Source organism: Cherax quadricarinatus, chromosome 47 (assembly GCF_038502225.1).
Source record: "Cherax quadricarinatus isolate ZL_2023a chromosome 47, ASM3850222v1, whole genome shotgun sequence".
Taxonomy (NCBI): domain Eukaryota; kingdom Metazoa; phylum Arthropoda; class Malacostraca; order Decapoda; family Parastacidae; genus Cherax; species Cherax quadricarinatus.
Window position 1 is genome coordinate 24,834,540 of NC_091338.1, and position 256,360 is coordinate 25,090,899.

Genomic DNA, 256,360 nt, shown 5'->3' on the forward strand with positions numbered 1-256,360 from the left:
AGAGTCGTGAGTGCTGACCACTGTACCACAGAGTCGTGAGTGCTGACCACTGTACCATAGAGTCGTGAGTGCTGACCACTGTACCACAGAGTCGTGAGTGCTGACCACTGTACCACAGAGTCGTGAGTGCTGACCACTGTACCACAGAGTCGTGAGTGCTGACCACTGTACCACAGAGTCGTGAGTGCTGACCACTGTACCACAAAGTCGAGAGTGCTGACCACTGTACCACAGAGTCCTCAGTGCTGACCACTGTACCACAGAGTCCTCAGTGCTGACCACTGTACCACAGAATCGTGAGTGCTTACCACTGTACCACAAATTCGAGAGTGCTGACCACTGTACCACAGAGTCGTGACTGCTGACCGCTGTACCACAGAATCGTCAGTGCTGACCACTGTACCACAGAGTCGTCAGTGTTGGCCACTGTACCACAGAGTCGTCAGTGTTGGCCACTGTACCACAGAGTCGTGAGTGTTGACCACTGTGCCACAGAGCCGTCAGTGCTGACCACTGGACCACAGAGTCGAGAGTGCTGACCACTGTACCACAGAGTCGTGACTGCTGACCGCTGTACCACAGACTCGTGAGTGTTGACCACTGTACCACAGACTCGTGAGTGTTGGCCACTGTACCACAGAGTCCTCAGTGCTGACCACTGTACCACAGAGTCGAGAGTGCTGACCACTGTACCACAGAGTCGTCAGTGTTGGCCACTGTACCACAGAGTCCTCAGTGCTGACCACTGTACCACAGAGTCGAGAGTGCTGAACACTGTACCACAGAGCCGTCAGTGCTGACCACTGTACCACAGAGTCGTGACTGCTGACCGCTGAACCACAGACTCGTGAGTGTTGACGATTGTACCACATAATCGTCAGTGCTGACCACTGTACCACAGAGTCGTCAGTGTTGGCCACTGTACCACAGAGTCCTCAGTGCTGACCACTGTACCACAGAGTCGAGAGTGCTGACCACTGTACCACAGAGTCGTCAGTGTTGGCCACTGTACCACAGAGTCCTCAGTGCTGATCACTGTACCACAGAGTCGAGAGTGCTGACCACTGTACCACAGAGCCGTCAGTGTTGGCCACTGTACCACAGAGCCGTCAGTGCTGACCACTGTACCACAGAGTCGTCAGTGTTGGCCACTGTACCACAGAGTTCTCAGTGCTGACCACTGTACCACAGAGTCGAGAGTGCTGACCACTGTACCACAGAGCCGTCAGTGCTGACCACTGTACCACAGAGTCGTGAATGCTGACCACTGGACCACAGAGTCGTGAGTGCTGACCACTGTACCACAGAGTCCTCAGTGTTGACCACTGTACCTCAGAGTCGTGAGTGTTGACCACTGTACCACAGAGTCGTGAGTGCTAACCACTGTAACACAGTCGTGAGTGCTGACCACTGTACCACAGTTGTGAGTGCTGACCACTGTACCACAGACGTGAGTGCTGATCGCAGTACCACAGAGTCATGAATGCTGACCACTGTACCACAGTGGATTGTAGAAAGTATTTCTAGTACTTTTAAAAGATTTATCAATTGCGTTTCTTGGATATTTCAAATCTTTAGTTATTTCATAAATTTTGGATATTTCCTCATCTATGAACTCTGGACTACAAATACGTAAAGCTCTCAAAAACATTGATGAGAAAACAGACACTTTAGCTCTATCTTGATGTCAAGAATAACAGTGGACATAGGAACAGTTATTTGTAGGTTTTCTGTAAATTTTAAATTTTAATTCATTATTACTCTTAATAATTAAAACATCTAGAAAAGGCAATGAGCTATTTTCTTCAAGCTCAACAGCAAAGTTTATAGAATGGGCTAAGCTATTTAATTTGCCAAGGAAATGGTGTATATCCACATTCTTGGGCATAAGACACAAAATATCATTAACATTTCTGAACCATTTGTCTCTATTAGGGAGGATTGTGTTAAGCAGCCTTGTTTCAAAACATTCCATGTATAGGTTACTAAGAACAGGTGAAAGAGGATTTCCCATTGCCATACCAAACTTCTGAGTGTAAAATACAAATTTTGCATCAACAATGCAAAGTTTAGTAAGTTTAATGATAGTAGGAACTGTCAATGGTAAATCATAATTAACGAGTTCTTCAGATAAACTTAATAAATCATCAACAGGAACTTTCGTAAACAAGGAAGTAACATCAAAACTAACCATGTTAAAATCATTTAAGTCAGTCAAGGAGCTTAATTTATCAACAAAATCTATGTTGTTTTTAACATTAAAGTTAGAAATTCTGTCAACAATATAGCTCAAAATGTCAACAAGCCATTTTGATAATTTATATGAAACTGATCCTATGGAGCTAATAATTGGTCTGACAGGATTCCCTGGTTTGGTTTGTGTGTTTTTATTAGTCCATACATGTAAGGTAAAGATGGATTACTGGAAGTAAATTGTTTGATTAATTCATCTTTGCCTTTCAGTAGAAGTTTTAATGTTATATTGAAATTGCTGTTAACGGTTTCTAGGGGATTTTTTCTAAGTTTAGAATAGGTTTCAGTATCATCTAAGAGATTATTCATTTTTTCTTGGTAATCATTTTCTTTCATAATTACTATTGCATTTATTTTATCTGCTTTAATAAGGCGCAAATATTTATTAAGTGTATCATAAGAACATAAGAACATAAGAATGTAGGAACACTGCAGAAGGCCTACTGGCCCATACGAGGCAGGTCCTTATCAAAACGACATCTACCTAAAGCTACTCAAGAAACAACTCCCGCACCCCCCAACACCAATCAAACCCAGCCCCTCCCACTCATATATTTGTCCAGTCTCTTCTTAAAGCTACCCAAGGTCCTAGCCTCTATCACCCCACTGGGAAGACTGTTCCACGCATCTACAACTCTGTTAGAAAACCAGTACTTACCTATGTCCTTTCTAAATCTAAATTTATCCAACTTAAATCCATTATTCCTGGTTCTTACCTGGTTCGACACCCTCAGTACTTTATTAATGTCTCCCTTGTTTATGCCCGTCATCCACTTATACACTTCAATGATATCTCCCCTCATTCTACGCCTCTCCAGAGAGTGGAGATTTAAGGCTTTAAGTCTATCTTCATACGGGAGGTTCCTTACACAGTAAATCATTTTAGTCATTCTTCTCTGTATGTTCTCTAATGTGATGAATGGTTTGAAAAACCGACAAGTTGAAGATTGAGACACTTATGCAGCATATGGGAATCTTTATTCAGGAAACGTTTCGCCACACAGTGGCTTCATCAGTCCAATACAAAGAGGAAGGCGTAAGGAGAGGAGGAGAATGAGGTAATCAGTCCCTCAACCTGGAGTCGATGTGTTCAGTCCATCAATCTTGTAGAATGGTACATTCTACAAGATTGATGGACTGAACACATCGACTCCAGGTTGAGGGACTGATTACCTCATTCTCCTCCTCTCCTTACGCCTTCCTCTTTGTATTGGACTGATGAAGCCACTGTGTGGCGAAACGTTTCCTGAATAAAGATTCCCATATGCTGCATAAGTGTCTCAATCTTCAACATGTTCTCTAATGAGTCTATGTCCATCCTGTAGTAAGGGGACCAAAACTGAGCAGCATAATCTAAATGAGGCCTCACTAGTGATGTATAGAGCTGTAAAATAACTTTTGGACTTCTGTTACTTATACTTCTTGAGATAAATCCAAGTAATCTGTTGGCCTTGTTGCGCACACTGAGGCACTGCTGTCTTGGCTTTAGATTTCTGCTTACCATGACTCCCAAGTCTTTTTCACATTCTGTATGACCAAGCTCTACTTCACCTAGATTATAGCTTCGAGGGTTATTTTCATTACCAAGGGCAAGTACCTTACACTTATCCACATTAAACTTCATCTGCCATTTCTCAGACCAAGACATTAATTTGTTCAAATCGTCCTGGAGTTCATTGATATCCTCCTCAGAGTGAATTATACGGCCTATCTTTGTATCATCAGCAAACTTACTCATGTCACTAGTAATCCCTTCATCAAGGTCATTAATGTAAATTATGAACAAGAGAGGGCCTAAAACTGATCCTTGTGGAACGCCACTAGTGACTAATCCCCATTCAGATTTCACTCCATTAATGGTAATTCTCTGCTTTCTATTGGTAAGCCATGCCTCAATCCATGCTAGAACTTTACCTCCTATACCATGAGCTGCCACTTTTCTTAAGAGTCTCTTGTGAGGTACTCTGTCGAAGGCTTTACTAAAATCCAAATAAACAATATCATATTCCTTATCACTGTCAACTGCCTCAAATGTTCTATTGAAGAACGTCAGTAAGTTTGTCAGGCAGGAACGACATCTCGTGAATCCATGCAGAGATTCATTTATCAAGTTATGCTCTTCAAGGTGACTTCTGATAATGTCAGCTATAATTGATTCTAATAACTTGCCCACTATAGATGTCAGGCTTATTGGACGGTAATTTGAAGGAGTGGACTTATCCCCTGATTTGAATATAGGAACCACATTAGCCATCTTCCACATCTCTGGCACAACACTGGTAAGGATGGACGCATTGAATACACTCGTTAATGGCTGACTAAGCTCCATCTTGCATTCCTTAAGTACCCTTGAAAACAACTCATCGGGACCCGGGGACTTATTTTGTTTCAGTTTGTCTATCTGTTTAATAACCATGTCCCTCGTGACAGTAATATTAGTTAACTTAAATTCATCAGGAACTAAATAATTGTTAATTATTGGAATCTCATTTACATCTTCCTGTGTAAAAACTGACAAAAAATAGTCATTAAATAAGGAACACATTTCCAGTTCATTATCCGTCAGCTGTCCATTCCCAGATTTCAGAGGTCCTACTTTTTCCTTCACCTTCGTCCTATACACTTGAAAGAACCCCTTTGGATTAGTCTTTGATTCATTAGCGACTCTAATTTCATAGTCACGTTTAGCCTTTCTAATCGCCTTTTTTACTTCTCTTTTAAGCTGAACATATTGGTCAGTAAGGTTAACCTCTCCTCTTCTGATGCGCCTATAAATTCCCCTTTTTTCCCCTAATAGATGCTTTAACCTCCTGTTAACCCATTTGGGATCGTTATTATTAGACCTAATTTCTCTCTGAATAATGTATATACTCTGGGCACTGTGTACATTATTAAGAAAACAATCATAAAAGCAGATCCCTTCATATTCATAAGTATGATTATCGTCAATAAAATCATTAGCTAGATAACCCCAATCAAGATTAGATAGATGTTCCCTAAGTCCATTATAATCGGCAGAACGAAAATCGGGGATTTTTACTGTATTATCATTATTCTTGCATTCCCAATTAATGCTAAAGGTGATGGATTTGTGATCACTTGCGCCAAGCTCTTCAGTGATCTCCAGATTATTCACTAGTGTTTCCTTATTTAACAAGACTAGGTCTAGCAAATTATTACCCCTGGTAGGTTCAGTTATACTCTGTTTCAGAAAACAGTCCTGAACTGTTTCCATGAAGTCACTGGACTCTAGATTACCTGTCAAAGAATTCCAGTCAATTTGGCTAAAGTTAAAGTCCCCTACTATGACTACGTTACTGTGTCCAGAAGCCCTAACAATTTCGTCCCAAAGAAGTCTCCCTCTATCGTGATCCAAGCCTGGAGGTCGGTATATTACACCTAGAATTAGTTTTTCTTGACCCTCCACGAACTCTACCCAAACAGACTCTGTTACTGCTCCATCTATTTTTATACCTGTTTTTATGCAACAATTAATATTTTCTCGAACATACAATGCAACTCCTCCCCCCTTCCCATTACATCTATCCACATTGAATAACTTAAATCCCTGAATATTACACTCAGCAGTCATATCCCGACTCTTTAAATCATACCACGTTTCAGTTAATGCAATGATATCAAAGTTCCCAGCACATGCTACCAAACGTACTTCATTAATTTTATTTCTTGCACTTCGACTGTTAGCATAAAATACCATCATATGTTTTTTCTTCTGCACATTTTTCCTATTCATCTTTGTTTTTACACAATTTCTGAAATTATCATTACCCAGAGTTACTCCATGACAGTTACTATTAAGATTCTTAATATCAGAGCATAAGTCAATATATCCATACTCATTATTAATCATTTCTAAACCCATACCTCTAACTAATCCTAGTTTAAAGTCCTAACAACCCCCTCAACTGAGTTAGAAAGAAAACCCACACCTGCCCTGGATAAGTGAACCCAATCCCTGGCATACATGTCATTTCGGCCATAGAAGTTGTCCCAGTTGTCCATGAATGGTACTGCATTATCCTTACAGTGTTTATCCAGCCAAAAATTAATACCAATTGCTCTGGACAACCATTCATTACCAACACCTCTTCTTGGCAAAATGCCACATATAACAGGGCGCCCCCCCTTCTTCCTAATCATGTCTATAGCTGTCCTGAACTTTCTAACTAAATCCTCACTTCTACGCTTGCCTACATCATTGCCTCCAGCACTGAGGCAAATAATAGGATTGATCCCATTACCGTTCATGATGTTGTCAAGCCGGCTAACAATGTCCTCCATCCCAGCCCCAGGAAAGCATACCCTTTGTCTCCTACTCCTGTCCTTCAAGCAGAATGCCCTATCCATGTATCTAACCTGGCTATCCCCAACAACAACATTCTTACCTTCCTTGTCGTTCGTCGTGACGATCCCAGTAGTAGACTCACATTCGTCGGGTAGCACCGAGAATGCGTTGGAGGTTTCCACGGGAGTTTCCACAGCAGTCTCTTTCTTCTTCATCGTTTCTGGCTTTCCATTCGTCTTCTTGATCGTCAACTTCGTCGTCCCCTGCTGTCCAGCCACTGACCACGATCCCTTCTTGACCTGAGGACTCGAAACAGGAGGACTACTACGAATCCTCTTGTTTTCCTCGGTCAATCGCCGTATCTCCATCTTCGCTGCCTTCAATTCTTCCTTAAGTTGCTGGTAAAGTTGCTCGATGGAGGGCATCTTGGTTCAGTCCACGGGAGCAAACAAGACACTTCTTCACAGAGTTAAGTACAGGTCACCAGTGACTAAGTACACGTCACCACTGACTTAAAGAATCTTTGAGGGCAATTCGGAATGTTTTGTTTTAACATAGAGCTATACACTATAATGATAAGTTTTACACTCAGAAGTTTGGTATGGCAATGGGAAATCCTCTTTCACCTGTTCTTAGTAACCAATACATGGAATTTTTTGAAACAAGGCTACTTAACACAATCCTCCCTAATAGAGCCAAATGGTTCAGATCTGTTGATGATATTTAGTGTCTTATGGCCAAGAATGTAGATAGATACCATTTCCTTGTTAAATTAAATAGCTTAGCCCATTCTATAAACTTTGCTGTTGAGTTTGAAGAAAATAACTCGTTGCCTTATCTAGATGTTTTAATTATTAAGAGTAATAATGAATTCAAATTTAAAATTTACAGAAAACCTACAAATAACTGTTCATATATCCACTATTATTCTTCGCATCTGGATAGAATTAAGCTGCCTGTTTTCATAAGAACATAACGTAAGAAAGGAGGATCACTGCAGCAGGCCTGGTGGCCAATTCTCGGCAGGTTCTTTACAATATATTCCACTAACAAAACATTTGCCCAACCCAATTTTCAATGTTACCCAAGAAATAAGGTCTGATAACTCTATCCACTCATTTGCAAGTCCCACTTAAATCCAACCCCTCACTCATATATTTATCCAACCTAAATTTGAAACTACCTAAAGTCCTAGCCTCAATAACCCAACTAGGTAGACTGTTCCACTCATCAACTACCCTATTTCCAAACCAATTCTTTCCTATGTCCTTTCTAAATCTATACTTGTCCAATTTAAATCCATTACTGTGGGTTCCCTCCTGGAGAGACATCCTCAAGACCTTATTAATATCCCCCCTATTAATACCCATCTTCCACTTATACACTTCGATCATGTCTCCCCTCATTCTTCATCTAACAAGTGAATGTTATTTAAGAGTCTTCAATCTTTCTTACTTATGAAAATTTCTAATGCTATGTATTAATTTAGTCATTCGACGCTGAATGTTTTCTAACGAATTTATGTCCATTCTGTAAAATGGAGACCAAAACTGAGCTGCGTAATCTAGGTGAGGCCTTACTAATGACGTATAAAGCTGCAGTATAACCTCTGGACTTCTGTTGCTTACACTTCTTGATATAAATCCCAAAAATGTATTTGCCTTATTACGTTCGCTTAGGCATTGCTGTCTTGGTTTAAGGTTACTGCTCGCCATAACTCCCAAGTCCTTTTCACAATCTGTATGGCTAAGTTCTACATTATTTAACTTATAAGTGCTAGGGTTATGGACACTCCCGAGCTTCAGAGCCTTGCATTTATCTACATTTAACTGCATCTGCCACTTTGTTGACCAGGTATTGAGATTATCTAAATCCTCCTGAAGTTCCCTGATATCTACGTTTGAATCAATTATCCTACCTATCTTTGTGTCATCGCCGAATTTGCTCATTTCACTAGTAATTCCCTCATCAAGATCATTGATATATATTATAAACAACAACGGGCCCATGACTGATCCCTGTGGAACGCCACTTGTTACAGATCCCCACTCGGATTTAACCCCATTTATGGGCACTCTCTGCTTCCTGTCTGTGAGCCATGACTCGATCCACGAGAGCACTTTTCCCCCAATGTCATGAGCTGCCACTTTCTTTAACAGTCTTTGGTGCGGAACTCTATCAAAAGCCTAACTAAAATCTAAGTAAACAATATCAAATTCTTTATCGTGATCAACAGCCTCAAAAGCTTTACTGAAAAAAGTTAATAAATTAGTTAGACAAGAACGGCCTCTCGTGAATCCATGTTGAGTATCATTAATCAAGCTATGCTTATCGAGATGGTTTCTTATAATCTCAGCTATAATTGACTCAAGTAATTTGCCCACAATTGAAGTCAGGCTTATTGGGCGGTAATTTGACGGTAATGACTTTTCCCCTGCTTTAAAAATAGGAATTACATTAGCCATCTTCCACATATCAGACACTACACCTGTTTGAAGAGATCAATTAAAAATATTAGTTAATGGGTCACAAAGTTCCATTTTGCATTCCTTAAGAACCCTTGAAAAAAGCTCACCAGGACCCAGCGACTTATTTTGCTTCACTCGGTCTATTTGTTTCATAACCATTTCACTAGTGACTGATGTTACATAATTTATCTTCTTCAGGCCCACTATAAATATTAATTACAGGAATATTGTTAGTGTCTTCCTGTGTAAAAACCGAGAGAAAATAATTATTTAAAATTGAGCACAGTTCATTCTCTTTGTCAACTTTAATTTCGTAGTCCCTTTTACCTTTTCTTATCCCCTTTTTAATGTCCCTCTTAATGGCAATATACTGATTCATAAGATGACCCCTCACCTCTTTTGACACGCCTATAAATTCCCTTCTTATGCCCTAGTAGATATTTCAGCCTATTATTCATCCATTTTGGGTCATTTCTATTTGATCTAATTTCTTTATACGGGATAAACGTTCTTTGAGCAGCTTGTATAGTGTTCAGAAAACTGTCATATTGATAGCTCTCTTCGTTACCCCAGTCAACAGATGATAAGTGTTCTCTAAGACCATTGTAATCTGCTAAGTAAAAATCTGGAACTGTTACTGAGTAGTCCCTACTATCATATTCTCATTCTATGTTAAAGGTAATTGATTTGTGATCGCTTGTGCCGAGTTCCTAATTAATTTCTAAATTATTAACAAGGGTTTCCTTGTTCGCCAGAACCGAATCAAGGTTATTTCCCCTTGTAGGCTCTGTCAAAAACTGCTTCAAAAAACATTCCTGAACTACTTCTAAGAAGTCATTTGATTCTAAATTGCCAGTCAAGAAATTCCAATCAATGTGACTAAGTTAAAATCCCCTAGAATTACTACATTATCGTGCCTTATTGCCTTAACAATTTCCTCCCACAGTAATTTCCCTTGGTCCCTATCTAAGTTTGGGGACGGTATATCACTCCTAGAATCAATTTTTTTATGCCCCTCTGAAAAATCTATCCAGACTCTATATGTGTTACCTCAGACTTAATGCCCGTTTTTATGCAACAGTTCAAGTGATCTCGGACATATAGTGCCACCCCACCTCCCTTACCGATATTTCTATCTACTTGGAACAATTTAAAGCCCTGAATGTGACATTCCGAAGGCATGTGCCGACTTTTGGAATTAAATCATGTCTCAGTGATTGCAAATACATCAATGTTTCCTGCACTAGCAACTAATCTCAACTCATCCATCTTATTCCTAGCACTACGGCTATTAGCATAATATAATTTTAAGGACCCAACTTTCTCTTTACCCTTCCTGCTCATATCTGTTTTTTTCACTAAACCTATTACTGTCCTTGTCGCCTAGTGCCATTGGCTTTCCAATATCCACCTCATTCTGCCTATTACTAGTTCCCCTAGTACTCATAGTATTACTACACTGGGACTTCATTGTATTCTCGCCAAAACCCATACCACTATCTTTTCCTAGTTTAAAGCCCTAACAGCTCCCTCCACTGCCGTTGCCAGTGCCCCCACCCCAGACCTAGATAAGTGAACCCCATCCCTGGCATACATGTCATTTCTGCCATAGAAGAGGTCACAGTTGTCAATGAATGTTACCGCATTTTCCTTACAGTATTTGTCCAGCCAGCAATTGAGACCAATTGCCCTGGACAACCATTCGTTTCCAACTCCTCTCCTTGGCAAAATACCACATATGACAGGGTTCCCACCCTTCTTCCTAATTACCTCTATTGCTGACCTATACCTGTTAATCAGGTCCTCACTCCTACGTTTGCCAACATCGTTGCCTCCCGCACTGAGGCAGATAATAGGATTGCTCCCATTACCTTTCATGATGTCGTCCAGACGGCTAACAATATCCCCCATCTCAGCCCCAGGAAAACATACCCTGTGCCTCCTCTTCCTGTCCCTAACACAAAAGGCCCTATCCATAAGCTTAACCTGACTGTCTCCAACTAAAACAATGTTACCTTCATTTGTGGAATTTGTCGTGACGTTCTTTATGGTCTTCATTGGGGTATCAAGGGATTTCTCAATCACGTCTGCCAATGCTCCCTTGGTGCTCGTTGTGACGTTCCCAGTAGACAACCCACATTCGTCTGTTGACACCGAAAATGGGTTGGAAGTCTCCACAGCAATCTTCTGGATCTTCATTGTTTCCGCAACTCCAACAGACTTCTTGATTTTCAGATTTGTTCCATGTTGGCCGGCCACTGACCAGGTGCCTCTCTTGACCTGAAGACTCGCAACAGGAGGATTATTTCGAATCCTCTTGTTTTCCTCCGTCAGTCGCCGTATCTCAAGCTTAGCAACCCTAAGCTCCTCTTTCAGCTGCTGGTACAGTTGCTCAAGAGAGGACATCTTGTGCAGATTCACGGAGAACACACTGGACAGAACTTCACAGAGCTAAGTACACGTCACCACAGCTAAGTTTTTGAGAGCTTTACGTATTTGTAGTCCAGAGTTCATAGATGAGGAAATATCCAAAATTTATGAAATAGCTAAAGATTTGAAATACCCAAGAAACGTAATTGATAAATCTTTTAAAACTGCTAGAAATACTTCTTACAATCCAAAAATTGACAACCAGCCTTATTCAACTGAAAATATGTTGGTTCTCCCTTACCATGAAAACTTGGTTGATATGCCTTCTCTTAAGACTTTGAATATCAAAGTTGTATTTAAAAATCTTGATACAGTAAAAAAAAACTTTTGATAAAGAATTTCCCCCAAAATGCTGACGGATGTGTCTATAAGATTCCTTGTAAAATTTGCGATAAAGATCAAAACAACATAAATATAGCATTAAAACTGGACAAGATTCCAATGCTCTATTTATTCATGTGAGAGATTTTAACCATCCAATTGATTTTCAAAAAGTTGAGAAAGTTGTATCAAGTCCATCGTCAACAGGAATATAATTGAATCTTGTTTCATAAAAAGCAGTTTTGACAATATGAATATTTCCTTCTGTTTATATAAATTAGATCCATTTATAATAGAATTTGGGAAGAATTTAATAACACATTGGACTAATAAAATTTAAAATTCTTAATTCTTGGGTAGAATAGTTTGTTAGTGAGTTGTGTGAAGGACCTGTCTAGTTGGACCAGCGGACCTGCTGCAGTGTTCCCTTTCTTATGAGTCGCGGGTCAGGTGCTGCTTTGTTGTGGGATGTGATAGTGAGGTGTGGTCTAGACCCTTTCTATGCCTTCTTTTGATGCATTATTTTAATTGTTCCTTGATAATGTGAGCAGTCACGAAAGCGCTTGGAATTTCTCTATTCTTTCACAGTGGTTGTTTTGCATATTTTGAAATCACCTGTTTACTGTGATCTAATTGCATATATATATATATATATATATATATATATATATATATATATATATATATATATATATATATATATATATATATATATATATATATATAATGTCGTGCCGAATAGGCAGAACTTGCGATCTTGGCTTAAATAGCAACGCTCATCTTGCCATACAGGACAAGCCAAAATTTGTGTATGCAATAATTTCGCCAAAATCATTCTGAACATAACGAAAAAAAATATTTCATTGTTTGTTTAGTATTAAATTACTGTAAACGTATTTAAAATATATTTAGTTGTGTTAGGCTAAAATAAATTGCACTTGTTATAATAAGGTTAGGTAAGTTTTCTAAGATTCTTTTGATGCAAAATTTAAATTTACATTAACATTTATGAAAAAAAAATATATCTTTAAACGTATAAGAGAAAATTTTAGTAAGGACTTAATTTTAAATGAGTTCTTGCTAATTGACCAGTTTTACATATTCGGTACGACATATATATACAGTATATATATGTATATATTATATATATATATATATATATATATATATATATATATATATATATATATATATATATATATATATATTATTTTGACCACGAACGAGTGGTATTGGTCAATAACAACACTGCACTAGCCAAGGACTCGATCCCATGCTGCTTTGGCCTGCCTCATGGTGGGCAGGTCACAATAATATATAAATACTGCTCGTTGAACTAGTACACCAAACAGAGACTAGTATGAAGTTAGCCTAGAGTCATCCACACCATCGTGTTTCCTTGGGTAGGGAGTACAACATCCAGTTCCGTTGGATGCCCTACTTTTAAGGATCGTATGGTCCAGTGGATTAGGGCGTCCTGCGTTTTCGCCCACCATGAGGCAGGCTAACGCAGCATAGATTCGAGTCCTTGGCTAGTGCAGTGTTGTTATTGATTATATATATATATATATATATATATATATATATATATATATATATATATATATATATATATATATATATATATATATATATATGTCGTGCCGAAGAGGCAGAACTTGCGATCTTGGCTTAAATAGCAACGTTCATGTTGCCATATAGGACAAGTGAAAATTTGTGTATGCAATAATTTCGCCAAAATCATTCTGAACCTAACGAAAAATGTATATTTCACTGTGTTTGTTTAGAATTAAATTATTGTAAACAAATCTAAAATATATTTAGTTGGGTTAGGCTAAAATAAATTGCTCTTGTTATAATAGGGTTAGGTAAGTTTTCTAAGATTCTTTTGGTGCAAAATTATAAATTTTTACATTAACATTAATGAAAAAAGTATGTCTTTAAACGTGTAACAGAAAATTTAAGAAAGGACTTAATTTTAAATGAGTTATTGCTAATTGACCAGTTTTACATATTCGGCACGACATACATATATACTCATTATATATATATATATATATATATATATATATATATATATATATATATATATATATACAGTAAAAAATAGCGCAGTTCTAAGCGGTTTCGTGATCTTGCACATTATCAAGGAAGAGTAAAATTAACTCTGATAAGTGTCGTTACATATGACCTCACACACGACACACGCCGATGAACGTGGGAGTGTAGTGAAGCCATGTGTTACGAATGGGAGGTGCATGGCGCCATGTTATGGATGTTGAGTGGCTTCATAATGGTGTGTGGCTTCATGGTGTGTGGCTTCATGGTGGTGTGTGGCTTCATGATGGTGTGTGGCTTCATGATGGTGTGTGGCTTCATGATGGTGTGTGGCTTCATGATGGTGTGTGGCTTCATGATGGTGTGTGCCTTCATGATGTGTGGCTTCATGATGGTGTGTGGCTTCTTGATAGTGTGTGGCTTTATGATGTGTGGCTTCATGGTGAGTGGCTTCATAATGGTGAGTGGCTTCATAATGGTGAGTGGCTTCATAATGGTGAGTGGCTTCATAATGGTGAGTGGCTTCTTAATGGTGAGTGGCTTCATAATTGTGAGTGGCTTCTTGATAGTGTGTGGCTTCATGATGGTGTGAGGCTTCATGATGGTGTGTGGCTTCATGATGGTGTGTGGCTTCATGATGGTGTGTGGCTTCTTGATAGTGTGTGGCTTTATGATGTGTGGCTTCATGGTGAGTGGCTTCATAATGGTGAGTGGCTTCATAATGGTGAGTGGCTTCATAATGGTGAGTGGCTTCTTGATAGTGTGTGGCTTCATAATGGTGTGTGGCTTCATGATGGTGTGTGGCTTCATGATGGTGTGTGGCTTCATGATGGTGTGTGGCTTCATGATGCGTGGCTTCATGGTGTGTGGCTTCATGATGGTGTGTGGCTTCGTGATGGTGTGTGGCTTCGTGATGGTGTGTGGCTTCATGATGGTGTGTGGCTTCATGATGGTGTGTGGCTTCATGATGCGTGGCTTCATGGTGTGTGGCTTCATGATGGTGTGTGGCTTCATGATGGTGTGTGGCTTCATGATGCGTGGCTTCATGGTGTGTGGCTTCATGATGGTGTGTGGCTTCGTGATGGTGTGTGGCTTCGTGATGGTTTGTGGCTTCGTGATGGTGTGTGGATTCGTGATGGTGTGTGGCTTCGTGATGGTGTGTGGCTTCATGGTGTGTGGCTTCATGATGGTGTGTGGCTTCATGATGGTGTGTGGCTTCATGATGCGTGGCTTCATAATGGTGCGTGGCTTCATGATGGTGCGTGGCTTCATGATGGTGTGTGGCTTCATGATGGTGTGTGGCTTCATGATGCGTGGCTTCATGATGGTGTGTGGCTTCATGATGCGTGGCTTCATGATGGTGCGTGGCTTCATGATGGTGTGTGGCTTCATGATGGTGAGTGGCTTCATGATGGTGTGTGGCTTCATGATGGTGTGTGGCTTCATGATGGTGAGTGGCTTCATGATTGTGTGTGGCTTTATGATGTGTGGCTTCATGATGGTGTGTGGCTTCATGATGGTGAGTGGCTTCATGATGGTGAGTGGCTTCATGATTGTGTGTGGCTTTATGATGTGTGGCTTCATGATTGTGTGTGCCTTCATGATGTGTGGCTTCATGATGGTGTGTGGCTTCTTGATAGTGTGTGGCTTTATGATGTGTGGCTTCATGGTGAGTTGCTTCATAATGGTGAGTGGCTTCATAATGGTGAGTTGCTTCATAATGGTGAGTGGCTTCTTGATAGTGTGTGGCTTCATGGTGTGTGGCTTCATGGTGGTGTGTGGCTTCATGATGGTGTGTGGCTTCATGATGGTGTGTGGCTTCATGATGGTGTGAGGCTTCATGATGGTGTGTGGCTTCATGATGGTGTGTGACTTCATGATGGTGTGTGGCTTCATGATGGTGTGTGGCTTCATGATGGTGTGTGACTTCATGATGGTGTGTGGCTTCATGATGGTGTGAGGCTTCATGATGGTGTGTGGCTTCATGATGGTGTGTGGCTTCATGATGCGTGGCTTCATGATGGTGTGTGGCTTCATGATTGTGAGTGGCTTCATGATGTTGCGTGGCTTCATGATGGTGTGTGGCTTCATGATGGTGAGTGGCTTCATGATTGTGTGTGGCTTTATGATGTGTGGCTTCATGATGGTGTGTGGCTTCTTGATAGTGTGTGGCTTTATGTGTGGCTTCATGGTGAGTGGCTTCATAATGGTGAGTGGCTTCATAATGGTGAGTTGCTTCATAATGGTGAGTGGCTTCTTGATAGTGTGTGGCTTCATGGTGTGTGGCTTCATGATGGTGTGTGGCTTCATGATGGTGAGTGGCTTCATGGTGTGTGGCTTCATGATGGTGTGTGGCTTCATGATGGAGTGTGGCTTCATGATGGTGTGTGGCTTCATGATGGTGTGTGGCTTCATGATGGTGTGAGGCTTCATGATGGTGTGTGGCTTCATGATGGTGTGTGGCTTCATGATGGTGTGTGGCTTCATGATGGTGTGTGGCTTCATGATGGTGTGAGGCTTCATGATGGTGTGTGGCTTCATGATGGTGTGTGACTTCATGATGGTGTGAGGCTTCATGATGGTGTGTGGCTTCATGATGGTGTGAGGCTTCATGATGGTGTGTGGCTTCATGATGGTGTGTGGCTTCATGATGCGTGGCTTCATGATGGTGTGTGGCTTCATGATGGTGAGTGGCTTCATGATGTTGCGTGGCTTCATGATGGTGTGTGGCTTCATGATGGTGTGTGGCTTCATGATGGTGTGAGGCTTCATGATGGTGTGAGGCTTCATGATGCGTGGCTTCATGGTGTGTGGCTTCATGATGTTGCGTGGCTTCATGATGGTGTGTGGCTTCATGATGGTGTGTGGCTTCATGGTGTGTGGCTTCATGATGGTGTGAGGCTTCATGATGGTGTGTGGCTTCATGATGCGTGGCTTCATGATGGTGTGTGGCTTCATGATGGTGAGTGGCTTCATGATTTTGCGTGGCTTCATGATGGTGTGTGGCTTCATGATGGTGTGTGGCTTCATGATGGTGTGTGGCTTCATGATGGTGTGTGGCTTCATGATGGTGTGTGGCTTCTTGGTGTGTGGCTTCATGATGGTGTGTGGCTTCATGATGGTGTGTGGCTTCATGATGGTGTGTGGCTTCATTATGGTGTGTGGCTTCATGATGGTGTGTGGCTTCATGATGGTGTGTGGCTTCATGATGGTGTGTGGCTTCATGATGGTGTGTGGCTTCATTATGGTGTGTGGCTTCATGATGGTGTGTGGCTTCATGATGGTGTGTGGCTTCATGATGGTGTGTGGCTTCATGATGGTGTGTGGCTTCTTGGTGTGTGGCTTCATGATGGTGTGTGGCTTCATGATGGTCTGTGGCTTCATGATGGTGTGTGGCTTCATGATGGTGTGTGGCTTCATGATGGTGTGTGGCTTCATGGTGTGTGGCTTCATGATGCGTGGCTTCATGATGGTGTGTGGATTCATGATGGTGTGTGGCTTCATGATGGTGAGTGGCTTCATGATGGTGAGTGGCTTCATGATGGTGTGTGGATTCATGATGGTGTGTGGCTTCATGATGGTGAGTGGCTTCATGATGGTGAGTGGCTTCATGATGGTGAGTGGCTTCATGATGTGGATGGTGTGTGGTTTTATGATGGTGAGAAATAATGGGTAGCTTCATGATGGTGAGATAGTGTGTTGCTTCATGATGGTGATTGGCTTCATGATGATAGTGTGTGGCTTCATGATGAGGATGATGTGTGGTTTCATGATGGTGAGGAATAATGGGTAGCTTCATGATAGTGAGATGGTGTGTGGCTTCATGATGGTGAAGATAGTGTGTGGCTTCATGGTGTCTCTGACTGGTGGTATGCATGGATTGTATGTGGATGCACGTATTGTGGATAGTGTGGATGCACGTAGTGTGGTGTACGGTTACACGTAGCATGGACTGTATGTGCCTGCACGTGGTGTTGACTGTGTGGCTGCACGTAGTATAGATGCACGTGTTGTGGATGGTGTGTGGATGCCCTTGGTGTGGATGGTGTGTGGATGCCTGTGGTGTGGATTGTGTGTGGATGCCTGTGGTGTGGATGGTGTGTGGATGCCCGTGGTGTGGATGGTGTGTGGATGCCCGTGGTGTGGATGGTGTGTGGATGCCCGTGGTGCGGATGCCCGTGGTGTGGATGGTGTGTGGATGCCCGTGGTGTGGATGCTGTGTGGATGCCCGTGGTGTGGATGGTGTGTGGATGCCCGTGGTGTGGATGGTGTGTGGATGCCCGTGGTGTGGATGGTGTGTGGATGCCCGTGGTGTGGATGGTGTGTGGATGCCCGTGGTGTGGATGGTATGTGGATGCTCGCGGTGTGGACGGTATGTGGATGCTCGTGGTGTGGATGGTGTGTAGATGCTCGTGGTGTGGATGGTGTGTAGATGCTCGTGGTGTGGATGGTGTGTAGATGCCCGTGGTGTGGATGGTGTGTAGATGCTTGTGGTGTGGATGGTGTGTAGGTGCCCGTGGTGTGGGTGGTGTGTGGATGCTAGTGGTGTGGATGGTTGGTGGATGCCCGTGGTGTGGATGGTTGGTGGATGCCCGTGGTGTGGATGGTTGGTGGATGCCCGTGGTGTGGATGGTTGGTGGATGCCCGTGGTGTGGATGGTAGGTGGATGCCCGTGGTGTGGATGGTAGGTGGATGCCCGTGGTGTGGATAGTAGGTGGATGCCCGTGGTGTGGATGGTAGGTGGATGCCTGTGGTGTGAATGGTAGGTGGATGCCTGTGGTGTGAATGGTGTGTGGATGCCTGTGGTGTGGATGGTGTGTGGATGCCCGTGGTGTGGATGGTGTGTGGATGCCCGTGGTGTGGATGGTGTGTGGATGCCCGTGGTGTGGATGGTGTGTGGATGCCTGTGGTGTGGATGGTGTGTGGATGCCCGTGGTGTGGATGGTGTGTAGATGCCCGTGGTGTGGATGGTGTGTAGATGCCCGTGGTGTGGATGGTGTGTAGATGCCCGTGGTGTGGATGGTGTGTAGATGCTCGTGGTGTGGATGGTGTGTGGATGCCCGTGGTGTGGATGGTGTGTGGATGCTCGTGGTGTGGATGGTGTGTGGATGCTTGTAGTGTGGATGGTGTGTGGATGCTCGTGGTGTGGATGGTCTTGGTGTGGATGGTGTGTGGATGCTTGTGGTGTGGATGGTGTGTAGATGCCCGTGGTGTGGATGGTGTGTAGATGCCCGTGGTGTGGATGGTGTGTAGATGCCCGTGGTGTGGATGGTGTGTAGATGCCCGTGGTGTGGATGGTGTGTAGATGCCCGTGGTGTGGATGGTGTGTAGATGCTCGTGGTGTGGATGGTGTGTAGATGCCCGTGGTGTGGATGGTGTGTAGATGCTCGTGGTGTGGATGGTGTGTAGATGCTCGTGGTGTGGATGGTGTGTAGATGCTCGTGGTGTGGATGGTGTGTAGATGCTCGTGGTGTGGATGGTGTGTAGATGCCCGTGATGTGGATGGTGTGTAGGTGCCCGTGGAGTGGATGGTGTGTAGATGCCCGTGGTGTGGATGGTGTGTGGATGCTTGTGGTGTGGATGGTGTGTGGATGCCCGTGGTGTGGATGGTGTGTGGATGCTTGTGGTGTGGATGGTGTGTGGATGCTTGTGGTGTGGATGGTGTGTGGATGCTTGTGGTATGGATGGTGTGTGGATGCTTGTGGTATGGATGGTGTGTGGATGCTCGTGGTGTGGATGGTAGGTGGATGCTTGTGGTGTGGATGGTAGGTGGATGCACACACACACACACACACACACACACACACACACACACACACACACACACACACACACACACTCACACACACACATGGTGAAGTTCATGGAGAAAGAGAACAGACCTAGTAGCTCCCAGCGAAGAGGCGGGGCCAGGAGCTATGAATCGACCGCTGTAACCTCAAATAGGTGTTTATAAATAAGTCAGTATTCACACAGTATAGTGTCTTAATTTTAATAGCTGTAATTCTTCTCGTTGAGCTTAATTAAAGTTCAGCTTGCTGTAAACATATGCCAGGAGTCGAAAAATATTCCTGGGTAACGCCGTCGTTTCTTATATAAACAACTGTTAGTGAGTGGGTCTGATTACCTTTCTTTAAAATTCCTTGCTAGGATTGAGAGGTTATTGACGCTGTTAAGCATCCAGGTATTAGTTGGCAATAATACTTGAGAGATATTGCCCCTGTTAAATATTATACAGCATATATATGGACTTGCAAGTATGTGTACGGTGTTGTGCGTGTACACACCAACATATGCACGTTAAGTATAGGTGTACTTACCTAGTAAAGCAAAGTTCCATCTTAGATAAACTTTTACTCTCTAGGTTGCTACCTAAAACAGTCGACTAACACCCAGGTATCTTCTTATAGATAAGTGAACATACACGGCAGACTTTCTCGTACTTATCCCTCTGCCTGAGACTCGAACTCCTGTTTCAGTTGGATCTTCATGACTAAGCTAAGTTAGTGTATATAAGCTTACATTCAAGTTATACAGCTCAAGTCACGGTCATTGAATCTGTTACGAGATATGCCAAGTAGACTCCACAGTGAGAATCTTGTGACATCACAAAACAAGTAATTCACCCCTCAACTGAGGTAAAAAAAACATTAGGGTGAAGAAACCAGTGTTGAGTCAATGTCTTCATGCTGTCACCAGTATGAAGACATTGACAGGCAAACTACTGAATTGTATTTTTTAAGGTTGAATAAATGTGGTCACGGGGGCTGCGTCTCCATGTCTGTGTATTTTTACTTACATATTTGTGTTTGCAGAGTTCGAGTCACAGCTCCTGGCCCAGACTCTTCGCTGGTCACTACTATGTCCACTCTCTTCCTACTCCAGGAGCTTTATCTCTCTTCTTAAAGCTATGTATGAATCCTGCCTCCAGTACATCACTCTTCAGATTGTTCCACTTCCTGACAACTCAGTAATAATAATAATAATAATAATAATAATAATAATAATAATAATAATAATAATAATAATAATAATAATAATAATAAGAATATCTTCATTTACTATAAGTACATGCACAAGGTATACAGGCCTAGCTGACATCAGTGACATACTACTATATAGAAAGCCCCTTGTTATGCTGAGAATTTCGGGGAAATTAGATCAGTGTCCCAGGATGCGACCCACACCAGTCGACTAACACCCAGGTACCCATTTTACTGATGGGGAACATAGTCAACAGGTTTAAAGAAACACGCCCAATGTTTCTACTCTGGCTGGGAATCGAACCCAGGCCCTCGCCGTGTGAAGCGAGAGCGTTAGCCACCAGGCCACCAGAAGAAATACTTCCTAAGATCCCCCGTGACTCATCTGAGCCTTCAGCTTCCAGCTGTTATCCCTTGTTGCTGTGTCCCATCACTGAAACATTCTGTCCCTAGCCATTTTATCAATTTCTCTGAGTATTTTATGTTATGTCTTCCCCTGCGTGTGTGTGTGTGTGTGTGTGTGTGTGTGTGTGTGTGTGTGTGTGTGTGTGTGTGTTACGGTGTGTACTCACCTAATTGTGGTTGCAGGGGTCGAGACTCAGCTCCTGGCCCCGCCTCTTCACTGACCGCTACCGTGTCGTCCCTATCCCTGCTTGAGCTTTATCGTACCTCGTCTTAAAACTATGTATGGTTCCTACCTCCACTACATCACTTGCTAGACTATTCCACTTCCTAACAACTCTGCGGCTGAAGAAATACTTCCTAACATTCCTTTGGCTCATCTGAGTCTTCCATTTCCAACTGTGACCCTTGTTTCTGTGTCCCATCTCTGGAACATCCCGTCTCTGTCCACCTTATCTATTCCACGCAGTATTTTGTATGTCGATATCATGTCACCCTTGACCCTCCTGTCCTCCAGTATCGTCAGACCGATTTCCCTTAACCTTTCTTCGTAGGACATTCTCCTTTGCTCTGGAACCAGCCTTGTTGCAAACCTTAACACTTTCCTCTAATTTCTTGATGTGGTTGACCAGGTGTGGGTTCCAAACTGGTGCTGCGTTCTCCAGTATAGACCTGACGTACACAGTGAATAGAGTCTTGAACGATTCTTTACTGAGGTATCGGAACGGTATTCGCAGGTTTGCCAGGCGCCCATATACCGCAGCAGTTATTTCGTTAACGTGGGCTTCCGGAGACGTACTCGGTGTTATACTCACCCCCAGATCTTTCTCCTTGAGTAAGGTTTGCAGTCTTTGGCCGCCTAACCTATACTCTGTCTGTGGTCTTGTTTGCCCTTCCCCGATCTTCATGACTTTGCATTTGGCAGCGTTAATTCTAGGAGCCAGTTGCTGGACCAGGTGACCAGGTGTCCAGCCTGTCCAGGTCTCTTTGTAGACCAGTCTGGTCCTCATCTGATTTAATTCTCCTCATTAACTTCACATCATCTGCAAATAAGGACACTTCTGAGTCTATCCCTTCCGGCATGTCATTCACATATACCAAGAATAGCACTGGTCCTAGGACTGACCCCCTGTGGGACCCCCGCTCGTCACAGGTGCCCACTGTGATACCACATCAAGTGCCATGACTCGTTGTTGTCTCCCTGTCAGGTATTCTCTTATCCACTGCAGTGCCCTTCCTGTTACACGTGCCTGATCCTCTAGCTTCTGGACTAATCTCTTGTGAGGAACTGTGTCGAAGGCCTTCTTGCAGTCCAAGAATATGAAATCGACCCACCCCTCTCTCTCGTGTCTTACTTCAGTTACCTTGTCATTAAACTCCAGTAGGTTTGTGATACAGGATTTGCCTTCCATGAATCCAAGCTGGCTGTCGTATATAAACTTGTTCCATTCCAGGTGCTCCACCACTCTCCTCCTGATAATCTTCTCCATGCCTTTGCATATTATATACGTCAGTGACACTGGTCCATAGTTTATTACTTCGTTTCTGTCCCCTTTCTTAAAGATGGGGATCACATTTGTCGTCTTCCATACCTCAAGTAGCTGCTACTTTCAAGGGATGTGTTGAAGATTTTGGTTAGTGGCACACACACTGTCTCTGCTCCCTCTCTAAGGCCCCACCGCCTTTGAGGTACCAAGGTGTGTATGTGTGTGTATGTGTATGTATGTGTGTGTGTGTGTGTGTGTGTGTGTGTGTGTGTGTGTGTATGTGTGTGTGTGTGTGTGAGAGTACACCTATTCGTGCTCGCCTGTTTTTGTTCGCAGGGGTCTAGTCGCAGCTCCAGACCTCCATCTCTTCGCTGGTCACTGCTAGGTCCACTTTTTCCCTGCTCCAAGAACTTTATCGTACCTCTTCTTAAAGCTATGTATGACTCCTGCCTCCACTACATCACTCTCCAGACTGTTCCACTTCCTGGCAACTGTGACTCAACTGAGTTTTCAACTTACTGTGGTCATCCGTCGTTGCTGTATTCCATCTCTGAAGCATTCTGTCCATATTCGCCTTTTCAATTACTCTTAATATTTCACATGTTGATATCCTCCTGTCATCCAGTGTCGTCAGGTTGATTTCCCTTACCCTGTCCTCGTAGGTCATGATCCTTGGCGCCGCGCACAGTCTTGCTGCTAATTTTGCACTTTCTCTAATTTCTTGACGTGGTTCGCCAGGTGTGGGTTCCATACTGGTGCTGCATACTCCAGTATAGGTCTGACGTACACATTGTACAGTGTTTTGAATGACTCCTTACTCAGGTGTCGAAATGTTATTTTTAAATTGCCAGGCGCCAGTATGATGCAGCAGTTATTTAGCTGTCGTCCGTCTCAGGAGATGTGCTTGGTATGATACTCATCCCAAGATCCTTTTCCTTGAGTGAGGTTTGCATCCTTTGGCCCCCTAGCTTGTACTTCGTCTCTGGTCTTCTTTGACTTTCCCCAATCTTCTGGAGTAAATTGTTGGACAGGGTTGCAGCCTTTGCAGATCCCGTTGTCGTCTTACCTGATCCTCGTCCGCTTGAATTCTCTGCACCAGATTCACATCGTCTGCAAACAGGGACACCTTTGAATTTCTCCCTTCATCCTCTTAACAATGTCATTCACATATACCAGAAACAGCACCGGCTCTAGGAATGACCCTTGTGGAACCCCGCTAGTCATATGCGCCCACTCTGATATCTCGTCCCGTATCATCATTCGTTGTTTCCTTCCTGTCAGGTATTCTCTGATCTATTGCAATACCTTTCCTGTTATTCATGCCTGCTCTTCTAGCTTTTGCGCTATTATCGTGTGGAACTGTGACGACCACGAAAATTCAGTCTACCCACCCTTCTTTCTCCAGCCAGACATCAATTATCTTGCAGTAAAACTTCAGTAGCTTTGTGACACAGGATTCCTCCTCCCTGAAACTGTGCTGGTTGTCATGTATAAGCGCATTTCTTTCTAGGTGCGAACCAAACCTTCTCATGATAATCTTCTCCATGACTTCGCATTCTATACATGTCAATGACACTGGTAGAATGGTTTTTAGTTTAATATGTATGTGTGTGTGTGTGTGTGTGTGTACTCACCTAGTTATGGTTGCAGGGGTCGAGTCACACCTCCTGGCCCTGCCACTTCCTGGTCCATGAGATTTATCATACCTCTTCTTAAAGCTATGTAAGGATCCTACCTCCACTACATCACTTCCCAGACTATTCCACTTCATGACAACTCTGTGACTGAATGTGTCTGTGTACGTGTGTGTACGTGTGTGTGTACGTGTGTGTGTACGTGTGTGTGTACGTGTGTGTGTACGAGTGTGTGTACGTGTGTGTGTACGTGTGTGTGTGTGTGTGTACGTGTGTGTGTGTGTGTACGTGTGTGTGTACGTGTGTGTGTACGTGTGTGTGTGTACGTGTGTGTGTGTACGTTGTGTGTACGTTGTGTGTACGTTGTGTGTGTGTGTGTGTGTGTGTGTGTGTGTGTGTGTGTGTGTGTGTACGTGTGTGTACGTGTGTGTGTACACGTTTGTGTACTCACCTAATTGTGGTTGCAGGGGTCGAGACTCAGCTCTTGGCCCCTCCTCTTCACTGATCGCTAGTAGGCCCTCCCTCTCTTTGCTTCCTAAACTTTGTCATACCTCGTCTTAAAGCTATGTATGGTTCTTGCCTGCACTACATCACTTGCTAGACTATTCCACTTCCTGACAACTCTGAAGAAATACTTCCTAACATCCCTGTGACTCGTCTGAATCTTCAGCTTCCACTTGTGACCCCTTGTTTCTGTGTCCCCTCTCTGGAACATCCTGCCTCTGTCCACCTTATATGTTCCACGCAGTATTTTTTATGTCCTTATCATGTCTCCGCTGACCCTCCTGTCCTCCATTGTCGTCAGGCCGTTTCTCCTCAACCTTCCTTCGTAGGACACTCCCGTGAGCTCCGGGACTAACCTTGTTGCAAACCTTTGCACTCTAATTTCTTGACGTGCTTGACCAGGTGTGGGTTCCAAACCCATGCGGCATACTCCAGTATGGGCCTGACTTACGGGGAGATGTTGTCCGGTCCCATCGCCTTCGAGGTATCAAGGTCACTTAGCAGCTTCTGCACCTCCTGTTCAGTTGTATGTTATCGAACACTTGTTGATATATTCCCTGTTGGTGTTCCCCCTGTGTCGTCCCAGAGCCCTTCCTGTCTCCACTGTAAATACTTCCTTGAATCTCATGTTGAGCTCCTCACATACCTCTTGATCGTTTCTTGTGAGTTCCCCACCTTCTTTCCTCAGCCTGATCACCTGGCCTTTGACTGGCTATACAGCAGTTTCGAGTCAGACTTGACTTTCGATGCTATGTTTTTAGTACTGTCGCAGGGCCTCCCTTCTTATCCGTGCATACTGGTTTCTTTGCCTTTTGTTCTTTTTCCATTCTCTATTGCACTTAGTTTTTGCCTCCCTACACCTTCGGATAAACCAGAGGCTCGTTCTGGTCTGCCAATTATATCTGTTGCCCTTGGGAACAAACCTTTCCTCTGCCTCCTTGCATTTTGTTGTTAGGTATTCCCTCATTTCCTTTACTGACTTTCCTATCAATTCTCTGTCCCACTGAACCTCCTGCAGGAAGTTCCTCATACCTGTGAAGTCCCCCCTCTGATAGTTTAGCTTTTCCCATTCAATTCCTGTTACCCTCTCCACCTGTAGCTCTACTATGTATTCAAAGTACAGAACCACGTGATCACTGTGTGTGTGTGTGTGTGTGTGTGTGTGTGTGTGTGTGTGTGTGTGTGTGTGTGTGTGTGTGTGTGCGCGCGCGCACTCACCCAGTTGTACTCACCTAATTGTGGTTGCAGTGCTCGAAACTCAGCTCAGCCCCGGCCTCTTCACTGATCGCTACTAGGTCCTCTCTCTCTCTCTCTCTCTCTCTCTCTCTCTCTCTCTCTCTCTCTCTCTCTCTCTCTCTGCGCCCTGAGCTTTGTCATACCTCGTCTTAAAGCTATGTATTGTTCCTGCCCCCACTACATCACTTGCTAAACTATTCCACTTCCTGACAACTCTATGGCTGAAGAAATACTTCCTAACATCCCTGTGACTCTTTTGAGTCTTCAACTTCCAATTGTGACCCCTTGTTTCTGTGTACCCTCTCTGGAACATCCTGTCTCTGTCCACCTTATGTATTCCACGCAGTATTTTGTATGTCGTTGTCATGTCTCCCCTAACCCTCCTGCCCTCCAGTGTCGTCAGGCCGATTTCCCTCAACCTTTCTTAGTAGAAGATTCCCCTGAGCTCCAGAACTAACCTTGTTGCAAATCTTTGCACTCTCTCTAATTTCTTGACATGCTTGACCAGATGTGGGTTTCAAACTGGTGCTGCATACTCCAGTATGGGCCTAACGTACACAGTGTACAGTGCTTGAACGGTTCCTTACTAATGTATCGGAACGCTATTCTCAGGTTTGCCAGGCGCCCATATGCTGCAGCAGTTATCTGGTTGTGTGCTTTCGGATCTGATAGTTAAAAACAGAAGGGTAAAGTTCTTAGAGTTGAAGGTAACGGAGAGATGTAGGGAATATTTTGAGGAACTCTTAAATGTTGATGAAGAGGGAAGATGTGGTTTCGTGCATTGGGAAGGGAGGTACAACATCTTGCAGGAGTGAGGAAGAGTCAGTTGTTAGTGTGGTGGATGTGCTCGAGACAGTAGTTAGAATGACAGGTGGGAATTGTGGGTTCAAGAGAGGAATTAAAGGCAGGTGGGGATATAGTTTTGGAGCGGTTGGTACTTTTATTTAACATATGCATGAAAAAGTGAAAAGTACCTAAGAATTGGCAGAATGTTTAGCTCCATTATAAAAAGGCAAAGGGGACAAAAAAGTGTAAAAAATTATAGAGGATATACCTTGTAAGGTGTATGGTAGAATTATTACGGAAATAATTAAGATCAAGATGGAGAGCATGATTGCAGATTAGCAAGGGTAGGGGATGTGTAGACCAAGTGTTTACATTGAAGAATAAAAGTGATCGATATTTAGAGATAATAGTAGTTTTTATTCAATTATGACTCTGGAAAAGGCAATATGATAGGGTGGATAGTTGAGCAATGACGTAGATGTTTCAAGTGTATGGAACAGGTGATAAATTACTGAAAGCATTTAAAATTTTTTTTACGAGGATAGTGAGGCTCAGGTTAGGGTATATAGGAGAGAGGGACATTACTTTCCAGTAAAAGGACTTAGACAGGACTGCATGTCACCATTGTTATTTAATAAATTTATAGATGGGGTTGTAAGATAAGTGAATGTTAGTGCGTTGGCAGTAGGTTGATATACAACCACCTCCCTGGGTGACTTATATACCAACCTACTAATTATATATATATATATATATATATATATATATATATATATATATATATATATATATATATATATATATATATGCAGTAAGATCACAGTAAGCAGGTAATATCACAACATGTATTATAAAAACTGTCAAAAAAGTGAAATTCCAAGCTCTTTCGTGACTTCTCACATTATCAAGTATCTGTGATAATGTGAGAAGTCAAGACAGCGCTTGGAATTTCACTATTTTTTCACAGTGGTTGTTTTTCATAGGAGCATTAGTCAATGCCTCCACCATTAGCGTCTTGCTTGGAGTACCTCTAGGAAGTGATGCCATTGACACAATTCTCAGGAAGAAACTGGAAGAGATGAAGAGAATGGAACAACGAATAGGCAGTCTTGATACTCATGATGCCTTGTACCTTCTCACAAAGTGCTTAAGTCTGCCGCCCAGGTTAAAATACTTACTAAGATGTGCACCTTCTCATAACCCTATATTGTACGAATATGACAATATCCTTACTCTCGAAGACGGGCAGTGGAACCAAGCTACACTTCCAGTCAGACTAGGAGGCATTGGTGTCCGCAAGTCATCACAGATTGCGCTACCTGTTTTCCTGTCCTCTTGTGTTGCATCCAGTTGGCTTGTAGTAGCGATTCTCCCTGAACATCTTAGGGACAAGATTGGAGTCCAGGACCAAAAGTTCGTTGATGGAGCCAGGATCTGGGATAATCTAAATGGCTCTGAAACTAGACCTGCTCTCCCCAACGACTACAAACAGTTACACTGAGATGGCCCAGCAGTGGAGAATATAGCCTCAACAATGTTTCAGAGTGTGTCGAGGAAGGATAGAACCCACCTCCTGGCGGTGAGAGCTCCTCATGCAGGGAACTTTCTCTTGGTTGTTCCCAAATCCAGCCTTAGCACACGCCTCGACCCACAGACCATCCGCACTGGTGTTGCCCTTATTTGTGGCAGTGGAGCTACAGACTGATTCGGGCACCTTGGTCTTGTGTGTTATAAATCCAAGGAAAAGATTGCATGACATGAAGAGGTTAGTAACATCAAGAGGAGCCACAGGACAACCGGATGCCCAATAACAAGGTAGCCACCCCAACTATGCAGATCTGATGGCAGCTAAAAGCATCCAGATGATATCACCCTTCAAGCCTGGACAGACGGCAAGCAGGTGGTGCAGGACTACATATATGCATGTACCTTGGAAGATACCTATCTCCAATAGACCAGGGAGGAAGGAGGAGCAGCTGCCAGCTTCAGGGAGTCCCAAAAGTCTAGAAAATATGGAGAACTTGCCCATCATTATATGTGTGTTCCCATAGGCTCGGAGACCCTTGGCTAATGGGGAAAGAGTGCATCTAAGTTCCTTAAGAACCTAGGCAAAAGACTCATCAAGGTAACTAGATATCCCAGGTCAGCTAGTTTTCTGTTCTAGCAAATTAGCGCTGCTGTTCACGCCCCCACCTCTGAGGAGCTGGATGAAGTCATTCTGAGCCTACCGAAAAAAGTATATTTCCTTTTATTTATTAAATTGTAAACATATAAAATATATTTAGTTGGATTAGGATAAATTAAATTGCGCTTGTTATTAATTTTTACATATACAAAAATTAAAAAAAATATATTTTTAAACGTATAAGAGAAAATTTTAGATAGGACTTAATTTTAAATGAGATTTTTCAAATTAACCAGTTTTACCTATTCGGCCCGACATATATATATTAGGTAAGAAAACTTACCTAACCTTACACAAATAACCCGCACATAAAAGAGAGGAGCTTACGACGACGTTTCCGTCCGACTTGGACCATTTACAAAGTCACACTAACGAGCAGTACAGCAGGACGGGTATATATAGGCAGGAAGAGGTGGTGGTGGTAGTAGTAGTAGTAGTAGTAGTAGTAGTAGTAGTAGTAGTAGTAGTAGTAGTAGTAGTAGTAGTAGTAGTGATAGAAGCAGGGGTAGAGGCGGTGGTAGTAGTGGGGAATAAGGAGGACGAGCCAGTCAAATACAAAGAAAGGGGAGCACTGCAAGGGAGCTAGGTGTCCATAGAGGGAGAGCAAGTACACACAGGAGGGGAAGAAGGGAAAATGATGAAATGAATAATGAAGGAACAGAAACACGAGGCAGAAGAAAGACAACCCAGAGGAGAAAAAGGGAAAGAGGAAAGGGGAAGAGGGAGAAGAAGAAAAAGAGGAATCAAGTTAAGCCAAGAGTGTTCTGAAGTTTGGAGCATTTTACAATGTAGTGGGAGAGGAAGGCATCTACAGAGACGAAGCCACGACTAAGATTCATACAAGGAAAGTTGTGTATTAGAGAGGATTCAACTAGGCGGCGACTGTTAAAGTTGGAAGTAGGGAAGACAGTTTTAGCGGAAGACCAGTCAATAGGATGGCTGTGATTTCTGACGTGACAGAACAGAGCATTGTTAGTGTCGGCAAGCCTAACACTATTTTTGTGCTCCCTAGGTCTGTCAGAAAGAGATCGACCAGTTTCTCCAAAATATTGAAGAGGACAGGAGGAGCAAGAAATAAGAGTAGACACCAGGAACATCTGTAGAGGGAGGAGAGGTATGAACGAGATTAGTGCGAAGAATGTTAGTCTGGCGGAAAGTAAGCTTAATGTCTAAGGGACGGAGAGAATTGTTGAGATTAGAAAGACCGGAAATGTAGGGAAGGCAGAGGACGGAAGGGTTCCCAGGAGTAGAGAGTTTGGGAGAGAAGAAATTACGTTTAGCACGTGAGAAGTCGGAGTCTATGAAATGGGAAAGGTAGCCAAGACGGAAAAACGAATTATGAAGAGTGGAAATTTCTGCTGGAAGGAACTGAGGATCACAGATGCGGAGGACACGGAGAAAGAGGGAGATAGGAACACTTTTCTTGACAGGGCAAGCATGAGAGGAAAAATAATGAATGTACATGCCACTGTGCAAAGGTTTGCGGTAAACGGAAAAGGAAAAACGTGTATCTGAGCGGTGGACATGAACATCAAGGAAAGGAAGCAAGGAATTAGATTCCCATTCAGCTTCAAACTTAATGGAAGGGGCAAGCTTATTAAGGGCTTCAAGAAAAAGTTGGAAGAGACTGGAGTCATGAGGCCAAAGAGCAAAGATGTCATCAACATAGCGGAGCCAGATACGACAATTTAGATGTCCCTTCAAACTGCCAATATTCCAAACCCCTCCTTCAAAGTGCTAGCATTGCATTTCCCGTTTCTAGGATTCAATTCCGGCTAACCGATTTCCCTGAATCCCTTAACAAAATATTACCCTGCTCACACTCCAACAGCTCGTCAGGTCCAAAAATACATTTGTCCCCAATCACTCCTATCTAACACGCTCACACACACTGGAAGTCCAAGCCCCTATCCCACAAAACCTCCTTTACCCCCTCCTTCCAACCTTCTCGAGGACGACCCCTACCACGCTGTCCTTCCCCTGCAGATTTATATGCTCTCCAAGTCATTCTACTTTGTTCCATTCTCTCTAAATGACCAAACTACCTCAACATCTCCTGTCATTACGAAATCGTAATGAGACACGATTGCAAGCAAACCATACCACGGGCAGGGTTTGAACCCGCGGTCAGAGTCTCAAAACTAGAGACCGTCGCGTTAGCCACTGGGAGAGCTAGCTTCAATAAGATTCACCCAATTTCTACACCACAGGAAGGTTAGCATAGGCACCACTGTGACCATGGTCATGCTAGCGGGAGATTCGTCTGTTAAAACTTGCATTTGTGGTCACAGTGATGCCTATGCTAACTTTCCTATGATGCAGAAATACGTATACTTAGTTGGATGAATCTTATTGAAGCTAGCTGGCCCAGTGGCTAACGCGGCGGTCTGGAGTTTCGAGAGACTCTGACCGCGGGTTCAAACTCCACCCGTGGTATGGTTTGTTTGCAATCGTGTCATTACGATTTCGTCAGTACTATTTTCAATTGTCTAATTTTTTTTTTATGTTTATTTTTAAATTCATTACAAACTCTTCTGTGTGTAATATGAAAATGATCTAACATACTTTGTTTCGATTCTAATTTTATAGTCTGATTATAAGAACATTATTGTGCTTCTCAAAATTTTGAATGCCTCTTTTTCTTCTATTTTAGTAATTTCAATGTTTCTGAAGAATAATTCTCATGAAATTATCAAAAGGGAGATATTTCATGTCAAGAAGTGTATCAGGCAAAACTTGTATGCAAAACAACCATTGTGAAAATAACTCTCTGCCTTTTTTAGTTGTCTTAATTAAGGGAAACTGTGATTTTTAATTAAATACACAGAAAATCAACAAATAACTTATGTGCAATTTTATTCTTCACATCGTAATTAGATTTCGACTTTCTGTATTATCTTGCGAGTCTTGCATATCTGCAGCCCAGAGTTAATATATGAAGAAATCTTGAAGATTTATGAAATAACTGATCTAAAATAATCAAAATACTTAATTGATAAATCCTTTATAACTGCTAGAAATACGTTTTACAATTCAAGAATAAGTTGGTTCTCTCTTAGCATGAAAACCTTCTTGATACACCTTCTCTACTTAAGAATTTTAAAATCAAAGTTGTATTTAAAAATACTGATACAGTATGAAAAACATCTGATTAAAAATCCCTTAAAAAATGTTCATGGCTATGTTTATGAGAGTCCCAGTAAAATTGTTATAAAGTTAATTACGGTCAACCTTGGAAAAGCCTTGAACTAAGATTACAACAACATAAATAACTGGACAATAGTCTAATGATCTGCTTATTCACCCAACTGGTTTTCAAAAGGCCGAGAAAATAGTATCAAACAGGTCTATGGTTGAGATAAATGTAATTGAATCAAGCTTCACAAAAATGGTATTGATTTAAAAAATGAATAATAGTTTAGGGATATTAAAATTTATTAAAATTTATTAATATTTAATAAATTTAATAAATTTGGGGAAGAATTGATGGTATGCATGACAGGTCCTTGACACTACTACCCTCATCTTATTGGGACGAGTATTATACCGTAGGTCAGGTGACGTCTCAGCCTAATAAGCCTTCTACTGTTCTAATAAATTTCCACCATTTAATTCACCTTGGTTGTTTTACATTTTATATATATATATATATATATATATATATATATATATATATATATATATATATATATATATTACTTTTTTGAGGTATATAGGTATTTAAAGTAAACTGCAATGAAACTAGCAGATATATAAGGTAAATAGTAATAGAACACTAAGGTAAACAACACAGGAACTGATAGGTAATCAATATTAAGAGTTTTTTTTTTCTTATTCGCCGGTATTCTCCCGACCCGGGTCTTTTCCAAGTAGTGGTGACCTGGCCTTGGCTCCCTATCTCGGGAGTATCTCGAGACCTAAGTCTCCCATGGGAGGAGGTACAAGTACCCCCTCATCTTTGGGACCAAGTGTCCCCAGGCCTAGCTACATTCCCCGCCCTCACGGGGCTCGTAGGGAGAAACTAGGCCCCTGGTCTACCATCTGCCCCGCCCCAAAGGGGCTCGTGGGGATGGCAGTCTTATGAGCTGCAGGTGGTAGCAAGCTCAGGCCTCTTTCAGGCACCTACCCTACCCTAGAAGGGTTAAGCATGGTGTCGTCAGGAGCAGCAGGTGAGGATAAAGGGCTATCATAAAGCTTTTGGTCACAAGTGTTTATGTACATGCACGTGTGGTTGTCTCAGGATACACTCAAACATTGTAACGTTCCTGTGTATTCTTATTTTCTTCATTCATGGTAAAGAACCTCCTATAAATCTCCCTATGGAGAACTGGCTTGAGACAGAAGGAAAGAGAATGGGAGGAGAAATTGAGGAGTTGGATGGTAAAAAGAAGGAAAATGATTGGAAGACCTTGCATGTGCTGCCTTGAATGTGCGTGGGAAGAGAGAGCTCAGGTCCCACTAGCGTATATAAGAGAGGCTGCAGTGACACCGCTAACATATCCATCGATAGGTAAGGCTCGTCAGTTTGCTGTTTTACGTGGCTCATGGAGGCAGATATTATGTGTTGCTGAAGACAGGAAGTGACTCTCCTAGCAGTGATAGTTCTTGCTAAATGTGATGTGAACACGATTGTGGTTCAGCAGTAAAGCCTAAAAGTTCATTACCCGAAGATGCAGGTTTGATTCTGGGGTGAAGGGACACATGTGGCATATTCCCTTACACCTGTTGCTTCTGCTCGCCAGCGTTCACACGCAACTTGCTGTTAGCAAGCTGCGTGTGAGAAATATATGATAGTATCTACATACATGATAGCGTGGAAATATATGATAGTGTGGAAATATATGATAGTGTGGAAATATATGATAGTGTGGAAATTCTCTGTGAATATTTTATGACTGTAAACGAAAACATACATTTTGTAAACAATTCTTAAGACACTAATAATAATAATAATAATTACTGCTATTATTACCACCACCACTATTGCTACTACTACAACAACCATTTATTATACTATTATTATTACTACGACTTCAGATACAATAGTAGCAGTTACAGTCGCATCAGTCATAGACTTAGAAGTAGTTTTAGTAATAAAAACAGGAGGAGAGGTAACAATGGTAGTAGTGCTGGTACCAGTAGTCACAGTAATAGTAGTAATTATATAATAATAATAATAATAATATTTTTATTATTATTATTATTATATATCGTGTCTATTAAGCCAAACTTGCCGAATACGCCGAACACCCTTAAACTTGATTTTACAAAACATAATTTTAAACTGATAAGTTTAATTTTATCATCGACAGTAATAAAACTATTTTTGGTCCAAACCTAACATACAAACCTTACTTAACTTATATTTATGTATTTTTTCCATATATATATATATATATATATATATATATATATATATATATATATATATATATATATATATATATATATATATATATATATATATTGTTGTAACCACGGGCGAGTGGTATTGATCAGCAGCAACACTGCGCTAGCCAAGGATTCGAACGCATGTTGTACTGGAAGTACGAGACCAGTACAACATGGGTTGGAATCCTTGGCTATCGCAGTGTTGTTATTGATCAATACCACTCGTCCGTGGTTACAATAAAATATATATTTTATATATATATATTTTATATATATATATTTTTTTTTCAACAAGTCGGCCGTCTCCCACCGAGGCAGGGTGACCCAAAAAAGAAAGAAAATCCCCAAAAAGAAAACACTTTCATCATCATTCAACACTTTCACCACACTCGCACATTATCACTGTTTTTGCAGAGGTGCTCAGAATACAACAGTCTAGAAGCATACACATATAAAGATACACAACATATCCCTCCAAACTGCCAATATCCCAAACCCCTCCTTTAAAGTGCAGGCATTGTACTTCCCATTTCCAGGACTCAAGTCCGACTATATGAAAATAACCGGTTTCCCTGAATCCCTTCACTAAATATTACCCTGCTCACACTCCAACAGATCGTCAGGTCCCAAGTACCATTCGTCTCCATTCACTCCTACCTAACACGCTCACGCACGCTTGCTGGAAGTCCAAGCCCCTTGCCCACAAAACCTCCTTTACCCCCTCTCTCCAACCCTTTCTAGGACGACCCCTACCCCACCTTCCTTCACCTATAGATTTATATGCTTTCCATGTCATTCTACTTTGATCCATTCTCTCTAAATGACCAAACCACCTCAACAACCCCTCTTCTGCCCTCTGACTAATACTTTTATTAACTCCACACCTTTTCCTAATTTCCACACTCCGAATTTTCTGCATAATATTTACACCACACATTGCCCTTAAACAGGACATCTCCACTGCCTCCAACCGTCTCCTCGCTGCTGCATTTACCACCCAAGCTTCACACCCATATAAGAGTGTTGGTACTACTATACTTTCATACATTCCCTTCTTTGCCTCCATAGATAACGTTTTTTGACTCCACATATACCTCAACGCACCACTCACCTTTTTTCCCTCATCAATTCTATGATTAATCTCATCCTTCATAAATCCATCCGCCGACACGTCAACTCCCAAATATCTGAAAACATTCACTTCTTCCATACTCCTCCTCCCCAATTTGATATCCAATTTTTCTTTATCTAAATCATTTGATACCCTCATCACCTTACTCTTTTCTATATTCACTTTCAACTTTCTACCTTTACACACATTCCCAAACTCATCCACTAACCTTTGCAATTTTTCTTTAGAATCTCCCATAAGCACAGTATCATCAGCAAAAAGTAACTGTGTCAATTCCCATTTTGAATTTGATTCCCCAAAATTTAATCCCACCCCTCTCCCGAACACCCTAGCATTTACTTCCTTTACAACCCCATCTATAAATATATTAAACAACCATGGTGACATTACACATCCCTGTCGAAGACCTACTTTTACCGGGAAGTAGTCTCCCTCTCTTCTACACACCCTAACCTGAGCCTCACTATCCTCATAAAAACTCTTTACCGCATTTAATAACTTACCACCTATTCCATATACTTGCAACATCTGCCACATTGCTCCTCTATCCACTCTATCATATGCCTTTTCTAAATCCATAAATGCAATAAAAACTTCCCTACCTTTATCTAAATACTGTTCACATATATGCTTCAATGTAAACACTTGATCTACACATCCCCTACCCACTCTGAAACCTCCTTGCTCATCCGCAATCCTACATTCTGTCTTACATATATATATATATATATATATATATATATATATATATATATATATATATATATATATGTCGTGCCGAATATGTAAAACTGGTCAATTAGCAAGAACTCATTTAAAATTAAGTCCTTTCTGAAATTTTCTCTTATACGTTTAAAGATACATTTTTTTCATTAATGTTAATGTAATTTTTTTTAATTTTGCTCCAAAAGAATCTTAGAAAATTTACCTAACCTTATTATAACAAGAGCAATTTATTTTAGCCTAACCCAACTAAATATATTTTAGATTTGTTTACAATAATTTAATACTAAACAAACCCAGTGAAATATATTTTTTTCGTTAGGTTCAGAATGATTTTGCCGAAATTATTGCATACACAAATTTTCGCTTGTCTTATATGGCAAGATGAGCGTTGCTGTTTAAGCCAAGATCGCAAGTTCTGCCTATTCGGCACTTCATATATAAGGGAGGGAGGATGATTTGGATGATGTATAAATCTGTAGTTTAGGGTATCCGGGGTAGGGGTTACTCTAAGAAAGATCTGAGGGATGGGGATAAAGAAGGTTTTGTATACGAGGCCCTTGGACTTCCAACAGACGTGTGTGAACGTGTTAGATACAATTGGGTGGAAGGAAGTGGTTTTTATGACTTTACGTGCAGTTGGAGTGTGAGCAAGATTTTATTTACGAATGGATTCAGAGAAACAGGTTAGATGGACTTGAATCCTGGAGGGGAAAAGGACAAGGCCTGCACCCTGATGGAGAGGAGAGAGATACTGAGGTTAGAGGGTCATTTCAAAGCAAGAGTATATTCTTTTGATACAGTGATGAGAGAGCAAATAGATATGATGATTGCTCACCTACAACAAAATTTTGTCAGATACAAACTACATGTTAGAGAATAACTTAGCTTAGAAGGTGGATACAGTTGTTTATGCGGGTGGAAGGTGTGTCACTGTGCAACAATGATGGTACCACCAGCTGCACCAGTGGCTGGTCGTGGAACCCATCACTGTGTCACAATGACAGTGTTATTAGATACACCACTAGTTGGTGGAGAGGATCATTATTGTGTCCAACGAGCGCACCAGCTACTACACTTGATATTTCATCAATGACACCACAAATGCTGTAATATATATATATATATATATATATATATATATATATATATATATATATATATATATATATATATATATATATATATATATATATATAATGTATATATATATATATATATATATGTCGTGCCGAATATGTAAAACTGGTCAATTAGCAAGAACTCATTTAAAATTAAGTCCTTTCTAAAATTTTCTCTTATACGTTTAAAGATATCTTTTTTTCATTAATGTTAATGTAAAATTTTTTAATTTTGCACCAAAAGAATCTTAGAAAACTTACCCAACCTTATTATAACAAGTTATTTTAGCCTAACCCAACTAAATATATTTTAGATTTGTTTACAATAATTTAATACTAAACAAACACAGTGAAATATATTTTTTTCGTTAGGTTCAGAATGATTTTGCGAATTATTGCATACACAAATTTTCACTTGTCCTATATGGCAAGATGAGCGTTGCTATTTAAGCCAAGATCGCAAGTTCTGCTTATTCGGCACGACATACATATATATATATGTATATATATATATATATATATATATATATATATATATATATATATATATATATATATATATATATATATATATATATATATATATATATATATATATATATATATATATATAATGTCGTGCCGAATATTTAAAACTGGTCAATTAGCAAGAGCTCGTTAAAAATTAAGTCCTTTCCAAAATTATCTCTAATACCTTTGAAGATATTTTTTTTATTTATGTTAGTGTAAAAATTTATAATTTTACACCAAAAGAACCTTAGAAAGCTTACCTAATCTTATTATAACAAGCGCAATTTAAATTAGCCTAATCCATCTAAATATATTTTAAATACGTTTACAATAATTTAATACTAAACAAACACAATGAAATATATAAATTAGGAAGAACTCATTCAAAATTAAATCCTTTCTTAAACTTTTCTCTTACACATTTAAAGATATATTATTTCATTTATGTTAATATAAAAATTAATGACTTTGTACCAGAAGAACCTTATCTAACCTTATTAAAACAAATGCAATTTAATTTAGCCTAATCCAACTATATATATTTTATTTAACTTTATAATAATTTAATAATAAGCGAACACAGTGAAATATATTTTTTTCGTTAGATTCAGAATGACTTTAGCGAAATCATTGCAAACAAAAATTTTCGCTTTTCTTATTCGGCAAGGAGTTATCATTTAAGCCAAAATCGCAAATTTTAGGTATTTGGCACGACATTTTATTTAATATATATATATATATATATATATATATATATATATATATATATATATATATATATATATATATATATATATATATATATATATATATATATATATATATATATATATATATATATATATATATATATATATATATATATATATATATATATATATATATATATATATATATATATATATATATATATATATATATATATATATATATATATATATAATGTATATATGGGATCAGGCAACCCTCCCAGTGCGACTGGGAGGTATAGGGGTGCGTAAAGCAACGCATGTTGCCATTACCTGCTTTTCTGTCTTCGTGTTTGGCTTCCGGTGCATTAGTCAAGAAGATAGTACCCGAACGCTTGAGGAACGTGGTAGGAGCTCAAGACCCCAGGTTTACTGAAGCAGCAATTCGGTGGGACACCCTTACAGACTCCTCCAGTAGACCAGATCCTCCCAAAGAGCACAAACAGTCCCACTGGGACAAACCGATCATGGAAAAAATCGCCAACAAAATGCTCTCCAATGCTGCAGTAAAGGACAAAGCTCGTCTCCTGGCAGTGAAGGCACCACACTCAGGAGATTTCCTGTTAGCTGTTCCCAATTCCTCCCTGGGCACCCGTCTCGACCCACAGGCCATTCGGATTGGTGTTGCTCTTCGCCTAGCCGCCCCCATCCTCACTGAACATAGGTGTATTTGCGGCAGGGCGACAGCTGATCAATTCGGACTTCATGGTCTTGTGTGTCACACAGCAGAAGGGAAGTATGCAAGACATGAAGAGGTCAATGACATCATAAAGAGAAGCCTCGCCACAGCCCGTTGCCCAGCTCAACAGAGGTCTGATGGAAGTCAAAAGCGTCCTGATGGAGCCACTATGCTACCCTGGAAGGATGGAAAGCAGATTGCCTGGGACTACACCTGTGCTGCCACATTGGCAGACACCTACTTGCCATACTCCGTAGTGGAAGGGGGTGGAGCTGCTAGCCACAGTGAGACCCAGAAGATCCGAAAATATGAAGACCTTCCCCCTTGCTATAACTTCATTCCAATAGGGTCGGAGACCCTTGGAGCATGGGGCAAGTGTGCTCTAAAGTTCCTCAAAGAGATGGGTGAAAAGCTCATCATAGAAACCAAGAACCACAGGGCGACCAGCTTCCTCTTTCAGAGACTCAGTGTTGCGATCCAGAGAGGAAATGCCTGCAGCATTCTGGGCACGCGGCCCACTGCAGGGGAGCTGGACGAAGTATTCGAGATGTAGCTCTGAGTTACCTATGTTGTTTTGCTTTCTGTTGTATTTTTGTGAATGTTTGGCCAATGTATTTTTGTCTTTAAATAAAACATACTTGAAGTATAGGGGGTGGTAGGAGAAAATTTTCAAACAGCTTCAGGGAAAACCTTGAGTTTTCCCTGAAGCAAGTTTATTCTTTTCTTTGAGGATGAGGGTCCCCATGACAGTTCTAGAGGTGGTACCTCCCTATATTTTTATATTTATTTATTTATATTCATTTGTTAATTAATGCATGCACGAACAAGGATTGATTGCTCAGTGGTTAATACGTTTAGGATTTTGGCTTACTTCCCACTAAGCCAGCTAAAATAATCCAGGTTCGATCCCCGGCTAGTGGTTACAATATATATATTGCTCGTGAAAGCTGGTATTTCAAACAAGAGTAGAATGAAATGAGTTCTGAGCCACGTTTGTCCTGGCATTATGAAACATGCCTAGTGCTACTGGGTACATGATATTTGTAGGAGTGATGCATTTACTAACGAGTGGTGTGAAGTAATTAATATAGCGACTGGCAGGGAATCGAACCCCCGCTCCTTTAGCATGCCTTGTGATTTCCGGGAAGTAGCAGCATTGTTAATTGCTTAAAAATCACAGCTCAGATGACCCTCCAAACAGTAAATATCCCCACCCTTCCTTTAGAGTGCAGGCACTTTACCACTTACCTCCAGGACTTAAGTCCTGCTAACCGATTTTCCTGAATCTCTTCACAAAATGTTATCCTGCTCACACTCCAACAGCTCGTCAGGTCCCAAAAACTATTTGCCTCCTCTTACTCTTTTAATACGCTAACGCATGCCTGCTAGTTGTCTAAGCCTCATGCACACAAAATCCATTTTAACCCCTCCCTCCATCCTTTCATAGGACTAGGCCTACCCAGCCTTCTTTCCAATACAGATTCATACCCCGTTCAAGTCATTCTATTTTGTTCCATCCTCTCTAAATGATCAAATCACCTTAACAACCCGTCTTCAGCCCTCTAAATAATACTTTTAATAGCTCCACACCTCCTCCTAAATTCCATACTAGGAATTTACACCATAATATTTATACCACACACTGCCCTTAGACACTACATCACCGCCTCCAGCCTTCTCCTTGCTGCAACATTCACAACCAAGCTCCTTTTACAATTGGACTTTTACAAAAATAATTTTAACAGATTAAAAATATATTTTTTTTGACAAGGATATAGTACGTAATATTTGGACGAAACCCAGCACAGAAACATCACCGAAGCCAACTTAAATTAGCGTATTGTTTTAGGCTAATTCTTCTATATATAGCATAGGTCAGTTTAAATTAACTTAGTATTATTACTTGAAGTTAAATATATATATATATATATATATATATATATATATATATATATATATATATATATATATATATATATATATATATATATATATATTCGATGTGCTTAGATTGAATTTCGCAGTTACGACAAAAATCAATTTTCACTCTGCTTATTCGGTAAAGAACGGCCTTGCTTTTTAAGCTAAATTCGGCAGCTGAGATTGATGGGATAAAGATAGAAATGTTAAAAGCTGGTTGTAATATTTTTTATCGTTATTGGTACTTTTACACAATAAATGTATAAAAGAGGGGAAGGTACCTAGGGACTGGCAGAGAGTATGCATAGTTCCTACATATTAAGGGTAGGGGAACAAAATTTTAGAGAAATAAGTTGACTGAATATACCACGTAAAGTGTATAGTAGGGTTATTATTGAACTAACTGGGGGTAAGACAGAGCAGAATTGCAGATGAATAATGATTTAGAATGGGTATATATGTGAACAGCATTTAGATATAGGTAGGGAAGGTTTCTTTGTTTTTATGGATTTATGGATAGAGGAACAATGTGGCAGATTTTGCAAATATGTGGAATAGGTAGTAAGTTACCAAATGTAAAGAGTTTTTATGAGGATAGTGAGGCTTAGGTTAGGGTGTGTAGGAGAGAGGGAGATTACAGTAAAGGTAGGTCTTAAACAGGGATGTGTAATGTCAGCATGGCTGTTTAATATATTTATAGATGGGGTTGTAGAAGAAGTAAATGCTAGGGTGTTCGGGAGAGGGGTGGGATTAAATTATGGGGAATCAAATACAAAATGGGAGTTGACACAGTTACTTTTTACTGACAATACTGTGCTTATGGGAGATTCTAACGAAAAGTTACAAAGGTTAGTGGACGAGTTTGGGAGGGTGTGTAAGGAAAGTTGAAAGTGAACATAGATAAGAGTAAGGTGATGAGGGTAAGGGAAAATTTGACTCAGATTGGAGGGAGTATGGAGAAAGTGAATTTGTTCAAATATTTGGGAGTAGACGTATCAATGGATTGGTTTACGAACGACGGTGGTACACCATAGAAATAATGAAAAGAAAAAGGTGTGGGTGGGGCAATGAGTTATCTGTGGAGAAAAAAAAAAACATCCATGGAGGAAAAACAAGGAATATATGAAAGTACAGTGATACCAACACTTTCATATGGATGTGAAACATCCATATAAATGCTGCAGCGAGTAGGAGGCTGGAGGCAGTGGACAGGTCGCATCAGCTCAATATACTTTCATACAGCTTTACTGTAGATATTGTAAAGCCATTAACAAACCCAGAACATTTTTTTTTCTTCTTCCCAGATTTCTTTGCAGGTGCCATTTTTCTCAAATTTATAAACCCATTTCTAAAATTGATATTCATGGGATAACTTGAGAAAGCTTTTTCTAACTGGCATCAAATAATCATAACTGTACTATTTTAGAAATTACAAATTGCTATGGAAATGTACAAGTGCCAGTTTTTAATTGTGGTTTTTCTTTGTGAAATAATTAAATCATAGATCTTCTGAATGGCTTCTCCCTCTGATATTAAGCTGATGCATTATAATAAACGGATGATAATGATTCCTCAGAGTTTAGGCTGTACAAGACCAAAGGGGACAATTTAATATATTTAAACTTGAAAAAGTTGGTTTATGAGAAACCTGGAAAATACATCTGGTCACATTAATGCTTTATTGCTGATGACTTTTCTCACAGGAAGTTTTCCATTCATTTTAGATTGAATGAGCTTTATTTCTTTAACTTTACTAAATAATTTGAGATAACTGGTTACTGTCTATTCTAAACTGCTTCAAATCTGCCAACACTGGCGAATCTAAGTCGGATCAAGGTTTAAATTGATTTTGAGCTGTGTGGGAGTAAAACTAATTTCTTTAAAAACTGTTTTTCATGTGATAAATTTTGAAGTTCTCATGAAATTAGTTTTAAATCTTCAGTTTTCGATGACCTTCAAACTTAGAGATCGTAATTTTTGGCACATTGGTTTAAACTTACGTAGCAAGTTTGTCTTAGTAGAAGTTTCGGACTGGTACTGAGTTGTGTAGATGCTAATTTGTCATTTTTACTAAAGGAATCAGGATGTTAATTTTCTTGTGATAACCTGTGAATGCTGACTCACGAAATCGTAATGACACGATTGAATGCTGTTCTGGCTGGCTTCTGTGAATGCTGTTCCGACTGGCTTCTCTTGCTGTTCTGACTGTCTTGTGTGAATGCTGTTCTGACTGGTTTCTGTGAATGCTGTTCTGTCTTGTGTGAATGCTGTTCTGACTGGTTTCTGTGAATGCTGTTCTGACTGGCTTCTGTGAATGCTGTTCTGACTGGCTTCTGTGAATGCTGTTCTGACTGGCTTCTGTGAATGCTGTTCTGACTGGCTTCTCTTGCTGTTCTGACTGTCTTGTGTGAATGCTGTTCTGACTGGTTTCTGTGAATGCTGTTCTGACTGGCTTCTGTGAATGCTGTTCTGACTGGCTTCTGTGAATGCTGTTCTGACTGTCTTGTGTGAATGCTGTTCTGACTGGTTTCTGTGAATGCTGTTCTGTCTTGTGTGAATGCTGTTCTGACTGGTTTCTGTGAATGCTGTTCTGACTGGCTTCTGTGAATGCTGTTCCGACTGGCTTCTCTTGCTGTTCTGACTGTCTTGTGTGAATGCTGTTCTGACTGGTTTCTGTGAATGCTGTTCTGACTGGCTTCTGTGAATGCTGTTCTGACTGGCTTCTGTGAATGTTGTTCTGACTGGCTTCTGTGAATGCTGTTCTGACTGGCTTCTGTGAATGCTGTTCTGACTGGCTTCTGTGAATGCTGTTCTGCTGCTCTGACTAACTTCTGTGAATGCTGTTCTGACTGGCTTCTGTGAATGCTGTTCTGACTGGCTTCTATGAATGCTGTTCTGACTGGCTTCTGTGAATGCTGTTCTGACTGGCTTCTGTGAATGCTGTTCTGACTGGCTTCTGTGAATGCTGTTCTGACTGGCTTCTGTGAATGCTGTTCTGACTGGCTTCTGTGAATGCTGTTCTGACTGGCTTCTGTGAATGCTGTTCTGACTGGCTTCTGTGAATGCTGTTCTGACTGGCTTCTGTGAATGCTGTTCTGACTGACTTTGTGAATGCTGTTCTGACTGACTTCTGTGAATGCTGCTTTGACTGGCTTCTGTGAATGCTGCTCTGACTGGCTTCTGTGAATGCTTCTCTGACTGGCTTCTCAGCTTCAACGCTTATATGTAAATGCATTTGGCGAATACGCTAGCCCTTGCGCTATTCCTTTTGAGTATATTGAGGTACAGAGGTCTAGGCTTAAGTGACACTAGGATGCCTTTCCCGGGTCGCGCAACAGTGATACAGTCCAAACCTCCTAGCATTTAAGCTAATATTGCAATATCAATAATTTTTTGATGGGTTGCAAAATAGGTCGATCAGATTTGTCTAGATAAATTTTAGTATTACATTTAAGTTTGCATTTATAAAAACACATTCGAGGAAAATCAATAAGTGTAGTAACGTGGCACACAAGTGAGGTGTTTCAGTCTGGTTCCTCTCACACACATTTTCTCTTAACTTTCTCTCTGATAATTGTGATATTTCTAAATTGATGGGAATTTGTCAGGGAACATGATCTGTTAACTTATCTGTTACTTGAAAAATGTACAAGTTTTATTAAATGTTAAACATAAAATACAGAGTTATATTTATTAATAAGTGCTCGCTGCTTCTCTTACAGTTTTCCAATTCCGCCACGTATTTTTCCACACTTGTTTTTTTCTCTTTACTCTCATTGTTCCTAGATTTATCGTTCTTTAATAGTTATATCAGAGCTAACTGTGGTCATTTACCTACCCCAGACCTAGGAAGCAGCAATATCACAGTCAGATGAAGACATAGCTCGGTTCATCTGACACTGAGGCCCGTGGTTAAATCCCCAGTACTGGTGGAAAACACTAGTGCGTGTTTCCATAAGACATTTTCTGTCCCTTGTTCATCCATCAGTCAAATGGGTACTCGAGTGTTAGCCAACTAGTGTGGGTCGCATCCTGGGGACAAAATTAACCCAAATTGCCCGAAATGTTCTGCATAACCAGGGGCTTTCTATATGGCATGTCACTGACGTCAGCTATGGTCTGTATAAGTTGTATTATGTACTTGCAAAGATGAAGATTATTATTAAATCATGCACTCTGCCAGTGTCGTCACACAGTGACGACACTGGAAGACAGGAGAGAGAGGGGGGGATATGATAACGACATATAAAATACTGAGAGGAATCGACTAGATTGACAGAGACGGGATGTTCCAGAGATGGGACACAGCAACAAGAGGTCACAGTTGGAAGCTTAAGACTCAGATGAACCACAGGGACGTTAGGAAGTATTTCTTCAGTCACAGAGTTATCAGGAAGTGGAGTAGTCTGGGAAGTGATGTAGTGCAGGCAGGATCCATACATAGCTTTAAGGACAGGTAAGATAAAGCTCATGGAGCAGGAAGAGTGACCTAGTAGTGACCAGTGAAGAAGCGGGGCCAGGAGCTGCGAATCGACCTGTGCAACCACAACTAGGCGAGTACACACACACACAAACACGTGCACGCACACACGCTGTTTCGATTCCTGTAGCCACAATTAGGTGAGTACACGCACGCACACGCGCACACAAGCCACCATCACTCTCCTTACTGTTCTCACGGCACACAGTTGGCTTGACATGTCCTCAGCAAGGAATTGCTGCATACAGTAGGAGTCTTAGACTTTTGGGTGGACTGTGGTTAAGCAATCCTGTTAAGAGTAGATATGATGTGTGTTGTAAGTGCAGGAGAAGGAAGAGAGGTGGTGGTGGATGCTGTGTGCAAGGGAAGGAAGAAAGATGAAGTGGAGTGATGTACTCACCTATTTGTGGTTGCAGAAGACAATACACAGATCCTGGTCCCGCCTCGTCGCTAGTAGGTGCACACACTTCCGGTTCCAAGAGCCTTGTGGTACCTCTTCTTAAAAGTATGTATGGAAGCTGCCTCCACTACTTCACTCTGCAGGTAGTTCCACTTCCTGCAACTCTTATGCTAAAGAAATACTTCCTAACATCCCTATAACTTATCTGAGTTTTCAGATTCCAGTTGTGTCACCTTGTTCCTGTGCTCCATCTCTCGAAACACACTGGCCCTGTTCACCTGTTCCTCTCAGGTCCTTATTATGTCTTCCAGGACTAGTGTTGTTACAAGCTCCAGAACCAGCCTTGTTGCAATCTTTTTTACTTTTTCTAATTACTTGACGTGCCTGACCAGGTGTGCGTTCCATACTGGCGCTACATACTCCAAAATGGGCTTGACGTACATGGTGTACAGTGTCGTGAATGACGCTTTACTTAGATGCCGATACCAGGCACCTACATGTTCCAGTAGTTATTTCGCTGATGTGCGCCTCGAGGGATGTGCTTATGATAATAACTCCCTAGATCCTTTTCCTTAAGTGAGGTTTGCAGCCTTTGACACTCGAGCCTGTACTCCGTCTGCGGTCTTCTTTGTCCTTCCCCAAGCTACATGACTTTGCATTTGGTGCGGTTAAACCTTACGAACCATTTGTTGGACAAGGCTTACAGCCTGTCCAGATCCCCTTTTAATCTTTCCTGATCCTTGTCTGATTGTATTCTCATTATTTTCACGTCGTCTGCGATCAGGGACACCTCTAAATCTAACCCTTCCGTCATATCATTCACATATACAACAGCGCCAGCCCAAGAACTGGTCCTTGAGAAAACCTATTTGACACAGGCGTCCACTCCGACACCTCGTCACGTACCATCACTCGTTTCTTTCCTGGCAGGTATTCCCTGATCCAGTGCAGTATTCTTCCTGTTATTCCTGCCTGATTCTCAAGCTTTTGTACCAGTCTCTTGTGCGGTATTCTGTTGAAAGTCTTATTACGTTCCAGGACAATGTAATCTAACTACGCCTCTCTGAAGCCTTCCTGGTTGTCTTTTGTATGTTATTCCTTTCTAGGTGCTCCACCCCTCATATGTGTACTCACCTATTTATGGTTGCTGGGGTCGATTCACAGCTCTTGGTTCCGCTTCTTCGCTGGTAGCTACTAGGTCCACTCTCTTTCTGCTCCATGAGCTTTATCTTACTTCGTCCTAAAGCTATGTATGAGTTCTGCCTCCACTACATCACTCTCCAGGTTGTTCCACTTCATGACAACTATGACTGAAGAAGTACCTCTTAACATCTCTATGACTCATCTGTGTTTTCAACTTCCAGTTGAGACGACTCGTTGTTGTGTCCCATCTCTGCAACATTCTATTCTTATTCACCTGGTAAAATCCCTCTTAATATTTTATGTCATTGTCATGTCCTCCCTATCCCCCCCATCCTCTAGTGTCATCATGTTGAATTCCCTTAACCTCTCTTCATATAACATATCCCATATCATTGGGACTAGTCTTGTTGTAAACTATTGCACTTTCTTCAATTTCTTGATGTGCTTGACCAGGTACTGGTTCGATACTGACGCTACATACTGAAAATTGGGCCTGACGTATATGGTGTACAGTGTTGTGAATGGCTCCTTACTTAGATGTCGAAATGATATTCTCATGTTTGTCAGGCGATCATATGCTGCAACGTTTATTTGGCTGATGTGCTCCTCAGGAGATGTGCTTGGTATTTGCTCACACCAAGATCTTTTTCCTTAAGTGAGGTTTGCAGTCTTTTATCTCCAAGCCTGTACTCAATCTGCGGTCTTCTTTGATGCCAAGCCTCATGACTGCACTCTGTGGGCTTTAAAATTTAGGGGCCATTTGTCGAACCAGGCTTGTAGCCTGTCCAGATTACCTTGTAGTCTTACCTGATTCTCGTCCGCTTATATTCTGTTCATTAGTTTCACATCATCAGCAAACAGTGATACCTCTGAATATATTCCTTCAGTCATATCATTCACATATTCAAGAAGTAGCACTGGACCTAGGACTAACCCTTGTGGAACCCCACTCGACACATGCGCCCAGTCTGACACCTCATTACATACCAACACTCGCTGTTTCCTTCCTCTCAAGTATTTCATAGTTTTTGAACCAGCTTCTTGTGTGGTACTCTGTCGTTAGCCTTATTACAGTTCAAAAAGATGCAATCTACCCATCCCTCTCTCTCTCTCTCTTCTTACTTTTGTTACTTTGTAGAACTCAAGTAGATTTGTGACACAGGAATTCCCATCCCTGAAGTCGTGCTTTCTGTATGCTACACCATTCTTTGATCTTCACCATGACTGTACATACTATACTTGTCAGTGACACTGATCTATAGTTAAATGCTGCTTCTCTGGGACTACATTTGCCCTCTTCCATATCTCAGGCAGTTGCCGTGTTTCGATGGATTTATTGAAGATGATCCTAGCGTCACTCACAGTTCATCTGCTCTCTCTCATAGAACCCTTGGAGAGTCGTTTTCTGGACACACCGTCTTCGAGGTATCTAGTTCACCTACCAGGATCTTCACCTCCTCCTTGGTTATGTTCAGTATATCTACAACTTGCTGGTGCACCATACCGCCTCTGTTTGCTTGAAGCATTTTTGTCTCTACTAAGAATACTTCTCAAACTCTTGTGCTAAGCTCTTTACATACTTCCTGGTCACTCTGAATGTCCCCCTTTCCTTCCTCAGCCTGATTACCTGGTGCTTGACTGTTGTTTTTCTCCTGATGTGAATGTATAACAGTTTTGGATCAGATTTGGCTTTTGACGCTATGTCATTCTCATATTGTTGCTGGGCCTTTCTCCTTATCCATGCACATTTGTTTCTGTTCCTTTTGCTCATCTCCTTGTTTTCTCGATTCGTTTCCTTCCTATACATTTTCTATGCTCTAGCACACTTGGCTTTGGCCTCTTCACGCATCCAGGTAAACTATGGGCTTACTCTGGTTTTCCATTTTTTCTGATTCCTTGGATATAAATTTATCCTCTGCCTCCCTGCACTTAGTGGTCATCTGTTCGATCATTTCATTTACTGTCTTTCCCTCTAGTTCTCTTTCCCACTGCATCTCATGCAGGAATTACCTCATACCTGGCTTCTCTACTGTTAACTCTACAAGGTATACGAAACTCGATACCACTTGATCATTATCGCCAAGAGGCCTTTCATGTGTAATATCCCCTATATTTGAACCGTTCAAGGTGAATACGAGGTCCAGCCTTGCTGGTACATCCTCTCCTCTCTCTCTCTCTCTCTCTAGTTGTATCCCTAACATGTTGGTACATGAAGTTTGCCAATACTGCATTTTAGCCCTCCACATTTCTGGTTCCTCATGTGGCTTTAGGATTTCCTAGTGAATTTCCATATGACTGAAATTCCCATAACGAGTATTTTTTTTTCCCCTACCCATGTGGGCTCTTTTAGCCACCTCGGTTAGTGTATCCACCATTGCTCTCATAATGCTTTCTTCTTGGTCTCTTGCTGTTCAGTGGCATGTTGTACAATCATAAGTGTTACTACTATGAAGTCATCTGCTTTCCCTCTGTTCGGTCCTCCCATCTCAGTACTCCACTGGTTTTTGATGAGCAGTTCAATTCCTCCTTCCCCTCTGCTCCCTCCATCTTTCCTCAGGATCTGATATCCAGTTGGAAAGATTGCATCTGTTATTATTCCAGTGAGCATTGTCTCTGAGTGTCATGATGTCCGGGGATGCCTGAATGATTCGTTCTTCCTACTTCTCACTCATATTTGTTCCTTCTGTCCCACGAAATCGTAATAATCCAGTTGCAAACTAACCACGGTATGGGTAGGGATCGAACTCAATGTCGTAAGTTTGAGTACCTCCCATACCACAGTTTACTCCATCTGTGTTGGTGTACCATAGCTTCAGTTTCATTTTCAGTTCTGTATTCTGTAATGTTGGAGGGGTTGGTGCAGACTGGGGGTGTGGAAGACTGGCGGGATATCATGAAAGAGCTGTTGTGATGGTGGTATTAGTGCTGGGAGGAGGGGACGGGCTGTGGAGTGTATCTTGTTTCTGATTATTGAGTTTGGTTGATATAGGGTGGTAATGGTTAAGGGGGAGGCCTGTGAGCCTTTGTGATCTTTTTTGTTTGTCAGTGCCTGCCCAGTCTCTCTTTCCTTCCACTGATGTCTTCTTATGTTCACTCTCAGTTGTTCATGTTCTTTTGGTGTTCTGTTGCAGTCGAGATACACTCATTGATATTCACTGAAATCCTTTAACAATGGATTTTGTTGTTGGATCCTGTTCCATCAAACTTCTGTCTTTAATGTTAATTTGACTGGGCAAATATTTTCCCTTGCATAACCCACAATTCTATAAAAATTGGTTAGCTGGGACACGTCCTTCTCTCCTGTTATTGTGATGATGCTATCTGATTTAACTAATTTTTCTCAATATATCTTCTTTCATCATTGGTTGTTCCTGCAGCCTCTTAAATCCCATGAATAATTATTGACCTTTTCCTCTCATCTTCCCAGTTTTTTCCTCCACATCTCTGTATTAAATTTAAGTATCCCCTTTGTTGTTTCCCTTATCTCCAGGACACTGGTGGCCTGATATCACTTCTGTAAGGGACCTCTTAGCTTTTTCCCTTTCTTCAGCCTCCTCACTGTCCTCTGATGTTCCTGGTTCCACCATCTTGCTCCTTTCGGTCCATGTCTTTATATCTTGCTTAAGCACTTCCAGTTCTTCCACCAGCCTCTGTATCTTTGCCTTAGCAACTATACATATCTCCCTCTCCCTCACTGGAGATATCTTCTCCACCATTGTATTGCAAAGTTCGTTTAGCCATTCTTCCCACTCTTGTTCCATTTTGCAATTGAACCTTTCTGCCCATTCCTCCTCAGACCAGCCATCCTCAATTTCCTTGTCTCTGCACCCTATCTTTTGATATCCAATTTTTTGTTTTATCCTTTCAGGATACTCTAGCTTCTGCAGTCTGTAAACTTTGTCTTGATGTGTGTGTGTACTCACCTGTTTGTGGTAGTAGGGGTCAATCCACAGCTCCTGACCACGCCTCTTTACTGGTTGCTACTAGGCTCACTCTCTTCCTGCTCCATGAGCTTTATTGTACCTCGTCTTAAAGCTATGTATGGATCCTGTCTCCATTACATCACTTTCCAAGTTATTCCACGTCCTGACAACTCTATGACTGAAGAAATACTTGATAATATCCCTATGACTCATCTTAGTTTTCAGTTTCCAGTTGTGACCTCATTGTTGTGTTCGATCGCTGAAACATTGTCCCTATCTACTTTGTCAATTCTTCTCAGTATTTTGTTTCATTATCGCATCTCCCCAGTCCCTCCTGTCCTCCATTGTCGTCAGGATGATTTTCCTTAACTTCTTCCTGTAGGGCATGTCTTTTAGAACTGGGACTACTCTTGCAGCATACCTTTGCACTTGTCCAACCTTTGGACGAGGACTTAAACTAGTTGATGGTTCCACTGTGATCCCGCCTCCTCCTGCTTTGATTCACCTGACTACAGTATACAAGCCACTTCTCCGGCCATATGCTGTACTTTCTACAAGATTGATGGACTGAACACATCGACTCCAGGCTGAGGGACTGATTACCTCAAACTCCTCCTCTCCTTACACGTTTCTGCTTTGTATTGGTCTGATGAAGCCACTGTGTGGCGAAACGTTTCTTCAGTAAAGATTCCCATATGTTGCATAAGTGTCTGAATCTTCAACTTGTCGGTTTTAAACCATTTATCACATATGTCACTCTCAAAATTCCCTGGGTTTCCCTCCTTATCCATACATATTTGCTTCTGCCTCTTCGATTAATCTCCTTATTTTCCCGTGTTCTTTGTCTTTTATACAATTTTTTCATTCCCTAGCCTTTGGCCTTTTTACATCTTTGGGTGAACCAAGGACTCGTTCTTGTTTTCCCATTGTTTCTGTTGTCCTTCTGCACGAACCTCTCCCCCGCCTCCTTGCATTTTGTGGTCACCTATTCCATCATTTTATTTACTGTTTTTTCCCCCCACAGTTCCCTTTCTTACTGTGCCTCATGCAGGAAATTACTCAGGTCTGTGTAGTCCCCTCTTTTAAAGTTTGGTTTCTCCCGTCCTACTCGTGCTACTAGTCACTCCCTCTACTCCATGAACTTTATCAATCCTCTTCTTAAAGCTATGTATAGATACTGCCATCATTTTCCAGACTATTCCACTTCCTGACAACTTTGTGACTAATGAAATACTTCCTAACATCCCTGTGATTCATCTGAGTCTTCAGCTTCAAATTGTGACCCCTTGTTGCTGTGTCCCATCTCGGGAACATTCCGTCTCTGTTCATCTTGTCGATTCCTCTCAGTATTTTATATGTCGTTATCATATCCACCTTATCTCTCTTGTCCTCTAGTATCGTCAGGTCTTTTTCTCTTAACCTCTCCTCGTAGGACATGCCGCTTTGATCCAGGACTAATCTTGTTGCAAACTTTTGCACTTTCTCTAATTTCCTTACGTGCTTGGCTAAGTGTGGGTTTCAAACTGGTGCTGCATACTCCAATATGCGTCTAACATACACGATGTACAGGGTCCTGAACGATTCCCTATTAAGATGTCGGAATGCTGTTCTTAGGTTTTCTAGGTGCCCATGTACTACTGCAGTTATCTGGTTAATGTGCGCCTCAGGAGATGTGCCCGTTGTTGTACTCACCCCAAGATCCTTTTCTTTGAGTGAGGTTTGTAATCTCTGGCCCCCTTGACTGTACTCCGTCTGCGGTGTGATAAATGGTTTAAAAAACCGACAAGTTGAAGATTGAGACACTTATGCAACATATGGGAATCTTTATTGACGAAACGTTTCGCCACACAGTGGCTTCATCAGTCCAGTACAAAGCAGAAAGGTGTAAGGAGAGGAGGAGTTTGAGGTAATCAATCCCTCAGCCTGGAGTCGATGTGTTCAGTCCATCAATCTTTTAGAATGTACAGCATATGGCAGTAGACGTGGGTTATATACTGTAGTCATGTTAGTGGAAGCAGGAGGCGGGGTCATAGTGGTACCCTCCACTAGTCTAAGCAGGTCTTCGTCCAAAGGTTGGACAAGTGTTGAAGAATTCTTTGTATCAAGGTCCCATGATGACGCAATGTCTGACATGTGATAAATGACATGCGGTCTTCCTTGCCCTTCCTCAATCTTCATGACTTTGCACTTGTTGAAGTTCAACTTCAGAAGCCAATTTCTGGACCAGGTCAGCAGCCTGTCCAGATCCCTTTGTACTTCTGCCTGGTCCTCATCCAATTGAATTCTTCTCATTAACTTCACATTATCTGCAAAGTGGGACACTTCTGAGTCTATCCTTTCCGTCATGCCATTCACTTACACCAGAAACAACACCGGTTCTAGAGAAACCCCGTTCATCACAGGCGCCCACTCTGACACCTCGTCACGTACCATGACTCGCTGATGTCTTCCCGACAGGTAGTCACTGCTTCATTGCAGTGCCTTCCCTGTTATACCTGCCTTGTCCTCCAACTTTTGCAGTAATCTCTTGTGTGAAACTGCCAAAAGCCTTCTTGCAGTCCAAGAAAACGCAAGCTCCCCACCTTTCTCTCTCCTGTCTTACTGTTTTCACCCTGTCATAGAACTCCAGTAAGTTTGTGACACAGGATTTCCCCATCCCTGAAACCGTGCTGGTTGTCACTGATAAGCTCATTCCTTTCTAGGTGCTCCACCACTCTTCTCTTGATAATCTTCTCCATGACCTTGAATACTATACATGTCAGTGACACTGGTCTGTAGTTTAATGCTTCGTGTCTGTTTCATGTTTTTAAAAATTGGGACTACATTTGTCTTCTATACCTCAGATAGTCTCCCCGTTTCGATAGTTGCATTGATTGTTGTTAGTGGTACACATATCGCCTCTGTGTGTGTGTGTGTGTGTGTGTGTGTGTGTGTGTGTGTGTGTGTGTGTGTGTGTGTGTGTGTGTGTGTGTGTGTGTGTGTGTGTGTGTTTGTTTAGTAAATAATGAAATTAATTAGCTAATCACTTTCAATAACCAATTTATCCAAGAAATATAAAGTGACTTCCACACTACTTCAAAGTTATTGGAATGTTATTTAATTTGCTAGAAAAAAAAATTGAACATTTGCCTCAGCTGGTGTCCCAGAAAGTGAAAAAGTCGTACAAACGCATTATCACTTTAATCCAATAGGTTTGATATTCTGCAGTAATTCGGCTTCAAAAAATTAACAGATGGGGCGGCTTTCCTGTTGTGACCCACAAATCATTAATGCTTCTCTGACAGTGACATGGCTGCAGTGATACATATCCCACACCGTCAGCCCAGTCAATTTCATTAGATCCCATAAAGATATCTACTAAACTAGAAACAAATGTTTTACCAGGAATAAGTAAAGAGCATTAACAAAAGATTAGCCTCATCTGCAATATCTGTTGTCTCGGTCTATTTACAATAAGTAGAACTAATTATATGAATGACTGGTTAACAGAGAATGTTTATTGACATTCTGTCAATGTGTCGAGTTATTGTGTTGTTGAAACATGGGACAGTATCTAGGCATTTTACTGTTTCCTCTCAAGAATGTAATTAACCACGCTTTTTGCCACCTGCAAGTATAAAGCTTCCACGATATAGCAATATGGCGCTCATAGGCATATATATACATATATATATATATATATATATATATATATATATATATATATATATATATATATATATATATATATATATATATTAATATATATATATATATATATATATATATATATATATATATATATATATATATATATATATATGTGTGTGTGTGTGTGTGTGTGTGTGTGTGTGTGTTTGAATATGATCCCAGTAATATTTTCTTCCTTAAATATTTTATTTATTTCTAAGCGGAGACGTAAATAAATTTGGTTGAGACAGCTTTTAGCTGAATCCAAACTACACACTGTGAACGTGTACTCTTAACATTGCTAACCCACGTAAACACAACACTAATTACTTTTGCCATATCTGGGTTTTTTTATTTGTCTTCTGAATTTCCTCTTATGTGCAGTACATCACCATAATATTGTTACTTATTTTCATTCCACCTTATCCCTCCGTTATGCTTTTTTTTCCCCCTCATTCCATTCTGCCCCTTTATCTCTGTTTTTCCATTTCTATTTCGCCTTCTTCACTCCTATCATTGACGGAGATGCTAGCCTCTTCTGCAACAGATGGTGATGTTAGCCTCATCTGCAACAGGAGATGCTAGCCTCCTCTGCAACAGATGGAGATGCTAGCCTCTGCAACAGATGGAGATGCTAGCCTCTGCAACAGATGGAGATGCTAGCCTCTGCAACAGATGGAGATGCTAGCCTCTGCAACAGATGGAGATGCTAGCCTCTGCAACAGATGGAGATGCTAGCCTCCTCTGCAACAGATGGAGATGCTAGCCTCCTCTGCAACAGATGAATATGCTAGCCTCCTCTGCAACAGATGAATATGCTAACCTCCTCTGCAACAGATGGAGATGCAAGCCTCCTCTGCAACAGATGGAGATCCTAGCCTCCTCTGCAACAGATGGAGATCCTAGCCTCCTCTGCAACAGATGATGGAGATCCTAGCCTCCTCTGCAACAGATGATGGAGATCCTAGCCTCCTCTGCAACAGATGATGGAGATCCTAGCCTCCTCTGCAACAGATGATGGAGATCCTAGCCTCCTCTGCAACAGATGATGGAGATCCTAGCCTCCTCTGCAACAGATGATGGAGATCCTAGCCTCCTCTGCAACAGATGGAGATCCTAGCCTCCTCTGCAACAGATGGAGATTCTAGCCTCCTCTGCAACAGATGGAGATCCTAGCCTCTGCAACAGATGCAGATGCTAGCCTCCTCTGCAACAGATGCAGATGCTAGCCTCCTCTGCAACAGATGCAGATGCTAGCCTCTGCAACAGATGCAGATGCTAGCCTCCTCTGCAACAGATGCAGATGCTAGCCTCCTCTGCAACATGATGCTAGCCTTCTCTGCAACAGATGCTAGCCTCTGCAACAGATGATGCTAGCCTCCTCTGCAACAGATGATGCTAGCCTTCTCTGCAACAGATGATGCTAGCCTCCTCTGTAACAGATGGAGATGCTAGCCTCCTCTGTAACAGATGCTAGCCTCTGTAACAGAAGGAGATATTAGCCTCCTCTGGAACAGATGCTAGCCTCCTCTGCAACATGATGCTAGCCTCTGCAACAGATGATGCTAGCCTCCTCTGCAACAGATGCTAGCCTCCTCTGCAACATGCTAGCCTCCTCTGCAACGGATGCTAGCCTCCTCTGTAACAGATAATGCTAGCCTCCTCTGCAACATGATGCTAGCCTCTGCAACAGATGCTAGCCTCCTCTGTAACAGATAATGCTAGCCTCCTCTGCAACATGATGCTAGCCTCCTCTGCAACATGATGCTAGCCTCCTCTGCAACATGATGCTAGCCTCCTCTGCAACAGATGCTAGCCTCCTCTGCAACAGATGCAGCTGTGCAATATTCACGATCTCATTTCTAGTGCTCTTGGTTTGAACCTGGTATCCATTTCAGGTATATGGACGTATAATGAACGGTATCTGTTGTGTGAGTTTATCAATATATTCCTGGAGTATACCTGGAGAGGGTTTCGGGGGTCAACTCCCCCGTGGCCCGGTGTCAGACCAGATCTTGTGGTGGATCAGGGTCTGATCAACCAGCCTGTTGCTGCTGGCCGCACGCAAACTGACGTACGAACCACAGCCTGGCTGGTCAGGTACTGACTGTAGGGGCTTGTCCAGTACCTTCTTAAAGACAGCCAAGGGTCTATTGGTAATCCCCCTTATGTTGGGAGGAGTTGAACAGTCTTGGACCCCTGACACTTGACTTGTCTCTGTTCTCGTGGCGCCCATGCTTTTCACTGGGGAAATGTTGCATCTCCTGATCCCCTGCAGAGTCTTGCTTTCATAGAGCGATTTTCATTCTAACTTCAATATAAATAATACAAAAGAAAATAGCTGACAGGTCCCACATTAACATCTCAAAACACAACAAGCATGATATTTACACCTACACATAAAATATCGTAAATATATCGTCCTAGTATGAAAATAGCCAGTAAGCTAATTTCCTTTTTCCTCTTGTACACAAAATTGTGTGTATAGTTCAACGCCCATTTCTTCATCACTCAGATTTTCAATGTATCCCAACTAATTCGTTTTCCTGATGTATAATCAATGAAACACAAAGTAATGGTAAACAGAGTTAAGCCTGTGGATACCACACGTGATTTTATTTTATCAAACCACGTTGACAAGCTAGGAGGTGTGACCAGGAGAGTTATTAATGTGTGTTTTTCAGGATGGCAGGACTAACTGTGTTACTAGTGCTGTGCTGGGTAGGGCTAGCTGTCGCCCAGGTCAAGTTTCCAGACAAAGCCAACACCACAAATATCGCCACCACCGTCCAGTCTAAACGACAGCATGATTCCTCACCAGGCCAGCACGACTCTCCTCCATCCCAGCCCTTAACACCCCCACACCCCGGACAAACAAGGTATTTGTTTACTATATACTTTCAATGACTTGCAACTCAACGATTAAATTATTATTGGTGGTGGTATTACAGGTGTTAATAAAATCATGTTAAAGCTCTAAACCTTTGAAGGTTACATAAAGCCTGAGAGATTGTTGGGACGATGGTAATCTGATCTGATTCAAGAAAGGGAAAGATATCTCTCATAAAAAGCTGAGAGATCTTATGCTCTAGCAAATGTTTTTGAAGTTTATCAGAGCCACAAAGGTAACATAGGTAATACCACTACTACTGAATGCAATACGCAACGTACATAATACTTCTAATGATGTTATATGTCCGTATTTGGCAATTTGTAACACATTTATCAGATTTCTGTGGATAACGAGTCGGTCTGGAGTGTTACGACTCTCTGACCGCGGGTTCCATCCCCACCCGTGGTATGGTTTGTTTGCAAACGTTTCATTACGATTTCGTGAGTCGGGTGCTCAATGACTGGCTCTTCAATTTAAAGTTTCCGTTTACTCGTAGTGTAGCAGGCACCTAATAGCGCATTCAGCTCTACTGTATGTACCCGGGGTGAATCAATAGGCGAGACGATAAGCATAGGCAAGTCGTCGGTTGTGGGTCACATCCTGGGGAAGAAAACAAGCCACACTGTTTGATTTTCTTGGGTTATTGCCCTCTGGAGTTGCTTATCCGAATAAACTGTTCTTTTTCTTCTTCTGGGGTTTCCTCTTTCTCTTCTTTTAATATGAGAAAGTTTTTTTTTTATTATTAACACATCGACCGTTTCCCACCAAGACCGGGTGGTCCGAGAAAGAAAAACTTTGATCATTCACTCCATTACTGTCTTGCCAGAGGGGTGCTTACACTACAGTTTCAAATTATTATTATAATCAAAAAGAAGCGCTAAGCCACAAGGGCTATACAGCTACAGTTTTTAAACTGCAACATTAACACCCCTCCTTCAGAGTGCAGACACTGTACTTCACAACTCCAGGACTCAAGTCCGGCCTGCCGGTTTCCCAGAATCCCTTCATGAATGTTACCTTGCTCACACTCCAACAGCAAGTCAACTCCTAAAAACCTTTTGTCTCCGTTTACTCCTAACATGCTTACGCATGCTTGTTGGAAGTCCAAGCCCCTCGCACACAAAACCTCCTTTACGCCCCCTCCCTCCAACCAGTCCTAGGCCGACCCCTACCCCACCTTCCCTCCACTACAGATTTATACACTTTTGAAGTCATTCTGTTTTGTTCCATCTTCTCTACATGTCCGAACCACCTCAACAACCCCTTTTCAGTCCTCTGGATAATAGTTTTGGTAATCCCGCACCTCCTATTTTCTAAACTACGAATTCTCTGCATTACATTCACACCACACATTGCCCTCAGAAATGACATCTCCACTATCTTCAGCCTTTTCCTTGTTGCAACATTCACCACCCATGCCTCACACACCCCTCACATTCTCTGCATCCATGGATAAAGTTCTCTGTCTCCAAAGACTCCTTAGTGCACCACTAACCTTTTTCCACTCACCTCATCTTTCATAGACCCATCTGCTGACACATCCACTTCTAAATACTCTCCTCTATACTCTCTTCCTCCAATCTGACAACCCATCCTTCGTCACTTAATTTTATCACCTTACTCTTTCCTACATTCACTTTTAATTTCCTTCTTTTACATACCCTACCAAACTCATCCACCCCCTTTCTTTCCTAAAACCCCTTGTTCATCTATCCTATTCTCCATCTTACTCTTAATTTTTCAGTAATAACTCTACCATACACTTTACCAGGTATACTCAACAGACTTCTACCCCTATAATTTTTGCACTCTTTTTTTTGTCCCCTTTGCCTTTGTACAAAGCAACTATGCATGCTCTCTGCCAATCCTTGGGTACCTTACCTTACCCTCTGAGAAAGTTACTGATATTAGTGTAGACAAATGGCTCGGAAAACTGAGAAGCTGATAAATTAGACATATGTGAAACACTTGGTTATCTTTTTTTGAGGAAACGTTTCACTTGGCCTCGTCAGTCCTATACAAAGAAGAATGGTGATCAGAAGGATTCATAGTATGTAGGTTGAGACTATCGTCAGCATTCCCTACATGACCCTGTGATAAACTTGTGAAACTGACAAGTTCTAAAAAAATGACATCTAAGCAAACATTCTGAACTTTGAAAAAGGGAAACTTTTCTGTCCTGGGACGTTGTTCACTCCATATATTCAGAGGACTAAAAGCACAGGTTTAATTAATCAATAGTAACTGTGAGGGTGAGGCAATACTAGAGTCCAGTCAGGTCACCAGATGGCTGTGGTCCGAGACATGTTCATGAAGCATATTTACCAACCTGCCCGATATGTTGTAACTTTTAACATAAAATTTCCCTTATTACAATATCCTGTGTTGGCTCACTTGCCTTTTCTTCACAATAAGGTACATTCTCTGCTCTTTCCTAGCTGTAATTAGTCATATGACACACACTTCTATATAAAAGTGTGTTGGACAAGAGTTGAACCCGTTTTGTTATTATTTTCACCCTTCGAGGGAGATGCCTTGCTGCTTGAGAAGGGCTCTTGATCCAAAGAGTAAAGATAAACTTCGCTTCCTTGGACAGAACCTGACTTTCCCATTCCCAACCAAACTATTTCTTATCCAAGCGGGTTAAACACGTCACAATTACTGTATTAATTCTGCTGCTAATTGTCATAATTATGACTTGTTAATTTTTCTAATTTATTTCAGATTTGCTCCTGGACTGCTAGAGAGTCTGGACTTTCTGGGACTCTTCACTGAGGAGGCATGCAAGCAGTGTTCTGTGTCTGACCAGCACCTCAATCGCAGGTGCTGTCAGTCCACTCGTTCCTGCTGCGCCTTCATCCTCCCAGCTGGGCAAACTGGTTCCTTTGGTCTGGGTGTTCAGACATTCCCAGGACAATTTCAGGGACAGTTCCCAGGACCATTCTCAGGACAATTCCCGGGGCAATTCCCGGGGCAATTCCCGGGGCAATTTCAAGGACAATTCCCGGGACAGCTCATCGGTGCAGCGGGTTCGCCAGGGCTGCCTGAAGCGGTGCAAGGAAAATCAGGCTCTTGTCCTCTCCTGGCTGGAGCTCACACCGGCTTTACCAGGTTCGGGGGTGCCTCTTGTGTCGCTGAATGTCAGAGTGATTTCCACTGTCCCGGCCTGTTCAAGTGCTGCCTTGTGGGATGTTCTGCCGTTTGTCGCACCCCTCAAGGTTAGTTTTATCTGTTACTCTTCAAGAAAGGGAGGGCGTGGAGAAGTACAGTTATAGTAGTCAAGGACTATTCATTCAAGGATATGCAGTATTCTTTCCCTTCCTTGCCGACACTCAGTTCCCAAGACTCTGACCGCTATGGATTTGGCACATCCCCACTAGTATAATACAGAGCCTGTTACACTCTTCCACAACCACCCTGCACTCACTACTATTACTACTACTACTACCACCACCTGTTACACTCAGCCACAACCACCCTGCACTAGCTACTACCTGTTACACTCAAACACAAACACAACCGCCCTATACACGGTTACAATCAGCCAGACCCCACTGTTATTCTCAAGCAAACCCAACCCAACTCAACACATATTATTGATTCCTACATTCAACCACACATACCTCTACATGCACTACTAACTCTTACACTCAACCATACGCAACCCTTCATACACTACCGTTACACTCAATTACACAACTCTACTTACTCTACTGTTACATTCACCATACTTATGCTACTGATAAACTCAACCACACACAACCCTACATACACTGTTACACTCAACCACTCACAACCTTACATACACTGTTACACTCAACCACACAAACTTACATTCACTACTAACAGATTTCACTCAACCAGGGAATAGATCGCTGACGCTGTTGAAGGACTCTTGATCTAAGAGTTAAGGCTACCGTCTTTTATGACATCTGATTACATCTCATCCCCCAGGGACTTAATAAGCACTACGAGTTTAGCGCTTCTGCATGACAGCAAAAGCAATTATCGTGTCGGGCTACACCAGCCAGGCACACACTACCTGGTTACCATCCTTCAGGAAGAATGTCTAACGGCTTCCCATCTAGTGGTTTCCAATCCTTTCTGAGAGTCGACGGCAGGTGCCTTGATGCCTTGATCCAAGGAAGCCGACTTATCTTTTTTTATAAATTGAATCTTAATGCCTACCATTCCCGCAATGGCTTTTTCTGCCTAACAATTATTTATTATATGCAAATTACATTATCTGGATATTGCTGGAAAGAAATATATTAAGATTATTATCATCATTATTATTATTATTATTAAAGATTATTTTTATTAACATTATTATTAGTATTATGACCCCGAAGAGGTTTATTGCTTCTTTTTAATTAAAAAAACTAAATTAGAGATGAGACCTAATTAGCACCCTTACTGGTTTAGCACATTCTCTCGTGACTGTAATAACTGTCTGAGAGACAATACCCGACAGTAACAATTTGATCAGAGTAATATAGTATAATTTCAATTTCAAATTAAAATTTTTGTTGTGCCAGCATTAATTTCTCTTATCCTTTCAAGAAACAATTTTGTTTTCCTAGCTGAACAATGAGACACTTGTGCAATATATGGGAATCTTTTCTAAGAAAAAAAATTAGCCACACGGTGGCTTCATCAGTCTAATACAAAGAAGAACGGTAGAAAAAGAGAAGTTTGAGGTAATCAATCCCTCAGCCTGGAATCGTTATGTCCAGTTCATCAATATTGAAGAGAAGTACAGCACAAGTGTCTCATTCTTCAACTTCTCTTTTTTTCTTAACCATTTCTCACAATGTGTTTCTAGTGTGAACAGTCACTGAACACTAATAAAAATATGCCTTTTTTTTCTTCAACAGTAAATCATCCGACGACAAAGCTAGGTTTGTGCCCTCACCAAGGCTCTTTAGGCTTCCCAGGCCTCCGGTCAGAAGCTGCTGGGTCCTCACAACCCCTAGAAGACCACGCAACCATCTCCACAGAAACACAGGCACACGTCACCCAACAAAAAGATGACAAAGGTACCAGAGGTAGTAAATCGCTTTCAGGAGATGAAATTCATGGACGTTTCACTCGATCAGCGAACCCCAGGGATCAGGATATTAACCACGAAACACTCCTGAACAAATGGCAGCGGACCCGAGACCGGTCTAACCGGTCAACCAGCCAGACAGATCAAGATGATTTACCCGAGACTAGCCCAAGCCAACCAGAAGGAACCAAAAGCCGATATATAAGATCACCAAACCGTGAAGACAATGATGCCCGTCAAGATACACGGTTTAACCGATGGGAACGAACCCGCGGTCGCCCTAACAGATCAGTAAACCAGACAGATCAAGATGATTTACCAGAGATTAGCCGAAGCCGACAAGAAGGAACCAAAAACCGACATAAACGATCACCAAACCGTGGCGACAATCATTCTCGTCAAGAGACACGGTTTAACCGTTGGGAGCGAACCCGAGGCCGGCCTAACAGGTCAATTAATGAGGAGAATCAGGAAGAGTGGCTGAAGAAGACTCTGTTAGATGTTCGTGCAGTTGAGGAAGGCGTGAGCGAGGCAACAACCAGACGTCGTGCTCGTCAGACACAACCAGACCACAGATTTTTCTTCGGTGATCCTTTCTGTCGTGACGAGTGCTTCAGTGACTTCGATTGTCCTACGAACCTCAAATGTTGTTTCAAGGACAAAAATTGCCGTCTTTGCGTCAGACCTATATTCAATTAAACACTCTTGCTGAACAAAAGTGGGAAATCACTTGTGTTTTACCTCTCTTCTGTGGACTGGTAGCGTAGCAGGGCAGCTTGGAGGTTGAACACAAGACAGTATTGATTAGTGCTGTTTATTTATAAATGGGTACACAGGCAGACGCAGTTAAAGGGTGGCTAAGGAGCCAATCCATAGGGGGTAGGTCTTGACGAAAGATCAGGTGTGTGCAGAGTGAGAGAGGACAGGCCGTGAGGATAGACCTAGGTGGCCTGCCATCTACCGGTCACTAGGGAAACTAGGCCTAGGCCAGTAACACACTAATGGGAAGTATGTGAAACAGGTATACCTGGAAAGGGTTTCGGGGGTCAACGCCCCCGCGACCCGGTCTGAGACCAGGTCTTATGGTGGATCAACCAGGCTGTTACTGCTGGCTTCACGCAGACTGACGTACGAACTACAGCCCGTCTCGTCAAGTACTGACTTTAGATGATTCTCCAGTGCCTTCTTGAACACAGCCAGGGGTCTGTTGGTAATCCTCCTTGTGTATGCTGGGAGGCAGTTGAACAGTCTTGGGCCCCTGACACTTAATGTGTTGTCTCAGTGTATTCGTGGCGACCCTGCTTTTCATTGGGGAAATGTTACATCTCCAACAGAGTCTTTTGCTTTCATAGGGAGTGATTTTTCTGTACAAGTTTGATACTAATCCTCTCTAGGATTTTCCAAGTGTATATTATCATGTCTCTATTTCGCCTGCGCTCCAGGGAATACAAATCACTGGATTTCAACAGTTCCTGTAATTTAGGTGCCTTATCGTACTTGTGTGTGCCGTGAAAGTTTTTTGTACACTCACCAGGTCAGCAATGTCGCCAGCCTAGAAGGGGACAGTTAGTGTACAGCAGTATTCCAGTCTAGAGAGCACAAGCTATTTGAAGTGAATCATGGGCTTGGCGTCTCTTGTTTTGAAGGTTATCATTATCCATTCTATCATTTTCTTAGCAGATGCAGTAGATACATTGTTGTGGTCTTTGAAGGCGAGATCCTCTGACATTATTACTCCCAGGTCTTTCACATTACTTTTGCGCTTTATTATATGGTTAGAATTTGTCATATACCCTGATACAGTATTAATTTTCTAAAGTTTTCCATATCTGAGTAGTTGAAATTTCTCTTCATTGAATTTCATATTATTTTGAGTGGCCCATTTGACAATTTGGTTGATGTCCGCTTGGAGTCTTGACGTGTCTTCGATGGAGTGTCGAGTTGTGAGTTGTCATTGAACGTATACAACAATATAAGTCTTTTATCATCGAGAAACCTTTTGCCAGTGTTGCCATAGTTAATAACAGTAACATATTATTGGTATGACTCACGAAATCGTAATGGCTAACGCGACGGTCTAGAGTTTCGAGACTCTCTGATCGCGGGTTCTATCCCCGCCCGTGGTATGACTCTGATCGCGGGTTCTATCCCCGCCCGTGGAATGGTTTATATTATTGGTACTTAGTGTGGTGCAGTGACGAACATTAAAAATTTCTTCTTTTGAAATACGAGTCGTATACAGTTTGGTTGTGGTGGAGGTACAAGAAAATCTAGAAAAGCTAAATACAGTGATCTATAAGTACTCAAAACTTCACGCTGTAAAAAAGGATGCCAGAGGTCACCGGCCGTTCGTCATAGTAGGAGTACCACAAATCACCGGCCGTTCGTCATAGTAGGAGTGCCAGAAATCACCGGCCGTTCGTCATAGTAGGAGTGCCAGAAATTACCGGCCGTTCGTCATAGTAGGAGTGCCAGAAATCACCGGCCGTTCGTCATAGTAGGAGTGCCAGCACCGGTTTCTCCAATACGCATGTTATACTTTTTGTATCAACTGAACATTATTACTCTGTTAAATATTCTAGTGGTCCTTTCACGAGCTAGCTCAAAAATCTCCGACCGGATTTATTAAAATAAGTGATCCACTGACTGGATTTCGTCTGGATTCGTCTAGAAATAAGTGAACCAATGACTGGATTCATATGCTTATGGTGTTTTAGGTGGCCTTATCAAACATCCAAACAAAATAACTATTAGAGTGGTAAGATTGCTCCAAATACATACACATACAGATAAAATAGATACAATACAAATAGACAGATCTCCACTTTAAGGAAGCTTTTAATAGAACATACAGTAAAACAACCAATAAAATCACATCATGAAACCCAGTGTAGTCTGCAACCAAACAAACAAACGGGTTATTGCATGGATTACATGCAATTTCTGTGGTGAGTGGAGCCACGCTCCTTGTGCAGGTATTCAGGAATCATCTACAAGAAATATTAAACCAGGGAAGTGTTTTTGGGTATGCCCAAATGAAACCGAACTATCGAATAAAATCACATTGGTATTAAAAGATAACATCAAAATGGTTTTTATAAAAAACATGGCAGAATTCTATAACAGATGGGAAAACAAAAAGAAACCTTGGCTAGATGGTGATATCGTCCCTGGTACAAATGTTGTCCTGGCAGACAGTAGCTGTAAGAATGAAGAAATAAATAATGGTGGCCTGGAGGAGGACAAGAGCTCTAGTGGGAAAATAGGTGTAGACAAGGACATGCTAAAAAAAATGTTGCAAATTAGCAATACCACAGGACACAAGGGAATGCCCCGAGAAATGGTGAAGATAAATTTCCAGAAATAACTGAAGGCTCCATTGTTAGCACTAGTACTGAAGAAAGAAATGAGACAGGAATACACACACCAGTAGGGAATGCAGTCACAAAAAAAAGCAAACAGAAACCAGGCCTATGCAAATTCTATGCACCATACCACGGGAGGGGTTTGAACTCGCAATCACAGTTACAAAACTCCAGACCGTCACATTAGCCACTAGGCCAGCTAGCTGCAATAAGTTTCATCCAACTAGGCATGTTTCTACACCATAGGAAGGTTAGCATAGGCACCACTGTGGTCACAGTGGTATATTTGCAAAGATGAATGTTTTCGGATTGGTGGTATTGGTAGTATGGGTGATGGAAGGGATAGACTCAGAAGTGTCCCTGTTCGCAGCCGATGTGAAGTTAATGAGGAAAGTTAAATCAGAAAATTATCAGACAGGGCTTCAAAGAGTCCTGAAGAGGTTGGACACCTGGTTCAGCAACTGGATTCTCGAATTTAACCCCGTCAAATGCAAAGCCATGAAGATCGAGAAAAGGCAAAGAAGACTGCAGACAGAGTATAGGCTAGGCGTCCAAAGACTATAAACCTCGCTCAAGGAGAAAGATCCAGGGGTAAGTATAACACCGAGCACGTCTCCGGAAGGACACATCAACCAGATAACAGCTGCAGCATATGGGCGCCTGGCAAACCTGAGAATAGCATTCCGATACCTTAGTAAGGAATCGTTCAAGACACTGTACACCGTCTACGTCAGACCCATACTGGAATACGCGGCACCATTCTGGAACCTACATCAGGTCAAGCACGTCAAGAAATTAGAGAAAGTACGAAGGTTTGCGACAAGGTTAGTTCCAGAGGTAAGGGGAATGTCCTACGAAGGAAGGTTAAGGGAAATCGGCCTGACGACACTGGAGGACAGGAGGGTTAGAGGAGACATGATAACGGCATACAAAATACTGCGTGGAATAGACGAGGTGGACAGAGACATGGTGTTCCAGAGAGGTGACACAGAAACAAGGGATCACACTTGGAAGTTGAAGACTCAGATGAATCAAAGGGATGTTAGGAAGTATTTCTTCAGTCATAGAGTAATCAGGAAGTGGAATAGTCTAGCAAGTGATGTAGTGGAGGCAGGAATTAAGACAAGGTATGATAAAGCTCATGGAGCAGGGAGAGAGAGGACCTAGTAGCGTTCAGTGAAGAGGTGGGGTCAGGAGCTGAGTCTCGACCCCTGCACCCACAATTAGGTGAATACAATTAGGCGAGTACAGGGTCTAAAGCCAGCAACGAACAAAATACCTTTCATTTGTGTACTGCTTACAGAGTCAAATACAATGGTCGGAGGTTTCATGGAGATCCACATTAGGAATCACTTGGACAATGAAATATGGACCACGGGTTACAACCTATACAGATTTGCCAGAGTGAACAGGAAAAAGGTCCGGAGCTGGCCTGTATATCACCGAGTCACTTATTTGCTCAGAACTACTAAATGCCTCAATTGATGTAGTGGAATTTTAACAATAAAGATCGAGAACCAAAACTTGGTCATTGTGGTTGTATACAAACCTCCGGATGCAACGTCCCAACAATTCCAGGAACAGCTTTTGAAAATTGACCACTGTCTGGAAAATCTTCCAGCTGTTGCCCCCAACATCTTGCTCCTGGGGGATTTCAACCTAAGGTACCTAAATTGGAGGAATATAGCAAATAATGTTGAAGCAGAGATAACACCAGGAGGCAGCTCAGATGACAACTCACACAACACGAGCATTTGAATCTCTGAACCAAATTCTCCTTAAACCAGCAAATAATAGAGCCAACAAGACTGGAGAATACGCCGGACCTCATCTTCACTAACAGTGATGATCTGATACGAAATGTCATATCAAAAACAATATACTCAGATCACAATACATTAGAGGGCCAGACATATATGCGGGGAGCCCCAGACCGACAAAATGTGAACAGTCATGAGAGAGCCTTCACCAAATTCAACTTCAATAACAAAAACATAAGGTGGGAACAAGTAAACCAAGTCATCAATAATATAAACTGGGAAGGTAGGTTAGTATCCATGTTGCTTAGACTATGTCTGGAACAAATTAACGCTGTGGCACTTGAGGTATGCTCAAGGCATATTCCCTTAAGGAAAAGGAGAAGATGTAAACTAGAGAAAGGCGCTCCCTATACAGATGAAGGCAAAGAATAACAGAGGCTACAAGAGGCCAATATATCTGCAATACGTAGGGAGACACTGGTCAAAGAAATAGCAAACATCGAACAGAAGCTAAAGGAATCTTACAGGAGTCAAGAAACGCGAGAACTAAAAGCCATAAATGAAACTGAAAGAAACCCAAAGTATTTCTTTTCTTATGCCAAATCAAAGTCGAGAACAACATCCAGTATCGGGCCCCTACTTAAACAAGATGGGTCCTACACAGATGACAGCAAGGAAATGAGTGAGCTACTCAAGTCCCAACATAACTAGGTTTTTAGCGAGCCGCTAACCAGACTGAATCGAAGATCTAAATGAGAGAGAGACATTATCCTGACACCAAATGACTTTGAAAAGGCGAAAATGACTCCCCCAGGCCCAGACTCATAGAACTCAGTCTTCATCAAAAACTGCAAGAAGCCCCTATCACGTGCCCTAAACATCCTATGGAGATGGAGCATGGATACTGGAGCTGTCACACAGTTACTAAAAAAACAGACATAGCCCCACTCCACAAAGAGGGCAGTAAAGCAATAGCAAAGAACTACAGACTGATAGCGCTAACGTTCCATATCATAAAAATCTTTGAAAGGGTTATAAGAAGCAAGATCACCACCCATTAGATACCCATCAGTTACACAACACAGGGCAGCATGGGTTTAGAGCATGTCGCCCCTGTCTGTCCCAACTACTGGACCACTAGTAATGTACACAGACTTTGCAAAAGCCTTTGACAAGTGTGACCCTGGTGAAATAGCCCACAAAATGCGTGACAAAGGAATAACAAGACAAGTTGGTAGATGGATCTGTTATTTCCTAACAAACAGAACACAGAGTAGTAGTAGTAAACACAGTAAAGTCCGAGGCAGCTACGGTGAAAAGCTGTTCCACAAGGCACAGTACTCGCTCCCATCTTGTTCCTCATCCTCATATCGGACAGACAGGGATATAAGCCACGGCGCCGTGTCTTCCTTTGCAGATGACACCCGAATTTGCATGACAAGTGTCCCCCACTGTAGACACTGCAAGACTCCAGGGAGACATCAACCAAATCTTTAAATGGGCTGCAGAAAACAATATGAAGTTCAAAAATGAGAACTTTCAATTACTCCGATATGGAAAACTTGAGGAAATTAAAACTTCATCGGAGTATAAAACAAATCAATAGAGCGAAAAAGTATTGTCAAAGATCTGGGAGTGATCATGTCAGAGGATCTCACCTTCAAGGACCATAACACTGTATCAACCGCATCTGCTAGAAAAATGACAGGATGGAAAATGAGAACCTTCAAAACCAGGGATGCCAAGCTCATGATGACACTCTTCAGGTCGCTTTTTCTATCTAGGTTGGAATATTGCTGTACACTAACAGCACCTTTCAAGGCAGGTGAAATTGCTGACCTAGAAAATGCTCAGAGAACCTTCACGGCACATTTAATTGTGATAAACCACCTCAATTACTGGGGAAGCTTGAAGTTCCTCAACCTGTACTCCCTAGAACGCAGGAGGGAGAGATACATGATTATGTACGCTTGTAAAATCCTAGAGGAATTAGTACCAAACTTGCACACGAAAATCACGCAAAAGACTCGGCAGACGATGCAACATTCCCCCAATGAAAAGTAGGGGTGCCACTAGCACGATAAGAAACAACACAATAAGTGTCAGGGGCCCAAGACTGGTCAACTCCCTCCCAGCATACATAAAGAAGATTATCAATAGACCCCTGGCTGTCTTCAAGCAGGCACTGGACAGTCACCTAAAGTTAGTACCTGACCAGCCGGGTTGTGGTTCGTATGTAGGACTGCGAGTGGCTAGTAGTAACAGCCTGGTTGATCAGGCCACCATGAGGCCTGGTTACAGACTGTGCCGCGGGGGCGTTGGCTCCTGGAAATCTCTCCAGGTATACTCCAGGTGATGGCAGTCCGGGTGTCATCCGCAAAGGCTAACATCTTGTGTAAGTTACTGGAGTAGAGCTGTTAAAATAAAAGTCGTAGCACGTATAGCAACCTGGAATGTCTTCAACGTCTCAAAATGAAGTGAATATTAGTAAACCGTCATTATTTTACTAAAGGATGTTGAAAATTATTATGAGTTAATTAACTGAAATGTGTTTAGATATGAGACGAGCTTCTTGTTCTTCAGTTGTTGACATGTTCCAACAATTTTTCTAGGAGTCTTATGCAAGTCTAGTAAATATGATTGTTTTATTGAATTTACCTCCTATAGTGTGCTAGTGTTCTTTATTTATAAGCAATAATCTTGATAATTTGCTATGATTTTTTATGATAGCATAATTTGTTTACGAGGATTAAGTTGGAGTATGAGCTAGGAGCATGGACGAGAAAGTGGAAAGATTAAGAGAGACTCCATCAGCATTTTTTTCAGTGCCAACACGGCATCGGCTGCTATTTTGGAATACAGAGTGCAGGCGGCCGGAAAAAAAAGGCTACCTTTGACTGAACTTTATGTAATGAATGAAGCCAAACTACTGTGAACCACCCATGTCAAATGTTCTGCTACTTATGAAGAACGAATTAATCACACCCTTAAGTAAATATGGCAGTAATATTATTGTAAGATAAAGTCTCTTGAAATCTTATGGATGGCCTGTATTTGTGGAAAGGGATGTCATACCTTCGAACAGACGTTATTTTTGCTGTACGTTATTGTTTTGTACTTTTGTATGCCTAATTTTCACAAGTTAATAATGTTTCTTTAGAGCCAAGTATACCAGGAACTGTCTGTACTGTTGTATTAAATACAGTTTTACTAGAGTCGACAGTATAGTGGGATGTCTACCATTCATAGTGTCGAGAGCCAGAGTCTACCAGAAATCAATCCATTAGAGTTAACTATTTTATTTTGCATGGTTGTGTCGAATGCTTAGGCCTGCATGCTTGCAGGTGGTGGCAGCAATTAAATATTAATTTAATTAATTACCCCTTTTCTCAAATTCCCCCTCTTTATCTTCCTTCATCTTGTGTAAGTGTAAACATTTAGCTTTGTACCATGATCTCTCAACCTCAGGCTGACGTCATTTTCCCTGGTGACAACAATCTAATGTCCATTATTTATTATAGTCTCTCATGAAAAATCTGTGTAACTGTTTACCGAGTGTAATTGTGAGGTAACAACCTTGGAACCTTTTATGAGGCAAGGGCAGGAGGTGTTCAATGTAAATGATTAGGGATACAAATCTGGAATGTAGGGAAACCATTCTGGGAAGATACTTACGAAAAGATTCTCCTAATAGTTTATAATATTTAAAAAACTAGTTAAGTATATGATAATGACTTCCAGAGAGAGACTTTTCTAAAAGTTTGATATTGCTGTATTAAACACTTGTTTACAAAATATTTAAGTATGTATTCTCCTTATAGAAATTGTTTTGATGTATTTTGGAATTCGGATTAAGGTAAACAATTGTAAGGCCAGCATATAAAAAATGAAAGATGGAAATGGGATTTGTACATTTTTTTCTGCGCTTGAAATTTTTGATGCATTAGTAAGCAGTATTTACCTTTTATCCCGTGTCTTGTATGTTTCTTTTTGTCCAAGACGAGTAACAGACTTGTTGAAACTTGAAGGGAGAACAGGTGATAACAGTTTAATTCCCTGGTATGGTCTAGGTGTCGAACTGAATAATTTAAGCTGTTTTACTTTTCTATATTTGTTTTATGATGGGTTCTTTTGTACGCAGTTCTTTTGTTGTATTTTAAAGTTTTAGGTGTGAAACAGTTACGTTCATTAGTATGTTTGTGTGTTTAAAAGTATATTTCAGGCTGCTCCATATTCATTATATTTTTTTTTTTATTTTTGTATCTAATAAGCTGTGAATTTTCTTAATGAAACAGAGGTAATGGTTCGTTAAGGAACCTTTGATTGGAAGAATGAGTAGTGAGACAGTACTAATTTCTGTTAATATATTGGCCATTTACCACCAAGGGAGGGTGACCAGAAAAGAATAAACACTTCCATGATTCATTCCATCACTGTCTTGCCAGAAGTGCACTTACACTACAGTTAAAAAGCTGCAACATATTAACACACCTGCTTCAGAGTGTCAACACTATACTTCCCACCTCCAGGACTCAAGTCCAGCCTGCCGGTTTCCTTGAGTCCCTTCATGTTACTTTGCTCACACTAACGGCACGTCAAGTCATTAAAACCATTTGTTTCTACTTGCTCTTATCTAACACGCTAACGTACGCTTCTTAGAAGTCCAAGCCCCTCCTTTACCCTCTCCCTCCAACCTTTCCTAAGCCTACCCCTACTCCGCTTTCCTTCCACTAAAAATTTATAGGATCTGCAATTAATTCTATTTCGTTTCATTCTCTGTTTTCGAACCACCTCAAAAACCTCCTCCTCAGCATCTGGATAATACTTTTAGTAACCACCAACCCTCCTCCTAATTTCCAAGCTATGGATTCTCTGCATTATCGTATATTTACACCTCACATTATTTTCAGAAACGACATCTCCACTGCCTCAGCCTTTTCCTTATTTCAATATTTACCTCCCATGCGTCACACGTGTATAAGAGCGTTGTTATAACTATACTCTCATACATTCCCCTCTTTGATTCTATGGATAACGTTCTTTGTCTCCACAGACTTCTCAGGTGCACTACTAACATTCTTCCCCTCATCAGTTCTACGATTCACCTCGTCTTTCATAGACCCATTTACTGCCAAGTCCACTCGCACATATCCTATTACATTCACTTCCTCCAATCTCCCTCCCTCCAATCTGATATCCAATCTTTCATTACATAAAATTATCCTCAACATCCTATGTTCACTTTTATTTTCCGTCTTTTACATGCCCTACTAAACTTGTCCACCAACCTCTGCAACGTCTCTACAGAATCTTCCAAAAGCAAAGAGTCATCAGCAAACAGCAACTGTGACAACTTCCACTTTGTGTTAGATTCTTTATTTTTAATCCCACACCTCTTGCCAACGCCCGAGCATTCACTTCTCTTACAACCCTATGTTTAAATGTACTTAACAACCATGGTGACATCTCGCATCCCTGTCTAAGGCCTACTTTTACTGGGAAATAATGTCCCTCTCTCCTGAGTCTCACTATCCTCGTAAAAAAAAAACTGCTGCTTTCAGTAACCTATTCCATATACATGTATTTGCAACATCTGTCCCATTGCCCCTCTATATACCTTATCATACACCTTTTCCAAACCCATAAATGCAACAAATGCTGTTCACCTATATGTTTCATAGTAAACATTTGGTCTACACACTCCCTACCTCTCCTAAAGCCTTGTTCATCTATCCTGCTCTCTGCCTTGCTCTTCTTTCAATAATAACTACTTTACTATATATACTCAACAGGCTTATTACCCAGAGTACCATTCCCTCTTCCATACACCTAATAAATAAAAACACTAACCACTCCAAAACTATATCCCCACCTGCTTTTAACATTTGTCAATATCCTATTAATCCCAGCTGCTTTACCCCTTTCATTCTACCCACTGCTTCACCCACTTTCCCCCACACTCACAACTAGCTCTTTCTCAAGCCTACTTGATGTTATACCTCTTTCCCCAAAGCACGTAATCACAGCTTCCCTATCTTCTTCAACTTTTAACAGTTCCTCAAAATATTCCCTCCACCTTCTCGATACCTCTAATTCTCAATCTAATAACTCTCCTCTCCTAATTTTAATTGCCAAATCCTTTCGTTCTCTAGGCTTACTCAACTTATTAATCTCACTCCAAAACTTTATCTTATTCTCAACAATATTTGTTGATAGCATCTCGCCTACTCTCTCATTTACTCTTTTACATTCCTTCACCACTCTCTTAACCTCTCTCTTTCTCTCCATATACTCCTCCCTCCTTGTATCACTTCTGTTTTGTAAAAATCTCTCATATGCTATTTCTCTCTTACTCTCTTTACATCATCATTCTACCAATCGTTCTTCTTCCCTCCTGCACCCACTTTCCTGTAACCACAAACATCAGCTGAGCACTAACACTGCATTCTTAAATCTACACCATACTTGTTCAACCTCATTGCCTATACTCTCACTAGCCCATCTTTCTTTCAATAGTTGTTTATATCTTACCTTAACTGCCTTATTGTTTAGTTTATTAACTTTCACTTCTCTCTTACCTGCTGATTCCATTCCCCTTTTATCTTATCTACCTTTTACTCTCTCTGTAGCAACAACTAATAAATTATCTGGTATCTGTGTCCTACTATAAACATGTACATCCTGAAGTCTACCCATCAGTCTTATCTACCAATACACAGTCCAGCAAACTACTCTCATTATGCCCGATTATATCTTTGTTAAAATGTATATTACCTATTACCAAACCACTTTCTATACAAAATTCAAAGGTCCCCCTTATCATTGACACCTGGCACCCCAAACTTACCTAGCACCCCAAACTTACCTGGCGCCCCAAACTTACCAAGCACCCCAAACTTACCTAACACCCCAAACTTACCTAGCACCCCAAACTTACCTAGCATCCCAAACTTACCTAGCATCCCAAACTTACCTAGCACCCCAAACTTACCTAGCACCCCAAACATACCTACCACACCCTCTCTAACCGTTTCTCCCACTTTAGTATTTAGGTCCCTTACCTCAGTTTCTCACATGGTTCGAAGGTTCCTTAACATTCGCTTTACATCTTCCAAAATCTCTCTCTCCTCTACACTCCTCTCTTCTCCAGGTACACACACACACACACACACACACACACACACACACACAATTATAATGTACTTTGAGCATCCGTTCATTATTTTAAATGTTAGGGTTAATTGATGCTTATTCTGAAGTGCAGTAATATGTGCACTTTAAGTGTTGATGTTGGCTGCCAAAAGGAAGGTCATTTGTAAAGTGAATCCTCATTAAGGATTAGAGTTATTTCCCATTTTAGAATTTCTGTCAAGAAGAGAGGGACGCAAATGATTCTTTTATTTTATATTTTGTTTGGCTGGATGATGAATCAAATGGTAGTGTGATCGTGTGTGATCGTGTGTGATCGTGTGAGTGTGTGTGTGTGAGAGTGTGTGTGAGTGTGAGTGTGTGGTGTGTGTGTGTGTGTGTGTGTGTGTGTGTGTGTGTGTGTGTGTGAGTGTGTGTGTGTGTGAGTGTGTGTGAGTGTGAGTATGTGTGTGTGTGTGTGTGTGTGTGTGTGTGTGTGTGTGTGTGTGTGAGTGTGTGTGTGTGAGTGTGTGTGTGTGAGAGTGTGTGTGTGTGAGAGTGTGTGTGTGTGAGAGTGTGTGTGTGTGAGAGTGTGTGTGTGAGTGTGTGTGTGTGAGTGTGTGTGTGTGAGTGTGTGTGTGTGAGTGTGTGTGTGTGAGTGTGTGTGTGAGTGTGTGTGTGTGTGTGTGTGTGTGTGTGTGTGTGTGTGTGTGTGTGTGTGTGTGTGTGTGTGTGTGTGTGTGTGTGTGTGTGTGCGCGCGCGCGCAAGGGAAAGGTAACAGTGCCTCATGGCATTGCTACCTCTGTTCATTATATTGATAAGAGGTGATAAGAGGCTACTGGAATGGGGCTGATAAAACATGTGTCATCTATAGTCCATATTGCAGACTGGTATGTCTATAACATTTCTAAATGCACTAGTAGACAAGCAATGCGAGCAAATATGCAGTAATTTAGTTTTTTGTAACTAAAGTGTAATGAACAAATACGAGCCTTGAAGACATAGGTGTAATATCAGCAAACCATCATTATTTTACTAAAGCAGATTGAAAATTATTGCATCATGAGTAAATTAACTGAATATCGAGACGCTTCTTGTTTTTCAAATGTTGAGATGTTGCAACAAATTTCTGGAAGTTTTATACATTGCTATTAAGTTTGACTGATTGAAAATATCTTTAGTGTGCTAATATACTTTAGTTAATTGTAATAAATAATTTTGCTAATAAAAAATTGGTAAACTGCTTGTTGTACAAGTGTGAAAAAAAATATGTTAAATGCTAAACCCATGTAGGTCATTCAGCACGCAAGATGCAGTGGAGGCTCGGTCCTTCGTCTGGCGAGCGCCAGACAGACACACATCCTATTTGTACTCATCATTAGTGTACAAGCTTTAACATCATGTTGTTACGAGGAGTGTCATACTAGGAGTATGATGGATGTTTATTATTGTAACCAAGCGCTAAACCCACTAGCGCTGGTATGAGGTAGGAACATGGAGGAGAAATTGTTGATACTAAGAGACATTCTCCAATGCATTCAGCATTTTTTCCAATGCTAAATGCATTGGAAAAAATGGTGTTATTTTGGAAAACATCGGCTACCAGGTGGCCGGAGAAAACACCATGTTTGACTGAAGTTTCTGTAATGAGTGTGAAAATAAGACCGAGGCCAAACTCTTGTGTCAGCTACTCATATAAAATTTCCTTCTATAACTGAAGCATGTGTGAATCATACTAACTCTACTACAGGTTAGTAATCATACTATTGTATAATTATACTGCAAATTAAAGCTTCTTCAAATCTTATTATGAATTATGTGATGATCCTCTCATTTGGTTTTTGAGAGGATATTAAATTTGCAGTACAATCTTATTTGTTCATAAAGGCAGTTAAATACTCATACATGCTATACACGCCCTCGTCTGCCGCCATGAACACCCTGATGCTGGTCGAAAATCTTCACGAGTTTTGATTGTCGTGACTTTCCAGCTCTTTTTTTTTTCGAAGTGTTTGCTCTCTTCTGCTCAGTTTTTCATTGTTCAAGACTATGGAGCTGAACTCTTCTTAAGGATGAGAGAAGGACCATCTCAACATTGCTTCTCCAAGGCAAGTCATCACATCTTTCTCTCAAATGTTATCACATTTGTATTCTACTGAATCCTACTCAGTAGATAATACGTTTTGAGAGTAAAGATACCTGACTGCTGCATGTGTGTGTCTTATTAATCTTGTGGGTTTTGTATAAGATTGTTTTACTTGTTATGTGACTCCAATTCCTTGGATCAGGAGACCACCAACATATAAGCATCCCCTTTCCCTTGAAGAGTCATGTTACAACTTGTGACTTCTTCATATACTGAGTCATGAATTGTAAAACAGATCAGTATTACTATACTTGTCAACATCATTGATTGGTGATATATCAATACCGAAAAACATGTAAATAAGAAAAAAGTGAGGCACTAGAACATTTTTTATGGAAACATTTGTCATTCCTATATAAGGTTTACTGAAAGCAGACAGCTGAGAGTGGTCAGTTGAAACACAGGTGGCGATAGTCATGGGTAGTGAATCCAGGGCGGGTTCATTATATCACCTAACTATAATATCATGTTGAGATACAACAGTATATGGTAAAACCCAGAGTTTTGCACCATTGTGTTAGATACTATCATCGCCACCTCTAAACAATACTGCTTTTCTAGTTTTTTTTTTTTAATAGACTAGCTTCACCCCATTTTATGAGAAGCTTTCGTGGGCTGCGATGCATCTCACGTGCTTTGCTTTTTCACTGATGCATACTTATTTCTTTATTCGTTCTTGCAGAATTGGTAATCACCAAGGTGTTGATACAGATGCTTCAACAGTACTAACTGCTGGCTGCTCCAAATCGCTGGAACGATGAAGCACTAAAAGTATGGTCATCACCGAGGTGTTGAACACTAGTGTTAACACTTAGTGTTGGCTTCTCCGTGTGGCCGGGAATCTCCTCGTAATAGTTCCAGTCCTGTACGTCAGCTATAACGCCAACGACGTAAAGCAAACCCACAGTGACGAACACGCCACACGTCAACAGGATGTTCACCTCCCATCCGTTCGTCTGTTAGGAGAAAAGCAAGTTAGTAAAGTACCTTCAGTGATAAACAATTTCACTTGCAATAAGAAGTCAATGGAAATAAATTTTACCTCATGTGAAGCAGGAACAGTGTAGGATTTGAACCCATCCCATATGGCAACAATTTGAACCCATTTCATGTGGCAATAATTTGAACCCATCCCATATGGCAACAATTTGAACCCATCCCATATGGAAACAATTTGAACCCATCCCATATGGCAACAATTTGAACCCATCCCATGTGACAATTTGAACCCATCCCATGTGGCAACAATTTGAACCTATCTTATATGGCAATAATTTAAACCCATCCCATATGGCAACAATTTGAACCCACCCCATGTGGCAACAATTTGAACCCATCCCATGTGGCAACAATTTGAACCCACCCAATATGGCATCAATTTGAACCCATCCCATGTGACAATTTGAACCCATCCCATGTGGCAACAATTTGAACTTATCTTATATGGTAATAATTTAAACCCATCCCATATGGCAACAATTTGAACCCATCCCATGTGGCAACAATTTGAACCCATCCCATGTGGCAACAATTTGAACCCATCCCATATGGCAACAATTCTAACCAATCTCATGTGGCAACAATTTGAACCCATTCCATGTGGCAGCAGTTTGAACCCATCCCATGTGGCAACAATCTGTAATTTCATGATGTGTGACTTCAGTCGTTTAGCTTGACCAAAATTACGAAGAGTAAAAAATATGTGGTAAATGGACCTGAATGAATTCAGTTAGAATATATTTATAAAAGTCGTTTCGGACCTTAGATCTTCATTACTTGAAATATATGAGTATGAGAGAAGACAAGATATAAATACAGAGGCAGAGAGCGAAGTGATGGAGGAGGTGGATATAGTCTCATACATACACTAAGTACACAACTATCAGACTACTACTATGTGCCAGGAATACACAGAAGTCACTACTGTGTCCGCTGTTTCCTAGTTTGCCAGCAACATTGGCCTAGCCTTTCATTAACAGTTATCGAAGACCGTATGCGTATTCGGCCACTTCGCAGAACCATATCGGATAGGACAAAACAAGACTAGCAACACTGCTGACGACCACCCTGCAGCTGAAACTGTCCAATCTCTTCGGTTTTAAGGACTGTCATCGCCCTCTGCTTTAACGATGACGAAGCCGGCGAGATCACCTGAGCCTCGGCCATAAACGTTTTAAAGGAACGTTCTCAAGTGGCTCCTTCCCTTGCGTTGAGGCCGAAGAAATAGGTATTTGTGAAGAAGTTTGATCGCGACGTCACCAATCATCAGAAGACTTGAAACAACTTATTAAACATCAGACTGACTCCAACACGAAAATTCCAACTGCCAGCTCTGTGATCAAGGTCACTTTGCCGAAATCTCCATGGCATCTCATTCCTTCAGTGAAGACCTCTTATTAGCACATTAATCCCATGAACATACAACCACATCACCCAATGTTGAACATGCTGTGCATGTAACCATCTCAACAAGTACTGTCCTTTGAAGGAAAAGAAATACTAATCCAACAGCAGCACTAAGGGGGAACTTAGGGAATGTACCTCTATCTCTCGACCAAAAATATCTCAACGGCATGAATGACCATAACGCTCTTGCAGCCAGGGGTTCGTTCATGGAGTAAATCGACTTAAGCTGTAATCAGTAAACTTCAAGCTGACACTCAGAATGCTTTATTCCTACACTCCCAGACGGCCCTCCCACCAAGACTATGAAATGCATGATGCATGCCCACACGAAAAACGCAGCCTTCTCTGGAACCTTCAACTCCACAGTCAGTGAACTCTTTCGCCTGAACAGCCTTTCCAGTTTGAAGTTTCCTGACACTGCACCATCAAAACAAATACTGAAAATATTCAATATAAGAGGCATCACCCAACCCACTCCTAACCCACCAGTTGCCCAAGCCACCCCTGACCCACCAGTTGCCCAAGCCACCCCTAAGCCACCTTCTGCCCAACCCACTCCTAACCCACCAGTTGCCCAAGCCACCCCTGACCCACCAGTTGCCCAAGCCACCCCTAAGCCACCTTCTGCCCAACCCACTCCTGACGCACCAGTTGCCCAAGCCATTCCTCACCCACCTTCTGCCCAACCCACTCCTAACCCACCAGTCTCCCAAGCCACCCCTCATCCACCCGCTACCCAAGCCACCCAGCCTCTAAGGTCTGTCTACTTCTACACCTGAAGACGGAGAAACTGAAATTGACAATCACACACTCGGTCTAACCTGGGAACACCTTCGACTTTGACTACATATACAAACAAGAACACTATTTTTGCAACATCTTAACCCTTGTCTCTGCAATGACACTGTCAAATACGCCTCCTTTGTCCCATACAAGTTCACACCACAACACATCTATGAAAGTGTCACTCAAATTTTCACAGTAAACTGAACTTTTACCGAACCTTTGCCGCTGCCTGCTATTCCCATCGTCTGAACCTCTGCTCCTGCCTGCTGTCCCCATCGTCTGAACCTCTGCTTCTGCCTGCTGTCACCATCGTCTGAACCTCTGCTCCTGCTTGCTGTCCCCATCGTCTGAACTTCTGCTCCTGCCTGCTGTCCCCATCGTCCTAACCTCTGCTCCTGCTTACTGTCCCCATCGTCTGATCGGCTTTTTTTCAACGCAGGTGTACGGTATCTAGACCAAGATTTTAGGAACAACTGATATCTGCGGGTGTCCTGTAACTAAACCTGAAGGACACATTCCCAGCATCCAGGAATGTCTCCAGTGTCTTTCAAAACACACTGATGCAAGACTCCAAAACGTTCAAAATAAGGTTGTTCTTAATTCGACAACAGCGGAAAGTGGAAGTCAAGAAAGTGTTGGTACACAACTGCAATTTTGTGATTAAAATAGTGAAATTTCTTCCTCACTCCCGTTTAATCATATTATAAATATACATGTCTAACTGAATGGCTTCAGAATTTAATGGCTGGAGCATCATTGGGCTAGGTGAGTACCCACTGGTGCAGGCAAATTTGCCAGTGTTTCAAATTAGTTTATAAAGCCTATAAATGTTGGCTTCAAACTTTAAACGCTAGAGTGTTTTCCGGGCTGAGGGACTGAGGGGCTCAAACTTTTGATCTTCAAACATTCCTCTCTGAATTGGACTGTTGAAGCCAGTGTGTGGAGACACTTCTCCACAATAGAGATACGCAAGTGTTGCACAAATATAAATTTTTCGATTTTTATCATATAGACAGCGATATCCAATAAATAAATAATGTTTCGTCTTGTAGTTTTCAATATTAACACTTGAAACATTACACAAGAAAAAAACACTCAATAATTTTAGACTTTAGGTGCAAATTAGTTTTAATAAAATTAAGAAATTGAATCTCAAATTGGTATTCACATTTTGAAAATTATAACAGGATTATGTTTCCTGAAGAGAAGTGCCTTAATGTTGGAGAGCTCTTGATCCAAGGAACTGGACTTACCCTTGTCATCCACTGATCGAATCTGAAGGCTGTCAATTCTATAGATGTTATATGACCCATACAAGGTTAGCACTTCACCAAGCTTAAAATAAAATGGAGTTCATTCTTAATGGCTGAAGTATCGTAAGATATATATTTTTTCGAGTTTAGGCTCTGCAAGCAAGTTTATTCAGGTATACACAAATACAGTTACATAGATTATCATTCATAGCAGCATATGTGTAGAGAACCTGGGATAACCCCAAAAAATCAGAGTGACTTATTTCCATTGGGGCCCTCTTAATACCGTATTATTACACTATGACGGAGATAATATCGTATTATTATGCTATAAAGAGAATATACGAGGAATAAGGCAAAATGAGTTATTTAAATTTACATGTGTGTGCGTTAGCTAAAAAAATCATAAAAATCCTCCTCCTCCCTTTGTGTCGCTACATTCATCAGGCACCTTTTGACTTTCTTCTTGAACTGGTTTATGCTATGACTGCCTCTGACATGTGCAGGCAGTCTGTTCCATTCCTTTATTGCTGTACAATAAAAGGTGTTTGAAGCCTAGCAACTGCGGGCACTACAGAGTTATGGTCTCTCCCCCTAGTAGTATGATTGCTTTGGTTCTCAGCCTTAACAAAATTGGTAGCAAGATATTCTGGACACTGAGTAATTTTATAAACTTGATTTAATTTCATTTGTTTTATTGTCTTCAACATCCAGTACTTCCAATTGTTGTAATTCATCCTGGCCTATATGCTGTGGAGAAAAATCTCCCGTTATGGGGATATCTCTGAGCCCTCTCAGCCCATCTTCTCAGCCCTCTGAGGGACTCAGCCCTCCCGGAAGAGGCTGATGGACTATTACTTCCTTACAGAGGAGACATATCCCCTTTCCGGAGAATTTTCTCCACACATGCTGTCTTGGACCCAGGTCCAAGAGGAAACTTACAATTTTGTTCTGGGTGATTTGCAGTTTATCTTCAAGTTTTTTGTCCAGGCAGAGTACCATGAAGAGCAAGCGTAGTCAACATGACACTGTATAAGGGCTAGGCATAGTGTCCTGGTGCATATTACGTTGAATTCTTTTCAATACCCGAGGACTGCAGCATCTGTTCAGCTTTAAACTATTATTGTTGTACTTTCGTCAAGGAAAGTTTCGCCTTGATTTTAGGTTATGCAAGTTTAATTAAGCAAATTGGATTCTTTGAAAAACTGGAGAATCTCTCTCCAAATCAGAAATAAGTCTCAGAAACTGGCTTCGCCGGATTATCCTAGTTTAAATCAACGTAATGTACTTTAATATGCATATAACATGTCTATACTTCAGAGGGCATTCTAAAAACTATTGTTATTTGCCCAAATTTTCAATACAACTCAATTACTTACCTTAGTCAAATGTTTTAACAAATATTGTATTTAAATATGGAGATGTCATAAACACAGGTTATTTAAGAATTTCATTTAAAATACTGACGAATGTGTTAATGAATGAACAAATGGTCACAAATTCTATACATGGCACACTGGAAAAAGCATGGAATTGAAAGAGCAGCACAGGTACAACGGTAGGATCTGCCAAGAGGCGAATGCTCTGTTTTGTTGTAAGCATATGGAATAGGTAGTAAGTTACAAAATGCTGTAAAGAGATTTTATGAGGATAGTAAGGCTCAGGTTAGGGTGTGTAGAAGAGAGGAAGACTACTTCTCGGTAAAAGTAGGTCTTAGATAGGAATGTGTAATGTCACCATGGTTAATATATATATAAACGGGGTTGTAAAAGAAGTAAATGCTAGTGTGTTCGGGAGAGGGGTGGGATTAAATTATGAGAAATCAAATACAAAATGGGAATTGACACAGTTACTTTTTGCTGATGATACTGTGCTTATGTGAGATTCTAAAGAAAAATTGCAAAGGTTAGTGGACGAGTTTGGGAGTGTGTGTAAGATAGAAAGCTGAAAGTGAACACAGAAAAGAGTAACGTGATGAGGGTATCAAATGATTTAAAGAGAAATTGGATATCAAATTGGAGAGGAATAGTATGGAAGAAGTGAATGTTTTCAGATATTTGGGAGTTGACGTGTCAGCAGATGGATGTATGAAGGATGAGGTTAACCATAGAATTTAGGAAGGAAAAAAGGCGAGTGGTGCATTGAGGTATATGTGGAGACAAAAACATTATCTATGGAAGCAAAGAAGGGAATGTATGAAAGCATAGTGGTACCAACACTCTTATATGGGTGTGAAGCTTGAGTTGTAAATGCTGCAGCGAGGAGGCGGTTGGAGGCAGTGGAGATGTCCTGTCTAAGGGCAATGTGTGGTGTAAATATTATGCAGAGAATTCGGAGTATGGAAATTAGGAGGTGATGAGTTAATAGTATTAGTCAGAGGACTGAAGAAGGGCGTTGAGGTGGTTTGGTCATTTAGAGAGAATGGATCAAAGTTGAATGACATGGAGAGCATATAAATCTGTAGGGGAAGGAAGGAGGGGTAGGGGGTCGTCCTCGAAAAGATTGAAGGGAGGGGGTAAAGGAGGTTTTGTGGGCGAGGGGTTTGGACTTCCAGCAAGAGTGTGCGAGCGTGTTAGATAGGAGTGAATGGAGACGAATGGTATTTGGGACCTGACGAGCTGTTGGAGTGTGAGCAGGGTAATATTTAGTGAAGGAATTCAGAGAAACTTTTATATAAAATGGATTTACTCGACTTTGTAATATTATCTGGTCGTATTACTTAGCTTTGTACATAGGTAGGTTATTTAATTAGTCCAAACTGTTGGTGCGACCTGGCCAAGCACCAGTAGGTGTTTTGAGCTGCTTAACCCCTGCTCCAACCGAGTCAAAGTTGGCTGGTAAAGCATCACTTTGTTCAGTTCATAACTTCCTCTGGACCAGGAAGGGTCTAAGGAAGTATCCACCTCTAAACCAACATTCGCCTCCCTAGAAAATACAAGGAATTTTCGGAAACTCATTTATAAGACTTATCTCGGTTGGAGAAGGTGGTTGAGAAGCTCTTAGAGAAAGTGAAGCCAAGTGAGCAAGTCTCTATGGTGTAAGAGGGCTTATTGCAGAGTGAACCCTATGTAAGAGCTCTATCAATGTGATGTTCAAGTTTTCAAGCAACGCTTGTGCATGTACATATACTGATATTTCCTGACACACTCAGAGCCACACAGTGGCTTCACTGTGTGGCGAAACGTTTCCTTAATAAAGATACCCAAGAGTTGCACGTGTCTAATTTAACAACGTGTCGGTTCTGTGAACCATTCATCTACAATCCTGTCAGACACTGCAACTTCTTGGATCTTAATACTTGGGAATTCTTCGCTTGCCTAACCCTTGGGCACGACCTACTTCCACATTGGACAAATGTGACACCACCTACGTCTACTGCACCTCTCCTGCCATACGGTTTATAAGCTGCTTCTCTGCTCATATGCCGTATTCTATTCAAGATTGATGGACTGACCTCATCGACTCAAGGTTGAGGGACTGATTACCTCATTCTCCTCCTGTTCTTCAAGTTTCTCCTGTGTATGGACTGATGAAGCCACTGTGTGGCGAAACGTTTCCTTAATAAAGATACCCAAGAGTTGCACATGTGTCTAATTTATCAACGTGTCGATTCTGTGAACCATTCATCTACATTACTACTACCTCCACCACTACTACTACTACTACTACTACCTCCACTACTACTACTACTACTACCTCCACCACTACTACTACTACTACTACCTCCACCACTACTACTACTACCACCACCACCACCTACTATCACCACTACTACCAGTACCACCACTGCTACCACCATCACCACTACTACTACTACCATCACCACCACTACTACTACCACCACCACCACTGCCACCACTACTACTACTACCACCACTACTACCACCACTACTACCATCACCACTACTACTACTGTGGCATGCAAAGAGTACGTAACCTTTATTCGGCGCATGTACACACCCTCATTTACAGGCTATCTCCCCCAACCAGCGAACCAGGTTGCTAAGAGTTGATGATGGGACCCCGTCGTTCAACTAGTGACCAGGTTCTAGCCAATAAGAAGATGGTTTTGGCAATCGCAGAGGTTATGTGGGTACCACTCTCCTGTCTGCCCTTGTCATTCCCATTCTAGAGCTGGTTGTGCACGGTCTGCTATCTTGTGGCTTCTATTTCTGCCTTGCTTACCGTGGAGTGCACTATACTTATCACTGTACATAGTGTACATATTGCTGTTCTAAATTGGTGAAGGATAATATAAGTCTTGACTCTTTCTGCTGTGTTTATTTTGCTCCCATTACACCCGGGATAACAGGCCATTTGGAATCCTGGGTTGTAATAACTACCACCACCACCACTACCACCACTACTACCACCACCACTACCACCACCACTACTGCCACCACTACTGCCACCACTACTGCCACCACCACCACCACTACCACCATCACCACTACTACTACTACCATCACCACTATTACCACCACCACCACTACTACCATCACCACTACTACTACCATCACCACTACTACTACCACCACCACCACCACTACTACCATCATCACCACTACTACTACCATCATCACCACTACTACCATCACCACTATTACCACCACCACTATTACCACCACCACCACTACTACCACCACAACTACAACCACCACCACTACTGCCACCATCACCACCATTACTACTACTACCCCCACCATTACCACCACCACTCCTACTACCACCACCACCACTACTACTACTACCACTGCTACTACCACCATCACTAATAGTATCACCACCACAAATAGTACCACCACTACTACTACCACTACTACCATCACCACTACTACTACTACTACCACCACCATTAACGCCATGACCACCACTATCACCATTACCACCCTTACCACCACTACTACCATCACCACTACTTCTACCACCACTACTGCCACTACCACCACTACTGCCACCACCACCACTACTGCTACGACCACTATTACCACCACTACAACCGCCACCATTACCAACACCACCACCGCCACCATTACCATCACTACCACTTCCGACCATTACCACCACCACCATTACCGCCATCACCACTACCATTATCACTCCCACCACCATTACCACCATCATTATCACCACCATTACCACTATAACCACTACCAACACTTCTCTCTTCTTCCGTCCATTCTTACTGTCACCCTCACCATCATCTTACCAGCACCATCTCCCGACCCTCACCATCACCATACACGCACCATCACCATACACGCACCATCACCATACACGCACCATCACCATACACGCACCATCACCTTACCCGCACAACTATCTTACCAGCACCATCACCTTACCCGCACCACCACCTTACCCGCACCACCACCTTACCCGCACCACCACCTTACCCGCACCACCACCTTACCCGCACCACCACCTTACCCGCACCACCACCTTACATAAGAACATAAGAAAGAAGAACCACTGCAGCAGGCCTACTGACCCATGCAAAGAAGGTCCATGTCCCCCCCCCCCGGTTTAGCCCAATGACCCACCTAATCAGGTCACTTCCACTTAAGGAAGGAGCACTGCATCACACCCAGCAGCACAAGCTAGTCAGGACCAACTCACACCCACCCACACCCACTCATGCATTTATCTAACCTATTTTTAAAACTACACAACGCTTTAGCCTCAATAACTGTACTCGGGAGTTTGTTCCGCTCATCCACAACTCTATTACCAAACCAGAGCTTTCCTATATCCTTCCTGAATCTCAATTTTTCCAACTTGAAACCATTGCTGCGAGTCCTGTCTTGGTTGGAAATTTTCAGCACGCTATTTACATCCCCTTTATTTATTCCTGTTTTCCATTTATACACCTCAATCATATCCCCCCTAATTCTACGCCTTTCTAGAGAGTGCAGATTCAGGGCCCTCAGTCTATCCTCATAGGGAAGATTTCTGATACATGGGATCAACTTTGTCATTCTCCTCTAAGTTTTTCAGAGCATTTATAGCCATTCTGTAATACGGTGATCAGAACTGCACAGCATAGTCTAAATGAGGCCTTACCAAAGATATATAGAGTTGAAGAACAACCTGAGGATTTCTATTATTTATACTTCTAGATATGAAGCCAAGGATTCTGTTAGCTTTATAGCGAACACTAATGCACTGTTGCCATGGTTTTAGAATACTGCTTACCAGAACTCCTAAATTCTTTTCGCAACCAGTAGTAGAAAGATCTATATTATTTAGTTGATATGTGGCAGGGTTATTTTCCTGTCCAACATTTATGACTTTGCATTTGTCTATATTAAACAGCATCTGCCATTTCTCCAACCATTGCATCAGTCTATATACATCATCCTGAAGTGTTCTATGATCCTCAGAGTGAATTGAACGGCCTATTTTGGTGTCATCAGCAAATTTGCTTATGTCGCTATTTATTCCCTCAACTATGTTACTTAGGTAAATTGTGAACAACAAAGGGCCCAACACTGACCCCTGAGGAACACCGCTTGTGACGTGCCCCATTCTGATTTTTCATCATTTATGCAAACTCTCTACTGCCTATTTGTCAGCCATGCCTCTACCCAGGAAAAAATTCTATGTGCCTTTATTTTCCTCAATAGCCTCTGATGTGGAACTCTATCGAAAGCCTTACTTAAGTCCATATACACTATCATATTCATTACCATTATCTACCTCAAACACCTTAGTGAAAAAAGTTAGTAAATTCGTAAGACAGGAACGCCCCTTTGTAAAGCAGTGATGAGATTCATTAATCAATTTATGCCTATCAAGATGGCTACGAATTGCTTTGGCAATTACTGATTCCATAAATTTTCCCACCATGGAGGTAAGGCTTATTGGTTTAAAGTTCGAAGCTAAGGACCTGTCACCTGCCTTGTAAATGGGTATTACATTTGCCATTTTCCACTTATCAGGCACTATGCCAGTTTGTAGTGATATGTTGAAAAGATTAGCCAAAGGTTTGCTAAGTTCTTCTTTACATTCCTTGCAAACAGTTAATCAGGGCCTGGGGATTTTCTAGGTTTTAATTTCTCTATTTGTCTGAGGACCATGTCACTAGTTACTGCAATCGTGCATAATTTATCGTCCTGTTCTATATAATCTATTTCAGGAATTTCGCTAGTATTTTCCTGGTTAAAAACTAAGAGGAAGTAAGTATTGAGAATTTCACACATATCCTTATCACTGTCAGTGATCTGACCTAGGTTACTCTTAAGTGGGCCAATCTTGTCCCTAATCTTACTTCTGTATACCTGAAAGAACCCTTTTGGGTTAGTCTTTGAATCCCTTGCAACCTTAGCCTTATAATCCCTTTTAGCTTTTCTTATTCTTTTTTTTTATTTCTATCTTTAATTGAATATACTGATTTCTTAACTGCCCATCCCCTCTTTTGATACGCCTATATATGCCTTTCTTTTGACCAATGAGATGTTTTAATCTTTTGTTCATCCATTTGGGATCATTCTTGTTAGATCTAATTTCCCTACTCAGAACAAAAGTTGTCTGGGCAGCTAGAACTATGCTCTGAAAAACGTCATATTGGCAACCAAGATCACCTACCTGACCCATAGTCAGGACATCCCAGTTTAGCCCACCCAGGTAATTTTTCATTCCCATGAAATCAGCCAAGCAAAAGTCTGGGACAGAGATTTGATTGCAGTTATCTGGGTAATTCCATAATATATTGAAACTATGATTTGTGATCACTTTCCCGAAGCTCATCCTTAACCTCAAGATTATTAATTAGTGAATCTTTGTTGTCAAGAGCCAAGTCAAGCAGATTGTTTCCTCTAGTTGGTTATGTCACAAACTGTTCTAAAAAGCAATCCTGAACCGTATCAAGAAAGTCACTAGACTCGAGATTTCCTGTCATATTGTTCCAATCAATTTGTCTGAAGTTAAAATCTCCCATTAACACAACATTTTCATATCTAGATGCCTTATGAATTTCGTCCCTTAGCAGCCTACCGTACTCCTTATCAAGGTTTGGGGGCCTATAAATCACACCCAAAATCAATTTGTCACTACCCTCGAGAAACTGTAGCCAAATAGATTCTGTGTTCGATGTTTCTAATCTTATATTTTGTCTAGGACAACAATTTAAATTATCTCTGACATACTTCGCCACTCCACCACCCTTCCTGTTGACCCTATCAGTGTGGAATAGTTTATAACCCTGTATGTTGCATTCAGAAGGCATTTCTCTATCTTTCAGGTTGAACCAGGTCTCTGTTAAAGCAATAATATCTATATTTCCTGCACTTGCAAGTAATCTTAGCTCATCTATCTTATTTCTTAAACTCCTACTATTTGTATAGTAAACCTTAAGGGAGCTAGTCACTCGTTGCCCTCTACTATCTCTCTTTGCTTGTTGATCAATTGATTTGCCATTACTAGCAACTTTTTGAATTATGTCTTATAAACATACCCCAGAAGTATCCCGGTAAAATCTGCTGTTTTCAACCCTAATACTGCAGCCTGTTTGTTTCCTACAAACACCCATACCTCTATAATCTATCAGTTTAAAGTCCTAGACAAGTCATCAATTACCCTGTCAATCGAATTGGCTAATGCAACCACTCCAGCGCAGAGAGATGAACCCCATCCCTTGCATACATATCGCGTTTGCCATAAAATTTGTCCCAGTTATCGATGAATGGGATTGCAATTTCCTTGCAGTACCCATCTAGCCAGCAATTTATACTAATTGCCCCAGACATCCACTCATTGTCTACTCCCATTTCAGGCAAGATGCTACGCATGACTATGGATCCCTCTCTTAGACCTGACTACTTCTATGGCCGACCTGTACCTATCCAGCAGCTCCTGTCTCCTGCCCTTCCCAATGTCATTACCCCCAGCACTAAGACAGATAATGGGCTTGTTCCCATTACCCGACATAATATTATCCAACCTACTGCTCCTGGGAGGCACACTCTCTGTTTGACCTTTCTATCTGTTACAAAAAGTACGGTCCATACATCTTACCTGAGAATCTCCTATAATTAGAATATTCTTACCTTGATTAGCAGGGGAATCAGTGGTACCTTCAACTTCACTGACCACTGAAGTACACTCGCCCTGGAGAACAGAGAATCGATTTCCTACCTTCACATCTTCTCTGTTAACTCTCCTTATCTTCCTTCTTCCTGAACTGCGAACCACTTGCCACTTTAAGCGGCTGCCACTCTCACTGCTGGTGACCATTTCCTCCTTACCAACTAAATCTATCTCACACTCACAAACCTCTCTAAGCAAAGCTTCAGCCACCTATTTTTCTCCTGAAGTAGAACCTTCTTCAACACCTGAACCTGGGATTCTAAAGCACTACAAGCCATGGTGTTTGGTAACACCGCACGCTAACTCCCAGAGAGCTTAAGACAGGTATGACCACACGTGACCACTGACCTCAGCGTACTGACCACTGACCCTCACCATCACCTTACCCGTACCATCACCTTACCCTCGCCATCATCTTACCCTCACCATCAATAACAAAGGCACAATAACGTGACTGGAACGATACACAAATAACCTGCACATAAGAGAGAGAAGCTTACGACGACGTTTCGGTGCCTATATATAGCCGTCCTGCTCCACTTCTGGTTAGTGCGACTTTGTAAATGGTCCAAGTTGGACCGAAACGTCGTCGTAAGCTTCTCCCTTTTATGTGCGGGTTATTTGTGTAACCTCACCATCACCTTACCCTCACCATCACCTTACCCTCAGCACCACCTTACCCTGACCATCACCTTACCCTCACCATCACCTTACCCTCACCATCACCTTACCCTCACCACCACCTTACCCACACCAGCCTAGTTGATCAGGCCCTGATCCATCGGGAGGTCTGGTCATGGACCGGGCCGCGGGGACGTTGATCCCCGGAATAACCTCCAGGTAACCTTACCCTCACCACCACCTTACCCGAACCATCACCTTACCCTCACCGTCACCCTATACACTCACCATCACCTTACCCGCACTGTCACCTTACCCTCACCATCACCTTACCCTCACCATCACTACCTGACTCACCCATGCCTGGGACAGTAGATTTTTTATACTGTCTAGTATTAATCAAATATCCATCGTTAACCTGACCCCAGTTCATTTCCATGAATACAGTGCTTCACTGTTACCACGCACTCTCCAATATTACCACGCACTCTCCAATATTACCACGCACTCTCCAATATTACCACGCACTCTCCAATATTACCACGCACTCTCCAATATTACCACGCACTCTCCAATATTACCACGCACTCTCCAATATTACCACGCACTCTCCAATATTACCACGCACTCTCCAATATTACCACGCACTCTCCAATATTACCACGCACTCTCCAATATTTTCACATTTTAAGATACTTCTTTCCACCAGTTCCTCGAATCAAACCTTTCAATATACGTTTTAAAATTTACGTAAATAATTTTTAATGGATTAATGCCTATAAAATTTCTCAACTTTTTTTTTTTGTTTCATAGACCTTAATGAGAGGACAACTTTTTGTATATATTTTATGTGTTATGATGGATTAATAATAATTTGAAATAAATGGTATTACCCAGGGATAATAATCAATATAAAATTATTGCAATAAGATATTCTCTGAGTATTTTCCTACTTCATAATATTTGGTAGGAATATTTGTTTAAGTTGCTGAAATAGCAGTATTAATGTAATTTTTGGTTACAAAGTCGAAATTCTTTTATAAATGGCAATGCCTTTTAATTTTTCTTATGTTTTCATATGTTATAAGAGTGTTTCAGGAACAACTTTCTCAGAGGGAAAGTTAGAGAAAGTAATGAAAGTAAAAACTTCAGTTTAAGGGAAAAATTATATATATGAAGAAAAAGTTTTCGAAAATATCTATATTTTTTTCAAAATGAAAGTGTTTTTGAATGTATTTTGAAGATTCTGTTTTAGAGGGAGAATATCTCAATATTGTTACATGGAGTCATGTGTGGCCTTTACATGGTAGTTATGGGTTTTAAATGGTGGGTAACCATTGCATGGTGTAATATATTTTAAGAATGTTAAAAGCAATTAACACGAGATTAACCTTATGTATCATGGATGAGTTTCTTCAAAGTTTAAAATATTGAGGATATTAGTCATTTAAGAATTGATGCCAACTTAGTCTTATCTCCTTGGATCAAAAGTTTTAAATATTTTCCTTGATGATTTAAGTGCATCAATCAAACGTCTTTAGAACGCATTTCGAGGTCAATTTTTGAAAGTCACACTGTCACCCCTTCCAGGATTTTTTCTTTCTTTTGGTCTTAGTGGATATTATCATTGTATACTCCACCATTTTGCCATTTACAATGACTTCATATCTTTTAACCGTATGCCACAATAATACGATTTACATCAGCAATATTACAGAAAAAGTTACCACTGGTAAAGACTTCAAAGGAAATATCTTTCCCTTAATCTAGTTAGAAAAGTTAGAATATTTGTTAGTTAATAAAAGTTTCTGGGGTTATACTAGATTGTTAGTATAAACCTTGGTAATAAATACCCACAAGTTGCTGTACAGAGAAGGTTAGTAAACACTGGGAGGGATCAAGGTCACACGACAAATACGTATCCTAATAAGACCTAGTGTTTGCTTGTTTTTTTTTTCTAAATCATTCTACATTAGTATCCTACTAGTTCTCCGTCTCTGCCCCCTCTCCGTCCCCTCTCCGTCTCTGCCTCCTCTCCTTCCCCTCTCCGTCTCTGCCCCCTCTCCGTCCCCTCTCCGTCTCTGCCCCCTCTCCGTCCCCTCTCCGTCTCTGCCTCCTCTCCGTCCCCTCTCCGTCTCTGCCTCCTCTCCTTCCCCTCTCCGTCTCTGCCTCCTCTCCGTCCCCTCTCCGTCTCTGCCTCCTCTCCTTCCCCTCTCCGTCTCTGCCCCCTCTCCGTCCCCTCTCCGTCTCTGCCCCCTCTCCTTCCCCACTCCGTCTCTGCCCCCTCTCCGTCCCCTCTCCGTCTCTGCCCCCTCTCCTTCCCCTCTCCGTCTCTGCCCCCTCTCCGTCCCCTCTCCGTCTCTGCCCCCGCTCCGTCCCCTCTCCGTCCCCTCTCCGTCTCTGCCTCCTCTCCGTCCCCTCTCCGTCTCTCCCCCTCTCCGTCTCTGCCCCCTCTCCGTCTCTGCCTCCTCTCCGTCCCCTCTCCGTCTCTGCCTCCTCTCCGTCTCTGCCCCCTCTCCGTCTCTGCCCCCTCTCCGTCTCTGCCCCCTCTCCGTCTCTCTCTGGAAAGGGGAATTTGTGCATCCTTTTTTTCATTCATTTACATTAAATATCAATTTTTTTTTATTAACACACTGGACGATTCCCACCAAGGCAGGGTGGCCCGAAAAAGAAAAACTTTCACCATCATTCACTCCATCACTGTCTTGCCAGAAGGGTGCTTTACAGTACAGTTTAAAACTGTAACATTAACATCCCTCCTTCAGAGTGCAGACACTGTACTTCCCATCTCCAGGACTCAAGTCCGGCCTGCCGGTTTCCCTGAATCCCTTCATAAATGTTACTTTGCTCACACTCCAACAGCACGTCAAGTATTAACATCCATTTGTCTTCATTCACTATCAAATACGCTCACGCATGCTTGCTGGAAGTCCAAGCCCCCTCGCACACAAAACCTCCTTTACCCCCTCCCTCCAACCTTTCCTAGGCCGACCCCTACCCTGCCTTCCCTCCACTACAGACTGATACACTCTTCAAGTCATTCTGTTTCGCTCCATTCTCTCCACATGTCCGAACCACCTCAACAACCCTTCCTCAGCCCTCTGGACAACAGTTTTGGCAATCCCGCACCTTCTCCTACTTTAGCATTCAGGTCCCCTACCACAAATACTCTCTCACTTGGTTCAAAGGTTCCTATACATTCACTTAACATCTCCCAAAATCTCTCTCTCTAATCTACACTCCTCATTTCTCCAGGTGCATACACGCTTATTATCACCCACTTTTCGCATCCTACCTTTATTTTAATCCACATGATCCTTGAATTTACACATTCATACTCTCTTTACTCCTCCCATAACTGATCCTTCAACATTATTGCTACCCTTCCTTAGCTCTGACTCTCTCAGATACTCCAGATTTAATCCCATTTATTTCTCCCCACCGAAACTCGCCTGCCCCCTTCAGCTTTGTTTCGCTTAGGGCCAGGACATCCAACTTCTTTTCATTCATAACATCAGCAATCATCTGTTTCTTGTCATCCGCACTACATCCACGCACATTCAAGCAACCCAGTTTTATAAAGTTTTTCTCCTTCTCTGTTTTAGTAAATGTTTACAGGAGAAGTGGTTACTAGCCCATTGCTCCCGGCATTTAAGTTACCTCATACGACACGCATGGCTTACGGAGGAAAGATTCTTTTCCACTTCCCCATGGACAATAGAAGAATTAAAGAAGAACAAGAGCTATTCAGGAAAAGGAGAAAAACCTAGATGTATGTATATATATATGCATGTGCGTGTCTGTGAAGTATGACCCAAGTGTAAGTAGGAGTAGCAAGATATCCCTGTTATCTAGCGTGTTTATGAGACAGAAAAAGAAACCAGCAAATTATGTAAATAAGTATGACTGATTAAGATACTATAATGCATTTATTACATAATAAAAAAAATCGCATTATCCTTTCCTAATATTGAGAAAGTGACAAAATATTTTATCATTGATTTCAATGTTTTTTTATAAACTAGAAAATATATGAAAATATCAGATTTAAAATTTTATTAAATGGTACTATATCAATGATTATCAAAAAAAAAAAATATGACACACAAACTCCTACAGAATTTAATAAGAGATAAGGAGAATTAAGAAATTCTCTAGAGTAAGAGTATTTTTCCCATTTATCATTGAACCAAATGACTGATTAAAGTTACATATGGAGAAAGATATAAACAGTTTTATTGTGTATGAAAATAAATAAAAGTAGAAAAAGATAAGAGAACTTTAAATGTCTGTAGAGAGGAAAACAAAAATAAGAGGCGAGTCTGTATATATCGAAACGAGACGAACACCTTAGACCAGTGTCCGATTCACCGAAGTTCTGAGGTGAATCGGACGAGTTGTAATAGGCGGGCGAGGCATAAACTAGAAAACATCCAGGTCTAATATTCAAGGACACTTCGTATTCCGGGAGGGTCGGCGAACTGCAAAACATTCGTTCAGAAAGGAGTAAGGCACAGGTGACAGCAGCTAGCATTACCCGGGAGACGACCTTTGCAGCTACACTCACCTGGGAAATAGGCCAGAAGGTAGTTATAGCCTCACCTAGGAGATAAGAGGAAACTTTAGCAGTAAGACTCACCTGGGAGATCAGGTGGGAGGTGATTATAGGAGCTATAAATCCGCCAATGTTTCCCAGTCCAGTAAGTCCAGACAGCGTTCCTGTCAAATAAATTATCTGTCAGCTTTCCCTTTCATGATTCATGGCGTCCATGAGATAAAGTTAGGTTTCTCACCTTGGCAGGATAACGTGTGATTTCATTATATTAATAACCTTCTTTGGGCAATTAACACTGTTTAGTTACACTTTTTTTAAGTCTTATCTGAGGCTTCAAGGACTCGTGGAATTATTGACAGCCTCTGTCCAAAAGGCGAATTCCTCACAATCCAAAAGTAACCAAACAAATTACCCTAATCCCTTAGTAAGTGGAATGAGGAATTAAGATATGAAGAAGTTCTGGTGTAGGCCTGGGAGTGTGCGTTTTACAATCCCTCGTAAGTAGTAAAAACGAAAACTGTTTACATTCATATTCAAAGGAAAAACTATAAAAATTACAGCAAATGTAATAAGAATAAAAAGGTCTTAGAATATGCCAAACAAAAACGTATTAGAAACAGTAAGAAAGAGCATATTATCACAATACCTTGGCTGGAAAAAATTTCAAACCCGTACTTAGAAAGCGTTTCATGATTTCAGTGTTGCAATCACACTTTTCGTTCCGATTTATACTATTAACAAGTGACATCAAAATCCCTCGAATATAAAGTTTCTTGACTCAAAAGGTATACAGTAGCGAAAAGTTAAACAATAAGACACCTGCAAAAAATATTGATATGTTGAGGCAACCAGCGGCTCTTCCAGTCCAAAGCATAAAGACTGGAGCAAGTGGAAGTAATGGAGTGGTAATTTCTTGGTGTAAAGTCTCTCAACATTTTAAGAAGTGTTGTGTATCTTAGCCTTGATAAATCTAAAACAGAAACAAGAGGATGGATACTTTTATAGTGGAGTCAGAGGAAAGGTGCTACAATTTAAAAGATAAATAAATAATATTTATGGAAAATTAAAATTAGCTGGATGAACCTCATAAGATACATACCAGTAAATGGTAACAAAGATAATTATTCTTTATCAAGGTTACAGAGACATTTAAGAATTTTAGGACATCCTAGGTCGCAAAAAATGTCCTCCTTCGATACCTACTACTGTCATACTTCCACAAGTCACTCTGGACCTATATTAATCTCAAATGAAATATACATCACCAGGAATTCTGGTAAAACACTAACATAAATATGTGGACTGTATATTAAATTTAAAAAATGAATACATATACATTGAAGGAGAATTTATCTTAATAACACTCGCCAATTAGTCTGGAGATTCCTTGATGTGTCATACACAAACCCCTGCCTAAAATATGAAGAAAATACTGGCCAGAATTTCAACATAAATGTACAGACATGACATGGCTGGGGTTCCCTGACTGTCCTGTCTACTCGTCTTCTCAAGTTCTCGCCTTCTTAATACATTCCATCAATTTACATACAAATTACACTGTATTTTCGGAAAATATACAGCATTTTCCATAATATTTATGAAATATACAACAGAGATGAGTTTATAAACAAGTCACACGTGCCACCTTTATTGGAGGCACCTGTCGCCTGTGAAGCAGGCTTCTTCAGTCGAATACTATAGGGAAATAAGAACATAAGAAAGAAGGAACACTGTAACAGGCCCACTGGCCCATGCGGAGCAGGTTCATGTCTCCCCCCCCCCCGGATTAGCCCAATGACCCACCCAGTCTGGTCACTTCCACTCAAGGAAGGAGCACGGCACCAGACCCAGCAGCACAAGCTAGTCCGGTCCAACTCACACCCACCCACACCCACTCATGTATTTATATAACCTATTTTTAAAACTACACAATGTTTTAGCCTCAAAACTGTACTCGGGAGTTTGTTCCACTCATTCACAACTATTACCAAACCAGTCCTTTCCTATATCCTTCCTGAATCTCAATTTATCCAACTTGAAACCACTGCTGTGAGTCCTGTCTTGGCTGAAAATTTTCAGCACGCTATTTACATCCCCTTTATTTATTCCTGTTTTCCATTTATATACCTCAATCATATCCCCCCTAATTCTATGCCTTTCGAGAGAATGCAGATTCAGGGCCCTCAGTCTATCCTCATAGGGAAGATTTCTGATACATGGGATCATCTTTGTCATCCTCCTCTGTACGTTTTCCAGAGCATTTATATCCATTCTGCAACAGTGACCAGAACTGAGCAGCATAGTCTAAATGAGGCCTAACCAAGGATATATAGAGTTGAAGAACAACCTGAGGACTTCTATTATTTATACTTCTAGATATGAAGCCAAGAATTCTGTTAGCTTTGTGAACACTAATGCACTGTTGTCTTGGTTTTAGATTACTGCTAACCAGAACTCCTAAATCCTTTTCGCAATCAGTAGTATTAAGATTTACATTATTTACTTTATATGTAGCATGGTTATTTTCCTGTCCAACATTTTGAACTCTGCATTTATCTATATTAAACTGCATCTGCCACTTCTCCGACCATTGCATCAGTCTATTCAAATCATCATGGAGTGCTCTAGTGTCCTCATTAGATTGAATTGGACGGCCTATTTTGGTGCCATCAGCAAATTTGCTTATGTCACTATTTATTCCCTCATCTATGTCGTTTATGTAAATTGTGAACAACAACGGGCCCAACACTGACCCCTGAGGAACACCGCTTGTGACGTGCCCCCATTCTGATTTCTCCCCATTTATGCAAACTCTCTGCTGCCTATTTGTCAGCCGTACCTCTACCCAGGAAAAAATTTCTCCTATTCCGTGTGCCTTAAGTTTCCTCAATAGCCTCTGATGTGGAACTCTATCGAAAGCCTTACTGAAGTCCATATACACAATATCATATTCATTACCGTGATCTACCTCCTCAAACATCTTAGAGAAAAATGTTAGTAAATTCGTAAGACAGGAACGCCCCTTTGTAAAACCGTGTTGAGATTCATTAATCAATCTGTGCCTATCAAGATGGCTACGAATCGCTTCGGCAAATATAACACTGTAGAAAGCAAAGTAAGTAATTCTGAAGCAAGTAGTCCCTCAGTCTTGATAGGTGGTGGTTAGTTCCTCAGAGGCATGCGGCCAGACATCATATATTAGAGTAGAAGTGAGGAGTAGCAGCTGGAGATAGCATCCCAGGTGAGCGTGGCCTACTAGAAGACTTCCCCTGCAGCAATGTAACACTGGGTTGGTGTGTCAGACACGTATGTCACAATATTAACGGAATACAGTACCGACAAGCTAATGAATAAAAACTCATGTCCAACACTTGGTTTTGCCTGCACTGCAGGCTTCTTCGGTTGATTACAGGCGAATATGTGGGAAACAACATAAGTAATCCCGAGTGGCCACTCCATCATCCAGACCTTATATATTGGTGAAGTGAGGTGCAGCATCTGGAAGTACCGTCATACGTGCATGTGTCCCACTAGTAGATCTTGTCACTATGCGTTTGTTTAGCAAAGGAGCTGCAGAATACTTTCCTGTACCAAGAAACAATCGAGTTGCTTTGTCATGCAGGTATCATATTATTGATAATATACACTACTGACAAGTATCGGGCATCTTGCTCGACCAGTAGTGTAAGTAGAGCTCTTAGTTTAGCGAAGGAGTTGTGGAAATCATTACATTATATACAATACTGACAGGCTGGTGAATCAAACATATTTCCAACACTTGGAGGTCATTACTACCCAAGTGCTTCGGCTGCGCAGCAATCTTCTTCAGTTGAATACAAGCGAATTTTAACACAGGTGGGTATGGGAAGTCTAGCATTCTAAAAATCATTGTGAAGCCAGTGTTTGCAGCAAGATGAAATAACTTATACCAAACATGTGCACACGTGAAATTAAGACACATTTGCAACATCTGTGTATCTTTATTGTAGACGTTTCGCCATCCAGTGGCTTTATCAATACAAATTCCAGAACATAACTTGAAGACAGTAGAACTATGTACAGAAGATGAGGTAATCAGTCCCTCAACCTTGGAGTAGGTGCGAGGAGCACCGTGGAGATTCTGAAGCAGAAGCAAGGAGCCTGGTGCTTATATACTAACGTCAGGTGGAATGGGACGTATAGCAGACGAGGGCATAGTCACTGGTAGGCGGGATTCCCCAGCGGAAGTAGGTCCTACCCAAAGAGATGGGTTAGTTGTAGAAGTAGTTGTCGTAGTCGTGAAGGTTATGTACATGTCCTCAGAATCAAGATTCCATGATGTTGCAGTGTCTGACAAGTTGTACAAGAATTGTATACAATACCCACAAGATGAAATTAAGACATGTGCAACATCTGGGTATCTTTATTGAAGACGTTTCGCCATCCAGTGGATTTATCAATACAAATTCCAGGACATAACTTGAAGACAGTAGAACATGTGCACACGTACACACTATCGACACGTGGTTTAATATTTAATATAAATATTTAATCTTCCTGTGTTGTTTAATAAGTGAGCATTCACTTATTCATTATTTCCTGAAATAGTCCTGTCCCTCATAGAGTGTGTGTGTGTGTGTGTGTGTGTGTGTGTGTGTGTGTGTGTGTGTGTGTGTGTGTGTGTGTGTGTGTGTGTGTGTGTGTGTGTGTGTGCGCGCGCGCGCGCTCACCTACTCACCTAGTTGAGGTTGCAGGGGTCGAATCCAAGCTCCTGGCCCCGCCTCTTCACTGGTCGCTACTAGGTCACTCACCCTGAACCGTGAGCTTTATCATACCTCTGCTTAAAGCTATGTATGGATCCTGCCTCCACTACATCGCTTCCCAAACTATTCCACTTCCTGACTACTCTGTGGCTGAAGAAATACTTCCTAACATCCCTGTGATTCATCTGTGTCTTCAACTTCCGACTGTGTCCCCTTGTTGCTGTGTCCAGTCTCTGGAACATCCTGTCTTTGTCCACCTTGTCAATTCCTCTCAGTATTTTGTATGTCGTTATCATGTCCCCCCTATCTCTCCTGTCCTCCAGTGTCGTCAGGTTGATTTCCCTTAACCTCTCCTCGTAGGACATACCTCTTAGCTCTGGGACTAGTCTTGTTGCAAACCTTTGCACTTTCTCTAGTTTCTTTACGTGCTTGGCTAGGTGTGGGTTCCAAACTGGTGCCGCATACTCCAATATGGGCCTAACGTATACGGTGTACAGGGTCCTGAACGATTCCTTATTAAGATGTCGGAATGCTGTTCTGAGGTTTGCTAGGCGCCCATATGCTGCAGCAGTTATTTGGTTGATGTGCGCTTCAGGAGATGTGCCTGGTGTTATACTCACCCCAAGATCTTTTTCCTTGAGTGAGGTTTGTAGTCTCTGACCCCCTAGACTGTACTCCGTGTGCGGTCTTCTTTGCCCTTCCCCAATCTTCATGACTTTGCACTTGGTGGGGTTGAACTCCAGGAGCCAATTGCTGGACCAGGTCTGCAGCCTGTCCAGATCCCTTTGTAGTTCTGCCTGGTCTTCGTGTTAGTTACCATTTTGTCCTAGGTGTGTGTGTGTGTGTGTGTGTGTGTGTGTGTGTGTGTGTGTGTGTGTGTGTGTGTGTGTGCTCACCTAGTTGAGGTTGCAGGGGTCGAGTCCCTGTGTGTGTGTGTGTGTGTGTGTAAAAAAGCATAAGGAACACTGCAGCAGGCCTACTGGCCTATGTAAGCCAAAATCGCAAGTTTTACCAATTCGGCAATACAAATATACATGTCTCACGCTAGTTTCCCACCGAGGTAGAGTGACCACCCCAAAAAAAAAAAAATCCATCACTGTCTTTGCGAGAGGCGCGCCTAGCGCCTACAATACAGTAAAAAATCCTTCAGGGCGCAGGCATTGTACTTCCCACCTTCAAGACTCAAGTTCGGCTAACCAGTTCTCCTGAATTTATTCACAATTTTTTTTCTTGCTCACACTCCAACAACTTCGCTAAGTTCCAAAACCATATGCCTCCACTTACTCCTCTCTAACATGCTCACACATGCCTGCTGGATGTCCAAGTCCCTTGCACACAAAGCCTTCTTTATTCCCTCCGTCTATCTTATCTAGGAAAACCCCTACCCCGCCTTCCCTCTACAAAAGATTAATGCACCCTCCAAGTCATCCTATTTTGCTCCATCCTCTCCAAATGACCAAACCAACTCAACAACCCCACTTAAACCCTCTGGATAATACTTGTAGTAATTTTGCACACCCTCCTAATCTCAAAATTACGAATTCTCTGCATAATATTTACGTCACACACAATGCCCTCAAGCACGACATCGCCACTACCTCCAACCTTCTCCTCACCGCAACATTCACAACCCAAGCTTCACTCGTTTACTTTCATACATTTCCTTTTGCCTTCATGGATAATGCACCGCCCACCTTTTTTCCCTTTCATAAATTCTGTTGTTCACCTCGTTTTTCATATACCTATGAGAAGTGAGGAATCTCCAACTGATCACCACGAGAGTCAGTGTGGGACCCTTCCCAAAGATGGTGAGAATTAAAATCACTTTACAACAAGATGGGTGGCGGTAGAGATTAAGAAAGCAACATCCGAGATACAGAATGCACAGGAAGGGGAAAGATAGAGAGCAAACTGTATACTACCTATACAAATAAATACGGGCTGCAGTATAATGCACACAAGAAGCGCACTCTCATTATAAATTTCATCAGGAAAGGGATGAGAAGAATGCAACGGCACAAAGCCCGAAAAAGGAAGGATAACAGCTGACCGAACTTTAGGCTCTTGTAACCCGACACATACTAGGTAAAACTGGGAGAACAGCACCTGGAGCTCTCCCGATTATGCCCAAGACTACGAATATTCCATTATAAATAAGTCATTATTTACAAAGATAGATATACCAACAATGTGAAGCGATACAATTTACGGGCTAGTAGGGTCAGTGAAATCAATGTGTGGCGGCAACGTAAAGCGTGTAAGCAGGGAGAAATTGGAATTCTCTGTAGTAAAAGGTTGCTGCGAGGGTTGAGAAAAATAAGAAGGGGCATAAGGAGGCATATCAGTGTGCATCGAGGGTTTCGTCTCAGACCTGCTGTATTTAGCTGGTTGTCCGAAGCGGCAACAATTTCGACATTGTTGGGGCTTAGGGAACCCTTTGCGGACCTCTAGGCGATGTTTCGAAATCTAAACGAAGGACGGGAGTTCACAACAAAGATTAAGCGGGCGATCTTATTGGGACAGCGCCTCCTCCCACGAGCAGGCAGGACATACGTATCCACTTTGAGAATCGGAAATCCTGAAGGGCTAATTTCTCCAAAATATCATCACCAAAAGAAAGAAAATCACACTGTACAATGGTACACGATAAGACCACTGTACCACTGGAAGAATTGAGAGTAGCATGCTTGTGAACTGTGAAAGGAACGTTATCAATGGAAGTAAGATGGGAAAGATCATGAGCTTGGCCTGCATTGTGAACTGAAATGATGCGTGCACCGCTCTGAAAAGCGTGAAAGGATGTATTTTGACCATGTCGTAAAAGAGCTTTACCGATACTGTGATCTGAAAGATAATCATTTGGAGATTTTGGTTGCAAGGAAAAGAATTTGGTCCACTGTGTACTTGTAAACATAGTGCATAAAGGAAGTGGAAGTTGTGTAGGCCGTTTCTTAGTGGATTGAGCAGAAATCTATGGACCATTGTCAGCAAACGGTCTGGAACGTCTAGACGCAGGACCGTGGGCGGTCCGACCTGAGGCAAGTGGGCGATCCGAAAACCATCGCACTGTATTTGGGGAAGTTGGAAACATAGTTAAAGGCATGCAAGGGGCAGAGACACTAGAAGAAATGGGCGGAGCCTTAGCACCTGGAGCAGGTGACAAAGCGTCACCAGCAGAAGATACAGGGTTATGGGAAAAGTCTGGAGAATGATCCAATAACGATGCTTGGTCAGAACAGGATGTGGTAACAAAGGGGCCTGGGAGGAAGAGGATAGCAACCTCACATCCACTGAGCCACCTCGGTGGACAAAAGAGAGGGCAGTCAGATATCCATCACAAAGCATACCTCTCAGCTGCCACATCCCAGAACCGACAGGAGAGCCTCCGAAGATACACCCGTCTCCTGGAAATCCGGGAAGGGAGCAGGGCACCTGCAGATGATCCAAATTCCACGGCAAACTACACTACTCCCGAGGGAGTAGTGTAGTTTGCCGTCACACTTCCCCTACCTAAAAACCGTAATTCCAGAGGGAAGGACCCCAGAGGCTACAAACGGGAAGAGAAAAAGGGAAGGTTGGGAGGGAAGAAGGCAAAAGGATGGATGGTGAGAATGAGATAGGGAAGGGGGGATTGGGGGGTAATTCGGTTCGGTCTGAGGAAGGAGACCTAAAGGTCTAATTCCTCAGACCAAGAGCTCTTCACCGCGCCAAGATGGTTTGCGAAAATCTTTTCAATTCGTTCATTAATAATGAAAAACTTTCATTAAATAGGCGAGTAATTTTCTTCCGAGATATCGAGAAAAACGTGGCCATGCATATTACTTAGGAGAAATTAGTTTAACATCTTTATTATGCACCCCATACCCATCCTGTGGGCGGCAGACAAAAGACTTTTTTCTGAAAGAGAGAGGGAGAAATCACGATTGAGTCTTGGCATACGATAGGAGTGTTCTTCTATAGTAACCCTTGTGCCACGCGTTTTCTATAGTGTTACTACACCAGAAAGTGTAAAATTATAATCTTATGGTACACTGCCTTAATGCTGAGCCGCCGACCACTAATCAGATTATCAGTTTTTCTACATTTGAATGTCTGTATTATTTTATGTTTGTATGATGTTTATTGTATGTGCAATATCATTTTAGAAGACATGTGATAGACAAATAAAGACAATTGTCAATAACTGCGTAAATATAAAATATGTTGCATGATACTAAATTCACAAACACTGAGTAACTGCATGTTGCTACCAACAGTAACAAAACCTACAAGAGTTACAGAGACTAGTGTTTCCCTACTAGACCACATCTGGACCAACACCATATTCCCCTTAAGATCAGGCATAATCACAGATAATACCACAGACCATTACCCTACCTTCCTCATAACAAACCTTGGCAAATTACCCCTAGACACTACTAAAGTCACTTTCAGACTTCACAATGAGGCAGGTATCACTAACTTCACAGTAGCAGTGACAAACATTGACTGGCACACTGAGCTAGAAATATATACAGATATTGACGAATGTACTAATAATTTTCTAAAAAAGACCCAACACCTCTATAAGAAGCACTGCCCTAAAAAAAACTAAACAGATGACTGCAAAGAGACTGAACAGTCCCTGGCTAACACCCAGTATCCTCAAATTCATAAATACAAAGCACCTATACGAAAAACAGTACAGAATGGGCCACATAACCAGAAACCAAACAAAACGTTACTCGTCAATCCTAACCAGCCGAATAAGAAGAGCTAAAAAATTGTATTATGAGAACAGATTATCCAACTTACGAGGTGACATAAAAAGGACCTGGAAAAACCTATCAGAAATGCTAAAAACAAAAAAGATAACACGAAATAGAGAAATTGAATTAACAAAACCAAATGAACCCCAATTCCCACCTACTGAAACAGCAGACTCAATGATTTCTTCTCCACTATAGGAAAAAACCTTACCAATAAAATCCCAAGCTCAGATACCCCACCCAATGACTACCTCACTGGCAACTACTCAAACACACTGTTCCTAGCTCTTACTAACCCAACTAAAAAACAAGACAGGAGATTTAAATACCTTACCACCCATTATATACAAAAAAGTGTCACAGGTGCTATCACCAATCATTGCAACACTCTTTAACAAATCCATTGAATCCTCTACCTTTCCTACAGTTCTCAAAATAGCAAGGGTCACCCCGATCAATAAAGGAGGAGACCACACAGACTTGAATAACTACAGGCCAATAACCAACTTACACCCTCTCTCTAAAATCTTAAAAAAATTAATCCATAAGCATATCTATTCCTACCTCATCTCCCACAACATACCCAACCCCTGTCAGTTTGGGTTCAGGCCTAATAAAAATACTAATGATGCTATTATCCACATGCTAGAACATATTTATACAGCAATAGAGAAAAAAGAAGTCCCACTTGGGATCTTCATTGTCTTATGTAAAGCTTTCGATACAGTTGACCACGACTTGCTCCACATAAAATTGTCGCAATATGGTATAAGAGGGCACTCCCTCAACTACCTAAAGTCATACCTCAGTAACAGAAGCCAATATGTGTACACAAATGGGGCAAACTCTTCTGCATAGCCAATTACAGTTGGTGTCCCACAGGGAAGTGTCCTAGGCCCTGATGATAAATTAGACACATGTGCAACTCTTGGGTATCTTTATTGAGGAAACGTTTCGCCACACAGTGGCTTCATCAGTCCATACAAAGGAGAATCTTGAAGAATAGGAGGAGAATGAGGTAATCAGTCCCTCAACCTTGAGTCGATGTGGTCAGTCCATCAATCTTGAATAGAATACGGCATACGTGCTGAGAAGGAGCTTATAAACCGTTGGCAGGAGAGGTGCAGCAGTCATAGGTCGTGTAACAGTTGTTCAATGTTGAAGTAGGTCGTGCCCAAGAATTAGGCAAGCGAAGAATTCCCAAGTATTAAGATCCCAAGAAGTTGCAGTGTCTGACAGGTTTGTAGATGAATGGTTCAGAGAACCGACATGTTGATAAATTAGACACATGTGCAACTCTTGGGTATCTTTATTGAGGAAACGTTTCGCCACACAGTGGCTTCATCAGTCCATACAACGGCCTACTTCAACATTGAACAAATGTTACACGACCTATGACTGCTGCACCTCTCCTGCCAACGGTTTATAAGCTCCTTCTCAGCACGTATGCCGTATTCTATTCAAGATTGATGGACTGACCACATCGACTCAAGGTTGAGGGACTGATTACCTCATTCTCCTCCTATTCTTCAAGATTCTCCTTTGTATGGACTGATGAAGCCACTGTGTGGCGAAACGTTTCCTCAATAAAGATACCCAAGAGTTGCACATGTGTCTAATTTATCAACATGTCGGTTCTCTGAACCATTCATCTACAGTCCTAGGCCCTCTTCTCTTTCTCATATACATAAATGACCTACAAATGCATCGCAACTACTCAAACCCACACTATTTGCAGATGACACTACATACGTCTACTCTCATCCGAGCCCATTCATGCTAGCCAATACTGTAAATACCGAATTACAGAAAATATCAACCTGGATGAGGACCAACAAACTTACTCTAAACATTGACAAAACCTACTACATTCAGTTTGGTAACGGAGCTGCAGATGTGTCTCTTCACATAATGATAAATGGATCACCTATCACAAAACTCAGAGGGAAAATTCCTAGGAATCCACCTTGATAATGGACTCAAATTTCAAACACATATACAAAAAATTTCCAAAAAAATTTCCAAGACCGTAGGCATACTATCGAAGATACGGTACTATGTTCCACAGTCAGCCCTCCTGGCCCTATATCACTCACTTATTTACCCCTATCTCACCTATGGAGTTTGTGCATGGGGCTCAACAACAATAAACCATCTCAGACCACTAATCACCAAACAAAAGGCTGCAGTCAGAATGATAAATTCCCACTACAGACAGCACACTCCACCAATATTCAAAACTCTAAACCTACTCACAATACAAAACATCCATACTTATTACTGCACCTACTACATACACAGAACACTTAACTCTGACATTAACCCTCCCCTCAAACATCTCCTTACCAACCTCAACAGAACACATGACCATAACACAAGACACAGATCACTCTTTGATGTTCCTCGTGTCCATCTCACGCTATGCAAAAACTCAATGCACATAAAAGGCCCTAAAATCTGGAATTTATTACCTGTGAATATAAAAGAAACACTGTTTATAAATTCAAGTCTCTTCTCAAAAATCATTTACTCACCCACAACTAAATAAATACTGAATAATTGTATCTCATATATGTCTCATTATTGTATCTCATAAATGTCAACCTGTGACCCAATCAAACTTTGTTACTATTTAACTCCATTACCTAACGAATACTCCATTCTAGTGATTACACAGCAACACAGTAAATGACCATATGACCTGCCTTTGTAATACTCATTTGTACTAAATTGTTATCTGTTTTACAATATTTTTTGTACAACTGAATATATCATTGTTTAGTTAATCTTAAGTTAATTTTAAGCCTGCCCATAATGCTCTGCATACAAGGGACTTTGGCATGCTGCACTTTAAAAATTGTATTCCTTGTACTTCTCTGTATCATGTTCAAATTAAATAAATAAATAAATACTGTTTGTACAGCAATGCAAGCAACCATACGACCTGTTTTTGTAATACTCATTTGTGCTTAATTGTTATCTGTTTACAATAATGTTTTACCAATGAATACTTCATTGCTTAGTTAATCTTAAGTTAATTTTAAGCCTGCCCGTAATGCTATGCATTCAAGTGGCTTTGGCATGCTGCATTTAACTGTATTCTTTTGTACTTCTCTGTATCATGTTCAAATTAATAAATAAATAAATAAATATGGCCGAGAGCGACATGCTGCTTATCATCATCGTCACTCCCGGCGTCTCACGGGTTTACCACAGCTCTTCCCACTTCGTAACGATGCTAAATAATGATTTTAATGTATTAGAGGGAAAAGTATAAAAAAAATAATTAAAAAAAAAATCAGAAAACAACGCCACAGACCGGGCCGCGGGGGCGTTGACCCCCGAAACTCTCTCCAGGTAAACTCCAGGTAATGTTTGGAGACATAGTAACTGTAGCGTCATCACAAGAAATGTTGTAGTGACTATAATTCGTTGTAGACACATCGTACAAAGATGAGATTTACACCAAAATGTTGCCAGTGTTTTGAAGTATTTTTCTATAAAGTTAATGATTTTTTTTATACCGGCCTGCGCCGCGCCAGGCCCCGTCGCCTGGCTGGCAAAGCTCGCGTTTCACACGTGGAGTGCCCTGGTTCGATTCCCGGCGGGGTGGAAACATTTCGACGTGTTTCCTTAGACCAGTTGTCCTGTTCACCTAGCAGCAAATAGGAACCTGGGTGTAAGTTGACTGGTGTGGGTCGCATCCTGGGGGGGAAAAAACGAGGACCATATTAGAAAAAAAAGACAGTCCTCGATGACGCACCGACTTTCTTGGGTTATCCTGGGTAGTTAATCCTCCGGGGTTAAAAATCCGAGCGAAACCTTATTTTATCTGAGAGAGAGAGAGAGAGAGAGAGAGAGAGCGAGAGAGAGAGAGAGAGAGAGAGAGAGAGAGAGAGAGAGAGAGAGAGAGAGAGAGAGAGAGAGAGAGTTCTGAGGAGCTGGATGAGATTCTTGCATTGTAATCAGTGACTAGTGTACTACAATAGGTATTAGACATGTATCTCTCACAATTCATGTACTGTACATGCCATCTTTATATCAACAATGCATCTCTTAAATCTTTTATACCAAATCATGTAATAAAATATACCTATTGGTAAACATACACAAATAACCCGCACATAGAGAAGAGGAGCTTACGACGACGTTTCGGTCAGACTTGGATCATTTACAAAGTCACACCTATTGGTAAAAAAAGAATGAAAAGATGGGGTGGTAGAGGAAGTGGAATGTTCAAACGGCTTCAGGAAGAAATCAAAATATTCTTTCTCGAAGCCTTTTTATCCACTTCTCCGAGGCTATGGTCCCACAATTTACACCAGAAGTGAACTCCATTATAGATTTAGCATTTGCCACCGAAGTGGCTAGTTTATTGTGCACCCCATATCCATCCTGTGGACGGTAGCGCAAGAGCATGTGGATACACAAAAGGCCTAAGAACTAGGCCCCAAAAGGGTTTACAGATGTACATTTGGATTTATATTTACAGTTCACTTAACTGTTACAAGCAAATTTAGGAAATTTGCTTATTATGTCTGGTATCTTATTTTCATTAATAAAATATCTTGACATGTCATATAGGTTATTATCTTTATATTCCTCAATAAGTGGACAATTAAGCACATAGTGCTCAAGACAGTGACCATATGCCTGACCACATAATTTGCATTTGGTTTGATAACCGTTTAGTGTCTCCCAAACTGCCAGAGTACTTGTAACCAAGCCTAAGCCTGGCCACTACATCAGTCTGTTCACATTACATATCTATGTTCATGTTATCATAACGGGTTATAGATTTACTCAGGCTTCTAACTGTATTCATACAACAATTATTTTCATTATTTACTTCTCTCCTAATATTATTCCTAATGCTAGACACAGATATACCAAAGTTATATACTACATTCTCCTTCTGGGTACTCTTCTTGGCTAACATATCAACTTTATCATGAAGGAGTAATCCAATGTGTGATGGGATCCATAGCAATTGTACATTAATTAATTTTTCCAGAATTTTTGAGTATCTATACCTGACTTCTCCAATGAGCCTGTTGTTGGAGTCATTATACGAGTCAAGAGCCTTCATTGATGACAAAGAATCAGTAATGATGACAGAGTCAAGCTCAGTGTCATAAGTTAGCTTTAGCGCCATTAGGATTGTAAACAGTTGAGTTTGCAGTGTAGACGCCCAGTTGTTAATTCTTATGTCTAGTTCAGCAAGTTTATTTTCGTTCTTAACTAGGGAGGTGGCAACAAGAGCAGATGCAGCCCTGCCAGAAGACTCCTGTTTAGATCCATCGGTGTATATAACTAGTGATAACTTACTACTACCAGCTAGGCGAGAAATTTCTTCTTGAGCAGTTGCTTTAACAAGTGATTTAAGGAAGGGATTACTAGCAATGGAGGGGTGAAATGCTCTTTTTGTCTACAGTAATACAGTTATAAAACTGCAGTTTATAAAACTTAATGTAATTGCACGTTTTCCGAATCCATTTAGATCTGTGTGCATTTCTAGACATTTAATAAGATTCTTAGTGACAGTATCTGGATCATTTCTCGACATTCTAATACCGAGTACAGTGTTAATTTCAACAGTCCTATCACTGATACTAGAAATACCAAGCTCCTTCCTCATATTAAGAACTTTTGTAGATTTGGGACAGCCAAGGATAATTCTGAGAGCTTCATTTTGCATTAACTCCAAGGGTCGGAGAGAACTTTCTCTAGCTAATATCAACATGGGAGCAGCATAATCAATTAAGGGCTTAACACGATTCTCACATTAGCACCATAGTTGTGGTTGTAGCCAGCAACAGCTTTGAGAGCATTTATCCTAAAGTTGCATTTCTTATTTAGTTGTGGTATGGTGGATTTCTTAAAGGGAACATCTACACCAAGGTATTTGTAAGATATAACGTAGCTAATGTTTTCACCCTGCAAATAGATGGGTGGGGGATGTCGTTTGCTTGTGGGAAAGTTTTTTTTCCAGTAATTTGGGGATATGCCGATGATACGACATCACTGATGAAAGATCATACTAATCTTTTGGCGCTGAACGGGTAGTTGGGACTTTGAGAAGGCGTCGGGTATGATCGTGAACGTCGATATATGTAAAATCTTAGGTTTTGGCTGGTTGGTTCACCGTAGGCATTGGGGAAGCTCGATCATAAGTGCGGAGGAATCTTTAAAGATTTACGAGACTGTGTATACAGGTGACAGAGAGGTGGCTAGGGTAGTCAATTCTGAGAGAATAGCATTTTTAATCGCTTACAAGGAATCCGGCCTTATCACTTAACACTCTTACAGATGGCCATTACTGTGAATGCTCTTCTGTATAGTAGGGCTTATGTTGCCAAGGTCTACCCGTTAACTAGTGTCGTGATACAAAGGATTCAAGGCAGAATTTTTCGGTTCTTGTGATCCTCAGTGTGAATGGTTGAGGAGGGAAGTCATCATTTTGCCAGTGAGAAGGAGAGTTTGGGGTTATTCGATCTATGTAAATGTGTGTAGTGTGTTTAGGTAAATAGGGTAGTGTTGCATGTAGGGCCTTTTAAAGAGGGATGTCTTGATCGAGTATATAGTGTTAAATCATATTTTTATAGGAACAGCTCTTAAATACTTTGCGGTTGTTGAAGGTGATGTCTGTGAGGAAGCCGAGACAGCTAAGGATCAAGGTGTTGTATGACTTTTTGATAGGGGATATAAGGGCTCCTATAGCCTCATTATATCCTTTATATGATTGGGGGAACATCTGGGGAAGGTTAGTCAAATTACACATTCCTCCGAAGGGACGAAAAGTTATAAGTTTTGTTTTCGAAGGTAGAGGTGGATCTTGTCAAGTCTGTGGGTAAGCTGACACTACATACCATTTAGTATACTTCTGTGGGCGTTATGAAGAGTTGCGGACATAGCTTGCTCGAGTGTTAATTCTGGTAACAGGTAGTAGGGATGTGTCAGTGTTAAGTGTGTTGAGCTGGGACATGAAAGGGTTAACTGATATCGTGGTGAGAGCTGCAGCGTATGGTGTTCTTGACTATATTCACACAATGTGGGTATTTCGTGAGAAGGTTGGAAATTTGGTTGTCAGGCGAAGTATAGCGGCGAAGTATAGCGGCGAAGTTTGATTGGACAATGTGCAGGAATAAATCGCAGTATGGCAGGACGCTGGGTAAAAGTTTCCAGGGGAATATTTGGGTATTAGTGTAAGGGAATTGTTGGCATTATGACCGAGGTAGAGCCTGAGCCTGGTGGGGTACACGGCTCCAACCAGGATATGGGTGAGGGTGTTGTGTCTCGGTAGGGGTTCCGTACCTGAATGCATGAAGGAGGGGATGAGCGTAGGATGCGTGTGAGGTGTATCATAATATGTTGTGTTCTTGTAAGGGCATTATTCCTTCATGTGTTGCCTATGTAGGTGTGTGGATTTGTACATGTATGAGAATACTATTGTACTCACGTACGAGTGGTATTGTTGATCAGTAACAACACTGCGACTAGCCAAGGACTCTAATCCTTGTTGTTTTGGCCCGCCTCATGGTGAGCGTAAACCACGTGACGCTCTAACCTACAGGACCACCAAATTCTACAAGAATCAAGCACCCAGCAGAGCTGGGCTCTTCTGGATGCGTGATTCTTGTAGGATTTGGTGGCCCTGTGGGTTAGAGCGTCATGTGGTTTTCGTTCACCATGAGGCGGACCAAAACAACATGGGTTCGAATCCTTGAATAGCCGCAGTGTTATGTATGAGTATGTGTGTATATATATATATGGGTTTACTTATGTTATCAATCTGTCGTTTCTCTGAACCATTTACGAACATACAGAATGTATATGTTAAAATATACATGTGTACGATAATGTTCTAATGCAGTCAATGTAAATTGTTGTTCACTATGGATAATTTATATTAGGTAGCGTGTCAGTACCTATAATCTTTATAAAATCGGTATACAACTGTTTAAATATTAGCACATTTGTATCTTAAGAATCCTTGTGAATGTATATCAGTGTGTATTTAGTGGTAGTGTGTATGTTGTGTTGGGCGAGGTACACGCATGTATCAGCGCCTTTGGTATGGTGTACTTTTTTTAATGCAGTCTTATTAACCTGTCCATAAGCTGTAATGTTGTAATATGACCCTCTCTTTTGCTTCAAAGATATTATTGATAGAGTTCGTCAGTTGCAGATGTACATTAATATTTCTAGTAGAAGTGTGTAAGTATGGTATAGCTTAACTATTGTCAAGTACCGGTGTGTTTATGTACGTCTTGTGTGTACAGTGTTAATATACTGCCAGTGCTGATAATTGTTCGTAAATTACATTACGAACGTATTAAGGATTAGTTTCTTCAATTATGGTGTTTTTTTTTATGCTGTGTTTAGTCATTTGAAAGAGGACATACTTTCACTGTGTGTGTGTGGGGGGGGGTTAGGTAGCAGCGTAAGCTGTATTATTTTAATCACAATAATGAAAATCTGTTATTGTGTAGCACTGTGTATTTAGAGGCAGGGTATAGACTGTTTGGTTAGTATAAACGCCATTATGTCTATACTCAGTGGACTTGGGTTGTACCAGTACTGATTCTTTGTTCATAACCTTATCATTGTATTATTTTGCTATTCATTGCTACATATATATGTATTTTGTGCATACTTTAAAGCAAAATATAAAAAGTTTATTATGACTGGCAGTATAGTTGTGTGCTAGCAAGATTTCCCAAACATTATTTTGCTTACCTTCCCTGTCAGCGTCATTCGTTGGTCTGATCTAAGCATGTTCAGATTGATTCCTGTCTATTTCAGCTTAATTTATCTTCTTTTCTACCTTCATTCTTCACTGGTTTAGATACGAGAGAATCGACCGTCACTCCTCTCTCAGAAGTCCACTTTGAGTTAAGATTGCAGCATTCTTTCTAAACCTAATTTCCTGCTAGGTTACTCCACATTTGATCTGTTAATTCCAGATGTCACTTTGATCCCCCCTACTTTCGAGTGGTGTCCAGTTACTATGACATGGAGTGGGATACCCCGGCACGTGATACACGCCCCAGTACAAAATACACATCATAGCCTCTAATAAACCATACTACAGGCGGGGTTAGAACCCGTGATCAGAGTCATAAAACTCCAGTGTATAAATATACCTAGTTGGATGAATCTTATTGTAGCCAACTGACCCAGCAGCTAACGCGTCGGTCTTGAGTTTTATGACTCTCTGATCGTGGGTTCTAACCCCGCCCGTGGTATGGTTTGTTTGCAATCGTGTCATTACGATTTCGTGAGTCATAGCCTCTAATACACATTACCTGGACTTTTTTTTTTGTCTAGAATCGCTTTCGGAAGTCAACATCCAAGAGGTCCGATGCCAGACATAATACACATTTTAGCAAATAATATACATAGAGTCCATAATAAGTATCTTCCCTTCAAGGAGGCATACGAATGCCGGAGAAAATCTCTGGAACAAGTAATTGTAGATACCATTTCACTGGATGGCTCTGTATTCCATCTACTGGTTTAAAGCTTCACAACAGCAATCATAATAATAATAAAAATGCCTGCCTTTTGTATATCTAATCATAATTCATAACATGTTACAATAGTCTCGGACACGATCCCATGTTGTAACCCACAGCTTGTACTAAGACTGCAACGAAATTTACTGACTCCTGTGTAACACAGCATGACTTGACTTCTTACAACACTCAGAACAAAAGGCTCACCGAGACATTGACAACACTCAGAACAAGAGGCTCACCCAGACATTGCCAACACTCAGAACAAGAGGCTCACCGAGACATTGACAACACTCAGAACAAGAGGCTCACCCAGACATTGCCAACACTCAGAACAAGAGGCTCACCCAGACATTGCCAACACTCAGAACAAGAGGCTCACCCAGACATTGCCAACACTCAGAACAAGAGGCTCACCCAGACATTGCCAACACTCAGAACAAGAGGCTCACCCAGACATTGCCAACACTCAGAACAAGAGGCTCACCCAGACATTGCCAACACTCAGAACAAGAGGCTCACCCAGACATTGCCAACACTCAGAACAAGAGGCTCACCCAGACATTGCCAACACTCAGAACAAGAGGCTCACCCAGACATTGCCAACACTCAGAACAAGAGGCTCACCCAGACATTGCCAACACTCAGAACAAGAGGCTCACCCAGACATTGCCAACACTCAGAACAAGAGGCTCACCCAGACATTGCCAACACTCAGAACAAGAGGCTCACCCAGACATTGCCAACACTCAGAACAAGAGGCTCACCCAGACATTGCCAACATTCAGAACAAGAGGCTCACCCAGACATTGCCAACACTCAGAACAAGAGGCTCACCCAGACATTGCCAACACTCAGAACAAGAGGCTCACCCAGACATTGCCAACACTCAGAACAAGAGGCTCACCCAGACATTGACAACACTCAGAACAAGAGGCTCACCCAGACACTGACAACACTCAGAACAAGAGGCTCACCCAGACACTGACAACACTCAGAACAAGAGGCTCACCCAGACATTGACAACACTCAGAACTGACAACACTCAGAACAAGAGGCTCACCGAGACATTGGCGACACTCAGAACAAGAGGCTCACCGAGACATTGACAACACTCAGAACAAGAGGCTCACCCAGACATTGGCAACACTCAGAACAAGAGGCTCACCGAGACATTGCCAACACTGAGAACAAGAGGCTCACCCAGACATTGGCAACACTCAGAACAAGAGGCTCACCGAGACATTGACAACACTCTGAACAAGAGGCTCACCCAGACATTGCCAACACTCAGAACAAGAGGCTCACCCAGACATTGCCAACACTCAGAACAAGAGGCTCACCCAGACATTGCCAACACTCAGAACAAGAGGCTCACCCAGACATTGCCAACACTCAGAACAAGAGGCTCACCCAGACATTGCCAACACTCAGAACAAGAGGCTCACCCAGACATTGCCAACACTCAGAACAAGAGGCTCACCCAGACATTGCCAACACTCAGAACAAGAGGCTCACCCAGACATTGACAACACTCAGAACAAGAGGCTCACCCAGACATTGACAACACTCAGAACTGACAACACTCAGAACTGACAACACTCAGAACTGACAACACTCAGAACTGACAACACTCAGAACTGACAACACTCAGAACAAGAGGCTCACCGAGACATTGGCAACACTCAGAACAAGAGGCTCACCGAGACATTGACAACACTCAGAACAAGAGGCTCACCCAGACATTGGTAACACTCAGAACAAGAGGCTCACCGAGACATTGCCAACACTGAGAACAAGAGGCTCACCGAGACATTGACAACACTCAGAACAAGAGGCTCACCGAGACATTGACAACACTCAGAACAAGAGGCTCATCCAGACATTGCCAACACTGAGAGCAAGAGGCTCACCCAGACATTGACAACACTGAGAACAAGAGGCTCACCGAGACATTGACAACACTCAGAACAAGAGGCTCACCGAGACATTGACAACACTCAGGACAAGAGGCTCATCCAGACAACAACACTCTGAACAAGAAGTTCACCGAGACATTGATAACTTTCATAGCAAGATTTTCAGTGTGAACTTTATGACACTCAGATAATGGCTCACACCACTAAACTCAAAATACACAGAAAATGAGGCTGACGGAGAAGCTTACAACACCCTGAGGATGAGTTACATTAAGAACTTGCCGGCATAGTTGGGAGCGATGTCCATAGGAGAAAGCTGGTAGGAGACCGTAGTGGCAGGAATTCCCAACCCGCAGAGGCACATCATACACACCACCAACAAAGCTCTACACTTCGCCATCACCACTCCTACCAGGCTGATAGCTACTGTCACCATGGCTGAAGTGGGAAGTGAAACAGGGAACTTATAGTGAGAGAGTAGGTAGAGATTGCAAGCTTTCCATAAAGAATAGTGTGACTGTCAACCTTTGTCTGACCAGTCAAAACTCAGATTGTGTCAGAAAATGGTTGATTTAATTTAATGTCTAAGGTATATTTTGAAGAATGTATAGCACTGAATGAACTATATTTGTTTAATGTCTTCGTGAATAAAAAATGAAGTGCCTTACAGTATATATGAATGAAGTGGTTAATTTTTTTAAATAAAATTATAACAAGTCAATATATAAGCGAAAAATACGTCCTCAGAGTTTTCACGTCTAAGTTAGTTATGTTTTGTTTCACTCACAGTATTGTCAATCCTTTTCTTCCCAGCTCCCTTGATTATCTATCATTCCCAAGCACTGATATCTAACACTTTTGTGTTAACACCGTCAGTCTACCGTCATCCCTCCCTAAATCAGTCATATCGAAAGTGTCCTGACATCACAGTTCAGACGATCCTCTGACCTCTTAACTGCAACATCCTCGCAGCTTTGTTAGAGTGCAGGCAGTGTATTTCCCATTTTCAGGACTCAGTTTCGGATAGCCAGTTTTCCCGAATATATAAATGTTACCTCTCTCACACTCCAACAACACGTTAAGTCATAGAAACACTTGTCTTCACTCCGATCTAACACGTTCATACAACTTTTACCGCCTCCCTCTACCCCATCCTGTTATGAACCTTCCTCTCCTTCCTTCCACCTTAGAATTATGTACCTTGACTCACGAAATCGTAATGACACGATTGCAAACAAACCATACCACGGGTGGGGTTTGATCCCGCGGTCAGAGAGTCAAAACTCCAGACCGTCGCGTTAGCCACTGGACAAATCTTATTGTGGCTAGCTGGTCCAGTGGCTAACGCGACAGTCTGGAGTTTTGACTCTCTGACCGCGGGATCAAACCCCACCCGTGGTATGGTTTATTATGTATCTTCTTTGTCATCCTCTTATGCTTCGTCCTCTCTAAGTGAACATATCACCTCAGCAGCTCCTCCTCAGCTCTCTTATTTATACATTTTAGTAACTCCATATCGTCCTCTAATATTTACACTTAATTTTCTGCATAATAGTCACACCTTATGTCACTTAGCCTATTAATGATATATTTCATTACTTTGTTTCAATGCTTCTCTTCAAAGACATTACAAAAAGATGTTTGTCTGAGGGGTAGCCGCCATAATGACGCTATCTGGTAGTCAGAAATAGGTGCAGAAGGCCAGGCAAGGTCAGGCAGTGTGAGTTCTGAAACAAAAGATCCAGCGGCTTCTTCTTGTGGCTGACATAGGCAGTGTAGGAGAGAGTGACTGGCCAAGAGATGAACGTAGGCCCAGGTCGGCTTCTTATTAGGCTAGGAATAACAATTGGATAAGTAAAGTCTGTCAGTCGAGCTGGTGGCTCGGGTTGACTATGGAATCTCCAATGTAGATTCTCTAGGTCATTTTGAGAGTGAATAGTGTTTCATTCAGTGGATGGTTCGACTGTATTCTTTAGTGAAATGTACCCCTCTGATGGCAGGTCGTTCATACTCGGTGGGAGAACTACATTGTTGATTGTCGTAACCATACTGGGTGGGTTTCGACTTCCTCAGGATAGACATTGCTAAACTGAACACTGACCTCTTCATTTGTCGCGTACGAGGGCCACTAAATTCCCAGTTTCATGTTGCCTGGAAGTTGAGCAGGTCGGTGGAGCTGTGATCAAGAGTCAGTGACATTCTTCTTTGATGAGAGGATAGAGGTCAGATGGGAGGGTCAGTGCTGTCTCCACTGAATCAATCGGTTGGTCTAGAATCACCCTTTCCTGTCTGGTCGGGCGAGGTATTCGGCTAGGGCCAAGCGAACATCAGTGACTGGGCCCCACTTTCGCCCTGTGTCTGGCATTTAGCTCATTCTTGGAACTCGCGTATACATCTTCATTAATGATAGGGTCGTTTTAGTGAAGTGTTCAGTCTTCCCTTGTTGGCCTCAGCTGAGTGGGAATATGGTAATTCCTATCACTGCGCGCCTCCAGTCTCTCCTCAAAACCTGGTATCGATTTCGGATTCTCTTTTGTTGCCTGATCCTTGTACCAGAGTCCACCCCGACCACACATCTAACTTTCGCCTTACTTTGCCCATATTCCCGGCTTCCATGAGCCAGCGTTGATATTAGTGTCGTTCACACATTACAAAACAGAATGGCTCAAGGCCATCGTCCAAGCGATCTCGACACAAAATACACACTCCTGATACTAGAACTGTCCCACCTTGTTCTTGTCCTAAGAAACACTACTTGGAAACCTCTTCCTTCAAAGACATATTTCAAAGACAGTCGTGGACGGAATTCTTCTCTGTCCAACAACTATGATTTGCCTGACTGACCACTGCATTAGCAAAACTCTCTATGTCCTCGAGAGTGGGATACGTATTGTCACTGGAAAGAATGTGGAACAGACTGACAATCTTTCCCTTCCCCACTATCAACAACACCCGTAATAATAATAAACACACACCTCGGTTTGAGCTGATTTATCATTATCCCTCACACTATACTAAGGGAAGAATTTACGCAATATGTCCTGGATTTTCAAAAGCAACTGCAGAATCTCCCTAATACTAATGTGGAAACTTCTGCCCTGGTAAGATATTACTGAAGCAGCGTTGCAAATCTGACCTTCGATTGACATGACCTTCCATCCTCGTTTTATGTAGCGAAAAGGCGTTTTCAGGTACGGAACTGCGCCCATCACCTCAACAATGCAAACAATGCTGGGGGTTTGGCCACCCGGCCAAGTATTGCAGATCATCTGCAGAATTCCTGGACCGTGGTTCGACTGATCATACTCCATCTCGCAGCCAACCTCTCACTTGCCTTAATTGTCGAGATCCATATTCCCACCAGTGCCCTATTTTCTTACAAAAGTGAAATCTTGTTACGAAGAAGGGCCTCTTATACAATACGGCGGCGACTCTATTCTCTCTCCACGGAAGACTTACGTTTCTCCTACTTCAGAGCCACTCGTAGTCTCTAGGACTCTTTTGTGTTGTCTCCAGTCAACCGTAAGACAAACCCTTATGAAGACCTCATCTCTTACCTTCCCAACGACAGCCTTTCCCAGCTTGGACTTCAGCTCCTCCTCCAAAAACCTCAAAGGCTCAAAGCTCCTTACCAATCTCTTGTGTGCCTTGCTCCTTGACGTCACCTGCATCGGTGACATTCCGCCACTACCGACCCTGTACCCCACCCAGATTCCTTCAACCCGAAATACAGCTGCCCTCTCAGGCTCTTCCCATTTTGGAAGCTCCCAACGTCTCTTCCCCTTTATGCTCAACCTACATTTTTCCACCTCCTGCGTCACGCTATTTGCCACTACCTTGACTACATAAACCATCGAGGCCATGCAAACTTTCACTGAAGATACAAAATCTTCGGCAACCCGCTATACCCACTACTGTACTACATCTTCCATCTTCAGTTACCCGCATATCCCTTATCACTACTTTACTGGTGCCACCAATCATGGCGACCACATGTTTTCTGTTGCAGCTGTATTACTTGTCACTAATCGACTCTCTATCTCTGATTATGTTTTATTAACGTCAGTGGATCCTTTTCCCTACGAGACATATAACGAGAGTACGTTTCTTGTGAGCAATGGTAGTCCTTATTCTCAACTTTCATTTTGCTTGTCTATTTAGACAAGCAGTACATGGTTCGCTATTTGTATCTTTCCCCTTCGCTCCCAGGGAAAGTCTTCACCTACACCGCTTCTCTTATTTGGTGATTTTAATGTTCATTTACTCTGATGAAGGTCTCACTGAGACTTATTAGGATCAATTAAAGGCTTTCCTCCATATCTTCTCTGTTTTATTCCCAGATACTCCTCCACATTTGGATTCACGCACTCTATAAACTTTTCTTTATTTAGCTGGACTTTGGTTAGTAGTAAATGATATTCGTGACAGCCATCATTTCCATCTTCTCATTATTTCTTATTCTTATACCCGTCCTCCTTGTTGCTCCAATTGGCAGTTTCAGAGGAGACTGGCCACCTTATGCATATATCTCTTTTTCTGATGTCCCTCCTGAGTCTTCCATTGCAGACGAGTTACTGCAACTCTTTACCTTTTCTATTCTCTCTGCAGCGTCGATTGCAGTTTCCCCAAACCTCAGGCAATCATTATCAAAAGTGTTAACTCTGGTGACATCTCAACTGTGCTCGCGTTTTGCATTTGAAACACATTGCTTTGGACCGCTACTGATACCGCAGCTTTGGACGAGTTCATAGCGTTTTACAGGCTGGAGCACATGACCGTCGGGCTGTACGGGTGGCGAGATATGCTTATTGAAAAACATGCGTGTTTACTGCCATTAATACTGTTGCTCCATATGCAGTCAAGAAAAAAAAATACAGATGTTGGTTGGCAAGTGCTCTCTTGATCTGCCCCCGTTCTTACAGCTGGTGTCAACTGAGTTGCAAATTCTGTTTAAGTTGCCAAATCAATTGGGAACACGTACGTTTATCCCAAGGGCTACAATTCCTTCACTCCAAACCTGCTACGAAGTCTATACCTCTGAATTTGTTTCTCCCTTTGCAGTGCCTTGTAATGTAACCTTCACACGCCACTAACTCGCATCAACACTACCCATGTGCCAACCAACTGCAGTTTGGCATGACGGCATCCATGTAGATAGGGTTCAGGGCTTACACTACGGTGCTCGTTGTCCTCTTATATCTGTTCAGTCTTATTTGGTCCCTCCTCTTAAATCATCAAACCTCAAAATTTTCTATCGAATCCTATTTAACATTCTGGCCATTATCATCCCACCTCTATCAGGACTGGAAAATTACACTCATATTTACATATTACACACGCGATACACTCAAAGGACGCACTGACTTTTTTTTTTTTTTTAACAGTAACTAACCTATTGCACCATCCATCGTTTAAATCTACTATTGTGTTAACCCCCACCTCCACTCCACCCTACCCACCCACCCATTCATACCCACCTCATTCATACTCCCCTCACTCATTCAAACACACAAACACACAGCCGTAGTGTAATTTCCCATAAGTGAAGTGTACGAGTCATCGTACAGCGGGCACAGGGATGGACATCTCTGAGGAGTAACGTACAAATCACCTGTTTTTGGTAAAAGGGAAGTTTGAGTGATAGAACCGGCCCTACAATAACAGGTAGCTGGCTGGCACAAACCCTGCTCAGGAGTGATTACCATACATACAGCACCTAGCATTAGTAGGAAGATAAAATTGGTAGGAGCAAGGAATAGATGACCTTGGTAGGAAGTGTGTGCGTGCAGAAGTGCAGGCACTGATGTTAGTATATTGATATACGGGGGTTTACTAAGGACTATAAACACAAACACACAGTACAGTGTTCAGGTTGTAGAAGCTGAGTATTGGCATTATTAGTCTAGTATTGTTGTTAGTATTAATAGTATTAATATTAGTACGTTGTTAGAATATTAAGACATACAAGGGCGAGGCGCAGATTATTCCTGGGCACACGAGATAAAACTGTCTCCAATAACAGTCTCCACCCCCCCCCTCAAGGTATTCCCTAACCCCTACTCTGGAACACAATAGACCCCCACCCCACCCACTCCCTACCCCACCCACCTACTGACACACTACCCGTCCCTCTCTCTCTCACCTACCTCTCTCTCATCTCACCTACCCCTCTCTCATCTCACCTACCTCTCTCTCATCTCACCTACCTCTCTCTCATCTCACCTACCTCTCTCTCATCTCACCTACCTCTCTCTCATCTCACCTACCTCTCTCTCATCTCACCTACCTCTCTCTCATCTCACCTACCTCTCTCTCATCTCACCTACCTCTCTCTCATCTCACCTACCTCTCTCTTATCTCACCTACCTCTCTCTCATCTCACCCCTCTCTCTCTCTCTCTCACCTCCTCCTCCCTCCTCCCTCTCTCTCCCTCCCTCTCCCTCCTCCCCATCTCTCTCCCCCCTCCCTCCCCATCTCTCTCCCCCTCCCTCCCTCTCTTTCCCTCTCCTCCCCATCTCTCTCCCTTCCCTCCCCATCTCTCTCTCCCTCTTTCCCCCATCTCTCCCCCCTCCTCCCCATCTCTCTCCTCCTCCTCTCTCTCTCTCCTCTTTCCCTCTCCCCCCTCCCCCTCTCTCTCTCAGTGTCTCCAATAAGTCTCCCCCACCCTAGGGACCCACTCCACCGCTCATTTCTCCCCTCACCTCTCCCTCCTCTCTCCTCACTCCTCTCCCTCACTCCCTCCTCCCTCCTCCCTCTCCCTCTCCCTCTCCTCCTCCCTCCTCCCTTCCCTCCCTCCTTCCCTTCCTCCCTTCCTCCCTCCCTCCTTCCTTCCCTCCTCCTTCCCTTCCCTCCTCCTTCCCTCCTCCCCTCCCTCCCTCCTCCCTCCTCTCCTCCTCCTCTCCCTCCCTCCCTCTCTCAGTGTCTCCAAGGGTGTCCCCCTCCCCTAACCCCTAGGCCCACTCCACCCCGCTCATCCTCCCTCCCCCTCCCTCCCCTCCCTCCCTCTCCCCTCTCCTCTCCCTCCCTCCTCCCTCCTCTCTCCCCTCCTCTCTCCCTCCCTCTCTCCCTCCCCTCTCTCCCCCTCCTCTCCTCCCTCCCCTCTCTCCTCCCTCTCTCCTCCCCTCTCTCCCTCCTCCCTCCCTCCTCCTCCCCTCTCTCTCTCTCTCCCTCCCCTCTCTCTCCCTCCCTCCTCTCCTCCCCTCCCCTCCTCCCTCCCTCTCTCCTCCCTCCTCTCTCCCTCCCTCCTCCTCCTGGTCCTCCTCTCCCTCCTCCTCTCTCCCTCCCTCCTCTCCCCTCCCCTCTCTCCCCTCCCCCCTCTCTCTCCCCCCTCTCCCCCTCCCCTCTCTCTCCCCTCCCCCCTCTCTCTCCTCTCTCTCTCTCTCTCCCTCTCCCCTCTACCCCTCTCCCTCTCCCTCTCCCTCCCTCCTCCCCCTCCTCCCTCCCTCCCTCTCCCTCCCTCCCCTCTCTCTCTCTCCTCTCTCTCTCTCTCCCTCCCTCCCTCCCTCTCTCTCCCTCCCTCCTCCCTCTCTCTCCCCTCTCTCCCCCCTCTCTCTCTCTCTCTCTCTCTCCTTTTTCTCTCTCCCTCCCTCTCTCCCCTCTCCCTCCCTCCCTCTCTCTCCCTCCCCTCTCTCTCCCCCTCCTCTCTCTCCCTTACCTCCTCTCCCTCCTCCCTCTCCTCCTCCCTCCTCTCCTCCCTCCCTCCTCTCCTCCCTCCTCCTCTCCTCTCCCTCCTCCCTCTCCTCACCCCTCCCTCCCTCCCCTCCCTCTCTCTCTCTCCCCTCTCCCCTCTCTCCCCCTCCTCTCCCCTCTCCCCTCTCCCCTCTCCCCTCCTCTCTCTCCTCCCCCCTCTCTCCCTCCCTCCTCTCTCTCTCTCCCTCCCTCCTCTCTCTCTCTCTCCTTGCCTCTCTCCCTCCCTCTCTCTCCTCCCTCTCCTCCCTCCCTCTCTCTCCCTCCTCTCCTCCCCTCTGCTCTCCCCTCCTGCCCTCTCCCTCCCTCCCTCCTCTCCCTCCTCTCTCCCCTCTCTCCCTCTCTCCTCTCCCTCCCTCTCCCTCTCTCTCTCTCCCTCCCTCTCTCCCTCACTCTCTCTCCACCCCTCCTCTCTCTCTCTCCCCCTCCTCTCCCTCCCTCCCTCTCTCTCCACTCCTCCCACTCCCTCTCTCTCCCTCCTCTCTCTCTCTCTCTCTCTCTCTCTCTCTCTCTCTCTCTCTCCCCTCTCTCTCCTCTCCTCTCTCTCTCCCCCTCCTCCCTCCTCCTCCTCCCTTCTCTCTCCCTCCCTTCCCTCTCCCTCCTTCCTTCTCTCCCACCCTCCCCTCTCTCCCTCCTTCTCCCTCCTCCCTCCTCCCTCCTCTCACTCCCTCCTCTCCTCCTCTCTCCCCTCCCTCCTCTCTCCTCTCCCCTCTCTCCCTCTCCCTCCTCTCTCTCCCTCCTCCCTCCTCTCCCCCTCCCCTCCCTCCTCTCTCTCCCTCCTCTCTCTCTCTCCTCCCTCTCCCTCTCTCCTCCCCTCTCTCTCCTCCTCCCTCCTCTCTCTCCCCATCTCCTCCCTCTCCCTCTCCTCCTCTCCTCTCCCTCCCTCTCTCCTCCTCTCCTCCTCTCTCCCTCTCTCTCTCTCTCTCTCTCTCTCCTCTCTCTCTCTCTCTCTCTCTCTCTCTCTCTCTCTCTCCCCTCTCTCTCTCTCCCCCTCTCCTCCCCCTCTCCTCTCTCCTCCTCTCTCCCCTCCCTCTCTCTCTCCCTCCCTCTCTCTCACTCTCTCTCACTCCCTCTCTCACTCTCTCCTCTCCTCTCCTCTCCTCCTCCTCTCTCCCTCCCTCTCTCTCCCACTCCCTCTCTCTCTCCCTCCTCTCTCTCTCCCTCCTCTCCCCCTCCCCCCTCTCTCTCTTACTCTCTCTCTCTGACTCTCTCTCTCTCTCTCTCTCTCTCTCCCTCTCTCTCTCGCCCTCTCTCTCCCTCTCTCTCTCTCCCTCTCTCCCTCCCTCTCTCTCTCTCTCCCTCTCTCGGTGTCTCCAATAAGTCTCCCCCATCCCCCCAAACCCCTAGAGACCCACTCTACCCGCTCATTCTCCTCTCACTCTCCGTACCCCCACCCACCTTCCGGCACTCTACCCTCTCTCCCTCTCCACCTCTCTCTCCTCCTCCCTTTTCTCTCCCTCTCCCTGCCCTCTCCTTTTCCCTTCTCCCTTCCCCCCTTTTTTTACTAAAAAAAATGGTAACTCGGAGGAAGACTCGAAGATCCCAGGGATAAGAGGGGACTGGTTCTGGTAGGGGGTAATGGATGGAGGAGCAATACAAAAGGATGGAACAAGATTGGAAGAGAAAACTAGGAGAACTTGCTTCAAAAATGGGGACAAAGCTTTCTGTGAAATTGGAAAAAGAGATTGGAGGAGAAGAAGCATTAGGAGTCCCAAGTCGAAGCAGCACAAGCCAGGATAAGGGTCCTAGAATATGAGGTAAATAGACTGAAGCGAGTTACAGGGGTATTGACCAGAGAAAGCACAGCAACTGAAGCTGCTACACCCCTACTGAACAAAGGAACCAATGGGAAGGAAGGAGACAAATTATGCCAAGGTCCTATCAGCCCTATCACCCCACCAAGCAGGGCCAAGGAATGAAAAGGGAGAGCAGCTGGGTGCAGGTGGTGAGAGGGACAGGTAATATGCAGAGACATGACCATGCCACTAGGAGCTACAGGAAAGAATAAGGGAGACAATGGCCATATACAGACAGGAACCAGAGACTCAGAGGGAAAGGCAATGGGAGGAGGAGAGGGTGAAGTCAGTGTTTATTCATGGGGCTTCAGGAGTGTGAGGGAAGGACACACACTGAAAGACGGCAGACAGAGAGACAAGAGATGGAGAAAATCATCAAAGAAATAGATGAAGAGGAAATGTCTGAGATTGTGAAGTTTCAGAGATTAGGGGAGTACCTGAAGGGGAGAAAACGACCAATCTAGTTGATTTTCAGGACAAACAATGCAGAATAGGATCCTCCAAGAGAAACCACGGTTGAAGGATTCAGCAGCATAAAAGGTGTTCCTAGACCGAGACAGAACGAAAACAGAATGACAGCAGCTGAGGGAGAGGACACAAAAGTGAAAGGAGCTAGGAGAGACAAGGACAGAATCAGCAGAGGACAACCAGAGCAGGGCACAGCAACAACAGCAAACACACACAGAACCACCCCTAGAACCCCACAACCAATCATGCTATCCCAACACAGTCCACAATCCACACCCACAGCCCCCACCCCACACTACTATGTAGAATCTCACAGTACACTGCCAGGTCCCCCACCCTCACAGACCCCCAAAAACACAGTGCTGGATGTTATAACAAATAAGTGGGAGGAGTAGCACGAAAGAGTCAAAGAGGCGTCACCAGACATCATAGCCTCACAGAAACCAAGCTCACAGGGATGAAAACAGATCCCATCTTTCCAACGGGATATCAGATTCTGAGGAAAGACAGAGGGAACAGAGGGGGTGGAGGAGTGGCACTGCTTGTCAAAAACTGATGGGATTTTGATGAGCTGGAGAGAGGAGACAGAAGAGAAGCAAGAGATTACATAGTACTAGCACTTCAGTCTGGAGGTCCCAAGGTGGTAATTGCTGTGATGTATAATGCACCACAGAGCAGCTGGAGGCCAAGGCAAGTGTATGATGAGAGTAATAGAGCGATGGTTGACACACTGGCTGAAGTGGCCAGAATGGCTCATGCAAGCAGGGCAAAGCTACTGATCATGGGTGACTTCAACCACAAGGAAATCAATTGGGAGAACTTGGATCCACATGGGGGCCAAGAAACGTGGAGGGCTAAGATGATGAGGTGGTACTGAAAAACCTCATGTACCAACAGGTAAAGGACACTACCAGAGAGGGAGGAGAGGATGAACCAGCGAGAGTGGACCTAGTATTCACCTTGAGTAATGCAGATATTGAGAACTTCACATATGAAAGACCCCTGGGGGCCAGTGATCATGTGGTTTTAAACTTCGAATACATAGTAGAGTTACAAGTGGAGGGGGAAGCAGGAAGGCCAGGACGAATGAAGCCAAACTACAAAAAAGGGGACTACACAAGCATGAGGAACTTCCCCAACTGGGTTCAGTGGGACAGAGAACTGGCAGGGAAGTCAGTAGACGAGATGATGGAATATGTGACAACAATATGCAAGGAAGCTGAGGAGAGGGTTGTACCCAAGGGTAACAGTAATAATGAAAAAGCCAGGATGAGCCCGTGGTTCACCCAAAGGTGCAGGGAGGCCAAAACCAAGTGTGCTAGGGAATGGAAGAAGTATAGAAGGCAAAGGACTCAGGAGAATAAGAACACCAGTCGTAGAGCCAGAAATGAATATGCACAGGCAAGACGGGAGGCCCAAGAGCAATATGAGAATGACAGCAGCGAAAGCCAAATCTGCCCCAAAACTGTTGTACAGCCATAAGAAGGAAGGAGGGGAGGTCACAAAAAACGACTGTGATGTGAGGAGCTCAACAGGAGAATCAAAGAAGTGCTCACAGAGGAGACAGAAGGGCCTCCAGAAAGGCAGAGAGGTGGGGTACACCATTAAGTGTTGGACACAATACGTACAGTCGAGGAAGAAGTGAAAAGGCTGTTAAGCGAGCTAGACACCGGAAAACATCTCTCCATGGGTCCTGAGAGAAGGAGCAGAGGCGCTTTGTGTACCACTAACAACTATTTTCAACACATCTATCGAAACAGGACGACTACCGGAAGTGTGGAAGGCAGTAAATGTAGTCTCAATTTTTAAAAAAGGAGACACACGAATCATTGAACTACTGACCAGTGTCACTGACGTGTATAGTATGCAAGGTCATGGAGAAAATTATCAGGAGTAGAGTGGTGGAGCACCTAGAAAAGAATGAGCTTATCAACAACAGCCAGTACGGTTTCAGGGATGGGAAATCCTGAGTCACAAACCTACTGGAGTTCTATGACAGGGTGATGGCAGCAAGACAAGAGAGAGAGGGGTGGGTAGACTGCATTTTCTTGGAATGTAAGAAGGCGTTTGTCACAGTTCCACACAAGAGACTAGTGCGGAAGCTGGAGGACCAGGCAGGGATAACAGTGGTTCAGGGAATACCTGCCAGGAAGACAACAGCGAGTCATGGTACGTGGCGAAGTGTGAGAGTGGGCGCCGGTAACGTGCGGGGTGCCACAAGGATCAGTCCTAGGACCGGTGCTGTTTCTGGTATTTGTGAACTACATGACGGAAGGAATAGACTCTGAAGTGTGTGTGTTTGCAGATATGTTAATTTGATGAGAAGAATTCAATCGGACGAAGACCAGGCAGAACTACAAAAGGATCTGGACAGACTGCAGGTCTGGTCCAGAAACTAGCTCCTGGAGCTCAACCCACCAAGTGCAAAGTCATGAAGACTGGGGAAGTTCAAAGAAGACCACAGATGGAGTACAGTCTAAGGGGCCAGACCCTACAAACCTCACTCAAGGAAAAGGATCTTGAGGCGAGTATAACACCAGGAACATGTTCTGAGACGCACATCAACCAAATAACTGCTGCAGCATACGGGCGCCTGGCAAACCTAAGAACAGTATTCCGACATCTAAATAAGAAGTCATTCAGAACCCTGCACACTGTCTATGTTAGGCCTACAATGGAATATGCAGCGCCAGTTTGGAACTCTCACCTAGCCAAGCATGTAAGGAAACTTGAGAAAGTGCAGAGGTTTGCAACAAGGCTAGTCCCGGAGTAAGGGGTATGACCTAAGAGGAGAGGTTACGGGAAATCGACCTGACGACACTGGAAGACAGGAGAGTTAGGGAGATATATTAACGACATATACAATACTGAGGGGTATAGACAGAGTGGACAGAGACAGGATGTTCCAGAGATGGGACACAGCAACAAAGGGTCACAGTTGGAAACTGAAGACTCAGATGAACCACAGGGATTTTAAGAAGTATTCTTCAGTCACAGAGTGGTCAGGAAGTGGAATAGCCTGGGTAGTGATATTGATGTAGTGGAGGCAGGTTCCATACATAGCTTTAAAAAGAGGTATGATAAAGCTCACGGAGAGGGAAGAGTGACCGGGTAGCGGCCAGTTGAAGAGGCGGGGCCAGGAGCTGTGACTCGACCCCCGCAACCACAACTAGGTGAGTACAACTAGGCGAGTACACACACCCAAACACACATACATAAACACGCACACAGACACACAAACACACACCCACACACACACACACACACACCCATACACACCCATACACACCCAAACACGCACACCCATACACACACACCCATACACACCCATGCACACACACACCCATGCACACACCCATGCACGCACACACCCATACACACCCATACACGCACACCCAAACACGCACACCCAAACACGCACACCCAAACACGCACACCCATGCCCAACGACAATGCAAAACTGACATAGCGAAAGCCAAGTCTGACCCAAAGCTGTTGCACAGTCACATCAGGACAACATTCAAAGACCAGGCAAAAAGCTGAAGGACCAGGCAGGTATAACAGGGAAGGCACTGCAATGGAACAGAGAATACCTGACAGGATGGCAACAGTGAGTCATGGCACGTAACGAGGTGTCAGACTAGGCACCTATGACTAGAGGGTTCCACAGGGGTCAGTCATAGGACCGGTTCTGTTTGTGGTGAATGTGAATAACATGACGGAAGGGATAGACCCAGAAGGGTTCGTACTGACAGACGATGTAAAGCTAATGAGGAGAATTCAATCGGATGAGAATCAGGCAGGACTAGAGATCTGGACAGGCTGCAAGCCTGATCCACCAACTGGCTTCCGGAGTTTTACCCCACCAAGTGCAAAGTTATGAAGATCGGGAGAGGGCAAAGAAGATCGCAGAGTACAGGCTAGGAGGCCAAAGACTGCAAACTTCACTCAAAGAAAAGGATCTTTGGGTGAGTGCAATACCGAGCACATCTCCTGAGGCGTACATCAACCAAAAAACTGCTGCGCCTGGCAAACCTAAGAATTGCTTTCCGACATCTCAGTAAGGAATCCTTCAAAACACTGTACACCGTGTATGTCAGGCCCATCTCACATCACAGTCCAGCACCACGTGGACAGACACATGGCTTCTGCCGAAAGGAAGAGGTCACGATGTTCCAGGGACACGACGGATGACTCGGATTTAGAAATGGACGACTGATTTAGAAATGTGGGGCGCAATCCTAGCGAAGAAGTTGCGAGACCACTCCGTGTCATCAGAGGAAAAGTCTCCAGTTCTGACAAGCCTAACCATGCAGCCAGAGAATACGGAAGGATGGATCAATGTGAACAGTAAGACACGCCGTCCCTCCAAGGAGCAGGTAAACCAGCTCAAATCACCTTCCAGATTCAAGGTAAAGGCTTATGGGGAACACAAAACCCACTATGGCGTGGTTACACACCTGGAAACACGGCACAAACTGAGGTTCAAGATATGGTTCAACCTGAGGGGAGAACCAATACTGACTCCTATCAACAGGGAAATGCATATCACCTTGAAGAAAGTCATGGAGACAGACCGCTCCTTCACCCTGGAGGAACTGGATTCTCGGCAGAAGGTCACCAAGGGTGTAGTGATGCGATACCCGCTGATGATGCCCATCGAGGCAATAGCAGCTCACCCCAGTGTCGTGTCAGCTCAGCGTCTCAAGGCAAAATCGGCAGGCAATGCACCAGCCCGGCAGGTCCTCATTCAGCATGTAGGACCGCTGCCATCCCAGCTGGACCTTGGTTCTTGGGGCAGGTACGATGTCAGGACCTTCACGGCAGAACCAGTTCGCTGTTTCAAGTGCCAGCGTTACGGACACCTGGGTGTACTCTGTCCGAACAGAGTAATCTGCGGTGTCTGCAGCCAGCCCCACCCTACCGAGGAATGCATCACCAAGCTGAAGAATGCATCGCCACCCACTCCACGATGCCCGAATTGCAGGCAGAAACACCATGCCTGGAACCCTCGATGCCCTGAGAGGCTCACTAGAATTCGCGAGGCCTGGAAGACACCAACGACGAGACAGCAGGCTACAGCAGAGCATCACCCTCAGCAGACGATGGGTGCAGAGAATCCTGCCATACTGCAGAACTCTCATCAGTCAACCCAACTCAATGCCCAGGAATTTCCGACCCTTGAAGACTCAACCACGCGTCATGAACAGGAGCATCCTCCCCCACTACCGCAACGAAGAAACAAAAACATGAGGAACAAGCGGCGCCAACAGGAAACATCTGGGCAAAGCAATCAGCAGACGGCACTACACGAGCCCCCATCGGCCTCCTTGCCAGGCACAGCCACTATGCAGGCTGTGGCTGCACCTCACCAGCAGATGCCGGGTACACAACCTGGCATACAGCAACAGCCCACGGTGTGCACAGTGAAGAAATACAACCCTCAGCAGTCCCCACAGATTACGACAGCCCAGATAATGTCCACTGCTTCGAACCCACCGACAACGCAGGCCCTCAACAGAGAGGATCTCTTAACACTCATCAAGGCATTCACGGATATTATCTGCAACACAATCACCTCCACGGAACAACAGAGCATGTTCCTGCAGATGGTCAGCACACTCCTAAGGGTGTGCTTACTGACAGCAGGAAGCAGTGGATGCCATGAATCTGCAGATTATCAGAGGACAGAGCCCAGTCCCCAGCTCAGGAAACAGCTGAGATGGAGTAACTTCAGTCGCTTATATGGCACACTAGCTGAACTGTCCGGAACAGTGCTTGAAAGAACAGTGAAATTCCAAACGTTTATATGCTGCAACAGTGAAGAATCAATTCTCCTTCAGGAGCCAGAGACGGGTCATCTCAAGATTAAGACCCGTGCCAGGACCCTAGTCCTGGCGAACATTATACATACATATGTCAGGCCCATAATGGAGTATGCAGCACCAGTTTAGAACCTACACCTGGTCAATCATGTCAAGAAATTAGAGAAGGTGCAAAGGTTTGCAACATGATTAATCCCGGAGAGGAGGTTAAGGAAAATCGATTTGATAACGACATAAAGTACTGAAAGAAATGACAAGGGGGAAAAAGACAGGATGTTTCAGAGATGGAACACAGCAACTAAGGGTCACAATTTGAAGTTGAAGACTCAGACTAGTCACAGGGATGTTAGGATGAACTTCTTCAGAGTTGTCAGGAAGTGGTAGAGTCTGGAAAGTGATGTAGTGGAGTTAGAATCCATACAAAGTTTTAAGAAAAGGTATGATAAAGTTCATGGAGTAGGACCTAATAGCGACCAGTGAAGAGGAGGGGACCAGGAGGCAAGACTCGACCCCTGCAATCATAATTAGGTGAATACAATTGAGTGCTTACACACGCACACACGCACGCGCGCACGCACACACACACACACACACACACACACACACACACACACACACACACACACACACACACGCGCGCACACACACGCGCACACACACACACGCGCACACACGCACACACACACACGCGCACACACACACGCACACACACACACACACACACACACACACACACACACACACACACACACACACACGCGCGCACACACGCACACACACGCACACATACACACACACGCGCACACACGCACACACACGCACACACACGCACACACGCACACACACACACGCACACACACACACGCGCACACACACGCGCGCACACACGCACACACACGCACACACACGCACGCACACACACACGCACACACGCACACACACACGCACACACGCACACACGCACACACGCACACACGCACACACGCACACACGCACACACGCACACACGCACACACGCACACACGCACACGCATACATATCCAATGCTTTCAACCTCCAACTCACTGCAGTGTTTCAAACCCGGACTTCACACACACAGCAGTGCTGGTACCACTATTTTGTGGTACAGTGTTCATTTCGTATCCCTACCCTCTGATATAAAGTCTTTATAACTTAAATTGTTACTCTCGTGACCTTGCTTTTTCCTATGTTCACATTTAACCTCCATCTTTTACATACTCCACAAAATTCACCCACGAGTCTTTGCAGTTTCTTCTTAGAATCTCCCAAAAGAACCGTGACATTGGCAAAGAATAACTGACAAATTCCTCTCTAAATTTAATTCGTTATCTTTAATCCCACACCTCTCCTAACACACTATCATTCACTTTTACAACTTCCATCTACATGTTAAACCATAATAAGATTACACGTCCCTGTCTAAGGTCTACATTTACTGTAAAATAATAATTCACTCGCATATTCTCACACACACAAAAGTTATTTACTGATTTGAGTAATCAATTACCCATTCCATACATGTGCAACTTTTGCCACATTGTCTTGGGTAAAATAACTGCACGTGGCCGCCTGTAAATTTAACTATAGAGTCAGATTTACAGGCCATTCGGAGATATTTTACCTAAGCTCATTCCAAGTGGAATGAGATATCCCTTAGAATGGAACACACAATAGTTGATCAGCACCCTGGAACAACAGGAATACAAGTTGTGAGGAAACCTTCCAGTTCGTCTAGCCCAGCCCGGAAATCAGACGCTAGTTCTTGTAATTGTTAATCGAACACAACATTCAAATGTGTATACTCCTCTACAAAAATGTTTTGGTTGAATTACCTGTGATGTGCATGAGCCTGCGAGTGTTGACTTTGGAGAGAAGTTGATGGCGGAAGATGAGGTCAGTTAAATAGCCGTAGATGTAGCAGAAGATAATGCCAACGCCTGTTAGCACTATACACACCAATCCCGACTCCTTCATGCTCAACCCAACCTGAGTCATCAATACATCTAGTCAGAGTAGTTTTCTTAGCCACTTTGTTTATTAGCGTTTATTGGTTAAAATTAATTGGCAAGTATTAACATTAATAAATTGGATTTGCTGTTTCAAAGATTAATTTTAACAGCCGTGACTTTCTAATGTAACGTCTTTTCATGCACAATTTTTTTTTTTTTTTGGCCTTCGAAAGTTCGCCTCTGCCTCTCTCTCTCTCTCTCTCTCTCTCTCTCTCTCTCTCTCTCTCTCTCTCTCTCTCTCTCTCTCTCTCTCTCTTACACACATACAAACGGGTGGTTACAGGAGAAAGAACACCTTTTTCCCTTCTTGTATCAACTTTACATGGCACTATTGACCAGTTACTTTTTCTTTCTCCTCCCACTTGTCTTCCCTCATTCCCTCCTCTTCCCTTCACAGTAGCTCTGATAACAGATTCTATCCCACTCCCTCTTGCGCTACCTTCATTAACACCTCTCCGACTTTAATTCCCTCCAGAAGTCACAGTATAAAATGAATGATAAAAAAAAGTGTGATATACAAAGAAATCATCAAAAACAAAAGTGGTGAACAAAAGGATAGAGTAACAAAGAAACATCCTGATATTATAGCTTTCACTGAGGCAAAACTTTCTGGAATGTTACCTAATACATTATTCCCAGAAGGGTATATCATAGAGAGAAGAGGCAGATAAGAGGAGATGGGGGAAATATGAACACTGGTCACCTCAATGCAAATATAATAGGAGAGTTAATAACCAGGATTCCCAAGGTAATAGTACATGAAAAAGCAGGGAGGATTTCGATATGCAGAGAGAGCTACATTACAAATTCTAGAAAAAAGTGGCATAGAGTACAAGACAAAACAAAACAAAGCTGCTGATAGTAGATGCTTTCAATCATGAGGAAGTAGATTGAGAGAGCTAAAATCCACTGGAAAGATAGAAACAAGATGAGTAAAACTGAAGGAGGAAGAAATGGAAAATTTCTTGAACCAACATGTCAGAATAAGTTACAAGAGTTATATCAGGGGACGAACCAGCTCAACTTTGCTTGGTTTAATCTACCATATTATTATTATTATATTATAATCAAAAAAGAAGCGCTAAGCCACAAGGGCTATACAGCGCTGCAGGGTAGGGAAGGAAGCAAGGGAATTGGATGGCAGAAGGGAGGGGGGATGATCAGCAGGTTACAGAAAACAGCGGGGCAGGGGATAGTACGGGGGTAGAGGGTAGCAAGAGATTGAAGTAGAAAGGGCTGAAAGTATCAGAATTTGTGAAGTACGTCAGTCGTTGTCAAAAAGTCAATGAGAGAGTCAGGATGAAAGGTGGGTCCATCAGCGAGAAGGGAAGGTAAAGAGAGAGCAGTGGGGCGAAGACGACGACAGAGATAAATTCTGCGTGCTCGTTGATAAAGTGGGCAGTCCAACAGAATGTGGCTGACTGATAATGGAGCTTGGCAATTCTCACAGAGAGGAGCAAGACGCCTCTCCATGAGATATCCATGAGTAAGACGAGTATGGCCAATGCGAAGACGGGAGAGAGTAGTCTCCCAACCTCGACACTGGTGATAAGAAGACGGCCAGTAACCTATACTCGGTTTAATAGACTGAAGTTTGTTGCCGAGCATAGTAGACCAACGTTGTTGCCAACGGGTGTGAAGGTGGGAAGATATTACAGCAAAATAGTCCGTACATGGAATACCTCTATAAGAAACTGGTAGGTCATGTACTGCTGACCGCGCAGCAGTGTCTGCCTGTTCATTGCCCTGTACGTCAACATGACCAGGGACCCAACAAAAAACAATATCTTTATGCTTGGTAAAGATGCGGCGTAGCCAAAGTTGGATACGGAGGACTAAGGGGTGAGGTGTATCAAATTTTTGTATAGCCTGTAAAGCACTAAGGGAGTCTGAGACAACCACAAATGATGACACAGGCATAGATGCAATACGGATAAGTGCTGTAAGGATGGCATATAATTCAGCAGTAAAAATACTAGCCGAAGATAGTAAATGCCCTTGTACGACGCTGTCCGGAAACACTGCTGCGAATCCTACGCCATCAGAAGGCTTAGAGTCATCTGTGTATCTGTGTACACAGCAATGGCATGAGAATGAGTGAAAGTGGTCAAGAAAAAGAGAGCGGGAAGCGACCGTAGACAGTTGGGCTTTCGAGCAAGGGAGGGAGAAAGAACAGACTCGAACAGCTGGAACTTCCCAGGGGGGTAGGGAAAAGTGAGATGCTACATGTACATAGAAAGGTGGTAGTTGAAGAGAAGACAAGAGCGAATGAAGGCGAAGAGAGAAGGGACGGAGTAAGCAGGGGCGGCGAACAAATAAAGAATGTCTACTAATATCAGTGACCATTCTATAAATGGAAGGATTGCGGAGATCATGAGAGCGTACATAGTAGCGCAGGCAATGGGCATCACGGCGATCGGATAAGGATGGAACGTTCGCTTCTGCATAGAGGCTTTCGACAGGGGAAGAGCGAAAAGCACCAAGGCATAAACGTAATCCTTGGTGATGAATGGGGTTAAGGCTAGAGAGAGTAGCAGGAGATGCCGCTGAATAGATCTGGTCACCATAATCAAGTTTCGATAAAATAAGGGTGGAATGTAGGTGAAGGAGGGTTCGACGATCAGCTCCCCACGAAAGATGAGCAAGGGTTTTAAGAAGGTTCAGCCGGCTGTGACAAGTTGCCTTCAGAGAGGTAATGTGAGGTTTCCAGGATAACCTACGATCAAAGAGAAGGCCCAGAAACTTGACTGTATCACGTTCAGGGATACGGGAGCCATAGAGGTACAAAGGATGATCGGAGATGACAGAGCGTCTAGTGAAAGTGATTTGGTGGGTTTTAGTGCTGGAAAATTTAAACCCACGTGTGGTGGCCCAATTGGAAACACGGTCGACTGCATGTTGGAGAGAAACTGTAAGGAGGTGACAGTCAGCGCCTGCACAGGCAATAGCAAAGTCATCAACATAGAGTGATGACCAAATATTTGATGGAAGACTAGAGGCCAAATCATTAATAGCAAGGAGAAAAAGTGTTGTGCTCAGAACACATCCCTGGGGGACACCTTCAGCTTGGATAAAGTCCAGGGAGAGCACATTATTAACCCGAACACGGAAATGCCTGTCAGTTAAAAAGTTCTTAAGGAAGGATGGTAGATTGCCTCGAAGGCCTAAGGAGTGGGCTTGGGCTAAAATATTATACCTCCAAGTTGTGTCATATGCCTTCTCAAGGTCAAAAAATATGGCAATAACCGAGTGGTTATTCGCAAAGGCATTACGAACATACGTATCCAAGCGTAGTAAGGGGTCTATGGTAGAACGTCCCTTACGAAAGCCATATTGACGAGTGGAGAGACTGTTGTGTGTCTCTAAATACCACACTAAACGTCTATTTACTAGGCATTCCATTACTTTGCAAACTGCACTGGTAAGAGCAATGGGACGATAGTGGGAGGTTTCATGTCCCGTAGTGCCTGGTTTGCGGAAAGGGAGAACAATGGCGGATTTCCACAGCTGTGGAAGAACTCCTTGTGACCAAATAAGATTGTAAAGGCGTAATAGGACTGCAAGGGCTGACTGATGTAAATGTTGTAGCATACGAATATGAATGTCGTCGGGCCCAGCTGCCGATGATCGACAAGCTGAGAGTGTTGCCTCCAGTTCTTGAAGTGTAAAAGGCACATTATACTGTTCTTCTCTGAGAGAAGAAAAGTCCAAGGGTGCTAACTCTCTGGCATACTTTGAGGAAAGAAATGAGGGGCATAGATGGAGTCCCTGAGAAATACGGACCAGATGATTGCCAATTTCATTGGCAACATCTAGTGGGTTTGCTATATCAACACCGGCAACCCGCAGAACAGGAGCCGGGTCAGGAGAATATTTACCACTCAGTTTTCGTACTTTTTTCCAGACTGCACTCATAGAGGAAGCAGAGGTGATGGTGGAGACATAATCTCGCCAGCAAGTGCGTTTAGCGTCACGGATGACACGGCGAGCGATCGCACGCTTCTGTTTAAAATCAAGGAGTCGCTCTGTGGTTCTATTGTACCGGTACCTGCCCCATGCAGCGCGTTTCAAACGTACTGCACGAGCACAAGTAGGAGACCACCAAGGCACGCATTTCTGAGAATGCCTGCCCGAAGTTTGGGGTATAGAATGAGAAGCTGGGGTGAAAACGGAGGACGAGAAGAGGTGTAAAAGCTCATCGATGGAGGACGAAGAAGGAACCTCTTTAAAAACAGTCAGGTGTGAGTAAAGGTTCCAATTTGCCCGATTAAATTGCCAGCGTGGGGTGCGAAGAGGTGGCGAATATGAAGGGGAAGTAAGAATGATTGGGAAATGATCACTGTCATGTAAGTCCGGGAGAACAGACCAAGTGAAGTCTAATGCGGCGGAGGAAGAGCAGACTGAGAGATCGATGCAAGAGAGAGTATGAGTCCGAGGATCAAAATGGGTGTGAGTACCTGTATTTAAAACATGGAGGGAGTGGGTGGCAAGAAAAGCCTCTAACTGAATTCCACGGGAATCACAGTGAGACCCCCCCCCAGAGGAAATGGTGGGCATTAAAATCACCAAGTAACAGAATCGGTGGCGGTAATGACGAAACAAGGAAGGCAAAATCCGGAATAGATAATGCCCGAGAAGGAGAGAGATATAAAGAACAGAGCGTATACCACCTATGTAAGTGGATACGGGCTGCTGTGTAATGCAGCGAAGTATGAACAAATAGCTGATGGTACGGAATATCAGTGCGGAGAAGAAGGGCACTTTCATTAAAGGTCCCATCAGGAAAAGGATCTGAATACAATAAATTATAGCCTGAGATGTGAGAAATAACAGCAGAGTGTAATTTTGGTTCCTGTAATCAAACACCAACAGGGGCAAACTGGGAGAGTAACATCTGAAGCTCACCCCGATTACCCCTGAGGCCACGTATATTCCACTGTAAAAAGGCCATGATTGGCAATGATAAAGATACTTGAAATCCGCAGGTAAGGGTTCCTACGGACTAGAAGGGTTAGAAAAGTCCACATGCGGAGGCAGTGGAAAATGTTCAAGCAGCGAAGGAACGGTGCGCTGTGAAGAAAGGAGTTGCGCAGATGGAGCAGAGGAGAGAGAAAGAGCGGAAGGTGGATCAGTGTCCATTGATGGTTTGGTCTCTGCAATATATTCAGAGATTGCTTCAAGTGTTTCGGAATTCAGAGATGTCGTATGGGAGACAATATTGGGAATGGTAGGGGGAAGATGAGTAAAGATTGGAACTGTATTGGACTGTACCAAGGTAGGGGGGGGCGAAAGGGTGGAGGGAACTGGAGAAGCGTGGCAGGGGACAGAAGAGACAGGAACCTGGGAGGTGGCAGAAGAGGAAGAAACTTGGGAGGGAACAGGGGAGGAAGGTACATTACGAGGAGGAGGGTGAACCTCTGCACTTGTAACTGAGCCAGTGAGAGGGAAAGAACTAGGGACAGAGACAGGGAGGGTAAAATGAGGAGGTGGAAGATGGGTAGGAGGTGTTACCGGCCCTTTTTTTGACTTTTGAGAAGTAGAGGGACGATTGGGAGGAGGTGTCGTACGAGGTCTCGTCGATGCTGAGGCTTGTAAGAGAGAACTCGAAGAAGCGAGATTAGACTGAGGCGTTGAAGTAGGGACGTCTGAGCCGAGGACAGCAAAAGGATTAGATACAGGAGTGATTATGGGAGAGGTAACCACAGAGGTGGGTGTAGAAGATGGGATACCAGAAGTGGGGGGACGTTTTGAAACACGGGAATAAGAAACACGTGGGAGTCTCCCTTGGAGGCGGAGATGAGAAACTGCCATGGCATAAGGGAGACGTTCTGTCTCTTTGAGGTAACGGATTTCCCGCTCGTTTAAATAGACCTGACAACGGCGAGAGTACGAAGGGTGAGCCTCATGACAGTTAAGGCAAGAGGGAGATCGATTGCAAGACGTATTAGAATGGTCATCGGCACCACAGACTGGGCATCCGGCGATAGATCTGCAATATTTCGCTGGATGGCCAAATCGCCAGCAATTTCTACACTGTTGTGGTGTAGGGATCACCTTTCGAACTTGTAACCGATGTCCTGCTATATAAACTGAGGATGGGAGTTCTCGGCTGTCAAAAGTTAAACGAGCCACATTGCTAGGGTATCGTCTCTGCCCACGGGCAGGAAGAACGTAAGTGTCTACCTTGAGGATTGGGAGATCTTGGAGTTCCAGCTGTTCTAGAATGTCGGTGCCACATGTCTGGAAATTTTGTTGAACTATGGTATGGGGCAGAATGACGGTACCAATACAAGAATTGAGGGAATGATGTTTTTCAAGGGTGACAGGAACAGTATCTATATGGGAAAGACGAGAGCTCACGAGCCTGGGTAGCATTCTGTACGGTAATGATGCACGTACCGCTCTTAAGAGCATGAAAAGAAATATCTTTACCAACATGGCGTAGGAGTGCCTTGCCAATACTATGGTCAGAAAGATAGGCAGTAGAGGAAGTTGGTCGTAAAGTGAAGAATTTAGTACACTGTTCAGTCTGAAACTGAGCGTGGAAAGGTAGTGAAGGACGTGTCGATCGTTTCTGAGAAGAACGAGGAGGTGAAGGTGGAGAAGTATCATCAGCAGGTAATTGTCGTTGACGTTTAGGAGTGGGACCAGAGTTGGTCCGACGTGGAACGGGTCGGCTATTTGAAAATTGCCGCACCGTAGAGGGAGAGGCCGGAAGCATAGTCAGAGGAGAGCGAAGGTCTGATAAATCGAAGGAGTCAGTCGAGGCCTCAGTACATGAAGCGGGTGAGGAAACAGCACCGGCAATAGGTACAGAGGCATGAGGAATGTCTGAAGAGTGGTCCAAAGATGAGGCGGGGTCAGAACGGGGTGCGGTATCAAGAAGGGGCCCGGGGGTACCAGGTTCATGGACTAGGGCTGCCATGGTTAGGTTATTTCTTTCTTTTTGTTTTTAAGAAAAAAAAAGAAAGAAGAAAAGAAAATAAAAATAAAAAAAAGAAAAAAAAAGGGGGGACCGGGGAGGGATAGGTCCTAGGAGGAATGAAAGGGCCAGAAATCTCCCTCCGCGCCCAAGAGGACCTCAGCACCGCAAGTAGCGCAGATGCAGCATGGAACCCGTGCCATACCCTACCCATCATGCTAGTAAACTAACAATCCGGGATAGCAACCTCACATCTGCCGAGCTACCTCGGTGGACAAAAGAGAGGGCGGCCGGATATCCGCCACAAAGCATACCTCCTTCGGCCACCACCCCCGGAATCCGAAAGGTGGCTTCCAGAGATACACTCGTCTCCCGAAAGACACCCAAAGCTACTCCGGGATACCGGAGAGGGATCGGGACATCCCCAGGCGATCCAGATTCCACGGCAAACTACGCCACCGCTAAGAACCTCAACGGAATGGGATGGACCCCGGTATCCTTTCTCCTACCCAGGAACTCGCGCGCCTGTGGGAGAAATCCCAAAGGACAAAAAGAGGAAGGGCAAAAGGGAGGAGTGGGGAGGAGGAGGAGGAAAGGAAAAAGGGGAGGATGGGGAGGATGGGATAGGGGAGGGGAGATTGGGGGGTAATTAGGTTCGGTCTGAGGAAGAAGACCGATAGGTCTAATTCCTCAGACCAAGAGCCTCTTCACCACGCCAAGGAGCCCCCCTTGAAGAGGTTAATCTACCATAGATGAAACTAAATAGGGTAACTAGACGATAGAATTTTAAGATGACTAGTTTTGAATACTTGCTAGAAGATGGGGTGGAGAAAAGAGGGATGTGCAAATCGTACTTGATTACAAGAAGAATAAACAGGCACAATACTGTGATTGTAACAATACACAAATAACCCTCACATAGGAGAAACTTATGAGGGTTTGACCTCGCTACACTCCACTCTGACTTGTATCACTACCACTACTCCAACCTACTGCTAGTACTACTACTACTTCTACTACTACTACTACACTATGACCTACCTCCGCCACTATCTTTGCTTCCTTTAGGTTATTCTTCAACTCTATATGTCGTTGGTTAGGCCTCATTTAGATTATGCTGCACAGTTCTGGTCACCCTATTACAGAACGGATATAAATGCGCTGGAGAATGTACACTGGAGGACGACAAAGATGATCCCATGTATCAGAAATCTTCCCTATGAGGATAGACTGAGGGCCCTGAATCTGCACTCTCTAGAAAGGCATAGAAATAGGGGGGATATGACTGAGGTGTATAAATGGAAAACAGGGATAAATAAAGGGGATGCAAATAACGTGCTAAAAATATCAAACCAAGACAGGACTTGCAGCAATGATTTCAAATTGGAAAAAAATAGATGCAGAATGGATATAGGAAAGCACTGGTTTGGTAACAGTTGTGGATGAGTGGAACAAATTCCTGAATAGTGTCATTGAAGCTAAAACGTTGTGTAATTTTAAAAATAGGTTAAACAAGTATATGAGTGGGTGTGGGTGGGTGTGAGCCGGACCTGACTAGCTTGTGCTAGTAGGTCTGATATAGATCTCCTTCCAAGTGGATGTGACTAGAACCTGACTAGCTTAGTCAAGTAGCGCTTGGGCCAGTAGGTGACTTGGACTTGCCTAGCATGAGCCAGTAGGTCTGCTGCAGTGCTCCTTATTTTCTTATGTTTATATTATTACTTCTACCTTCTTACTGTCTCGTCCACACCTCCTCTCGTATATACTGGTTTCTTTCCTTTCGTGCTTTTGTGTGACTGGTTAATGGTTCATATGGGGCCGAAACGTTTCCTATATATGTATACATGAGAGTACTGAAAGTGATAATCTGTTTTCTAAACTGAATCTAGTGAGATAGGAAAATGATTGGACAGACAACCGACGAGATGATGGAAGGTCTTCTCAGAAAGTGCCTGGAGAAGAGCAAGGTTTATACCTAACAGGAAGTGTAAGAAATCAAGATACGGAGAAAACCCTTGGTGTAATTAGAGCTGCAGAGAAGTCAAACAAATGTGCAAACGAACTTGAAAAAAAGTACATAATGCAGAGGACGGCAGAGAATAGGAAGGCAAGCAGAATAATATGTAATGTAGGAAAATAATCCGAACGTTAATTTGCGGAAGACATAGCAACAATGTCAGACTACTAAAGAACCACATAAAAAAAATGTGAAAAAAACGAGTAATATGGTCCAAAAAAGGTAAGGATACATACAGAAGAAGACTGAGAAGTTCAGAAAGAATTTAGTAGAAGATTTCAGGAGGAAACTGGAATTGTGTAAGAATGTCGGGTTAAAGTATTAATCATATATTGGACGGAATTCATGTATCAGAGGAGGAAATGAAACCACTTCAAGAGTAAGACACATCAGAATCCATGGTACATCACAATGGATACTGAAAGCAGTGAATGAACTGCATAAACATGTAGCAATAATCTACTTGTCTCTGGAAGCGGGAAAAGTACCAGACAGATGGAAAACTGCGAATGTGATCCTAGGATACAAGCAGGTGAACTGACGAGTGACACTGAATTACAAGCTAACATCACTGACAAGTATATTAACCAAGGTATTTGAAAAGATGATCAGGAAAAGATGGCTTGAGCATCTTTTTGTTTTCAAGAAAATCAGCATGATTTAGGAAATGTAATGCCTGACTCACTAACTTCTGGAGTTCTACTACAAAATAATGGAAAATCAAGCAAGAAAGGCAAGAATGTGGTAATTAAATTTGACACACTACCCCACCAGAGATTAATTCACAAATTAGAAGAGCACGCAGGAATACGAAGAAAAATCCTATAGTGGATTTAATGACTGCCTGACGAACAGAAGACAGAGAATGATAGTAAAGGCAGAGGTTTCAGGACGGGAAAGTGTAACAAGCAGGATTCTCCAACGATCAGTTCAAGGCTTTAATTTTAATATACGTAAGTGACCTGTCGGAAAGGATGCCTAATATGTTTCATAGTTTGCTCAGGACGTAAAATAAGAAAAATACAAATGGAAGTTAATAGAGACATGCTACAGGTAGACCTGAACAGGAGTGGTAAAACACGTGGTTACTGGAGTTCAACTCAAGCAAGTGAAGCGTCTTGGAAATGACTCTTGAGAGGCGAGAAACTCCATGTATCGCCCCTCCCCCCCACACACACACACTCTTACAGTGAGCATCACATCAAACATTTCGCTAGAAATGGCATAACATCTGTTTGAATATATTTTCAAAACTGCCATCAGAGACCTAACTAAAGATTCTCTTAGTACTCCCTACACGACATGTGTTATGACGGTCATACAGCATTCAGCACCAACATGGAGGGAGACCCTCACCTCATCAAGAAGATACGAAAACTAGAAAAGGTCCAAAGGTTTGGAACAAGACTATTCAGAGAACTGAGGAGACAATTATGAAATGAGAAGAACAGACGAGGGGTCATAGAAGGAAACTAAACACACAAGCCACAGAGACTTAAAGAAATACATTTTTAATCTTGGGGAGTTAAGTGGACGAAGTAGTAGAGACAATACCTAATTTCAAAAGTATGATAGGACCCCACTTATTAAGGTATCAATAAAACCAGCGACTGTACTTCAGGAGGCTGGACCAGGTGGTGTGACTCAACACCAACAAATAAAACTCGATCAGTAAACGTAAACACACACACACACACACACACACACACACACACACACACACACACACACACACACACACACATTTGCAGGTTCGCACGCACATGAAGATATACACAGAAAGCGAATACATTTACGTGAGAATGCAAATGCACAGGTACACGCGCACACACAAGGGATGGCACCTGTTGTACGAGGAAGGTTGGAGCCTGTATAGATGTGAAGTTCTGGAGGAACCCGCCACCCATCTCCGACAAAATCATGAGGTAGACGACCCGACATGAAGCTATACGTCCCCACGGTATCCTCCGCTACACTCCCACAGCGCGTTGAAGAGACATGTGTCACGATTATAGGAAATGTAGGAGTAATGCAGCATATAATGGTAGTTGGATTTAATATTTTGTTTACATATGTCGTGCCGAGTAGGTAAAACTGGTCAATTAGCAAGAACTCCTTCCTAAAATTTTCCCGTATATGTTTAAAGATATATTTTTTCATTTATATTAATGTAAAAATTATTAATTTTGTATCAAAACAACCTTAGAAGACTCACCTAACCTTATTATAACAAACGCAATTTAATTAAGCCTAATCCAACTAAACATATTTTAGATAACTTTACAATAATTTATAAAACACTGAAATATATTTTTTTCGTTAGGTTCACAATGATTTTTGCGAAATTGTTGCATACACAAATTTTCGTTTCCCTTATTCGGCAAGAAGAGCTTTGCTGTTTCAGACAAAATCACAAGTTGTACCTTTTCGGCACGACATTATATATATATATATATATATATATATATATATATATATATATATATATATATATATATATATATATATATATATATATATATATATATATATATATAAACATTAGTGAAAAAATATTCTCACCATTAGCAGCCCTCAGTCATGTTAGGTTATTCTCCTTCAATTTCAAGTTATCTTCCCACCTCAAAACAAGGTGAAATATAATTTAGCTTGCTACTCCTTATTTCTTTTAAAACTAAAACTATCGAAACAATTTCTTATTTACTATCAACATTTGTAGCATACGTATATTAACACTAATTGCCAGACATAATGAGGGCAAATTCCTAGGCCTATACCTCGACAACAACCTGAATTTCAGCACCCATATCCAACACATAAAAAAAGTATCCAAAACGGTTGGAATACTCTCCAAGATACGATACTATTTGCCGCAAACTGCCCTTCTCACACTATACCATTCACTCATTTATCCATACCTCACCTATGCTATTTGTGCTTGGGGATCAACTGCAGCAACACCCCTAAAGCCAATAATAACCCAACAAAAGCTGCAGTAAGAATTTTTTTTTTTTTTATATTTTATTTAAAAACAACATTACACTTGATACAAGCCGACAATTAGCAAATCCAAAACCGTGACAGACAATGTCAGTACACACACAATAAACAAAAAAAAACCATTTTAACATATTGATATAACGAAATTCTACCGTAAGAAACCCAACCCGTTTACGGGAAAAAAAAAAAAAAAAAAAAAAAAAAAAAAACATACCGACTACAAAATAGAACGTCGGAGTCATAAAACATGTAGGAATAAGTCCTATAATCATGTATATATGTATATACATACACATGCACATATACACATACATGTATGTGCACATATGTTCTTACAGCACAGACTGGATTATACTAGAACAAACAAACAAACAAACAAAAAAGACTTATCACTAAAAACAAAAACTAGACAAACTAAATACATAACATCCAAAACAGAAGTGGCAGACAATGTCAGATACACAAAAAAAACATTGTAACACATTGATATAACAAATTCTACTAAAAAAAACCCAACCAACCGACTTCCAAACAAACAGTCGGAGTCATTATAAAACATGTAGGAATGAGTCCTACAAACATATACATATATATATACATATATACACACACACATAATATATATATATATATATATACACACACATACACATATATATATATACATATATACGCATGCTTATACACACATACGTGTATGTGCATTTGTTCATACAGAACAAACTGGATCATACATAGAAATAAAGCACTAAATGACTTTTCACCAAATAAACTAAAAAAATATTACATCCAATGATAGAACTATACCTAAGACATTGGTTCCCACAAACACACCTACACACACACAAAATTAATGTTACCTATTAACACTCAATATATAATATGACCTTCCAGTCAAATGAAGGGTATATATAAACCCCATCAAATACTTTTATATTTTGGTACATAGGTCATTTTGTACCCATTCAATACGATAAAAAAGAGACATATGACAAGGATAAATCTAACATCAGATTCGAATGTATAAAACATATCCTCACAATATACATATAAATATAAACCCCCTATATAAAATGGTTCTTATAACAATAAGAGAAAAAACAGAAAATCACATACTACTTTTGACTCTGTGATTTTACAAAATTCATAAAGGTCTACATACCCCGGAGCCCCCGACGGCTCCCTGCAAAAAAAAAAAAACTTTACCCACATCTACCACCTTGCAAACCAATCAACCTTCCTCATCAGGCTTCCAATCACTCCAAGAGGACACACCACTGAAGAGACCAACCCCTTGCCTCTCACCCCGTCACCAAACGGAGTAGACGTTCAACAGTAAGCTCACGATATCCCTCTGGAAAACTACTTACCCACCTTCCCCCATATAATTGTTTGTTCCTACATGCTGTCCTATAAAAACACGCCGCCAACGCTTTTATCCTAATGTTTCCCTCCACCTCCCTCATCCCCCAAGAAACATGCAAGTAATCAACTATTACGTATCTGATAGCCCTCCCCACCTCTTTGGGTACCCCTCCCATATCTAACATTAAAGCCCTGAGGGTTGATATCTGTCCCCCCCCCCAATAAAAAGAAAACCCTCTTCAACCACAATCTTACCACCTCCAAAGCAGAACAAAAATATACTACATGAAAAGCCGTTTCAACTTCCCCACAAAAACCGCATGATGCCTCTCTCACAAAACCCATTCGTCTTAGCACCTCTTTCGATGCTAACGTCCCCATAAGAAATCTATAAACTAATTCCCTCGCTCTTGCCGGTATTCTTAATTTACTAAATTCCACCCATATCACTCTCCAATCATATGTGGGATACACTGCCATCCCTTGCATTGATTCCTGACGACGACCCACACCCACTAACCGTTTTACCTTGAGTTTTTTAACATTGCGTACCTTTAACATAAACCGCAACATATCTTCACACTCCACTAAGTCCCTGCCACCCCACCATTTGCGGATATCCCCCATCACCTCCCCCACCCGAAGACCCCTTTCCCCCGCTGCCCGAATATACCTCTGCTTCACATATAGCGCCTTCACCCTAGACCCTAATGCAATCAATCCCAATCCTCCCTGTCTTACCGCAGTCATTACCACATCTTTACCCAACCACGCCCTCCCAAAACCCCACACATACCTTAAGGCTCTTCTTTGTAATTCCATAATATCCTGACTTCTTAAGGGGTAAATTTCCGCCACTCCCCACACCTTACTATAAATCAGCGTATTTACCACCACAACCCTTTGATGCAAGGTTACATCCCCGGCCCTTAGACTCCTGAGCCTACTCAAAGCTCTGTCCATTACCATTTCTGAATTAACCCTCCTACTCTCCTGTACATCTGCTAAATACAAAATCCCACAAATCTTTAGCCTATCTACAGTTATCCATCCAAACTCCTCCCCCAAGGTCCCTCCTACCCAATTGCCTACCTCCAACAACCGTGATTTCTGCTTATTAACTCTCATCCCAGTAGCATTCCCAAAAATCTCAATTACCCTTCCCACTTTACTTAAATCTTCTATCTCATTAAGTAAAACAGTTGTATCATCTACATAACCAACAATATTCCCACAAAATCCACCTCTCTCCCCCATCCTTCCCATCCCACCATCAACCAGAACATAGAAAGGATTCTGCATACATGCAAAGAGTATTTGGGAGAGTGGACACCCCTGCCTTAAACCCCTCCCCATGCTTACTGAACTACCCAACCTACCATTTACCTGTACTCTCATCGATGCATTCTCATACAATGTCCTCACCCATCCAACCACCCTCCCTCCAAAACCCATTCTCACCATACTCTCAAACAAAAAGTCCCTATCAACATAATCATAAGCTTTCTCCCAATCCAGACCTAGAATACCTCCCTTACTACTACCCTCAAGGAAATCCCGAATACGTCCATGACCTACCCGCATACTCCTCCCCGGGATACCAAATTGTCCCCCATGTATCACCGACCCCATGACCTTCTTCAGTCTATTACCCAAAATTTTCGCAAAAACCTTGTAATCTGCACACATCAAAGATATTGCTCGGTAAGCACTCAACTCTCTACCCCCCCTCTTCTTTGGCACCAAAACTATGACACCCGTACTTTGCGATGTGCCCAACTTCCCACTAGTTAACATATGATCCAATAGCCTAACAAAGCACTGCCTAATACACCCCCAATGTGCTCTATAAAAATCATTTGGTATACCGTCTATCCCTGGTGTTTTCCCGGTACTCATCCCGAAAACTGCCTCTTCCACCTCAACCTCACTTATACCAACCTCCAACCCCACTCTATCCTGCTCACTTAAAATGCTATGGAACCCCCCTTCAAAAATACCCTCCCAGGAACCCCCCTCCCTCCAACTCCATTTCTCCCTAAACCAACTATCAGCATAGAGACTCATACTTTCAGTATTGGATAGGACTCGACCCACTGGATACCCTCCCACCCCAGGGCTTGTCTCCAATTGTAGAATGGTGGTTACACTCTGTCGGTCCCTAAATTTACGTAAAACAAACCCAGACGGCTTATCACCCCACAATACATCCTCTAACCCCGCCCTAACCCTAATTGCATCAAACCTATCATTGTGTATTTCAGCGATCCTACTCCTCAGACTGTCCATGTCATCCCTCATACCACCTCCCCCAACATAACAATCTTGCAACTGTCCCTCCAGATAATTTTGCAACCCAAAACGCCACCTCGCCTCTTCCCGTCCCCTAACCTTAAAAAAATTCGCTATTCCCGGTTTTGCCTGCATTTCCCACCAATCTAACAGATCTATCTCCCTGTCCCTAGCCTCCCAAAAAGGCAACCACCAATCACTGAAAAAAGGCCCCTCCACCTCCTCCTTAAGAAGCCTTACATTTAATTTCCAGTACCCAGAATAAATACGCACCACTCCATCCCACATCAAATCTGCTATTACCGCCCTGTGATCCGAAAACCCCACATCGAAGGTTTGCACCCTCACAACATCTATACCCTGCTTAATATAAATTCTGTCCAATCGCGCTTCATATCCCCTACGGACGAACGTGTGCTCCACTAGGTATCCCCCCCTCCCCACCACATCAACAACCCCAATATCTCGCAATACATCCCTCAGCACACTCAGCACACAACCCGCCCCTCTCGGTTCGACATCACCACTCCTAATCACACAATTCCAATCACCACCTATTACTGTTATAGCAGGCAAACCTCTCAAGTGATACAGCAATACCTCTCTGACAAAATCTACTTTTACCCTGGTATTGCTAGTTGCTGGCATGTAAACTCCTACAAAACTAGCTCGACTCTCACCCCAGACACCATCCACCCTCACGACCCTCCCACCCCCCCCCCTCTTCCCAGCCGATGACACGCAAGGGGCTGGTCTCCTTTATCGCCACTGCTACCCCACCTTTCAATTGCAAACCACTGGTAACATACATCCGATATCCTTTTAACCGCAACACACAACCAGCCCTATGATTATGCTCTTGCAAAAAGCAAATATCTACATCAAACCGCCGTAAAAACCACTCCAACCAAACTTTCTTAACCTCAGTCTTAAGTCCATTGACATTAAGCGTGACACTTCTGAAAATTATAGAAGTGGCGGCTTTCCCCTATGCCGCTGGGATTTACTCGCTGCACTTTTCACATTGCGTATTCCCTTACCACTCGAGTTATCCTGTGCAGTCACCTCCCCCCTCCCTCTCCCACTGTGCAACTCAGGCGCACCTCTAGCACTATGTGGCATCGGCTCCACAACCGCTGCCCATGACTTCTTCCCCGGCCTCTGCCCCGGGGTAATAACCTCGTCTATCTCTGATGCCGCAGTTCTTTTTCTAGAACTTCCACTTACACACATCTCACCCTCAGACGAATCCTCCTGGTGTACCTCCACGGCCACCACACACTCCAGCCTTTTCTTACTCAAGTCTTTCTCCACAATTTGTTGTCCCTCCAGCTCTCCAACTTCACATAAACTGAGGACACCTTCTACACCGGGCTCATCCCCATCCAAAAAATCCTTGATGACATCTGCCAGTAAACCCTCCTGAGTCGAAGCTTCCTGGACTAAAGACTCCTCAGCTAACACCTTCGACTCCCCCGACTCCCCTGGGATAGTGACACACGTCTCCTCCTCCGCCACCTCCCGGTCGACCTCCTTGCTCCAGAGATCAGGCCTCCGGCCTCCAGAGGCAACAGAGCCAGGCACCAAATCACACGACTGTTGAATCACAATCGGCGTTTCCAGAATTCGAGGAGCCTGCCTCCTAGGACACTGGGCTGCCATGTGCTCATAAGAGCTGCACAGACGACATGTTTTTCTCTGACCCGCATAGTACACATAAACCTGTGTTCTACAACCGGTCATCGTTACATAGGATGGTATAGGCCTTGTTAAAGACATTTTAAGGGTGTAAGAACCTTCCGGCATTCCTTCATACGGACCATCCCTCCATACCCCCATGGTTGCAGAATGCACTGTCCCATAACTGCGAAAAAACTCCTGTAGTCCATACGCCGTAGCCTCGAAGGGTACATTCCGTACCTTCACCCATGTGTAGTACTTGGAAACATCATGTAACACAACATCCATCGCTGAATTCACACTCATGCGTTGTTCCTGGTACTGCTCGACAATTCTTGTGTAGAAGCCGGCTCTCAGAAATTTCACGAAGATTCTTGACAAACCATTAAGAGCGACGCCATATAATTCCTCGTTGGGGATACCATATGTGTCCCTGATGATGTTAGGGAGAAGTACGTTCATCGTATCTCCACTTAACGTACCACGAACCAGCTCTATGCAGATAGTATTTACTCTCCGTACTGTATGTTCAGCCATTTTGATATCCCAAAATGAGCAGCGCACGTCCACACTACTCAATGGTTGTTGATGTACTGTGGTAGCTCGCCTGAAAGACAGCAGAGGGGTGCTGGGCACAACCGCACTCCACCGTAGTCAGGCAGCGAATGATTCATCACCCTCAAAACTACCGTTAGACAACATCTTATCTCCTTGATACACCCCGTCAACTAACTACATGAAAACCACCTGCTCACACTTACACTCACTCACCCACTTGTCTATAATCACGGAAATACGAATCTTAATCATAAAATAATGAATCCTAACTAGTCATAAGTTTGCCTGTGATACTACATTATAGAACCTGTGTATTGTGCCAGAACAAAAACATTTACATTGTTAAACTCACAAACTATAATGTAGGCACTTAGCCTTAATACCAACTTACTCCATAATCTATTTTAATTTAGAGTTAAGAACTAATCTAAGTCTGCCCGAAATGCCTAGCCATGCTATGTGTCCTAGTGGCCCCCTCTGTAATTAGTATTTTATAACATGTAAACCACACAATATCCAAAAACTGTATACCCCGCATTGTAATCTTTACAGAGAATAAATTTGATTGATTGTATATTTTTCTTTCTCTCTCTCTCTCTCTCTCTCTCTCTCTCTCTCTCTCTCTCTCTCTCTCTCTCTCTCTCTCTCTCTCTCTCTCTCTCTCTCTCTCTCTCTCTCTACTTACTAGAGCACATAATAAGACTCTTCGGCTCTTCATAAGCCTTCAGCAAATTTCTCATACTCCCCATACAGTCACCGACGTCATCCATCATCTGGTTTAATTCTTCTTTCCAGTACTCCCAACACTAGTCAAACTAATGCACAATACCATTATTATTATTATAATCAAGGGGGAAGCGCTAAACCCGGAGGATTATACAGCGCCTGGGGGGGGGGATGTGGAAGGCATTCAGGCTTAATTCGGGGAACTGGAGCTCAGATCCAATTCCCTAAATCAAGAGCCCCTCACCAACATCAAGGAAGCTTCCTTGAGGGGTGCACAATACCAGCTTTTTACATACTACCTGTGTCTTATTCTCAATATTAATCACATACTACCTGTGTCTTATTCTCAATATTAATCACATACTACCTGTGTCTTATTCTCAATATTAATCACATACTACCTGTGTCTTATTCTCAATATTAATCACATACTACCTGTGTCTTACTCTCAATATTAATCACATACTACCTGTGTCTTATTCTCAATATTAATCACATACTGTCTTATTCTCAATATTAATCACATACTACCTGTGCCTTATTCTCAATATTAATCACATACTACCTGTGTCTTATTCTCAATATTAATCACATACTGTCTTATTCTCAATATTAATCACATACTACCTGTGTCTTATTCTCAATATTAATCACATACTACCTGTGTCTTACTCTCAATATTAATCACATATTGCCTGTGTCTTATTCTCAATATTAATCACATATTGCCTGTGTCTTATTCCCAATTTTAATCGAAGTTAATTTAATTAAACAATTTAATTCATAAATAATTTTACACAGATTTTTTTTTATTTTATCAAATTATTTTACAAGTGGTGTCTTTAAATTTCATTTCTTCGTACTTATAAAACGTTACTTTATAAGTTCCTTCTACTACAAGAAACCCCCATAAAGTGTGTGAATTAAAAGTCTTCCTATAAAATTTAAATCTCACTGTAAAGTAACTTTTATCTATATGGTACAAATTTGTGGATTTTTTTTTTTTTTTTTTGGAGACGGATGTGAAAAATAGAAAGTGTGTTCTTACAGTTGAATTCCTTAGAAAAAAAACTTTCTTAATTTCCTGTACATACAAAAAACAATAGATTGAAAAAAATATGTATTCAATTATTTTACTGCTCTTACAACATTTTGTTAAATACATCAACTCATAATACTATATTACCTTTATTAGACAAATGCTAAGTTTTTCAAAATATTGCCCTAAAAGACAATGATTTAGTATTTTATGAAATACTTTCATTTATAAGTGAATGTGACCTGACCTGACTAGGTTGGGGCATTGGCTTAAGCCGGTAGGAGACTTGGACCTGACTCGCATGTGCCAGTGGGCCTGCTGCAGTGTTCCTTCTTTCTTATGTTCTTATAAGCATCTTACTTTTCCACGAAAACCATTGTCTTTCAGGAAAAGTCGCCATCTTTTTTTTATACAAGTAAACTTCGTCTATATGAAATTATTGTTTTTGGGAAAAGCAAGAACAACTTCTTGAAAAATTGTTACATTATTATGGAAACACTGTTTTGAAATCACTGTTGTTGGTGGCCTGGTGGCTGAAGCTCTCGCTTCACACGGCGAGGGCTTGAGTTCGATTCCCAGCGAGGGTAGAAACATTGGGCGTCGCTTGATCTTCAGATAGTTCCTGACTATGGAACTGAACTTCTCCAGGCCGAGGGACTGACAACCTCAAATTCTACGACTTTAAGGGTGATGGACTGATTACATCGTCTTCACATCTCTACTGTTCCTGCCTACTTTCTGTATTCGACTGAAGAAGCCTACTGTGTAGGCGAAACGTTTCGGAATAAAGTTGTCTAACTGTTGCATATGTGTCTTACCTAACAACCTGTCGGTATTGTATACCATTTTGATGTTCATTGGGCGTGTTTCTTTACACCGGTTGTCTATGTTCTCTCATCAATAAAATGGGCACCTGGGTGTTAGTTGACTGGTGTGGGTCGCATCCTGGGACAAGGACCTAATTTGCCCGAAATGCACAGCATAACAAGCGATTTTCTATACAGTAGTATGTCACTGATGTCAGCTAGGCCTGTATATATACCTTGTACATGTATTTGTAGTAAATAACGATATTATTATTATCACGACTTTCTTATATGAACGACATTACCTGGTTAAGAAATCAATAACTTGTTTAAATAAAAACAATCTTATGCGACAAAACTATTTTATAAATACTACTCAAAATACTCGTTTTTCCCATATATCCATGAATATCTAGATAACTAGTATGACGAGGATAAGCAAAAATAAATTACACTTATTTTAACAACACAATTCAATGTGATTGTAACAAAATCATACTGACTGAAGGACTTGATATCAGGAAACACTGGAATTTGATTCATCAGCATATTAACAATTAGAGATTTTCTAAACATTCTTTATTGGGGAATTTAGAAAACATCCAATGCATGGACATGATAAACGATCTCTTGTTCTGGGAAAACAGAAGTAGATGGAGTTAATGGGAGGTTAGAATGATGGAGGTGAAGGTTGTGGTGGTGTTAACCTTTGTAATACAGAGTTTGATATCAAAGTCTCGTGGCACTGTATGGCACTGCGCTTCAAAAGGTTCTTCAAGTTTGATTATGACAAACTTGTTAATGCCTTCTAAGTTTGACTGAGACTACCTTGTTGCTTGAAAGTGTGTTACAGCGTGTTACGTGTGTGTGGTGTGTGTGTGAGAGAGAGAGAGAGAGAGAGAGAGAGAGAGAGAGAGAGAGAGAGAGAGAGAGAGAGAGAGAGAGAGAGAGAGAGAGAGAGAGAGAGAGAAAGTGTTGATAAGAAAAGACTTGATCCAGATAAGAGATGGTGTCTTGATCGAAGGAATTGGAGCTAAATATACGAGAAATAAGATATTTGTCAGCAGCCTTAGTGAAGAGAAATGCAAATACATAGTGATAGAAAACTGGTGTGTGGTGGTAGTGATGAGTAGTAGTGACGGAGGTGTCGTTGATGATTGATGATGATAATGAATGATGATTGATGGTGAATGATGATGATGAATGATTGACAATGATGATTGATGAAGATTGATGATGACGATAGATTTACTAACAAAACAAAGTGGCCGCTTGGAGCCCCGAAAACATTACGAATTTCTTTCTTTACCTTCGGGAGTAACTTAGGTGGATCACGCTTGTCTACAAACTTCCTGCAGAGTTTATCAACGGTTTTATTTTTGTAAATCATAACAAAACTGCTTCAGCTCTCATTTTGTGGAATAATTATTAAAAGAAAAATTAATTTATGTGATAACGCCCCGAGGTAGTGAGGTGTTATGGAGCTCCGGGTCGTGAAAGGTAGGAGAAAGGTTTTGGGATGTTGAGGGAAAAGGAGGGGGGGAGGGAGTGAGAGCAGGGGGCGGAGAGTGCAGGGGGGACGGGAGGTGAGTGCAGGGGGACGGAGTGCAGGGGGCGGGGTGTGCAGGGGGGACGGGGAGTGCAGAGGGGACGGGAGGTGAGTGGAGGGGGGACGGGAGGTGAGTGCAGGGGGGACGGGAGGTGAGTGCAGGGGAGGACGGGGAGTGAGTGCAGGGGGGACGGGGAGTGAGTGCAGGGGGGACGGGGAGTGAGTGCAGGGGGGACGGGGAGTGAGTGCAGGGGGGACGGGGAGTACAGGGGGACGGGGAGTACAGGGGCAGGGAGTGCAGGAGACGCAGAGTGCAGGGGGGGCGAGGAGTGCAGGGATGCGAGGAGTGCAGGGATACGGTGAGTGCAGAGGGCGGAAAATGAGTGCAGGGGGGGCGGGGAGTGAGTGCAGGGGGGGGGCGGAGAGTGCAGAGGGCGGGGAGTGAGTGCAGAGGGCGGGAAGTGAGTGCAGAGGGCGGGAAGCGAGTGCAGGGGGCGGGGAGTGCAGGGGGCGGGGAGTGCAGGGGGCGGGGAGTGCGGGGGGCGGGGAGTGCGGGGGGCGGGGAGTGCAGGGGGCGGGGAGTGAGTGCAGGGACAGAGAGCCACCAGTGGGTGTGTTGGGGAATGTAGTCTATTTACAAATGGATATTATTCGACCTCTTCTACCCCGACCATGTTGGTCAGTTTCCATTACTTTCACTAACACTTAGTTAACTTCATATCCTAGTTCATTATTAAATGCTCTGTTTGAGCGCTTCACTTTTTTGGCTCCTCTTCTGCTGATGGCTTGAAAAGTTAGTTTGTAATTTTATTACTGTACTGTGATTTTCTTTTTCCATTCCGCAGTCAGGACATTTTCACTGTCATTCTCCAGCCTTGTTGCCCACTGTCCAACTAAATTAACAGCAGTAGCACTCACCTTGGGTCGAGCTTCGATACTAGACAACAGCTTTCTCTCTCTCTCGGAAATAAGAAAGTGCTTATCAGGATTATTTCTTGCGATAAGAAACCAAAATGGCGCCCAGGCGATAGTCAACAGTCCTCCTCCCCAGAACACCCAACGCCACCCCAGCTCCTGCACCACCAACGGCGACAATCCCAGGGCGATCAGAGAGCCGAGCCCCATCCCTGGATGTAAAATAAAATTTGGATGGAGATATTTTGGCACGATCTTTCGTCTCCTCCACTCAAGGATACATAATGTTGTCACATGAAGCACCAGAAATAGACAAAATATGTGTTATTACAAATGTACAAGCTTTTTATTTATGCTAGGAATATACACTCACAGACCCCACCTCACCCCTAGCACAAACCCCACATACACAGCAGCGTCTCAGTGTATTGCCAGGTCTCCCACTCCCCCAGCCCCCCACAAACTCCCCCAGAATACAATCATGGTAAAGAAACTGAAGGTATAGTACAACAACACAGACGCAATAACGAATAAATGTGAGGAGTGGTACGAAAGAATCATGGAGGTAACCCCAGACATCATAGCACTCAAAGTAACCTAACTTACGAGAACCATAACAGATGTGATCTTTCCTAACGGATATTAGATCATGAGAAAGGGTAGAGGGAACAGGGGAGGTGGAGGAGTTACACTGCTCATCAAAAACCAATGGAGTTTTGAGGGATTGGAAGGAGTGGAAAGAACGGAAACATGGTCCTCAGCTTTGAATACAGTGTAGAGCTAAAAGTAGAGTGGGAGGCAGCACGAGTACGATATGAAAATCCAAACTGTAAATGAGGGTACTACCCAGGTATGAGGAACTTCCTGCATGACATACAATGGGAAAGAGAACTGGTGGGGAAAAACAATGCAAAGAGGTGTAAGAGAGGTTCGTACCTAAGAGCAGCAGAATTAATGGGAAGATCAGAACGAGCCCTTGGTTCAACCAAAGGTGTAAAGAAGCCAAATGGAAAAAGTATGGAAGACAAAGGACCAGGAAAATAAGGAGATTAGCCGAAAAGTAAAAAAAAGAATTGGTGTGATGTGGGCCTCCCTCCTTATCGGATAAGGAGGGAGGACCAGCGACAATACGTGAATGACAGCATCGAAAGCCAAATATGATCGAAGCCTGTTGTACAGCCACATCAGGAGGAAAACAATCAAGAACCAGGTAATCAGGCTGAGGAAGGAAGGAGGGGAGATCACAAGAAACTACGAAGTAGTATGCGAGGATCTAAACACAAGATTTAAGTGTTTTCATTGGAGACAGACTGGATTACAGTAGACCTGAATGGTAGGGTAAACCAAGTGCTGGACGCACTACACACAACCGAGGAGGAGGTGAAGAGGCTGCTAAGTAATCTAGATACCTCAAACATGGTAAGTAAGTAAGTAAGTAAGTAAGTAAGTTTATTCAGGTATACACAAATACAGTTACATAGAATTATCATACATAGCAGCATATGTGTAGAGAACCTAGGATAACCCAAAAAAGTCAGACAGAGTGACTTATTTCCATTGGGGTCCTTTTACCTTATTATTATAGTATAAAGGTTATAATATTTTCTTATTATTCTACAATGAAGATAACATCTTATTATCATACTAAAAAGACTATCTGCTACACCAAGGTCATTAAGACTATCTACAATACGAGGGTCATTACAAGGAATAAGGTAAAATTTACACGTATGTTAGCTAAAAAATAGAAAATCATTCCCCTCCCTTTCTGTAGCTACATTCATCAGACACCTTTTGGCACTTTTCTTGAACTGGTTCACGCTATGACTGGCTTTGACATGTGCGGGTAGTCTGTTCCATTCCTTTATTGCTGTACAATAAAAGGTGTTTGAAGTCTGGCCACTGACTGTGGGTACTACAAAGTTGTGCTCTCTCCCCCTAATACTATGATTGCTTTGGTTCCCAACCTTGACAAAATTGACAGCAAGATATTCTGGACATTGTTTGTGAGCAATTTTATAAACATGATTTAGCTTCAGTTGTTTTACTCTGTCTTCAACATTCAGCATATCCAACTGCAGTAATTCATCCTGGCCTACATGTTCTCTTGGTCCCAGCCCCAGGATGAATCTTACGATTTTGTTCTGGGTGATTTGCAGTCTATCTTTCAGTTTTTTTGTCAAGGCAGAGTACCAAGAAGAGCAAGCATAATCCATATGGCATTGTATAAGGGCTAGACATAGGGTCCTGCGAGCCTCAGTAGGTAGACACTGTGCTTGTCTATACAGGAACTTCAGTCTGGCATTCGCTTTCTTTACTACACTGTTCCCTATCAATTCTCCTGACATGCATGGGTCAAAGGGGATTCCCAAATATTTTACTGATGAAACCAAAGTGATGGGCTCCCCATTACATTGAACATTAAAATTATTTACCCTTCTCAGTTTATGTTTCGTGCCAAAGAGAATGGCTTCAGTTTTCCCTAGGTGTAATGATAGTTTGTTGTCTACTAACCATTTGCTGCAGGACTCCAGTTCTGGTGGGTGCTGAGAGAGGGAGCAGAGGTGCCATGTGTCACTAACAACAATGTTCAATACATCTATCGAAACAAGGCAACTACCTTAGGTGGGGAAGACAGCAAATGTAGTCCCAGTTTTTAAGAAAGGAGACAGGCAGGCAGCATTAAACTACAGACCAGTATCACGGACATGTATAGTATTCAGGGAAGAGGTGGTGGACCAGCTAGAAAGGAATGAGCTTATACACGAAAACCAGCATGGTTTCAGGCAAGTGAAATCTTAAGTCACAAATCTGACATTTACTTATCCAAAAGGAGAAATGCCAGCTGCTCTAAGCTACATCCATCACCAGCTAAGAGCTGTATCAGCCTGGGGAAACCGATGGCAGGTAACATTTGCAAATGAGAAAACACAAATGATGGTCTCTAAGCACCATGATGGTAATGCCGGAACAGTAGTAATTATGAATGGGAGAGTGCTGGTACCCGAGGAAAAAGTCGATATCCTTGGGGTGAAATTTGACTCTAAACTGACCATGAAGAACCACGTTGTAAATCTTGCAAATAAGGCAGCCAGGAAGCTTACAGCACTTCGACGTATCTCGCATTTGCTCGACAGTAAGGGTTGCAAAATTCTGTATGAGGCACAAGTACGCTCACACCTTTAGTATGATCCACTTTCTTGGTTTGCCTGCCCCCCATCTCATCTGCGACTGCTTGAGAGAGTAGAGAACAGACCAAGACGCCTCATCTCTCGCTTGGACCCATCCTGGATAGATATGTTATTTCAGCAGAGCCTTCAACACAGGAGGGATGTGGGCGGTCTTGCTGTTATGTACAAGGCCAACATTGTCCAAGTACCACACTTGGCTCCACTTCAAGGACAGTGTGAAGCAATCTTCTACACCACAAAATGGGCAGAAAGCGGCAATTTCATTCTGGCTGTACCCTTCTCCAGAACATCACTTCATCGGAGATCATTTATCCCCAGGATGACTCGAGTCTGGAACACATTTGTACAGCATAATATCAACGAGATAAAGTCAGTTGATCAAATGAAAATGCTGGCCCACAGATGACTCCAACTTCATCCTGTTCCCTACTTGTATGTTTCATAATAAAAATGCTTTCAAATGAGCTGATGTGGGTAACAGCTCTTAGCCTGTTAGTAAAGTTAGGAATCCTTTACTTGTCAATAGCTTGTAAATAAAGTTAGGGATCCTTAATCTAACCTGTGTAAAAGAAAGTAAGTGATATGAGAGAGAGAGTGAGAGAGAGAGAGAGAGAGAGAGAGAGAGAGAGAGAGAGAGAGAGAGAGAGAGAGAGAGAGAGAGAGAGAGTGGACTGAGTTTTTTGGATTGTAAGAAGCCTTTTGACAGTTCCACACAAGAAATTAGTGCAAAAGCTGGAGGAGCAGGCAGGAATAACAGGAATGTCACTGCACTGGATCAGAGAATACCTGAAACGATGAGTGATGGTACGTGACGAGGTGTCACTGTAGGAGACTGTGACGAGCGGGTTTCAAAAGGGTCAGTACTAGGTCCGGTACTGTTTCTGGTATATATGAATGGCATAACGGAAAGGATAAATTCAGAGGCGTCCTTGTTTGCAGACGACGTGAAGCTAATGCTGAGAATTCAAGCGTAAGAGGATCAGGTGGAACTCAAAGGATCTGGACAGGCTGCAAGCCTGGCAAAAACTGGCTCCTAGAGTTTAACCAACATCACGTGCAAAGTCATGAAGATTGGGAAAGGTTAAAGAAGTCCGTAGGCAGGTTGCAGGCTAGGGGGCCAAAGACTGCAAGCCTCACTCAAGGAAAAGAATTTTGAATATGATACCGAGCGTATCTCTTGAGGTGCACATCAAACCAAATAACTGCTACAGCATATGGGCGCCTGGCAAACATAAGAATAAAGTTTCGACACCTTAGCAAGGAATCGTTCAAGACTCTGCACACTGTGTACGTCAGGCCCATATTGGAGTATGCTGCACCCGAGTGGAACCCATACCTGGTCAAGTACATCAAGAAATTAGAGATACTGCAAAGGTTTGCAACAAGATTACTCCAGGAGATAACGGGTTATGACCTAAGAGGAGATGCTAAGGAAAATTGACCTGACGATACGTGAAGACAGGAAGGATAGCGGGACATGATAACATATATAATGGCGAGAGGAAGTGACAAGGTGGACAGAGCCAGAATGTGTCAGAGACGGAACACAGGAACAAAGGGACAACTGAAAGTTAAAAGCTAATCTGAGTCATTGGGATGTTAAGTATTATTATTATCATTCTTAGAGTTGTTACTGAGTGGAACAATGTGAAAAATGAAGGAGTGGAGGCAGGATGCATACACAGCTTTAAGATGAGGTATGATAAGGCTGGAACAGGATTAGATTGGACGTAGTAGCGACTAGCTGAGAGATGGGGCCAAGAGCTATGACGACTCCTGAAACCATAAATAGATGAATATACATATACACAAATGAATGCATGCACACACCAAGTTATGACCTTAGGGGCTATATAACGTCTGGGAAATTTGAGTTATTGGGGTTAGATCCAAAGGAGAGGATAATTACGGTTCTTTGGATCCAGTAGACAATACCTTTCAAAGGAACTGGGTGAATGGGGTAGAAAGTTTCAAACACATTTTTATATATTGGCTTCGTGTATACTTTTAACAAGAGCCTGTGTCCATCAGTGCGAAGAGGAAATATCTGGAAGTGGCCTGCATGTTGCTTTCACTACTCCCTCCATTACATCTCAGATCAGAAGAGAGCTACGAAGATTCTAAAAAGAGATATAATCGACAGTACATCAAACCTATCTTTTAAATACATATTCTGTAAGTCAGCAGCGTGGTTTGTAATGCATCATTAGCAATACCAGATATTAAAAAAGTAGCTATGAACGCCACGATCTCTACTGAAGACTTACAAAAATATAAATGGGCAAACAAAATTACTCTTCCAAGGCTGGTGTTTACATAATTCGTTATGGAGAGTTCGTGACGAGATGTATGCTTACAGCCGGTTGACAAATATAAGGCCTGTGTTTAACACCGAACACCACTCGGACAGATTGAAAAGGAGTGAAGTAAAGCTGGTAAACTATGAAAAAAAGATTATGACGACGAAGTATTTGAGCCATGATATAAATTCAAGTCTCTTCTCAAAAATCACTTACTCACCCACAACTAAATAAACACTGAATAATTGTATCTCATAAATTGTATCTCATATAAGTATATCATTATTGTATCTCATATATGTCAACTTGTGACCCAATCAAACTTTGTTACTATTTAACTTCATTACCTAACAGAATACTCCATTCTACTGATTACACAGCAACACAGTAAATGACCATATGACTTGTCTTTGTAATACTCATTTGTACTAAATTATCTGTTTTACAATATTTTTTGTACCACTGAATATATCATTGCTTAGTTAATCTTAAGTTAATTTTAAGCCTGCCCATAATGCTCTGCATACAAGGGGCTTTGGCATGCTGCACTTTAAAAATTTTATTCCTTGTACTTCTCTATCATGTTCAAATAAATAAATAAATAAATAATCACCAACACAGTACTGAATACGTCCAGTAAGTAGCGTATAACCAAACAACTGTTACCCAGCAGTTACACTGCCATCCAGTGTTATCATACACACAAGCACTGACGGCCCGTTGGCGCACTCCGAGCCAAATTTTAAAGTTTCCACCGCCAGCCTCATTTATTACTTTATATTACTCTACTTATTTCCAATGTTCACTTAACTCCTTGACCTGCTCTAGCTGACTGTATTATAACCGAAGATGTCACTCATAACAAAGTTTCATTTTTATATAGTTATGTCTTAATTAACCCGAGGTGAATCTCCCTTCTCGCAGCTCTTTGTATTAACGTATCTGTTCAACTTCTTGTTATTAGCATTAGGCTGCAGAGTCTTGTATTCATCCTGCGATACAAGGTGTCTGTTGCCACCTATGAAGAGCAAGTTTATGCTGTTAAAACGTAGACTGTAGGAAACGATCATAACTTGAGGTGAGGCTGGCATAAATCACCATAATTGGCATCCTTGAGAATAATGAAAAGCCATTTTGTTTTGCATGTATAAATGGGAAATGAAACACCACCAATACAAACAATGATAAACAAAAAAAAAAAACTCTCCCCTAAGCCTCCCAAAAATAAAATAATCAGTAGTTCAATAGACGTTTTGTGTCTATTATTAATAAAGTTTTCTCTGTATTTATTCTGTTTAAAAAATTATACTTCCACAATCACAATTTAAATAAATCTGTATATACATCCTGCAACATTCTATTTCAACCAAAACATATAAAGGTCATTATTACTATGAGACAGTTGCTACTACAAATCCATTGCAGCCATAAAAAGGGTTTTAGTAATAACACTTCCAGGCTTCATAATATAAATATCTTTATATATCCTTATCCTCGTATAAACGGGTTCAGCTAACTGTACAGTGTCATATAATAAGAGGTGAAATAACGTGTGACGAAATGTGTGGGCGAAGATATTAAGATGCTGGACCATCCGTTGCTAAAGATCTAACCCAGATGCTCACATGCCCAAACATGTGTCTTGTGAAGGGTAAATAATTGCCCATTAGTCCCAAGAACAAAAACGTAAAATTTCAGTACTAGAAAAAAAGTGAAGAGCATCAAGAGTGTAAACAAAGGTTGTTGTTGTGCGATATTTCTCTCTTACGTGCGGCTTGATCTTATAGCGATATAATGTATGCAAACAGCAGTTTACTAGTTCTCACAACTGCAGTTTTTGAGGGTAGTGTTTTGAACAATAAAAATGCACTCAATTTTTTTTAGCATATCAGTAACTAGCTAGATACGATTATTTGGTTCAAGACATTGTTTTGGGGAAGACTAAGTAGAGAACCATTTGAGTCGACTTTCCAACTGTACGTTGAGGAGGACACTGAAGACACCTTGAAATTTAGAAACACAGTCTTCCTCCTAGATACTAAGAGCTTAAAACACTTGTGAGAAAGATCATCATTCTGTGTTACAGTGGTTCCCAGACTTTATCAGTGATCCAAAATTTGAAATCTCACACACACACACACACACACACACACACACACACACACACACACACACAAAAAAAAAAAAAAAAAAAAAAAAGAAAAAAAAAAAAAAAAAAAATGACCTCCCTCGTCTAGGCAATATCTTGGAATCTTCGATATTAACGTCCATAGGAGGGACAATCGTCCACTTTCATAATCCATTACGATATGAAGACTTAAGGTCTCCAAAACGATAGATGGGCTATCATACAATTAAATCTATATTGGCAAATAATCCTTTTAATGTCGATGAAAACTGATGTAAAAAATGAACTTACCAGACTGATGGTGGGTCAACTGTCCCTCGAGGAGCTGCATTTCTCACTTACCTGCAATGTAAACAATACTTATTCATACAAGTATCCTTGCCATAGTTATACCCTTCAGGAAGCACCATCTGTAAGAATCCCCACTGACAAGCAAGTTAATAAGGCAATATGCAGTTAAGAACATTTAACTCGCTAAACGTCTCGTCCACCAAGAACAATCAGTTCTCTGGTGAACGAAATGGCTTCTCTAAAACTGCAATAATATCAGATAAAGTTATACTAATCCCTTAGGCCTACAGACTGTTCCTTCAGGAAATATTCTCAGGTATACATTCTTTCCTGCACATTCTGCCTATAATTCAAGTAATACAAATAAACTCACATCTGTACAATATATCCTCAGGTAAACTTTTAAGTCCGTACCTTCAGCAAATATACTAAAAATATAAATTAAAAGCGTTGTGATAAGTTAAACAACTATTTCATTCTGTCATATAAATAAAAGATTATTAGATGAAATTAAAACTCACCTTCCATGCTGGAAGATGATGTCTTGATGAGTAGTGTTGCCAGGTGATGCTGGTACCCTGATGGGGCTTAGGTCCTGGCGGTGCTAGTGCCCAGATGGTGCTGGTACCCAGGTGGTGTTGGGGTCCTGGTGGTGCTAGTGCCCAGGTGGTGTTGGGGTCCTGGTGGTGCTAGTGCCCAGGTGGTGTTGGGGTCCTGGTGGTGCTAGTGCCCAGGTGGTGTTGGGGTCCTGGTGGTGCTAGTGCCCAGGTGGTGTTGGGGTCCTGGTGGTGCTAGTGCCCAGGTGGTGTTGGGGTCCTGGTGGTGCTAGTGCCCAGGTGGTCCTGGTGCCCAGGTGGTGCTGGGGTGGTGGTATGTGGCCATGGTGGTGCTGGGGGCAAGGTGGCGCTGTGGCCATGGTGGTACTGGGGCCAGGGTGAAGATATTAATTCCACCTATCAACACATTTCTCAACGCGTTCAGTGAACGACTCAACGCATTAATCACATTACTCATCAGCGCACTACTCGCCAAAGCATTTATTAACACTTATCTACACTCCCTTACTTAGCAGCACGTCTTTTCAACACGCCCTTTACACTTAACGTATTTATTACCGCTTTTAGCGCAATTATCAATGCACTTAACGCCCTTTTCGCCAGTAAAATTTCGACTGAGAGTCTTGGGAATATCTTGGAAATAGGTTGGAAACAAAGTAAAGTGGGGACAGTTATTTCTTTGATCAAGAGCCCATCAGTGGCATTAAGGCACCCTCCTTGAGAGAACAAGTTCTTGCCATAACTTTGTTATACACGTTAATACTGATATTATTTTACACCCGAACTCGTTAACACCATTTGACACCAAAACTTGTGAACACTGCATTTGACACCAGAACTTGTGAAAACTGCATTTGACACCAGAACTTGTGAAAACTGCATTTGACACCAGAACTTGTGAAAACTGCATTTGACACCAGAACTTGTAAACACTGCATTTGACACCAGAACTTGTGAACACTGCATTTGACACCAGAACTTGTGAAAACTGCATTTGACACCAGAACTTGTGAACACTGCATTTGACACCAGAACTTGTAAACACTGCATTTGACACCAGAACTTGTGAACACTGCAGTTGACACCAGAACTTGTGAACACTGCATTTGACACCAGAACTTGTGAACACTGCATTTGACACACACAAATGCTTCACGAGTACCTTGACCCACATATAATTATTATAATAATCAAGGGGGAAGCGCTAAACCCGGAGGATTATACAGCGCCTGGGGGGGGGGATGTGGAAGGCATTCAGGCTTAATTCGGGGAACTGGAGCACAGATCCAATTCCCTAAATCAAGAGCCCCTCACCAACATCAAGGAACCTTCCTTGAGGGGACCTTGACCCACAACTTGCCTTGAAAATCTGGGTTATAAACACCGATATGCATGGCAAGTCTTTACATACACTAAGTTTTATAGACTACACGAGGGACATTCAGACGGTTACTTGTACACTACCAAAGAATACTTATGTCACTAAAATGGGAACTGAACCAAACTCCTAGTGTATATAAACTGGGAAATACAAAACTCTCGATGTATTTACATTGCAAAATACACTGCTCAGATATTTGTAGCTGTACTTCATAATGTAGGGTAGAACAGCACTACGACTCCCGTTCAGTCACCGGGTCACCTCACACACTGAAAACAAACAGCTCTGTAAAGTTCAGCTTCAGAGCTCCGAAGCTGCTCAGTGATTCACTTGCCCCAGTCAAGTGTTCATGAACCATTTTGACTGAACAGAGATCTCTTTCTTGACGCTCGTCTCTTGTTATCCCACCAAGTATTACATACCATTTTGGGGTTATATACACCTAGAAATGTACGTCTTTTTGTGTAAGCAGGGTAAGAAGTTACTTTAATTCCTGTTTAATGGATTAAAGTAGTCTTATCTGGTAATGAACAATGTCATGTGAGACTTGTAAATGGTCTTAGTCAGATCGTAACGTTATGTGCGGGTTATATGCTTATTGTTACAATCATTGTATTGTGTCTCTGTTATCTAATGACTCTCGCGATAGACTTTAAAAACCATTTACCTTAGCATTATGTTATTTATACAGTACAATTATTAATAATATCAATATTATTATTAATCAGCTCATGGACTGAGTGGGGCGTCAACCACCAACAATCTTCAGTCTTTCTCTTACACACAGGTATCGACTGTTTCAGTCTTCCTCTCAAACACTAGTAACGTGTACTTCAGTCTTCCTCTCAAACACTGGTAACGTGTACTCCAGTCTTCCTCTCAAACACCAGTAACGTGTACTTCAGTCTTCCTCTCAAACACTGGTAACGTGTACTTCAGTCTTTCTCTCAAACACTGGTAACGTGTACTTCAGTCTTTCTCTCAAACATTGGTAACGTGTACTTCAGTCTTTCTCTCAAACATTGGTAACGTGTACTTCAGTCTTTCTCTCAAACATTGGTAACGTGTACTTCAGTCTTTCTCTCAAACATTGGTAACGTGTACTTCAGTCTTTCTCTCAAACACCAGTAACGTGTACTTCAGTCTTTCTCTCAAACACTGGTAACGTGTACTTCAGTCTTTCTCTCAAACACTGGTAACGTGTACTTCAGTCTTTCTCTCAAACACTGGTAACGTGTACTTCAGTCTTTCTCTCAAACACTGGTAACGTGTACTTCAGTCTTTCTCTCAAACACTGGTAACGTGTACTTCAGTCTTTCTCTCAAACACCAGTAACAGGTACTTCAGTCTTTCTCTCAAACACCAGTAACAGGTACTTCAGTCTTTCTCTCAAACACCAGTAACAGGTACTTCAGTCTTTCTCTCAAACACCAGTAACGGGTACTTCAGTCTTTCTCTCAAACACCAGTAACAGGTACTTCAGTCTTTCTCTAAAACACCAGTAACAGGTACTTCAGTCTTTCTCTCAAACACCAGTAACAGGTACTTCAGTCTTTCTCTCAAACACCAGTAACAGGTACTTCAGTCTTTCTCTCAAACACCAGTAACGGGTACTTCAGTCTTTCTCTCAAACACCAGTAACGGGTACTTCAGTCTTTCTCTCAAACACCAGTAACAGGTACTTCAGTCTTTCTCTCAAACACCAGTAACAGGTACTTCAGTCTTTCTCTCAAACACCAGTAACGGGTACTTCAGTCTTTCTCTCAAACACCAGTAACAGGTACTTCAGTCTTTCTCTCAAACACCAGTAACAGGTACTTCAGTCTTTCTCTCAAACACCAGTAACGGGTACTTCAGTCTTTCTCTCAAACACCAGTAACAGGTACTTCAGTCTTTCTCTCAAACACCAGTAACAGGTACTTCAGTCTTTCTCTCAAACACCAGTAACGGGTACTTCAGTCTTTCTCTCAAACACCAGTAACGTGTACTTCAGTCTTCCTCTCAAACACCAGTAACAGGTACTTCAGTCTTCCTCTCAAACACCAGTAACGGGTACTTCAGTCTTCCTCTCAAACACCAGTAACGGGTACTTCAGTCTTTCTCTCAAACAACAGTAACGCGTACTTCAGTCTTTCTCTCAAACACCAGTAACGTGTACTTCAGTCTTTCTCTCAAACATTGGTAACGTGTACTTCAGTCTTTCTCTCAAACACCAGTAACGTGTACTTCAGTCTTTCTCTCAAACATTGGTAACGTGTACTTCAGTCTTTCTCTCATACACCAGTAACGGGTACTTCAGTCTTCCTCTCAAACACCAGTAACGCGTACTTCAGTCTTTCTCTTAAACACCAGTAACGGGTACTTCAGTCCTCTTCTCAAACACCAGTAACGGGTACTTCAGTCCTCCTCTCAAACACCAGTAACGGGTACTTCAGTCTTTCTCTCAAACAACAGTAACGCGTACTTCAGTCTTTCTCTTAAACACCAGTAACGGGTACTTCAGTCTTCCTCTCAAACAACAGTAACGCGTACTTCAGTCTTTCTCTCAAACACCAGTAACGGGTACTTCAGTCCTCTTCTCAAACACCAGTAACGGGTACTTCAGTCCTCTTCTCAAACACCAGTAACGGGTACTTCAGTCTTTCTCTCAAACAACAGTAACGGGTACTTCAGTCTTTCTCTCAAACACCAGTAACGGGTACTTCAGTTTTTCATCTCAGACACCAGTAACGGGTACTTCAGTCCTCCTCTCAAACACCAGTAACGGGTACTTCAGTCCTCCTCTCATACACCAGGAGCGGGTACTTCAGTCCTCCTCTCATACACCAGTAACGGGTACTTCAGTCCTCCTCTCATACACCAGTAACGGGTACTTCAGTCCTCGTCTCATACACCAGAAACGGGTACTTCAGTCCTCGTCTCATACACCAGTAACGGGTATTTCAGTCTTCCTCTCATACACCAGTAACGTGTACTTCAGTCCTCCTCTCATACACCGGTAACGGGTACTTCAGTCTTCCTCTCATACACCAGTAACGGGTACTTCAGTCTTCCTCTCATACACCAGTAATGGGTGCTTCAGTCCTCTCATACACCAGTAACGGGTACTTCAGTCCTCCTCTCACACACCAGTAACGGGTACTTCAGTCTTCTTCTCATACACCAGTAACGGGTACTTCAGTCTTTCTCCCATAAGCCAGTAACGGGTACATCAGTCCTCCCCTCATACACCAGTAACGGGTACTTCAGTCTTCCTCTCATTCACCAGTAACGGGTACTTCAGTCCTCCTCTCATACACCAGTAACGGGTACTTCAGTCTTCCTCTCATTCACCAGTAACGGGTACTTCAGTCCTCCTCTCATACACCAGTAACGGGTACTTCAGTCTTCCTCTCATACACCAGTAACGGGTACTTCAGTCTTCCTCTCATACACCAGTAACGGGTACTTCAGTCCTCCTCTCATACACCAGTAACGGGTACTTCAGTCTTCCTCTCATACACCAGTAACGGGTACATCAGTCCTCCTCTCATACACCAGTAACGGGTACTACAGTCTTCCTCTCATACACCAGTAACGGGTACTTCAGTCTTCCTCTCATACACCAGTAACGGGTACTTCAGTCTTCCTCTCATACACCAGTAACGGGTACTTTAGTCCTCCTCTCATACACCAGTAACGGGTACTTCAGTCTCCCTCTCATACACCAGTAACGGGTACTTCAGTCTTGCTCTCATACACCAGTAACAGGTACTTCAGTCTTCCTCTCATACACCAGTAACGGGTACTTCAGTCCTCCTCTCATACACCAGTAACTGGTACTTCAGTCTTCCTCTCATACACCAGTAACGGGTACTTCAGTCCTCCTCTCATACACCAGTAACTGGTACTTCAGTCTTCCTCTCATACACCAGTAACGGGTACTTCAGTCTTGCTCTCATACACCAGTAACAGGTACTTCAGTCTTCCTCTCATACACCAGTAACGGGAACTTCAGTCCTCCTCTCATTCACCAGTACCGGTTACTTCATTCTTCCTCTCATACACCAGTAACGGGTACTTCAGTCCTCCTCTCATACACCAGTAACGGGTACTTCAGTCCTCCTCTCATACACCAGTAACGGGAACTTCAGTCCTCCTCTCATTCACCAGTACCGGTTACTTCATTCTTCCTCTCATACACCAGTAACGTGTACTTCAGTCCTCCTCTCATACACCAATAACGGGAACTTCAGTCTTCCTCTCATTCACCAGTACCGGTTACTTCATTCTTCCTCTCATACACCAGTAACGGGTACTTCAGTCCTCCTCTCATACACCAGTAACGGGTACTTCAGTCTTCCTCTCATACACCTGTAACGTGTACTTCAGTCTTTCTCTCAAACACTGCTAACGTGTACTTCAGTCTTCCTCTCAAACACCAGTAACGGGTACTTCAGTCCTCTCAAACACCAGTAACGTGTACTTCAGTCTTCCTCTCAGACACCAGTAACGGGTACTTCAGTCCTCCTCTCATACACCAGTAACGGGTACTTCAGTCCTCCTCTCATACACCAGTAACGGGCACTTCAGTCCTCCTCTCATACACCAGTAACGGGTACTTCAGTCTTCCTCTCATACACCAGTAACGGGTACTTCAGTCCTCCTCTCATACACCAGTAACGGGTACTTCAGTCTTCCTCTCATACACCATTAACGTGTACTTCAGTCCTCCTCTCATAAACCAGTAACGGGTACTTCAGTCTTCCTCTCATACACCAGTAATGGGTACTTCAGTCTTCCTCTCATACACCAGTAACGGATACTTCAGTCCTCCTCCCATACACCAGTAACGGGTATTTCAGTCCTCCTCTCATACATCAGTAACGGGTACTTCAGTCTTCCTCTCATACACCAGTAACGGGTACTTCAGTCTTCCTCTCATCAACCAGTAACGGGTACTTCAGTCCTCCTCTCATACACCAGTAACAGGGAACTTCATGCCTCCTCTCATACACCAGTAACGGGTACTTCAGTCTTCCTCTCATACACCAGTAACGGGTACTTCAGTCTTCCTCTCATACACCAGTAACGGGTACTTCAGTCCTCCTCTCATACAACAGTAACCGGTTCTTCAGTCTTCCTCTCATACACCAGTAACGGGTACATCAGTCCTCCTCTCATACACCAGTAACGTGTACTTCAGTCTTCCTCTCATACACCTGTAACGGATACTTCAGTCTTCCTCTCATACTCCTGTAACGGGTACTTCAGTCTTCCTCTCATAAACCAGTAACGGGTACTTCAGTCTTCCTCTCATTCACCAGTAACGGGTACTTTAGTCCTCCTCTCATACACCAGTAACAGGTACTTCAGTCTTCCTCTCATACACCAGTAACGGGTACTTCAGTCCTCCTCTCATACACCAGTAACGGGTACTTCAGTGTTCCTCTCATACACCAGTAACGGGTACTTCAGTCTTCCTTTCATACACCGGTAACGGGTACTTCAGTCTTCCTCTCATACACCAGTAATGGGAACTTCAGTCCTCCTCCCATACACCAGTAACGGGTATTTCAGTCCTCCTCTCATACATCAGTAACGGGTACTTCAGTCTTCCTCTCATACACCAGTAACGGGTACTTCAGTCTTCCTCTCATAAACTAGTAACGGGTACTTCAGTCCTCCTCTCATACACCAGTAACAGGGAACTTCATGCCTCCTCTCATACACCAGTAATGGGTACTTCAGTCTTCCTCTCATACACCAGTAACGGGTACTTCAGTCTTCCTCTCATACACCAGTAACGGGTACTTCAGTCCTCCTCTCATACAACAGTAACGGGTACTTCAGTCTTCCTCTCATACACCAGTAACGGGTACATCAGTCCTCCTCTCATACACCAGTAACGTGTACTTCAGTCTTCCTCTCATACACCTGTAACGGATACTTCAGTCTTCCTCTCATACTCCTGTAACGGGTACTTCAGTCTTCCTCTCATAAACCAGTAACGGGTACTTCAGTCTTCCTCTCATTCACCAGTAACGGGTACTTTAGTCCTCCTCTCATACACCAGTAACAGGTACTTCATTCTTCCTCTCATACACCAGTAACGTGTACTTCAGTCTTCCTCTCATACACCAGTAACGGGTACTTCAGTCCTCTCATACACCAGTAACGGGTACTTCAGTGTTCCTCTCATACACCAGTAACAGGTACTTCAGTCTTCCTTTCATACACCGGTAACGGGTACTTCAGTCTTCCTCTCATACACCAGTAATGGGAACTTCAGTTCTCCTCTCATACACCAGTAACGGGTACTTCAGTCTTCTTCTCATACACCAGTAATGGGTACTTCAGTCTTCCTCTCATACACCATTAACGTGTACTTCAGTCCTCCTCTCATACACCAGTAACGGGTACTTCAGTCTTCCTCTCATACACCAGTAACGGGTACTTGAGTCCTCCTCTCATACACCAGTAACGGGTACTTCAGTCTTCCTCTCATTCACCAGTAACAGGTACTTCAGTCTTCTTCTCATACACCAGTAACGGGTACGTCAGTCCTCCTCTCATACACCAGTAACGGGTACTTCAGTCTTCCTCTCCTACACCAGTAACGGGTACATCAGTCCTCCTCTCATACACCAGTAACGGGTACTTCAGTCTTCCTCTCATACACCAGTAACGGGTACTTCAGTCTTCCTCTCATACACCAGTAATGGGTACTTCAGTCTTCCTCTCATACACCAGTAACGGGTACTTCAGTCCTCCTCTCATACACCAGTAACTGGTACTTCAGTCTTCCTCTCATACACCAGTAACGGGTACTTCAGTCCTCCTCTCATACACCAGTAACGGGAACTTCAGTCCTCCTCTCATTCACCATTACCGGTTACTTCATTCTTCCTCTCATACACCAGTAACGGGTACTTCAGTCCTCCTCTCATACACCAGCAACGGGTACTTCAGTCTTCCTCTCGTACACCTGTAACGGTTACTTCAGTCTTCCTCTCATACACCAGTAATGGGTACTTCAGTCCTCCTCTCATACTCCAGTAACGGGTACTTCAGTCTTCCTCTCATACACCAGTAACGGGTACTTCAGTCTTCCTCTCATACACCAGTAACGGGTACTTCAGTCTTCCTCTCATACACCAGTAACGGGTACTTCAGTTTTTCTCTCAGACACCAGAAACGGGTACTTCAGTCTTCCTCTCATACACCAGTAATGGGTACTTCAGTCCTCCTCTCATACACCAGTAACGGGTACTTCAGTCCTCCTCTAATACACCAGTAACGGGTACTTCAGTCTTCCTCTCATACACCAGTAACGGGTACTTCAGTCTTCCTCTCATACACCAGTAACGGGTACTTCAGTCTTCCTCTCATACACCAGTAACGAGTACTTCAGTCCTCCTCTCATACACCAGTAACGGGTACTTCAGTCTTCCTCTCATTCACCAGTAACGGGTACTTCAGTCTTCCTCTCATACACCAGTAACGTGTACTTCAGTCTTCCTCTCATACACCAGTAACGGGTACTTCAGTCCTCCTCTCATACACCAGTAACGGGTACTTCAGTCTTCCTCTCATACCCCTGTAACGGGTACTTCAGTCTTTCTCTCAAACACCAGTAACGGGTACTTCAGTCGTCTCAAACACCAGTAACGTGTACTTCAGTCTTCCTCTCAGACACCAGTAACGGGTACTTCAGTCCTCCTCTCATACACCAGTAACGGGTACTTCAGTCCTCCTCTCATACACCAGTAACGGGTACTTCAGTCCTCCTCTCATACACCAGTAACGGGTACTTCAGTCTTCCTCTCATACACCAGTAACGGGTACTTCAGTCCTCCTCTCATACACCAGTAACGGGTACTTCAGTCTTCCTCTCATACACCATTAACGTGTACTTCAGTCCTCCTCTCATAAACAAGAAACGGGTACTTCAGTCTTCCTCTCATACACCAGTAATGGGTACTTCAGTCTTCCTCTCATACACCAGTAACGGGTACTTCAGTCCTCCTCCCATACACCAGTAACGGGTATTTCAGTCCTCCTCTCATACATCAGTAACGGGTACTTCAGTCTTCCTCTCATACACCAGTAACGGGTACTTCAGTCTTCCTCTCATAAACCAGTAACGGGTACTTCAGTCCTCCTCTCATACACCAGTAACAGGGAACTTCATGCCTCCTCTCATACACCAGTAACGGGTACTTCAGTCTTCCTCTCATACACCAGTAACGGGTACTTCAGTCTTCCTCTCATACACCTGTAACGGGTACTTCAGTCCTCCTCTCATACAACAGTAACGGGTACTTCAGTCTTCCTCTCATACACCAGTAACGGGTACATCAGTTCTCCTCTCATACACCAGTAACGTGTACTTCAGTCTTCCTCTCATACACCTGTAACGGATACTTCAGTCTTCCTCTCATACTCCTGTAACGGGTACTTCAGTCTTCCTCTCATAAACCAGTAACGGGTACTTCAGTCTTCCTCTCATTCACCAGTAACGGGTACTTTAGTCCTCCTCTCATACACCAGTAACAGGTACTTCAGTCTTCCTCTTATACACCAGTAACGTGTACTTCAGTCTTCCTCTCATACACCAGTAACGGGTACTTCAGTCCTCCTCTCATACACCAGTAACGGGTACTTCAGTGTTCCTCTCATACACCAGTAACGGGTACTTCAGTCTTCCTTTCAAACACCGGTAACGGGTACTTCAGTCTTCCTCTCATACACCAGTAATGGGAACTTCAGTCCTCCTCCCATACACCAGTAACGGGTATTTCAGTCCTCCTCTCATACATCAGTAACGGGTACTTCAGTCTTCCTCTCATACACCAGTAACGGGTACTTCAGTCTTCCTCTCATAAACCAGTAACGGGTACTTCAGTCCTCCTCTCATACACCAGAAACAGGGAACTTCATGCCTCCTCTCATACACCAGTAACGGGTACTTCAGTCTTCCTCTCATACACCAGTAACGGGTACTTCAGTCTTCCTCTCATACACCAGTAACGGGTACTTCAGTCTTCCTTTCATACACCGGTAACGGGTACTTCAGTCTTCCTCTCATACACCAGTAATGGGAACTTCAGTCCTCCCATACACCAGTAACTGGTATTTCAGTCCTCTCATACATCAGTAACGGGTACTTCAGTCTTCCTCTCATACACCAGTAACGGGTACTTCAGTCTTCCTCTCATAAACCAGTAACGGGTACTTCAGTCCTCCTCTCATACACCAGTGACAGGGAACTTCATGCCTCCTCTCATACACCAGTAACGGGTACTTCAGTCTTCCTCTCATACACCAGTAACGGGTACTTCAGTCTTCCTCTCATACACCAGTAACGGGTACTTCAGTCCTCCTCTCATACAACAGTAACGGGTACTTCAGTCTTCCTCTCATACACCAGTAACGGGTACATCAGTCCTCCTCTCATACACCAGTAACGTGTACTTCAGTCTTCCTCTCATACACCTGTAACGGATACTTCAGTCTTCCTCTCATACTCCTGTAACGGGTACTTCAGTCTTCCTCTCATAAACCAGTAACGGGTACTTCAGTCTTCCTCTCATTCACCAGTAACGGGTACTTTAGTCCTCCTCTCATGCACCAGTAACAGGTACTTCAGTCTTCCTCTCATACACCAGTAACGTGTACTTCAGTCTTCCTCTCATACACCAGTAACGGGTACTTCAGTCCTCTCATACACCAGTAACGGGTACTTCAGTGTTCCTCTCATACACCAGTAACAGGTACTTCAGTCTTCCTTTCATACACCGGTAACGGGTACTTCAGTCTTCCTCTCATACACCAGTAATAGGAAATTCAGTCCTCCTCTCATACACCAGTAACGGGTACTTCAGTCTTCTTCTCATACACCAGTAATGGGTACTTCAGTCTTCCTCTCATACACCATTAACGTGTACTTCAGTCCTCCTCTCATACACCAGTTACGGGTACTTCAGTCTTCCTCTCATACACCAGTAACGGGTACTTGAGTCCTCCTCTCATACACCAGTAACGGGTACTTCAGTCTTCCTCTCATACACCAGTAACAGGGAACTTCATGCCTCCTCTCATACACCAGTAACGGGTACTTCAGTCTTCCTCTCATTCACCAGTAACAGGTACTTCAGTCTTCTTCTCATACACCTGTAACGGGTACGTCAGTCCTCCTCTCATACACCAGTAACGGGTACTTCAGTCTTCCTCTCCTACACCAGTAACGGGTACATCAGTCCTCCTCTCATACACCAGTAACGGGTACTTCAGTCTTCCTCTCATACACCAGTAACGGGTACTTCAGTCTTCCTCTCATACACCAGTAATGGGTACTTCAGTCTTCCTCTCATACACACACCAGTAACGGGTACTTTAGTCCTCCTCTCATACACCAGTAACGGGTACTTCAGTCTCCCTCTCATACACCAGTAACTGGTACTTCAGTCTTCCTCTCATACACCAGTAACGGGTACTTCAGTCCTCTCATACACCAGTAACGGGTACTTCAGTCCTCTCATACACCAGTAACGGGTACTTCAGTCCTCTCATACACCAGTAACGGGTACTTCAGTCCTCCTCTCATACACCAGTAACGGGTACTTCACTCTTCTTCTCATACAACAGTAACGGGTACTTCAGTTTTTCTCTCAGACACCAGTAACGGGTACTTCAGTCTTCCTCTCATACACCAGTAACGGGTACTTCAGTCTTCCTCTCATACACCAGTAATGGGTACTTCAATCGTCCTCTCATACACCAGTAACGGGTACTTCAGTCCTCCTCTAATACACCAGTAACGGGTACTTCAGTCTTCCTCTCATACACCTGTAACGGGTACTTCAGTCTTTCTCTCATACACCAGTAACGGGTACTTCAGTCTTCCTCTCATACACCAGTGACGAGTACTTCAATCCTCCTCTCATACACCAGTAACAGGTACTTCAGTCTTCCTCTCATTCACCAGTAACGGGTACTTTAGTCCTCCTCTCATACACCAGTAACAAGTTCTTCAGTCTTCCTCTCATACACCAGTAACGGGTACTTCAGTCCTCCTCTCATACACCAGTAACGGGTACTTCAGTCTTTCTCTCAAACACTGCTAACGTGCACTTCAGTCTTCCTCTCATACACCTGTAACGGGTACTTCAGTCTTCCTCTCATACACCAGTAACGAGTACTTCAGTCCTCCTCTGATACACCAGTAACGGGTACTTCAGTTTTCCTCTCATACACCAGTAACGGGTACTTCAGTCTTCCTCTCATACACCAGTGACGAGTACTTCAATCCTCCTCTCATACACCAGTAACAGGTACTTCAGTCTTCCTCTCATACACCAGTAACAGGTACTTCAGTCTTCCTCTCATACACCAGTAACGTGTACTTCAGTCTTCCTCTCATACACCAGTAACGGGTACTTCAGTCCTCCTCTCATACACCAGTAACGATTACTTGAGTCTTCCTCTCATACACCAGTAACGGGTACTTCAGTCTTCCTTTCATACACCGGTAACGGGTACTTCAGTCTTCCTCTCATACACAAGTAATGGGAACTTCAGTCCTCCTCTCATACACCAGTAACGGGTACTTCAGTCCTCTCATACACCAGTAACGGGTACTTCAGTCCTCTTCTCATTCACCAGTAACGGGTACTTCAGTCTTCCTCTCATACACCAGTAACGGGTACTTCAGTCTTCCTCTCATACACCAGTAACGGGTACTTCAGTCTTCCTCTAATACACCAGTAACGGGTACTTCAGTTTTCCTCTCATACACCAGTAACGGGTACTTCAGTCTTCCTCTAATACACCAGTGACGGGTACTTCAGTCTTCCTCTCATACACCAGTAACGGGTACTTCAGTCTTCCTCTCATATACCAGTAACGGGTACTTCAGTCCTCCTCTCATACACTAGAAACGGGTACTTCAGTCTTCCTCTCATACACCAGTAACGGGTACTTCAGTCTTCCTCTCATATACCAGTAATGGGTACTTCAGTCCTCCTCTCATACACCAGTAACGGGTACATCAGTCTTCCTCTCATACACCAGTAACGGGTACTTCAGTCTTCCTCTCATATACCAGTAACGGATAATTCAGTCTTCCTCTCATATACCAGTAACGGGTACTTCAGTCCTCCTCTCATACACCAGTAACGTGTACTTCAGTCTTCCTCTCATACACCAGTAACGGGTACTTCAGTCTTCCTCTCATATACCAGTAACGGGTACTTCAGTCTTCCTCTCATATACCAGTAACGGATAATTCAGTCTTCCTCTCATATACCAGTAACGGGTACTTCAGTCCTCCTCTCATACACCAGTAACGGGTACTTCAGTCTTCCTCTCATACACCAGTAACGGGTACTTCAGTCCTCCTCTCATACACCAGTAACGGGTACATCACTCTTCCTCTCATACACCAGTAACGGGTACTTCAGTCTTCCTCTCATACACCAGTAACGGGTACTTCAGTCTTCCTCTCCTATACCAGTAACGGGTACTTCAGTCTTCCTCTCATATACCAGTAACGGGTACTTCAGTCTTCCTCTCAAACACCAGTAACGGGTACTTCAGTCTTCCTCTCAAACACCAGTAACGGGTACTTCAGTCTTCCTCTCAAACACCAGTAACCGGTACCTCAGTCTTCCTCTCAAACACCAGTAACGGGTACATCAGTCTTTCTCTCAAACACCAGTAACGGGTACTTCAGTCTTCCTCTCATACACCAGTAACGGGTACTTCAGTCTTCCTCTCATATACCAGTAACGGGTACTTCAGTCCTCCTCTCATACACCAGTAACGGGTACATCAGTCTTCCTCTCATACACCAGTAACGGGTACTTCAGTGTTCCTCTCATATACCAGTAACGGGTACTTCAGTCCTCCTCTCATACACCAGTAACGGGTACATCAGTCTTCTTCTCATACACCAGTAACGGGTACTTCAGTCTTCCTCTCATACACCAGTAACGGGTACTTCAGTCTTCCTCTCATATACCAGTAACGGGTACTTCAGTCTTCCTCTCATGTACCAGTAACGGGTACTTCAGTCTTCCTCTCAAACACCAGTAACGGGTACTTCAGTCTTCCTCTCAAACACCAGTAACGGGTACTTCAGTCTTTCTCTCAAACACCAGTAACGGGTACTTCAGTCTTCCTCTCAAACACCAGTGACGGGTACTTCAGTCTTCCTCTCAAACACCAGTAACGGGTACTTCAGTCTTTCTCTCAAACAACAGTAACGGGTACGTCAGTCTTCCTCTCAAACACCAGTAACGGGTACTTCAGTCTTTCTTTGAAACACCAGTAACGGGTACTTCAGTCTTCCTCTCAAACACCAGTAACGGGTACTTCAGTCTTTCTCTCAAACACCAGTAACGGGTACTTCAGTCTTCCTCTCAAACACCAGTAACGGGTACTTCAGTCTTTCTCTCAAACACCAGTAACGGGTACTTCAGTCTTCGTCTCATACACCAGTAACGGGTACTTCAGTCTTCCTCTCAAACACCAGGAACTTGTACTTCAGTCTTCCTCTCAAACACCAGTAACGGGTACTTCAGTCTTCCTCTCAAACACCAGTAACGGGTACTTCAGTCTTCCTCTCAAACACCAGTAACGGGTACTTCAGTCTTCCTCTCATATACCAGTAACGGGTACTTCAGTCTTCCTCTCATACACCAGTACCGGGTACTTCAGTCTTCGTCTCATACACCAGTAACGGGTACTTCAGTCTTCCTCTCATATACCAGTAACGGGTACTTCAGTCTTCCTCTCAAACACCAGTAACGGGTACTTCAGTCTTCCTCTCAAACACCAGTAACGGGTACTTCAGTCTTTCTCTCAAACACCAGTAACGGGTACTTCAGTCTTCCTCTCATACACCAGTAACGGGTACTTCAGTCTTCCTCTCATACACCAGTAACGGGTACTTCAGTCTTACTCTCAAACACCAGTAACGGGTACTTCAGTCTTACTCTCAAACACCAGTAACGGGTACTTCAGTCTTCCTCGGTGGCCTGGTGGCTAAAGCTCCCGCTTCACACACGGAGGGCCCGGGTTCGATTCCCGGCGGGTGGAAACATTTCGACACGTTTCCTTACACCTGTTGTCCTGTTCACCTAGCAGCAAATAGGTACCTGGGTGTTAGTCGACTGGTGTGGGTCGCATCCTGGGGGACAAGATTAAGGACCCCAATGGAAATAAGTTAGACAGTCCTCGATGACGCACTGACTTTCTTGGGTTATCCTGGGTGGCTAACCCTCCGGGGTGAAAAATCCGAACGAAATCTTATCTTATCTTATCTTATCTTCTCATACACAAGTAACTTGTGAAGTGTATATAAACACTCACTATGCATCTCATTGTTTATAACTTTGATTTTCTAGGCAAATTATGGTTTAAGGTTCTCGTGAGGCATTTGTGTGGATAAAGTTTCTGTAGTTCTAGCACCAAATGCATTGTTAACAACTTCCGGTGTCATATGCAGCTTTCCCAAGTTCTGGAGTCAAAATGCAGTATTCCCAAGTTCCATTGTAAATGCAGGGTTCCCAGGTTCCAGTGTCAAATGCAGGGTTCCCAGGTTCTAGTGTCAAATGCAGGGTTCCCAGGTTCTAGTGTCAAATGCAGGGTTCCCAGGTTCTAGTGTCAAATGCAGTGTTCCCAGGTTCCAGTGTCACATGCAGTGTTCCCAGGTTCCAGTGTCAAATGCAGTGTTCCCAGGTTCCAGTGTCACATGCAGTGTTCCCAGGTTCCAGTGTCAAATGCAGTGTTCCCAGGTTCCAGTGTCACATGCAGTGTTCCCAGGTTCCAGTGTCACATGCAGTGTTCCCAGGTTCCAGTGTCAAATGCAGTGTTCCCAGGTTCCAGTGCCACATGCAGTGTTCCCAGGTTCCAGTGTCAAATGCAGTGTTCCCAGGTTCCAGTGTCAAATGCAGTGTTCCCAGGTTCCAGTGTCAAATGCAGTGTTCCCAGGTTCTGGTGTTAAATCACATCAGTATTACTGTGTATAACACTGTCATCATAAGAGCTCGTCCGCTCAATGGGAGTGCCGGGATGCCATTGACGGGCTCTTGATTCAGGAAAATTTAAATGTCCTCACATTTCTTGCCTTCCAATTGATTTCCAAGTCAGTTCCCAGATGTTCCATCGAAATTTCGTTAGCGAAAAGTGCGTTGATAAGTACGTTAAGCGATTTGAAAAATCGTGCGTTGATGCTAAGTATGGCCGTGTAAACCACGGTAAGGATGGGGCTTCACTCGCCGTGCGTTCAAGCCCCACCTTTAGCGTTTTTTTTTTTTTTTTTTTTTGCATTCGTGTCATTACGATTTCGTGAGTTATGGACGAGCATATATGTGTTAATGATAAATACCTTGGCGAGAAGTGCGTTAATGTGGAGTGCGTTAATGAGTAGTGCGTTCATTAGTCTATTAATGAGTTGTGTGTTAAGTGCAGCGATTAGTAGTTCGTTGAGTGCATTGATAAGAGAAAATAACATCTCCATCGGGGCCCCTGCACCACACGCGGGCTGGGACCATAGGGGTCCCAACCCGTCTACGCCTCAACACCAGCCGGGCCCCAGAACCATCAGGTCACCAGACAACCCGGGCCCCAGCACCACAAGATCATCAGAACACCCAGTCCCAAATACTACCCGGTCTCCAGACTACCATAGCCTCAGCCCCACCCAGGCCCTGTGCCACCTGGACCCTGTGGACACCAGCACTGCCTGGGACTCAGCACTACCAGAAAAGCAGCACCACCTGGGCACCAGCACTACTTGAGCACTAGCACCATCAGGGCATTAGCACCACCTGGGCACCAGCAATACCTGGGCACCAGCACCACCTGGACACTAGCACTACCAGGGCACCAGCACCACCTGGGCACTAGCACCATCTGGGCATTAGCACCACCTGGCTACGCTATAATCTTTTATTTATATGGCAGAATAAAATAGCTGTTTAACTTATCACAACGCTATTAACACATATTTTTAGTATATTTGCAAAAGGTACGGACTTCAAGGTATACCTGAGGATATATCGTAAAGGTGTAGGTTTACTGGTATTACTAGAATTGTAGGCAGAAGGTGCAGGAAGGAATGTAAACCTGAGAATATTTCCTGAAGGAACAGTCTGTAGGCCTAGGGGATTAGTATAACTTTATCTGATATTACTGCAGTTTTAGAGAAGCCATTTCGTTCACCAGAGAACTGATTGTTCTTGGTGGACGAGACGTTTAGCGAGTTAAATGTTCTTAACTGCATATTGCCTTATTAACTTGCTTGTCAGTGGGGATTCTTACAGATGGTGCTTCCTGAAGGGTATAACTATGGCAAGGATACTTGTATGAATAAGTATTGTTTACATTGCAGGTAAGTGAGAAATGCAGCTCCTCGAGGGACAGTTGACCCACCATCAGTCTGGTAAGTTCAATTTTTACATCAGTTTTCATCGACATTTAAAGAAATATGTGTCAAGATAGATTTAACTGTATTTTAGCCTATCTATATATACATATACAACCACTGCTCTAGGTTTCGGTCTAAGTTTTGCAACTTCAAAAAACTCGACAGTGTGGAAATTGCAGTCTTTTGTGACTTAGAAAAATCCTCTGATTTATCCACTGATAAATTTAATATAAGTAAATGGATGTTTTATAGCAATGTTAAAATAAAATATTCCAAATTGACCTCAATGAAAAACTTATCTTAGTAAAGCAGATAGTAATTTTGAGAGACAATGATTACCAAGAAAAAATGAATATTGTTTTAAATGATACAGATACTTATTATAAACCTAGAAAGAATCCCTTACATTCTGTAAACAGTAATTTTAATGAAACAGTAAAACGGCTATTGAAAGGCAAAGATGAATTAATTAAAAATTCAGTTCCACAATCCATCTTTACTCTATATGTTTGGATTAATAAAAACACACAAGCCAGATAATCCAGGCAGTCCAATTAGTAGCTCCATAGGTTCAGTTTCCTATAAATTATCTAAATGGCTTGTTGAAATTTTGAGCCCAACTAATAGAAAAAAATTCTAATTTTAATGTCAAAAACAATATGGATTTAGTGGATAAATTAAACAACTTGACAGATTTAAATTATTTCAATATGGTTAGTTTAGATGTTACTTCCTTGTTAAGTTTCCAATCTGAAGAACTTATTAATTACGATTTACCATTGCCAACTCCTACTGACATTAAACTTATTAAACTTTGTATTGTTGTGGCAAAGTTTGCATTTAATGACGAGTTTTACACTCGGAAGTTTGGTATGGCAATGAGAAATCCTCTCTCACCTGTCTTTAGTAATTTGTAAATGGAATATTTTGAGACAAAATTAGCAAAATTCTTCTCAGTAGAGTTAAGTGGTATAGATATTTTGAAGATATTTTATGTCTTATGCCTAAGAATATAGATAAAAACCATTTCCTTGTTAAATTAAATGATTTAGCTCATTCCATAAATTGCTAGAAATACTTTCTATAATTCTAAAAAGGACAACCTCATTCAACTAAAAATATGTTGGTTCTCCCTTATCATGAAAACTTGGTTGATAAGCCTTATTTTCTTAAGAATTTTAATATCAAAGTTGTATTTAAAACTCTTGATACAGTTAAAAAACTTCTGATAAAAAAATCTGTCAGAAATACTGACGGTTGTGTCTACAAGATTCCATGTAAAATATGTCATAAAGTATATTACGGTCAACTGGTTAAAGTCTTTAACTGAGATCGAAGCAACAAAAATATAGCATTAGAAGTGGACAAGAGAGAGTGCAAAAACGAAAAGAGGAATGGGAGGAAATGACAAAGAAAAGCAGAATAACCCAGACACAGGTGGAAGGGCAAAATCCCCCCCCCCACCCCGTCCAGAAACACCCGCAGAAGGACTCCAGCCACGACAACCCCAAGGCAACTGAACAATCTAAACCAACAATCACACACCGATCCCTCTGTCCCGACCCCCAAACAACAAACCCCACCCCTACAGCAACCCCCTATGGGTACTCTGCCCCCACCCCTACCACATCCCCTCATAGGCCTCTGCTAGGGCTCCTGCTCTCCCAACCCCAGGACCACAGTTTTAGAACAGAAGTTGAAGGTTTGGTACACGAATGTGGATGGATTAAGGAATAAATATGAGAAGTGGCGTGAAAGAATCAATGAGAAGTCCCCAGACATCATAGCAGTCACAGAAACGAAAGTGACTGAGACAATAACAGATGCAATCTTCCCACCAGGATATCAGATCCTGAAGAAAGATAGAAGGAGCAGAGGGGGAGGAGGGGCTGCACTGCTCGTAAAAATCCGATGGAAATTTGAGGAAATGGGAGGCATGGACGAGACTGGAGAAAGGGAATACATAGTAGGTACACTTCAGTCTGGGGAACACAAGGTAGTCATTGCAGTGATGTATAATCCACCACAGAACTGCAGGAGGCCAAGAGAGGAATATGAAGAGAGCAACAGAGCAATGGTGGACACAATGGCTGAGGTGGCAAGAAGAGCTCACTCGAGCAGAGCAAAGTTACTGGTTATGGGCGGTTTCAAACATAGGGAGATTGAATGGGAAAACCTGCAGCCACATGGGGGTCCCGAAACATGGAGAGCCAAGATGATGGCTGTGGTACTGGAAAACCTCATGCATCAACGTGTTAAGGACACTACCAGAGAGAGAGGGGAGGATGAACCAGCAAGACTGGACCTTGTGTTTACCCTGAGCAGTTCAGACACTGAGGACATCACATGTGAGAGGCCCCTAGGAGCTAGTGAAAACGTGGCTCTGTGCTTTGAATACATAGCAGAGTTACAAGTGGAGAGGGTAACAGGAGTTGAATGGGAAAAGCCAGACTATGAAAGAGGGGGCTACATAGGTTTGAGGAACTTCCTGCAGGAGGATCATTGAGACAGAGAGCTGGAAGGAAAGTCAGTGAGCGAAATGATGAAATAAGTAACAACAAAATGCAAAGAGGCAGAGGAAAGGTTTGTTCCCAAGGGCAACAGAAATAATGGGAAGACCAGAACGAGCCCCTGGTTTACTCGACGGTGTAATGAGGCAAAAACTAAGTGCACTAGAGAATGGAAAAAGTTCAGAAGGCAAAGAACACAGGAAAATAAGGAGATTAGTCGATGAGCCAGGAACGAGTATGTACAGGTAAGGAGGGAGGCCCAGCGACAGTATGAAAATAACATGGCATCGAAAGTCAAGTCTGACCCGAAACTGCTGTATGGCCACATCAGGAGGAAGACAACAGTCAAAGACCAAGTGATCAAGCTGAGGACAGAAGGTGGGGAACTCACAAGAAACGATCACGAGGTATGTGAGGAGCTCAACAGGAGATTTAGGGAAGTATTTGCAGTAGAGACAGGAAGGGCTCTGGGAAGGCAGCACAGAGGGGAATATCAACAGGGAATATACCAACAAGTGTTGGATGACATGCAAATGATTGAGGAGGATGTGCAGAAGCTGCTAAGTGACCTTGATACCTCAAAGGCGATGGGACCGGAAAATATCTACCCATGAGTCCTTAGAGAAGGAGCAGAAATGCTGTGCGTGCCACTAAAAACAATCTTCAATACATCCCTTGAAACTAGGCAACTACCTGAGGTAAGGAAGATGGCAAATATAGTCCCCATTTTAAAGAAAGGAGACAGAAATGAGGCACTAAACTACAGACCAGTGTCTCTCATGTGTATAGTAAGCAAAGTCATGGAAAAGATTATCAGGAGGAGAGTGGTGGAGCACCTGGAATGGTACAAGACTATAAACGACAACCAGCATGGATCCATGGAAGGCAAATCCTGTGTCACAAACCTTCTGGCATTTTATGACAAGGTAACAGAAGTAAGACACGAGAGAGAGGGGTGGGTTGATTGCATTTTCCTTGACTGTAGGAAGGCCTTCGACACAGTTCCTCACAAGAGATTAGTGCAGAAGCTGGAGGATCGGGCACGTATAACAAGGACACTACAGTGGATCAGAGAATACCTGATAGGGAGGCAACAACGAGTCATGGTACGTGCAGAGGTATCACAGTGGGCGCCTGTGACGAGCGGGTTCCCACAGGGGTCAGTCCTAGGAACAGTGCTATTTTTGATATATGTGAATGACATGATGGAAGGGATAGATTCTGAAGTGTCCCTCTTCGCAGTTGATGTGAAGTTAATGAGAAGAATTAAATCAGATGAGGATCAGGCAGGACAACAAAGAGACGTGGGCAGGCTGGACACGTGGTCCAGCAACTGGCTTCTTGAATTCAACCCTGCCAAATGCAAAGTCATGAAAATCGGGGATGGGCAAAGAAGACCGCAAACAGAGTATAGGCTAGGTGGACGAAGACTGCAAACCTAACTCAAGGAGTAAGATCTTAGGGTGACCATAACACCGAGCACGTCTCCAGAGGCACATATCAACCAGAAAACTGCTGCAGCATATGGGCGCCTGGCAAACCTGAGAATAGCGTTCCGATACCTTAGTAAGGAATCGTTCAAGACACTGTACACTGTGTACGTCAGGCCCATACTGGAGTATGCAGCACCGGTTTGGATTCCACACCTGGTCAAGCACGTCAAGAAGTTAGAGAAAGTACAAAGGTTTGCAACAAGGCTAGTTACGGAGCTCAGGGGAATGTCCTACGATGAAAGGTTGAGGGAAATCGGACTGATGACACTGGAGGACAGGAGGGTCAGGGGAGAGATGATAACGATATACAAAATACTGCGTGGAATAGATAAGGTGGACAGAGACAGGATGTTCCAGAGAGGGGACACAGAAAAAAAGGGTCATAATTGGAAGTTGAAGACTCAGACGAGTCACAGGGATGTTAGGAAGTATTTCTTCAGTCATAGAGTCGTCAGAAAGTGGAAAAGCCTACCAAGTGATGTAGTGGAGGCAGGAACCATACATAGCTTTAAAAAGAGGTATGACAAAGCTCAGGAAGCAGAGAGAGAGGACCTAGTAGCGAACAGTGAAGAGGCGGAGCCAGAAGCAGAGTCTCGACCCCTGCAACCACAATTAGGTGAGTACACACACACACACACACACACACACACACACACACATATATATATATATATATATATATATATATATATATATATATATATATATATATATATATATATATATATATTTATATATATATATATATATATATATATATATATATATATATATATATATATATATATATATATATATATATATATATATATATATATATATGCACTAAGATCACAGTAAACAGGTGATTTCAGAATATGCAAAACAATCACTGTGAATGAATAATGAAATTCCAAGTGATTTCGTGACTACTCACATTATCAAGGAACAATAAAAGTAATGCATTAAATGAATCCCTTAGAAACCGTTAACAGTAATTTCAATGAAATAAAACTTCTACTGAAAGGCAAAGATGAATTAATCAAACAATTTACTTCCTCTAATCCATCTTTACCCTACGTGTATGGAGTAATGAAAACACACAAACCAGGTAATCCAGTCAGACCAATAGGATCAGTTTCATTTAAATTATCCAAATGGCATGTTGACATTTTGAGCCCTATTGTTGGTAAAATTTCTGACTTTAAAGTTTAAAACAACATAGATTTGGTTGATAAATTAAGCTCCTTGACTGGCTTAAATGATTTTAACATGGTTAGTTTTGATGTTACTTCCTAGTTTACAAAAGTTCCAGTTGATGATTTATTAAGTTTCTTTTCTGAAGAACTTGTTAATTATGATTTACCATTGCCAGTTCCTACTATCATTAAACTTATTAAACTTTGCAGTGTTGATGCAAAATTTTTATTTAATGATAAGTTTTATACTCAGAAGTTTGGTATGGCAATGGGAAATCCTCTTTCACCTGTTCTTAGTAACCCACACAAATAATACAAGAGAATTTTTTGAAACAAGGCTGCTTAACACAATCCTCCCTAATAGAGCTAAATGGTTCAGATATGTTGATGATATTTTGTGTCTTACCCCCAAGAATGTAGATAGACACCATTTCCTTGTTAAATTAAATAGCTTAGCCCATTCTATAAACTTTACTGTTGAGTTAGTGGAAAATAACTCATTGCCTTTTCTAGATGTTTTATTTATTAAGGGTAATGATGAATTCAAATTTAAAATTTACAGAAAACCTACAAATAACTGTTCCTATGTACACTATTATTCTTCACATCAATATAGAGTTAAACTGTCTGTTTTCTCATCAATGTTTTTGAGAGCTTTGTGTATTTGTAGTCCAGAGTTCAAAGAAATATAAAAAATTTATGAAATAGCTAATGATCTGAAATACCCAAGAAACGTAATTGATAAATCTTTTAAAATTGCTAGAAATACCTTTTACACTCCAAAAAGGGACAACCAACCTTATTCAACTAAATATATGTTGGTTCTCCCTTACTATGAAAACTTGGTTGATATGCCTTCTCTTCTTAAGTCTTTTAATATTAAAGTTGTATTTAAAAATCTTGATACAGTAAAAAAAATTTTTAATAAAGAATTCCCCTCAAAATGCTGACGGATGTGTTTATAAGAATCCTTGTAAAATTGGCGAAAAAGCTTATTAGCGTCACTGGTAAAAGTCTCGAACTATGATTAAAACAACATAAATATAGCATTAGAATTGGACAAGTTTCCGAAGCTCTATTTATTCATGTGAGAGATTTTAACCATCCAATTGATTTTCCAAAAGTTGAAAAAGTTGTATCAAGCAAGTCCATGGTCGACAGGAACATAATTGAATCCTGTTTCATAAAAAGCAGTTTTGACAATATGAATATTTCCTTTGGTTTATATAAATTAGATCCATTTATAATTAATAGAATTTGGGAAGAATTTAATAATACATTGGACGTTAGTGTACTCTCCTTGGACTGAACCAAGATTCTCTCCATCGAGCAACTTTACCAGCAGCTTAAGAAAGAATTGAGGGTAGCGAAGACGGAGATACGGCGATTGACTGAGGAAAACAAGAGGATTCGTAGTAGTCCTGTTTTGAGTTCTTAGGTCAAGAAAAGAACCTGGACAGTGACAGGACAGCATGATACTAAGTTGACGATCAAGAAGACGAATGGAAAGGTAGAAACGATGAAGAAGAAAGAGAGTGCTGTGGAAACTGTTGTGGAAACATCTGATGCATTCTCCGTGCTTCCCGATGAATGTGAGTCGACTACTGGGAACGTCACGACGAACGACACCTAGGAAGGTAAGAATATTGTTGTTGTTGGGGATAGCCAGGTTAGGTTCATGGATAGGGCCTTCTGCTTGAAGGACAGGAGTAGGAGACAGAGGGTTTGCTTTCCTGGGGCTGGGATGGAGGATATCGTTAGCTGGCTTGATAACATCATGAACGGTAATGGGATCAATCCTACAATCTGCCCCAGTGCTGGAGGCAATGATGTAGGCAAGCGTAGAAGTGAGGATTTAAGTAGAAGGTTCAGGACAGCAATAGACATAATTAGGAAGAAGGGGGGGCGCCCTGTTATATGTGGCATTTTGCCAAGAAGAGGTGTTGGAAATGAATGGTTGTCCAGAGCAATTGGTATTAATTGTTGGCTGGACAAACACTGTAAGGATAATGCAGTACCATTCACTGACAACTGGGACAACTTCTATGGCCGAAATGACATGTATGCCAGGGATGGGGTTCACTTATTCAGGGCAGGTATGGGTTTTCTTGCTAACTCAGTTGAGGGGGTTGTTAGGACTTTAAACTATAATTAGTTTGAGGTATGGGTTTAGAAATGATAAATAATGAGTATGGGTACATTGACTTATGCTCTGATATTAAGAATCTTAATAGTAACTGTCATGGAGTAACTCTAGGTAATGATAATTTCAGAAATTGAGTAAAAACAAAGGTGAACCGGAAAAATGTGCAGAAGAAAAAACATATTATGGTATTTTATGCTAACAGCCGATGTGCAAGAAATAAGATTAATGAACTACGTTTGGTAACATGAGCTGGGAACTTTGATATCATTGCATTAACTGAAACGTGGTATGATTTAAAGAGTCGGGATATGATTGCTGAGTGTAATATTCAAGGGTTTAAGTTGTTCCATGTTGATAGATGTAATGGAAAGGGGGAAGGAGTTGCATTATATGTTCGAGAAAATATTAACTGTTGCATAAAAACAGGTATAAAAATAGATGGAATAGTAACAGAATCTGTTTGGATAGAGTTTGTAGAAGGTCAAGAAAAACTAATTCTATGTGTAATATACCGACATCCTGGCTTGGACCACAAAAGAGGGAGACTTCTTTGGGACGAAATTGTTAGGGCTTCTAGACACGGTAACGTAGTGATAGTTGGAGATTTTAACTTTAGTCAAATTGACTTCTTTGACCGGTAATCTGGAGTCCAGTGACATTATGGAAACAGTTCAGGACTGTTTTCTGAAGCAGTGTGTAACAAAGCCTACCAGGGCTAATAATTTGCTCGACCTAGTCTTGTCAAATAAGGAAACACTCGTAAATAATTTGGAGATCACTGAAGAGCTTGGCGCAAGTTATCACAAATCCATCACTTTCAGCATTAACTGGTAATACAAGAATAATGATAATACGGTAAAAAAAATCCCTGATTTTCGTTCTGCCGATTATAATGGACTTAGGGAACACCTGTCTAAGCTCGATTGGGGTTATCTAGCTAATGATTTTATTGACGAAGATCATACTTATGATTACGAAGGGATCTGCATTTATGATTTTTTTCTTAATAATGTACACCGTGCTCGGAGTATATACATTCCCCAGAGAAAAATTAGGTCTAATAATAACGATCCCAAATGGGTTAACAGGAGGCTAAAGCATCTATTAGGGAAGAAAAGGAGAATTTATAGGCGCATCAGAAGAGGAGAAGTTAACCTTACTGACCAATATGTTCAGCTTAAAATAGACATGAAAAAGGGGATGAGAAAGGCTAAACGTGACTATGAAACTAGAGTTGCTAATGAATCAAAGACCAATCCAAAGTGTTTCAAGTTTATAGGACGAAGGTGAAGGAAAAAGTAGGACCTCTGAAAATTGGGAATGGACAGTTGACGGATAACGAACTGGAAATGTGTTCCTTATTTAATGACTATTTTTTGTCAGTTTTTACACAGGAAGACATAATGAGATTCCAGAAATTAACAATTATTCAGTTCCTGACGAATTCAAATTGACTAATATTACTGTCATGAGGGACATGGTTATCAAACAGATAAACAAACTGAAGCAAAATAAGTCCCAGGGACCCAACGAGTTGTTTTCCAAGAATGCAAGATGGAACTTAGTCATCCATTAACGAGTGTGTTTAATGCGTCCATCTTTACTGGTGTTGTGCCAGAGTTGTGGAAGCTGGCTAATGTGGTTCCTATATTCAAATCAGGGGATAAGTCCATTCCTTCAAATTACCGTCCAATAAGCCTGACATCTATAGTGGGCAAGTTACTACAATCAATTATAACTGACATTATTAGAAGTCACCTTGAAGAGCATAACTTGATAAATGAATCTCAACATGTGTTCACGAGAGGTCGTTCCTTAACATGACTCACGAAATCGTAATGACACGATTGCAAACAAAACATATCACGGTTTGTTGTCATTACGATTTCGTGAGTCATATTAACGGCTAGAGTTCGTCACGGCCACCCTAGCTGGAGATTCGTCTGTAAAAACTTGCATTTGTGGTCACAGTGGTGCCTATGCTACCCTTCCTCTGGTGTAGAAATATACCTAGTTGGTTGAATCTTATTGTGGCTAGCTGGTCCAGTGGCTAACGCGACGGTCTGGAGTTTTGAGACTCTCTGACCGCGGGTTCAAATCCCGCCCGTGGTATGGTTAGGTCGTTCCTTCCTGGCAAATTTACTGACGTTCTTCAATAGAGCATTTGAGGCAGTAGACAGTTATGAAGAATATGATATTGTTTATTTGGATTTTAGTAAAGCCTTCGATAGAGTACCTCACAAAAGACTCTTAATTAAGAAAAGTGGCAGCTCATGGTATAGGAGGTAAAGTTCTAGCATAGCTAGAGGCATGGCTTACTAATAGAAAGCAGAGAGTTTCCATTAATGGGGTCAAATCTGAATGGGGATTAGTCACAAGTGGCGTTCCACAAGGATCAGTTTTAGGCCCTCTCTTGTTCATAATTTACATTAATGACCTTGATGAAGAGATTACGAGTGACATGAGCAAATTTGCTGATGATACAAAGATAGGTCGTATGATTCATTCTGAGGAGGATAGCAATGAACTCCAGGAGGATTTGGACAAATTAATGTCTTGGTCTGAAAAATGGCAGATGAAGTTCAATGTCGATAAGTGTAAGGTACTAGTCCTCGGTAATGAAAATAACCCTAGAACCTATAAACTAGGTGAAGTAGAGCTTGATCATACAGAATGTGAAAAAGACTTGGGAGTCCTGGTAAGCAGAAACATTAAGCCAAGTCAGCAGTGCCTAAGTGTGCGTAGCAAGGCTAACAGATTACTTGGATTTATCTCAAGAAATATAAGTAACAGAAGTCCAAAAGTTATTTTACAGCTCTATACATCACTAGTGAGGCCTCAGATTACGCTGCTCACTCTTGGTCTCCTTACTACAGGATGGATATAGACTCATTGGAGAACATACAGAGAAGAATGACTGAAATGATTTACTGCATAAGGAATCTTCCGGATGAAGATGGACTTAAAGCTTTAAATCTTCACTCTCTGGAGAGACGTAGATTGAGAGGACATATCACTTAAGTGTATGACGGGCATAAACAAAGGAGATATTAATAAAGTACTGAGGGTGTCGAACCAGGTAAGAACCAGAAATAATGGATTTAAGTTGGATAAATTTAGATTTAGAAAGGACATAGGTAAGTACTGGTTTTCTAACAGAGTTGGGGATGCGTGGAACAATCTTCCCAGTTGGGTGATCGAAGCTAGGACCTTGGGTAGCTTTAAGAAGAGATTAGACAAATATATGAGTGGGAGGGGCTGGGTTTGATTGGTGTCATTGGGTACGAGAGTTAATTCTTGGGTAGCTTTGGGTAGAGGTCGTTTTGATAAGGACCTGCCTTGTATGGGTCAGTAGACCTTCTGCAGTGTACCTCCATTCTTATGCTTTTATGAATAGTTTGTTTGTGGGTCGCGTGAAGGACCTGTCTAGTTGGGCCAGCGGACCTGCTGCAGTGTTCACTTTCTTATGAGTCGCTTTTCAGGGGGGCGTCGGTCAAAAAATTGTAGCTCTTTTGTTTACCGTCCGATTTCCTCCAGTTTTGGTGGACAAGACAAAGTGATTTCACTCTTTCTTGAAAATATTTATCAAAAATATACCTCAAACAACAACTTAGAAAAGACTGAAAAAGAACTGATTTACTGAAAATGCCCTTGTGGCCAAATTTATTCCTATATGGGACTACGTAAGGTTGTTTGGACACTTGGTGCCGAGAGAACAATGCTTATACGTATTTACTTCGTTACCTTGTCTCTAAATAACTTATCTTTATCACAAAAAATTAAAGTTTGTAAGTTCTTGGAATGTTGCAAAAAAATTTGCATTTTACTCCCACATAACTCCCAAAGTATTTGGAATATTTCCAAAAATTGCACGATATAGAATACAGAAATCATTATTCTACAATTTCTGTGAATATTATTCCAATTAATTAAGTAATAAAGGAAGAATTTTGGCCATTAGGTGAATAAGTTACTTCCGAGATATCGGCCTGGAGCGCTGGCCGGCCCCCCGTCTCAATTTTTTTTATTTTCGGCAGTGAGGGGACTTGAGCTAGAGTTCGTCACGGCCACGCTAGCTGGAGATTCGTCTGTATAAACTTGCATTTGTGGTCACAGTGGTGCCTGTGCTAACCTTCCTATGGTGTAGAAATATACCTAGTTGGACGAATCTTATTGTGGATAGCTGGTCTAGTGGCTAACGCGACGGTCTGGAATTTTGAGACTCTCTGACCGCGGGTTCAATCCCGGCCAGGGTATGGTTTGTTTGCAATCGTGTCATTACGATTTCGTGAGTCGTAAAACATTCATTCTGGTACCATTGTGTTGCCAAAGAGTTAAGCTATTTTTCGGTATATATAACTCAATTTCCATAATTTTTCGATTTTTGGTTGAGCGCGCGCGGAAACCTGCCCTACGGCCCCCTTCAGGTGTTGCTTTGTTGTGGGATGTGATGGTGAGGAGTGGTCTAGACCCTTTATATGCTTTCCTCTGATGCATTACTTTTATTGTTCCTTGATAATGTGAGTAGTCTCGAAAGCGCTTGGAATTTCACTACTATTTCACAGTGCTTGTTTTGTATACACACACACACACACACACACATATATATATATATATATATATATATATATATATATATATATATATATATATATATATATATATATATATATATATATATATATATATATATATATATATATAAATAACTGACAGATGGATAGATGTTTTCTTGTATAATTTTCTGAGGGAAAATTTTACAAATCTATGAAGATTCGAAATAGAGGATAAATTTTCAATTTTCAATATTTTTCCCATTCTCTTGTCACAGTTATATTCTGTTTTAAAATCTCTTCAAGAAAGATTAGATTTATCTGATCGTTTAGTTGGAAGAAGTTTCGGAAAGGCGTTGTCAGGTTATTACATAAAAACTGAACCATTCATAAATATGGTATGCCAGGGGTGAAAATTTAATGGCGATCTGAAGAGGTGTTCTTAATTTATCGCGAGGACTACACAGGAAAATAAATGCTCCTAGAACCACTAAACTTTTATGTATCCCTTCTCTGGGATATCTAATTTAAATTTCAAGACAGCCGTTTTGTAAGATCAGTTGAACGTCAAACACAATGCTGGAAGATTCAATCATTAAATAAATAATAGTGTGTGATCTCTCTAGCAAGATGATGAAAAAAAAAATACGTGATAAAATACCTTTATTTTTAGGTCCCATATCCTCCAAAATGGCTAAGAAAAGCAAATCTGTTGCTTCATGTTCACAAGAAGTCTGGTCGGGGTTGAAAACAATGAAAGCCAAAAAAAGAATATGGCATTAAGCTATACCCGAGGTAACAATGAAACAGGAATACTACCGGAAAATTCAGATTTGGGGCCACACGACGCATTATTTAAGCAAAGAAGAGAAAGTCTGCTTTTTGAAGACAAGGCTGCCAATGGTACACCTTCGTGAAGAGTGTGCGAAAATGGTACAGCCGGCGGTTAAGATTTAGGTAACGTTTAATTAAATAAATACTGATTAACGCACTGACCTGAGTAATTGACAGCCACCATAGTAGCCAACTCGTCGGGTGGTGCCCAGCTGGCTAAGACGGTGTAGAGAGCGGGGAAGACAGGCCCTTGCGCCAGACCCATCAAGAATCTTAGGCCAGCCAGCACAAGTGGATGAAGATGAGCGGCGGCGGGACACAGCATGGATAACACTCCACATAGCGCCAGACACCAGCCTACTGTCTGGCGGGCACCCACCAGTTCAGCGATGCGACCGCCTGTGCGATAGTTTAATGTAACTTAGAATAATTATTTTTCGAGTTACTCAAGCACCTTTGTAAGTAGCAAATTTTACCATGTAAAAGAATAAAAATGTCTCCCTAATTGCGAATATAATTTTCAGATATCTGCAGTTAAAAACAAACATAAAAGTAGTTCTGGGTTTAACAACTTCTACTGTAAATTCAGATAATACTAAAGACCACCTCCAACAGCACCAGACATTCAACTGGTAACTGAGTATATTTGCTTTCATTGTGGTAATAGATATCACATTTGCCATTGACTGTGTTAATCGCACTCCACAAGAGATGTTTTCATAATGTATTATTATTCTGCATAAAATTTCGTTTATCCTAAAATACTACAGCAAATGATTAATTTGACCTGAAAGTTTTCGCATTGTGTTTACAATTACGGAAAAAGCAATGAATAAATTGATCTTCCAAGCTTCATCCATTTCTTTCACTTTAGTGTTAATTTTTTCTTTGACCTCCTTCCAAGGTAAGGGACTAATTACCCCTTCTTCCGCTGTCTTCTGTTAGCAGTTCTGCAGGGCCGTGGGGGACTAATTACCTCATCTACTAGCTTCGTATATCTTATCTATATTGAAATTAAAAGACCACTGGTTGGCGAAACCCTTATTGTAACACTTGTTTGACATATCAGTATAATGAAATCTAGGTACAGAGAATATCTCCTACAGCCTATGTGATTATCACTGTCCCAGCTCTTGGGCCTTACCTACTTCCACAAGTAGATCCTGGCCACCTCTGAAGTGATCTCAACTGCTGCACTCATCTGTCTCCACGATATAAGATTCCATCTTCCTGCCCATCCTTCAGAGTCATTAAAACTACTGTAAACTACTGAACACCAGCTTCCAGGCTGATGGACTGATTACCACCTCTGTATAGTTAGTTCTACAAGGCTGACTGATTACCTCATCTACTGCCCTATATTATCTCTCTACTGAACTGGAGACGCTATTAGCTATCGAAGCGTATTTTAAAAAAAATACCCCCAGGTGTTGCGCATGTATCTATTTCCTCATTTTCTCGGTATTGTATACCAGTATTGTATAGATCTAAATTTCACACGTTATAATATATTCGTCTACTCTTTTACACAGTCTGCTATTCCTCTTTACATTTTGATGCCAGTGTAGACTGAGACCACCATAGTGTGAACAACCTTCCAGGCTCACTCTGCACTCCTGCAGCCAACACCAAGTGACCCGGCCTCTCTAGTTTGAAATATGTCTCTCTTTGGTACTACTGAATGTCATGTTGATGCCATGAGACTGAAGCCCTGTAACCTGGATCCTTAACCTTGTCAAACCCTGTGTCAAAAAAAAAAAAAAAAAAAAAAAAAAAAAAAAAAAAAAAAAAAAAGGCACATCATTTGAAGAGACAGTAACAGGCCTGTTGTTGTTAGAGTACTGAGGCTCTGACTGTGCATAACCCAGGCACCAATCTCCTCCCGTAGCACCAACAGGAGAAGGTGAGGACGAATCTCGACAATCCCAAACATTTCCTTCTACGCCTGCATCATAGGTGGAGTATTTGTGTACACCTGACTCTGGACTGCCCTTTTGAGTATATGTTCTGAAACAAACATCACTATACACTATGCTACTTGTACTGGTAGATAAAAGACTAGAAATATATATATATATATATATATATATATATATATATATATATATATATATATATATATATATATATATATATATATATATATACATATATATATATATATATATATATATATATATATATATATATATATATATATATATATATATAATGTATATATACAGTCAGTGGTGACTACTGAACTCAGTGGTGACCTGTACTTTAACTCTGTGAAGAAGTGTCTTGTGTGCTCTCCGTGGACTGAACCAAGATGCCTGTGAGGAAAAAGTTCAATAGATAGGAGCAGAGAGGGAGTATATAGTAACAATAGTTTCATTGCCGGCTACTTGTTAAGGTAGGGTAAGCCAAGCTCCCGCTATTCCCACCTTTTTTCCCCCACCCCGAAAGTGATAGTTTGACTGTCGGCTGATTGTTAAGGTAGGGTCAGTCTAGCTGCCGCTATCCCTTCCCATCCTCCCCCCCATCCCCCCCCCGAAAGGTGACGTGTGGGGCTCTGGTCCAAACAGTAATCACTAGACTCACAGCTCCCAGCACTACTGTAAGTACATGCCTGCCTTGTATTCTAGTGGATTTATTGGTTGAAAGCTTCACTTTTGACCAATAATAAACTTAGTCCTTTCAGTCTTGCTCTAGGTTGACTGTTGTAATAATCACCACATCTTTTAGGTATTGTACTTATCATGGAGAGTGATTTCTTAAGCAGTGGGTAACCTGTCTATCTTTCCAGCTTGGATGACAGAGAGGGTCACCTGCTAATCAACGAGCAGAACTGATGGAGATGGATTAACGTCCTGAGACTTCCCCTTTTTGGATTTAATTACCTGTACACCTGTATGAAGTAGCAGGATATAACCCCTCATCATTGCAGTGGAAAAAACCTGCTTTCCTATCATCTAGACTGAGTATTCACGGATAGACTCTGTGAAGAACGAGCCGGTGGGTTGTCATCAACACCTGCAACCCCCCCCCATCATCGGCAACGGCTACGATTTCAACAACAAGCAGTGTCACCAACACCAGACACCCCTATATATATTAGCGTTGAATTCAGTTATCATTTATATTTTTCATTTTTCATTTTCTTTAATGTAGGATTAATATTTCATATTTAAGTGTTTTATATTTTCTATATAATAAAGTGTTTATGTTTGTCTGTTATTATTTCTTTTTCTATTCATTAATTTTCCTGAGGAGGAGACAGCCTGGGTAATACTGTCTGAAGTTGTTACAGGGCTGAGTAAGCCTTCACAAGTGGCGACCTTGCCAGGATGAACTCGACTGAATCAAGATTCAACTCCATCTCGAATCTACCATTGGAACTTCAACGCCGCATACCACAGACGGTTACCACCAGCCATGAGTAATCATTCTCTACGGTAGGACTACAGTACAGGTATTTAAAAGATTTGGTGATTGTTATAGTCTCAATTTATTGTAAGTCAAGTCAAGGCAGGAATACTAGTTAATTCTGCCACCTATTTTTGTGTGAGCTTGAAACACTTTGGAGGATTAGACTCTAGGGACCCGAGATTTTCCTGTGACAATTTGTTTCATTGAGCTCTTTATTATATCAAGGGAACTGTCATAGGGCACTCTTGATTTGTTGGTGAGAAGATTGGATGGTCAAGTGACCCCATTCTACTTACTGTTTGCTCGGAGCCGGCATAGAACCCTTCGTTTTAATTAATACATATTGTTTAATTGAAGTAGGGATCGAGCCCTCTGGTTTATTTACAGTTTGAGCGGAGCAGGAATTGAACCCTCCGTTTTCTTTAATACCCGTTTCATTTCCCCTGATAGTTTAAGTTATTCTTGCAAGCATGGAGGAATACCAGTTTTTGATGAATGCTGGAAGTAAGTTAGGAATAACAGGGAAAAATTTAGAATCTTTCATTAGTGCTAAGATCCAGGAAAGTCTTGAAAGAGAGAGAGAGAGAGAATCGAAAGAGAAGAGAATAAGGAGAGAGAAAGAATAGAGAGAGAGAATCAAAAAAGACAGAAAGAGAAAGAGAGAATAAAAAGGAGAAAGAGAACCTTGAAAGACAGGAGAAAAAGGAGAAAGAGAACCATGAAAGACAGGAGAAAAAGGAGAGAGAGAGAATTGAGAGAGAAATCCAAGAAAGACAGTTAGAAAGAGAGAGAAGAATAAAAGGAGCGTGATAGACTTGATCGTGAAGAAAGAACTAGAGTACGTGAGGAACAAGTTAAATTAAGGGAACTTGAGGAAAGAGCAAAGGACAGAGAATATGAGTTAAGGGAGAGAGAAAAGGATCGCGAGCTCGAACAAGCTCGCCTTGAATTAGAGAATAAAAAGTTAACTTTCTCACAACAGCAATTAGATGAAGGAGTAATGGAACAACGTGCAGCTAGTGCACATATTCCAACACCTAATTTACCTCCCTTCACAGAGGGTGAAGACATAACTTCATACATTATCAGGTTTGAAAATACAGCTACCCTCTGTGAATGGCCTGCTGACACCTGGGCTACCAGGTTAGGAATGTTATTTTCTGGTACCGCTTTGAATATCTATGCAACTTCGTCGCAGGATATCATATGTAATTATAACCTACTGAAGAAGGCAATCCTTAAAGCATATCAAAAAACCACTAATTCTTACAGGAAAGATTTTAGGTATGCCACCTTACAGCCTGGCCAGAACTTTCAGCAGTTACAGGTAACACTCTTTCGTTTGTTCGACTTTTGGATAGAGAGTTCAGGAATTGATCACAGTTATGAATCTCTTAGAGACTTCATGGTTGCTGACTAGTTCCTGACAGCTCTTCCCCATCAGATATGAACATTCATCAGAGAACGTAACCTGATTAAAGCTGAGGAAGTTGCTGAGGCTGCTGACCTGTATGCTGAGGCTCACAATTCCTATAAAAATCTAAAGGGATCGAACCCTAAGGCAAGGGTTCATCAGACCTTAAGAAATCAAAGCCTCTAGTGGAAAGTAAAATGACTTCTTTTATTCCTGTTTGTCATTTGTGTGGTGTTAAGGGACATAAAAGTCCAGATTGTCCTTCTAAGAAGGTCCAAAAAGTTGGAAGATGTTTTAAAGACTGTAATGACCAAGCACCCTTCTGTTCAGGAACAGTTATTGGACATAATGCATCTACAATTTTACGAGACACTGGATGCACATGTATAATCATTTCTGATAAGCTGTTCCCTAATCTTAAAGAAACTCATTCCTCTGCTATACTTTCAGACTACTTGGGCCGTACAGACACTTTTCCTACCATCCGTTGTTACATTAGGTCTAAATGGTTCACAGGTTGGTCTGAAGCCGTACTAGCTCCCATCACTTCTTGCTCCGTACTAATAGGTAATGTAAAAGGTGCCATTCTTCCTTCTGAGGTTGACCTTTCATCACCAAAGATGGACATAGGTGTTTCAGATCCTCTTTCTGTAGAGTCAGAGAAGCCCCTCGAAAGTTCAGATGAGACAATGTCTCGTGAGATTCATGTGGGATTAAAAACCAGTGATGCTACTCTCGAAAGCGAGGTAGTAGGATCACCGGTTCACTTATTAGATGAAAGTGAAGACATCACCTCCGATACTATAAATGTCTTGACTAGGGCTCAGACCAAAGCCCAGGCTTCTCCTACTGTCCATCCTTTGATTTTCCCTGACTTTAAGCCTTTAGACATATCGAAGGACTCCTTTGTCAATTTACAATGTAATTGCCCTTCTCTTCAGGATTGCCGTAATACCGCTAAACAAAATCAAGTTATCCAAAGGAAAAACTCATATAAATTTGAATATATAAGAGGTATCTTGTACAGGTCAGTATTCAAATTAAATTCAGATGAGATAGACTATTCCATCTTAGTTGTTCCAAGTCAATGCAGAGAGACTGTTCTTAAAATGGCTCATGACCTGCCAGTGGCCGGACATTTCTCGCATCGTAAAACCTTAAATAAAATTAGGGAAACCTATTTTTGGCCAAAAATGTCCTCAGATGTCACTACCTGTTGTAGATCGTGTAAAGTTTGCCAACTGTCATCCTCCCGAGGTACCAGGCGAGTACCTATGGTCAAAATGCCAGTCTTAACGGTACCTTTTGAAAGAGTAGCTATTGACATCGTTGGTCCTTTATCTCCACTTTCATCTGGGGGACATAGATATATATTAACATTAGTTGATTATGTTTCGAGTTTCCCTGAAGCCATACCCTTAAAGATCATAACCACTACAGAGGTGGCTGAAGCCCTTTTGTCCATCTTCTCCAGAGTGGGCATCCCTAGAGAAATTTTGTCTGACCGTGGGACACAATTCACATCTGACTTAATGCAACATCTATACCAACTTCTGGGAGTGAAGCCTCTCTTCACCACACCCTATCATCCCAGCTGTAATGGGAGGATTGAGCGCCAGCATTCGGTTCTCAAGTCCATTTTAAGGAAACTTTGCTCCCTTAAACCTAAGGAGTGGCATCGTTACCTACCCTGTGCTTTGTTTGCCATGAGGGAAGTTCCCAGTGACTCTTTGGGGTTTTCACCTTTTGAACTTCTCCATGGTAGACAGGCCAGAGGCCCATTGTCCATCCTTCATGACTTATGGACTAATCAGGAGGTAAATGCTGAGGTTCAGTCTTCTTACCAGTTTCTCCTTGACCTTAGATCCAAACTTGAGGAGACCTCTTACATAGTTTCGAAAAACCTAAGCTTGTCAATGGACCAGTACAAAACCTATTTTGATTCCAAAAGTCAGAGGAGAAGTTTTAACGTAGGGGATGAAGTTCTTGTACTCTTGCCGATCAAGTCAAATAAATTATTAGTAGCATGGAAAGGTCCATATAAAGTATTAAAAATTTGTGGGAAAGTTGACTACCTCATAGAAGTCAAGGGGAAACTTAAGCTTTATCATATCAACATCCTTAAGAAATATTACTGAAGAAATTCGGTTAACTGCCTTAATAACTTTGACTTAGTTTTTCCACACGAACTTGATACGACAACTGAAGAATGTAAGGTGTGCGTAATTGACACCTCTAACTTAGACTATGATGAAGAACTACATGACTTGGTGACTCTTGACCACTCGGGCGCAACCAACATTAATATTAATGAATCTTTGGATGACCATAAGAGACATGAACTACTTCAATGCGTGAGTAACTTTTCAGACGTCTTTACTGACATTCCAGGTGTTACCTCCACGGTAGTCCATAAGATTGACTTAGTGACGGACAATCCTATCAAACGAAAATTATACCCAGTTCCAGTTCACCTTAGGGATGCATTTGACCGAGAGATAGACAAATTATTAAAACTAAAGATCATTGAACCTTCAGTATCTTCATATTGTTCACCAGTAGTCATGGTGAAGAAGGAGGATAATTCACATAGACTTGCTATTGACTTCAGAGGCCTTAATGCTATAACTCGGTGGGATGCTGAGCCTATGCCCTTAATAGATAGCGATCTACACAAATTTTATGACGCTTCCTTCTTTTCAGAGATTGATATTGCGCAGGCATATCATCAAGTAATGTTAGATCCTTCTTCTAAGCAGTACACCGCTTTTCCTACACACCAAGGACTGATGCAATATAGAACTATGCCCTTCGGTTTGGTAACTGCCTGTGCTACCTACGTAAGACTGATGAGAAAGGTCTTGGGTAATATGCCAAATGTTTCAGCTTATTTTGATAACATTTACGTAATGACATCCACGTGGGGGCGAACATATCCAAACATTAACAGCAGTTTTGCGTAGGTTATGCTCGCATGGCCTCACTGCCAAGCCGAAGAAATGCTTCCTTGGGAATAACAAGATTAGATATCTTGGACTGATACTTTCTAATAACTCTCTGTAGCCTTTCCCCAGTAAGATCAAAGCTTTATTAGAATTTAAATTCCCCAAAACCAAGAAGCTCATGCATAGCTTTCTTGGTTCTGTAAATTTTTATGCACGGTTTATCCTGAACCTTACTGATCTTACAGGCATCTTATCCGACTTCCTTAAAAAGCCTGTGAAGGAACCTCTTGAACTTTCCGACGTAGCTCGGGAAAAGTTTAATGAGATTAAAAATATCTTCTCGAAAGACCCTATACTTAAGATTCCAGATATTAATAAAACATTTTGTTTAAGAACTGATGCCTCCAATACTGGCTTAGGTGCAGTGTTACCACAATACCATGATGGTACTCTCTTCCCTGTATGCTTCCTAAGCCAGAAACTCCTTCCCGCAGAAACGAGATACTCCACAATAGAAAAGGAATGTTTAGCCCTTTTGTGGGGTATCTCCAAACTTAAATTTTATTTGCTGGGAAAAGAATTCATTTTAGAAACGGACCACAAACCTTTGATATACCTAGAAACTTTTAAGGGAACCAACAGTCGCCTCTTGAGGTGGACATTGGCACTCCAGGCTTTTAAGTTCCATATTGTGTATATCAATGGTTCATCCAATTATTTCTCTGACTAGTTAAGTCGTGACAGTCAGTAGAAGATTTGTTGCCTTACGCGACTTCCACATGTTAGAACTTTTTCCTCGCCTATTCTTCTTATACTCCTTGACTATAAGTCTTGGTATGGGGGAGTGTGAGGGAAAAGTTCAATAGATAGGAGTAGAGAGGGAGTATATAGTAACAATAGTTTCATTACCGGCTACTTGCTAAAGTAGGGTAAGTCAAGCTCCCGCTATTCCCGCCTTTTTTCCCCCACCCCGAAAATGATAGTTTGACTGCCGGCTGCTTGTTAAGGTAGGGTCAGTCAAGCTCCCGCTATTCCCGCCTTTTTTCCCCCACCCCAAAAGTGATAGTTTGACTGCCGGCTGCTTGTTAAGGTAGGGTCAGTCTAGCTGCCGCTATTCCTTCCCATCCTTCCCCCCCCCCTAAAGGTGACGTGTGGGGCTCCGGTCCAAACAGTAATCACTAGACTCACAGCTCCCAGCACTACTGTAAGTACATGCCTGCCTTGTATTCTAGTGGATTTATTGGTTGAAAGCTTCACTTTTGACCAATAATAAACTTAGTCCTTTCAATCTTGCTCTAGGTTGACTGATGTAATAATCACCACATCTTTTAGGTATTGTACTTATCATGGAGAGTGATTTCTTAAGCAGTGGGTAACCTGTCTATCTTTCCAGCTTGGATGACAGAGAGGGTCACCTGCCAATCAACAAGCAGAATTGATGGAGATGGACTAACGTCCTGAGACTTCCCCTTTTTGGATTTAATTACCTGTGCACATGTATGAAGTAGCAGGATATAACCCCCCATCATTGCAGTGAAAAAAACCTGCTTTCCTATCATCTAGAATGAGTATTCACAGATAGACTCTGTGAAGAACGAGCCGGTGGGTTGTCATCAACACCTGCAACCCCCCCCCCTCCATCAGCAGCAACGGCTACGATTTCAACAACAAGCAGTGTCACCAACACCAGACACCCCTATATATATTAGCGTTGAATTCAGTTATCATTTACATTTTTCATTTTTCATTTTCTTTAATGTAGGATTAATATTTCATATTTAAGTGTTTTATATTTTCTATATAATAAAGTGTTTATGTTTGTCTGTTATTATTTCTTTTTCTATTCACTAATTTTCCTGAGGAGGAGCCAGCCTGGGTAATACTGTCTGAAGTTGTTACAGGGCTGAGTAAGCCTTCACAATGCCCTCCGTCGAGCAACTTTACCAGCAGCTTAAGAAAGAAGCAAGAGTATATGGAGAGAAAAAGAAAGGTTAAGAGAGTGGTGAAGCAATGTAAAAAGAGAGCAAATGAGAGAGTGGGTGAGATGTTATCAACAAATTTTGTTGAAAATAAGAAAAAGTTTTGGAGTGAGATTAACAAGTTGAGGAAGCCTAGGGAACAAATGGATTTGTCTGTTAAAAATAGGAGAGGAGAGTTATTAAATGGTGAGTTAGATGTATCGGGAAGATGGAGAGAATATTTTGAGGAATTGTTAAATGTTGATGAAGATAGGGAAGCTATGATTTCGTGTATAGGGCAAGGAGGAATAACATCTTGTAGGAGTGAGAAAGAGCCAGTTGTGAGTGTGGGGAAAGTTCGTGAGGCAGTGGGTAGAATGAAAGGGGATAAGGCAGCTGGGGTTGATGGGATAAAGTTAGAAATGTTAAAAGCAAGTGGGGGACATAGTTTTGGAGTGGTTGGTGCTATTATTTAATAAATGTATGGAAGAGGGTAAAGTACCTAGGGATTGGCAAAAAGCATGCATAGTTTCTCTGAATAAAGGTAAAGGGGACAAAAGAGAGTGCAAAAAATATAGGGAAATAAGTCTGCTGAGTATTCCTGGTAAAGTGTATGGCAGAGTTATTGTTGAAAGAATTATGAGTAAGATAGAGAGTAGGATAGCAGATGAACAAGGTTTTAGGAAAGGTAGGGGGTGTGTAGACCAAGTGTTTACAGTTAAACATATAGGTGAACAGATTTAGGTAAGGATAAAGAGTTTTTTTGTTGCATTTATGGATTTGGAAAAGGCATGTGACAGGGTGGAGAGGGTGGCAATGTGGCAGATGTTGCAGGTTTATATAATAGGAGGTAAGTTACTGAAAGCAGTGAAGCGCTTTTTTTTTTGAGAATAGTGATGCTCAGGTTAGAGTATGTAGGAGAGAGGGAGATTATTTCCCAGAAAAAATAGGCCTTAGACAAGAATGTGTGATGTCACCATGGTTGTTCAATATATTTATAGATGGTGTGGTAAGAGAAGTGAATGCCCTGGTGTTGACAAGAGGTGTGGGGTTAAAAGATAAAGAATCTAACACAAACTGAGAGTTGTCACAGTTGCTCTTTGCTGATGACACTGTGCTTTCGGGAGATTCTGAAGAGAGGTTGTAGAGGTTGGTGGATGAGTTTGGTAGGGTATGTAAGAGAAGAAAATTAAAAGTGAATATAGGAAAGAGTAATGTGATGAGGATAAAAAAATTAGGTTATGAAAGATTGGATATCGATTGGAGGGAAAGAGTATGAAAGAGTATGAAAGAGGTGAGTGTGTTCAGATATTTAGGAGTGGACGTGTCAGCAGATGGGTCTAAGAAGGATGAGGTGAACCAAAGAATTGATGAGGGGAAAAGAGTAAGTGGTGAACTTCGGAATCTGTGGAGACAAAAAACTTTGTCCGTGGAAACAAAGAGGGGAATATGCAAGAGTATAGTTATACCAACACTCCTATATTGGTGTGAAGCATGAGTGGTGAATGTTGCAGCGAGGAGAAGGCTGGAGGCAATGGAGATGTCATGTCTGAGGGCAATGTGTGGTGTGAATATAATGCAGAGAATTCGTAGTTTCTAAATTAGGAGGAGGTGCGGAATTACCAAAACTATTATTCAGAGGGCTGAGGAAGGGTTATTGAGGTGGTTTGGACATGTAGAGAGGATGTAACAAAGTAGAATGACTTCGAGAGTGTATAAATCTATAGTGGAGGGAAGGTGGGGTAGGGGTCGGCCTAGGAAATGTTGGAGAGAGGGGGTAAAGGAGATTTTTGCGTGCGAAGGGCTTAGACTTCCAGCAAGCATGCGTGAGCGTATTTGATATGAGTGGAGACAAATGGTTTTTAGGACTTGACATGCTGTTGGAGTGTGAGCAGGGTAACATTTTTGAAGGGATTCAGGGAAACCGGCAGGCAGGACTTGGGAAATGGGAAATACAGTGTCTGGACTCTGAAGGAGGGGTGTTAATGTTGCAGTTTTATAACTGTAGTGTAAGCATGCCTCTAGCAAAACAGTGATGGAGTGAATGACGATGAAAGCTTTTCTTTTTCGGGCCACCCTGCCTTGGTGGGAAGCGGCTGATGTGTTAATAAAAAAATAATAACTAAATCACCACAGGAGGCAGCTCAGATGAAAATTCCCACACATGCGAGCTATTAAATCTTTGCACCAGATTTACTTTAGACCAGCAAATATTGGAGCCTACAAGACTAGAAAATATGCTGGACCTCATCTTCACTAACAACAAAGATATGATATGTAATATAATCGTATCAAAGACAATACACTCAGATCACAACATAATAGAGACACAGACATGTATGCACAGGGCTCCTGACTAGCAAAATGTGATCAGTCATGAGGGTGTTTTTACAAAATTCAACTTCAAAAAGAAAAACATACAATGGGAACAAGTTAACCATGTCCTAAATGAAACAAACTGGGAAGATATCCTAAACAACACAAATCCAAACCTTTGCCTAGAAAAAATTAACTCTGTGGCACTTGAGGTCTGCTCAAGCCACATTCCATTAAGAAAAAGAAAGAGAAGATGTAAACTAGAAAGAGAGAGATGCTCCCTATACAGACACAGGCGAAGAATCACAGAGCTGCTGAGAGCAGCCAGCATATCTAAAATACGAAGGGAGGCACTGGTCAAAGAAATAGCAAATATCAAACTTAAGCTTAAGGAATCTTACAGGAGACAAGAACCTCAGGAAAAACTAAAATCCATAAAGTTAACTGAAAAAATATACTTCTTCTCTTATGCAAAATCTAAGGGTAAAACAACATCCAGTATTGGGCCCCTGCTTTGGCAGGGTGGAACATATACAGATGACAGCAAAGAAATGAGTGAGATACTAAAGTCCCAATACGACTCAGTGTTCAGCAAGCCATTACCCAGACTAAGGGTCGACAATCTAAATGAATTCTTCATAACCGAAACCTAAAATCTGATCATCTCAAAAATCTCTGATATTATCCTAACACCACAAGACTTTGACACCACAGGACTCCAAGTGGACAACAACCAAACCTTCAAATGGGCCACTCAAAAAAATGTGAAGTTCAATGAAGAAAAATTTCAACAACTCATTAAAAGTATATCAGGGTATGCAACAAATTCTAACCATACAATAGAGCAAAAAGGCAATATGAAGGACCTGGGAGTGATAATGTCAGAGGATCTCACCTCTTAAGACCATAACAGTGTATTTACCGCATCTGCTAGAGAAATGAGAGGATGGATAAGGAGAACCTTCAAAACTAGGGACACCAAGCCGATGATTCTCTTCAAATCGCTTGTTCTCTCTAGGCTAGAGTACTGCTCTTCACTAACTTTTCCCCTTCAAGGCAGGCGAAATTGCCGACCTGGAGAGTGTACAAAAAACTTTCACGGCACACATAAGTACAATAAAGCACCAAAATTACTCGGAATGGTTGAAATCCCTTGGTTTGTATTCCCTGGAAGAGAGGCGAGAGAGATACATGATAATATACACTTGGAAAATCCTAGAGAGATTAGTAAAAAAAAACTTGCACACAAAAATCACTCCCCATGAGAGCAAGATTCGACAAGAGATGCAACTTTGCCCCTATGAAAAGCAGAAGTGTGACGAGTACACCTCTGCCTCTCAGCATACATAAAGAGGATTACCAGTAGACCCCTGGCTGTCTTCAAGAAGGCACTGGACAGGCACCTAAAGGTCAGTACCTGACCAGCCGGGCTGTGGTTCGTACGTCAAGTTGCGTGCGGCCAGCAGTAACAGCCTGGTTGATCAGACCCTGATCCACCACGAGGCCTGGTTTCAGACCGAGCCGCAGGGGCGTTGACCCCCGAAACCCTCTCCATGTATACTCCGGGTATGTGTGACGTGAAGGTTCTCCAGGTCAGCAATTTCTCCTTCCTTGAAGGAGGTAGTTAGTGTACAGCAGTATTCCAGCCAAGAGAGAACAATGGATATGAAGAGAATCATCATGGGCTTGGCGTTTATAGTTTTGAAGGTTCTCATTATCCATCCTATCATTTTTCTAGCAGATGAAGTAGATACATTGTTGTGGTCTTTGACATTATCACTCCCAGGTCTTTCACATTAATTTATCGCTCTATTGTGTGGTTAGAACTTGTTGTATACCCTGTTATAGTTTTAATTTCCTAAAGTTTTCTATATCTGAGTAGTTAAATTTCTCTTCATTGAACTTCATATTGTTTTGAATGGCCCATTTAAAGATTTGGAAGATGTCCGCTTGGAGTCTTGCAGTGTCTTTGATGGAGGACACTGTCATGGCAATTCGAGTGTCATCTGAAAAGGAAGACATGGAGCTGTGACTTACGTCTCTGTTGTCTGTGTCAGATACGAAGATGAGGAGCCGGTGAACTAAGTATCAGCGCCTGGATTTGGGCCAGGAGCTAGGTGTCAACCAGAACACCACAGATGGTGAGTAATTAGTATGTTTATTAGTACAGCCATCTTATTAGTGGGGTAGCCCACCTGTTAGAAATTTGCTACGGCTGGAATTTCTAGTAGGCTTGATTGTCGAGTAATTAATTAGTGTCAGGTAACACCCTCTAAATAAAGACAATAATATCTGCCTCTTCCTCTTAAGTTCAACGACATAAAACCCGGGGTATACATCAAACCCCTCGATTATTGACGAAGCATTGTCTGATATAACATTATTTTTCCTCATATGCAGTTGCTATATTGAAAGTAGTGCGCTTGTATTCAGATAAATCACAAGCAAGAGCCCTTGATTTCAGTTTCCAGGTCTTGTTTATACAGTGAACTGATGCCGCAAGAAATAAATAACATCTTGTGATTGGTCCTATGATCCAGTGTTAGATAAACGCGACTGAGAGTGTGTTTCTAATTGTGGTCCATGCAACATTCACAAATTTTAGTTCTGCTTCTAAAAGATCCCTGATATTTGAACTCTCCATAATATTCAGTGGCAGCTGGTCATGTGTATGTTGGAGATTCTCTGGCTAATGATCTTTGTCTCAAATCATTTTGGCTGAACTTCACTAACTTCTCTGTCTTACTCTTTATTTATGACAGCATAGATGATTGCTTCTGTGCACTGCTGTCACCCCCAGTAGCTCCTTCAGTCGTTTTATGCAGTTCACCGTCTTGCTTCTCTTTTAAATACTTACCATACTTCTATTCATAATAAAGTTTTAAGTGTGATGAGGTTTGAAGCGGCCTTCGCAGAAACCTTAATCTTCTTTGAAGATTAGTCTCTTAACAGAAACTAAGAGCTTCTGAAGGTGCTGTGGAAATGATACTACCATCCTCAGTATATTGTTGCTCCAAGCAAAAGTTTCTCACAAACAGCCAAGTTGACTAGACTAATAGATTACTTTGCAAATGTGCGACACTGTCACAACATATTGCTGTATTGCTGGACTTCCCCCATTCACCTTTACATAAATAATATTCGGGAATTAATCTGTGTTAAGCAATATTAATTATATAGCAGTGGTAATAAGCATAATTTCAAAGCAAGCAGGGGAAATGATAACATTAGCGATGAAGTAACGCCATTTCCATTGCCCTGTTTATGCTTCCCACTGTCCTTTGCCCTTTACTCTCATGAAATCGAGTAATATATTGCAAAAAATAACTTGAGAGGCAACTAATTATAAATCTTCCCTATAAGATATCCCTATTACCTAAATTTTGAAATACAGTGGATCCCCGGATATCGGCAAGTGCGGATATCGGTCAAATCGGATTTCGGCCGCTTTTTTGGCTGAAATGCTATCCTGGATTTCCGCCGGCAACTCGGAAATTCGCCGCATTGGACGCGTCCGCCCGCCACTCCGCTGCGTGAGTCAGTCTGGCTGTTTTTCTCAGTTAGTGAGCAACACTCCACGCATTCATCCAAACATTTCGTTATAATACATTTTTTTTTGTGGTTGTTTATTGAGTGTGACTGAGAAACAAACCACCATGGGCCCGAAGAAAGTTCCTAGTACCAGCTCTTTGGTAAAGAAAGTGAGAAACACAATAGAATTCAATAAAGAAAATTGTAGCAAAGTACGAAAGTGGTGTAAATCCAAATCAACAGTCACTTCCATTCTTGCAAAGAAAGTAGGAATCAAGGAAGCTAATGTTGCACAAGCGATAAATATGCTAACGAAACAAAGATCACCAATAATCGAAGATGTGGAGAAGTTATTGTTGGTGTGGATCAATGATAAACAGTTAGCAGGTATTGCGACCCCTGAATTGGTCACAATGTATATAATGTATATTACCTGTTCACATAATTTTATATTGCTTATATTTGCGATATTAGCTAAATCGTAAGTATATTGCTTTATATTATTTGACTTAGTTATATGATTAGGCAGGATGTAACATTTATATATTATTCAGTACTCATAGTTCATAAGTATTAAGTAGCTGATGGCCTTGTCTAACTATCGCTCTGCTTGTTTCCCTGCTGGCTTCTCTGTAGTTGCTGGGCAGCAGCAGTCCACGGAGAGTCACGTGATCAGGGTGGGGTGATCACACCTCACCTGGAGGAGAGTCTGCCTGGCCTGCGCTCGCTCTTGTCTGTTTGACGTTGCTTCCAACAAGACATCCCTCTCTAGCTCTCCATTGCTGGCCCTTGTTGGAAGATCGTCTCTGTCGCTTTCTTGTTGTTGGTTCTGTGTAACTCTGTTCACAGAACATGGCCTGGACTTAGTGATTTTCTACGTTGTACTGAGGTTGTATGTCTCATAGACACTCTGAGAAACTCAGGTCCTGAGCTGTAGCTTTTGACCTAATTCGTACTGGTATCTGTGCACTGTCACAGTCGGGGATTTTTTAATGCTGAACTTAGATTCAGTAGTATGGGAGTTTTGTGACTTTTGTGGAGGATCTGCAGATGGTCCCTACTTAGTGTCGTTATATTATCTCCTTGTTCCTGATTCTGTGTCGCTGTTGCTTGTTATATTGCTGTTCGGCTTATTAGTCATTTTATTGTTCAAGAAAGCTGTTCTTATTTGCTAGGTTGGTCAAGAAGTTAGTTAATGTGAGCACTTTTAGTCAGTCACTGGTTAAGTCTAGTCGAGTCTTGAGACATAGCAAACTACTCAGAGCACTTACACACATACACACAAACTTACTTGTAAATATTTGTATTATGTTATTAAATGCTAACAATGTACCAGACGGTACTTAAAAGCCATAAAGATGTGATATGTGCCTTCAGCACAATAATACTGTACACGAGAGAAGTGTAGGAACTTGTATCCTATATTATATTCAATTGATTACTATAATTCACTTTGATATTATACGCCTAGACAACTTTATTGTTATTAATAAACTTATTAAATTTTAATTTCTTTAGTTAGTAGCCTACCAGTTGTAATCCTGATGTACTATTGAATCTTAATAAATTCTAATGGATAATTGGACCAGGATACTGACTACTTGTTACAGAAGCCCAGTAACAGGCTGGATGCTAGAGGGTCATTCCTTTCTAGTATTCACTGGAGATCTCTATCATTATTTGAAATCACATTTTTTGTAACAGTGGGAGATAGTGTTGTGGAGTCGATCATTTGTGATAAGGCAAGGCAGCTGCATGCAGATCTCGTGAATAAAATGGCTGGAACGAGTGCTGCTGTTAGTGAATTTATGGCCAGCAAAGGCTGGTTTGACAGATTTAAGAAGCATAGTGGAATACACAGTGTTGTAAAGCATGGTGAGGCTGCAAGTTCAGACAAACGTGCGGCTGAAGAATTCGTCCATGAATTCAAGAAGTATGGAGAGGCTGAAGGATTCGTCCCCAACAAACATTCAGTTGTGACGAAACAGGCCTCTTTTGGTAGAAAATGCCAAGGAGGACCTACATCATGCAGGAGGAAAAGGCACTACCAGGGCACAAGCCTATGAAGGATAGGCGTCAATGATTGTCGTCAAGAGTAAATTGTGTGTGTTGTGGGAAGCTAATAATAAGGTATGGGCCACAAGGCAAATTTTCGTTAACTGGGTCCATGAAGTGTTTGGCCCGAGAATGAAAAAATGCCTCAAGGAAAATAAATGCCTTCTGGTACCGGACAATGCTCCTGCTCATCCTCCAAACCTGGTAGACCATTTGTCTATGGAGTTAATTTTAATAACAGTGAAGTTCTTGATTCCTAACACCCCTCCTCTCATCCAGCCCATGAACCAGCAGGTCATTTCTAACTTTAAAAAACTCTAACACGAAAGCAATGTTTCAAAGGGGCTTTGAAGTGACCTCGGACACTGAAGTGGCCCTAAGAGAGTTCTGGAGGAATCATTCAGTATTCTCCATTGCATAAGCCTTATAGGTAAGGCTTGGCAGGGAGTGACTTCCAGGACTTTGAACTCTGCTTATGAAAATTGTGGCCAGAATGTGTCCTCGACAAGGATTTTGAAGGATTTGTGGCTGATCCTGACCCTGTCGTCCATCTGCCTGTTGTGGAATCTGTTGTGTCTTTGGAGAAGTCCAAGGGGTTGGAGGTGAGTGGCGAGGATGTAGAAAAGTTGGTGGAGGACCACAAGGAAGAGCTAACCACGGAAGAGCTGCAAGAGCTTCATCTAGAACAACAACAGACCACAACTGAGAAATTTGCTTAAGAGGAGAAGGAAGTGAGAGGGGAGACTGTGCATTCTTCAGTGATTAAGGATATGTGTGCAAAGTTTTGTGGAGAAATATCACCCTGACCAAGCTGAAACAAGCCATATCTGTAACATGATCAGTGACAAAGCCTTGTCCCACCTCAGGTAAATCTTAAAGAGACGTCAGAAACAGACCTCTCTCGACAGTTTTTTTGTGCGACAGGGGTGAAGTGACTCTCAAGCTGGTCCTAGTGGCAGTAAAAGACAATGAAAGGAAGTAACCCCGGATAGGGATTTGATACCTGAAGTCCATATGGAGGGGGATTTCCCATCCAAACAATAACCCCAACTTCCTCTCCCCTCCTCGCCTTCTTCAATACGCCAACAAGAGTCTTTAATAAAGGTGTATAATGTTCATTTATCATTAAAATTAGTGCTTTATATTTCTTTCTCAACAAAAAATGAATTTTTTGTTAATATTTTTGGGTGTCTGGAACGGATTAATTCTATTTATATTAATTCTTATGAGAAATATTACTTCGGTTTTCGGGCTTTTCGGATTTAGGCCGACCTTCTGGAACGGATTACGGCCGAAATCTAGGGTTCCACTGTATAACGAGAAATGTTTCTCATTTATTTCATAACTCAGCCAAAGACATTACTGAGTCAGAATTGTTCATGAATCCCATGAATGTTTATACATTTGAAAATTTAAAAAATAAAAGCTTTCCCCTAACATCACACACCACTTGAAAAATGTTACTTATTAAATTCAATACAAAAATTAACTTAGGACACAAAAGTATAAATTAGGTTTTTTCACGAAATATTGCGCCCTTTCGTAAAAAAAACTGGACTCCGAGTGAGGAAACGAGCCCCACTAACACAGTGTTGACACAATTATAACTCTCAGCGGTACAGGTACTGGACGTGACCCAAACAACAAGAATAGCATCAGAATGTACATTTATGCACGATATGATGTGTAACTGCAATTAATTTTTAACCTAAAATTTCAGTTACCATTACAATTAAAATTACTAAAATTAATTCAATTACAATTACAGTGTTACAGCTCTGGTCCCCACAAAACGCCAGTCAGCTGACTACTGACACGACGTCACCAAGAGAGCAGAGCCCCGCGTAACATGAGAGAACAGCCCCGCGTACCATGAGAGAACAGCCCTGCGTACCATGAGAGAACAGCCCCGCGTACCATGAGAGAACAGCCCTGCGTACCATGAGTGAACAGCCCCGCGTACCATGAGAAAAGAGCGCCGCGTACAATGAGACCAGAGCCCCGGGTACCATGAGACCAGAGCCCCGGGTACCATGAGAGAAGAGCCCCGCATACCATGAGACCAGAGCCCCGGGTACCTTGAGACCAGAGCCCCGGGCACCATGAGAGAAGAGCCCCTCGTACCACGAGAGAAGAGCCCTGCGTACCATGAGAGAAGAGCCCCGTGTACCATGAGACAAGAGCCCCGGGTACCATGAGAGAAAAAACCCGCAGACCATGAGACAAGAGCCCCACGTACCATGAGACCAGAGCCCCGGGTACCATGAGAGCAGAGACCCACGTACCATGAAAGCAGAGCCCCACGTGCCATGAGAGCAGAGCCCTGTGCACGATGAGAGAAGCGCCCCGCATTCCATGAGAGCAGAGCTCCAAGCACCAAGAGAGCAGAGCCCCGCGCGCCAAGGGAGCAGAGCCCCACGCACAATGAGAGCACAGCCCCGCGTAATCCCTCTCCCTCTTGCTACCCAATACCCCTGCACCCTTCCCTGGAGGTTACCTGGAGGTTATTCTGGGGATCAACGCCCCCGCGGCCCGGTCCATGACCAGGCCTCCCGATGGATCAGGGCCTGATCAACTAGGCTGTTACTGCTGGCCGCACGCAGTCCGACGTACGAGCCACAGCCCGGCTGATCCGGCACCGACTTTAGGTATCTGTCCAGCTCTCTCTTGAAGGCAGCCAGGGGTTTATTGGCAATTCCCCTAATGCTTGATGGGAGGCTGTTGAACAGTTTTGGGCCCCGGACACTTATGGTGTTTTCTCTTAGTGTACCAATGGCGCCCCTACTTTTTATTGGCGGCATTTTGCATCGCCTGCCCAGTCTTTTACTTTCGTAGGGAGTGATTTCTGTGTGCAGATTTGGGACCATTCCTTCCAAGATTTTCCAAGTGTAGATTATGATATATCTCTCCCTCCTGCGTTCCAACGAGCACAAGTCAAGTGCTTCCAAGCGTTCCCAGTAGTTAAGGTGCTTGACAGAACTTATACGTGCAGTAAAGGATCTCTGTACACTCTCTAGATCTGCGATTTCACCTGCTTTGTATGGAGATGTTAATGTACAGCAGTATTCCAGCCTAGAGAGAACAAGTGATTTGAAAAGGATCATCATGGGCTTGGCATCTCTCGTTTTGAAAGTTCTCATTATCCATCCTATCATTTTCTTTGCACGTGCGATCGTGGCACTGTTGTGATCCTTGAAAGTGAGATCCTCAGACATTACTACTCCCAGGTCCCTTACATTATTTTTCCGCTCTATTGTATGGCCGGAGTCAGTAGTATACTCTGTTCTAGTTATTATCTCCTCCAGTTTTCCATAACGGAGTAGTTGGAATTTGTCCTCATTGAACATCATATTGTTTACCGTTGCCCACTGGAAAACTTTGTTTATATCTTCTTGGAGGTTAACCGCGTCCTCAGCAGATGACAGCCTCATGCAGATCCTAGTATCATCCGCAAAGGATGATACGGTGCTGTGGTGTATATCCCTGCCCTGCTGCGCTGTATGACCCCTGTATGTTTAGCGCTTCTTTTTCATTATAATATAAATTTGAAAAATATTTGTATTTTTATTCATTGTATATCTGTAACAAAAATGTGTTGATATGATATTGCTCGTAATGTATGAATGCTCTCTCTCTCTCTCTCTCTCTCTCTCTCTCTCTCTCTCTCTCTCTCTCTCTCTCTCTCTCTCTCTCTCTCTCTCTCTCTCTCTCTCTCTCTCTCCCTCTCTCCCTCTCTCTCTCCCTCTCTCCCTCTCTCTCTCTCTCTCTCTCTCTCTCTCTCTCTCTCTCTCTCTCTCTCTCTCTCTCTCTCTCTCTCTCTCTCTCTCTCTCTCCCTCTCTCCCTCTCTGTCTCTCTCTCTCTCTCTCTTCTTTAAAAAATGGTATAAAAATGAAAGGACTGAAATATCCTATGCTGTGATTAAACTCTATTTATATATGAAACAGACATTTCATTCCTCTATTTGCAGTGTTGCTCACTTTGAATACAATGTTAAAATTAAATATGCAAGGGAGGCTGAAGTACAAACAGCTGGGACGTCAGACACTAACCTTCTCTCTTCATCATACTTATGGAAAGTTTACTTAAACATTAATCATCCCGCCGAGACACTAAAAATATTTAAGATTCTGGCTGACCAAATACAGTAACATAGTTTTCTCAAATTCTTAATTAAATATACATGTTACCATAAAGTGCGGCTATAATAAATGTGAGGAAAATGGTTTCTGGAGTACGTACCAGTACCCTTAGCGATGAAGTAGCCCCAGAAGAAGGTTCCCAGAACGATGCCCTGCTGCTGTAGGCTCCAGTCGTACTCTCCTGCCTTCTGTAGTGGAGAACCTCAGTCAACGTGGAAGCTGTGGCACATTATTTACAACTACAGGCGAAATAGAATGAGAAATGTAGAATGAGAATTATTATAAATAATGATATATTATTATTTCCAAAGAAGGCTGTAATGTTGTACGTCATTTAGCTGTGCCTTTGGTGACAGAGAAAGTGAATTTAACATTATGGATTTGGTGTTTCAATGTATTGTGTAAACATCAGATAATAGACGAATCTCCGCTAGGGAAAAACATTAGTTATAAACACTAACTTTTTCCAGAGTCATAAGTTTAGTAAACTAAATATGGAGGTATAGACACACATGAAGGTTAATAGTTAGCAGAATAAATTACCATAGTTGCATTATCGTTGTATGAGGCGTTGACAGCGGCAGAGCAAGCGTGAGGCATGTTGTTGCTTGTAGTGGATGAGGTGTTGACCATGGCCACAATGGCCACACTGAGGCTGAACCTGGACAGGTAGTCGAGGGCACATCCCAGCAGCGCAAGCACCATTATCACGTACCGTATTGGCAGGTAGCAGGTCATCGGTCCTTTTCGAGAGTTAAAATATTATTTCGTTGTTAAGATAATTTTAAACTACCTTCACTTTTCATAGCTCAAACTCTATTACTTCCAATATCAAAGCGCTGATAAAGCTGTATGATTTAGCCCTTTCTAATAAATGTAATATGAAAACAGCTCAGTTACGCCAGTTGTATTGTTGCAGGTTGGCCGGTACATTTGCCGGTCCGGGTCTTTTCCAGTTGGTAACCAGGTCTTGGCTGGCATGCCCTTCAAGTGACCATTGCAGAGTCCGATGGAGCCAAACCCCAGCTTTAGGCCGTGCCCTGAGCCCTGGAGAACTCAGCTTCACGGTGATTGGTCGATGGGAAGCGATGCTAGTGGGGACTAGCGTTTTTGATGTTTCTGAATTTCGTTCTTGAGACGTGGATGATTCAGGTCATGTTCTCATAGTCGGTAATATACTCATGGATATACTCAAGCATCTATACATTAGATATTTTACAGAGAATAGAAAAAAAAAACAGACTGAATTTAGCCAGAAAATTACAAAAAGTAAGTAGCAATTTGCCCGAAAAAAAATTAAAGCACTAATTGAAATCAGAGAAACGTGTAATTAGGTTCCTCTCAAGATAGTGTAAAAACAAGTTGCACTGTAGATGGACTGAGAAAGTTTGCATGCGCTCACGAAAGAAGGGGAAGATCAAGTATGAGAAGCATGGAGATAGTAAGAGTGATCTACTTAGGATATACAGCCATTTCATGAGAATGTGAAACAGAAGCTTGTTAAATGTTATGCATTCTAAAAGGATTGCTGATGTCTTCTTACCTCACATACATAAATCATTTGACATGGTCGGGACAACTGTATGTAGTATGCCCGAACAACGTAACCACTGTCGGCATTTATATTTTGCGTCATGCCGTATAGGCGTCATGCTGCCAAGTGGTTGGGCCTAGTTCTATTTGGATTTGTAACTTTTCTCAAGACTTGGATATAATTATATTTATAAGGTAATATTTAGTCAAAAATTTTTTTTAAAGACGTTCAGCCTATCCTGTGAACGACTCCTTGTCCGTTTCATAATTTCCTTTCATTTTCTTCTCAACCTCGCTGAATAGTTTGGGTCACCCGACAGATGCGAGATGAGACGAGCAGCATGATCCAATAATAATTCAGAAACTAAAGAATTTATCGCCTTGGGAACTCTGCTGCTCCTTCACCTTTTTCTTTAGATCTACACTCCTGCATCATTACAAGAACTCTACTGTTCAACTACTGTGCTGATCAAAACTCACATCTTGAGAACTCTTTTTCTATACCACCAGAACAGAGCTACTATCTCAACAACATTCTATGATTGAGGAATTTGCCATGTTTTTTATACCTGTGCTGACGATTTCCAGTCGAATACCAATGCCTGCATCTAACTCCGAAGGTGCTAGCTGCGCACTTTGGTAGGCATTGTAACTGTAGGGAGATGGACTTCACAATAGTCAAGACAACCTGTGACCTTCTTACTCTATCTCCAGTATCCCGTTACTCTTCAGCTATTCCTGTGCACCTTGCCATACCAACAGGCAGACTCAGAAGAACATCTTTCTGTACATATTTGGCTTGTTCATTTGATTTATTTATTCACTTAATTTTTCTATAATTTGTTTTATTTAGGACTAGTTCACGTTAATTGTTTTATATTTTAAGATTTGCTTATATTCAATAAATTTTTTTTATCTTTTGTTGTAATTTATTTTTCTAATTTATTTTCATAAGGAGGAGGTGGCTACTTCAAAAGCTCTTTGAGGGTTTGAAAGGCCCTTACACCTTCACAAGGACCAGTTTGCTGACCAATGCCTGGAGAGACCAAGAGACAGAACGGTGACAGAAACAAAATGTCTTGATATGTGCTATTATTACAGCAGCAGTGTACTTATGGAGACAAATATTTGTAGATCTACAGCTGGAGGAAACATAGTGAAGCATCATGTAGTTTTACCAGACATTTCGTGAGTAATGTACTGATTTTCCTCACAACATTTAGGTACTGGGAAAACACTTAATTACCTGGTTAAACACTTTGCATGACCTAAAATGAAGGAAACTGTCTTTGACCTTGTGTAGCTCAGTCATATCCGTCAGTTGATCGGCAAGCCTACAAACACACCACCAGGTTTTCTCATATCTATCCCAGCTGTTGGAAAACCTTTTACATATCTTATAATAGACTGTGTTGGTCCTCTACCTAGAACCAAACTAGAAATCCTATAGTTATTAACTCTTATGAATGAAGATACACACTATCCCGAAGAAATTCCCATGAGATAAATGCACATGCTGTTGAGAGAGCATTGAGATTTTTTCGCAGGTTGGTTTGCTACGAGATATTCAATCGGATCAGGATCAAAGTTCACTTCTAAAATCTTTCGTGAGGCATTATCACACCTAGGAATAGGGTATCTGCTTACTACCAGTTATCACCCGCAAACTCAAGGTACTCTAGGTAGATTTCATTTGACATTGAAGTCCATAATAAAGAAGCAGTGTGAGCACTTCCCTTGATTGTTTGCTATTGATGTAGGTGAGCAAAAAAGCCATGGTTTTAGGCCCTTTGAGCTGAGAATCAGCCACTAGATTCGCAGTCCTTTTTCTGTAATAAGACATGTGGCTTGGGACATAAAATCCATCTTCGAGCACTTCACATTTATTAATGCAACAGCATTTGAAAACTTCTAGAGAGCTAGCTGTGACACATTTTGCTGTTGCTCAGGCTAGACTGATACATCATTATGAAAAGCATGCTGTCCCTCGTTCTTTTAAAACAGATGATAAGGTGAAAACTCAGACTTTATTTCTAGGTCATGCTCTACATGCCTGGTATGGTAGTCCCCTGGAAGTAGTCAAAGTGCATACTAACGTAAATTTAGTGCACAAGCTTAGGAAAAGGAAATCTGAACATATCTACTACGTTAATCAACTCGATTACTTCTCCATCCCTGTATCTGCTACAACTGTACTTCCTAAGTCAGAGGAAGATTGCGTCAATCTGCCTGATGTCTCTAGAGATATAGATGTGCGCTTAGAAAATTCATTGGCACTACAATCACTTGATAATTTTCTTAGTAACCTTGACACAAATAAATCAGGTGACGTAAAATAGTTGATACTTGAATAACTTTGTGTTCAGCGATGTAACTAAACACTATTCTGTTAGTGAACATGATGTGGATGGACAGGGTGCATTCCCTATAAAAAACATTCTTCTTCTTACAGGATGAGTCCTACGAAACACCAAGCACTGATGAAGGAAGTTAGCTTTCTGTTATCACATGGGTTGACAAAACTCAGTAAAGTTCTTAGACTTTACCTTGCATATTAGTACCTAAACCTGACGGCAGTTTCATGATGTGTACTGATTAGTGTAAGGTGAATGCAATTAGTTACCTTACATAATGAATGCTTCTTTCAAGCATTGATGATTTTATTTATCTTGTGGAAAATTGCATTTATCTGGATGTAACTCATAATGTACATACCAGTAAATAACAAAGATAATTATTATTTATCAATTAGACAAGTAGGAATTTGGGACACCTAGGTCACAAAAAATGTCCCCCTTCGACACCTACCACTCTCATATCCACAAGTTGCTCTGGTCCTATTAATTAAATAAAATATACATACACCAGGAGTACTGGTAAATATGTAAATTTTGTGGACTGTATATTAAAAATAATAAATGGTTATATATATATATACACAATTACATAACAGAAGGAAAATATATCTTAATATCACTCACCAATTTGACTGGAGATTAACGTGTATCATACTCAGAAAACCTCACTCTAACTAAATCTATGAAAATAATGCTGGCCAGAATTACACACAAATCTAGAGAGCTTATCTGAGATTCCTGGAGCTGTTTTGTCCAGTCGTCTGATATCTCAAGTTATGCAGGAATGCACATCCACCAACTTCGCCTCCTATTTGAGAGGTGTCAACACAATTTTAACCTCTAGAGCACAAAAAATTCTTCCCATTACACCAACGTTTGTACAAATTCAAAACCAGATGGCGAGTGTCCCTTTCTGTGCAGGCGCAGCTTCCAGTTTCCCATTTTCGATAACATACTTCTTTTAAAAATACAATACAGGGCATCTATTTACATATAAATTACTATATTTCCGGAAAATATACAGTGTTTTCCACACTGCGGCCAGGCAGAGGTCGTTGCAAAACGACTCAAATTGCTGATTTGGCAATGGTGGAGGACCTGGGTACATATAGGATCCGGCATCCACACGGCGACACATTACACAAGATTCAATCACCCTTTTTACACTCTGCTGTCCTTGTTGAATCCAGAAAGTTTCCCTAATACAATTTAAGGTATCTTGTACCCCACCATGCATTACATTTTTAAGGGCATTTAGAACAAGTAAATTTGTTAGATGATGAGTTTTGGGCATTAAGATAGGGTGTTTAGCATAATCACCCAATTCAGCATTTTGTAACCTACCTCTGCACCTAATTACACTGTTCTCTAAATACAGCCCCAATTTCTCTATTATGGAACCTTTCACAATTTTTCTTTCCATCATCAATTTAATCTCATTTCCATAGATTTCCCCCTGTACCCTCTTTATCCAATATTCAAGAGTATGTGAAAACTTAAATGAAATATTCATCTTGTTTAGAAATTTAAACACCAACTTAGTTACATTGATTAGTTTGGGTAAAGAAGAATACCTATTTATATCAATGGCTTAGGAAGGACAAACAATTGGAGCGGTGGTCACAGTAATTTTAACAGGAGCAATATACACCTTTTGTACAGGCCAATTAGCTTTATTTACCAGCCAGCTCGGTCCTTTAAACCATGATACAGCATTTACAAATTTAGCATAAGATAAACCTCGAGACAAGAAATCAGCGGGATTCTCCTCACCTGGTATATGATTAAATGTTAACATATGCTGACCCAGACTATTATACTTCCCTTGCATCTGATTAATTTTAGCAACTCTGTTTTGTACGTACACAATTTTACTGTTTCCATTACGAATCCATTGTAAGGATACCTCATTATCAGACCAAATTACAGTGTCGCTAATATTTATCTCCTGCAACTTATTTCTTATATAATTAGCTAATTTGACACCTACATAAATGGCTGTTAATTCCAACTGAGGCAAGGTACGTGATTTAATTGGAGACACTTTAGCCTTAGACATAACAGGAGAAATAACACTATTACATTGAAGGTAAGCAACTGCTCCATATGCCAATTTGGAAGCATCACAAAAAATGTGGAGTACATTTTTCCCATTTGGATTGGCCACCTGGCGTGGGAACTCCAACACTGGATTTTTTTCATAATCACCAATTAATTCATCCCACCTGTTAATGAATTCCTCAGGTAGAATTTCTTCCCAAGCACATTTAAGTTTCCATGCTTCCTGAATTAATAATTTCCCTCTTATAGTAAGGGGTGACAATAAACCTAGTGGATCAAAACATTTGGAAACTTCAGCAAGCAAAACTCTTATTTAATTTATTGGGAATACTGTAATTATTAGGTTTTAACATTAACAAATCTCTCTCAGTATCCCAAGTTAATCCCAATACATTACTACATTTTGGCACTTCATCTCCAGGGTAATCTTTACTTATTTTGTCCTTTAATTTGGACGAATTGCTATTCCATTCCCTCAGAGGCATATTTGCACCTTGCATTATTTTATGAGCCTCTCCATAAGTCATTAACAGTTCCTCTTCAGTTGACGTCACACCCAGGAAATTGTCCACATAAAATTTTGCTCATTACTTTACTCAATGGACTTTCCATACATTTAAGGTGTGCATTTATCGTCGCTTGAAGTAGGAACGGACTGGATGTAGCACCAAATAATACGCTCTTAAAGCGAAAGGTTTTCAGAGGGCTAAGTGGGTCACTAGGATTCTCATGCCATAAGAAGTAGGTACAATCCCGGTTAGCCTCTTGTAAACCCACTCTTAGGAAAGCTTTACTTATGTCAGCCATAAAGGCATAGTGTTTCACTCTGAAATTTAATAAGATATCTCCTAATTTTTCCGTCAACGACGGACCTGTCATCAAACAGTCATTTAAACTAGGTACATTTTTGTTACTCCTGGCACTACAATTAAACACAATTCTTAGAGGAGTGGTCTTAGAATCCTTCTTCACTCCGTGATGTGGCAAATAGTGACCATAAATTTTGGCTTGCTCAGGAGGTACCTCTTCTATAAATTTATTAATTAATTGTTCAGCAATTATATCATTATAGGCAGTTAACAATTCTGGTGTCTTACTCAGTTCGCGGAGCTGAGCCTTTAACTGTCCACATGCCATTCTGTAATTAGTGGGCAATTCTGGATGGTTCAGTCTCCACGGATGTCGCACCCAGTATTGTCCAGATACAAATTTTACATCTCTCAGGTACTGATCCTGAGTAAAAGAATCATCTGGACTTTCTTCATTTAAATTTATTCCAATGCTGTCTAATTCCCACAATTTATGCACTGGCTCAACACCATCCTCTATGGAAGAATTATACTGGGGTACAACTTCATGAGTAAGACACACAGTTATGGTATTTGTAGTTTCCTCTAGTCATGAATTATTATTAAGAGGAATCCTACCATACATTACATGGCCTCCTGCAGTCTTCAAAAGGGTGACACCACATTTTTTTACCATACCCTTTACAAAGGAGGCATAATAGTCACTACCTATCAAAATATTTATTGGGCCTAGAGAATCATCACTTACACCAGAAGGTGCTAAATTTACATTATGTGAGAGTCTTTCTGTAGCTTTACTAAGTCCTATTGTAGATATTTTCTCTGGAAGTCTATCTACAATTACTGCATTAACACGTTTTTTCTCATTGCCCAACCTGACAGTTACATAAACAGTGTCATACAATTGAGCTCTTTTATATGAGAGAAAACCAGATAATTTTAGAGTTGTAGGATCTCCAATCTGTACTTTCATACTATCAAGACATTTACGTTTAATGAAAGTACACTGTGATCCCTGGTCTAATAATGCAGCTACATTTTTTTATGTATGCCTTTTATCATCAATTTTTACCTGTAACACAGGTAAGGCTACTTCAGCAAAACCATCATTATTAACATTAGCAGCAATTTTTACATTAGCTACTGTTGTGTCAGGATTGTCAACATTATCATTATTATCAACATTAACATATAGACCCTTACACATGACTATATGGTGCCTTCTTTTGTGACATTGATAACAGAAGTTTAATTTGGCATAACAATCCTTTACATTGTGATTACCCAAACACATGATACATCTCTCAAGTTCCTCCAATCTTTCAACTTTATCATTCCATGAATTGTATGCATTGCAATTCTTAGAAAAATGAATACCCTTGCAGAAAAGACAATCTCTCTTTTTTTTGACTGGTTTCCTATTAACTGTGCTACTCTTAGGAGGGTACTTATTCTTCTTACCTTGTGGAGAATCATTATTTCTGATTCCTGCTACTTGATATGCACCTATGCAACTCTTTTTAGGAAATGAATTTTGATTATTAATATTGGGATAATTTCTCCCTTTGTGAAACTTGACAGATACCTCAGAGTTATTATGTGTTGCATCTTTAAAATGAGTTGGTTGGCTGGTCTGCAACTGCACAGTTAATTCTTGTAGACCTAGTCTTATTTCCTCCAGACCAAAATAACCCTTGTGATATTTGTTTGAGAGCCATTCAAGTGTTTTATAGTTTAATTTATTCTGTCTAATGGCACTCAATAACCAGTCTGATTCCTTCAGATTATATTTATTACTTAATGTTTTGAGAGTGCTCTCCAGTTTAACTCTAAACTGTTGTAAACCTTTGTAAGTATGATCTGGAGATTTTAAATTAATAATGATATTCACTAGATCCAACCAACTTTGTTCTGTATTACCATAAGTGACTTTCAACAAGTCAATTGCTTCCTTGTAAGAGTCATTTACATTGGGAAAGACTTGTATGAGTATGTGAGCATCTCCTCTTACCTGTCCTTTGAGGTAAAATAATTTAGTTACACAGGCTAGGTCACTCCTGTCATGCACAGCTGCTTTAAAAATTAACCAAAATTCCTCCCAGTTTTCACCAGGATTAAATACAGGTAAACATAGTTCTGGGAGTTTTGGCAAAGACATATTGTTTGTTGGAGCAAACTGACCAACTGCCTGGTTTACACATTTTAATTTATTCAAGGCCTGACTTTTACAAGAAAGAATCTTTTCCTCTAATTCATAATACTGATTAATCATGAGATCTATTTCAGTCTCATCTACACAGTTTACTAATAAATCTCCGTCATATTTGTTGTAATATAATTTGTATGAATCATATCTATTCCCTAAAGCATCTAAATACAATTTTAAATCATCAGTATTTACAGTTTCTTAATTCATAAATTCCAAACATTTATTATATGCCTTGGTTACATGACCCTTTCTAGCTTGCAGTGAGGCTTTCTTTGCTCTATATTTCATATGTTTGTCTTCTACATTAATTTCCTCATTTTCAGCCATGATGCAATGTATTAAATTCAACTTAATAACACTGATTATGTACTAAATTATGCACTTTATAAAGGTAAATAGTACAACTTACCTTTAAATAAATTCTAGCTACTTGAGCTTAGCAATTACACGTAAAAACTGTAATATAAATTTTAAATACACATTAATAATGTTAGCTACACTTGAGCTTAGCAATTACACATGTAAGAAATTTATATATAAATTTTAAATGTACATTAATACAAACCTTTAGCCAGCCTTGGCTTATCAAAATTATTATACAAATTAATATAAATCCTTGCCAGAATTTGGCATAGCAAAATTAATATTATACACATTAATATAATTAGCAACACTTGCCTTATCAATTACACATACATTGATATAAATCTTGGCCAGAATTGTCTTATCAAATTAATATTGTAATAATTATAATCCATTACACATTAAGTAAAATTAATATTATACACATTAATGTAATTAGCAACACCTGGCTTATCAATTACACATACACTGATATAAATCTTGGCCAGAATTGTCTTATCAAATTAATATTATACAAATTAATATAAACTTAGCCAGACGAGCTTAACTTATCAAAATTAATATTGTAATTATTATAATCCACTACACATTAAGTAAATTTGTGAACTTAACATCCACCTCCTTCTGTCATTTCACATATAATTATTAAGTAATTAACTAATTAATGACTTCACTAATTACATCCGGTTTGAAGAACCAACGGGCAAATTAAATGTGGAAAATTGCATTTATCTGGATGTAACTCATAATGTACATACCAGTAAATAACAAAGATAATTATTATTTATCAATTAGACAAGTAGGAATTTGGGACACCTAGGTCACAAAAAATGTCCCCCTTCGATACCTACCACTGTCATATCCACAAGCTGCTCTGGACCTATTAATTAAATAAAATATACATACACCAGGAATACTGGTAAATATATAAATTTTGTGGACTGTATATTAAAAATAATAAATGGTTATATATATACACAATTACATAACAGAAGGAAAATATATCTTAATATCACTCACCAATTTGACTGAAGATTAACGTGTATCATACTCAGAAAACCTCACTCTAACTAAATCTATGAAAATAATGCTGGCCAGAATTACACACAAATCTAGAGAGCTTATCTGATGTTCCTGGAGCTGTCTTGTCCAGTCGTCTGATATCTCAAGTTATGCAGGAATGCACATCCACCAATTTCGCCTCCTATTTGAGAGGTGTCAACACAATTTTAACCTCTAGAGCACAAAAAATTCTTCCCATTACACCAACGTTTGTACTAAATTCAAAACCAAGATGGCGAGTGCCCCTTTCTGCACAGGCACAGCTTCCAGTTTCCCATTTTCGATAACATACTTCTTTTAAAAATACAATATAGGGCATCTATTTACATATAAATTACCGTATTTCCGGAAAATATACAGTATTTTCCACATATCTTATGTTGGGAGCTTTTGTACATTAGCCGATTAGATCTTCTGGGAAGGTTATCATGTCCTGCTTACTGACCATATTCAGGACATTTCTACCTTCACTGTTCAAGATGGACTGTTCAGTTATCTGATCACACTCTTTGGCATGGGCAGCACAGCTTCGTCATTCCAGTGTCTGATGCATGAATTGACCTTCAATTTAGAAGGAAATGAGGCATATCTGGACGACATAGTGGCTTATAGTAATGATTGGGAATAGACCCAGACGTGCCTTAGAGTATAGTTTGCGAGACTGGCACACTACAAAATCACAGTAAATTTGGTTAAATGTTTTTTAATAAGATAAGATAACATATCTCAATATATTTATAGGTCAAGGTAAAGTTACCGCCGCTCATGCGATGGTTCGTGCCATTTCTGACTTTCCGGTGTCTAAAGATAGAAACAGAGATCAGTGGTTTCTTAGTATGGCTGGTTATTACCGAAGGTTCAGTTCCAACTTTTCTCGGGTAGTTGCCCCTCTTACACAGCTTACTTCTAGTAAGGTTACATTTCATTTGCTAGGAGCAAGCACATTCTTTCCTCGGCTCCTGGTCTTATGATCCCAAGCTTCAACCTCGCTTTTATCTACATATAAATGCAAGTATTTATGCTGTGGGTGTTGTACTTTTGTAGAAGTCGTCATCCACTGACACACTACATCATATATATTACTTTCCCTCTTAACTCAATCATCATCAGAAAAGCTATGCCACAATTAAGACAAGGGCATTAACTTTGATAACAGCGTAGAGCAATCTGACATTTACCTGGATCCTTCTTAATTCTAAATAACTGCAATTTCCAAAAACAATCAATCAATCCTATTAATATCATGATGTCCTAAAATGCTCCATATCCAGCACTGTTCAATCAGTATACAGTATATTAGAGGTCGTGGCAATGTTATGGCTGGCGCTCTCTAGCGTTCTTGAGTTGTAATTGTGAATTAATATTAACGTAATTATTTCCCAGTTACTTTGATCGTTGGTCATATTAAACACAGTAGAGCAACTTCATCAGTGAGCCCACTTGGTCACTCTGGCCCTATGTATATACCTACCTTCGTGGTAAAATATTGTGTACTCTGATACAGTTTGCAGGTTCGAGTCCTACTGTGGGCGTAGAGTCTTGCCAAGCACACTACACACACTGACTACTGAGTCTTGCCAAGCACACTACACACACTGACTACTGAGTCTTGCCAAGCACACTACACACACTGACTTATTGAGTCTTGCCAACACACTACACACACTGACTATTGAGTCTTGCCAAGCACACTACACACACTGACTATTGAGTCTTGCCAAGCACACTACACACACTGACTTATTGAGTCTTGCCAACACACTACACACACTGACTTATTGAGTCTTGCCAACACACTACACACACTGACTATTGAGTCTTGCCAAGCACACTACACACACTGACTTATTGAGTCTTGCCAAGCACACTACACACACTGACTATTGAGTCTTGCCAAGCACACTACACACACTGACTTATTGAGTCTTGCCAACACACTACACACACTGACTTATTGAGTCTTGCCAACACACTACACACACTGACTATTGAGTCTTGCCAAGCACACTACACACACTGACTTATTGAGTCTTGCCAAGCACACTACACACACTGACTATTGAGTCTTGCCAAGCACACTACACACACTGACTTATTGAGTCTTGCCAAGCACACTACACACACTGACTATTGAGTCTTGCCAAGCACACTACACACACTGACTTATTGAGTCTTGCCAAGCACACTACACACATTGATTATTCAAGTACTGTGCAATACAGTAACATACCAGATGGAGCAGTTATCATTAATAGAACAGTCTTGTACAGTATTGTAAGTTAGGTGCTGAAAGTACAATTTAAATAAAATGTATAGACATAATAAATACAATAAATTACTGAAGCTTTGCAGCAAGTAGTGTGCAGAAGCCTAAAGTCAGCATCATTAATTTTGAGTGTAAATGTTGCTAACTCGAGACAGACATTTTACGAGTCGCAGTTCCTGGCTCCGGTATGTTTGTGTGTGTGTAGGTGATTACTTTTTCTTCAAGGGACCTACAGTAATCCCCTGATACACATTGACCTCTTCGCTTTCGGGCCGGGAGGTTGTGCTGCACCTTAGCTCTTGCATTCGTCACACACCCTTGGTGGAGAGCGGACGTTGGCTCTTGTGCTTCTGTCTGTTGGTAGCACTGCGAGATTTTCTCAAGCTGGCGCAGGCTATCAGGAGACGTGTCAACACTGTGTGCATAGAAGTGCTGAAAGGTGCGGTGTATAACACAAATGCATCTGTTCTACTGCCTGCTATCTTACGAGATACATATGGAATCAACAATGAAGATCTGTACGGCATTGCATTAAACAGCTCAACGAGAATATTCATGAAATTTGTGACGACTGTGACGTATGACAAGATGGTGGATCAGTACCAGGATGTGTGTATGAAAGTTAACCCTGGTTTGGAAGTGAGAATGAGGGACGTGTCTAAGTACTATACTTGTGTAAAAATACGGAATGCCCCCTTTGAGGCGGATGAAGAAGACATCAAAGCGTCGTTTGAGGAATATGGAGTGATACATCAAGCAACGATTGGACGATGGTCAGATGGTATGTATGCGGGACTGCGTGAGGGATCTTTCACTCTCAAAATGTCCTTGCGACCATACCTTCATTTGTAGCTTTGAGTGATTTTAAAACTCAGGTATATGTCACATATGCCGGGCAAAGGAGAACCTGTCGACTGTGTGGTGCATTTGAACATGTGGCTGCACAGTGTCCACGACGTTCGTCGACTGGGACACAGGGAGCAGGGACAGGAGGGGTAAAGGAAAGAGAGGTGATGTCCCAGTCTACAGGAGAACATATTCGGGCACATAGGCTGTGGAGTGAGATTGTGGATGACAGTCCAGAGGAGTGTGCTACGTTACCGTAGGTTACACAGGAAGTTGAGAAAATATGTATGGAGGATGAGGAGGAACAAGTGGATTTGGGTAGTGAAGTGTCGGCTGCCATAAATAATCTTATACAGGAATTTTTGGATGATCAGCATGAAGCTGGAATGCTGAATATAGGCTTGCAAGAGCAACATATGAATCAGGGAGGGGTACATGAGGGAGGCAATGTGAGTAGGAGGGAAGGGCAAACACAAGGGCTCTGTGAAACTGTAGTTGAAATACACAAGGAAGGCAGTCCAAAAGAAATGATCACTGTTGCTGCTTCACGTAAGAGGGAGGCAGTTGCCTCGGACAGTGATGATATTCTTACGCCTGCGCAACGTTCGGGTAAAAAGCAAACAGTGAATGTGGCTAGGAATATCAGGGGGGAGGGGGTAAGGGGAAGGATAAAAGACGTGACTAGGAATGGGCATAGTGAAAAAAATACTGATCAAAAACGTAACGAAACACATGCTAAGAGATCGATTATTAAGCCCCCGTTAGCATTTTTAAGTGTTTAACATTGAATATAAATGGCCTCAGGGCCGAAGTGAAGAGGAGGATGTTCAGTGCCTTTTTAAGGCGATATGGGGTACATGTTATCCTTTTACAAGAACATAATTTTAAGTTTGGTCGGGATTTATTAGTTGACGGGTACAAAGTTTATGCTGGGTATACAGCTAAACTCAAGGGAGGTGCTGCAGTTTTAATACCGGAGACCAGTCCATTTCAAATGTTACACTGGGAAGAATGGGGAAAGGAAGACTAGTAAGGGTGGATGGTACATGGGGTGGGGTTCCTGTGTGTTTAGTAAGTGTTTATGTGCCTGCGTAAAGGAAGATTTTGTGAGGAAGCAATAGGCGCGTAAAGGAAGATTTTGTGAGGGATGATTCTTATTTATCATATGCTTGTATGGGCCAGGCCTTCTGCTTCCTATATGTTCTTATATATACATTATTTGGGGGGGGGATTGGAATTGTGTGATCCGTAGGAAGGATGTGGAGCCGAGAGGAGCCGGGTGTGTGTTGGGGGTCCTACGGGATGCTTTAGGGGGAGCAGGCTTAGCGGATGTAGTGAGGGGGGAGGGGTGGAACGTGGAGCATACTTAAGTGAGGAGAGAATATGCGGCACGATTAGACGTATTTATGCTTCTCCCGGGTTACAGGTTGCTAATACAGAAATTATAAACGTTGTGTTTTCAGATCACAGAGGACTGGTCGTGGATGTGGGGTGGGGAGGTTTACCAAAGCGTTACATGAGTTATTTGAAACTTAATGTGAGATTGTTAGATGAGCAGGAGGACGGTGTTAGTTTTGTTGAGTGGTGGACAAATGAGTGGACCAAGGGGAGAAAGGGAAGAGATATACTACGATGGTGGGAGGAATATGCTAAACCAGGAATAAAAAATTTTTATATGAGGAAAGGAAAGGAGGTAAGTCATTGGAAATATGGCTTACAGAGATATTTAGAAGGGCAGTTGAAACAGTGCTATGAAGGTTTCAGTGGGGTTTATCCAGTACAAGAGATTGAGGGCATCAAAGCACAATTGATGGAAATGCAGAATGCAAGATTTGATGGTGAGAGATTGAGAGGTGGATTGGAAGATGTTTTATGGGGAGATAAGCCATCCGCCTGTGTATTGTGGCGATTAAAGACACGACAGAGGACAATGACTATGATGAAGTTGGACGTACATACGGATGTGGGAGGGTTTACGATGGAGGGTATACGGAAAGTATGAGTGGTTATGCTGATAAGTGGTTTGAGATATATATGAGAGGGGGAAACTGAAAGATAGGAGATCTGAAGATTTTAGAGAAGGGGATACGGAGAAACCTAGAGTCAGCAGATAGAGCGATGATAGAGGGACCTATAGATGAAGAGGAAGTGTGGACGGCTTTAAAAGGGATGAGTGTCGGGAAAGCACCTGGGATAGATGGAATCCCAAATGAATTTTATTTGAGCAACTGGGATGTCATGAAGGAATTCTTGGTGCAGTTGGTGAATGTGATGAAGGATAAGGGAAGCATAAGTCTAACACAAAGGACAGGTGTAGTAGTTATGGTTCCAAAGGGGGAAGTACAGAATAACATCCTAGATTATAGAGGTTTATCATTAATGTGCGGGGATTATAATTTGTTTGCCAAGGTTTTAGGTAATAGGTTGCGTAAAGTAATTGGGAAGGTTATAGATATGGGACAGATGGGTGTGCCAGGGTGAACAATGTTTAGTGGGCATGGGAAGATAAAGGGTTATATAGAGGAGCGTAGGATGGACGGCAGAGGTGTTCTTGCTATGGATTGGAAGGCGGCTTATGATTGTGTAGAGAGAGAGACATTATGGATGATTATGAGGAGGATGGGTTTCGGTGAGGAAATTGTGCAGTGGGCGGAAAGAGGTGCAGAAATACGAGTGCAAATAAATGGAAGGGTGGGAAAGATGGTTAGTATGGGTAGGGGGCTGAGGCAGGGATGCCCCATGTCTCAGATCCTATTTGCATGTCTGCAAGTCCCATTATATAGGTTGATAAATGTAGGAGTAAGTGAGGGGGGGTAAAACTTAGGGGTGCTACGGGTATAGTTGGTTATGTTGATGACACGATGGTCTTAGTGGGGGGAGAGGAGGGGTTAAAGATTGTAAACAGAATTGTTGAAATATTTAGTGGAGCAACAGGTATGAGTGTTAATAGTGAAAAGTCGAAATTACTGGAGGTTGGGTCATGGGTGGGAGGGGAACTGGGAAATAAGTATGGATGGCAGGTCGTAGAGCACATAAAAATTTGTGGAGTATTGTACAAAGGGGCAGCGCAGGGGGCTAGAGAGGCAAATTCTAAAAGGGTAGTGCAACGGGTCTTGCTTAGGTTAGGGGAAATAAGAACGAGTGGTTTGACTATACAACAGAGTCATTGTGGTTAATACACTCATTTATCCTAAATTGTGGCAAGTGGCTGTGGTGTACCCCTTGGTGGCGAAAGACGTGCGGCAAGTGCAAAGTACTGAATTTTATATGGGGATATGGTTGTCATTGGCTGAGGCAGACGGTTGTAATGACACCACTGGCGAAGGGGGGTTTAGGTTTAATTCCTTTGGGTAGCAGACTAAATAGCATGCATGTGAAGCATTGTTATCTGAGATTGGGTGGGGAACGTGGTGTCAGAGTGAGGGATGTGATGGAAGATGTGAGGCGGTGGTGGGGGGTAGGGACTTAGAGGAGTGTATGAGTATGTTAAGATATTTATTACAAGTAAGAAACCCGGGAAATGTAACGGCGTGTGTTTTGGGGAGGTTGGTAAGGTGTCAAGAGGTGTTGGAAGGGGAGACTGTTTTTCCATTATATAATTGGACACGAATCTGGGGAGACTTCAGTAAGTTACGGGTGAAGTCAAGGGTGAGGGAAACTATGTATAGGTTTTTACATGGGACTTTGCCAACTAAAGTACGACTGTATCAGATGGGAATTTTGCAGTCTCAATATTGTGTTTTGTGTGTGGGGGGGGGGGAGGAAACAGCATATCATGTGGTGTATTTCTGTGAGCATATCGAGAGGGCACGTCTATGGTTTCGCAGAGTCTTGGATATGGTGGGTGGGAGTAGGTTAGTGGTATTAAGGGCACTGAGTTTGGATATAGAGGGAGTGGGAGATAGTGTGAGGAGGGCCGTCATGTATTTAGTGGCAGATTATATCTATATATCGTGGCGATGAGGGAGGTGGGGAGGTGGGGGGGGAGGAACGAACAAGGGCTTTAGCAGGACATTTCTATAAAACAAAGTGTATAAATGAGGTAGTGTATGGACGTAGATGGGCTATAGATTTTCCGGCATCGTATAGAGGTATGACTGTGAGAGGGTTGCGCGATTTAGTGTTGTAATGGTTGGGTGGACTGGTCTCCGCATAAGGGGGGGGGGAGAATGAATTACATGGACATAGAATTGCTAGAATATCATGAATCTTAAGCAATGATTACACTGTGGTGGTGTTTTCATCGGTATAATGAATTACATGGAATTTGAACTGCTCGAACAACTAGAATTTTAGCACTGTTTAACTGTAGTGATGTTTTCCTGAGAAGCGAGAGGCGGCTTATCAATTCGATTAGGTGCTAAAATGTTCTATTATCAACCTTAGTGTGTGAAAGAGCAAGTCTGAAATTGCTCTGAAACTTGTCAATAAACATTTATATGTTGTTGTACATGATAATACGTGTTTACTAATATAAATCTGGGTATATGTAATACAAGTATGTGTTTCAATATCTAGTGTACTGTTATTATATTAGTTGACATTCTACACTGTTGTAAAGTTGTGTAATTATCTATAAATTGTCCTAAAGTGTAATTGTTGTTAGTATTTTATAAGTTCTTTGAATAGTTATGAGATGTTGTGAAGTCTAGTGCAAGTGTTTTATTTTTTGCACTGTGGTAAAGGAGGGGAAGTATGTAAGTCATTCAGATGGAATCATAAACACATGTAATACATGTGTGTACAATGTATATAGTAGTCATTATTTTGTATTAATTCTTAGGTAAATTTCATGTCAAATATATTTAAAATTTACATGCTTATTGTAATATATTTTGAATGATACAAAGCATATTGTTGTGTAATCTTGTATTTCGTAAAAGGATAAAAAGCATAGATTGAGGAATATTTTGTCAGCACAAAGATAAATGTGTTTGTGTATTGCAAATATGAAAATTCTTTTTCTTGATCGCGAGGATTACCTCCGTAAAGCTGATGTCTTGCTCTCTGACTCACGTACCTACACTCCTCTCGTTTCCAACCCTCTTGATCGCATCAAGAGAACTTTCAACAAAAAACTAAGGACTCTCTCCGACCTCTGTCCTCCTGACTTTGACCTTGTTCAACGGTTTCGTGTCATCTGTCCCTCTCTTCCCTATTTCTATGGCCTTCCCAAAACTCATAAACCTGATATTCCTCTTCGTCCTATCATATCCTCTAGAGGTTCTGTCTCTTATTCTCTTGCTTCTTGGCTGGCCAAAACCCTCACTCCCTTTCTTGGTACTTTTTCTCCTGCCCACCTCCGTCACTCCCAAGACTTCATTGAACGGGTTCGCTCTCTCCCAACCTGTAAGATGCTTAGTCTTGACGTTGAGTCCCTCTTCACCAATGTCCCTCTTGATGATGTCCTTGATTTCCTTAGAGAGAAGGCCCATGAAGGGTTTCTTCATCTCCCTATCCCCACTGATGTCTTTCTTGATCTGATCCGCCTCTGTGTGGACTCTAACTCCTTTTCCTTCCAAGGGAAATATTATTCCCAAACCTTCGGTGTCGCTATGGGCTCTCCTCTCTCTCCTGTCCTTGCTAATCTTTACATGGAATACTTCGAGACTGTTCTTCTTCCTACCCTCGATGTGCAACCTTCACTCTGGCTCCGCTATGTGGATGACATCTTTGCTCTGTGGCCTCATGACTCCAGTCTCTTCCAACCTTTTCTTGAAGCTCTTAACAATCTTGCCCCTTCCATTAAGTTTAAAGCTGAATGGGAATCTAATTCCTTACTTCCTTTCCTTGATGTCCATGTCCACCGCTCAGATACAGGTTTTTCCTTTTCCGTTTACCGTAAACCTATGTACAGTGGCATGTACATTCACTACTTTTCCTATCATGCTTCCCCTGTCAAGAAAAGTGTTCTTATCTCCCTCTTTCTCCGTGCCCTCCGCATCTGTGATCCTCAGTTCCTTCCAGCAGAAATTTCCACTCTTTATAATTCGTTCTCCCGTCTTGGCTACCCTTCCCATTTCATAGACTCTGCCCTCTCACGTGCTAAACGCAATTTCTTCTCTCCCAAACTCTCTACTCATGGGAACTCTTCTATCCTCTGCCTTCCCTACATTTCCGGTCTTTCTAATCTCAACAATTCTCTCCGTCCCTTAGACATCAAGCTTACCTTCCGCCAGACTAACACTCTTCGCACTAATCTCGTTCATACCTCTCCTCCCTCTACAGATGTTCCTGGTGTCTACTCTATTTCTTGCTCCTCCTGTCCTCTTCAATACTTTGGAGAAACTGGTCGATCTCTTTCTGACAGACTTAGGGAGCACAAAAATAGTGTTAGGCTTGCCGACACTAACAATGCTCTTTTCTGTCACGTCAGAGATCATAGCCATCATATTGACTGGTCTTCTGCTAAAACTGTCTTCCCTACTTCCAACTCGAACAGTCGCCGTTTAGTTGAATCCTCTCTTATACACAACTTTCCTTGTATGAACCTTAGCCCTGGCTTCGTCTCTGTAGATGCCTTCCTCTCCCACTACATTGTAAAATGCTCCAAACTTCAGAACACCCGTGACTTAACCTGAATCCTCATTTCTTCTTCTTCTTCTTCTTTTTCTCCTTCCTCTTCCCCTTTCCTCTCTCCTTTTCTCCTCAGGGTTGTCTTTCTCTCTCCTCTCTCGTGTTTCTGTTCCTTCTTTATTTTATTTCACCACTTCCCCTTTCACGCACCTCGGTGCGCTTGCTCTCCCTCTGTGGGTTTCTAGCTCTCTTGCAGTGCTCCCCTTCCTTTGTATTTGACTGGCTCGTCTTCCTTATTTCCCACTTCTACCACTACCACTACTACTACCTCTTCTTCTTCTACTACATCTACTGATGAAATTAGACACATGTGCGGCGTCTGGTTGTCTTTGTTGTGGACGTTTCGCCATCCAGTGGCTGGCTGGATGGCGAAACGTCTACGGTGGGGATGCCCGGGTGTTGTGCATGTGTCATTTCATCCTGTCGGTATTATATACAATTCTTGTACTACTACTACTACTACTACTACTACCACTACTACTACCTCCACCTCTTCCTGCCTATATATAGCCGTCCTGCTCCTCCTCTGTTAGTGTGACTTTGTCAATGGTCCAAGTCGGACCGAAACGTCGTCGTAAGCTTCTGTCTTTTATGTGCGGGTTATTTGTGTATTTCTCTGGAGAACTTAATGAAGGTTCTTATATTTATTAAAGTATTGCAATGTTTTAAACTAAAACAATAAAGTATAGAGTACATGAAACTGTTAAAGTAAATGTTCGTCCTTGTGGTTTAGCGCAACTTATTGAGTATATTAATAATAATAAAGTAAAATTGGGGGGGGGGAGTCACCAGCATCGTACTGTGGTCAGGTGTATATCAGCACCATTATGAATAGTGTTACTTTGTGCACTGGCACAGTCACTGATGATGTCTATTTTTATACATGTTTATATCATTTTTATATACGTGACTATCTTTTTTTTTTTTTTTTTTTTTTTTTTCAACAAGTCGGCCGTCTTCCACCGAGGCAGGGTGACCCAAAAAAGAAAGAAAATCCCCAAAAAGAAAATACTTTCATCATCATTCAACACTTTCACCACACTCGCACATTATCATTGTTTTTGCAGAGGTGCTCAGAATACAACAGTCTAGAAGCATACACATATAAAGATACACAACATATCCCTCCAAACTGCCAATATCCCAAACCCCCTCCTTTAAAGTGCAGGCATTGTACTTCCCATTTCCAGGACTCAAGTCCGACTATATGAAAATAACCGGTTTCCCTGAATCCCTTCACTAAATATTATGACTATCTATGTATATTTATATGCACTGTTTTAAGTAAAATATAAAAAAAATCCCCTGATACTCAGAGGACTACTGTAGGTCCCTTACTAGACGTTTTCACTGCCTGTTACGCCCTTTGTTCATTTTAAGGAAGAAATTTCTACTTATTTTGGCAACGATATATTTTTACATGTTATTTTGGCTTTTGCACTTAATATTATATTCAGGAGTATTTCCATTAGTAGCTAAAATGGATTTACTTGACTTTGTAGTATTATCTGACAGTAAATTATTTAGCTTTGTGCATAGGTAGGTTGTTTAATTTTTCTAACTGTTGGTACGACCTGGCTAAGCACCAGTAGGCGATTTGAGCTACTCAACCCCTGCTCCGACCTAGTCAAGGTTGGCTGGTAAAGCCTCACCATATTCAGTTCATACCTTCCACTGGTCCAGGAAGGGTCTAGGGAAGTATCCAGCTTTAAACCATCCTTCACCTTCCTTGAAGTTACCAGGAATTTCGGAAGCTCATTGCAAGGGCTTATTTTGATCGGAGAAGGCAGTTGAGAAAGTCTTAAGGGAAGTGAGACTAAGCGAGAGAGTCTCAGTGTTATGCTTTTTACGGACTCGGTTCTGAAAAAGGAATTATTACAGAATGAACTCTATGGAGGAGCTCTGTCAGTGTGGGGCTTGAATTTTTAAAACCGCATGTGTATGTACACATACCTATATTTTTTGACTCATTGAGGATGGGTCCTGAAACCGTCTAGAAGCATTTGTAAATACTTAACTTATTACAGTGATGTGATAATAAGGCGGGCGATGTTATACTCATAGTATTTAATATATGAGAAAGTCAGTTGTAAAGATTAAGTGATTTAAGTGGTTATTAAGGTTATTAATAAATTAAACAGAAACTAGAAAAATTCGTTTTCCTCTGAGTGATGACCCCTAGATGTGATAATCCCGTTCGTTTGTTACGATAAACACTAAAACCCAGGGGCCTGCAGGCTATGTTCGTAACGCTGCCCATATAGTGAACCTGGGAACTTCAGGTTATGCACCGAATTGCTTCTCGCTGAAATTAAGTTTACCACGAATTTAACTATGTTTGTGGGTACTATCATTTCTGCAAACGTAACCCTAAACATATGTAAAATGCTCTTCTCTTTGTCTGTGTCAGGAACACCGTAAGCTCCTTCGGCAGCAGTCATGCTCACAACCTCAAACACTGCTGCTTCATCCTATCCATCAACCACTTGCTAGTCACCTGCAGAGTCGCCGCAACCGTCAACCTGTCTGCCGGGCACAAGACTGTACCTAAGGTAGATAGGATACAACGCCTCCGTCAGTGACAGTGTCTGAGTCATGAACTCTCACCGCAGGTAAAAATGTAACAATAGCTTATTTGTGTATTGTTCAAAGCGCTACTGCCATGTGTATCTTGTAAACGTTATCTTCAGATTATGTAATGAGTGTACATCAGAGTGAATAGTTTATATACTATGATTGGAGTTATTGCTAAAGTTATTCTAAGGGTGCTGGGGTTGGTGGCGGGATTAGGGATAGGGGCTAGGATTGATGTTGAGGTTGGTTTTGAGGTGAGGAAAGTGTGCAGAGGATGATGGTGGGAAATAAATAAATGAAAGAGCTAATGAGAATAGAGGAAGGGTGGTGGAGCTGGTGGTGAGGTTAGAGGAAGGGTGGTGGAGCTGGTGGTGAGGTTAGAGGAAGGGTGGTGGAGCTGGTGGTGAGGTTAGAGGAAGGGTGGTGGAGCTGGTGGTGAGGTTAGAGGAAGGGTGGTGGAGCTGGTGGTGAGGTTAGAGGAAGGGTGGTGGAGCTGGTGGTGAGGTTAGAGGAAGGGTGGTGGAGCTGGTGGTGAGGTTAGAGGAAGGGTGGTGGAGCTGGTGGTGAGGTTAGAGGAAGGGTGGTGGAGCTGGTGGTGAGGTTAGAGGAAGGGTGGTGGAGCTGGTGGTGAGGTTAGAGGAAGGGTGGTGAAGCTGGTGGTGAGGTTAGAGGAAGGGTGGTGGAGCTGGTGGTGAGGTTAGAGGAAGGGTGGTGAAGCTGGTGGTGAGGTTAGAGGAAGGGTGGTGGAGCTGGTGGTGAGGTTAGAGGAAGGGTGGTGGAGCTGGTGGTGAGGTTAGAGGAAGGGTGGTGGAGCTGGTGGTGAGGTTAGAGGAAGGGTGGTGGAGCTGGTGGTGAGGTTAGAGGAAGGGTGGTGGAGCTGGTGGTGAGGTTAGCGGAAGGGTGGTGGAGCTGGTGGTGAGGTTAAAGGAAGGGTGGTGGAGCTGGTGGTGAGGTTAGCGGAAGGGTGGTGGAGCTGGTGGTGAGGTTAAAGGAAGGGTGGTGGAGCTGGTGGTGAGGTTAGCGGAAGGGTGGTGGAGCTGGTGGTGAGGTTAAAGGAAGGGTGGTGGAGCTGGTGGTGAGGTTAGCGGAAGGGTGGTGGAGCTGGTGGTGAGGTTAAAGGAAGGGTGGTGGAGCTGGTGGTGAGGTTAAAGGAAGGGTGGTGGAGCTGGTGGTGAGGTTAGAGGAAGGGTGGTGGAGCTGGTGGTGAGGTTAAAGGAAGGGTGGTGGAGCTGGTGGTGAGGTTAGAGGAAGGGTGGTGGAGCTGGTAGTGAGGTTAGAGGAAGGGTGGTGGAGCTGGTGGTGAGGTTAGAGGAAGGGTGGTGGAGCTGGTGGTGAGGTTAGAGGAAGGGTGGTGGAGCTGGTGGTGAGGTTAAAGAAAGGGTGGTGGAGCTGGTGGTGAGGTTAGAGGAAGGGTGGTGGAGCTGGTGGTGAGGTTAGAGGAAGGGTGGTGGAGCTGGTGGTGAGGTTAGAGGAAGGGTGGTGGTGAGGTTAGCGGAAGGGTGGTGGTGAGGTTAGCGGAAGGGTGGTGGTGAGGTTAGCGGAAGGGTGGTGGAGCTGGTGGTGAGGTTAGCGGAAGGGTGGTGGAGCTGGTGGTGATGTTAGCGGAAGGGTGGTGGAGCTGGTGGTGAGGTTAGCGGAAGGGTGGTGGAGCTGGTGGTGAGGTTAGCGGAAGGGTGGTGGAGCTGGTGGTGAGGTTAGAAAGGTGGTGGAGCTGGTGGTGAGGTTAGAGGAAAGGTGCGTGAAATGGTAGATTAGTTAAAAGGTACTGAAGTTAGTGGTGAGGTTAAGGTAACGGTGTAGGAGTTGCTTATGAAGTTAATGTAAAGCCGCTGGTGATTAGTTTAGTGGAATAGTGCTAACGTTAGTGATAATGTTAGTGGAATAGTGCTTAAATTGATGATAATACTAGTGGAACAGGACTGAAGATGGTGGTGAGAATAGTGGAATAGTATTGAAGTTGGGAGTAATTCAAGTTGCAGAAATTGGGTAGTTTTAAAAATGGCTGAAGGATATCCTTAAGTTCAAAGACCCTCCATTTCCCCGCCGCCCAGCGCTTCTCTTTTCCATGGGGACTCCCACGGACTGCAGCCGCCATCCCAGCCTTCCCTACCGCCGCATCCCCGCAGCTCCTGCCCGCACCCGCCATCCCAGCTTTGCCTTTTTCCCCACATCCCTGCTGCCTGCTTTTCCGGAGGAAGTCTGGGTCACTCCATCATTCTTGGGAGTGCAGGTCACTACCTGTCCTGAGTAAAGTTTCTAACCTTGAGGAAATCCAGGTCACTGGACTTCCTCAGGGTGAAGTCATAGCTGCGCCCCACCACACTTTCATTCATTTCTTTTTTTTTTTTGTTTGTTTGTTTACACATGGTTTGACAAGGTTAGATTAATTAAGGATCCCTAACTTTACTGACAATCTACTGACAAGTTAAGGATTCCTAACTTTGACAAGCTAAGAGCTGTTACTTACATCAGTTCATTTGAAAGCATTTTTCATTATGAAACATACAAGTAGGGAACAGGATGAAGTTGGAGTCATCTGTGGGCCAGCATTTTCATTTGATCAGCTGACTTTATTTCGTTCACATAATGCTGAACGAAGGTGTTCCAGATTCGAGTCATCCTGGGGATAATGGATATCGGATGAAGTGATGTTCTTGGGAATAGTACAGCCAGAGTGAAATTACTGCCTTCTGCCCTTCTTGTGGTGTAGAAGCTTGCTTCTCGCTGTCCTCGAAATGGAGCCAAGTGTGGTACTTCGATAATGTTGGTCTTGTACATAAAAGTAAGGTCGCCCACATCCCTCCTGTGTTGAGGGCTCTGCTGATACGACAGATCTATCCAGGATGGGTCCTAGCGACAGATGAGGCATTTTGCTCTGTTCTCTACTGCCATGCAGTCGCAGATGAGGGGGAGGGGGCAGGCAATCCAAGAAAGTGGAGCATACTCAGGGTGTGAACGACATGTGCCTCATACAGTCTTGCAACCCCTACTGTCCAGCAGATGCGAGATACGTCGAAGTGTTGTAAGCTTCCTGGCTGCCTTGTTTGCAAGATTTACAACGTGGTTCATCATGGTCAGTTTGGAGTCAAATTTCACCCCAAGGATATCAACTTCTTTCCCGGGTACCAGCACTCTCCCATTCACTCTTAACTACTGCTCCGGCACTATCATCATGGTGCCTAGAGATCATCTTTTGTATTTTCTCATGTGCAAATGTTACTTGTCATCGGTTTTCACAAGTTAATGTAGCTCTTAGCTGGTGACTGATGTGCATGTAGCTGGCATTTCTTCTCTTGGATAAGTAAATATCAGTGTACAGTCGTCTGAATATGCATGGGATCCTGGGATGAGATGAAGGTCATTGAAGTAAACATTTCATAACAATGGTCCCAGAACACTTCCTTGTGAAACACTTGCCCCAGTAGAATGTCTTGCTGATTTTGTTCCATTGATAACTATCCTTCGAGATCTACCATGAAGGTAATCACTGAGAAGACATAGTGTAGAGCCTTAAATTCCCAGCGCTTGCAGTTTAGCCAAGAGGCCCTGGTGCCACAGTCTCTCACTCTCTCTCTCATTTCTTTAATTCCTCATTGAAAGTTCATGCTTCTTATATAATCACAGATTTTTGCTGAGGAACTTTGAAGAATAATTTAGTTCCGCCTTACAGTTCATTTATTATCTTCATTACTCGACACAGATATTTAGGTGAAAACTTTTATAAATTTTCATGAATTTCAGAATTTCTTTGCCTCTATGAGCACTTGGTTGCTAGTACGCAGAGCTCTCAAAAACATGGATGAGAATAGACAGTGTAGCTCTATCATGATGTAAAGAATAATAGTGCATATAAGAGTAGTTATTCGTTGGCTTTCTGCATATTTTGAATTTAAAATCATGGTTCCCCTTATTGCCTTTGTTAGATTTCTTAATTATTAAGGAGAACCATGATTTTAAATGATGTGGTTTCCTGGACCCGAGATTCCCACTATGATACTGGGGCTGCGTGTGTCCCAAGCTGCCAGTTTTACTCATTAAATAGTTTTATTAATTTATTATTCAGTACCGAATGGTTCTTCTGATTAACTTCAAAATTTATGCTGATTATAATTAATAATAATAATAGTAATAATAATCTTTATTTTTACATGTACAAGGTATACAGACCATACCTGACATCAGTGATATACTACTATATAGAAAGCTGCTTGTTATGCTGAGCATTTCGGGCAAATTAGGTCAGTTTTGTCCCAGGTTGCGACCCACACCAGTCCACTAACACCCAGGTACCTACCTACTTACTGCTAGGTGAATGATGGACAGTAAGTGTCAGAAGGAAACGCATCCTATTGTGTCCAACCGTAAAAGGGATCGACCCCCCGGACCTCTGTATGTGTGAGACGAATACGCTACCAATTGAGCTACAGGACAAAACGAGATAACTCGTAAGGCTAGCCCGAATAACTTAACTATCAGTATAATTTTATATTTATGAAATCTGGACTCGCCAGAAATGGATGATTACCGGAGAATACCTTTTCTGATCGGCTTCAAACTTTTGCCTTTGGTGGAATTTATTAAAGCACATCTTGTCACTCTGAGATGCGTAAATTCTGATTTCAGTTTTATTAAGCAGTTTGTTTTAGATGTAATAACTAGGGAATGCCTATTCTGATCAGCTTCAAACCCTAAATGCTGTGTATCCCAAGAAGTATTATTATTTTCATTTTGAGATGTGCGGAAGCCAATTTGATCAAATTGGGATTTTCAAAAAAAAATCGAAATGCAATAGTCTTTTTTTGCAGGATTGTGGAGAATTTTAAAATGAATATAAATGTGAAAAGCAAATTGGAAAAAAAAACATAAATAAAACTGCTGATTTATGTCCTTGTTAAGCGTAACGAGGAGAAACTTTTTCTATTTTTGGCAACATTTTCAGCCATATTGTCGTTTGTTTTTTTCACAAATTTTCGTTTATTACTTGAGAATGCCTTATTCGATCGGCTTGAAACTTTCAAAGATTGTGTAATGTGTCTAGAGGCAAGATTCTTGGGATTGTTTGCATGTGTCTGGGCGCTAGGCACATTGCTACACACTGCTACACACCGCTAAACACTGGTGCACATTGCTAACACACAGTTACACACTCCTACACACTGCTACACAATGTAACACACTGTTGCACACTGCTACACAATGTAGCACACTGCTAAACACTGCTACACAATGTAACACACTGCTAAACACTGCTGCACATTGCTACACACAGTTACACACTGATACACAATGTAACACACAGTTACACACTGCTACACACTGCTACGCACTGCTACACAGTTACTGCTACACAGTTACTGCTACACAGTTACTGCTACACACTGTTACACAGTGTAACACACTGCTACACACTGCTACACACTGTTACACAGTGTAACGCACTGCTACGCACTGCTACGCACTGCTACGCACTGCTACGCACTGCTACACACTGCTACGCACTGTTACACACTGCTACGCACTGCTACGCATTGCTACACACTGCTACTCACTGCTACACACTGCTACGCACTGCTACATACTGCTGCACACTGATACACACTGCTACACACTGCTACGCACTGCTACACACTGCTACGCACTGTTACACACTGCTACGCACTGCTACGCACTGATACACACTGTTACGCACTGCTACACACTGCTACACACTGCTACGCACTGCTACACACTGCTACACACTGCTACACACTGCTACGCAGTGCTACACACTGCTACACACTGCTACACACTGCTACACACTGCTACACACTGCTACGCACTGCTACACACTGCTACACACTGCTACACACTGCTACGCACTGCTACACACTGCTACGCACTGCTACACACTGCTACGCACTACTACAGACTGCTACACACTGCTACACACTGCTACACACTGCTACACACTGCTACACACTGCTACGCACTGCTACACACTGCTACACACTGCTACGCACTGCTACACACTGCTACACACTGCTACGCACTGCTACGCACTGCTACACACTGCTACACACTGCTACACCGGACGTTCCCATGTTTGTCTCCTTGTGTTCACTGTACAACGTTCGTCACTGCAGTTACTTTTTTTTCACTAATTCTACTACTACTATTTCCTCGTCTACTACTATTTCCTCGTCTACTACTATTTCCTCGTCTACTACTATTTCCTCGTCTACTACTATTTCCTCGTCTACTACTATTTCCTCGTCTACTACTATTTCCACGTCTACTACTATTTCCTCGTCTACTACTATTTCCACGTCTACTACTATTTCCACGTCTACTACTATTTCCACGTCTACTACTATTTCCACGTCTACTACTATTTCCACGTCTACTACTATTTCCACGTCTACTACTATTTCCACGTCTACTACTATTTCCTCGTCTACTACTATTTCCTCGTCTTCTACTATTTCCTCGTCTACTACTATTTCCACGTCTACCACTATTTCCACGTCTACTACTATTTCCACGTCTACTACTATTTCCACGTCTACTATTTCCACGTCTACTACTATTTCCACGTCTACTACTATTTCCTCGTCTACTACTATTTCCACGTCTACTACTATTTCCTCGTCTACTACTATTTCCTCGTCTACTACTATTTCCACGTCTACTATTAATTCTGCTATTACTATTACTGACCATTTTGCCAGTTTCAACTTATTAATAATATAAAAAAATTACCTATTTTTATTATTTTCTGCTTGTTACTGATGAAGTAGTCTTGATCCGAGGAACTGGATTTATCATCTTGCCTGAATCGAAGCTGAATGTCTCCCATTCCACAGGAGCTATATGACCCCTACGAGTTTAGTGCTTCGTTATGATTAAAATATAACAATTGTGAGCGTTGTGCCGGTTAATACTGTCTAGGCTATTTTTTTTTTTTATTCTCTGCAATAACTGGAAAATGCATCTTCTGGTCTGCTTTAAACTTTTAGTGCTGATGGGTTTTCCTCGGGGAAAACAATTTCTTGATGTTTCCTTGTGTAAATAATCATTATTATTTTTTTTATTAAGACATCGGCCGTCTCCCACCAAGGCCGGGTGACCCGAAAAAGAAAAAACTTTCATCATTCACTCCATCATTGCCTTGCCAGAGGGACGCTTACACTCTGACATGTTAGTTTTATTAATTGACTTCTGTGAAATAACTGGAGAATGTCTCTTATAAACAGAAATAAGTCAGTGTTAGACTTTAAGTTCCCTCCCCAGGTTAAATTATTTTAACAATCTTGAATGTTTTTAACATGTCCTTAAGACTATTATTAAACTTTTCTGTATTATGTACACTAAACTTTCTTAAAATTAACTTTCTTAAATTGTGATCAATCTTGCTTAAGGAAAAGTTTGTATTGATTTTAGCCTGAGAAGGTCCTAGTTCGCTTTTTTGGAAGTGACTGGGAAAATTTAAATCCTGTTTTTCAGGAGTTAGTTTCTGAATGCCGCAACTGCTTAGCGTGAGGCTCTCCATGCTTAGCTTGAAGCTCTCCATGCTTAGCTTGAAGCTCTCCATGCTTAGCTTGAAGCTCTCCATGCTTAGCTTGAAGCTCTCCATGCTTAGCTTGAAGCTCTCCATGCTCATAACGTTATAATACTACTTCCGAACGGCTTTAAACTTAATGTGCTTGTGTATTTTAGGATGTTGGTCTTGTTGGTCTCTTGAAAACGTTTGAATTTGATTTGAACTGTATCCAAACTTACAATTTTTACTGAAGAAATTTGAATATTAGTTTCATATGATAATTCTCTTCAAATCTTTAATTCTTACATTTAACAATATTATCAACTTGTGTCGCACTCTGCACTATTCCAATCGTGTGCATTGAGACAGATCAGTGCGGAATCTATGGGATAATACCAACCTGTCGTCACAAGCCTGAGTGTTAGTGTTGAAGTTGAGTAACACAAGCCTGGGTGTTAGTATTGAAGTTGAGTAACACAAGCCTGGGTGTTAGTATTGAAGTTGAGTAACACAAGCCTGGGTGTTAGTGTGGAAGTTGAGTAACACAAGCCTGGGTGTTAGTGTGGATGTTGAGTAACACAAGCCTGGGTGTTAGTGTGGAAGTTGAGTAACACAAGCCTTGGTGCTAGTGTTGAAATTGAGTAACACAAGCCAGGGTGCTAGTGTTGAGGTTGAGTAACACAAGCCTGCGTATTAGTGTTGAGGTTGAGTAACACATGCCTGCGTGTTAGTGTTGAGGTTGAGTAACACATGCCTGCGTGTTAATGTTGAGGTTGAGTAATGCATCCATTATCTCATGAGTCATGTTGGTGTTCGTCGTCGTAAAGCCTCGGGGACACAGGTGTCTGATAAACTAATATCACGAAAAACGGATTTTATCGTCATTAGTCAAATGCAGTACAGGGAACACTGTGGCCTGACCTTCACTAATGCAGTACAGCGAACACTATGGCCTGACCTTCATTAATGCAGTACAGAGAACACTGTGGCCTGACCTTCATTAATGCAGTACAGAGAACACTGTGGCCTGACCTTCACTAATGCAGTACAGCGAACACTATGGCCTGACCTTCATTAATGCAGTACAGAGAACACTGTGGCCTGACCTTCACTAATGCAGTACAGGGAACACTGTGGCCTGACCTTCACTAATGCAGTACAGCGAACACTATGGCCTGACCTTCACTAATGCAGTACAGCGAACACTATGGCCTGACCTTCATTAATGCAGTACAGAGAACACTGTGGCCTGACCTTCATTAATGCAGTACAGAGAACACTGTGGCCTGACCTTCACTAATGCAGTACAGCGAACACTATGGCCTGACCTTCATTAATGCAGTACAGAGAACACTGTGGCCTGACCTTCACTAATGCAGTACAGGGAACACTGTGGCCTGACCTTCACTAATGCAGTACAGCGAACACTATGGCCTGACCTTCATTAATGCAGTACAGAGAACACTGTGGCCTGACCTTCATTAATGCAGTACAGAGAACACTGTGGCCTGACCTTCACTAATGCAGTACAGCGAACACTATGGCCTGACCTTCATTAATGCAGTACAGAGAACACTGTGGCCTGACCTTCACTAATGCAGTACAGCGAACACTGTGGCTTGACCTTTACTAATGCAGTACAGCGAACACTGTGGCCTGACCTTCACTAATGCAGTACAGAGAACACTGTGGCCTGACCTTCACTACTGCAGTACAGCGAACACTGTGGCCTGGCCTTCACTAATGCAGTACAGGAAACACTGTGGCCTGGCCTACACTAACGCAGTACAGCGAACACTGTGGCCTGGCCTTAATTAACGCAATATATGGAACACAGTGACCTGGCCTTCACTAACGCAGTACAGGGAACACTGTGACCTGGTATTCACTAATGCAATACACGGAACACTGTGGCCTGGCCTTCACTAATGCAGTACAGGGGTCACAGTGGTCTGGTTTTCACTAATGCAGTGCAGGGAACACTGTGGCCTGACCATCACTAACGCAGTACAGGGAACACTGTGGCCTGACCATCACTAACGCAGTACAGGGAACACTGTGGCCTGACCTTCACTAATGCAGTACAGGGAACACTATGGCCTGATCTTCACTAATGCAGTACAGGGAACACTGTGGCCTGATCTTCTCTAATGCAGTACAGGGAACACTGTGGCCTGACCTTCGCTAATGCAGTACAGGGAACACTGTGGCCTGGCCTTCGCTAATGCAGTACAGGGAACACTGTGGCCTGGCCTTCACTAATGCAGTACGGGGAACACTGTGGCCTGACCTTCACTAATGCAGTACAGGGAACACTGTGGCCTGACATTCGCTAATGCAGTACAGGGAACAATGTGGCCTGACCTTCGCTAATGCAGTACAGGGAACACTATGGCCTGACCTTCACTAATGCAGTACAGGGAACACTGTGGCCTGACCTTCGCTAATGCAGTACAGGGAACACTGTGGCCTGACCTTCACTAATGCAGTACAGGGAACACTGTGGCCTGACCTTCACTAATGCAGTACAGGGAACACTATGGCCTGACCTTCACTAATGCAATACAGGGAACACTGTGGCCTGACCCTCACTAATGCAGTACAGAGAACACTGTGGCCTGACCTTCACTAATGCACTACAGAGAACACTGTGGCCTGACCTTCACTAATGCAGTACAGAGAACACTGTGGCCTGACCTTCACTAATGAAGTACAGGGAAAACTGTGGTCTGACCTTCACTAATGCAGTACAGGGAACACTGTGGCCTGACCTTCACTAATGCAGTACAGAGAACACTGTACTTAGCTCTGTGAAGACCTGTTTGTGTGCTCTTGAGTGGTGACCTGTACTTAACTCTGTGAAGAAGTGTTTTGTTTGCTCCCGTGGACTGAACCAAGATGCCCTCCATCGAGCAACTTTACCAGCAACTTAAGGAAGAATTGAGGGCAGCGAAGATGGAGATACGGCGATTGACCGAGGAAAACAAGAGGATTCGTAGTAGTCCTCCTGTTTCGAGTCCTCAGGTCAAGAAGGGATCGTGGTCAGTGGCTGGACAGCAGGGGACGACGAAGTTGACGATCAAGAAGACGAATGGAAAGCCAGAAACGATGAAGAAGAAAGAGACTGCTGTGGAAACTCCCGTGGAAACCTCCAACGCATTCTCGGTGCTACCCGACGAATGTGAGTCTACTACTGGGATCGGCACGACGAACGACAACAAGGAAGGTAAGAATATTGTTATTGTTGGGGATAGCCAGGTTAGATACATGGATAGGGCATTCTGCTTGAAGGACAGGAGTAGGAGACAAAGGGTATGCTTTCCTGGGCTGGGATGGAGGACATTGTTAGCCGGCTTGACAACATCATGAACGGTAATGGGATCAATCCTATTATTTGCCTCAGTGCTGGAGGCAATGATGTAGGCAAGCGTAGAAGTGAGGATTTAGTTAGAAAGTTCAGGACAGCTATAGACATGATTAGGAAGAAGGGGGGGGGCGCCCTGTTATATGTGGCATTTTGCCAAGAAGAGGTGTTGGTAATGAATGGCTGTCCAGAGCAATTGGTATTAATTGTTGGCTGGATAAACACTGTAAGGATAATGCAGTACCATTCATTGACAACTGGGACAACTTCTATGGCCGAAATGACATGTATGCCAGGGATGGGGTTCACTTATCCAGGGCAGGTGTGGGTTTTCTTGCTAACTCAGTTGAGGGGGTTGTTAGGACTTTAAACTAGGATTAGTTAGAGGTATGGGTTTAGAAATGATTAATAATGAGTATGGATATATTGACTTATGCTCTGATATTAAGAATCTTAATAGTAACTGTCATGGAGTAACTCTGGGTAATGATAATTTCAGAAATTGTGTAAAAACAAAGATGAATAGGAAAAATGTGCAGAAGAAAAAACATATGATGGTATTTTATGCTAACAGTCGAAGTGCAAGAAATAAAATTAATGAACTACGTTTGGTAGCATGTGCTGGGAACTTTGATATCATTGCATTAACTGAAACGTGGTATGATTTAAAGAGTCGGAATATGACTGCTGAGTGTAATATTCAGGGATTTAAGTTATTCAATGTGGATAGATGTAATGGGAAGGGGGGAGGAGTTGCATTGTATGTTCGAGAAAATATTAATTGTTGCATAAAAACAGGTATAAAAATAGATGGAGCAGTAACAGAGTCTGTTTGGGTAGAGTTCGTGGAGGGTCAAGAAAAACTAATTCTAGGTGTAATATACCGACCTCCAGGCTTGGATCACGATAGAGGGAGACTTCTTTGGGACGAAATTGTTAGGGCTTCTGTACACAGTAACGTAGTCATAGTAGGGGACTTTAACTTTAGCAAAATTGACTGGAATTCTTTGACAGGTAATCTAGAGTCCAGTGACTTCATGGAAACAGTTCAGGACTGTTTTCTGAAACAGAGTGTAACTGAACCTACCAGGGGTAATAATTTGCTAGACCTAGTCTTGTCAAATAAGGAAACACTCGTGAATAATCTGGAGATCACTGAAGAGCTTGGCGCAAGTGATCACAAATCCATCACCTTTAGCATTAATTGGGAATGCAAGAATAATGATAATACAGTAAAAATCCCCGATTTTCGTTCTGCCGATTATAATGGACTTAGGGAACATCTGTCTAATATTGATTGGGGTTATCTAGCTAATGATTTTATTGACGATAATCATACTTATGAATATGAAGGGATCTGCTTTTATGATTGTTTTCTTAATAATGTACACAGTGCCCAGAGTATATACATTCCCCAGAGAGAAATTAGGTCTAATAATAACGATCCCAAATGGGTTAACAGGAGGCTAAAGCATCTATTAGGGGAGAAAAGGGGAATTTATAGGCGCATCAGAAGAGGAGAGGTTAACCTTACTGACCAATATGTTCAGCATAAAAGAGAAGTAAAAAAAGCGATTAGAAAGGCTAAACGTGACTATGAAATTAGAGTTGCTAATGAATCAAAGACTAATCCAAAGGGTTTCTTTCAAGTGTATAGGACGAAGGTAAAGGAAAAAGTAGGACCTCTGAAATCTGGGAATGGACAGCTGACGGATAATGAACTGGAAATGTGTTCCTTATTTAATGACTATTTTTTGTCAGTTTTTACACAGGAAGATGTAAATGAGATTCCAGTAATTAACAATTATTTAGTTCCTGATGAATTTAAGTTAACTAATATTACTGTCACGAGGGACATGGTTATTAAACAGATAGACAAACTGAAACAAAATAAGTCCCCGGGACCCGATGAGTTGTTTTCAAGGGTACTTAAGGAATGCAAGATGGAGCTTAGTCAGCCATTAACGAGTGTATTCAATGCGTCCATCCTTACCAGTGTTGTGCCAGAGATGTGGAAGATGGCTAATGTGGTTCCTATATTCAAATCAGGGGATAAGTCCACTCCTTCAAATTACCGTCCAATAAGCCTGACATCTATAGTGGGCAAGTTATTAGAATCAATTATAGCTGACATTATCAGAAGTCACCTTGAAGAGCATAACTTGATAAATGAATCTCAGCATGGATTCGCGAGAGGTCGTTCCTGCCTGACAAACTTACTGACGTTCTTCAATAGAACATTTGAGGCAGTTGACAGTGATAAGGAATATGATATTGTTTATTTGGATTTTAGTAAAGCCTTCGACAGAGTACCTCACAAGAGACTCTTAAGAAAAGTGGCAGCTCATGGTATAGGAGGTAATGTTCTAGCATGGATTGAGGCATGGCTTACCAATAGAAAGCAGAGAGTTACCATTAATGGAGTGAAATCTGAATGGGGATTAGTCACTAGTGGCGTTCCACAAGGATCAGTTTTAGGCCCTCTCTTGTTCATAATTTACATTAATGACCTTGATGAAGGGATTACTAGTGACATGAGTAAGTTTGCTGATGATACAAAGATAGGCCGTATAATTCACTCTGAGGAGGATATCAATGAACTCCAGGACGATTTGAACAAATTAATGTCTTGGTCTGAGAAATGGCAGATGAAGTTTAATGTGGATAAGTGTAAGGTACTTGCCCTTGGTAATGAAAATAACCCTCGAAGCTATAATCTAGGTGAAGTAGAGCTTGGTCATACAGAATGTGAAAAAGACTTAGGAGTCATGGTAAGCAGAAATCTAAAGCCAAGACAGCAGTGCCTCAGTGTGCGTAACAAGGCCAACAGATTACTTGGATTTATCTCAAGAAGTATAAGTAACAGAAGTCCAAAAGTTATTTTACAGCTCTATACATCACTAGTGAGGCCTCATTTAGATTATGCTGCTCAGTTTTGGTCCCCTTACTACAGAATGGACATAGACTCATTAGAGAACATACAGAGAAGAATGACTAAAATGATTTACTGTGTAAGGAACCTCCCGTATGAAGATAGACTTAAAGCCTTAAATCTCCACTCTCTGGAGAGGCGTAGAATGAGGGGAGATATCATTGAAGTGTATAAGTGGATGACGGGCATAAACAAGGGAGACATTAATAAAGTACTGAGGGTGTCGAACCAGGTAAGAACCAGGAATAATGGATTTAAGTTGGATAAATTTAGATTTAGAAAGGACATAGGTAAGTACTGGTTTTCTAACAGAGTTGTAGATGCGTGAAACAGTCTTCCCAGTGGGGTGATAGAGGCTAGGACCTTGGGTAGCTTTAAGAGGAGACTGGACAAATATATGAGTGGGAGGGGCTGGGTTTGATTGGTGTCAAGAGGTACGGGAGTTATTTCTTGAGTTGCTTTAGGTAGATGTCGTTTTGATAAGGACCTGCCTCGTATGGGCCAGTAGGCCTTCTGCAGTGTTCCTACATTCTTATGTTCTTATGTAATGCAGTACAGAGAACACTGTGGCCTGACCTTCACTAATGCAGTACAGGGAACACTGTGGCCTGACCTTCACTAATGCAGTACAGGGAACACTATGGCCTGACCTTCACTTATGCAGTACAGGGAACACTGTGGCCTGACATAAGAACATAACATAAGAAAGGAGGAACACTGCGGAGGCCTGTTGGCCCATACTAGGCAGGTCCTTACAATTCATCCCACTAACAAAACATTTGCCCAACCCAATTTTCAATGCCACTCAAGAAATAAGCTCTGATGTGAAAGTCCCACTCAAATCCAACCCCTCCCACTCATGTACTTATCCAACCTAAATTTGAAACTACCCAAAGTCCCAGCCTCAATAACCCAACTAGGTAGACTGTTCCACTCATCTACTACCCTATTTCCAAACCAATACTTTCCTATGTCCTTTCTAAATCTAAACTTATCTAATTTAAATCCATTACTGCGGGTTCTCTCTTGGAGAGACATCCTCAAGACCTTATTAATATCCCCTTTATTAATACCTAACTTCCACTTATTAATATCCCCCTATTAATATCCCCTTTATTAATACCTATCTTCCACTTATACACTTCGATCAGGTCTCCCCTCATTCTTCGTCTAACAAGTGAATGTAACTTAAGAGTCTTCAATCTTTCTTCATAAGGAAGATTTCTAATGCTATGTATTAATTTAGTCATCCTACGCTGAATGTTTTCTAACGAATTTATGTCCATTCTGTAATATGGAGACCAGAACTGAGCTGCATAATCTAGGTGAGGCCTTACTAATGATGTATAAAGCTGCAGTATGACCTCTGGACTTCTGTTGCTTACACTTCTTGATATAAATCCCAGTAATCTATTTGCCTTATTACGTACGCTTAGGCATTGCTGTCTTGGTTTAAGGTTGCTGCTCACCATAACCCCCAAGTCCTTTTCGCAATCTGTATGGCTAAGTTCTACATCATTTAACTTATAAGTACTAGGGTTATGGGCACTCCCAAGCTTCAGAACCTTGCATTTATCTACATTGAACTGCATCTGCCA

At 42.2% G+C, this 256,360-nt stretch overlaps 2 protein-coding genes across 4 annotated transcripts; one reads left to right on the plus strand and one right to left on the minus strand.

The window, feature by feature from the left end:
- The first annotated feature begins 57,578 nt into the window (after positions 1-57,578).
- On the plus strand, positions 57,579-63,535 carry LOC128696578 (uncharacterized). Its single transcript, XM_053787902.2, has 3 exons — positions 57,579-57,772; positions 60,511-61,004; positions 62,664-63,535. The coding sequence occupies exons 1-3, from the start codon at positions 57,579-57,581 to the stop codon at positions 63,533-63,535; spliced, it is 1,560 nt and encodes a 519-aa protein (XP_053643877.2).
- Positions 63,536-76,293: 12,758 nt separating this feature from the next.
- LOC128696521 (uncharacterized transporter slc-17.2) lies at positions 76,294-240,985 on the minus strand. Of its 3 annotated transcripts, XM_070094762.1 has the most exons (10): positions 240,871-240,985; positions 218,835-219,034; positions 218,392-218,479; positions 196,684-196,920; positions 157,549-157,757; positions 145,460-145,585; positions 134,500-134,653; positions 117,154-117,309; positions 96,029-96,108; positions 76,296-78,192 (listed from the first exon to the last, which is right to left on the minus strand). In XM_070094762.1, the coding sequence occupies exons 1-10, from the start codon at positions 240,968-240,970 to the stop codon at positions 77,962-77,964; spliced, it is 1,581 nt and encodes a 526-aa protein (XP_069950863.1). In that variant the 5' UTR covers positions 240,971-240,985; the 3' UTR covers positions 76,296-77,961. The 3 variants fall into 3 exon arrangements, with proteins under 3 accessions (XP_053643776.2, XP_069950864.1, XP_069950863.1); XM_053787801.2 differs by lacking the exon at positions 145,460-145,585 and having other exon boundaries at positions 76,294-78,192; XM_070094763.1 differs by lacking the exon at positions 117,154-117,309 and having other exon boundaries at positions 76,294-78,192.
- Between the last annotated feature and the right edge of the window lie 15,375 nt (positions 240,986-256,360).

Bases quoted from the DNA above. Each gene is read 5' to 3' on its own strand.
- LOC128696521 (XM_070094762.1), bottom strand. From the start codon at position 240,970: ATGACTCAGACACTGTCACTGACGGAGGCGTTGTATCCTATCTACCTT. The intron at 117,310-134,499 runs GTAATTCAACCA...TTCCCACTTCAG, and splicing joins CAGGCTCATGCACATCACAG to CCATGGTGACAGTAGCTATC. The intron at 78,193-96,028 runs GTGAGTCTTACT...TTCTCCTAACAG, and splicing joins CCTCCCACCTGATCTCCCAG to ACGAACGGATGGGAGGTGAA.
- LOC128696578 (XM_053787902.2), top strand. From the start codon at position 57,579: ATGGCAGGACTAACTGTGTTACTAGTGCTGTGCTGGGTAGGGCTAGCT. The intron at 57,773-60,510 runs GTATTTGTTTAC...AATTTATTTCAG, and splicing joins CCACACCCCGGACAAACAAG to ATTTGCTCCTGGACTGCTAG. The intron at 61,005-62,663 runs GTTAGTTTTATC...TTTCTTCAACAG, and splicing joins CGTTTGTCGCACCCCTCAAG to TAAATCATCCGACGACAAAG.